The 288,358-nt window shown below is 37.3% G+C and overlaps 1 protein-coding gene, 2 long non-coding RNA genes and 1 other non-coding gene across 8 annotated transcripts in view; 2 read left to right on the plus strand and 2 right to left on the minus strand.

The window, feature by feature from the left end:
- Nucleotides 1-11,105: 11,105 nt before the first annotated feature.
- PDE5A (phosphodiesterase 5A) lies at nucleotides 11,106-149,578 on the minus strand. 5 transcript variants are annotated; one of them, XM_033215129.1, is made up of 21 exons: nucleotides 148,972-149,575; nucleotides 126,675-127,263; nucleotides 116,504-116,593; nucleotides 86,012-86,083; nucleotides 84,317-84,406; nucleotides 81,822-81,959; nucleotides 78,983-79,050; nucleotides 70,623-70,731; nucleotides 69,518-69,605; nucleotides 59,618-59,793; nucleotides 56,106-56,165; nucleotides 42,639-42,785; nucleotides 37,980-38,105; nucleotides 36,102-36,196; nucleotides 27,793-27,880; nucleotides 24,334-24,434; nucleotides 22,589-22,666; nucleotides 21,273-21,336; nucleotides 19,301-19,375; nucleotides 17,878-17,961; nucleotides 11,106-15,458 (listed from the first exon to the last, which is right to left on the minus strand). In XM_033215129.1, the coding sequence occupies exons 1-21, from the start codon at nucleotides 149,121-149,123 to the stop codon at nucleotides 15,321-15,323; spliced, it is 2,628 nt and encodes an 875-aa protein (XP_033071020.1). In that variant the 5' UTR covers nucleotides 149,124-149,575; the 3' UTR covers nucleotides 11,106-15,320. The 5 variants fall into 5 exon arrangements, with proteins under 5 accessions (XP_033071020.1, XP_033071024.1, XP_033071023.1 ...); XM_033215133.1 differs by lacking the exon at nucleotides 148,972-149,575 and adding an exon at nucleotides 148,424-148,530; XM_033215132.1 differs by lacking the exon at nucleotides 148,972-149,575 and adding an exon at nucleotides 147,579-148,166.
- LOC117086533 lies at nucleotides 88,651-88,777 on the plus strand. Its single transcript, XR_004438429.1, has one exon. It is a non-coding gene; the product is annotated as a small nucleolar RNA SNORA11 (small nucleolar RNA).
- LOC117085840 lies at nucleotides 148,345-215,336 on the plus strand. The gene is made up of 4 exons (XR_004438092.1): nucleotides 148,345-148,371; nucleotides 152,948-153,035; nucleotides 188,825-188,891; nucleotides 214,675-215,336. It is a non-coding gene; the product is annotated as an uncharacterized LOC117085840 (long non-coding RNA).
- Nucleotides 215,337-281,980: 66,644 nt separating this feature from the next.
- LOC117084789 overlaps nucleotides 281,981-288,358 on the minus strand; it is a 16,041-nt gene continuing 9,663 nt past the window's right edge. Inside the window, exons 2-3 of the long non-coding RNA XR_004437665.1 lie at nucleotides 285,144-285,230; nucleotides 281,981-282,515 (exon numbers count right to left, since the gene is read on the minus strand). This is a non-coding gene — a long non-coding RNA (uncharacterized LOC117084789). The remainder of the gene's footprint in view (nucleotides 282,516-285,143; nucleotides 285,231-288,358) is intronic.

Genomic DNA, 288,358 nt, shown 5'->3' on the forward strand with positions numbered 1-288,358 from the left:
AAAGTCAAACATAAATCTGGCCGACGTGCACATCGAGGCACAGCACCTTTCCTTAAACTTGTTTATGACACAGAGTCCTTTGCTCACTTGTTTTCCTGCTGACCCTCTCCCCACCACTACCCTGTAGTCCAGCCACATCCCCCTTGCCGAGGTAGTAGAGATAGTGATCAATACATACTGAGGGAACTCCAGAGACCAGTGCCGGTGTGGGTCCTCCGTTTGCTGAGCACAGGTCCCCTAGGCCCACTTTTCTTCCTCTATACATTGCCTCTGTGTCTTATTTCTTTTCTCAGTCTCTCATCTCCACCTTTCGAGAAATACCCACAGGTGTGGAGGGGCAGGCCCCCTTCACTCTGATGCCACCCTTGCCCTCACCTAGCTCTCTCATACCTGGGATTCTAAGGGGTCTGCCCCAGGGTTGCATGCCCACTGCCAATCAGAGGTGAGCACATCGATGCCTCCTGGATATGGGGCTACTGGTGGTCAAGGCCTGGCAGTATGTGGAGGGTCTTCTCAGAGGGGCCATGGGGCCAGGGAATGGGATGGGGCGCTACCTCCACCCTGCACAGGAACCACAGCCCCCAGCCAAGCCAGCCCAAGTATTCCAGGTGCTGTCCACCCTGCATGCACACTGCCAGGCTCCAGGTGGCCTGGCAGAGAGGGATGGCCGTGTGGGCAGCTGAGGAGCCAGAATGAAGGGGACGTGCACTACCATCCGCAGTCTGGCAGCCACGAGCAGGGAGGCTGTTGCCTGGTGAGCAAGGGGGATTGGGGAAGAGCAGGCAGCCCAGTCGGCCTGATTTACCAGTGAATGAGCTGTGGGCGGAGCTGCTCCTGGCTGAGGGCTGGGGTTGGGGCAGTCTGTTTGGACCTCCTGGGCTCCAGGCTGCCAGCTGCCTGCCAAGGGTCTGAATGTCCTACTGTGACCTGTTTCCTCACCTGGCCCAGAGCACAGATAGGGAAGGCTTGTTTTGAGGATTAGGCAGGGTAATCCCAGTAAGCCCTCATTAGCTTGCCTATCCTCCAGGTCTTTTTGATCTCTTTTTTTCTGTTCTTTGTTAGGAAACTCTGGAGAGTTATCCTCCAGCATGTCTTCAGCTGGGGAGATGGAAAGGCTGGACCTTGCCCTTGGCTTCAGGGCCCCTTCTGGGTGCCCCCTCCTCCTAGGGTTTTTAAAAGCATATACTTAGCAACATACCCTGTACCTGAGAGAACTGCAGAGAACCTCCTGCATGTCCAAACCAGAACACTTTGTTCCCTGACCCCAGGCCCTCATCACACCCCAAAGCCCACATACTTTCAGGTGGCCAGCTTCAGACAAGAGTCTGAACTCAGTGCTTGTTTTCTGGGGTCTACACAGGCCCGTATGATGGGGCTACCTCCATTCTACCCCTGTGCCTCCCCCAGTCCATTAGGGGCCTCAACTCCAGTGATCCCTAACAGGGAACAAGGTTCCCCAGGCAGGGAATGCTTCCCTCTCCAGGATGCTGGCCTGGCCATGTCCCAGTGGACATCAGTCCTGGAGCAAGAGGTCCAAGGCAAGGAGTTTCATCCCCCATTTCACCAGGTGTGGTGACCTTTCTGGGTTCCTAGCCTTCAAGATGGGATTTTTACACTGTGCCACAGTGGGGGAAACTGAGGCACAGGGCCAGTGAGTGGTAAAGAAAGAAAACCTCTGTGACTAACTAGGAAACGTGTCCCTTGCCCAGCACAGCCGCTCCAGGATAGCACCCTTTGGGATGTACCGCTGAGCTGTTCTTGGCACGTGGCATGGCACTGTGGTGGAGGTCAGCAGCTTGTGGAGTTGGGGGTGGGGGTGCTGGCAGGAGCAGGTAATTTTGGACCCACCATGAGGAGGAAGGGGACATTGCCCCTTTCCCCACACCTTGGGCACAACAGGAGTTTTCTTCTCTGATGTGTGTAGGCACCAATGCCTATGTGGGTGTGGGTGTGTCATCCCCTTTTGTTGATGAAGAATCTTTCTGCAGCCGTTGGGGTGGGTATGGGCACCACGTGTGCCTGGCAGCAGGGTGGGGCCTGCAGAGGCTTGGCTACTATATGTCTCACTGCCACCTCCCCAGGGGGAGCAGACCCTGTGCCCGTAGTGCCCCTCATACCCAGTCCCTCACATTCTTCACTTGGCATCCCCCTGCTTGATTCTCCCAACTCAGCCCCTGCCAGGTTTCTGCAGGCCCTGTGGGCCCTGGAGTGGGATCAAAGGAGGCAGCAACTGTGCTGCCTGCCTCTGCCTGAAGTCAGGGATCCCTGGCCGCTACTGGCATCTGGTGGGCAGGGTACGTGGGGAGGTCAGGGGTCAGCTTTTCTACTCCCCAGCCTTTACTGGCTAAGTCACCACATGTAACTGGCCTGGAGGCTGATCTGTGTCCTCCACAGTCCCTGATGCATTGTATTGAAGCCAATCCTTGTGTGAATGACATGACCTGTTGTTACCGCCCAGATCAAACCAGAACCAAAGGACTGTTGTGCTTGGGCCCAGAGCCTGGGGCTGAGGCTGCCATGACCACCCTGTTCTCTTACTTCTGGGGTCCCCAGGAAGCTCCCAGGACTGAATGATCCCCACAAAACACAGTGGCCAGGATGGGAGGGCTGGGGGTCAACTCCCCCCGCCCCTGCCACCACAACCAAGAGGCCCCCATGGAGGTTGGCCCTGAGCTGTGGGTCCCTGTGGGATGCAGGCTCCCATGGATACTTCAGGGGATGAGCATGGGTCCTCCTGGCTGACAGGAGGCTGGTGGGCACTGGGTGTGTGGGGCCTGTGTAAGTGGGTTGGACAACACTGTGCCTAGCCAGGGATCCAGGGACTGGTGTGGCCAAAGTGGGCAGCAATATGTTGCCTGAACCAAAACTACAGTGCAACCAGCCCAGCTGGTAGGGAGAAGGAGGTCTGCCTAGCAGGACCATCCACTCCTGTCCTAGCCCTAAACCCAGACTGCCTGCCTGTACTGGACATTGCCTGGTCCAGGAGGCCTGGACATGATGGTCAGGTGGTGTGTCCCTGGGTTCCAGGCCTTGGTGGTCCCTTGGGAGCTGAGCATCCTCTGGGCAGGAGCAGGGCCCGCAGTCCACTGTTTGCATCTGTCCCTGGGGGTGTGCCCCCACCCCAGCTTCTCAGCCCGCACGGGGTCATGGCCAGGGCTCCTCACCTGCTCTGTGGCTCCAGCTGTGATCAGCTCACTGGGTGACTCTGACAGCTTCCTCCCCAAAGCTTGGGTCCTCCTCTGTGGGAATGGGGTGTCCCAGGCCCCCTGCAGGCAGGAACCCACCCCCAGCTCCTCTGGTGGGCCCTCCTGGGCTTTCTTACCTACTGGCTCGTGAGACCTGGTTGGCCAAACTTGGTGTCCTATTTTTATTTTGGCCCTTTTCTTAGTGTGTGTTTTCTGTAACTACTGCTGTGTAGAGCTTCTATATGAGTTTTACGTAGAGAATCTTACCCACCCAGAGGTCCCTCCCCCCAAGAGAGCCTCCGCTTCGGCACCCCCTAGCTGGTCCTGCCTGTGCTCCGCTTGGTGTGAATGTTGAGTGTGATCGATCTACACGGCTGCTTGACCCTGCATCTCCTTCCTTCTTGTAGCTGAGGCCAGTTCTGTTCTCTCTTTCTCTACCTGAACAGCACTTGAAGCCAAGATGGAGGCTGAGAAGTGGTTGCTAAGAAGGACCCTCCTGCAGCGAATCTGCTGTGAGGAGGCTGCGCTGGCCCAGCCTGTCATTTCCTTCTCTAAGCTCATTCCAGAGGTCGGTAAGGGGCAGCCTGTCCCTGCCTGCTCTTGTGGCCTGTGAATCAAGAATGGATTTTACATTTCCAAATGGTTGAACAAAGGAAAAAATAACACTTCATGACACTGAGAAGTTTCCCTGTCCATAAGTAAAGTTTGATGGGGCTGCAGTCATGCCCATCTCTTCACAGGCCACCTGCAGAAGGCTGCTGTGGTGCAGCCATGGCAGAGTTGCATCCTTGAGGCAAAGATCAGTTGGCAAAGCTGAAAATACTGACTCCTGGCTCTTTAGGGAAACAGTTTCCAGTCCCTGGTTTAAAGGCTGTATGGCAGGACCCCAGGATCTTGGTCAGATTTTTCCTCACTCAGGGCCTGCTGTGGCCTTCGCTGGTATGTCTGCAAAGTCTGCGTGCTATGGTGCCTCTCATGGGGGCGTTGAACTCTGTCATGCTAGATTTCAGGGTGTCTGCCTCATGGTCATCAGTCTCACCAACAGAGACCCTGTGGCCAGATTCAAACTAGCAGGAACAGTTGGTGTTTGGCAGCAGGGATACCTTCGAGCGGAGCTGCCACCCACCCTGAGGTGGTCCCATGACACCCACTGTCTGGGTCAAGGTTGGGGCAGGGCTGGTGTCCTGAACTGCCATGCGATGTGGATTGTAATAGCCGGGGGGAGAGGGGGTTGCTATTACTCCCCATATCGGGGTGGGGGGTGCCTCACCCCCCTGCGATGTGGATCATAATAGCCAATTACTCCCCCCTGCAATGTGTGTCCATTATTAGCAGTCTCTTTTGTTCAGGATATTAGGAACAATTTCACAGGTTGTGTGTACACAGCCTGCGATAGGAGAACGAATACCATCCTCTGCACCTCTGGATATTAGGAACCATATCACACAATGGGTGTACACTTTTTGTGAGATTTGGGGTAATGTCCTCCTGTGTTTCCCCGAATATTCAGAGAAATATCACAGGGCGGCTGTACACCCACTACTCTCTTGGTAGGAACATCATACTTTACCTACTGGAAATTAGGAGCAATATCACAGACTGGTTATCAAACCACCGTCATATTGGAAGTGATATCATGCTCTCCCCCCACAAGTTATGAGGAACAATATCAGGGGGGTGTGTACCTTCTCCAGTAGTGGGATTAGTATCATCATCTCTTCCTTTAGATGACAGGAACAATGTCACAGGGTGGGTGTACACCCCGTGTGTCTTTGGAAGCAATGTCATTCTCTCTTCTTCTAGGTTTTATGATTCATATCACAGGCGGGGTGTACACCCCCTGTTATATTGGATGGAGTCTCGTCCTCTTTCAACCTGTATCTTTAGCACAATATCCCATGGGGGCTGTCCATCCCTTCAATATTGGTACTAATACCATCTTCTCCTTTCCTGGATATAAGAAACAATATCACAGGAGGGGTGTACACCCCTTGCAATATTGGTAGTAATATCACCTCTCCCCTATGGTTATTAAGGACAAAATCCCAGGGTGGCTGTACGGTTCCTACTTTATTGGGAGTAATATCATGCACTCACCCCATGGATATCAGGAACCATATCACTGAAGAGGTGTCCACCCCCTTCGATACTGTTAGCCATGTCATCTTCTTCACACCTGGATATTAGGAAGGATACCCCGGGGTTGGGGACAGTGTACACCCACTGAGATATCGAAAGTAAAATCTGCCTCTTTCCCGCTGGATATTAGGAACCATATCATAGGTGTGTTCACCTTCTGGGATATTGAGAGTACTATCAGCCTCCACCCCACTGCATATTAGGAACAATATACAGGGGGAACAGTGGTTATACCCCCTGGGATATTGAGAACAATATTCTTCCCTTTCCCCTGTACATTAGGAACTACATCACAGGGGTCTGTACACCTTCTGTGATATTGGGATTAATGTTATCCTCTCCCCCACTGAATGTCAAAAACAATATCACAGAAGGGTGTACACCCCCTGTGATATGGCAAGTAATATCATCGTCTCTACCTTTGGATACTAGGAACAACATCACAGAGGGTGTGCACACTCCCCTAGGATATTGGGCATAATGTTATCCTCTCTTCCCTTGGATATTAGGAACGATATCGCTGGTGGTGGGAGGTGGAGTACATTAAGAACAATTTCACTGGGTGGGTGTACACCCCCTGCGATATTGGGTGTAGTATCATCCTCTCTTCCCTACGATATTAAGAACAGTATCACAGGAGGGGTGCACAGCCACAGTCCCTGCGTTATTGGGAGCAATAGCATCTTCTCCCCCTCTGGATATAAAGAACAATATCCCAGGGTGGGTGTACATCCCCTGCAATATTGGACATAATGCCATCGTCTCCCAATGTGGATATTGGGCATAGTGTCACAGCGGGGTGTACACCTTCTTCGATATTGGGAGTAATATCATCCTCTCGTCCCCTGGATTTTGGGAACCATATCACAGGGGTGGTGTACACCCCCTGCGATATTGGGAGTAATATCATCCTCTCGTCCCCTGGATTTTGGGAACCATATCACAGGGGTGGTGTACACCCCCTGCGATATTGAGAGTAATATTATGCTCTCCCCTTCGGGATATTAGGAACAATATTGCAGGAGGTGTGTACAACCCCTGCGATATTGGGAGTCATATCATTTTCTCTCCCTCTGGATACTCGGAACAATATCACAGCAGGTGCGTACACCCCCTGCGATATTGGGAGTAATATCATCCTCTCCTCTCAGGATTGTAGGCAAAATATCAAAGGGGTTTTACAAGTCGTGCAGTATGGGCAGTAATATCATTCTCTCCCCACCTAGATGTTAGGAACTATATCACAGGCGGCTGTACACTTCTTGCGATATTGGGAGTCATATCATCCTCTCCCATCATGGATATAAGAACAATATTACAAAGGAGGTATACATGCCCTGCGATATTGAGAGTAATATTATGCTCTCCCCTTCGGGATATTAGGAACAATATTGCAGGAGGTGTGTACAACCCCTGCGATATTGGGAGTAATAACATCCTCTCCTCTGGAATATAAGAAACAATATCACAGGAGAATGTACACCCCCTGTGATATTGGGAGTCATATCATTTTCTCTCCCTCTGGATACTCGGAACAATATCACAGCAGGTGCGTACACCCCCTGCGATATTGCCACTAGTATCATCGTCTCCCTCCCAGGATATAGGGAACAATATCACAAGGGGGTGTGCACCCCCTGCAATACTGGGGGTAATATCTTCCTCTTCCCCGCTGGCTATTAGGAACAATGTCACAGAAGGGGTGTACACCCCCTGCTCTATTGGGAGTGATATCGTCCTCTCCGTCCCTAGATATTAGGAACAATATCTCTAGGGAGTGTACACCTCCTGCAATATTGAGACTAATATCATCCTCTCGTCCCCTGGATTTTGGGAACCATATCACAGGGGTGGTGTACACCCCCTGCAAAATCAGAAGAAATATCATCCACTCCACCTTTGGATGTTAGGTACAATATCACGGGGGAGGTCTACGCCCCCTGCTATATTGCGAGTCATATCATCCTCTCCCACCCAGTATATAAGGAACAAGATGACCGAAGGGATGTACACCCACTGCGATAGTTTCAATAATGTCATCCTCCACCCCCTGGCTATTAGGTATAACATCATAGAGGGGTGTACACTTTCTTCAATATTGGGAGTAATATCCTCTCCCTGCCAGATATCAGGAACAAGTCTATTAATTATTAATATTAATATAAGAATTATAGTAATCATCAATAATAATCACAATAAAGATAGTAAAAATTAATACTGGTTAACAATGTTAATGATTAGTATTAATAATTAACAGTAATATCACTATTAATAAATTAATGATATCAGTAATGTTACTTAAATCAATACTAAGTGATGTTGGTAAAATAATATTAAGAACTAATCATATTGTTAAATGATATTAATATTAATAATTTTAAGCGTGCATAATCATATTTAAAATAATTATCCATAATTAATAGTATCCTATTAATAGTATCATTGATAATTATTAAAATTGATCATTGATGTTTAATAATTAATCATATTATTACTCCTAATACCGCAGGGGGTGTACAGCTACCTGTGATGTTCCTAATATCCAGGGACGGAGAGCATGATTTTAGTTTTAATATCGCAGTAGGGGTACACTCACCCTGTGACACTGATCCTAATATCTAGGAGGGTAGAGTATAACATGACTCCCAACATAGCAATGAATGGACAGCCACCTGGTGATATTGCTCCTAATATTCACGGAAGAAGCATATGATATTACTCCCAATATCGCAGGGAGGGTACAGCTCTTCTGTGATATTGTTCCTAGTATCTGGAGGGGGAGAGGATGATAATAATTCCAGTATCGCAGGCTGTGTTCACCCGCCCTGTGATATTGTTATTAATATCCTGGAAGGGAGAGGATGATATTACTCCCCGTAGAGCAGGAGGCATCCAGCCTGGGATATTGTTCCTAATATCCATGGAGGGGAGAGGCTGATATTACTCCCTGTATGGCAGCGGGTGTACATCCACCCTGTGATATTCTTCTTAATATTCCAAGGCCGAGAGTGATATTACTCCCAGTATCGCAGACACTGTACACCCCCGTGTGATACTCTTCCTGATATCCGGAAGGGGAGAAGATGGTATTAATCCCCATATCTCAGGAGGTGAACACTCACTCTGGGATATCTTTCCTAATATGCAGGGGGAGAGAGGATAATGTTATTCCCAATATTGCAGAAGATGTACATACCGCCCCGTGATATTGTCCTTAATATTCCAAGGCACAGAAGACGATGTTACTCCCAATATCGCAGAAAGTGTACACCCTCCAGTGATGTTGTTCCCATGATCCAGGAGGGAAGAGGATGATATTACTTTCAATATCGCAGGGGATGTACAAGCCCCCCGTGATACTGTTCCTAATTTCCACCTGGGAGAGGATAATATTACTCCCAATATTGCAGGGGTTGTAAACACTCCTATATTGTTCCTAATATCCAGGCGGGGAGAGGATGATATTCCTCCCTGTATTGCAGAGGCTGTACACCTGTCTTTGATACTATTCGTAATGTCTAGAGGGGGAGATGATATTACTCACAAAATCGTAAACACGCTGTGTGTCCACCGTGGATCCTAATATCCAGGGAGGGATATTACTCCCCAAGTCGTGGAAGGTGTCCACCCCGCCTGTCACATTGTTTCTTATACCCAGGGAGGAGAGGATGATATCGCTACCAATATCGAAGAAGTGTACACGCCCCCTGTGATATGGTTCCTAATATCCACGTTGGGAGAGGATGATATTACCCTCAATATCACAGGGGTTGTCCATCCTGCCTGTGATATTGTTCCTACTATCCAGAAAAAGAGAGAATATTATTCCCAATAATGCAGGGGTTGTCCCCCCCTCACCATGTGATATTGTGCTCAAGAGCTAAAGGAAGAGAAGATAATATTATTCTTTGTACTGCAAGGAGTGTACACCCAACTGTGATATTGTGAGGCACCCCCTGCGATGTGGGGAGTAATAGCCACCCCCTCCCCCCCCCCAGCTATTACGATCCACATCGCAGGGGGGTGAGGCACCCCCCGCGATATGGGGAGTAATAGCCACCCCCTCTTCCCCCCGGCTATGATGATCCATGGTGGACTCAGCCTGTTTATGATAGTATAATATCTGCCCCTCTGGAAATTATGAACTCTTTCACAGACGGGTGTACACCCTCAGTGTGTATACCCTCAGAGGGTGTGCACCTGTCTGTATTGGGAGTAATATCATCCTCTTCCTCCCTGAATATTAAGAATAGTATCCCAGGAGTGTTTCTACTCCCTGCAATATTGGGTGTCATATCCTCCTCTCCCACGTGAAAATTAGAAACAATATCACTGGAGGCGTGTACGCCTTCTGTGATATTTAAAGTAATATCGTCCCCTTCCCTCCAGGATTATGGGAACAATATCCCTGGGGGGTGTACACTTTCTGCCATATACGTAGTAATATACCCTCAGCCTTGGAACATTATGAAGGACCATCTCACACGGGGGTGTACAACTCTTGCTGCGATATTGGGAATGTGATTATCCTCTTTCGCCCCTGCATATTTGGAAAAATGTCAGAGTAAGTGTACCCCTCGTGTGATATGGGGATGAATATCCTCTTCTTTCTTTCTGGATATTAGAAAGAATATCACACGGGGGTTTGCACTTTCTTAGATATCTGGAGTCATGTCATCCTCTCCTGTTTTGAATGGCAAGAACAATATCTCGGGGGGATGTACACCCCTTGCCATATTGGGAGTAATATTATGCTCTCCCCCCACCTTGGTATTAGGAACAAAATCCCAGCATGGGTGTACAGCTCCTACTGTATGGAAAGTCATACCATCCTCTCCCTTCCTGGATTTTAGGAACAATATCACAGGGTGGGTGTACACAGCCTGCGATTTTTTAGCCACTAAAAATCTTTAAAAAAAAAAAAAGTTTTATTAGTTCTATATGGTCAGGAAGGAAGATTACTTCTTTAAATATAACTAAAGCTCTGGCACTCTCTAGTGGTTAGAGAATCTAAAATATTGTTCTACATGAGCTTATACTTTACTTCTTCCTTTAGCTTTATGAATTAGACATAACCTAGGTACACTGCCCTGCATGAAGAAGGCTTGTCTAGTGGCAAAATAATGAAATCAGAAATTCTGCATTTACTGATGCTTTCACACCTCTAGACTAGAAGCACTGAGATACAGTGGTGTTGGATTCTGTGAAGGCATTTTCTTAGCTATTACCAGATGAACTAAATTAAGAAATGTTAACTGTAAAAACTCAAGACAAACCAAACCTGCTGGGTGAGGGAATTCCTGTCTCTAATGCTTCCAGACAGCCCATTTGACTTGTAAGAGTAGATTTGAGACCTTTATAAATTTAAATTCAAAAAGAGAACTAAGGAATAGACCCTTGATTTGCAACTAGACAGATCTGGGCTCAAATCCAGCTCATGCCATTTGGTCAAGTATTGAGCTCCAAGCCTCAGCTCCTCCTGTAGCATCAGGCTGGTAATAATCACCCTCCAAAGAGTCATTATTGACTTGAAGTGAGAAGGAGATGGAAAACATAGCCCCCAAACTGGCAGCAAAGAGTATTAATAAAAGGAAGACTATTACTGAGAAGAGTCTAGACTAAGGAAAGGATTACTTTTCTTCAGCTAATAGGATCACAGGTTAGCTTGATTAAAGTCTCTCAAACTATTGGGCCCATTCTCCCTGCCTAAAATCCAAACTCCCCTATTAATTCCCCACACTTAAAATTCAGAGTCCCCTAATAATCACACAGTATTCATACTGACTTGTTCATTCTTTTTATTTTTACAAAGCATGGCAAAATGAGGAAACCACTGACAGGTGAAGAATCTGCACAACGGAAAACCACCTTGACCATCTCATGACTTTATACAAGAATCGGAAGTAAGTTGTTCCTTTAAAGTGATTTTGTCATAAAAGAGTCAACTGAAATGACTCTCATGATGGAGGGAAGGAAAGAAATGAAATCAACATTCATGGTTATTTAAAATGACTTAAAAGCTAAGCATAATATACATAGTAACTCCTTTTCCGAGTATAAAAATAGTGCCAGAAACTATATTTGTTCAAATATATTGAAAAGGTATAAGAATACAAATAGATATTAACAGTGGCTAGTGATGCCTCATAAGGTTTTCTTTTCTTAAACTGTAATATAAATTTATATGTTCAACTATTTACATTGCTTTCAACAACATTCATTAAGATATGTTTACACAGGCTTTTAGTAAGTATATGGAATGGTAAAGTGAGCTTTAATACTTTCTTCTTTGCTCTCTGTAGTAGAGCAGAAGGGGTCCAAAACCATGCACAATTTAACAGTCCTGAAGAACTGTGTAATCTTTACCTGGCTAGCATATGGAAAAAATAAACTATATACAAGAATACAAAACTCCTAAAGTGTTCTTCAACTATCAACAGGTTAACTGATTCATACTTGCAAGAAGACAGGATGTTTGTTCACTGGTAGATTCTTAGTAAGTTTCAGGTAAAGAAGGTACATAAAACATATGTTATTGATGAAAATAGAAGTGATGCAGTATACCCCGTGTTCTCACATTAAATCGGCAGTATCATAAGCTAAGTCTCTTCTCCAGCACCTCCTTCAGGGACTGTGAGCTCCTTGAGGTCACTGCTCTGTCTCCACAGCTGAGCACAGTACCTAACATGTGGCAGGACTCAATAAAAGGCGGGTCAATGTATTTCTGACACAAAACAATTAAATTGTGCCACCTTATTTTGACTACAGTTATTCATAAGAGAGGATAATGATGACTTTTTTATCCTCTCATTTTAAATCAATCTTGTAAACAAAAGACAATTGCTTGTGATAGCCTGTTAAGTTTTAGGAGTACAATCTGGTGAAAAACACAGAAAAAAACCGTAAATCAAATTGGAACAGGTCTAATATTTGTTTGCTATGCTGAAAATAAAGGCACTTCACTGCTAGGCAAGAATATATCTGTGACTGAACAGTTTTCTCCAAGAATCCAATATTTCCAGTATATTTTCATATACTTTCTTATCTCTAATACTCCTATTAAATGAAACTATTCTTCAAAATAAAAAGACAGTGATGACAACATCATCATCCTGGGTTTGTACCTTGAAGCAGTGTACTCAATGAGCTCTAAATCTCACATTCACTAGTGATCTGCAAGTGAAGCTGAATAAATACATTCTCTTTGTTCAGTCTTGGAAACTCAGCATTAGAAATGACACATGGGAATAGATCACCTTCTCTCTACACTAATATCCCATTTCTGACAGTGGTCTCCACCGCCCATTGGGCTTATAAAGTAGCTGCCTTCTGTGACATTTTGCTTGAAGACAAAGGCTTTGCCCAAACATAACTCCTTTAAAAAAAGCACAACTTGTTTAGGCACACAGAGGTTAAGTGACTTACACAAATCCTCTCAGGATTGTGATTGGCACAGTCTAATCTACTGAAAAACATAAGGCCAGGTAATTACATAGATATCTTTTAACAAGTTAGTAAAATAGTGGGGACTTTTCTGGTTAAAAATTGAAATTAAATGGTATCATGTTACTCTCTTTAAACAAACAAAAAATCTAGAACAAGTACTTCTTGCTAGTTATGGGTAATGTAAATATAGAGTAAGGTGAAGGAGGACTATATGTATATTTTTCCAACTTGAGAAGATACTGGAAAGGAAATTAAAAATTATTTGAACCAATTAACCAGCCCTAAAGAAGTATTCTTCTTTGTATGAACTGAAATATCCAACAATAAAATAAAATAGGCATTGCCCAGCTTCTTTTAATGTCTAAACTAGTAAAGTAAAATAAACATTATTCAAAGGCAGACCAAACCATTTCTAATCTAAATATATCTTCTTGCTTATTAAAATGACACACATACAAAGCCTCTAAACACGATCTACTATGTCTTTAAAAAATTTCTCAGTGACACATACTAGAGGGTACCAAACAAACTACTAAACTATAAATACATATTTTAGCATAACTGCTAAATCACAATGTAATAAAAAGGTTTATTAAAGATTGCTATTCTTTAAGCAATTTTTCTATACTAAGGATTTATGTACGCATGCATAAGTATACACCTGTATGTATATATAGCTATTATTTTAGTGATAGTCTGTGTATTTTACATACCAGTGCCACCAAGGGGCAACCTTACAAATTTTATATGTATGGCAAAAAAATAAAATATCCTGAAAATACAAGTATACAATACATATAGCATTAAACAGTTGGTAACTTCCTACATTAACCTTTACCAAATACAAAATAACGGCAACACAATGGGGTTTGCTTCTATTTTTGTGGTTTTTTTTAACCAGAATGATAAAAATAAAACCGCATTATGTCAAGATATATATATATATACACTCAGAATTTTAAAAACTTAAGGAACATATTGAATTTTAGGCAAAATTTAGGGGAATCGGGAAACAGATGGAAAACACATTTTGGTGAAAGGTCCTTGAGAATGCTGCATTACCATGTCCTTAAGAAATTTTCTGTCCAAATTAGTGATAGAAACTCAGAACAAATATCTTTTTTTGTGGGTTGGAGGTAGAAATTAACAAATCAAGCAAATCTCTCCTTTCTACTCTCCCCAAATCCAAACATTCCTGCATATTTGAAATAAATTTTCCCTTCCTAGACCAGTTGCTTAATTCGTTATCTATTTCTCCAATATTGAATAAATGTGTATTTAGGGGCACACATGTAGAATATTAATCTACTTAAATGGGCTCAAATTCTAAGAAAATGTTAACTATACTAAATGTTATGGGAAGAAAATACCATTGAATATGAGTTAAGGGCCAGTGTTTAGCATTCACATCCAGAATTCTCTGGATCTCAGTTGACTTGTCCTATACATCAAAATATGGTAATTTTTCAATCACAATACTGCTAAATGTTATTCAGGCATAAAGTTTCTTACCCACTGTTCCTCAAATTCATTTTTGACCCTAGTATTGGCAATAGCCCTTTGCTATTTATATAATTAAAACTTTTCTTTAAATTTCAATTGACAGGAAAAAGAGTCATTTTGTACTCTCTTATCTATAGTCAAGTCTCACTTCAGGTCAATACTCCAGTTGTCACTTTTATTTTGAAAAGAAAGCCCAGAAGGAAAAAAAAAAAACTCTTAGAGAGATCTTCTAACAGAACATTTTCTTCACTGACAGACATCCAAGGCCATTCCATTTCTAGATCACACTTATCCCTCAGTCAAGTCAGTGACTAGATCATCTCCTACGGTTTCACCTGCTTTGCATCAGGTAGGTGAGATGAAAGTGATTTTATGGGTAGCCTTTAGAAAAATGTACTGCACTGAAATGACAAAGTTCTCTCTGGCCTGTTCTCTCACAAAACAGCAAGTCAATTACATAATGTTTTCTTTACAATACAGTTTCCTAGTACTTTCCATTTGGTTCAGAGTGCCTTAACTTTTTAAAAAAGACATTATTGACAAATACAATTCTTTATTCTTAAAATCCACTCAGCCACCATTTTTCACTATCCTGTAAAGGCTTTAAATGTCACAGAATGTATGTTAATTTGCTCCTAACCTACTTTTGAAAAAGGAAAGATTCCAAACAGTCTTGAAAAAATGGTAATTCAGAAAACATAAAAACCAATTATTTAAAATAGTCCCCAAGCAAAAAAAACCTCAGTGCAAGAATACTGCTTACACTTTGCAGTACATGAAATATCACAATCAATGCTTTTATCAATGTGCTAACAGTGGATGTTGTTGATCCTTTCAGTTCAGTAGCATAAAACAAATATACAAAAAAAATGTAATAGTCCTCTAAAAACATTCATGCTATATTCTCAAAAGTTGTGCAAAAATAAAAATACAGCAGTGGCAAAGTATATACCAAATACAGACACTATACAGACAGTGTGTAAGAAACTAGGCATATTGCAGAACACACCGTCTCTGTAAACTTCAACTCTGCATGAAATAGGCCACTCAGTTCCGCTTGGCCTGGCCGCTTTCCCCATTAATCAGCATCTTCTCCTGCTGTTCTGCAAGGGCCTGCCATTTCTGCCTGTTCTTTCTGCAGCCATCTAGCAAAGGGAAACAATCCTCTGACACGTGGGTCAGGGCCTAAAGAAAAAAAAGAAAGCAAACAGCTAGAGGGAAGCCAGGAAATAAGCCCTCTTCCACAGGCCTGTTACAAAGGGCCACTCATTTCATGAGCAGACTCACTGCTGAAATTTTCACAAGCTGTGTGAGCACATACACAGATCATTTACACATGATTCTTCTAAAACACTACAGATAAGGAGTACATGCTGAGAGACAGAGCAAACACACATTCCAAAATAACATAACTGTGCTAGGGAGGCAGATCTGTGTGGAATCCACTTTTAGGGGAAAAAAGCCATTTTGTTTCTATGTAGTACAGTTGGCTCTCCCTAAGTGTGACTGTATCAGGAGCTGCTTAGTTTTTGTGTTTTTCTAGGGAATGGTTTCATATAATGTACCATTAAATAGGCTTTTATCCAGGATTATATTATAATAAAGATTCATAATTCAGTGTGGCATTATTATGTACCAATTATAGTGCCATAAATATTTAGCCACAAGAATGCTCATTTCAGATTTCTTCCTAATAGTGAAACACTTAAAATTACAAATACTCAACAATAGGTTGTCACTGGAAAATCCCCCACAGAATAAAAAAAAAAAAGAACCCTCACAGAAACATATTTGATACATAAAATACAGATATAATGACATTATGGATTGCAAAAGGCAATTACTGAATTATTGTTAAATGAAAAGTATATGAAAATGTCATAAAGCATATACATTGATATGTTATCTGTAGTTTTCTCTGGGTAGTGGATTGTAACTGGTTTTATTTTCCTTTTTGCTTCTCAGTAATTCTGATTTTTCTTTTTCTTCTTTTTTTTAGGACAGGTTTCCACTCCATTGCCCAGGCTAGAGTGCAGTGGTGTGGATCTCAGCTCACTGCAACCTCCTCCTCCCCTACTCAACAATTCTCCTGCCTCAGTCTTCTAAGTGGCTGGGACTACAAGCGCATGCCACCACACCTGGCTAATTTTTCTATTTTTTGTAGGGATGGGGTTTCACCATGTTGGCCAGGCTGGCCTCGAACTCCTGAGCTCAAGTGATCCACCTGCCTTGGCCTCCCAAAGTAGTGCTGGGATTAGAGGTCTAAGCCACCATGCCCGACCTCTGATTTTTCTACAGTGAGAACATAACTATTTCTGTAATAATGTTAAAAATACATGTCAGTATCATATAGAATTTCAACAGCAGATTCAAATAAAATGAATACTTGTATACATACATACATACATATATATATATATAGTAGAAGGATAACATCTATAATAGGTGATGTGATTACTATGTTGACTGTATTTACAGGGATAGAGAAAAATCAAAAGAGCTGTTAGTATTTTTAATGGAGAAACTCTTAATCCAATCAATAAGGAAAGCATCTGTTATGGAAATAATGAGATGTCCAAGTGTTTGAAACAATGCTCTGAACACACTTCATACTTCTGAGGAAGAACTTTGAACAAAGGAGTAAACAAGTAGAATGCTGAGAAAAAATGGGGAGACGACAGTGGCACATGACACCTGTTTTTTTTTTTTTCCATGGTTCTTTTGGTATCTTTCCTTCCTTTCCCTGTCAGCCACAGTTCTTTATTAAATTCTTTTGATGGCGAGAACCCTGGAGTAGGAGTAAGAACTGGACTGTGATGCACCTCTCCCACTAACCACCTGTTTGGGACAAATAATCTGTCTCATTGGAAGATGAACTTTACAAGTTCAATTACTAAATCTCAAACATCTGGATTAGAAAATTTCTAGGATTTTTTTTTTTTTTTCTGGTTTTGACATTCTATGATAACTCCATGACAAATGTTCTTTTTCCAAATAATTAAAACTTACAATAGTTCTCTGTTTAAACTTTCAAAGACAAAGACAACCTCTTCTTTCTGCATCTGAGTCGTAAACATCTAAACTAATAAATTAGATGTTTTAGGGAGAATCCATTTGCCTACAATAACCACCCCCCCCATCCAAAAGCCAAGCCAGCAGATACGTAGAAATGGGAACCTGCCATATTCTACCTACCTCCTTTTAATCCTCAGAAAATTTTTATAACTAGAGTAAAGCCACATTATGACAATGAGAAAAAGTTGGATTACTTTTATTTAGGCTAAAATTTAGACTTAAAAAAAGAATATGCTAATGTACAGTATATACAGTATTGTTCCTTGAGGGTAATACTGGCACATAATTCTTCTTAGCATCCCCAAATCAATTTGTTGGAGATTAGCACATAGTAGGCACTCAACAGATATTACTATGTGTTCCTTGTTCAGTACAAACATGTTCATCAGTAAAAGAAACCATACTAGTAATAATTTTATTTCTTGATTTAGAAGCAAAAAATAGGCACCTAATAATCTCTTCAATTTACTTTAGGTTCTAATTCATAACAGTCCAAGTTTAGCAAGTCTAGTAGTTTTCATATAAATACCTCATACAGTTGCAAGCAGATGGCGTCTATGAACCCAACTTGCATACTTGGGATTTTGTTTTTCTTCTCCCTGTTCATTAGATCCTGAAAATACAAATACAGACCAAACACACAGATGTGCATTTATTTATTTAGTTAGTTATTATTTTATTATTTTGGGGGATGGAGTCTCACTCTGTTGTCCAGGCTGGAGTGCAGTGGTGCCATTTCAGCTCACTGCAACCTCCACCTCCCGAGTTTAAGCTATTCTCCTGCCTCAGCCTCCCGAGTAGCTGGGATTACAGGTATGCAGCACCAAGCCTGGCTAATTTTTTTATTTTTAGTAGAGATGGGGTTTCACCATGTTGGCTAGGCTGGTCTAGAACTCCTGACCTCAAGTGATCTGACTGCCTTGGCCTCCCAAAGTGCTGGCATCACAGGCATGAGCCACTGTGTAGCATTTATTTAAAGAACACAATGAAAGCTGGCTCTAGAAAGGTGAATCAGTGGGTTAGCCTAGGAAGGTCAGATAGCAATTAATACAAAAAAAAAAAAAAAAGAAAAGAGGAAAACTCTGTTTCATTTCAAGGAAACTCATTCCAAAAAACAGAAGTGGGTTGACAGGAACCTTTACTTGTATTTGAGATCCATACTCCATGTAAAAAGGCAGTATGTATCAAAGACCTTTAAATACTGTTTGCCCTTCAACATGACAACTGGGAATTTATGCTAACAAGATAATGAAGAATGAGGTTTAGCGGTTTATCAGTTCCCTTGGTGTAATGTTTGCAGTGTTCACTATTACAAACAGCACTGTGATAAACATCTATTATAGATGAAACACTGCTGTGAACACATTTCTGAGGAGAACTTTGAACAAAGGAGTAAACAAGTAGAATACTGAGAAAACTTGGGAGACAGTGGTGGTGGTATGACATCTGGTCTTTTTTCCTCCATGTTTCTTTTGGTATCTCTCCTTCCTTTCCCTGTCAGCCACAGCTTCTTTATTAAATTCTTTTGATGGCAGGAACCAAGGAGTAGGAGTGAAACATCTATGATGGATATTTATCACAGTGCTGTTTGTAACAGTGAACACTGCAACATTACACCAAGGGAAGTAGGTAAATTATGGTTACATCTATTTCATGTAATCGTGATAGTACATAAGAATATTTGTTAAAATGAAAAGTGGTTTGTAATACTTACGCGGAAAAAACAAATAAAAAAAAAACAGTGATACAATATGATGACCCCAAGTGTCTTTTTTATGCCTTTTATTGGTTTTGCTTTCTGTAATGAATATTTATAATTCTTCCAATGAGAAAAAAGTTTTAACAAAATCAGAAATTGTGGTCCTAAGGAAAGATGCCATAGGACCATAAAAAGGAGTCTACAACTTTAAAACAATGCATTTGAATTCCTACCAACAAGGTTTCATACGTACAGTGGGTTCTATGTTGAGTTCTTTTCTCTCTCTGTCTCCTTGATCAAAAAATTCACTTGCTACAAGTTCTGCTATCTGAAATAAATAACAGACTCAGTTTTGACAACGAAAAGCATATCATTCTTTAAAACAGAGACTGTGAATGAAGGCCCTGTTAGGAGCTATATATCTCCATTTTATAGCAAATAAGCAGCAGCTTGATACCTGAAGACAAGTAGTCCACGTCCAAAGCATGCTCTCTTGACTATTCCATTATACTCTTTTTCACTTAGGTACATCTCTCTCTCTTTGGTAGCTTCCAACATTTTTCCCTTTTAATTTATTTAAAAACGTTTTCTTCCTTCATTTATTTTCCCCCCATAAAACGGTATGTACAAGGGTTTGATTCAGGAGAAAGAAAGGATATAAGAAGACACATTCTTCCCTCTTCTATTCTCTTCCCTGGTTAGAAACAGGCATATAGTCCTGTTTATTATATGGCAGGAAGGTAGGTAAAGATCACCTAAGTGCTTATGGTGTGTTGGCTTTGGCACATGGAGAATGAGTTTTGATCTTGTTTTCTCGGCATGTCTGTTTCATGAGATGAGACTGTAGGAAGAGTTACTAGGCTACCTGACTACGCAGCCCAGAGCCTTGACCAACAGCAGGCTGTCAACAATCCCAAATAGCACATTAAGGACTCAAAATGAAATCTTGAAAAAAAAAAAAAAAAACACAATATATATGTCACTGCATGGACATCCATCACTTTTCTGAGCCTGTATTGCCTCTGCAAAACATTATAGCAGTTACTTAGTTAGAGGGAAGGATTGTTTCCTAGCCTTCTGGTAACAGGCTCCATTCAGAACCTTCTTGACATCTTACATCAATAATTCCTACATCTACAAGTCCCAGAAATCTCTATGTTCTACTTGTTAATGTCTATTTAGAGTTGAGGCATAGTCTAGAAGGTTAACCATAAGAAAAGTAATTTTGCTGCTTCTAATTTTCAAGGTCATTAAAGGGATGACCTTAAGAAACAAGCCAGAAGTATAAGTTATATCCCAAATCAAAAAATCTGAAATCTAAAATGCTGGTCCAGTGAGCATTTCCTGTAAGTGTCATGTCAGTACTCAAAATGCTTTGAATTTTGGGGCATTTTGGGTTTTTGAATTAGGTATGCTCAACCTATCATACTGAAATGAAAACTTATCAACAGCGATGTTTTTGCTGTGTTAATGTAGATGCTGTCTTTCTTAATATATCTTACAAATATTATGTGCAAATGCATCTTCTAAAAAGAAAAGCCTTTGTGTGTCCAAATATCAGTTTTTAATACTACTTAAAAATTCAAAAAAAATTTCCATACTTACTTCAGAAGCTACCTTTAAGAGTAAAAACTTAAAAAAAATTATTTTAGATTTAGGGGGTATATGTGCATGTCTGGTATATATGTATATTGTGTATTGGTGGGGACGGGGCTTTTAGTATACCCATTACCCAACTAGTGAACATTGTACCCAACGGGCAGTTTTTCACCCCTTGTTCTTTTCCCACCTTTCCCCCTTTTGGAGTCCCAGTATCTGTTATTTCCATCTATATGTCCATGTGTCCCACTGTTTGGCTCCCACTTATAAGTGAGAATGTGCAGTGTCTGATTTTCTGTTTTGAGTTAGTTAATTCATTAAGGATAATTGGCCTCCAGCTCCAATCATGTTGCTGCAAAGAACATGACTTGATTCTTTTTATGCCTGCATAGTATTCCATGGTGCATATGTACCACATGTTCTTTATCTAATCAACTGTTGATGGACACTTGGGTTAGTTCCATGACTTTGCTATGATATAATAAATGGTGCTGTGATGAACATATAAGTGTCTTTTTTATATAGTAATTTATTTTTCTTTAGGTAGATACCTAGTAGTGGGATTGCTGGGTAGAATGTTATTTTGACTTTTTAATTATTACTGTTATTGTCACTAAGCAACATACCCGTTGTTGAATAGGCCAGGGTTTTGTAATTGCAGAAAGATCACACGCTGTCATCAGCATTGCTCTGTTATGGAAAAAAGAAATCCAAAACTCCTATTTACTTTTGTGTTATTATATACCCTCAGTAAATAGTTACTAATAAAAAAAAGTTAAAACCCTCTAAACAATGGAAATGACAGTTTATAAAGACCAAAGAAAAAGAAACAATTTATATGAAAGTCTAACTGATACAGTTAGAACAGAGCATCATTGTTTCAGTTTTCCTTTGAACTTTGGGAATTTGTCCTCAAACTGCCTCATTTAGCTCCAGATTGGCAGACTGAAAAATTATTAACCTTGGGTAAAATCTTGCCTGCTTTTATTATTTTTGTCACCTTAGTATTCCATTCTATATTTCATCACACTGTCACAGTATGATGAAAGTACATTGATTACTAATAATTAACCATTAAAGTATAACATCAGGTATCATACTGATGAAAGTCATATCAGAAATCATAGTAGGTGATCCTAATTCACTCCACACACATGCTAACTTCTACATGAAAAGCATTTTTCAGCCTTTTCCTTTATTGTTTCTGCATGTTGAATTATAGTTAGGAACGTTTTTTTCACTCCTAGGTTATAGAAGAATCCACCTATATTTTTATTCAGTGCTTGTATGATTTAAGTGTCTACATTGAACTCTATGCTTCAGTTGGAATTTAAGTCTGTAGAGTAGATCCAATTTTGTCTTTTTTCATTTGGTTATCTACTGATCTCTCTCTTTCCTCCAGTCACTAGGAATGTTATCTTTATTACATACTAGATGTCTTATGCAATTCTAGATTTTCTACTGTGTTCCACTGATCTTCCACCAATATCAAACTGTTTTCATCATAGAGACTTTATAATATTGCTTCCATGTATGGACTCTGACTTCACTGCTCTACCTTTTCAGATTTTCTTTAAGAGAAGTAAACATTTTGCAGCTACATCTTACTTCCACAAGATTTATAATTCCATTTTCAGCACTTCCATTACAATGAATTAGGAAAATGAATAAGGGAAACCTATAGCCATATACTGATACTCTACCACATTTTAAAGGTTTTTCTAGAACAAAGAAACAATTCATTCACTTGGATTTGCAAATGCACTTCTTTTCAAGTAAATATTCAAATTTACTCTTTGTACAACCCTCTGGAAAAATCTGACAGGTTTTAAAATCATCATATTATAACAAATAATTGCAATAAAAACTAATAGTGAGAAAAAATGGTGAGAAAATTAACTAGATAAAAAACTTCAGCTTTAAAGATAGTTAACCTACTTACAAAAACAACTCCTTTTGATGAGGATCTTCCAAATTGAATTGATTTTTTCTTATAAGTTCAAAAAATTCTCCTCGCCTCCTATAACGTTTAAAAAAAAAATTGCTAGTTATAACAATTACCCGGGCTCTTATCCCTTTGTTCTACAAAGACTAATGGAGTAAATTTTTGGTTAAAAAAAAAGTCTATTTTTTTTCCCATCTTAGAACCCAGTATAAAAAATCATCATTTACAAATCTTTAATACCTCACTTTCCCCCTTCTATCATTTGCTTTCGATGAAACATTAAATCTCACCTAATTTTTAACTATAGATCACAAATAGTGGTAATTTCAATTCTTGAATATTTGTTATTTTAAGAAAAATGAAACAGTATGAGTTAAAACTTTGATGCTGAGAATGATTTCAGATATTTTAAGTGTATGGCATAATCTATAGGTTTCAGTTTATCATTTATTTCATGAGAGAGGATAAAAAGTATATAAAGTTACGAAGTGCTTCTGAAGTAAATAAAGACTAGGTAAAGTTTAAAATAATATTTGTTATTTTTCAGTGAATATAATAATATTCGGTGTACAGTGAATACCTCTTACGTGCCCAGTATTGTTAAGCATTTTGAGAAGGCATAAGACAAAAAATTTTTCTTTTTGCAGTGTTTAATATCTACCCGGAGACACAAGACTCAAGAAAAACTTAGGTAATAAAACTGATAGTGTATGATTATAAAAAATGAAAAGCAGGTTTCATAAGGATTCCAAGGAGAGACCCATGCGGCCTATAAAGGTTGGAAAGGCATTGTGGTTACAGGTATTTTTCAAATTCTTGGTAATTTGATAATCCTTATTCTGCAATTATTTCTAATAAACTGAAGTATACTATCGATATATATTATTTTGTCTTAACCTCAAAATGCTCTAAAAACCAATTAAGTAGGCACATACAGTTACTTCTAGATGTATAAGAGTAGATATCTGGCAGATATTTTTGTGTGTTTATTCTATTTGGTTTTTACTTCTCCTAAGAGTGACTACAACCATAAATGTGAATCCCTTACAGAAGAAGAGAGACTCCTGTTACAAGGAAATCCTGAGTGTGATTCCCTGACTCCCCTCATTCCTACACATGCATCAAAGATCTCAGCTAGGAGTTGGAAACTTATGATTGCTCAAATGCAGGAAAGTGTTTTCTAGTTTTTAGAAAGGCAGTTTAAACATGAATATGCATAATCACAGAGATGACTCTAATGTATACTCTTATTTTAGAATCAACAACTTCAAAGTTCTACATAAATATTCTTCTGCCAAAATCAAATGAAAAGAAACAAGAGTTACTTGCTTGGCAGTAACTCCTTTTCCTGCCCAACTAAGCTTGAACAACGGTATAAAGGAGTCATGAAATGGTCAGAAGTTGTGGGGAGCAAGGGAAAGGAGGAAAAGCAAATGACTTATATAATCTTGGGACAACATGGCTTGGAATGACTGACTTTGAGATGGCTATTAGATTTGTATATAGTTTCAGAGACACAGCGGTAGATAAACATCAGAAATAATAGATATTCTTAATGTTCAGCAGTAAGTAAGCCAAAGGAGTAGACTTTTCTGGCTACCCTTTAAGAAACTGCTCCATAGTCTGATAAGCAGTTTTGCCAGGACATTTGTGTTTTGAAATTTCTCAGTATGGATGTCAAAAGTTTGAAACAATGCAAAGACTTCAAAGACCTATTTCTCAGGTTATTTCTTAAAACTTACTTAATGTACAGTGCTAGGTCTGTAGCTAAAATAGCTTGTTTGATTATTTTCAATGTGGTCTTATATTCTTCAATGGAGAGGCCACTGAGAATCTGATTGCCCTTTATAAAAAAAGAAAACCAACATTAGCACCCTGGAGAAGCTGCGGACAAGAACAAAATCTGGAAACACATTCACATATCTTAAACACATGCCTGGTATTCTAAACTCATGAATGTGGAGGGCATACTTAAATACCATGAAATAACGTTTCTCCTCTATGTTCCTACCCCACCCCTCTGTCATACCTGCTTCATGATGCTTCATCTGCCTATATACGCATGTTTTTCCAACTTTTATACTCTTTAAGCCTTAGTCCAGACTTAAAATCTAAAGCTATTCTTTTCCACAGGGCAGACTAATTGCTATAATTTAACAGCAAGTAAAACTTTGAAAAAAATCAAAGCCATATTAATGGATATGAAGAATGAAGTGGTAAAATTTTTAAACAATGGAGTATGAAAAAAGTCACTTCTCTATGACATTTTAAATAAATCCAATAACATTTCTGGTGCAAATTTATATAATTTTAACTTGGTCAGTTATGATAACAGTGCATATTCCTTAGGGACATCTTAATATAGATGGGTAAAGGGCATGAGCCAAAGGGTGCTTACTGGTCAGTGGAGAAAGAAAGCGTGGGTTGAAACAACAATAAGGAATATTTAAAAGGTAGCTAATCCATGTGCAAATCATTCAAAGTTTTCACTATGTAACCATTTTTTATTTCTTGTCTGTAATTTAAAGCATAGTAGTTCTCTAATCTTGAACTAAGTAAAATACATAGACCAGGCACTCCTAATACAATCAAAACAACATCTCTAAGTTGAGTCAGATATGCTTCCTATATCTTAGGGCCAAGAAAAACCCCAGATGCTTAGGAAAGAGATCTGAAGGCAGGTGATTTGTTATGAAGACAGTGGAACTTCTGGGTATGTTAGGCTGAGGACAAAACACATTGGTTAGAGGATAACTAGATGCTGAAATCGTGGCATGGATCTAATTAATGACAATAATCTATAATTACAACCATAAACATTATTTTAAATACTAAATCATTTTAGATTCTAGGCTAAACAGAAAACTATTCAGAAAATACCTTCTGATACTTCTTTTAAGTTAAAATAATTTCAAGTGGAAGATGAAATGTCTTTTGGTGCTATATTTTTACTTTTTACTCCCAAAGGCTGAGGATATAATTTCTTGTGTAATTATGCTTACAAAGATAGACTATATAGATAGGTCTTATAATTTGAGCCAGCCATATAGATAACCAGATTCCTTATATATTAAGCAACAACATATTACATAATAAGTTACATAGTAACAGGTCAGTTGATAGGAATACTGTAAAATATGCTTTTAAAAAAGTTAGCATATTTTCTTTCTTTGGAGCTAAATTTGTAATGGGATATTGAAATGAAAGTTTTAGTGGAAACACACAGATAGCAAAAGTACAGCTATTCCTACTATAACATGACATATACATTCCTGAGAAATTTCAGTTCTGAAAAACTGTACACTAAAAATAACATGGATTGTGCAAAAAAATGGTATTGGGAAAGACCACTCAAAACCTATGCAACTTTGTAACCAGAGCACAAACCAAACCAAGAATTGGTTCCTCTGGAAGTAACTTGGATGGGCCAGTCTGGCTGGTCTGGAGGCTATCTCTGAGGACATTAAAGATGGACAAAAACAATCAAGTAGAAATGCTGGTTTGTGGGGGCCCTGCAATCATGCATATAGAATTGATTTTTGAGACAATAAGTCTGCTATTCAGGTGGGCATTGAAAGAAGAGCCAGCTCCCGAGATGCTACAGCAGTCCAAAGCGAGGGAGAGAGCCTCAGGTGCAAGTGCTCATTTTTAATATTCCTAAGAAAGAATGGAAAGGGCTGCATACGCAGGAGCTGAGGGGAGGGCTTTTTTCTTTCTTGCTGAAGGTCAGAATTCAACTTCTGTAATTCTGGCACCTCTTACCCCAGGGAGAATGTGTATGAAATGATAGAATGTCTATGGTATACTGATACCATCGTTCTACCTCCCAATCACACATGATATAATTCATACTAAACAATCACATGTTGTAGAAAAACAATCTGTACTAGACCACATACAGACTTTATAAGGAGGGTGCCAAAACAGGCTATATAACTTTTAACTCTTCCTCCACACTGAGGTGTTGAGGGAGGCATGAGAGTGAGTTCCCTTTTACCTCAGGTAAGAGAGAGGGGCATGCAGTTCCTGTGTATGTCTCCTATCATTTAGTGGGTGGACGTGGGGCTAGAGTAGACTTGTGTCTGACTCTTGTCTTAAAAGGCAAGACACTCACATCAGTACCAGTCTGTTAAGAATGTTTTAACATTTCTTACCTATTCTCCCTTCCCATTCTCCAAGTATGAAGGGGTAAGAAACTACATGGAGGCTGGGGAGAGAGGAAGGAGTTAGAAGAAACACAAGGTAGGGAATGGGAGAAGTCTACCAGTGCAGTAACAGAAAACGTGAAACGTTAAATCATGTTCAAAATTTGGACTGCTACCCAGGCGTACACATTTTGGTTTCTGACTTGAGAACTCTATACTATATATTGGGACCTAAAGTAACTAGAGGGTTTTTACTTATAAAATCATGACCAGAAAAGTGATGGGAATCCCTGAATTTTTTTCCAGGGCTCAGGAAAGAACTAGCCCCACTGAGTAAACTTAGTGATATTGTGGTAAAACTGTTTTAAGATTATATGTCATGCATTGTGTATGTTCAATGTAATAGTTAAAACTTTCATTTTTTCTTATTATTAAGGTAATACCTACACACAGGAGATAATGTAAATAATGAACAATCACCCCCCCCCCAAAAAATTAACAATTTCATTACACCAGCACAGCCATTGTTAATATCCTGGTGCATATTAAATCAATCTTGTTTTCCTTAACATAAGTATGTTTAGTATAGCATAGCATATGCTTTCTTATGTTGATAAATATTCATTTCACCAAGTAGTTAAATAGCTTTATTCTTTAATAAAATTGTTTCTTAGTAACTGGAAGTTTCAGTAAAAAGAAGAAAAGGTATTGCTTTGTGAAAACAAATGCTTGAGCTATAGAAACCACTTCATTTCAAAAAAAGCAGAATTAACTGAGAGCCACAAAATACACATTTTTGTTTGTTTCTAATTTGGAATAGCCACATAGAGTAGAATAAACAAATTTCCCTTATCAGGCAACATGTAGACAGTTCTGGTTGTCTAGAGAAGTGAGGCTGTGAGGATCTCAAATGTTTTGGCTTTGCCTTCCTTACCCAAAAAGGAATAAAGTATGTGCAAGAATTTATGATGCTGGGAATAAATCCAAGAACTAAAAATAAAACTGAATTTATAAAGCTCTCTTTTAAAATTCCACAACAATAAATTAGGTACTTACTGGACTATTAAGAATCATCAAGCACTGGTCAAAATGATGGTGTTCCATGATTGAATGGCAGTAGAGCTGGGCGAGTGGATGTTCACTTCTGAAAATATTTTGTTGAAGAAAGGAAAAAAGATCAATTTCCTTAATGTGCCAGTTTATCAGTACATTTTTATTACTGTTTAACTAAAAAAGAGACTACTTCACAAAATTAATCAACAATTTTCCCTCCTTTTACTGAGAAAAGAGTGAGGTAATCTCTGGGAAACAAACACCAAGAGTCAAACTGTTTTCAAACATGAATGGAACCATCGCCAGTGCAAAGTATGAACAATTTCATTGGTTTTAATACTGATTAAAATAGAAGTAAGGAGTAAGGACCAAAAAATTAATACCTCCAAACATGGAAAAAAAACCCCACTGAAATAGTTGTACCAATTATATTTTTCAATTTCAAAACTGCAATTGATATAAAATCTGAAACAAATTCACATTAGCTTTTCCTCTGAAATAATGCTCAGGCTGAAGGTCAGCTTATTCATGTGTGCCTGCAAATAAGAAAAGGACCGACTGAGATGGAATTAACTGGGGTATGATTGATGAAAGGCAAGAAAAAGAAGGATACTCAGGGCACATGCTCCCTTGGAAGGAAGGAAAGAGACGGCTGAGTTGGAAAGTTCCCCATGTGGGATCCAGGTCATTTTAGTGCAGAATATCCTGCTAGTTCTGCTAATTGAACTTGGTGGCAGTAGAGACCCTTTGGCTGAATGAAGAGAAAGGAAATGACATTATACTCAGTTCATTATATCTCTGAGACAGTCACAAATAAAGCTTGAAAGCACGACAAGCACAATCCTCCACCTCATGTTTCTCAGGATCCTTCACATGTGAATATTAAGCATAGTTTTCACTATTTCTTCATAAGAAAAAGATGAAATTTCTGAAAGCCTCTGTTCATAAAATTTATAGGAAAGGGCTTTGTGAATTGTAAAGCTCCATATACAAGTGGTGGATAATACAACTGATTTGTTATTTCTCCCTATTACTATCTGAATGATTATTTTACTTTGCATTTAATTTGTTGAAGATAGAGAAGCTACCTAAGACTGAAGAAATGTAATGTGGGGGAAAAATGGGTAAAGTGAGAGAAACCTGAGGGAAAACGAAAATAGTATAGTGAAAATAAAGGTAAGAGGACAGATAATTTCATCTATTCTTATTGTTTAAAGTGTTGTCTATATTGCTAATTTATCAATGTTACTGTTGCCCTAACCTTTCTCAAATTAATTCTTGCCCTTCTTGTCTTCTTTGCTTCTTCCATATTTAGTGAGTTGGACTATGGATCAGGTACTGTGCTTAGCATTGGAAAATGGGATGACAATCAACAGAGTAACACGAGTACATTTCTGAAAAAGGATGAACTTACTGGAAACAGATATTGTGTATGTATCAAGACTACTGGGAGTTAGGAGACTACTGGGAAACTTCTAGTAATCTAAGTAAGAGAGAGCCTAGATTAGAGTGGCAGCAGCCCAAAGGAAGAGAAGCAGACATCTGAGAGCTGTTTAAGAGTAGATCAGATAGGAACTGGTAATGACTTCTGACTAGGAGTGGGATGAGGGAGATGAGGGGATGAGGGAGATAAAGGGAAAAAGTATGAATGTTAAAGTCTCTGCCTTGGGATGCTGACCTCATTTACTGCCATAGGAAAAGGGAGATGATGATCAAAGATGGGGGATGAAGCAGGGGAAGCTGACTAGCTGAATGTTGGATCTGTTCATTTTAAGGTGCCTGAAATAGACCCAAAAGGATATAAATGTCTGAACTCAGTCTGGGCTGGTGATATAGATTTGGAATGCACCAACATGCAGATGGTAATCCTGGCATGCGAGTAGATGAGATCATCCAGGGAGATGGCCTATAACGAGAGCCTATAACATGTCAGGTAGTGTGCTTTAGTTTTTTTAGTTTATTATATTTAATTTTTACAATAACCCTGGGCAGGGAATTCCCATTTACCACATCAAAACCCTCAATCCCACCTCTTACTCATCCACTGATGTATGTCCAGTTTCATGCATGCTTTAACAGACTTCATGCAAGTACCAATTAGAATGCCCCAGCCTACCTTTAATACCTCTCACTTCTGCCTTAGAGCTTTCTGACCCCACAGCTGGTGCCCAAAGGAATTTTCTCTGCACTCATATTTGTTCAACCTGAAAGTGTGAAAGAGTGAAGGCCTGCGGACCACCTTGGACCAGTGGAGTACATAGACCTAGGGACAACTGCTTTTGTCTTGCCAGTCAACAGTTCTGGGTCTTATTTCATAAGACTCCTCCAAAGGGCCTGGGAAGACTAAGACCCAGTATGGATGGACATCTGGATAACTCATCCCTCTACTGCCTGTCCTTTCTTCCCTGCTTCCTTCCCAGTCCCGCATTCCTGCTCCCTGGGGTCATATTCACAAATAAGCTATATGCACACTGACTTTCATCTCAGGTTGTGTCTCAAGGGTAACCTCGGCTGAGACCTCTCTAAAGTTGCCATCTTTTTGCTTTCTAGACAATCAAAGGCTCAGTGAAAAATAATGTGCTCAAGGTTGATATAAATGGCAGAGCTGGCATTCAAGTATATCCTCTTCAACACATCACACTGTCTTAGGATACCAAAGTACTTTCAAGGCACATAGTATCCACTCATTGACCTACTTAGGGGCTGGACTACGAAATGCTATTAGGTGGGTATAACACAAACAAGTTAGAACTTCAAACACACATTACATTTTTAGATGACACAGAAGGGACTGTTTCACATTAGAGAAAATTCTTGGCTTATGAGATAGATGAATGCAAACTGTGTTTGTCTTTACTTAGATTCTAAAAATACAGATTTATGAATCAATAACAGAGTGACAAATGCCCCAAATTTCCTGTATATAAAAACATTCATGGAGATCAGTGTACTCTATATCTGTTGCATTTTCCTCTTTCAAACACAAGACTATGTGGATTCTTTAAAATTGCAACAGAAGGACCCATTTAAACCACTACTGCTATAGAATTTTGTTCCCACGCTGCTGTCAGTGAGCCCTAATGGACCAGCACACTCACTTTGCATTTTCCTTTGTTCTGCACAGTTGTTGGTCTATCTCTGACAGTAGTATTAAGATGCCCAATGCAGAAATCAGACCAATATTTTAGAAATAGGAAGCCTTAGAAATCTAGAGAAAATGAAAGCCCCATGGGGGTAGGGAACTATATTGCCACCCCAGTCTGCCTATGTCACCAAAGACTAACAATGTCTCTGGTTCTGCTTCTCAGCCGTATATATTACTCTGGGCTCAATTCTCTAACAATCTCTTTGTAACCTTCAATCCCATTTAGTTCTTTACTTCATCATTTCTCTTCAAATCATCAATATTGCCTTCTTCTCCCAATCAACCTTTTTTTTTTTTTTGCTTTCTCATTGTCTATAATCATATTCAATGACATATTCATAATGATGATTCATTTCACCTTTTGACCTCACAGTTCTCTGACCTCCTTGACACTACTGATTATCTCTTTGCATGTAACGATGGACAGGGCTCTGCTTCTTTGTTCCACAGCTACTAGGTTCTACTGGGCACAGTATTTTTGCCACTTCCTTTATTGACCACAGGACAAAGCAAGATCTTTAACTCCTATCTGTTGCTAAGAACATTCCCCTGTGAAAATAGCTAAGACCTGTAGAGCATTTAACATGTGCCAGGAAATATTCTAGGCACTTTACATCTATTTATACCCCTTTAATCCTTATGAAAATCCCAGAAGATAGGTACTTTCATTATTCTATTACACAAAGAAGGAAACAGGGACATAGAGAAGTTTAATGACTCGCACAAGGCCACAGAGTAAGAGGAGAAGCCAAGATTTGAAGACGGCCTTGTGGCTCAAGTTGGCTCTTAACTACCATAACCATCACAGCCACTGTATGGTGGTATAAGGACTAAATAAACTAATACATAAAAAGTGCAAAAACGTTTCAAATGCCATAAGGCCTACATAAAGTTTTAGCTTCTATTATTAGTATTTACTACAGACGTAGGTCTAATTGAATTGAACTTTCACTTTATTCATAGTCAGATCTCCAGGCTCTCAAGATCTCCAACCTGACCAGGGATCATCTCATTCATGGATAAAATGGACTTTACCCAGCTTGAACTTCACACATGATTTTGTGCTGGTGTAGTGCCCTTTAAAGTCTCTCATATCCTACTGACCCTCTACTTCCACTGCCAGACCATGACTTCAGCTCAATTCTGTCCTCTATTACAGCAGAGAAGACAGTCATGGCATAGCACAAGTTCTCCTAGGACAAATATACACAAATCTCCTTGTGGCTACCAGGAGATTTTTTCCCCCTGATTTTACTGCATCTCTAACCTTGAAAAAAACACATTCGTTTGATCATTTTACCACTTCTAACTACCACCCTATTTATTATCTTCTACTCGACTTATTGCCAGAACTCCCCTAACCTCCATTCTTGTCATCCCTCTCTCTCAGTGCACACATATACATATTTCCCAGCTCTTTTATTTTCTTTCTTTTTTTTTTTTTTGAGACGGAGTCTCGCTCTGTCACCCAGGCTGGAGTGCAGTGGCCAGATCTCAGCTCACTGCAAGCTCCGCCTCCCGGGTTCACGCCATTCTCCTGCCTCAGCCTCCCGAGTAGCTGGGACTACAGGCGCCGCCACCTCGCCCGGCTAGTTTTTTGTATTTTTAGTAGAGACGGGGTTTCACCGTGTTAGCCAGGATGGTCTCGATCTCCGTACCTCGTGATCCGCCCGTCTCGGCCTCCCAAAGTGCTGGGATTACAGGCTTGAGCCACCGCGCCCGGCCAGCTCTTTTATTTTCATCAATGGCACCATCACTGTTCCAATTTCTTGGACCAGAAGTCATATCTCCTTCCTTCGTGCTTACATATAACTAGCTGCTTATTATTAAATTTAAAAACTTTCTTTTTCTCCTTCACCCTCTTCCTCTCTCTAGCCAAGATGTGATTTTTCAGTTTATATCTGACTTGCTGTAACAGCTTTCTAGTTGAGCTCTGTGGTTCTAATTTCTACCCATTCACCTTGTAGCTTACATTCAGACTTCTTTCCTAAAACCGTGTGCTTATTACACACTCCAGAGGCTCCTTTTTCCCACCCATATCAAATCTATAATGCACTGCTTAGTTTTATAACCCTGCCTCAGAAAGTTTCCATTTGTTCATTCTCTTCTTTTTCATTCCTAATCAATGTGAACCTTCTAACTCTAGTCAAGCTAGCCATTACCACTGTTCCAAGAAAGTGCTTACCTCATGGTGCTCCTGAAATATATTTCTCCTTTCTCCTTTCTAAATCCTACCCATATTTTAAGACCAAGTTTACATCTCATTTCCTCCATTAACAATAGAGTTGTACTACATCTGACTTGACCAGTCTTCTCTGCTGAACACCTACAGTCCTGCTCTACATAACTCAGGACTAGAAACGTTCTTGTAGTGATCACTATTACTTCATGAGACTATGACAATTCCTTAATGGCAAGAATCATATTTTATACTTCTATTACTCTCTTTCTGCCTTGCAAAGGGCAAACGCCCTAGTATAATAATTATTCATTATCTATCTGCCTAGAACATAACATAATTTCACTGCATTATTTTATCAACACCAAACTTGAATCTAATTAAATAAATGCATCTACAACAGTCTTCTTATATTAAATGCAGGCCTAATGCAGGTAATTTCTCTACACAACCCAAATGCTACAATTGTGTTTTCTCTAGTGGTTGTCTGCACTTCAGCCATTTTGTTCCTATTACTGCCTATTTTTAAGATAAGAATTCAGTATCTGTCTGAGATCATTCTTCTTTTTTTTTTTTTTTTTGAGATGGAGTCTTGCTCTGTTGCCCAGGCTGGAGTCTGTGGCAAGATCACAGCTCACTGCAACCTCTGCCTCCTGGGTTCAAGCAATTCTCCTGCCTCAGCCTTCTGAGTAGCTGGGATTACAGGCACCCACCACCATGCCTGGCTAATTTTTTGTATTTTTAGTAGAGACGGGGTTTCACCATACTGGCCAGGCTGGTCTCGAACTCCTCACCTCATGATCCACCTGCCTCGGCCTCCCAAAGTGCTGGGATTACGAGTGTGAGCCACCGTGCCTGGCCCTCATTCTTTTCTTGATTCACCCAAGTGGGAGAAGTAAGCATGAGCAGTGAACTCTTCCCTCATACATGCCACTGGCATACCTGTAGAACTCCTCTACAATGGTAGTTTCCTAATCAAAGAAGGCATCAAATAATCAAATGACGACTCAAGGGCCAACTTTCTATTGAAGAAATATCTTCTTTCAAGGTAATTTCAGGGTAATTTTCTGAACAGATGTTCAAGAACGAATGAGGACAACCTCAGTTTCTAACTTTGCTACCACATGACCATTTTTTCTCTTTTTGATAAATTACTTTCATCTCTGTGCATTGTTTTATTATTTTGATTTTCTCTAAATATTAGCTTGAATATCTGATGAGGGCTGGACACAGTATACCTTTTTAGAAGATAGTACTTTACATGGGAATATTTAAGGTACTCACTCCCCTGAGTCCCCTGCCTAAGAAAATTCTACTTTAAGTATCACTCATTTACCAGCAAGGAAAGAAAAAAAGAGAAATCCCTGGAAAATTCTTGGTTTCCTCTACTGAAACCACAGGGATGTAGGAAGAATCTTTGAAACTGCTTTAACTTTTTTTTTTTTTTTTTAAGTTGAAGTCTGCTTTGTGGTGTGTGTGAAAGCAAGATTCTGCAGTCGATGAGTTTTTCCCAGGACATTTTCTTTCTTTTCTTTTTTTTTTTTTTGGAGAAGATGACGTTTCTCCAGATGTTTTTGGGGTAATTATTTTTAAATAAACAAAGGAAAAAATAGTTGAGTGTTTTTTTTTCACTCTAAAGCAGGGCAATATAGTATCTTAGAGCGATCCATACACTAATAATCCACATACTAATAATATTATGTTCAGTGTAGCACATGCTGATTCTGATCTTTAGGCTGTGCTGACTGTGGAGGGGCATACAATGTGGCTTGACTCTGCACTATCTGTCTTTTCATGGCAGTGTCCCCTTTCATAATTATTCTGTGTCTATGTGAGGCTCAGGATTGCAATCACATGACAAAGCGCAGGGACAAAGGACATGTCACTCAGTCAGTTCTGCAAAACATGAGATTTTTCAAGAGGAAACAGCCAGACTCTGATACTCAGGCAAGACCTTGCTATCTTTTCCCATCAAAGGTCAGCAGAGGACATGGTTGTTACATCACTACAATTCTTTCTACATGAAGTTTTCCATTTATTTAGATAAGGAGAATGTGATTAGAGAGCTTTCTGAAATTCCCTCTAGATATCAGACATCTGGAATTTCCTTGAGAGATCTGTCCATTAGTTGAATCACTTGTGTACTTAAAAAATGCTCAGTAGTAAGAGATCTTGCACTTAAAATGTAGACCTTTCAACTAAATTCCTACAAGAAAATAAAAATATCACAGTGGCTCAAACATTTCATGAAAAGTGATGTCACCTTTATCCTCTCATTTGTCATCTCAAATGTCACTTAAGTATGGCTCTTAAAGGAGCCTGAAATGCTTGTCCTAATGGATAGTATCTCACTCTCAAACTCAGCCAGTGAGCAGTCATCTGATGATGGTACATCTCTAGCATCTGCTTCTAATATTTAAGACTTAAATAGGTACCAAGTATTCTGCTTGCTATTGATGTGTATTATCTTTTACAACTATTGTTTCCATTTCATGTATCAGGACATTATGGTATAGAGAAATTAGACAGAGTCCCAGTTCTCCAATACTGTGCTATATAGCTTCCACTAAGACCAAAAGCCTCCTTCTCCTGAGCACTTAATAAGTATGCAGGGCTGAGCTAAGCACTTCTCAAATATTATCTTTTCTACTGCAGGGTGAAATGTTACCTTTTCTGAACTAGTTTTAATAGTTTTCTAAGGGAGCTGTTAAACTGGATGTACATAAACTAAAGTAAAACTCTTGGTAATTATCTAATGAAATAAGATTCTCAACATAAATATGTTTTGAACTTCAGGGCTGAAAAATTATAAACATAATACTGAACCTGCATTATTTTATCCATTTCCTTTAAATATAACCAGAGTATGTTATGGGACCTTGACCAATTGCAATTTTGTACCATCAAATTTGCTGTGGCTTTAACTTAGAAACATACAGCCCTATAATTAAAAGAAAACATTTTCTTGCTTTACTGGGAAAGTCTTACCGCTGTATGTAAGAGTTATTCACACCACGGTGATCTAAATCGTGGCTTAGTGCAGCAATCAGCAATGCAAGTATCTCCAGGTCAGTCAGCTTGTTCTGCATGATCAAAGACATTGGAGGAAAGAGGGAACAAATAAAATGTGGTGAAGAACATTATATTACCTCTTTTCAGTGATCTTTTTTTCCCCCCTCAGTGCTTTACATACATACTTCTCTATAGTCACAAAGGACTAACCCTAGAATCCTCTTCTTCAGGGAATCAGTTGTCCTTTGTCATTCACAATGGGATCACCACAAATGTCACTTATCAACAGGAAAAGCTGAAATGCCTCAATAAACTAATAATCTGTCTACCTATAGTAAGTATTGCTAATTCTTAATTATTATGTGAAATAATCATAATAAACTTTAAATAATTGTTTTTTTCTCTTTTAATTCCCTACAGATTCTGTTCACTCTCTGCTATCAGTTGCTGTGTCCTAAAGGAATGCGGACAATGTTAATTCAAGCAAAACAATAGAAAGAAAATGATTTGAAATGAAAACTTGGCTTCAAAAAATTACATAATATACTCCCAAGCTAAATATAGGTTAATTTTTAGTATCTGCCATGAGTATTATCATTAATACTGTTCCCCTTCATTAGCAAAAAAGATACAACTTAAAATTATCATCAGCTATATTTTCCTAGAACTCTCAGTACTCTAAATAGGTTTTACAACAAACACAAAAATCATCATTTTGTTATTCCTCACAGAGAACAAGGATAGTTTTCAGTGTCAATAATCCTTATGACCTTCCCATACCCCAAAATAAGTTTACACAATTTCTTACACTGGTTGAGTATCCCTAATCTGAAATCCAAAATGCTTCCAAATCTGAAGGTCTTGGAGCACCAATGAGTCTCAAAGGAAATACTCATTGGAATATTTTGGATTTTCAGATTAGGTATGTTCACCCAGTAAGTATAATGCAAATATTCCAAAGTTTGAAAAAAATCTGAAATCTAAAACACTTCTTGTCCCATTTCAGATAAGGGATACTCAACCTACACGTGTTTGCTAAGGTAGGAAAATCCTACTAGTGTATTTAATTTCACCTCACTTCTTTAACAACAATCACTTCTTTTAGATTTAGCCTGTTAAAATGTGCACCCTATGAAAGTAGACACAGAATAACATTTTAAGAATTTATTTACAAAAAGAAAAAGGCAGGGAAGCTCTGAATTAAAAACAGTTATATGATGGATGCCTGGAATCACTTACCTGGAATAACTAGTCGATTCCCACTGAAGTTAGAATCTAAGGACAGAGATATGGATAAAATTTGGCCTGGAAAGGAACGAATTACTTGAACGTTTTCTGCATTGATCTTCCTTTTAAACAGTCTCTGGTCAATGTATATGACACCAAAATCCTTTCTATGAAACAGTACTTTAAAAATTTACTGAGTGCTCCAGAGAAAATGCAGTAGAGACCCCTAACTTAAGCAAGTTCAGGACTTGGGTGGTTTTTGAGGAATTCTACTATGGAGCAGGTTGAATGTGAACAAGAGAAAGGTGATTCTTTTTCTTAATAAGGTAGTGTTTTCCTCAGAAGGAAATATTTATTTGCCCAAAGACTATGTATGTGCAACATGAAGTTATTTTAAAGGTTTTCTAATATGCCATATACATTATATATGGAAGAAAATTAGCAACTAAGTAGTTTTGCCAAATTAGTCCTCTTTAATTAACAAAATATAACTTATTATGTAAGTGGCAGCAAATATTATTTTAAATCATTATCTGTGCACTTCAAAGTGAACTTGAAAGAACATGCTGTACATTTTACTACTAAGCAACAAAATACATTAGATATATGAATGGCTCTAAAAAGTACCTGAATTTTGCCTGCTTTTAGAGCAGCAAACATGCACTGAGCTGTATTAAAGGCATGTCTCCAATTATGATAGGCAACATTCTTCCGATAATTCTTCTTAACACTTAAAATCCATCTGCAAAGAACCTTTAGGGAATAAAACATAAGTAGTAACAACAATTGCCAACATCTTCACACATTTACTATGTTCCAGGCACTGTACAAAGCGTTCACAGTTAGCCTGATACTCCGATTTGGATCATCCTACAGACAAGAAAACTGATACTCAGAGAGGTAACTTGCTGAAGGATACATTGTTAGTTAGGGATGGAGCCAAAATTCAAACTTGAGCAGTTTGACTTCACAGCCTACCATGTTAACCACCATGCTAATTAAATTGATACAAAACACAAGACATCCCTAAGAAAGGTATTTTTGGCAGGATAGGGCACTGACTAGGTTATATATATATATATATATATATATATATATATATATATGGTCCATGTGTCCATGTGCCATGTCCCTGTGTCATCAACTAGGAGAGTCCAAAGAGTCTCATAGGTATGAATTCACCATCAGACAGCCATAAAAGCAGCCACTCTCAAGTTCTTCCCATGCTCTCATGTTGTATATCTGTGAAGGTATTTAGTGCAAGGACCTGGGGGTGGACTAGTAACAAGGTATCTAGTACATGTCCAAGGACAAATTGTAGCTACAAGACAATGCCATCATTAGTTCTTTGTCCTTTTAAATTATACTTATTCAGGTAGTTACTGTTTGGTTACAAAGAAGTAATTTTTTAAAAAATAATATGTGCCAAATAAAGCCCTGGGGTCCATATAAAAAATACTTTAAAAGATGGCCGGGGGGAGGGTAGACTTCAGCAAGTCTCAAGAGTTGGGTTTAATTTAACTTCTAAGTGGTGTATTAAATAAAATCCCCAGAGACTCATGGGCCCTAAACATGGTTTGTGTTAGCATCAGAATCTGCCTCTCTTCAAATCTGAGTGATTTACTATACTTTTGGGGATTTGTAAAATAAATATGTGATTCTCCCTATATATATCACCGGAGTTGCTTCAAACATTGCCCTGGGAAATGGAAAAAGTACCAGGGAAAAGAATGTTGCTTTGACAAAATTCAACACAATACGATTAGCTGCAGAAGTAGGTCAAAAACAAGGTTTTTTCATTGTTGGTAGAAACTGCTTATAAAAGACTTGGAAAATCAGTGCTTCCATATCCTCCCTTTTCTTTTCAGGTCATTTTATTCCTGTTCTATTGCTCAGTTTACAGGAAATTCTGATAACAAAGAACCTAATGTCTCCTAACCTTTTTACCCACTGAGTTACCATATTTCAAGCGGAAGATTTCTGTATGCCTAAGATTGAATGTGTTCACCCCAAGCACACTGCAACTTCTTTCACCATTTTTTCATTTCTGAACAGAGTCTGTCAGGAAGGTGATGGATTAATCTTACTGGGAGATTAATCTTACTGAGAGACTTTTAAGTAAGATCTATAAACTCTCTTTGATATGTTTAGAAAATATGTTGCAGAAAATTACTGGTGATTAATTAAAGCAGCAAAAAAAAATAAACAGGAAAAAACAGAAATTTAATCTTTGGCTATATCTTTTTACTAATCATAAATGTACAGATATACTTAAATACATAATACCACATATTGTGAAACGATGACCAAAATGACTCTATGAAACATAATTCCTAATGGACTCCTCTGTTTTCCTTTTATTAGGACAGACCTAATAGAATTGGATAACCCAATGGACAAAGTAGTACCTATATTTAAGTAGTTTTAGATTCTGTTACCAGGATGTTCCCAACAGCATACAAGAAAATTATGGTCATATCTGGTGAATTCTCATTGGATATGCTAGACACCATTAAAATTTGTAAGACAGTATTTTGTACAGGACTACTGAGTAGTTATTTGCAGTTTGGATGACTCTAGAGAGCATGTTCAATGCGTTGAATCAGTCTCCAACAATTATGGAAGGTTTCCCGAGTGGTGAACTCAAGATGCCACCAGAGAAAAAGAAGAAACAGAAAACAGCTTAGCTCCTGCTTCAAGAAACTCAATCAGTAGTGAAAATAACAAAATTGCATATATAAAGGAAACAAATAAATAAACATAAAATTGAGAGCAAGTTTATACACTGCCAAATAGCAATTGAAGCAGCATGAAGTCAAGTCTAGAGTTCTCTTACAAACAGATATTCTTGAGTCAGGCTCTGCAGAAGAGAAATGTTTGTTGTGGCAGAGAGTGGAACAGACATTATTCAGGGAGGATTAGATGTAAAAGATGGAAAGTGAAAATAAGCACAAAGCATGCAGATTTGCTCGAGTAGAATGAAGAATCTGTTTCGGAGATCAGCAAGAGGCAATGGTTACAATCATTATAGAATAACTAAAGATTTAGAAGCCATGCAGAGAACATGAAGATCTGTCTTTCAATATGAAATATTTTTAGTCACAACAGCTTCATGATTTTAACATCCTCTCTAGCATTAACATTTTAATTTCATCATCCTAAAATTACACTGACAATAATATATGAAAGAAACAAAACAGAAGAGGCATTAAGGAAGGAAGGCCAGCCAGAATGATTGCAATGTTCAAGTTGTTGTTGGCAAGAATTAGAATAATAGTTATTCAACCAGAAAAGGTAGGATGATGAATCAGACATTAAAAGGAAATATTTTCCTCATAGATAAAAACCCAGCAAGTGGTAAGAATAAAGATTTCTACAGAAACTTTAAGTGATTATCTTCATTACCCAACCCTCAAATGCTATCTAAAGGCCAATGAAGAAATAAATCAACTTATATGAATTTTGTTTAAAAGTACAAGAATCACATTCTTCTGTTCTGGCCAAGTCCTTTCAACAGAATCATTATTAGTTTCAAGAATGGGAGTACTCAGGAATGGAAAGGGATTTGAGACACTATATAGGTTTATAAAATCCTGTAACTAGCAAGAAGCAGAACTGAGATTCACATAGAACTTCTGGCTCCAAATGAGATCTTCATCTCATCAATAGATATGGCTTTAAAAAATGAGCCTTATGACCTACTGTTGAGAAATTCGATGAGTGATATAACCAGTCAAACTTGGCCTAAGAATGGGATAACTGACATGGACTCTATACCTGTTTGTTAAACAGAATATTATAGATAAGTACACATATACACATGCATACAAATAGATAATCACAGATGCATGTATAATTCTCACAAAACTCTCGTGGGGAGAATAATACCATTACCCCTAATAAGAGATGAGGAAACTGAGAATATGAGTGATTAATTGCCCAAGGAAAAAAGAGCTAACCAGTAGCAGAGCTATGACTCAAAAATCCATGATCTTTCTACTCTACCATGGTGTCTCAATTTCTTCATTTGTAAAATGGGGATAACAGTAACCCCAGCAACAGCCTTTCTAGAGAACTTGTTGAAATAGTTAAACGACATGACATCCCTTAATCAACACACTCTAACAAAAGTATTATTAGGTAAGAGTCTATGGACAACTGTTCTTTATTTTCACCTAAGAAAGAGTAACATAAACTTTGGTTAAATTCAGGAAGAACCAGATTTGGGCCTCCAGTATTACCATAAATGACAATGTATTAATCTTAGCTATATTCACTCTTAGTTTTCATTTCTGTGAGGCCTTTGAGAGCAGGGACAATTCATCACTGAACTGTGCACCTGGCACAGTCCTGGGTATACAGTATATGTTAACAAATTTTCGTTGTATGAATTAATACAGTGCCAAATAGTGGAGGCCTTCAAGATATTTAAATTTTCAGATAGGAAATCTGTACAAGGAGATTAGACATTCAACTGATGAGAAAAAGTAATCTTTAAAGGCAAGATTACTGAATTCTTTTTTTCAAATAGTCTTTTCTGCTGCCTCTTATTCTTTGGTGTTATATATTATAATACATAGCCATTATGAAACAACAGAATTCCCTGGTATCTTCAAACTGATATTAGAAGATATTTATTTAAGTTTTGCTATTCTCTGAGAAGTGAATAAGGTAAGCAACAGAGGCGAAAATCAGTTTTTGTCTTCACCATATGGGTGACCCTGTTCCAACTAAAAGCGTGGCCTCACATCAGTCCTCTTTATTTCCTCCTTCATTTTCAAAGGAGTTCACTCTGCTTTGGTCCTTCCCTGTACACTATTGTTATAACCACTGCAATGAGATCATGCTACTTCTCTGCATAAAATTCCTGTGACTCACCATTGTTTTCAGGGTAAAATCCAAATTCATCTGCATGGCTTACAAAGTTCTGTATGATTTGCTTCTCACTTTCTTCCATTGCTTCTCTTGCCATTCTTACTCCCTCAACAGTACTCCTGGCCCCCACCCCCCAATCTCTCTGGTCATGCCTTTGCACATCCCGCTCCCATTTTTAGGAACACTCTCCCTTAGTCTTCACCCTGTTACTTGATACACACTAGAAGCCCATTAAATGTGTTTTTGATAATGATAATTTTTCATTAAAAGTCTCGGGTATATATTAAGTGACAGTATATTGATCACTAAAATGTAAAAATCCCTATTCCATATTTGCATTCAAAATCAATTCTCTGTCTTACATACACACACACACATAGACTTTTCCAAAGGATGTCGCTGCATTCCTACCTCATGTTTCATCTGGAAGTTCTGCACAAGGTTGAGGTCAGTAAACATCCTAATTGTACACAGTGCTGTTTCCAGATCAGACAGCTCAAAGTCACTGAAGCTAAAGTCAGTAATTTTAAGGGTCTGGGCAGATGGCACCACAGCAGCCTTAGGTAAGGAGAAAAGGAAAAAAATAATGCTGTTAATTAAAGCAGTAGTGATTCATAAAGTTTTCTAGTTTTGCTGCAGAGAAATAGTATATTGTGGCTTTTTTTTTTTTCTTTTTAAGGAAAGACACTAGAAACCTTTTTGTACAGTGGCAACTCCACTCCCTGCATTTTTAAAACTGAACCACATAAGAGTAACTAATATGGTTCAAGGTAGGCTAAGTGGAGAAAAGGGAGTTGTCACCCTTAGACTGTACCTAGAAGGGTGAGCAGCACTAAGAACTCTAGTGATTTGGCTCCTTTATACCTCCCCAGTCTTATTCACTCTAAAGAAATTTATAATTTATTGAGTAAATATTCTGGAATCATCCCAGTGCTCTGGGCTGCAAATCAACTGGTAAGAAGGGTAATGATAATGTTCTAAGGATTGTATGGTTAGTTCTCGGAACAACCTTATGAAGTGGACACTCTAGCTCCATTTTTCAAGTACAGGAACTTAAGCACAAAGAGGTTAATTTTCTTGCCCGTGGCAGCCCAGCTAGTTAAGGAACAAGGAGGCCAGTCCTCCAGTCCAGGAAGGCTATCCTGGGCTCACACTAGCAGAATTTGTCTCCCACCACACTTGCCTCACACAAGCCTGATCATAAGAATCACCTGGGTGCCTATTAAAAAACATTCATTTGGACCAAGGAGCCCTGGCTCCCTCTGACTGAGCAGAGCGCACAGGCTCCTCTCCTAGATGTCTTGCTGGGCCCTGTGGGATGGGAATTTAAAGGAACCCCCGCTCCTCCGCCCTTGGACCATTTACCCTGTCAGCACTTTGTTAACTGTTTTAATTAGATCAGGCTGAGATTAACTGGACCAACAGAGGCCTTTACGTGGTTTGAAGTAGAGGGAAGAAAAATTAAGAAATTTCAGCCAGGTTCTCAAACCCCTTAGGTTTCCTATCAGTGTCTGAGAGAGAACTACTTGGCTTTTGGGAAGTCAAAAGGTCAAAATAATAAAATCTTACGGAGCAATCTAAAGTAGATTTCCCTACAAATCTGAAGGCACTTGCACATTCTCCTTTTTATTCTGGACTTCAGATTTCACTTACATATACCAGACTTGTTTAAACTTTCCATGAATGTCACCCTCTTCATTCAAACTAAGTATTTTTTCCCAAGTCCAAAACTAACCAGAAAATACGCATTCTGTTAAGTCAATTCCATAGGCTAATGTGTGGGCCGAAATAAGGGAAGAGAGAAGGATTTAAAATGTTTAGATAAAGGGCTTAGTTGTTTATATCAGCCTCCAACATCAGAGATGGAGCAGTAACTCAAGTTTGGGAAGTGTGGAGGTGGGAACAAGCCCACCTTTTAACTCAAAGCAGATAACAGTTGCTTTCCTTAAAATACAGTGCAATGGACAGGAGAACAGATGTTTTTTTCCTTAGGGCATCATTATTCTTACAGCAGGAAGTTTTCTTTCTTTCCTTCCACAAAGAACATTCTAAAAGCTACAGGATAGAAGCCAGCACAGCTTGTGCCTCTTTCCATTATCTACTGTAATTCCTAATCTCTCTCTACTAAGATAAAAGAATCTTTTCTTTTGCTTGTTTGGTCACACCACACTACAACTCAAACATTCTGAGCTGACCCAGTGGGGACATGCAAACATCTTCCATAAGAGCCTTGTGGTCAGTGATATACAGGTTCAGAATTCTGGGATCGATTATTAACAAGCCATGAGAAGTCAGAAATCCTTTCAAGCTCTTGTACTATGCTTCTTTGACCATCACAAGAAAATTCAACTTTCTGTTGAACTTAGAAAGGCTTGGGATAAAGGTGATTTTTAAGTAAAACATAATTACCTATTATTTTTACTTATCATGTTGTAGGATAAAATATTATACATTTTACTAATAGCAGAAAATACATTTACTAATAGCAGGGAATAAAGGATGTGGTATTTCTGGCATAGGATGTATATACAGTTCCAGATTTTCACAGTTTCTTGTTTTAGTGACTGTTTTATTCATTAGAATTAGAAAATGAGATTTCTGAGTTTGATTTTCTTCAGGGGATTTTACTATTGCATTATGGTTTTGAAGCCTAACAGAAAGAACATATTTTAAAGATTCTGTAAAACAATAAGGTATTATAAATATAAATATATATATGTATTTTTATGGTTGTTCAAAACAACTGGAACTGTGATACCACCTAATACCACCCAATATTGCTTATTTATATGAGAACACAGTGTCTAAATCCTTGGACAAAACAGTTTAGATATTAGTGTTTAATTCAAATATGGTCAAGCTCTTACAGGACTATGGTTTTAATGTCAAATTAACCAAATATGGAATGCAAAAAAATAAAAAAACAAAGCTCATTGGATTAAAGATTCATTCTGACAATTTGATGGTATATGTATTCTTCTGGGTTCTTTAATTGTATCTGCCACTCAAACTAATAAAGAAACTAGTTGGCCTCTAGTGACTCTGTAAAAGAATTATATCATAAGTCACCTTTTTATGATCCTTTTCTAATACCATGGCCCTTTTTTCACCATTCTTGCAAAAATTAAAAATAAAAAAAAAAATTCAACTCTGGACATGAAGAGCCACTAACAGTGGAACGAGAGTTAATCTTTAAGTGCAGGAATGTCTTGAGTTAAAGCAGTAGTCAGAGTTATAAAAATATTTTAATTTTGCAGTGATCTTCAAACTAATTGTTCTAAATACCATCTGACTGATAAGGAGCTAAAGAGTAAACTGATGTCCAGCTGACAAAATGCTAGATCAGCTACCATATTTACATTTCAGCATGAGATGACGACCACAAACAGAAACTTAAAAGCAAAGTGAAGCAAGTGATAAAAAGGAATGTCTGCTATTGGTGGTGCTAGTCCAGATGTTTCACTCACTTTGTCACCCTGAACAAGATGTTCAACCTCTCTGCCTGCTTTTTTGAATGTGTAAAAGAAGGAAGTTGGAGTAGACTATCTCTAAGGTTTAACATTTTCTGAGATGTTAACACATTTATCTCTGCATCCACAGGGCTCAAGCACCTCTTACTGCTTCCTCACTTTGGAACCAAATGCCATACTGTGAGTGGCATCTAGATCTTGCCAGTGACTTTCCTGTACAGGGCCTAAACTCCATCTCTGATTTTCTCAGCATTTAAGGTACATGGATGGGTGCACCTTGGCAGTTATGACTATGTTGTATTTTTCATGCTCAATTTCATACACGTCACTTTGGTCCTGCTTCCCCACAGGTAGAAGGAGTGATATTTCACAGCTCCTGGCTTAAACAGAGGACCCTAGCCTCTACTGGGTTGAAGTAGTGGAGGGTTAGACTCAATATGTGGTAGCCTCTCTTGTTATTGCAATAATGTTCTAAATTTTAAAAACTGACTTTTCTGAAATTGTCATCTTTTTTTTTTTTCAGGGATGGGGGAGGTGTGTATATATTTGCCATCTATTTTTAAGGTTAATTAATAATCTCTGTCTTACAAGAGAGAAGAAGAAGGCTGTCTTCCAGGTCTCTTTGTTTCTTCTCTGCCTAGAATGAATATTCCCATGTTTTCACATAGCTAATTATTAAATTTTTTTTGTGTCTCAGCTGCATCAGGGAAACATTCACTAGTCCTTGTGATAGCAAGGCTCCATCAACATCTGTTTCAACCTTTTTCTAGTGAGTCTTCATCTTCTGAAGAGGCTAGACAGCTAACAAAAATACATTTCCTTGACTCCCTTGCAACTAGGGTTCCAGATAGATTTGGTTTTGGCAATGAGGTAAACTTGAGTGAGACGTGAATTTCAAACAAATGCAATGACACACGGGAAACTCATTATTATTTTGGGGGGACGTGACTCTAGAGGGAATACTACAGTCCGGCAGCTTGCAGTTCTGCTAGCAGCTTTCTGACTCTGGCCTATGAACGTAGAAGTTTCCATAGTAAGCCAGATCCGCAATTTTGTTCTAGGACTTATTCCTGGGATGACTTATCTACCCTTTCCAATGATTTGAAAGTACTTAGTTAAATTCTTTTCTGCTTAAAATAGCTACAGTAGTTCCTACTACCTGCAACGGAACCCTGTTGGTGCTCTATTTTGCAACAAAAGCATGTGTAGGCAACAGACTCTCAAGGATAGAAATTGGGGTTTGGATACTTGACCTGACGAGTTTGAAGGCAGAGGGGGACCTGTTTCCATTAGAGCAGTGGCTCTCAAGTTAAGTTCCTGGACCAGCAGCATCAGCATCTGGGAACTTGTTAAAAACGCAAATTCTTGGGCCCCAACACAGACCTACTGAATCAGAAACCCTGGCAGTTGGACTCAGCAATCTGTGTTATAAAAACCTTCCAGGTGATTCTGATGAATGCTGAAATTTGAGAACCACTGCATTAGGGATAGGTTATTGATAGTAAATGGTAGTTAACAGTCATTTTAAGTGAACACTTTAGAACAAAATGCCTTTTTGTGGACCCAGTGGTGACTGCCATATTACAGAGTGATGGGCAGAAACTGTAAGTGGGTTGGCTGCTTCTTGCTGTGTCGGAGAGATTAAAGAAAGAAAATGAAGGGCTCTGGACTTTAAATTTTTGGCTCAAATAATGGTCTGAAAACTAGGGAATTTTTATGGCTTTCCTAAAACAGCCTATTTCTTGTAGCAATGATGTAGACAAAACCCAAGTGTAGTCTTATTCTACAGGTTGGTGAATTACAGTGTAGGTTGAAATCACAGACTTGCCATGTCTCCTATGTGAAAATTAAAGCACTGATTAGGAAGGAGTGGAGCACCAAGAAATGGAATTGAGACATTTGAAAAGATCTGGATAATGACATGTATCTCAGACCATTCACTCTAGAATATGTTTCTATGTAATTTCACAATGCTTTATACTTTACAGTCCTACCTCTTTTTCCTAATTGTAATTATATAAATTGCATAATTATCTTATATATGACTTTTTATTCATTGTTATATTTGGAGCACCTAATATAATGCCTGCATAGAATAGGAGTTAAATATTGAATGAATAAATAAATGGGTCTTTAAATCATCTAGTACCTAATCAGTTCTCCATATTATGCAGAAATATTTCATATAAATTTCATTTGGCATAGAGCTATAGTATAAATATTCATATTAGTAATGAACTATACTGTGACAGAAACAATTATATTGTGGTACATGCCTTTTTCTCTTAAAGTTCAGTTATTCAATTTATTTCCTTTTGAAAAATTTTAATGATAATTGAGTTTCTTCTTTCTTCTACACAACAAATACTCCACTGCTGTAATTTTTAAAAATCAGTTACAGCTTGTCTTAATAATCATTAAGATTTGATTCTCTCACTTCCAACAACACTGGAAACCCAGGATGAGAAAGCAGTGACCAAACAGTTTTCCAATTTTTAGTTGCTTTTGTCGGAAGTTACTGAAAATGGTGAATTCCAGATTGTTTTCCATAAGTAGAGAATTGGTTATACACTCTGAATAAAAGGTTTACACTATTTTGTGCTTACAAAATATGACACATTTTCCTCCAGTAAGCTTTCCACCTACCTAATTCAACTTAAGCTAATTTAAACATGAGTGTATAATTTCTTTTTTTCTTTTTTCTTGAGATGGAGTCTCACTCTGTCATCCAGGCTGGAGTGCAGTGGCACGATCTTGGCTCACTGCAACCTCCACCTTCAGAGTTCAAGTGATTCTCCTGCCTCAGCGTCCCGAGTAGCTGGGACTACAGGTGCGTGACACCACGCTGGCTAATTTTTGTATTTTCAGTAGAGAAGGGGTTTCACCATGTTGGCCAGGCTGGTCTCACACTCCTGAGCTCAAGTCATCTGTTCACCTTGGCCTCCCAAAGTGTTGGGATTATAGGCGGGAGCCACCACACCTGGCCAAAAAAATGAGCGTATAATTTTTTGAGTGCTTATTATTGGAATGGCTAGTGCAAAAAGGCTTGGAACATCATAGGAACATAAAGATTTCAATGGTATTGCTACTAGATATTGCAAATTGACATCCCCTCCCCCACCTATTGCCACTATGAACAAAAACTAATACTTAATGGAGCATATGTACCAGGAACTCCAGTTATTGGTACATATGCTCTGATTCTGTGAGGTAAATTCTTTTATTATCCTCATTTTACAGAGAAAGAAACTGAAGCACAAATAAGTCACATATTTGCCTGACATCACATACCTGGAATTTGAACCTAGGTATCTCTCTTTCTCTAGCACACAATGCTCTCCATCTTGCTACAGTCACAAATATGAAAGCTGACAATGAAAACATTACCTAAGTGTCCCTCAACATGGCTGGCTCTATCACCCGTTTGTAGGCTGTTTTACATATATAATAAACTCTCGAATTATTTCTAGTTTCTAAATCACTTTAAGGGAAAATAAAGCAAAATCTTATTAAATGTATTGAAGGAGCTTGATCTGTGTTTCTTTTTCCTTCATGCTAGATTATAGGATCTCTAAAAGTCTGGGTTTTCCAGAATCCATTCGTTGATTCATTCATTGATTCAATAATTCTACAAAACACATAAACCAAGTTCATGTAAAGCAATCACTAAATGATAGCTATTATTATTATCACCAAGAACTAACAGCCTGAAGGGAAAGATAGATACATAAATGAAATACATATTTTTTAAGTGGAATAACAAAAGGAAGTATGTTAGTAGTTTGCCCAAGTGATCCTTAACAACACAATGATAGAGAATGTGAGTCCACATTTTACTCTTTTCATTAAAGAGAATCTTTCCTGAGCTTTTGAGCTTATCAACGCCTCACTTAAGACAAATGACAGCCCTTCTTTTGTTCAACTTTTTATCATTATAATGGCTATTCACACAACAAAAGGGACATACTTGTGTCCCTTTTACACAAGTATAGAGAGCGCCTTTTTGTTTCTTCAATAGAGAAGAAACTTTATAGAAAATAATACATTGATAAAATGTATGGTCTCCTTGAAGCCCATAAAGCATGTGTTTGTAGAAAATAATGTACTTGGGTAAAGTAAATATAATGATCATTTAAAAATTATTACATTTCTAATTTCTAGTGGCTGCCTCATGAGAAAGGTCTATATTTAGGCTACAGTAAAGTCTCTGGTAACTTCAGCAGAAAATAAAGACATGTGGCTACATGGCTATGCAATTTGCTCAGTTGTGTAATCTTTGTACAAAAAAGGGTCATATTGCTATCAAAGGCCTTCTGCTTGCCTTAGGTCTGAAGCGTGAAATCTTAAGAGCCAAAAAAAATTACAGAAACTGGAAACAATTCCTAATAGCCAACTGCTAAGAAAAGAAAAGGCTCTTTATTCAGCAAGTTATTTATTAAAGTAAGTGTGAAAAGAAGGGCAGTGACAGAACTTGGTCTTTCATAAAATTCTTCCAATTAGCCTTAGTGTTGTATAAAGGCATTTTGTTATATTGCTCCTTGGTATTTATTCAATATAAACAGTTAACAGGAAAAAAGGTTTCAATCTCAATAATCCATTTTTTAAAGAAATTATTTGTATTAGATATTTGATGGGTTATATCAGTAGCTGCAAGGAGACATCTTCTGCCAGGTGTTTTAAGCTCTTCTTATCAGCCCTGACCACCACCCCTACCCTCACAGGATGCTTCTTAATGGAGAACAGTTGAATTCCAGGTCTCTGAATAAAGCCACCTTGACAGGCATCACGACAGCCACCACATTACACCTTATGGAAGACTATTTATTATCTCTCTTCTCCACTTTCCACATGCACAAAAGGGTTGTTTTTAAAAAAGAAACCACACAATTAGTTTATAAGGCTTTTAGAATTTATCTTTTTCCAAGAGGGAAGTGAATCCAAAGACAGATAAGAAAGAAAACTACTTTTAAAAAGGGAGTAAGTATGAAACTCAGTAAATCTTGCAGACAGTAAAGAGGTGAATCAGGCATAGTGGGACTGGACTAGCATATTTTCTTTAATAACAGCATCAACATGCTATATGATTTTTCCTTTTTTTCTAACATTATATAAGTGAATCCCTTTAAATCTCAATAAGAAAGAGGCACCAACTATAAAAAGCTTTATAATGTGCTTATAGTTTTTCAAAATCATATAGAAAGCATGTAATAATGCTAAGATTCTGATATAATATGCATACGTTTGTAAGAAAAACTTTAGAATAAATTTATGATTGCAATTGGGAATAATATACACAGATCTGATTACCATCTTGGTTACTGAGTTCCGAATAAAAAAACATACTAAAACTATGGTATTTAGAACTATACACAATAGTTAGCACAGAAGAAGCTCAAGAACGGTGCCCTTACTTTGGAGCTAAGCCTATCATTGGAAGTAACCCACTAGTAAAATCAAATCAAAACAGACAAGATTAGCTTGTCACATGAAGGCAGGAAGAATCAAACAGAAAATCTAGTAAGTCTTGCCAATGTGAAAGACATGTAGCCCAGTTAATGTTACATATGTCTACAAAAATCAATGTCTCAATTGATGGTGTACAGAAAGTCCAAAGTATTGTTGCAGAGGATTTCTAGGACTGTTTGAGGAAGATGATGTCTTACTTCAGGGCTTCCCAATCACTGAGTTGTGGACTGGTACCCGACCGTTGCTGGCTGGGAACCAGGCCACATAGCAGGACGTGGTGAGCAGTGGGAGTGAGAATTACTGCCTGAGCTCCGCCTCCTGTCAGATCAGCGACAGCATGAGATTCTCATAGGAGCGTGAGAACTGCACATGTGAGGGATATCTTGGTTGCATGCTCTTTATGAGAATCTAATGCCTGATAATCTGAGGTGAAACAGTTTCATCCCAAAACTATTCCCATACCCACTATGTCTCCATTCCCCACCCCTCCACCAACCCCTGGAAAAACCGTCTTCCACAAAATCAGTCCCTGGTGCCAAAAAGGTTGGGGACCACTGCCTTACTGGATGCCATAGGTAATTACAGTTCAGTGATAGTGGTTATCAAGATAGTAGGGCCAACACTTCTTTGTTAAATTATCTGCTCAAAATTTTTCCATTTATAATCTGGCCATCCATGCAGAGTTTTCAGAAAGTGAAGGAATATGATGGTCATCTTGACATAAGGAACTTGATCAGTGCCGTAACACTGATCAAGTGTTAGGCATCAGAGATTTGGGCCAGGTACCTGTCTCTGGCTCTTACTGCTGTCACCTGCAGCAATCACACAGACACCTGATCAAGACAGGGTCACGTGAAGTTTTTGGCTCTGAAAGGTTAAGGTCAAGATGAGGAAAATTCTGGCCCAAGAAATAGTGCCTAAATGGTCAGCTAAGCTATAAGGACTGAACTGAATCAGCACTGACTCCGTGACAAAAATGAGAAGCTATTTTATAAAAGCAAACCCTAATATATATATTTTACTGTTCTAACAAGAAAGGAAGGCTGCTGGGTCTGACCCACAGACCCTGACAGAGCGACGGATGAGAAAATGCACTCTGACACAGATATCCAATGGAAGAGTGGGCCAGGGGACCAGGTCACCCACAGAAAGAGTTGTAGCAGCCACAGCCCTGACAAGCTGGTGCTGCGGGCATTTATTTAGTACAGATTTAATGACAAAGGCCTTGAGTCAATACACCTGTGGGTAATTGACATCATCGCCCTTAACCCCTTTTTATCTAACCTAAGCTTTTAGGCACCAGATAAGAGAATCTGGTTGCCTTCAGCCAAATCCTTTTCTGAAGCTTTTATAAAACCTCCCAGCCTTCCAAGAAGGTTTGCATCTTTCTACAGTTTTTCCCGTCACCCTGACCGATCTCCTACAGAAGGCAAAAAAGGCTGTCAGTCAATCAATGAATCAAATATTTACTTCCTAGTTGTTCAGATAATAAATAAACACTTATATTCTGATAATTAATTAACTTTCTAATACCATAATAGGTTAACTGGGGTCCTTTTATTATTATCTCAGTAACTTGCAACTAAGGATCATTAAAAGGTATATGGCAAAATGTTCAGTTTAATGCCTAATTTATGCTACACCCAATTTTAAACCAAGAGAAGGTTAGATTTATAATGGGATAAAACACTCAAGCAACAGAAGTAGAAAAAATAAGGATTCTGAATTTCCTATCCACTAATTACTTTGTTAGAACTGGAGAACTTTATGTGGATACAGGTATAAACATTTAGTAGATTTAATTCTCTTAAGAATAAACTTGTTAAAATAAAAGTTAAGAAAATATTTGATAGATTTTCCATTTATTTTAGGTTTTAAATTGAGATAATCAGACAAATGACAGCAATTTTGGTGATTGCTGGATGATACAAACACCTGTGTAGCTAGGGGCTATACAGGAATTTTTATTTGGTTGACAGAAAACTAGAACTGAAATCAATTGCTGAATTTCAACCAATTTAAGTGAATTACTTGACCTACAAGCTATGTAACCCTAAATTTATCAATGCAGCTGCCAGAAATCTATTTTCTAAATGCAACAACAGCTGGTTTTGAACAATACTGCAATATAGCAATTTTCAGTTATTCTGAAGTATTTTTCTCTTGCTAAAATTATAAACATCATTGAGAAAATAATTTTCAGATTTTTCTGAAAGACTACTATTTTCAAAGTGAAAAACAAACTTGAATATAATTTTTAGAAATTACTTGCTTTTTTTTTTTTTTCACCTAGAACAACACATATAATGGTAGAGTGTAACCCTCACCTTCATTTTAGAAATTACCCTACAGTGCCTGCAGGCACTTCAGTATGTAGATAATTTCCAAATCACCAAACATATTGCTTGAAAACTACGTTCTTCTAGGAAGAATAGACTAATGGGCCAGTTGAGCCTGAGGTGAATAATACTTTACACCTGTCAAGCTTTGTAAATAATTGAAAAACGGCTCATTACTTCAAACACTGTCATCAACACGCAAAATAAATACAGACAATTCCATATGAGGTTAACCCAAAAAGGACCTTAACCTTTCAGGTAAAATTAGTATCTAAAGTTCCTAGAATTGTTTTTCTTGGCAGTTAACTCAGTTTCACTGGCAAATGACTCAGTTTCTTACTCATGGATTTAACTGAGAATGTTTACAAGTCCTCAATTTACTTTGTTCCTGTCTAACTTACTCTCTCTCCTGTGCTGTGCAATCTTGTGTGGGCTCTGGATCCAGACTGCCTGGATTTAGTACTGGCAGCATTCCCTCCTTACAACCTAATGAGATCCTAAGAAGCACAATCGAAACTCTCTAAGCCACAAATTCCCTCTTAGAAACTGCTAACAATACTGACCATGTAGGTTGTGGATTCAGTAAACTTAGTTGACTCACAAAAAGAAGTTAAAACATGCTCGGTATACAGGAAGTGCTCAACAAATGTAGCTATTATTATTATCTGTATCCTCTTGTTTGGGCAAAAGAAATGTTGCTCTTTCATGCCTAGGCCTCTTCAAGGTCCTTAGGTCTTCACTGTCTTGCATTGTCAGTCTCACACTGACTCTTGTGCCTTGGCCTTTGTCTAAGAACATTCTGCCTCTCTTGCTTGTGAGCAATGTCTGCTCACACATTCAAAACCTAACCAAACAATAAAAAACTTCACATGATTCAGGCAACACCCTTCATAGCTGCTCCTCCAATCTCTTTTACACAAAACATTATAATTTTTGAATAGTCTATATTCATTTATTCCACTATTTACTTTTACCTTTTGCAGTTTCACTTCCCTGAAACTGCTTTCTCAATAGTCACTTAATCAACGAATTCACAGCAGTTTTTTCACAATCCTCGTATTTCTCAACCTTCTTACCACTGATGAGATCTCCTCCCTTTTTGAAACTGCTTTATTTTGCCCTCTGTGCCACTGCACTATCTTAAATCTTCCGCCTTGTTTAACTACCACTTCTCTACCTTCTTAGCTGTTTTCTTTTCCTGTTCCTTCCATCTAAGCCTATATTCACAGGACTTCTCTTCTTAGTCTTTCCCTACCTCTCTGCACTTTCTCCCAGTTGATGCACCCCTATGATTTCACTACCATGGGATGTTAACTCCCAAATCTCCACCTCTAGTTCTAAACACCACCCCGTCATCACTCGAGTCCTGCCTTTTCTGATTGCTGAAGATGTTCACTTGGTTGTTCAACCAGCACCTCAAACTTATCTTGTCCTAAATCAAACCTGTAGTTTCAGAGAAGTGAAACTGCAAAAGGTAAAAGTAAATGGTGGAAGAAATGGATACAGACTATTCGAAAATTACAATGTTTTGTGTAAAAGAGAGTGGAGGAGCAGCTATGAAGGGTGATGACTGAATCATGTGATTCTTAATATTCATCTTAATATTTCCACTTTAATGAATTAATGTCATCATCATTCTTTGAATTACCAAGGTCAAAATATTTAGATCTTCTTTCCTCTCTCAGCACAGTGCTCTGTGCACAAGCTCTGGATGGTGAACTTGTATCCTCATTCTTCCACTGCATGGCAGTGAACTTGAGCAAGTCACTGGGCTTCTCCAGGCTTCAGTGTGGCTTTCATAACATAGTTTTGAAGTTTACATGAGAACACAGTTGTGCAGTTTACATGAGAAGATGGACGTAAGGGCACAAAGCGTTTAGCATGTGGCAAACTATGATGAGGATGACAGAAAGAGAATCTCGATGATCTGTTCACACTTTTCCCATTCCTTACATAACTCTTGTCACATCTCACATGGCCCTTAACCTATGTCATCACAAATACATTTAAACACAGGATGACAACCTTGGTTGTAAAGTGTTAAAGTGCCTCAAATTTTCATTAATCTCGACCAAGCCATTCCAAACCAAGACCTACAACATACATCTACTTACATATCCATGTGCTTTTCTCTCATTGTGTGCTAAATAATGCAGAGAATTCAGGAACTGACCTTATTTGACCCCAATTTCAAACAGCATTTTATAAGCCATATGGTCAGAAGTTAAAATCACTCTCAATTCTTGATAATACAGAGCAGGTATCAGTAACAAACTATAAATTGTTTTGTTATTACCCTAGCCAAAAAACCACCTCATGGTCCCCATTTCCCCAGGAACTAAAAGAAAAGTAAAATTAATTTTGGCTCCAAAAAGATGTAATGATTATAACAATTACTGGAAAACAATATCAGAATCATACACTGTATTACACAATCAGTATAAGTTATTTAATGACTTTTGCTTTGTATTATCAGTGACTTTGTATCCCTGCAAGAAAGCAGAGTTAATTAAAGATTTTTTTGAGTATCTATCTAAATATTTACCAAATTTGGTTAAATTAGGTGTCTGAAATTAGCAATTTTTAAAAAGAAAAAGAATTACCGCTAACGACTGTAGCTCTCTTGTTTCTTCCTCTGCTGCGGAAGCATGATACGACAGAACCTACAGGGTAGGAAAAGAAGTCCAGGTTACACAGGAGAGAACTACCAAATGTAGACTAGAACTTCAAGCTTGGAAATCTGCTAAATCTTCTTGGAGAGATAATTAGAATCCTCAGAATGCCAAATCTTGTTTGCTGCTTTCTTCAACAGTGAAAAACCCAGATTTAGATTCCATTGCTTGTTTTGGAAAACAAAAAGTTATACTCCCTACGTTTAAAGAAAACTCTTGCAACTTCCATTCTGACATTATTGCTATAACAAACACATTATTTATAAGCCAGCCTAGAAATAACTTTTGGCTCAAACTTGGCAGAAAATTTATTTTGTTTTGTTTTTTTTTAAGACAATATTGACCTTTAGTTATTTTTGCTTGTGTACAGAATTAAAGGGAAAATCTTTGCATAATCTGACATTTTGATGTTAATATTTGGAAAAAAAGTAGTCTAGAAGTGGCTCTCAGATGAGGCCTGTAACCATTCTAGAATTCACACAGAAAAACTGGATGCCTGGGACATAGTCATACAGATTTAAGGATCCCTTTACACTTCTGCAATTCAAGAGCTGAGAAGAGAGTAGTGCTGGCCTGTAAAGCCATCCCTTGACAGTTGAGGACACTGAGGCTCAGAGAGTCTCATGATTTGGCTGTAAGCTCACACCTAGTGAGAGGACAAGGAGACTTAGGACCCAGCTTTCAATTCCTAACCTATACATGTTCCATTACTTAGTAGAGTTAAAAAATCAGGCTTATTAACTGAATTTCCATTGTCAAAAGTCATCATTTCTAAGTACAGGTTGAGCATCCCAAACCTAAAAATCTGAAATCCAAAATGCTCTAGTGAGCATTTCCTTTTGAGTGTCATGCTGCTGCTCAGAGTTTTGGATTTTGAAACATTTTTGAGTTTGAGATTTTTGGATTTGGACTGCTCAACCGTTAAGTATAATGCACATATTTCAAAAATCTGAAAAAAAAATGCAAAATACAAAACACTTCTGGTCTCAAGCATTTTATGCAAGGGCTACTCAAACTGCAAAGGGATTTTTTTAAACATTCTTTTAAACCAAAGTAGTGGTTGTATTTAAAATACCTATTGTGCTTTGAAAGCATATTTTATCAAAGTTCATTTTTGACAGAGACTACACAGATTTACAAAAAAAAACCCAAAAGCTTAAAAATCATCGATGAAAAGGTAGCTCATTTTCAGACTTTAAATGGTGAGTAAAGTAATTCAGCAACCCAAACCAGTGTTTCTTCAACCAGTCTTTAAAATTTTAAGTAATGAAAAATTTAAAGCCAAATGATACATATTTGTACCATCTTATGATTTAGAACTGTTACAATACTGCACTACATTGCATCTTTTTTGCCATTTGAACCATTAATCACTAGGAAACCTCAAGAAACTCACAACTGCTCTCTCCTGTACATGTGAAATTGATGGGTCATGGCTATAACCTGTTGCTACTGAGACCATAGTGGTAGTTCCCCAAGAAAAGGTAAGACTGTGACCATGAATTAGACTAATATTAACAAGTGCAGTACAACATGGATACATGAATAAAGAAATGACACAATACATTCTAAGTTAAAAAAAAATTATCACACACAAAAGATAAAAATAACATCTTACACATGGGGCATAAGGATTAACTGTTTTAATACATACAAGCATTAGAATACACTTGAAACATTTGATAAATTTAGTTATTTTTATTGTCATCATTGTTTTATTGTTATTAGAATGATCACAATTTCCAAGTCAAAATAATTCACTATCTTTTGAAGACCTGAGGGATTTGTGCCCTTGGCTTTTGTCCAATGGCCTCATAAAGAAAGGACCATTTTTTTCAAAGTTGTATCTGTGATCATAGAAATGACTTCACATATGACCTGAAACAAAAAACTTTTTATACTAGGTAAAAGCCTAACTATCCATATAATTAACTGAAGGAGAGCTACAAAGATAGAAGTAAGTCTCAATCAGGAAAATATTCAGAGATTTTGAACAAAGTAATACAAAGTGTGGGATTGCTTCAAACTAAGCCAATGGGAGGGGAAGGGAAGTGCAGAGGAGTAAGCGGGGAATGGATGGAGTGATAATGGCCATGAGTTGATAATTACTGAATGGATCATGAGGACGTGAGGGTTTATTAAGCTGTTCTCTCTACTTCTGTATATATTTGAAATTTTCCATAATAAAACATTAAAAAAAAAGAAATAACTTCTAATTGATAGCTTAGATTCAATTTTTCAGTGAGAAACCATGGAACTGAAAAAAATTAGATTAAATATTATATATAAAATATATAAACACATACACAGATATATGTATATATGTGTATATGTATATTTAAAGCTATTTGTACACATATGTACATGTGTACATGTACCTAATTGAAACTATATTTGAAATATATACTTGTGTGTATATGTGTACATATATACTTGAAACAGATTTCCACTGGTTTATAATTGAACGTCTTTTATATAATACTATAGCAAACCTATTAGTATAATATATTTGGCATAGAAAGTAAAGGGTACCATCTGGTAAATTTTATATAACATATGTCCCTCTAGCTCTTTAGGTTAGTTATGTACTTAAGAGAGATTGAAGGAAATGTTATTATATCCCAAACACTGATTTTCTCTAATTTCAACTAGATAAGAAATCTCCATGTTACATCAATTGAATAATTTCAAGGCAGTTCGTGAAACATATATAGAAAGGACTGACTCTGTTGGAGTTGGACGGTCCTTTGTGAGAAAGAGCATTCCTCGGTCGGTCCCTGGGAGCCAGTGATTTCTTCACTCGCTACCTGCACCTTCAGTCACTTGCGGGAGCTTGGTGGTCATACAGATTCCGAGCTTCTACCCAAGACTTGCTGAATCAGAACTTTCAGAAGTAGGGTATATAAATTTGTAGTTTGAAATAGTTTCTCAGATGATTCCAGGAGTTAAAACTCTTCATGCTTTTTGTTGATTTTATTCTTTCTTTTCCTCACTTCTAATTCTCTTAAGAGTGCCTGGGGTTTCTGTTTTTTGTTGTTGTTGTTTGTTTGTTTGTTTGTTTGTTTTTAATTTTTTTCACAACTGTTCTCACGGAAAGATGGGGAGGCTCAGGCAATGGGAAAGGGACAGATAAGTGGCAGTAGTTATCTGTGTCAATGATTATTAAAGTCAATATTGCTTTCTACAGAAAAAGCAAAGGCCTAAAGGGATAAACATCCTGAGTTGTGGTTTGGTTATATGACATTTGACAAGTTTCTTAAATATTCTGAGTCTTAGTTTCTTTCACTCTTTAGTTGAGGATAATAAGGATCTCATCATCTGAATCACAAAATTTTGGTGAGGACATAATGACTGAACACACACACACCATGAGTGATTATGAGGGAAAGGTTAAAGCTAAATGTCTGGCTGGCTGGAGTGAGAGGTCCCTAAACTCCACCCACCTCCAATGTGACCATTTGCTTGGCCATGGCTCTCTCCACTGCTTCATACATCTGCGTGTTCTGGATCCCCAAGCCACAAAAGATGACAAAAGCTTCCAGAAACTGTTCGTCATTTCGGTTGAAAGGCTTAACCTTGCCAGTATTCTCCTCCATCTTATTAACAAGTTGGCAAACCCCTATAACAATCCAAGAGATTGAGCAAATGTTATTGTTGATTATCATAGTTTTTGTGGACTTTAACAAACACACCCAAAGATTGTCTTATACTTTTCTCTTAGGAATGCTTAGTGTGTCAAAATAAGCAAATTAACCCCCACAAATATAAGCTAGAGAAGTAAACAGAATTTATATGAGAACTAGTTTCACGTGGTTCAAAATGTACATTGCTGGCGTTCAAAAAATCCTAGAGTACTATTTTCTTCCAGACTCGGTCACGAATTTTAGATCATTTGAGTCCCCAAAGACAATTTGTCCTTTGGAAACTAATTGGATTTTTGTACACTTGCCAAGAGAACAATTCTGATGTACATCAGAATTTTGGGTCAAACAGATCTCCTTTCCTTACTGAGAAACCAGAAGTTTAAATACACACACACACACACACACACACACACACACACACACAAAATAGAATGCGGAAAGGAGGCAACTGACATAGGAAGTCTCAAATTTCAATTCTACGCCTCTGTATCTAGGAGAATCAAATTTGTAGAAAACTTTTGATGCTGCAAATAAGTATGCAAATAAAAATGACTACTTAGAAATAAAAGTCAAACATGTAGTCAACATAAATGGAACATTAGGATAAATCTAGGAACGTCAACATCTTCACTGAAGTGGTTGTTCTATGAGTTTCTGAGCCTAGTGGTCTCTGTGAGGAGTGACCTCGCAGAGGCCACTCTGATGACCCAGCCTACCTCTGTGTAAACAAAGTATTGTTAAAGTCCTTATCACTTCTGTCTCTGAGTATATAATAACAGACTTCCACCATGTACCCACTGTGGGATACGGATTGTGCTAAATACTTTGGTAGACACATGATCTCTAGTCTTCACAATTTATTCTGCGAGGCAGATGTGACCATCCTCATTTTACAGATGAGGAAACTGAATCTCAGAAAGGTTACATCATTTGCTCTAAGCCACTTAGCTGGTATGTGTGGGTCTAAAATTCAATCCCCAGCTCAGCCTGCCACAAGGGCCACTCTCAACTGCCATACTACCTGTCAGATCATTGCTAGCAGTGCCCTGGTTGCATCTTGCTTGCCCACACCTCTGCTCATGCTTTTCCACAGGTGTGCACTGCTCCCCACTGCCTTCCCTCCTGCCTCACCAGTTGATCCCTATACCTCCTTCACAGTGAGCTCCAGGAGGCCTCTAACTTACAGGTGAGGCAGGCATTTTTCTGTTCCCTTAACATGACCAGTTGGTGTATCATAGCAAATTTTATTTCTGTCTCTCTTTCTAGACTGTCAGTATCTTGGGCTTAGAGTTTTATTTATTTTTTTCAGCTCCATTTCTTCAGCTGGCAAAATGCCTAGCATATAGTAGGAACTAAAAAAATGTTTTCTGAATTAATGAAAGAATGTAGCTCTGACTGAACTAGTTTCCCATGAAGACTATAATAGTCTATTATCCTTTATTTTTCCTGGAGCACGAAAGGATTTCATAGAGTCTGGAAGATGGTTGCACATTAAGCTCCTTTACCACCATCAATGTTCACTTTCTTTACTTTTCATACTATAAATGATCTGGACTCTCCTTTTTGCTCTTTTTGTTTGTTTATCTACTTTAAACAGTAAAGACATCTATATGCTTATCTATTAGCATTAGAGCTGCAGAAGTTACTTTTCTATCAATTATTCCATAGTCAAGGGAAACTTTAAACAAGATATAATGAATTTGGACACTGCAAGTAAAAGCCATATACTAAATGGCAATCAGCATTCATTATCTTAAATGTATATATCCTGTGTGTGGATAAAAACAACAAGAACAACAAAAAACAAAAACAAACCAAGGGTTATGTCCTCCAACCTTTGTGAATCCCCAAATTATAAATATGGAACTATTTACACAGGCTTCTGTCTCCCAAATCATATTTTCTTGAGAGTCACGTTTCATGCCCTTATCCTCACATCGCAATGGAATTGCCTTTCAATTTTACCAAAGTTTTCTCCTACTCAATAGCCTTTTTCATAAACAAGAATTTAAAAATTACTTCCTAAGAATTACTACACGTATAGCAAGAAACGTACAACACAGAGGGCTTATGTGAATACCAAGTAATCTGAGAGGCTTATGACCTAGCTAAGTGTCTCTCTAGTACAGCACTTCAAATCTATGCCTTGGTCAAAATTCACTGAATGAATATATTAAGAGTCATTAAATTATACCTTTGGAATTGTTCGCAAGTCCTTTAAATGGAATATTATGTGTAGAAATATCAAGGTTCTGCTGTAACAAATACAGTTCAGAGCAGAACAGCTAAAGTATATCCATGTTATGATCCACCATTATAGATATAGATCTATAGACACAGAGTTAAGCTCTGGGGAAAACAACAACAACAACAACAACAAATGGGTACTGAAGACAAACCATCCATCTAGGCATATAAATTAATTCTCTTTTGAAAGTGATATGAACAGCCATATTTAAATAGCATTCATGATAATCCCATTGATCTCTTTACACTCTTCAGGAAGTTTAATTATATCAAGCAAAAATACCCATGTTAAAACAAAAAGTTATCAAGAAAAAGAAGATTTATAACAAATGGGGTTCCCTGTTTAAGAAAACTAAAAACCTGGGCACATTTACAGATAGAGTGTTCACAACTTCTTCCTTAATGATCTAAAAGGGTAAGGAGTACAAAAATGAAATTTAAAACTGGAAATTTGAGATGCCACATTACTCATAAACCATGCAAACTCAGAATCATTTAAAAATGAAATGTTTAATGCCAAACCAAAAATAAAAGAAAACCATTCAGCAAAAACCCATTAATAAGTGCAATCATAAAATGAAACAATATTCAAAAACATTAGGGGAAAACCAAGAAGGAGTGAAGTTAGCAAACTATCAGTGCTACCTAATATTATAGATTTCATAAAGTACTCAAAATGTGGTCATCACAGTAGCTCTGAGAGCTGGTTAGCATTGAAGGCAGCTCTGGAAATTATGCTGAAGGGACTAGATGGCTTCTAAAATTAAACAGTTACATTTTATTTTCCATAATTACAGGGATTGGATGTTGTTACCAACCAGTCTTCCTTCTGGCTCTTTGGCAGAACAGGGGGTCAATGCTTATACCCTGCTTGCAGTCTTATGTCCTCTCTACCACCTAACATGGACTCCAAAATTAGCATCCTGCCTTATTAAAGTGTAAAATGTACCTTTATCACCTATCTTGCAAATACTTTTGTTTCTGCACTTTTCATTTGTCAATCGTCTTAATTTGGAGAGGTTTTTGCTATATAAAAGACTTAATTTTTTAAGGAGCCAAAATAATTATCCTTACAATATTCAACTATAGTGCCTTGCTTTTAAAACAGCCTTCCTCATTTTAATGTGATATATAAACCTGTATTTTCCCTAGTACTTTTATACATGTATTACATTTAATCTTATAATCCAACTTAATTTTTTTTTCCCCTAACTGCTATTGGAGTCTTATAACATCTGACCAGTTATCCATTCTCTGATGATCTGAATTGTCACCATACACTAAATTTGTATTTGTTTCAACTATTACATACTTTTTCCACATTTTAATATTTTTGAAATCAGTATGCACGTTATGATCAATAGCTTGTCATAGCAAATTGAAATCATATTTTACTTTCTTGGAGATACATAAAGTGGTGTCTTTCATTCAAAAGTATCTTACTTAAAAATAACGAAATACACCCTACTGTTATATACAATAACACAATTATATATGCCAGATTGTGGGTCTACATTTAGACTTTCTGTTCTGTTTCATCAGTCTTGGCATGTCTTTTAGCACCTATACCATACTTTTAATTATTTTACTTTTATATCATTTTAATTTCTGAATTAAATCTAAATTTAATTTCTGAAAGGGCAATAACCATCAGCTATGATTCTTTTTACACCTCCAGTTGTTAAGTATTATCAATGTTTGTAAATGTTGATCAGGAACAACCTCCCCACTCCCATCCAAATCTCACAAGGATACATATTAAAATTGATGCAAATCTAATCTGGGGAGACTTGATATCTCATAAACTAGATTTTAATCATTTCAGAAATGTATTCACTTCTTAATGATTTTAAAGTCACTCAGAATTTTGTATCTTTCTTCATATAGATGGCATATATTTCTGGCCAAGTTTATTCTTTATTACTATAGTAAATGGGTTTTTTTTCCATTGTTTTCTAACAAATTTGTCTTGGCATATATTAAAATTATTTCTCTTTAATAATTTGATAATTAGGCTTCTTATAAAACTCTTACTAGACCAGGTACTTTCAGCTAATTCTTTTTGGGTTTTCCATTTAACAATAATATAATTTGTAAGTTATTTTATTTTGCCTCCTTTTTTTCTGTGTCTCATCTTATTTCAACCATGCCTCCCTTCTGATTGCTTTGGTTAGAATTTCTTTGGGCAATAGCTTCTTTTTATATATAACAAATTCTTTCTCAATTACTCCCATGAACAATTCTAACATCCTCTTGAGTTAGTATTGGTTACTACCAATTTTTATAGAAATTCTCAATTTCACCAAATGTTAATTCCTATTTGCTACATTGTATTATCAAGTATCTTTTAAAATGTTTTCAGTATCTGTAGTTACATTCCCTCGTTCATTACTAGTTGCATTTCTCTCTTAATATCCTCATTATCTGTTGGAGGTTTCTCTGTTATTATTGTGCTTGCCCATTATCTCTTATTTATTTCTTCCCATTTCATAAGTTTATTTTTTCAATTTTTTCTTCTGCTTTCTTTCTTCTCATGTATATATTTATTTGGGGAAGGCAGCAGAGTGAGAAAGAGAAAGGTGCTGTTTTTCTAATTTCTACGGTTGAATGATTAGTTAAAATTTTTTCATTATTTCTTAATAATAATAAAATATTTAAAGCTACATAATTTCCTCTGAGTATGGCTTTCACCATGTACCTTGAGTTTTATGTTATGTTGATAGAACAATTAATTTTCTAAAATGCTGTAATTTAATTATGACTTTTGATTTCTTCTTTGTCATTTAGGAGAATGCTTTTCAGGTTCTAAGTGAGTTTTTTCCTTCCCATTTATCTTTTTGTTATATATTAACAGTTTTAATGCACTGTGATCTATGAAAGTGGCCAATAATTCTGCTTTTCAGAAATGACTGACTTTGTGTTGCATATCATCAATATTTGATTTTTGACACATATTTGAGAATAATCTGTATTTTTAAATTCTGAAACATGAAAGTAAAGCTATATATGTCATTTAAATCCACTTAATTTTTATCAATTCTAATGTTTATTTTTTTCTATAATTTAATGCTGACAAGTATACTTCAGGCCCACTATGATGATCATTTTGTCCATTTCTCCGTGTATTTTTAACAGTTTTAGTTTTTGTATGTCAATGATGCTATTTAGTTTATTAGCATTCATGGCAATGACATTTTCCTCTGTGAGTTTTAATTTTACTCAATGAAAGGTGATTCTTTACATTATGTTTACCATAAATTCTACTTTGTTTGATAGAAATATTGTTATCCCTATTCAATTTTTGCCCGTGTTGTATAAAATGTGTCTTTACAAATGACGTATACTTCACAGGTTCCGGGAATTCCTTGGTGTTTCTGATCCACTAAAGACTACTTCTCTGTTTTCTAGTGCTGCTAAAAAGTTTTCCTTATTTTTGTCTTTCTTCAGCCAATTATTAAAGCTGTCATCCTTACACTGATTTTTATTATATAGATCTTCACTTCTGTAATTCTAAACTATAATATCTTAATTCCATTTTTTTCTAATTTTCTTCCACCTATTACTACCTTTATACCCTACAGCCTTATTTCCTTGTGCTTATTATAACTAAGCATAATTTACAGTTCTCTAACTGGGAAAAAACCTAGATACTTAAGTAATACGAGCAATGTATGCCATGGAAGACAATCTACAATTATAAACAAATGAACAGATAGTGATATTGCCAAGTGATAAAATGTAATATGAAAAGTAAAATGAAGTATTGGTAAAACTTAAGCTGACATAACATTAGAATATTTATTTATGCCTTGGAATTCTACTGCGACACACAGAAGAGCAGTTCATCTCTCCACGCATTCACCTATTTAAAGGTCCAACCCTGAGTAATTCATTAAATAAAGCCAAAATAAATTAACAGAGTAAGCTAAGATGATGTGGCAGTGACAATCAATGATTCAAAAATTTATTGAGGCCTACTCAAAAAAATTCTGCAGGCATGCAGGTCTCCCAAATTTTACTGATAGAAAGGAACTAAAACGGGGTGCCATTTGGAGCATCGGAATGATGTAGGTGTTTAGCCAGTTCAAATAGGCTAACAGAACAAGTTTGAAAGTGTAAGAGACTTAAAAATTCATTGTAGAAGTAAAAAACAGAACCTTCTTACAGTGTACTTGAGAAAGGATGAAGATAGTAACCAGCTTACAAATACATATTTCTTTCTCATATTTCTCTGTCAAACAATGTGTAGTACAGCACTGTAATTTTTATTTTTATGCTTTTCTTTATTAACAAGGAGATGAAAAAGCAAGCTATTTAAAGTGGAGATGTTCTAAGCATCTTTAAAAAAATTTTTCAATGGGAATAGAACTAATTTCTGGAAAATTTATCCTGAAATTGATATGGAAAAAATAGGCATTAAAATGTCTGGTAAATATGATATGGGAAAAAGGCATATTTAGCATAATAAGTAGGGAAAATAATTAGTTAAAATAAATGAACGTTCAATGAAAAATATATTTCCTTAAAAGTATTGGAAGCAAAGTAGTGGAAACACTGTGTATTAGCCAGAGCACTAAGAAAACATTTGATAGGAAACAATACCTCAGGGAATAAATGTGATGGGACAGCAGTCCCCATAGTGGTCTAATGTCTATAATTCCATCTAAATGTCAGTAATGGAAAAAATGAGAGGAAGGAAGAAGATTACAAAAAACACATGTGTCCATCTGTCTTTCTGCACGTAACTCTATAGGGATTCTCTATTAGAATTACATAATAGTGGAATCTGGTCTATGACATGTAAGACAAATTATCCACAACCATGACATTTTCCATGCTGCAACTGCAGATACATAAGTATAGTCCAGAAATCAAATTCTTAGTTTTGTCACTCTTGTAAAGCAGCAGGGAACACTGGAAATTTTCCCCCTTATATTTGGGATCTACTTGAGAACCTCCCTTCACCCCACACAAAACCCGACTAGAGAAATCATTTCTTTTTCCTTTCTTTTTATTTACAAGGAATTTTTCTCTCCAAAATCAACATTTGCCTACTTTTGGCTCTGTCATCAAGTAGGGTGATACAAAATATATGCCAAGAGAAGTCTGATTGTGTCATTTTTTATTTTTTGCTTACTTGTCTGACACAGTGACAGGATCACAAAATGTGAATTTTGAACGGATCTGAAAAATTACTAAGTTCAACTCTACAGAGGTGAGTAATGTGCCCATAAGTGTGGTTGAAGATGAGTGGCGCTAACACAGTGCTGTGAGTCCGACCCCTAGTCCAGTGCTCTTTCCATGTCGCCTAACTCGCTCTCATTTACCTTCACATAAAGTGACAAAGGGGCCCGATGCGTAACTTCCTCCAGCCACTCCCCATTCCCAGTTATTACTCCAAAGAAATGCTGCTGAGGAAAAGTGAAGATGTGACTCGATGGAGCAAGCTGCCACTCTGCCTTCCTTCCTGTGACAACTTACTAGTAAATAATGCATTCCTTCTGAAATTTAATTTCACATTTTCAAAGGCCAAAGACAGCTTGTAGTAAATCTTCATACTTATAAAAAAGCATTTTAAACAGCATAACATTTATAATATAGTTTTCCCCTTGACCTCCCTAGGAAATAAAATTTTATAACATTTACTTGGTATCATATTGTAAGGTGCCCTTGGCAGTTTTCTTTTATTGCTTATGTTAGAGATCTGATCAGTGATAATCTTTAAAAAAGATCTCACAGATTCATTAGCCTCCACTTTTTTCTCCAAGAACTGTAGAAAAGTTGACTCAACTGCCCAGCAGGAGGTTGGCACGCTGGTTTCCAAGCAGCTTTAATGCGCAATTCACCAGGGTCAGGAGTGACCCTAGAGCTTAGGCACTAGATTAGCATACTGAAGACTGCTGGGGTGGAGTCACAGTAACTAAGTTGACAAGACAGATTTATAAAACCAGAATAGTATCAATGTTCCAAAAGAAACAGATCTGTCCCAGAAACAGAAGTACAAGCACCTGCAGCTCCAACCCATTGCCTCAAGTCCAGCTCATACAATAAGAAACAACTGTCAGGGCAACCAGTATATTTGAGAAGACATGAATAATGCATTCTCTTCCCATGAGCTAACCTACACTGTAAAAGAAAGTAATCAGTACAAGTTGGATTGCTGGGACTGGAATCAGAACAAGGGAAATCAGAGTCATAGAATGTCGAATTGTACTAAGCTGATGTATCGCTTTCACAATACGGATGCATTCTAGGCAGAGGGACTGGGAATAGGAAAGATATTACTGGCTATAACCTGATGCATCCATTGCACCTAGTGAAGGCTCACCATATGGTCAGAATACTCAGTGCACACTGATACAACTCTCCACATACATCTCTGTGTTAGGGACAAATGTTACTTTACTCTTGCACAGAACTTAGACAGTCACTTTTAATATCTGTCTTTTCTTTTTCTATTTTCATTACTGATACCTTCTGCCCCTTCTTTCTGACTAAAACTGTCATTCAATTAAATTATAGTCAAATCTTGCAACTGGAAAAGTATTCAGACTTTTAAAGTTATATTTATATATCTAAATGTCGCTCCATTAGAGTTTTAATTCTAAATTTAACCTTTAAAAAGGTATATTTTCTTTATTTCCAGGTTCCTAGGAGAATGTTAACAGTTCAGACCTTTTTTACTACATCTCAGAAACATCAACATGGATGACTGGCATATAAAATCCTACTTAACCTTTACATAACTGCAATACCAGGAAACAAATATATCAGTAAAAGGAAACATCATTCAATTTTTCTGAGAATGCATTCTTCCATCATTCCTGAAGTAGAGGTTTTTCTATAATCATATTAAGAATATAAGCTCCTGAGGGCAGGGATTTCTGCTTTGTTCATTGATTTCTCCCAACTGCCAAGAACAGTGAAGTGCTCAATAAATATTTATTAAATGAATAAATAAATATAACCTATAATCTAAACTACATTCTTAAATAAGCTCCTGAGGGCAGGGATTTCTGCTTTGTTCATTGATTTCTCCCAACTGCCAAGAACAGTGAAGTGCTCAATAAATATTTATTAAATGAATAAATAAATATAACCTATAATCTAAACTACATTCTTAAAAAAGTCAACATCCAGGAAATAAGACTCTAAAACAATACACATTATCTCTTGATATCTCTTATGCAGTCTACTAAATTTCAATACATCATCAATCATTCTTAAACAAAAAATTCTGCTGAAATAGTATAATAATTATAAAAGTACACCATAGTCTATAAGATATTTAACAAATGTCTGTTGGTATTTATCAATTATTTTAATTATTCTATCATTCTAATTTTTATCTGTTTTTAAATATTTTATTCTTTACATTTGAAAGAAAGAAGTATAGCTGGGAATACATTTTTAAAAATAAGTTTAGAGTATAGGTTAAAGGAAAGGCTTTACCTATAACTTTATTCTTCTTTCCATTTTTTATAGGTGTACAAAGCAAACTTCTAATGCACTGCTGGTTTACATTTCCTGTATTTTCAGTCTAAACAAAAATAAAAAGAACAAAACAGCTAAAATGGTAAAGAGATTGATCTGTCCATTAGATGCTATAGAAACTATATGACACATTTGAAAACACTATATATTCAACTTTTATATTAGCTAGAGAACATTGGAAAGCAGAAAATGTATAAATTATAATAAAGTTCACATAAATGCAATATAAAGCAATGTCTTTACTTTGTTAAAAATATTGGATTTTTTTCACTTTAAACTTTCCAAGCAGCTTATAGTAATAATAAGTAATATCTAAAAGTAAGTAAAAAAAAAGAGAGAAGTAGAAGTACAGTATCTACTATACTAGTGTAGTAAATGCCTCAAATAATTTAACAAGAGGGGCAGAATCTAAATGCCACCTAAAATGCACCATGTTACAAACCTGTCCTTTAGTAATACCACTGTTGCTATTGCTATATTGCTAAAGTTCTAACAATGTCTCCAAACAACACCCAAATAATAAAATCATCCAAATAACAAAATCAAGGCAGCTGCCTCAAAGTGCAATACTTTCCTGAAAAGGTGAGAGAAAATACTATAATTCAAATTTTTCAGTGTCTGAGAACCAGATATTTGTAGCTTTGAGGTCAAGAAAAACAAACATCCATTTTCCCAGAGCTACTCACTATGACGGATTACCAGTTGCATCAGTTCAAGCCACACGGAAACTAATTTTTGCAAATAAGACAAAAACTCTAGCAATATTTTCTAAGGAATATCATTAACATTATGCAGGTAATAGCTAAATTACTTTAAAAACAGTATGGTTACTTATTTATAGACATTTAAAAAGGTGAAAAAAGTACAAAGAAAAATATCCAAGTACAGCTCTCAATAGATGTTATGATCTATTTTATTCTCCTTCCTCAGATGAGGGAAAGCACAGATCATTCCTAAACAATCAATTCTAGAGCCAGTCCTTCAGTTCAAGAATAATAACTATAAGTACAGATCTTATGGGAAAACAGCCTTCTAGTTTCAAGTCTAAAATTGGGTTACTTACTGTCCAGGGAAATCTTTTATCCTTACTGACATCTGGGATATTAAGTGGTTCCATAGTATTTTTGACATACTGAGCATACATGTAATTGATTTTGTTTGCATCATGTTCCCTGTGAAAATAACAGATATGAGTTCCCTCTGTGCAGTTAAAAAAAAGCATAGGCAAACAGTTAAATAAATGATTAAGGGAGAAAAATACCAGCCTTAAATTATAAGGCAAAATATATACTTATATGGAAAATGCAGCTTTAAATGTGTTTGACGATTCACAACATTGTCAGTTACTATAATTTAAATGTTTTGAAAAAACAAAATCCCACAATTTTTCAACAAGTTTGATAAAAGTGAATGGCCTTATTCTCATTACAAATGGGCATGGTGAGTTTCGGTGTCATTTAATGTAAATTCATATGTCCCCTCATGTCATATTTTCTCATCAGATTATAGAATGCCAAAGGTCCAGTGCTTGTTTTACTTCCTCATTATTTGGTTTATCTATCCATCCCAATAAAACAGTATTTTACATATGTTAAGACCAAGGGAAAAATCAAACAGCTTAGAAAAAATGTTTAAAGCTCTTCTCTCAAGTCTATTTTCTTTCTCCTTCTGTCTTTTTGTCGTGTCTTCTTTAACATCTTTCCCTTTGTTCAACTTCCTCTCTACAGTTTTTCTGCTTTGAGATGTTTTATGATACTTTTAAAATTAAAAATTTATCTTCCTCAAAAAATTTTTACGAACTTACAATATTTTTACCACTTATGTTCCAGTCTCTTAACAGAGTGAACATGAAAGATTAATCTGATGCCAGGGGGTACAGTGTCAGTGCAAGGGAGGGAAAACAGAATGGAACATGTTTTTTTCATCAGGAAACTCCGTATGTTCCTTTGTGGTGATGATGAATTCAGCAAAGAGGGTCAGATTATGGAAATTTACTCCATCTATAAGGACCTGCTTATTTTAATAGTAATATCACTAAAGAAGTAGGAAAACCAAACAACAGTAGACATTTCAAAATAAAATATAGTTGGCCCTTGTACCCACAAGTCCACATCTTTGGATTCACCCAACTGCAGTATCAAAAATAAGTCAAAGAAAAAAAAATAAAAATAAAAATAAAAACATACATTTAAACAATAGTACAACATAACAATTCTTTAAATAGCATTTACATTGTATTAGGTATTGTAAGTAATATAGAGTGGATGTGCATAAGTTATAGGCAAATGCTACATCATTTTATACAAGGGACTTTAGTGTCTGCAGATTTTGGTATCCGCAGGGGTTCCTGGAATCAATTTCTTAAGGATACTGAGTGACAATGGCATACATCTCAGGAAAAATGTCCACTTGTTCTAAGTTTCCAAAGTTCCAATGTTTTGCCTATCTTCTGTCCCTCCCACCCAACCTGCCCCGGCTGCTTCTTGGGACAGTGGTTTCATATGGCGTCCTTCAGTGCTAGTGATTCCATGAAGATTCCCAAACTCCGTGGCCTTGTTCCTGGTCAAAATATTTCAGTCTTCCCTTTGTTGTACATTTTACTTTAAGTGTAATTTGGTCAAACCAAGTACTGACCACTTGTCTAGTATTATGTATACATGAAAAAGAACGAAAAGAAAATGACAGAAGAGTGACATAAGAGTAAATGAACTTTGAATATTTCTTGAGACTAGACTGATAGTCTGCGAAGGTATGCCAGTTATCATATACATCAGACCTAATACACTCCTGAGGTCCTACTTCACACATATTATCTGGGTGACACTCAGGAAATGGTTATATAAATGCAGGGTTTAGTTTAATAAAACAACGTTTAAAACTACAAATATTTTATAAATAGCAGCAGCCTAGAGAGAAGAAAATAAGAAGCTATAGTGAAAAGAAGAAAAATGAAAAGGTGACCACCAGGAGAAGGAAGTACATTGGAGAAGTAGCATCCTCGTAAAATCTCTTTTTTTTTTTTTTTTTTTCTGGAAAGACAAAAAATTTAATGAGTAGTATTTGCAGTAGTATACTAAACATAAAATACAGGGTTTTTTTTTCTTAACTTTTATTGTAGATTCAGGAGGTACATGTGCAGTTTATTTATCTAGGTATATTATGTGATGCTGAAGTATAGGTTACAAATGATCCCATCACCCAGGTACCCAGGTACTGTGCATAGTACCCAACATTACCTTTTCAGCCCTTGGCCCCCTTCCCTCCCCCCACCCTCTAATAGTCTCTAGTTTCTATTACTCCTATCTTTACGTCCATGTGTACCCAACATTTAACTCCCACTTATAAGCAATAACATTTTGCATTTGGTTTTCTGTTTCTGTGTTAATTTACTTAGGATAATGGCCTCTAGTTGCATCCATGTTGCTGCAGATGACATGATTTTATTTTTTATGGTTGTGTAGTATTCTGTGGTGTATACGTACCACATTTTCTTGATCCAATCCATTGTTGATGGGTACCTAGATTGATTCCATGTATTTGCTATTGTGAATTGTGCTGCAATGAACATATGAGCACATGTGTCCTTTGGTAGAATGATTTGTTTTCTTTTGGATGTATACTCAGTATTGGGATCACTGGATGGAATGATAGTTCTGTTTCAAGTTCTTTGAAAAATCTCCAAACTGCTTTCCACAGGGGCTGAACAAATTTACATTCCCACCAACAGTGTGTATGTAAGTGAGGTAGGAGAATAGAGAATTAGGATAACCAAGGGTTAAGGTAGAAGCAAAAGAACAGCAGGTGCATCTAGTTCTAGAAATTTAGGCAGGTGCATCTAGTTCTAGGAATTTAGGCAGGTGCATCTAGTTCTAGGAATTTAGGCAGCAGACAGGCTGCTCCTGTATAACAAGACAGAACTTTCCACATCAGCCTCTGATTAACCACAGGCCAAGTCTCTACTTAGCCTCTGATTGGTCACTGGCCAATCCTTCATAGGGTGTAACCAATTAGAGGCCTCTAAAGGGCACTTAGGAGTGTTACCAAATTCTTTTAGCTTAGTGAAAACCCTAAAGAACATTGTAATCTGAGTTCTTGAGCCACTTGCTCAAGCCTGCTCCCACTCTTTGGAGTGTACGTTCATTTCAATACGTCTGCACTTTTGATGATGCTTCTTTCATTGCTTCATTCTTTCGTTGCCTTGTTTTTGCATTTTGTTCAACTCTTTGTTGGATGCACCAAGAACCTGGACAACTCGCAGACAAGACCTTCCATCTGGTAAGATAAGCATTTCCTTTTCTCTTCACCTTTGCCAGCATCTGTTGTTTTTTGACTTTCTAATAACACCTATTCTAACTTGTGTGCAATGGTATCTCATTGTGGTTTTGATTTGCATTTCTCTGATGATTAGTGATATAGAGCATTTTTTCATGTTTGTTGGTTGCTTGTGTGTTTTCTTTTGAGAAATGTCTGTTCGTGTTCTTTGCTCATTTTTAATGCGTTTATTTGGTTCTTGTTTGTTGCCTTAAGTTCCTTATAGATTCTTGATATGACACCTTTGCTGGATGTATAGTTGGCAAATATTTTCTCTCATTCTGCAGGTTATCTGTTTACTCTGCTGATCGTTTATTTTGCTTTGCAGAGCTCTTCAATATAATTAGATTCTACTTGTCAATTTTTGTTTGTGTTGTAATTGCTTTAGAGGACTTAGTCATAAATTCTTTCCCGAGGCCTATGTCCAGAATGGTGTCTCCTAGGTTTTCTTCTAGGATTCTTGTAGTTTGAGGTTTTATATTTAAATATTTAATCCATCTTGAGTTAATTTTTGCATATGGTGAAAGATAAGGATGCAGGTTCAATCTTCTGCTTTTGACTAGCCAGCTAACCCAACACCATTTATTGAATAGGGTGTCCTTTTCCCATTGCTTATTTTTAAAATCTCTTTTAAAATGATAATTATCATATCAATAATCATTATTATTCTTATCATCATCATTATTTTAAGAGTAGGAGCCAGAAAAAAATCCAAAATGGTTAAGCAATTTGTCAGAGATCAGAAATTCAGACTTACACTAGTTAATATACAGAAGGAGAAGTAGAAAAACTATTTATAAATCAACAAATACCTGATACCTTATTTATCTCCCTGAAATTTTTAGGTTTTCCTGATGGTTACTTTAAGTGAAAACTGAGCATTATATTTATTAAAGTTACATGATACCATGTTTGTTTCTTACTCTATAAGAAATGTTGATAAATTTTTAGTTCCTGAACTCAATAAATACAGATTGAATACCTTAACCATCAGAGGCACCCTTAACAGTATATGGGAGACAAACTTACACAGGTCAGTAACTGTCATAGGGGCTTACAATCTAGTAGAAGACTGAAACAGAATGAATAATGTGTTTAAATTACATGGACTATTTGGGTAGAGTCTAGTGCAGAGACTGCCAGTTGTCCTTCGGTAATCCTCCTCCCCTTCTGTTTGTCTGGACATACATGGCCACCCAGAATAAAGACCACATTTCTCAGCCACCCTAGTGGCTTAGTATTGCCATCTGGTTAAGTTCTAGACAACAGGATGTAAGAGTAAATGTTTGTATTTGTGACGGCTTCTAGTAACCTTCCTAAGAGACACGTGACACCTGCTGTCTGTCCCTTCTTTCCCTGTCCCCCATCCTACTGTTTATCATGTGGATATAATGACTGGAGCTGCATCCTTGACCCTTAAGAAAAGGGCCATACCCTAGAGAATAAGGTAGAAAGCCTAAAGGTGTCTTGGTCCCCAAGGCCTTTGTGGAGCAGAGCTATAGCACCAAGCCTGAGCTGGCTACCTCTGGGCTTTTACAGGAGACAGTAATAATACTGTGTTATTGTTTAAGCTATTTTTATTTTGGGTTTTCATGATCCACAGTCAAGCCTAATCCTAAGTGATACAGTGTAACAATGCAAGCACCACACATGTGGAGAAGATGGACAGGTAGCACTTAAATGGAGTGGAATAGGGAAGAAGTAGTGTTAGAGAAATGAATTCACAGCTGGCTGAGACTTTTTAAAGGAGAGATATCAGGAATGAAAGGTAGAGTATTCCAGGCAGGCAAAAACAAAACAAAACAAAACAGTATAAAACACATTGCTGACATGGAAGAGTTCTATGTGTAATTGGGAAACACTAAACAGATACAGATTGTCAAGAATAAAACGATTTCAGGCTGAAAATGTTAGGCTAGGACAGATAGTGAAAGATTTTGAAAGTGTAATACAAGGAATATGGATATCATTCTTTTAATGATGGGAATGTTATAGTGGCCTTTAGAATGTGCCTCAGAGCTCCACTTGCAGAAAGAGTAGCTGACCAATGTCTCAAGTTGCTGTGCTCTGGAAGCCGTCACCAAGTTTGCACTGAGGTCACCTCTACCAGGGCTGGTCCCAGAGAAAAAGACTGAGCACACTAGGGACACTAAAGTAGGCCTAATCCCGGGAGGTCCAGTATTCTTCTCACAGTAAATTTCAGCTAGAGGACTTTCCAGCAACCTTGCCAAACCTTCCTTAGAACTGTTCAGCTGTCTAGGATACTTCTGTACAACTTTCCTTCCTTCTTTCTTCCTCTCCTTAATTCTGGGTCAGACTTTCGTGTTGGTCTGATGGCTTTCCTGGCTTCTTCCCTCTGGTTCTCACAGGGTGTTTTCTCTAATAAATTTCCGCACATTTAATCTAATCTTGGCATCTGTTTCTTGGAAGACCTGGACTAACTCACACATTTAAGGCTTTTTGTACAATGTGTATCAATGAACCGTATATGAGTGCATTGTTGGGATGACAGAATTAGGTACATGGAATTGGAAAAGATAAATTTCTGTGCTTTAGAATTAAATGGGAGTCACTGCAGGCTAATGTAAACCAAAGACCAAAAAAAAAAAAAAAAAAAAAAAAATCAAATAGACACGGAAATAATAGCTTACACTTACTAAGTACTTACTACATGCCAGAAATTTTCTGAAGCATTTTATATACATTATCTCATTTAATTCTTACTATAATCCTACTACCACTACAGATGAAGAAACTGAGGCTTTGAGAGATTAAGTAATTTACATGAAGTCTCATAGCTAGTAAGCCCACTACGTGGTGAAACTTAAATACTTACATTTAATACAATCAGTCTAACTTCTACATTCTTCTACGCTGTATCCACAATTTTTTAAAGTAGTAGTCTTTACTTACTTAATTACACTTATATTTTCTTATATGATAATCAATAACAAGTATAAACTAATATGTATATTCCAAGAAAGTGACCTAAAAGGATTAATTCTATGTATTTGTCATTTTATGACACAAATGTGCATTTGTGAATGAACATAAAGTTAATTAGTATGGAATTATAGCACTAAAATACCTACTTCTCAAAATAAGAGCTAACATAAACTGCACAACATTATACTCATTTTTTTCCTTCTAATTGGGTGGCTCTTGAATTGAAGTACAAAAATTCTAAAACTTCCCACCATCTGGAAATGAGCCTCCCTTCAGAAATTCCTGGGCAACTCAACTCCCAAGAGCTTATTATGCTTTATCCCTTTTATGATATCCTTCTAATAATTATGTGTAATGTTCACCCTGAATATGTTGTTTTACATTTAACATTTCAAAACCATCTTCAGTATATTAATTTATGAGGTCATTAGTGGATTGACTGGAAAAATCTCGAATGAGCTATGCTTTTTAATTGATAAATAACTTCCTAAAAAGAATGATTTGCTTACTGATAACATCAAATTGCCTAGCATTTCATCAAATGGAGAGATGGCAAAGTTTGGATTGGCAAAGTTTTTAATAATGAGAATCGAAGTCCTAAATCCTACCAATAATCAGTTTTAGAAACATAATAAAGAATCTGCTGGTGAAAAATAAGCATCAATATTAGTTTTGCCCTTTTTCAAAATGTTAACATTACTAAACACCATTTTAAATTCAGTTATTGCAAAATTAGGCCTGTTATCTAATTTTTATTAAAATAAAAAAAACTCAGAGGCCTTTTACTGTATCACTATAACAAAAGCTAACTTTAAATGTTTAGTTAACATAAGCCATTACTGTTGAAATTATTTTCATTATTGTAAAGTCAATTAATAAATCAGGTAAAATGATCCATGTAAATTAGTCTCTTTAAAAGTAATCACACTGACCTATTTATCCTTTACAAAAAAAAATCTTTATTCTAAGACTGTCTTGGAATCATTAAATCAATAAGTGGAAAGATACTTTCCATTTTGCCTACAGAGAGGGAATGTGGTATTTAGAAACAAATACATATATAGCAAGACATTTTTGTGTTTTTTTAAATGCATATTTACCAGTAGAGGTCACTATCACACCAATTCACTGGATTTGTCCAGCTACTGCTAAAAGAAATTACAGGGCCTGGCTGAATTTATACGAAAAAAATCAAAAGCCAATACCTAAAATACAATACACAGGGATATGCTGCTCCACAAATTTTAAAAGATCATGTAGATAATTAATCATTTTGAACTTTTAATATGACTATCATACTGATTTTCCTATTGTCCCATGGAGATAAAGGTAGCTATATAAACGTAGATATATATATTTCTATCTATATATAGTAACTCATTATTTATGCACGCCAAAAAGTAAAATATTCAAATATTTACATGTGTCCTATCTAGAAACTTTCTAAAATCTTCTTTTCAAAAAGGAAAAAAGGTATTACAGCATCATAAAATTAAAATAATATATATTAATGTGCACATTTTCATACATTCCAAAAGGATTCAATACTAACTAAAACAATGTCAAATCTGCTAGAAAATGCAATGGCACAGGAGCTTAGGATAGAACAGGTGTGGAGGTGGGATATAATCTTCAGTGCATGATCAGCAAAGCCAAGAAGGAAACAAAGGTCAGCTATTCAATTATGACCATGTGAACCCCAATTCCAGGACATCAGAAAACTCTCTGGTTAGAGAAACCATGGTTTATCTCCCTAGACTACCCACTTCATGCCCAAGTCAGCAGTAAAGGCTTAAGGTCAGGTCTACCTTCTGAGTCAAATGAATTCCCCATCTGCCTCCAAGTTACATTCTTGCCCTTTGCTAATTCCTAAAATCCTTTAATAGGAGAAAAGGCCCTTCCTTGTACCACATTGTCAAAATAATAGTCTAGTAATGAGTTTTGATTTAAATACAAATACTTAACAAAGTAACAACTTTAAGTCACTGTGGTCAATAGTCTCTCCATCTTGATGGAGGAAGACTTAGGACCGGAAATGTGAGAAAAGACAAGAGACAATAAAATAATCTGTAGTTTGTATTTCTTAAATCAAACTGGTCATGAAATAACTATTTGGCCAATATTACATACATGTGATAAAGACAAGTAGAGAATAAGTGCTTTTACCTTGTTAACATATCAGATGATTTTTCTAATTCCTCACACTCCATGTGAAACACACTAGAAAAAGAATCCTAAAAATAGACAACACAGACTGAGAAATAAGTTTGACAAGGTAATAAAAACTATCTAGATACAGACATACATGCTATGGAATTGACAAAAGACCCGAATACTTGTAATATATTTTTACTTATTCTTGGACAAAATAGACCCAAGTACTCATTTTATGACATCCTCAAAACTGCTTCCCATTTAATTAAAATAAAAGTTTCATTCATATAATTTCTGATTTTGTCTTGCAAGAATGATTATACAAGTACTATTTGTTTTTTCTAGGTACTTATGGATTATTAGTTTCGATTTTTTTTTTTTTTTTTTTTTTTTTGAGACGGAGTCTTGCTCTGTCTCCCGGGCTGGAGTGCAGTGGCCGGATCTCAGCTCACTGCAAGCTCCGCCTCCCGGGTTTATGCCATTCTCCTGCCTCAGCCTCCCGAGTAGCTGGGACTACAGGCGCCCGCCACCTCGCCCTGCTAGTTTTTTTTTTTTTTGTATTTTTAGTAGAGACGGGGTTTCACCGTGTTAGCCAGGATGGTCTCGATCTCCTGACCTCGTGATCCGCCCGTCTCAGCCTCCCAAAGTGCTGGGATTACAGGCTTGAGCCACCGTGCCCGGCTCAAAATTTTTTATGCTTATTGAAAATTCTCAAGTTTTGGCTTTTAAGCTTAAGTACATTGATTGTTGTTAAATTCCAGGTAAAGAATTCCTTCTTAAAAAGATGTTTCATTCAGTAATACTTTACGTGATTATTAAAATAACTGTGAAAAATTTAACAACATAGAGAAATACTTCTGAAATTACATTAAAGGCATGGTGGCTCATTCCTATAATCCCAACATTTTGGGAGGCCAAGGTGGGCAGATCACATAAGGCCAGGAGTCTGAGACCAGACTGGCCAACATGGCAAACCCCCTACTCTACTAAAAATACAAAAATTAGCTGGCTGTAGTGGCATACTTCTGTTATCCCAACTACTGGGGAGGCTGAGGCACATGAATTTCTTGAACCTGGGAGGCTGAGGGTGCGAGCTGCGATAGTGAGATCGTGCCACTGCACTCCAGCCTGAATGATACAGTGATACTCTGTCTCGAAAATAAGAAAGAAAAAAAAAATTTTAAATCACATTAAAAAGCAGAACAGCACATTACACCCATGCTCTATTTATATAGAATTGGAAGAAAACAGAAAAAAAACTGATAGTTTAATTTGGGGATAGAAGAAATCTGTACATTTTTTTCCTCCTCACCTTTGCTCACGCTGTTGACGTATTTTTAAACAACAAATAAATGTAATACAAATGAATATAAAGTCACCTAATTCCTTTTCTAAAACCTACAACTTAAGTGGTCAAAAAGTGAGCAAAATATCCTAATAAGCATATTGTTGTGCTATATTTCCAAGTAGCACTGATCCAAATCAGTGTACTACCATAACAGGTGTTAACTGGTAGAAGTATCCATTGAGTATGAATTAAAGTGATATTTAAGTTGTCTAAAAAGAGTAGTGCTTCACATATAACTTTCAAAAATTAAATGCAAAAAGTGGGTCATAGAGCAAAAATTACAGGTTAAGTGACATACTGCATTAAGGAATTCTGACCTGAAATTTAAAATGATGTCTACTATATTATAATCACCTTTATATTAAAGATTTTATAACTGATTGAAAAATATGAAATAGTATCTATGAAAATACTGATTACCTTTTAGCCTAGTGAGTTCTCATTTGGTATTAATGAGAATTTTGTATTAAACAATGCATTCATCTGACATATATACACATCCCAAATGATTGAGAGATGTTGGCTCATACGGTATAGTCCTTATATCTAAATCAACTAAAATGTCTTAATATAAATTAGATATTGAATACCTTTTATTATTCTACTTCCCCCCAGAACGTAACTTCAGATATCATATGTAGATTATAACTGACCTATACAAGTGGTAGTCCACACTCTCTTTCCTATTAATCCACAAATGAACAGCCTATTCTTAGGGACTAAAGGAAAAAGAAAACAAACAACTACAGCAAAAAGAAATATCCCAGAAACAGTGGTTCATAAGTTGAGAAGGGAGAGAAAGTGCATAAAGAAAAACTGCGTTAGGCCAGGGGCCCTGGTTCTACTGGTAAACTCAAGACGGCCGGCCTGGTGTAACTAGCACTCTGTGACAACACTCTGTCTTTTCTCAGACACCTGAAAATGTTTCTTCACATTACAAAATCAGTGGATTGAAATCTACTAGTTAGAAGAGTTTAGTGGTTTTCCATTGTTGGTAAAAATATGGGACTTATGGGTACCATTAGCAATGCTCCTACTGGGCTATGCCTTTTGGTTTCTATACAATTTCTGGCAAGAAGAAATTTTTATACCCAACCCATTCAGAATGAGGAGTCTGGTCTGTCTGTTCATAGCAACTAGGGCACCAGTATTCCTGACCGTGAAAAGTCAGCACACTGTAATGACAATATATTTCTCCACGAAGATAGTGTGGCCATTGATAGAAGCAGAAACACACATTCCCACGGTAATTATTTTCAGGAGGGTGGGATGGGGACATGAACAGAGGTAAAAAAGGGTGATGAGGCACCCTCCACCCTCCACCCTCCACCTCTACCTGTCTTCAACCAGAATAACTCATACCCTGATTGGTTTTATATACATACTCATATGCATTTGGGCTTGAGAGAGGGTTCTAAGACCAAAATGAGGTTTAAAAGCAGTGCTTACAGAAATGTAAGTTTTTGTCTTTCTAAAAATAAAGAAGTCATACTCTGTACTCACGGAGCAATCTTCATCCACTATGAAAATGGTGCATTTCTGCACTTGCATAAAAGAGATAATAGTGGCAGCTATTTTCTTCAGAATTACTTCTAATGATTGTTGTTCTTCAAAAATTAAACTAGCAAGGTCAAGCAGCACCTAGACAAAAATATTAAGAGCTTATTATTTAGCAATTGTTTGTAATTATTAAAGCATAATTATTTATATGGGTTATAAGTTGTTTAACCTAGCAGGTTATAATCAAGTCTGCATTCAAATATTAAATATGTCTCCACTTATTAACAAAATCCTCCATTGACTGTTAATATAGTTAATATAGTTGTTAAGATCACAGGCTCTGAAGCCAGAGTAATCAGTTTTTAATCCTGACTTCCTTTCCTGCTAGCTTTGAGACAGAGGGCAAATTTCTTGAACATAGGGATATTAATAACATTAAAATCACAGGGCTGCTGGGAGGATTAAGATAATATTTATAAAGTATTTTGAACACTATCTGGTACGTAAAACACACTGTTAATGTTGTTCTAAACTTTTTAGATCAACATTTGTCAACATTATCAATATTTTTACAGAGTACAGTAAATATTACGTGTCAAAGTAAACAAAGTCTTAAGAATTTCCTTTGTGTTTTTTTCTGGTAGATTTCTCTTTCTTCTGAACCTCATAAGTATTACCAAAAACTCAGTAGAGGTGATGCTATCCTAGCTGAGGTCTGAAAGATGAGTAAGAATCATTCAGGTGAAACAGGGAAGAGAACTATTTCAGGCAAAAATAATAGAATTGAGAGAAAGTAGCATACTGAAAGTTTTGATCAGGTTTTATAAGAGCATAGACTATAAAGAGAACTGGGAGATGCGATTGCAACATTAAGCAGAAAAAGAATCTGAAAAGTACTGTATGTCTTTTGAAGCAGTTTAAACTGTGATGCACTGCAGGAAAGAAGTGGTGTGATCACATCTGTTTGTAAAAATAGGGACTGGATGAAAGGATGGCAACAATAGAACAGGGAGAACACTGTAGTTAAAGGCAATGGAAGGTCGCATATCTTATTAACACAGATTCTAAACAGAGAAAATATAGGGTAGAGAAGATGAATTATCAAAGAAATAATGAAAAAAGAATTACACAGAAGTGAACAGTTTGCTTAAACCTCCAAAGAGATGAACCAACATACAGATGCCAGCATGATGAATGAAAAAAGAATAATATTGTGAAATTAAGTTACAAAAGCAAATATAAATAATCTGAAAAGCTTATAGACACATAGACAAAATAGAGATATATATATAATATAAAAATACAAAATATGTATTATATATTATGTTATATATTTATATTGTAGATAATAAATATAAAATAGTTACAAAAGAGCCAAGAATAAGGACAATATGGATGCTAGTTAGGAGACAAAGCACTACTTCTAAATTCTGAGAAATTGATTTTTCAATTTAGAATTTTATACCCAGCCAAAGTGGCCGGATAGTACAATACATATTTTCATACATGCAAGGACTCAGAAAATTTACTTTACCAATACCCTTTCTTGAGTAGTTAATTGAGAATGTGCTGCAACAAAACAAGGAAATGAGAAAGAAGTAGGGCATCTAAAAGATAGTGGAATCTTTCTAAGAAAGCAATGAAGAAAAGCTCTATGATGACACTAGTGTAGCAGGCATAGGGCTAAACAGTTTAGCTTGGAAGAAGAAAGGTTGGAGAACCTCAGTTTGGACCTCTCCAAATAGAAGCAGAAGGAGAATTCAACAGGATGCCTAATATAATGGAGTTTGGGGAGGGGTGGAAACAAGAACATGAGGCTATATTAGAGCAAAGAGTTCAAGGAAAAAAATTCAGAAACATCAGGAAAAATGAAAAGTTCTGTAACAAAGGTAACATGAACAACATTTACATAATTATAGTGCTTGTAAATAGTTTCTTTAAAATTGTAACTTTAGAATTAACCTAGACAAAGCCCAGGAAAAGTTCATCACGGTTGTAGAACAGTATATATTACCAATATGGACAATTGTAAAAGAAAAAGTCCAGATGGGAACAGCAGGGCTAAGGAGTGGTAGTTGGGAAAACGAGATAAAGAGAACAGGGGATGTTAAGACACCCACCTTACAAAGTATGAAATCAAGAGTAATATCTATAGTTGACAGAGCAAGACCTAAAACCATTATTTAACAACACAAGTGCAACCCATACAGTGACTTAAAACAATGATAGAATGATTCCAGTAAGATAAGGGTAATGGCAAGTAAGGTGTGGTGTAAGTCAAATAAATCCTCATCTCCCAAGTTAATGAACATTGTCTAACAAGATAAACAACTAAGCCTGGAAAATAGGAAATAGAAATGACTACTAGAAAAAATAAAGTATTCAGAAACTGAATCTGTACTATCTAAATTTTTAATAATCTGCATACATTACTTTGATAAAAATGTAACAATTTTTAAAAAGTATTTCTATACACTTTCTTTAGTAATCAGACCGACCTGATTTCTCTTGTTCTCCAGCAGTGAAGTCTCATAGAGCTGAGCATTATGAAGAACAATACCACAAAATGCCAAATAAGCAGCAAAGTCCTAAAAAACAGATAAGAGAATAGACAAATAAAAACTGTATATAAAACAGTCTAGTTATATTGCCTGATATACAGATCCCCAAATATTTACAGTTAGAAAGCCAAAAGAGTAGATGTTTGTTCTACATAAAATTAGGATGATATAAACCAAGTCCTAGCTAAAGGTGCTGGAATAGTCTCCTAAAGTATAAATTAGGTATAACTCAATAAGGAGAAAAAGGAGAGGAACTAAGATAAAGACCTCTTTATACCACTTGAAGTTACAATTTATTCTATGCAAAATTTGGTTTAGCCTCTCCATGATATTAAGACTCGGATCTATGCTGAAACTATTATATAAATAGCTTGTAACTCATTACTGCAGCAAACAATAGCTTATGTACTCGTTAAAAGAATATCCACAATAAAAGCATAAAGTTAAATATTATATAAGGTTGCAAACATTACTTTAAATATGTCATTTTTAACATGGATCTATCATCGTTATACTATACTAGGGTAATATGTTTACAATTATATGAATTATTGATATAAATAAATATTTAGACAGTATACCTTATCCACAATGTGATAGAGCCTTAAAAATTCAAATCGATTCAAGAGGGAGTTATATTAATGGATTATAAACATAATAATGGAATATAAAGCCAATCCAGGAACCATGTTTTCACACCAAATATTCTCAAGTGCCATGAACAGAACAGGAGCCTAGATGTCTATTACTCTGATTTTTAAAAAGTACTTGCTATGTTCCGAAGCAATTATAACAAGGGGAGCAACACAGGTGCCAACATAGCCTATAGCATAGAGATAAAAATAACTGTCTTGTTTGAATGTCTTCCAAATTCAAAAGCTCCTACTAATTTTCAGAGGAATAACATAAACAGCAATGGACTTGGGAATAGGAATAATTCAGTAGGCTATGATATATACATAATTACTTATTCAATAGGAGAAATAATGAAACCTACTCATAGAATGAATTTATCAACAGTTTTAAGGGCTTTTGTCCTTAAATGGAAAGCATGTCAATGAGGTGTGTGGAAGGTATTCCTTCAGAGTTGAACGAGAAGAATAATAAAATAATGCTCACTGTTGCTCTCTCTGAAGCTACATTTACCTCATCTAGCCTGAATTCACACATTGGCACCCCACTGTCTGTGTGCAAGGCTTATAAAACATTCAGAAATTTGCTACACCAGGAGGCAGTTCCAATTTTTAGCCAACCAAAAGTGCTGAACTTGTAGCAGTGTTTGTTATGGGGTTTTACTCAAGGTTGGAGCTCTATAGCAGTGATGAAAGGTAAATGAGATAGTTAAAATGCCGTAAGTCACCTTCTGTGTGGCCCCAACATGCCCAGTGCAGGCTTGGCAGCACACCAAGGAGGGAATTTGGGGGTTTCTGCTGACTGAATAACACAAGTACTCAGATGTGAAATCATCGCTCTAGTTAGCCTAAGACACACTTTTGAACCTTTCAGATCATTTTTAACTCTAATCTTTTTGTGTGACCAACAATTTCAGCAACAATTAATCCTAGAGGTGTATATACTACAAAGAAAAAGCATCTTCCTAAATTGGCTCATGCCTGACACAAGTTTTGGTACCTTTTCATCTTTTTCAGTAAATGTCCCACCGTTTCCTGATTTCTTGTTGATGGCCTGGGCTACACCAACCACCTGGTATAAGGAGATAAAAGTGACAAATTTTTTATTGACTGAAATTACTGGTAAAAATTCACCAAAATGTATTTATAGAAGATATCCTGCATGTGCTGTAAAATAACACTAGTCTACAAAACAAAAGCAAAACCCCTCATCAGCATTTGAGCAAGCTTTACATCATTTACCATATTCTTTCATCCTAATAAGAATTCGACTATTTTTAATTTATTAGGGCCCAAGCTATGTTTGATTCTTTGATTTCACCCTGTATTTTGAATGGAATTATTTTAGCAACCACATTTTAAGTATATATTTTCCATAGTTTTTAAATATAAGTAATAAATTTTGATTACAGTTCCAATAAAGTATATAAGAAAGTGAACATTTTATATGGGTTTTAAATATAATGTTTCAAAAGGGCTAAAATGCTCTTTTACTAGAAATGAAACAGGACCTACTGGCCAATCATGAAAAGAATGCAGGAGGATCATTAGGGCAAAAATAATTCTTAATGTAAGGATGTAGTCCAACTTCTTTTGAAATTTCTGCCCTTGAAAATTATTTTACCTTTAACAGACTTATTTTTGGGAAAGAGGGTACTGAAAAATCAAAACAGGAATTAACATGCTGAGGCTTATTTCAAATAGATGAGAAGGCATTTGGAAGTTACTTATCTTTTAGTTCCACCTTCATTTTGAGTTATTACCTTAGTCTTATAAAGACCTTCAACTTACTCTTCTCTCTGCTTTATTATTTATAAATTCTACTCTTTCCTTTCTTCTGCTATTTAGTATCAGTGGAATAAGCTATTATCCTCTAACTGGCTATACTTCAGAAATATGTATCTTTAGTTCTATGTGGATGGTTCACTTTGTTTTCTCAGCTCACTATAGTATCTTAGCTTTAAGAAAAAGATATAAAATCCTCCTCTAGGATAGCAGAATAAGAAAGGGGAAATATCTTATTGTCTTATGTAGTTTTCTAGTCTTCTTAACATTTTTCTCTTTTTTTTTTTTTTTTTTGCCCATATGGTAAAGGGATATTAATTGTTTTTAAAAGCAGAATTATGCAATTATTCTATACCTTTTTATTTCCTTTAGAGCAACTCTCTCTTATTTTTACATACTCTTTCGCTCTTGAAAACAGCAGCAGATTTCTAGATGCTCTAACCTCACTGACTAAATTTCTAGTAAAATTCCTCTAAAGTCAAAAATGTCTGGATTGTAGTTAGGAATATTCACTGGAACTATAATAAGAGCCACTTGAAGTTCACTGGGGTCTAATATAGAGTAGTATAATTTGGTTATTTTAAATGCTCAGATATTCATTCATCCACTCAACAAATACTGAAGTGCCTATTATGTACCAAAAAGTAACAAAAAACCGGGGAAGTGATTACTCTGAAGGAGCTCAGAATCAAGAATGAGTGATACATAAACATAGACTTATAGCATAGTAGGATGGTGGGATCAGTTTCATGAAACAGTGGCCGTGGATTGCTAGGAGCACTGACGGGGCACTTAATGTGAGTAAAAGAGAAGGAGTCTCAGAAATGACATTTAAATTTTTTCTCTAATAAATAGTTTTACAAAGGAAAGACATAAACTTTAAATCTGTGTTTTAAGAAAGATGAGTTTCAAAGAGATATAGAAAGTATTATGCAAAGTTTCTGATAAATATGTAGTACAAAAAGTATATACTGATATGCTATCTGTACCTGGAACTGTATGAAGCAATGTAGTAAGCAAGAAAATAGAGAGAAAGCTCCTGCTCACTCGAAAATATAAAAAGACAAAAAATCAGCTGCTTATTAAACGATCACTAATCAAACTATATTAACATTTTAGTCCATCATCATATCAACATAAATTTACAGTGAGATGATGATTCCTTTCAGTCTTTTTTTTTTTTTCTTTTTGAGACAGGGTCTTGCTCTGTTGCCCAGGCTGGAGTGCCATGGCACAATCACAGCTCACTGCAGCCTTGATCTTCCAGGCTGAGGCTACTCTCCCACCTCAGCTTCCAAGCAGTGGGACTACATGGAAGGCATGTACTACTATGTCTGGTTAAATTTTTAAAATTTTTTTGTAGAGACGAGGTTTCACTATGCCCAGGCTGGTCCCAAACTCCTGCGCTCAAGCAGTCCTTCCGCTTTGGCCTCCCAAAGCGCTGGGATTACAAACACACAATAAGATAGAAGAAATAAATTCAATGATTTATAGCATAGGAGGGTGACTATACTTAACAAAAATGCATTGTATTGGGGTAATAGACACCAGAAATACCCTCATTTGATCACTATGCATTATATACATGTACCAAAGTTTCACATATACCCTGTAAATTTGTACTAATAAATAAATAAATAAATAAATAAATAATAAATATTAAGAAAAACAAACCAAGTTCTATCAAGAGACTATTAGCCCAGGAAAACATAGTCAGTCCTTTGTATTAAACTGTGATACAAAATATTTGACACAAAATTTTCAAACCCACAGCAATAAAAATAACATCAAATAAATATGTAGGACAATTATATACAGAACACTCACATTATATTAGGTAGTATAAATAATCTAGGGGTGTGCTCAGAGCAGGGGGCTGAAGAATGGCTCCTCTGTTTACAACACATGGAACAGGCATCTGGGGTCACTGTGACAAGGGGCACAAAACTTGTGGCTCCCTAAGAACAAATGTCCTACACGTGTAACAAAAAAAGTAATCCAGAGATGATTTACAGTGTATGAGAGGATGTGTGTAGGTTTTATGCAAATATTATACCTTTTATATAAGGGACTTGAGCATCCACAGATTTGGTATGAGGGAATGGAGTGGAGTCCTCAAATCAATCTCTCTTTGTATACTGATGGACAACTGTGTATCTAATAGGTATATGTGCCTCCATCCCCAGAAGGGTGACATTTGAAAAACGACACTAATAAAAACAGATAAAAAATAGAAGAAAAGGCACAGTGTTTGTTCAGGGTTGCATACACAGTAAAAGACAAATAACAGTTTAATTCTCTGACTTTAAGGATCCTGAGCAAAACTAGCACCCTCTGCCCTTCATGTTCATATAAAGTCAGTCCTTCTTTCTGCTGTCATCCATTGCTTCTTTAAACAGATTAGATCATTGTCTTTAAATCAAGTAACTGCTAACTATAGGCTTTGAAATGTCCGTTTTTAAAGACAGCTTTTACTCTAAGTATATGTCAGACTCCATATGAGCGGCAGCACCCCGAAAAGCATTAGCTTCCATATCAGAATGTCCATTCACTTTTGCCTACCTGCTGGCTAACTGTACTCTCAGATACAGGTACTCCATGCTATTTTTGTAAAAGCGCAAAAAAGCCTTTCTGTTTTCTATTTTACTGGCACTATGCACAGCACAAATAGATGTTATGTCCTCAAAGGGCTGAGTGTTCTTTTAGGAATGCAAAAGCCAAGACTTGACTCTCACTGGGTGAGCAGTGTGGAATGTGACAGCTGGTTGTTTCAGGGCAACTGATCATTGCCACAGTGAGCAATTTCTTCTTCAATAAGCAGCTGCCCCAGACATTTTCTGAGGCCGTACATCAATCCCAATACATTTCCCCATCCCCAGTTCAGGGGATGCTCAGCATGGAAACTAAAAGCAAAGGAGGAAAGGACAGACTATAAATCATAGCTATCCCTCTCTCTCAGCCTCAGAAGATCTCCATTGCAATGACAGGACTCAAGACAGTCTAATCTGAGCCAAATACAAACTTTACTAAGAAAACTAGAACTTAACAATATATAGAGGAGTTAGGGGAGAATTTTCCCTAGTGCTCTTTTCAAACTTTTCTTTGACTCATTTATTCATTCTGCCATAAATACTGTATTCAATAACTACTAAGTGCCTTTATGTACCAGTAGTGAAGAAAACAGAAGAAAATCCCTGTCCTCATGGAGCTGACATTCTAATCAGTGTTAGGCTTGGGAATCCCACCCCCATACTCTCTCCCCACCTGCTTTACAGATGAGAAAACTGAGAGTGAGAGAGTTGACACAACAGATCCAGGCTTTCTGACTTCTCTTCTGAATCCTAAGGAATCAAGTTACGGTAATATTCCATGTGGTAGGCAAAATAATGGCCCCCAAAGATGTCCTTGTCCTAATCTCTGGAACCTATGAATATGTGACCCTTAAATGACAAACGGGGCTTTTGATATGTGATAAAGTTAAAGATCTGGAGATAGGGAGATTATCCTGAATTATCTAGGTGGGCCCAATGTAATCACAAGGTCCTTGTAACGAAAAATGGAAGCAGGAGAGGCAGAGTCAAGGAAACATTTGACAATGCTATTCTGCAGGTTTTGAAGACAGAGGAAGGGGCCATGAGCAAAGGGGTACAGGCAGCCTATGGAAGCTAGAAGGGGCAAGAGAACAGGTCTGTTTCTAGAGACTCCACACAGAAACACACCCCTGTAGATGCCCTGATTTTAGCCCACTGAGAATTATTTAGACTCTGAAGTCCAAAGCTTCAAATAAAATATGTGTGCTATTTTAAGTCACGAAATTTCCGGTAGTTTTTTTACAGCAGCATTAAGAAACCAATAAATTCCATCCGATTATGATTCCTATATTCTTGCATTCTTTTTCTTCTTCTCCACACCTCATTTTATCTCTTCTGTTTCACTATGTAAATCCTCACTGTCTTTGAAGAACATGACATCTCATTCCTAATCATCTTTCTGCCTTCAGTCTATCTTTGACACTTCAGCCAAATTTATATTCTTGGGGCACTGTTGTGCATACACAGATCACCTCATTTCTCAAAAAGTTTAATGGTTTCACCCATCTACAGAATAAAAATTAAAGACTCTACCTAACATTCCACACCCTCAACTTAACTAGATCACTTACATGGGTCTTTGGATTAGAATACTGCCATGTCGTTTGTTCACATAATTCCTTGAAATATCACCTTTCACCTTCTCTACTGAGGCCAAATCTCCAAAAAAAATCTTCCCTTCAAACCTACCCCTCGAAACTCTGTGTGGCAGTTGTATATGCCCTACACCAGACAGGGTGTTCCTTTTTAACCTTTTAAGCTCATTTTCTTTACTCACATCCTAGCCCTGCAAGTAGACTGTTTTCTAAGGACATGATTTATATTTTATGCTTTATGCTACTAACAACACTTTGCATTGTTTTACATGTACTCAAAGGTTGAATAGTATTTGCTGTTGATGATAATGGGAGAAATGCCAGCAAGAATAAAATTTTTTAGGGTGATGTACTAACTGAACAATGCACATTCAAATAATAATTAATTATGTCTTCCCATTTTTGGCTCTAGCCTTTGCTTAAGATTAAGAAATCCATCCATATCTGAGAACTTTGTGTGGCAGTAAAAACTTTATGTTCTTAATAAGCCATTAATTATGGAGTTGAAACTTATAGCCTAAGGTAACACTGGAAGATAAAAGAAAGAAAAGCTTGAGATTATTTAATTTTTAATTTAAAAAGTATAGAAAAATCACAAAGAATGAGATAGTAAGCATTCATGCCTTTGCCATCTAGAACAGTGGTAGTGTGAGACTTGTTAAAATACAGTTTCGTGGGTCTACCCTCTAAATTTCAGATTTTGTAGATCCAGACTGGGGCCTGTATTTCTACAAGTTCTCAGATGATTACAAATGCTGCTGGTCCAGGGACAAAAGACACGTTGAGAACTACTAATATAGAATTACTAAATGTTAATATTTGGTGATGATTCCTTTATTAATACTATTAAATTAAGATAAAATTAAATTGGACTTCCTCTTTCCAGTCTCATTCTTCTTCTTCCTGTTCTTCCTACCATAGTCAACCTTCTTCATCATACTGTTAAAAAATATATAAATCTATATACAAAACATAGTACTTTTATCTTTCAAAAAGGTTTCTTAAATGAAATAATACATAGGAAACATTTTGCAACTTCCAATTATATTCAATGTTGTTTTTTAAGGTCAATTCATATAGATCTGGTTCATTCATTTTACATACAATATTGCATTCCATATCAAACTGTATTCATTTGATCGCCAAAGAATGGATGTCTGAGTTGTTTGCAACTTTTTACTACTATAATCTTTGAGAAACGTCTTTGTATATTCTTCTTGTGCACATGTGCAGCAACTTCTCTGGTTAAATCTTCAAAAAGATTACAGAAATGTATACCTTTACTAGCAAGGCATAAGAATCTCCATTAACCTCACATCCTTACAAGCGTCTGGTGTTATCAGACTTTTTCAATGTTTGTCAATCTGATGGGTATAAAACTGTATATCATTGTTGCTTTAATTTGTATTTTCCTGATTACTAGAGAGAATGAACATCTTTTTTATTGTTATTGGCTAACCTGGTATCCTCTTCTGTGTTGCCTGTATGTACATTAGCCAATTTTGACCATTTTAGTTATGGTTTTAGGGTGGGCTCTTATTAATGGATTTTAGAATCAAAGTTAGATATTTCTTTAAGTGACTGGTAAGATTGATTTCATCCTTCTGTATATACAGGCTATTTATCTTTATACCTACTTTATATCTCAAGAGAATGTTTACAGATATTCCATGGTTGGGGGATGAGACAAGGATAAACAGAGGAGAATGGTGCTTTTAGTTTACTCTCACAGCCTTCATGGCTACGAATGGGCAGCCAAGTAAGTTGGAGAGAAGCGTCTAAGGAATTGAAAGACATAAAAAAGCAGTGCCCTGAAGATAACTGGCATCAGAAATAACATGATCAATGCCATTGTTTCTAATACAGTTATGAAATCTCCTCCTCACTAAAACCAGAAAAATTCAAATGCTAAAGAATTTGCCATTAAAAAAAGGAGAAGGGAGGGCTTGCCATGTAATAGGCACTTTGTGACTGTTCATTCATTTAATCCTTGGCATAATTCTTTAATTATCATCCCCATTTTATCACAGAGCAATCCGATGTTCAGAAAACTTACATAACTAGTTCAGGAATATGCAGACCCAGACATTCTCTAGACTTGATTCCAAGGGCTACAATTCTTTCTACTAATCCCCATAGGAAAAAGTGAAATCAGCCCTAGTATAAAATATAGGCTTTTTGTTTTTTTGTTTTTTTGAGACAGAGTCTTGTTCTGTTGCCCAGGCTGGAGTGTAATGGCGCACTCTCGGCTCACCGCAACCTCTGCCTCCTGGGTTCAAGCAATTCTCCTGCCTCAGCCTCCTGAGTAGCTGAGATTACATGCGCCCACCACCATGCTTGGCTAATTTTTGTATTTTGAGTAGAGACGGGGTTTCACCATGTTGGTCAGGCTGGTCTCAAACTCCTGACCTTGTGATCTGCCCACCTTGGCCTCCCAAAGTGCTGGGATTACAGGTGTGGGCCACCGCGCCCAGCCAAATTATAGGCTTTTATGGACTATTCTTTTATACTCAAGGAATCATGGAGACCAAGGGTCCTCCAGTACACACCAACGCTTAGTCTTTAGATCTCATAAGTATGGTTATCTTCTTAATGCACATTTTCATCAAAGGAAATGGAACAACTTCAAAATTATAACTCTAAGAAACAAAGACAATCCAATGTGGCTGCTAAAAGTTGTCTTCTTGGACTTAGATTATAAGTCTCATAACAAGTTTTCACAGTCAAGAACCACTTATGCAACATTAAAAAAAAAAATTCGATGTATCAAGGAAAAGTGAATAATAATGCAGTATCAAAAATAAGTAGATTCTTCAAGAAAAAGCAAAACTAATTTGTGGTGACAGATATAAGAACACTGTTGCCCATGGGTGGTGAGGACTGATTAGGGAATTAGTTATACAGATATATGCATATTTTTCAAAACTCATCAAATTGTACATTAAGATCTCTGTGTTTCACTGTACATGAATTTTAAAGCATTTTAAAAGCAAATGAATATGTAATTGCTGAAGGTATGTGAAAGTGGGTGCCCATGTGCCAAGTTCCCAGCTGTCTAGGTAATGTTGAAGCAGGCTGAGGTCCTGATCATTTGTTCTGTGCTATTAGGCAGGATGGTCACTCCCCAGATGGGGCTAGGGCAAATCCAGGCTCTGGGGGTCAGTAGCTGTCCTGCCCCAGGAACATCCTGTGGGAATAGAGTCAACCTGAGACTGGGGTTCTTCCCCATGAGGAAATGCTTGGCATAATTGTTGATCCTAGTGTTTATTCTCATCTCTTTGAACAATTAAAAAAAAAAATTCCCCTCCTGCCAAATAGTAAACTCTCTGCCACACTAGCTTTTAAGTAATGAGGTAAAGCTCTTAAACCTAGAACTAAAGGGACTTTTTGCCTTATTAGATCTTTCTGTCCCTTGAGATACAGAGATTCTGTCCAGAGACAGAACAGCACATAGCCATTGTGAGCAAAGTCTCCATATAAGCCCTTTAAAAACTGCCAGAGACACAAAGGTTACATAGCAGAAAAGAGCCTGCTGTCTTTCCCATGGCAGGGTACATTCAGTGTTTACTGTTGTTGTTTAACTTTCCATTCCTCCATTTGTCTGGCTTTGCAACATTCTCAGAAGGAAGAAGTGGACATTTTCTGACCCCCACGAAGTGAGAGCTCTGCAGTAGGCACTGCCACATTCCTCATCTCACTAGGAATTCAAAACCACCCTATGTGTTTGCACTTTATGCTGAAATTTTACAAACCAGTCGCCTAAAGCAAAGACAGAAGAAACTTGCTCAAGGAATCACTGCCCCTAAGCCAGCACAAGACCAAGTCATTTTTGCTACAAAGTCAGAGGTCTTTCTTTCACACTCTGCCTCTCTGCCTAAGTGAGAGTAAGCCCAAAATGTCAATAAAAAATTTTGTATATCAACACAGGTTATACAAGTTGTACTTCATATCAGAATAATTCCACCACTGTTTATGTTCACCTTTACACAATACATTGCCAAAAATGACTTCAGAGCCCTGGATCTATTTAATAATGAAGATTTATTTTAAGGGTGATATCCTGCCTGATGCCAGGTGTTGGCCTGCAAAGCATAGGCTTACCCTGGACAGTGTTGTTGGATTTGGACTCTGTTAAATCAAGATCAAGTTTGTTCCAGCATTACCTGTACTTATTATGAGTCCATAGCCTTGTAAAATGCCCTGCCAATAAAGCCTCCTGATAATTACAGTGTAGAGTGGTGTGCCCATAATGGGCACCTAATACAAACAGAAAATAGGTAACACAGCAAAAATGGTAAAAAGCAAATTTTGTGCATCAAAACGCTAAACAGGCTGAATAAAATTTAAAAATTAAAGTTGGTATCAAAGGGGTTGAGAGAACGCCTTCTTTACTAGAGCTGAACTAAGTGTTTGGATCACTGCTATTGCCTCTGCTGGTCTAGCTAACCACATACATAGCCATTGAAAGCTAGATATCCATATAATTTAACATAAGATATTCAAGAAAAACGTGTGTGTCGTGTATATATATGTACACACATAATTTCTTTACATTCTAAGTCCTTCATATGGAGAACATAGCTTATGTTCTCACAGCCAAAACATAATTTTATCTCTAAATATTATCCCTCCAAATGGAAGATGTGCCTGAGAATGTATGAAAGCACAGATGCAGACATCTGTCTCACTAGCGAAACTCCTAGTTGTAGGTGTCACCAGCAAAAAAAGACATGACCTCTTCTCCGTAGCTGTGCCAGTTAATGAAGTAATTGTAGACATGCCTCAGAGATACTGTGGGTTTGGTTTCAGGCAACGGCAATAAAGTGAGTTACACATATATTTTGGTTTCCCAGAGGATATAAAAGTTATTTTTAGACTATACTGTAATTTCTTAAGTGTGCAATAGCACTATGACTAAAAATCAATGTACACACCATAATTTAAAAATACTTTATTGCTGAAAAATGTTAACAATCACCTTAGTCTTTAGCTAGCTATACTTTTTGCTGGTGAAGGGTCTTACTTTGATGTTGATGTCTGCTGAATGATCAGGGTGGTGGTTGCTGAAGGATAGGGTTGTTGTGGAAATTTCTTAGCATAAGACAACAATGAAGTTTGCCACCACAGATTGACTCTTCCTTTCATGATAGATTCCTCTGTAGCATGTGATGCTGTTTGATAGCATTTTACCCACAGTAGAACTTCTTTCAAAATTGGAGTCAATATTTTCAAGGCGTGCCACTGTTTTATCAACTAAGTTTATGTAATATGCTAAATTATTTGCTGTCTTTCAACAATATTCACAGCATTTACAGCAGAGGTAGAGTCCATCTCAAGAAACCACTTTCTTTGCTCATCCATAAGAAGCAACAGTTCACCTGTCCAAGTTTTATCATGAGATTGCGGCCATTCAGTTACATCTTCTGGCTCTACTTCTATTCTAATTCTCTTGGTACTTCCACAAGATCTGCAGTTACTTCCAACAGTGACATCTCAAACCCTTCAAAGTCATCCATGAAGGCTGGAATCAACTTCTTCCAAATTCCTATTCATGTTGATAATTTGACCTCCTCCCATAAATCACAAATGTTCCTAATGGGATATAGAATGTTGCGTCCTTTCCAGAAGGTTTTCAATGTACTCTTCCCAGAGCCACCAGAGGAATCCCTATTTAGGTCAGTTATGGCCTTACGAAATGAATTTCTTAAATAATAAGACTGGAAAGCAGAAATTAGTCTTTGCTCCAATGACTGCAGGCTGCAGAATGGATGTTGTATCAGCAGGCATGAAAACGACATTGATTTCCTTGTGCATCTTCATCAGAGCTCCTGGGTGACTAGGTGTACTGTCACAGAGCAGTAATATTTTGAAAGAAATCATTTTCTCTGAACACTAGGTCTCAATAGTAGGCTTAACATATTCAGTAAATCACGCTGTAAACAAAGGTGCTGTCATCTAGGCTTTGTTGTTCCATTTGCAGAGGACAGGCTGAGTTGAATTAGCATAATTCTTAAGGGCCCTAGGATTTTTAGAATGGTAAGTGAGCACTGGCTTCTACTTAAAGTTACCAGCTGCATTAGCCCATAACAACAGAGTCAGCCTGTCCTTTGATGCTTTGAAGCCAGACATTGACTTCTTCTCTCTAGTTATGAAAGTCTGAAATGGCATTTTATTCTAACAGAAGACTGTTAAGTCTATATTGACAATCTGTTGTTTAGCATAGCCACCTTCATCAATGATCTTCACTAGATCTGTATAACTTGCGAAAGCTTCTCCATCAGTACTTGCCGCCTCACCTTGCACTTTTGTGTTATGGAGATGGCTTCTTTCCGTAAACCTCATGAGACAACCTCTGCTAGCTTCCAACTTTTCTTCTGAAGCTTCCTTACCTCTCTCAACCTTCACAGTATTAAAAAAGTTAGGGCCTCGCTCTGGATTTTGGGCTTTGGCTTAAGAGAATGTTGTGGCTGGTTTGATCTATCCAGACCATTCAAACTTTATGTGAGCAATAAGGCGATTTGGCTTTCTTAGCGCTCATGTGTTCATTGGAGTAGCACTTGTAATCTCCTTCAATAACTTTTCCTTTGTGTCCACAACTTGGCTAACTGGCACAAGAATCCTAGCTTTTGGCCTATCTCGGCTTTCAACATGCCTTCCTCACTAAGCTTATTCATTTCTAGCTTTTGATTTAAAGTGAACACTTGAACACTTAGAGAACGCTATAGGGTTATCAACTGGCTTAATTTTAATACTGTTGTGTCTCAAGGAATAGGGAGGCCAAAGGAGAAGGAGAGAGACAGGGGAACATGAAGAACGCGAAAGTTTCGGTGAAGTGTGTTCAAGAGAGAATGGAAGGAAATGGAAATGGCAAACACGGCCTGTATAACTCTTTCAAAGAGTTTTGTTCTGGTGATGATCAGAGAAATGAGGTGGTAAAGCAGATGTGTGATCCAGTGCGTGTTTTGCTTTTGTTTTCAAGATGGGAGAAATAGCATGTTTGTATGCTGATGAGCAGATTTGGTAGCCAGGAAAACTTTAGTTCTGGACATAGAGGAGAGAACTGCTGAGCTAATTTCTTTGACCACGCGAACCAGGGATGGGGAGGCAATGTAGAGATTTCAGGGGAGAAGAGAAAGGATTAGACTGTAAAACAATACATACAAAAGAAAAAGAGCTGTTTTGTTCCCCACAAACCAATGACTTATTTTAGGAAATATGACAACTTTCCCCCTTTATAACTTATCTACAAAGCTAGAAAGTATTTTAGATTTGTCCTTCTCCCTCATTCCTCCATCAAATCAATCACTAAACCTCCTAAACAAAAGTGTAACAAATCTACAAAAAACTCTTTAGCAGCTTTCCTGCCTCTAAACAAAGTACTCTCTCTGCTTATGAACAAATATGGAAGTTAACTATAAAAATATATCAAGTGTCAAATTATGTGGCTCTGGGTTAGAAGCGAATAAAATGGTTCGAACTTACTGCTGTGGCCACCCAGATTTTTAAATAATAGCAAATACTTCCTGGCATTAAAAAAAATTCAGTACCTCCTTTGCATGACATTAGAAGGCTCTTCTTGATCTTGCCTCTGTCTACCTGTCTGACCTCATTTCCAGGCACTTCCCTCCTTCTACTGGATACTCAAACAGTGTAGCAAAGTAATAGATATATTCCCTTTGCTCTCAGTCCGTCAACAGAGGCAGAAAACAATGGCGCAGAAAGATATGATAGAGACATACCAATGAGCATTTCCTGTGGATATTAAGCAGTGAGTATTTATATTACGTGCAAACAGAGATCTTATGTAGATCTGTTAGTATTTGTGGCACAGTATTTTAAAAGTCTTAGCCAGGTGCAGTGGCTCATGCCTGTAATCCCAGCACTTTGGGAGGCTGAGACGGGTGGATCACAAGGTCAGGAGTTTCAGACTAGCCTGACCAACATAGTGAAATCCCATCTCTACTAAAAATACAAAAACTTAGCCAGGTGTGGTGGCAGATGCCTGTAATTCCAGCTATTCGGGAGGCTGAGGCAGGAGAATCGCTTGAACTCGGGGGGTGGAGGTTGCAGTGAGCTAAGATCATGCCACTGCACTCCAGTCTGGGCGACAAGAGTGAAACTCCGTCTCAAAAAAAAAAAAAAAAAAAGTCTTTTAATACCTCAGTAATTTGCCACCATACAAAGAGGCAGACATCTTCCTCTTTTTCTCCTTAGTCTTCCCTTTTTCATGCTCTACTTCCTCTTTTCCCTCTGATTTAAGACAACCTTGAACACCAATTTTTGTGTAAACCTTTGTGTAAACCCAGTCTACATTGCCTCTCCTCTGGTAGTTCATATTATTTTTTAGTACATGAAAGGTGATAACTCAAAATGATTTTAAGAGATCATTTTAATTAATGAGCACAGTTCCTCTTTTATCCTCTGGCTAGTTTTAAGGAAAGAGAAAATAAACATGGATATATATGTTCTATATAATAAATAATGAAAGTACATTAGTACTATGTCTAGTAGGTTAAAGTGCCTCCACAAATTCTCTGATACTACTCTTTTCAAGAGCTGGAGCCTAATTCCCTTCCTCTTGAGTCGGGTGTAGAACTTAAAGTCTCACTGCTAAAGAACAGAATGCCAGAAAAGTCTTGGTGATGGACAACTTTGGAGACGAGGTCATATAGAGCACTACTGCTTCCTCCTTGCTCAATTTTTTTTCGAATTGCTCACTCTGGAGAAGTCAGCTGCCATGATGTAAGGACACCGAGCAACTTATGAAGAGTCCACATGGTGAGGAACGAAGCATTTTTCCCAAGAACTTCTTGAAAATGGATGATCAAGCATAAGTCACGTAGCCCCTGCTCACATCCTGACTGCGTGAGATACCTGAGCCAGAAGGAACCAAGCTTGATAAGCCACTCCAGAATTCCTGAACCACAAAAACTGTGAGATTCTGTTCGTTCAGAATCACTTAGTGTAATTTGTTACGTTGCAAGAGATAACCAATACTGCATAGTACTCAAGATTATCAAATAATTTGTAATAATCAAATAGATCTAGAATTCTAAATCCAGGTCATTTTCACTCCATTTCACTAGTATAAACTGATGGAAACAAATTTAAAAATTTTTGTAAGATCCTCATCTCTTGCTCTTTGATTTCAATTCAGCCTAGACTATTAATTTCCATTCTATGATCAAAAGCAAGTGGAGATTTAGCATAGACTATTAATTTCCATTCTATGGCAGAAAACAAGCAAATGGAGATTTTTAGATAAGCATTTAATAAGAATACAAGGTACTTAACAGTTGATAAAGTACTTCACTTATGTAATCTTAGACATTAATGGATAAGTATAGATGTTTGTACATATCTATTGAGAGCAGCAATTTCATTAACAATCACTTTAACTCTTCAAGAATGCATGAAAACATGAAAATTATTTTATAGTCAAAATCCACCCCAGGGTCCAATTATATGATGTCGGGTTAGATATTATACAAAGAAATGTTTTATGCTTATCTGGTTCCAGACCCCTAATATACATTATTCAGGGACTATGTAAAACTTCTCAAAATTAAATTTATAAATCATCTATTAAATTAAAAATGTCATGTATTCCAAAAAGTGCTGGAATGGTTATCTTGAAATTACCAATGAAGATAAGTTTCCTATTGAATAAAACATAGCATTTAGTATGAACCAAATTTTCTGATCATTAAAAATAGGATACCATTTGGGCACACAAAGCCTACCACATTAATTTAATCTTCAGTTTCAAGTTTTTATTCACTCTTTCTTTTTCTTCTTGATCAGTAGTGTAGACTTGGGGATTTCACACATTAACACTATGTTTTTCATCCCCTGCTCTTAAGAAACATTCTTCTTTTAGGAAAGCAGTTAACATCTTCATAATATATACTTTGTTATTTAAAGGGCAGTGTGCAGAAGGAAAAAGAAAGGATCATCACTATCACAACCTCAAGTCCAGAACAAACAGAAACTTTGAGGAGAACTTTTGTTTCTAAAACAAAGCTACAAGAAAGAATACTGTGGGGAATAAATGCAGTGAACAATTTGTAACTTTTCTTTTTTTTTTTTTTTCAGCCTGGAGTGCAGTGGCGAGATCTCAGGGCACTGCAAACTCCACCTCCCTGGTTGAAGCAATTCCCCTACCTCAGCCTCCTGAGTAGCTGGGATTACAGGTGCACGCCACCACACCTGGCTAATTTTTTTGTATTTTTAGTAGACACTGGGTTTCACCATGTTGGCCAGACTGGTCTCAAACTCCTGACCTCAGGCAATACGCCCGCCTCAACTTCCTAAAGTGCTGGGATTACAGGCGTGAGCCACCACGCTTGGCCAATTTGTACATTTTTGAAAACATGTAACTAGCCAATTCTTTAAGACTAAAATAGATCTAGATCGACTGATAGTCTGCTATTAAACTCTGCTTATTTTTATAGTTACATTTTCATCTATTTTGACTAAAATTGAAGGATTATGAATAAAACTGTAACATTTATTTCCTCCAAGTTTACACTGTCAAATTTAAGAAAGCCACAGTCAGTACTGTGAGTATGAGAGATCACAGACAAGGATCCACCCTCCATGGAGATCAAGCTTCTGTCATCAGGAGCATTTATGTGGTTCCTCCCTCGAGGCTGTGAGATAAACACAGCAGGACACTTTCATTTCTCCCCAGGGATTTCTCTAGCTCTCTGAGTTCAGTCTTTCCTTCGAACTTGTGTGATGAATATTGGACTCATTTAACATTTTTCTTGTCACCTTATATAGATATTTAATTTTTGGTGTACAAGAGCTACCTCTCCAACCTTTTTTTTTCTTTTTTCTTTTTTTTTTTTTTTTTGAGACGGAGTCTCACTCTGTTACCCAGGCTGGAGTGCACTGGCACAATCTCAGCTCACTGCAGCCTCTGTCTCCCAGCAGTCAGGTTCAAGCGACTCCCTTGTGTAAGCCTCCCGAGCAGCTGGGATTACAGGCGCATGCCACACACCCAGCTAAGTTTTGTATTTTTAGTGGAGACGGGTTTTCACCATGTTGGCCAGGCTGATCTTGAACTCCTGGCCTCGAGTGATCCACCCCCTTTAGCCTCCCAAAGTGCTTGGATTATAGGCATGAGCCACTGCGCCCAGTCTACCTCTCCAAATTGAAAAAAATTTAAAAGCAAGTATCTTCTTTGCTTCATTTAAAAAAAAAAATCTACAAAGTTCAGTGATTCAATAGTTACTTGTCAAAACAAGATAATTTAGGAGAAATAAATGAAAATATTTTTAAAAGAACAGACACAATCATAAAACTTAAATTCTAGAAAACATTTACTTTTGTGTTTTGTAGTTGGAATTACATATCTGATTTCATTAACGCCTCAATTTGTGAGTTTCGGTAGGTGTTGATCACTTGGATTTGCCAAAGGATAAATCTCATAAAAATCAGCTGATACTTTCTGAATCTTTTTAGTTTTTAAAAGGAAGATATAAGCTAAAATGCTAAGATATTAGCTAAAATGCTCCTTTACCACATTGTAATGAATTATCCTAAATCCTTGATTTTAACTGTCATATTTGCAACAAAGAATTGCAAGTATATCACCAAATATGATAAAACAAAATCAAGATAATAAGATAAAAATAGCGAAGGAGGAAAGAGCTCTGGTTCCCAATTGAATTTCTACTTAATAACTGGAGTTGACATTCAACAATGGTGGTTCAGCCTAGCCTGAAAGATATTATTGGATAAAATCTCTAGTTCAGATCAATAAGAAATTTTCAGAGCTTGCATGATTTCATAAGGTCCTGCTTTCTACTCCTTATCCTCTCCTCTGCAAATAATCTACAGAAAAAAAAAAAAAAAATCAGTAGGTCCTGAGTGACAAATAGGGCTCTGAGTAAGAGTTAATATTTAGGGTCGATTATACCAGTGCAGCCCCTATAAATAAAAAAAAGAACACTCATCTTCACTATGTCATAACAAGCAATACTTCAGGGGAGGGCAGTATTTCACAAATAGGTCATCTGAGCTAGGGGGAAAGATCTGAGCTTCTCGGTAATTCTTTACTAAACAAAAAAAGAATTCTGTCTGGTTATAGAAATAATTAATACAAATGACAAAGATAAAAACTGGTCTAAGTGCCCAGGTCGGAAAAATCCAGAATTAACTTTGAAAGAAATTTAATAGCAGCCCTAAAAATTCACATACCTGTAATTTTTTTTTTTTTTTCCATTTGTAGTCATGGTTCTTCTCTGGAGCAGATTGGCTCAGATTAGTATGAAACATGCTCCTTTAACTCTTTTGCCCCTGGTAAAAATTTTCTTATAGATTCCTCTTAAGGCAATATAGAGGACGTGACTATGATCTTTCTCTTGTTCTCTGTTATCTCATTTTTCACCTTAAAAAGTCTGTCTGCAGAGCAGTTTAAACACTAACAATAAAGGGCCGGCAGAATACAGCCAGATCTCCTTGTTGCCACCTCAAGTCCTGCTTCTGCATGCAGCCACATTAAACACATCGGTTTACCTTCCACTCCAACAAAATCGACAATAATTTAAGTGCTTACTGCAGAGTCTCAAGAAAACACCAATCAGGAGGGAAGCAGAGTGCAGCCATCATCCATAGCAGACTTTTAAGAAATGCTCTTCTCTCTATCTATTATGACCCCTACAGTCTGAATGCCTGGGTTTGAATCTCAGCTTTGCCAGTTTTTAGTTATGTGACTTTGAGCAAGTTCCCTAAATGTTTCATGTCTCAGTTTCCTTTATTGTTAGATAGGAATAAGATAATGCATTACCTCTTATGGTTGTCATGAAGATCAAATGAACTAATACTTGCCAGATCATTAGCACAGTTTTCACAATATTTGCTCAATAAATATCACACATGTTCACTGTCTCTTACATACAAGGCAGTTATTTCCAAAGTCCTACCCCATACTCCTCAAACTACTCCCTCATATACACCCTGGACTGGCTCTCTTCTCTCCCTTGATCACTTTTTTCTTTCTGTCTTTATTCATTTTCTTCAGCCAGTAGCTCTTTGACCTTCCAAAATAAATTATTTTAGCCTTCTCACACTTCTCCAGTTTCTTTTTCCACTTTGCCCATTAATTCCACTCTCTTGAAGGGAGTAGGGAGAGGGGAAGATTGCAAAAACTTAACCTCTAGATTTTTTTCAAAAATTACCATCACAGATGTTTAGTAATGTCTATGGTCCTTACTTGTAAAAAAAAAGCACTGTTGTATCTATAACACTTATGCTTATAACATTAATGAAAAGAACTCCCAAACATTTTTAATTAGTTGAAATACTTTACAAGAGGCAAATAAAGAGCTTAGATATTTAATCTTAAACATCTTCCTGCATTTTCTAGCCTATGTTATAATTCAGAATTTAGTATTCAATAGTCAACTACTCCATTCAAACAGCTTTCCAGAGTTGGTACCAATGTCTTTAAAAAGAAGTGTCACTAAAAGGTACCAGGATATTTTGTAAACAATCAATATTTAATGATTCAGTAATCACCGTTCTTTTTCGGTTCCTTGGTAATAAGTCGGAATGGGTATTGGCTTACTCAATAAGGCTGGACTTAGAAAAAGAAAAAACACCAAATTCATTTTGCCTCATTTATGAGGAAAAATAGTGAAAAACATGTTTCTCTTAAGTTTAAAGTTTCTTAGAGGGTAATCAACAGACTATGTCAGGGCTGTGTTGGCTGTCCCAGTTAGCAGAGTACTGGCTTTGGTCCCAGTTAGCTGATTATTATGTGGCTAATGACCTCTTCATGCAGCTCTTATTGCTTGTCTCTCTTAAAAGCTCTATTAGTTCTACATCTCCTTTTAAAGAATAGTAGCTGATGCACTTCCAGTGTGCCAGGAACTACGTTAAAGCCTTCACTCACATGAATGCATTTAATCTTCCCAATAACCCTTTAAGGCAGATCCTTTTATTGCCCTCATTTTGCAGATGAGGAAACTGAAGAAGATCTACCATACTGGTTTGTTGGCCAGCAAGTAAGTGGTAAAGATGGGATTCAAGCCCAGAGCAAGGAATCTTAATAATTAGTCCCAAAAGCCTTCCTGAAACTTTCCATTTTGGTTTAAAATTTTCATGAGAAAGAGTAGTTATGTGTACATACTAAAGCAAACAGTACTCTGAGTTTGTTTACACAGATACAAATTTAAAGATAATTCTGGAAGTCAAATATTGCACCTTGTTAGTGGCCTGGGTTTGTTTTTTGGCCAGCCAAATTACTTTTTATACTATAACAGCCATGCTTGATAGTGTGTCTATTCTGTCTTTGTTCATTCTTTTCTCTGAAAACGTTAATTCTCAGGAGAAATAATTTTGAACTTGGCAGTGTGAACCTGGGAGGAAAGGGAGCAAGATGGGAAGGAAGGAGAATGAGGAGGGTCAGAAAGATGTTTAAAAAGCTGTGTTGTGGGCCGGGCGCGGTGGCTCATGCCTGTAATCCCAGCACTTTGGGAGGCCGAGGCAGGCAGATCACGAGGTCAAGAGATCGAGACCATCCTGGCTAACATGGGGAAATCCCATCTGTACTAAAAATACAAAAATTAGCTGGGCGTGGTGGCACGCGCCTGTAGTCCAGCTACTCAGGAGGCTGAGGCAGAAGAATTGCTTGAACATGGGAGGCGGAAGTTGCACTGGGCCGCGATCATGCCACACTGCATTCCAGCCTGGTGACAGAGTGAGACTCTGTCTCAGAAAAAAAAAAAAAAAGAAAGAAAGAAAGAAAGAAAAAGGCTGGGCGTGGTGGCTCACGCCTGTAATCCCAGCACTTCGGGAGGCCGAGGCGGGAGGATCACAAGGTCAGGTGATCATAGCCATCTTGGCTAACACGGTGAAACCCCGTCTCTATTAAAAATACAAAAAGAAATTAGCCAGGCGTGGTGGCCGGCACCTGTAGTCCCAGCTACTTGGGAGGCTGAGGCAGCAGAATGGCGTAGGGTGAACCCAGGAGGTGGAGCTTGCAGTGAGTGGAGATTGCACCACTGCACTCCAGCCTGGGGTGACAGAGCAAGGCTCCGTCTCAAAAAAAAAAAAAAAAAAAAAGGAAAAAAAAAAAAAAAAAAAACTGTGTTCTGGAAGCCCTCTCTTGAATAAAGTTACAGATTGAACATCCCTTATCCGAAATGCTCGGGACTTAGACGTGTTTCAAGTTTTAGATTATTTTTGGATTTGGGAATATTTGCATTATTATCAGTTGAGCAACACCAACAGAAAAATCCAAAATTCTTCAATGAGCATTTCTTTTGAGGGTCATGTTGGCACTCAAAAAGCTTCACATTTTGGAGCATTTTGGATTTTCAAATTAGGGATACTCAGCCTGTATTTAGTCCCCAGTGAAGCTACGGAAGATTTTTTAATCTCATGAAATGCTTGGTGTAAGAGTACAAGCCTCATATTAAGTCACCACAAGGTAAAACAGACACCAGCAGGAGAGGATGTGAGAGCACACAGAGAAACACAAGAAAGCTCAGGAACCCAGCAGAAATCTAAAGGAGAGCTTCGGGCTATTTGGGGATCTGTGGCCACACCCACTCCAATCAGATCTGTAAGAAGGCAGCAGGTCCTTGGCTAAGAGTGGGGTTATATATTCATGTAACAAAATTTAAGTCATCTCTCAGTAGAATGCCCAGAATTAAAAAGCCTGATACACTATGTGTTACCAAGGATATGATGTAAGGGGAACTCTCATACACTCTTGATAAGAATGAAATATGGAACAGCTACTTTGGAAGAGTTTGGAAATTTCTTATCAAATTAAACAAATACCTACCATATGACTTAGCAATTGCCCTCCTATCCAAAAGATGTGAAAGCGTAAGTCCACACAAAGGTCTGTATGCAAACACTGACAGCAGCTTTTTTTTTTTTTTGGTAATAGACACAAACTGGAAATAACTGAAATGTTTATCAACTGATGAATGCATAAACAAATTGTAGTATATCCATACCATGGAATAAATCACTCAGCAATAAAAAGGTACAAACTATTGATACATCCAACAGTAGGGCTGAATCTCACACCAATTAGGCTAATTGAAAGAAGCTAGATACAAAAGACTACATACTGTATGATTCCATTTAAATGACATTCTAGAAAAGCAAAACAATAGTGACAAAAAGCAGATCAGTGCTTGTCAGGAGCTGTGGGTTAAGGGAGGAGGAGGAAATCAACTGCAAAGGGGTATAGGAGAACATTTGAGGTGACAGAAACATTCCATGTCTTGATTGCAGTGGTGGTTACATGATCGAATATACATATCTCAAATTCATCAAACTGTACACTTAAGCTGGGTAAACTGTATTGTATGTGTATTAGTCTGTTCTCACACTGCTATGAAGAAATACCTGAGACTGGGTAATTTATAAAGGAAAGAGGTTTAATTGACACACAGTTCTTCATTGCTGGGAAGGCCCCAGGAAACTTACAATCATGGCAGAAGGCAAAAGAGAAGCAGACACCTTCACAGGGCGGCAGGATAGTGTGAGTACAAGTAGGGGAAATGCCAGATGCTTATAAAACCATCAGATCTCATGAGACTCACTATCATGAACAGCATGGGGGAAAACGCCCACATGATACAATTACCTCCACCTGGTCCCGCCCTTGATATGTGGGGATTATGGGGATTATAATTCAAGGTGAGATTTTGGGTGGGGACATAGACAAACCATGTCAGTATGTAAATTATATCTCAATATAGCTGTGTTTTTTTTTTTTATTTAATTTAAATCATCCTCACCAGCAGTCATAATGTGGAAGAATGTATATCTTGAGAATACTTTCTGTAGAAGGGGCCATCCTATTCACTTCTTCCTAGTGATTCTGTTGCATTCTCATCAGTTTCCCCAATCCTGACTGTTGGAGAAATTGTTCACACTATCTAGAAGAGAAGCTTAATCAGGGCATAATTCAGGCTGAATCTGTTTGCCACTACAAAGCTGTTTTGGGGTTCATGATTTTAAAGTACCCTTAATAACTAAAAGCTGAACATTGTCTTCCTAAGTGTACAGAATCATAGTCTGTGGTTTATAACTAGGCCTGCCAGATAAAATTTGAGTTGGATTTGAGTTCAGATAAACAACAAATAATTTATTAGTATAATGATGTCCCAAATAATGCATGGGACACAACTTTTTTAAAATTTGATATACCTGGCAACCACATTAGTAGCACTATAATCATCAGTCCATGTACGGCCTTTTCAATTTTATGTATTCATTCACATATTGAGTTAATTAAACTAATTACTTAATCTCATATTATGTCATTGCTGCAGGCATTTTAGTTACTACTGCTGGAACTACACTTTTTAAGAAACCATATGGTAACTCTAAGGCACTGAGAATGACTACTGAAAAGTAACTGACTTAGGGCCTTGTTAATCAAATTGTGATCAGTAGACCCAGGTAATCATCAACTTGGTACTTGTTAAAAAAGAATCTCAGGTTCTACCCAGACCTACTGAATTCAGAATCTGCATTTTAACAAAATCCCCAGGTGATTCCTACGCACAACACCTAACACTGATTTAGAAAGTTGTGTTTTAGGCAATTTCCCAGGGCAGGAATATGTAGAATGGACTAAAGGGAAATTGACTGCAAGGATAGAAACACCTTACAAGAACATTTAAAAAACTCAGGCATTACTTCAAAATCTGAATCATGGTGCATGCAGGTAGCACAAATAAAAATAAAAAAATACTGAAATCAGAAACATTCTAGTGAAAAAAATCAATGGGGTTTGGTAAGAGACTAGATGGGGGAGGGAGAATAAACATCAGAATTTGAATATAAATCAAGTAGAAGCATCAAATACTTCTAATATGATTGACAGTGGTTCTCAACCTTGGCCACACATTGCAGTCATTTGGGAGCTTTAACAAATACTAATACCTGGGTCCCAATCCCTGAGATTCTGATTTAAGGTGAAACCTCGGCATGAAAATTTTTAAATGCTATACCCAGATAACTGGTAAAACATTTCCATGTGTGTCTGTGAGGGTGTTCCCAGAAGAGATTAGCATTTGCATCAGTAGACAGAGTGAAAAAGATTCTCGCTCACCAATGTAGGGGGGGAACATCCAATCCATTGAGGTCCCAGATAGAACAAAAAGGCAGAGGAAGAGAATATTTTGCTCTCTCTTTGGAAGCTGGGACATCCATCCTCTCCCTTCTCTGAGACAACAGAACTTCAAATACTCAGATCCTTGGACTCTAGGACTCACACCAGCAAACCTCCCAGTTTCTCAGCTCTTCAGCATCAGACTGAATTACACCAAAGGCTTTCCTGGTTCTCCAGCTTGAAGATGGCGGATTGTGGGACGTCTTGATCTCCATAGTTGCACAAGCTAATTTCCATAAATAAATCCCCTTATATATCTACATGTATCCTATTGATTCTGTTTCTGTGGAGAACCCCAATTAATACAATTGGTGGCGGAGCAAGATGGCCAAATAGGAGCAGCTCCAGTCTCCAGCTCCCAGTGCGAGCGACACAGAAGACAGGTGATTTGTGCATTTTCAACTGAGGTACTGGGTTTATCTCATTAGGGAGTGCCAGACAATCGGTGCTGGTCAGCTGCTGCAGCCCGACCCAGTGAGAGCTGAAGCAGGGCGAGGCATCGCCTCACCTGGGAAGCGCAAGGGGGAAGGGAATCCCTTTTCCTAGCCAGGGAAACTGAGACACACAACACCTGGGAAATCGGGTAACTCCCACCCCAATACTGCGCTTTAAGCAAATGGGCACACCAGGAGATTATAATCCACACCTGGCCGGGAGGGTCCCACGCCCATAGAGCCTCCCTCATTGCTAGCACAGCAGTCTGCGATCTAACTGCAAGGCAGCAGCGAGGCTGGGGGAGGGGTGCCCGCCATTGCTGAGGCTTAAGTAGGTAAACAAAGCCCTGGGAAGATTGAACTGGGTGGAGCTCACAGCAGCTCAAGGAGGCCTGCCAGTCTCTGTAGACTCCACCTCTGGGGACAGGGCACAGCTAAACAACAACAACAAAAAAAGCAGCAGAAACCTCTGCAGACACAAACGACTCTGTCTGACAGCTTTGATGACAGCAGTGGATCTCCCAACACGGAGGTTGAGATCTGAGAACGGACAGACTGCCTGCTCAAGTGGGTCCCTGACCCCTGAGTAGCCTAACTGGGAGACATCCTCCACTAGGGGCAGACCGAACCCCACACCTCACACAGTGGAGTAAACCCCTGAGAGGAAGCTTCCAAAGCAAGAATCAGACAGATACACTCGCTGTTCAGCAGTACTCTATCTTCTGCAGCCTCTGCTGCTGACACCCAGGCAAACAGGGTCTGGAGTGGACCTCAAGCAATCTCCAACAGACTTACAGCTGAGGGTACTGACTGTTAGAAGGAAAACTAACAAACAGGAAGGATACCCACACCAAAACCCCATCAGTATGTCATCATCATCAAAGACCAGAGGCAGATAAAACCACAAAGATGGGGAAAAAGCAGGGCAGAAAAGCTGGAAATTCAAAACATAAGAGCGCATCTCCCCCTCCAAAGGAACGCAGCTCATCGCCAGCAACGAATCAAAGCTGGACGGAGAATGACTTTGACGAGATGAGAGAAGAAGGCTTCAGTCCATCAAACTTCTCAGAGCTAAAGGAGGAATTACGTACCCAGTGCAAAGAAACTAAAAATCTTGAAAAAAGAGTGGAAGAATTGATAACCAGAATAATTAATGCAGAGAAGGCCATAAATGAAATGACAGAGATGAAAACCATGACACGAGAAATACGTGACAAATGCACAAGCTTCAGTAACCGACTCGATCAACTGGAAGAAAGAGTATCAGCGATTGAGGATCAAATGAATAAAATGAAGCGAGAAGAGAAACCTAAAGAAAAAAGAAGAAAAAGAAATGAACAAAGCCTGCAAGAAGTATGGGATTATGTAAAAAGACCAAATCTACGTCTGATTGGGGTGCCTGAAAGTCAGGGAGAAAATGGAACCAAGCTGGAAAACACTCTTCAGGATATCATCCAGGAGAACGTCCCCAACCTAGTAGGGCAGGCCAACATTCAAATTCAGGAAATACAGAGAACGCCACAAAGATACTCCTCAAGAAGAGCAACTCCTAGACACATAATTGCCAGATTCACCAAAGTTGAAATGAACGAAAAAATCTTAAGGGCAGCCAGAGAGAAAGGTCAAGTTACTCACAAGGGGAAGCCCATCAGACTAACAGCATATCTCTTGGCAGAAACTCTACAAGCCAGAAGAGAGTGGGGGCCAATATTCAACATTCTTAAAGAAAAGAATTTTCAACCCAGAATTTCATATCCAGCCATACTAAGTTTCATAAGTGAAGGAGAAATAAAATCCTTTACAGATAAGCAAATGCTTAGAGATTTTGTCACCACCAGGCCTGCCTTACAAGAGACCCTGAAGGAAGCACTAAACATGGAAAGGAACAACCGGTACCAGCCATTGCAAAAACATGTCAAAATGTAAAGAACATCGAGGCTAGGAAGAAACTGCATCAACTAATGAGCAAAATAACCAGTTAATATCATAATGGCTGGATCAAGTTCACACATAACAATATTACCTTAAATGTAAATGGACTAAGTGCTCCAATTAAAAGACACAGACTGGCAAACTGGATCAAGAGTCAAGACCCATCAGTCTACTATATTCAGGAGACCCATCTCACATGCAGAGACATACATAGGCTCAAAATAAAGGGATGGAGGAAGATCTACCAAGCAAATGGAGAACAAAAAAAAAGCAGGGGTTGCAATACTAGTTTCTGATAAAACAGACTTTAAATCATCAAAGATCAAAAGAGACAAAGAAGGCCATTACATAATGGTAAAGGGATCAATTCAACAGGAAGAGCTAACTATCCTAAATATATATGCACCCAATACAGGAGCACCCAGATTCATAAAGCAAGTCCTTAGAGACTTACAAAGAGACTTAGACTCCCATACAATAATAATGGGAGACTTCAACACCCCACTGTCAACATTAGACAGATCAATGAGACAGAAAGTTAACAAGGATATCCAGGAATTGAACTCATCTCTGCTCCAAGCAGACCTAATAGACATCTACAGAACTCTCCACCCCAAATCAACAGAATATACATTCTTCTCAGCACCACATCACACTTATTCCAAAATTGACCACAAAATTGGAAGTAAAGCACTCCTCAGCAAATGTAAAAGAACAGAATTTATAACAAACTGTCTCTCAGACCACAGTGCAATCAAACTATAACTCAAGACTAAGAAACTCAATCAAAACCGCTCAACTACATGGAAACTGAATAATCTGCTCCTGAATGACTACTGGGTACATAACGAAATGAAGGCAGAAATAAAGATGTTCTTTGAAACCAATGAGAACAAAGATACAACATACCAGAATCTCTGGGACACATTTAAAGCAGTGTGCAGAGGGAAATTTATAGCACTAAATGCCCACAAGAGAAAGCTGGAAAGATCTAAAATGGACACTCTAACATCACCATTAAAAGAACTAGAGAAGCAAGAGCAAACACATTCAAAAGCTAGCAGAAGGCAAGAAATAACTAAGATCAGAGCAGAACTGAAGGAGATAGAGACACAAAAAACCCTCCAAAAAATCAATGCATCCAGGAATTGGTTTTTTGAAAAGATCAACCAAATTGATAGACCGCTAGCAAGACTAATAAAGAAGAAAAGAGAGAAGAATCAAATAGATGCAATAAAAAATGATAAAGGGGATATCACCACCTACCCCACAGAAATACAAACTACCATCAGAGAATACTATAAACACCTCTACGCAAATCAACTAGAAAATCTAGAAGAAATGGATAATTTCCTGGACACTTACACTCTCCCAAGACTAAACCAGGAAGAAGCTGAATCCTTGAATAGACCAATAGCAGGCTCTGAAATTGAGGCAATAATTAATAGCCTATCAACCAAAAAAAGTCCAGGACCAGATGGATTCACAGCTGAATTCTACCAGAGATACAAGGAGGAGCTGGTACCATTCCTTCTGAAACTATTCCAATCAATAGAAAAAGAGGGAATCCTCCTTAACTCATTTTATGAGGCCAACATCATCCTGATACCAAAGGCTGGCAGAAACACAACAAAAAAAGAGAATTTTAGACCAATAGCTCTGATGAACATCGATGCAAAAATCCTCAATAAAATACTGGCAAACCAGATCCAGCAGCACATCAAAAAGCTTATCCACCATGATCAAGTGGGCTTCATCACTGGGATGCAAGGCTGGTTCAACATACACAAATCAATAAACGTAATCCAGCATATAAACAGAACCAAAGAAAAAAACCACATGATTATCTCAATAGATGCAGAAAAGGCTTTTGACAAAATTCAACAGCCCTTCATGCTAAAAACGCTCAATAAATGTGGTATTGATGGAACGTATCTCAAAATAATAAGAGCTATTTTTGACAAACTCACAGCCAATATCATACTGAATGGGCAAAAACTGGAAAAATTCCCTTTGGAAACTGGCACAAGACAGGGATGCCCTCTCTCAACACTCCTATTCAACATAGTGTTGGAAGTTCTGGCTAGGGCAATCAGGCAAGAGAAAGAAATAAAGGGTATTCAATTAGGAAAAGAAGAAGTCAAATTGTCCCTGTTTGCAGATGACATGATTGTATATTTAGAAAACCCCATTGTCTCAGCCCAAAATCTCCTTAAACTGATAAGAAACTTCAGCAAAGTCTCAGGTTACAAAATTAATGTGCAAAAATCACAAGCATTCTTATACATCAGTAATAGACAAACACAGAGCCAAATCAGGAATGAACTTCCATTCACAATTGCTTCAAAGAGAATAAAATACCTAGGAATCCAACTTACAAGGGATGTAAAGGACCTCTGCAAGGTGAACTACAAACCACTGCTCAGTGAAATAAAAGAGGACACAAACAAATGGAAGAACATACCATGCTCATGGATAGGAAGAATCAATATCGTGAAAATGGCCATACTGCCCAAGGTAATTTATAGATTTAATGCCATCCCCATCAAGCTACCAATGAGTTTCTTCACAGAATTGGAAAAAAACTGCTTTAAAGTTCATATGGAACCAAAAAAGAGCCCGCATTTCCAAGACAATCCTAAGTCAAAAGAACAAAGCTGGAGGCATCACACTGCCTGACTTCAAACTATACTACAAGGCGGCCGGGCGCGGTGGCTCAAGCCTGTAATCCCAGCACTTTGGGGGGCCGAGACGGGCAGATCATAAGGTCAGGAAATCAAGACCATCCTGGCTAACATGGTGAAACCCCGTCTCTATTAAAAAATACAAAAAAGTAGCCAGGCGAGGTGGCGGGTGCCTGTAGTCCCAGCTACTCGGGAGGCTGAGGCAGGAGAATGGTGTAAACCCGGGAGGCAGAGCTTGCAGTGAGCCAAGATCCAGCCATTGCACTCCAGCCTGGGCGACAGAGCGAGACTCCGTCTCAAAAAAAAAAAAAAAAAAACTATACTACAAGGCTACAGTAACCAAAACAGCATGGTACTGCTACCAAAACAGAGATATAGACCAATGGAACAGAACGGAGTCCTCAGAAACTATACCACACATCTACAGCCATCCGATCTTTGACAAACCTGAGAAAATCAAGAAATGAGGAAAGGATTCCCTATTTAATAAATAGTGCTGAGAAAATTGGCTAGCCATAAGTAGAAAGCTGAAACTGGATCCTTTCCTTACTCCTTATACGAAAATTAATTCAAGATGGATTAGAGACTTAAATGTTAGACCTAATACCATAAAAACCCTAGAAGAAAATCTAGGTAATACCATTCAGGACATAGGCATGGGCAAGGACTTCATGTCTAAAACACCAAAAGCAACGGCAACAAAAGCCAAAATTGACAAATGGGATCTAATTAAACTGAAGAGCTTCTGCACAGCAAAAGAAACTATCATCAGAGTGAACAGACAACCTACAGAATGGGAGAAAATTTTTGCAATCTACTCATCTGACAAAGGGCTAATATCCAGAACCTACAAAGAACTCAAACAAATTTACAAGAAAAAAACAAACAACCCCATCAAAAAGTGGGCAAATGATATGAACAGACATTTCTTTCTGTTACACACCAGTTAGAATGGCAATCATTAAAAAGTCAGGAAACAAGTGCTGGAGAGGATGTGGAGAAACAGGAACACTTTTACACTGTTGGTGGGATTGTAAACTAGTTCAACCATTATGGAAAACAGTGTGGCGATTCCTCAAGGATCTAGAACTAGAAGTACCATATGACCCAGCCAACCCATTACTGGGTATATACCCAAAGGATTATAAATCATGCTGCTATAAAGACACATGCACACGTATGTTTATTGCGGCACTATTCACAATAGCAAAGATTTGGAATCAACACAAATATCCATCAGTGACAGACTGGATTAAGAAAATGTGGCACATATACACCATGGAATACTATGCAGCCATAAAAAAGGATGAGTTTGAGTCCTTTGTAGGGACATGGATGCAGCTGGAAACCGTCATTCTCAGCAAACTATCGCAAGAACAGAAAATCAAACACCGCATGTTCTCGCTCATAGGTGGGAACTGAGCAATGAGATCGCTTGGACTCGGGAAGGGGAACATCACACACCGGGGCCTATCACGGGGATGGGGGAGGGGGGACGGATTGCATTGGGAGTTATACCTGATGTAAATGATGAGTTGATGGGTGCTGACGAGTTGACGGGTGCAGCACACCAACATGGCACAAGTATACATATGTAACAAGCCTGCACGTTATGCACATGTACCCTAGAACTAAAAGTATAATAATAATAAAAAAATACAATTGGTAATCTTTTAGACTTCTCCAGTTGGTTGTAATACAGTCAGGATTGAGAATGCTCAATTGAAATATTCAGTTTAACTGATAATTTATTAACTCTTTTTTTCCAAATAAGTGTAAAATGAAGAAGGAACTCAATGATAATAGAATCCAAATCTTCTAGTTAGGTGAAATATAAACTAACATATTTTCATTTGCCTGTTAAAATTTCAAATTGAAATTTACATAATTAGAATTAGCTATGATTTCCATTTTTTTCAAAATCTCAATTTGAATGAAATCAGTTAATGACCACTGTAGTTGGATGATCATTTATGAATGTTACTCATACTCCTAAAACATAATATGCAATGAATTGATTCTAATCACAGCCATAATTACACATCTTAAGATAGAATAAGGCCTTCAGGAAGAGGGGAGGTAGAATATGACATGCATAAAATTTATTTCTAAGTAAATGGCCATAGTAAAGTAATAATCAGAATTAGGCCCTATAACTAAAAATCTAAATTTAAAAATATCAAGCAGAACATTTAAGAACTTTATAGATAATTTGTCACTAAAGCATTATTTCATATATATGCAAAGTAAATACAAAATATTTTTCAAAAAGAAAAATATTTCCAATGACCTTTTATAAAATGGAAAATTGGCTTACCTCTTCCCTATGATTCTTAATTGGCATACAGAGAATGCTTTGTGTCTTGTAGCCTGTAATTTGGTCAACTTCTGCATTGAACCGAGGATCCTAGTATGGAAAAAGAAATTCAATTTAATGACTGACCTGTTCAAAGATTAATTTGATTTTTTTGATTTATTAGATTAGAGAAATCTAACCTTGGACTTACCTTGTTACTCCGAGTAACAATTTTATTGTTGTGAAAGGCATCATCATGTAAGTACATATTATATTTGACAAAGATACATTTAAGTTGCTGAGCTTTTTTATAAGCAGCTAGTGTTTAAGAGAAAAAAACACAGACTCGAACAAATGTTCAGAAATAAAGAAAATTCAAAATATGAACCACTTTAGATAGCTGTACTTAAATTCAGGAAAAAGTGGCATCTCTCCACCTCTGTAGTATCATCTCACAACCTGATTCTATTGTGCCTCCAGAACAACCTTTTCAATAAATGATTTTACTTCCCTTGTAAGGGCTGTTTACAGTTCCTCAGTATTCCGTACTTCCTTATACATATATATATATATATATATACACACACACACACACAATCTGATTGAGTCAGATTGTAAACAATCATTTAATCTTTTGAATTTCCCTTTTTACAAGGCACATTATACACATCCAATAATCATAAAGGGCTTTTGAGGTGTTAAATTTCTAAGTATGAATTAAAGAAATAAAGGTAAGGTTTAATTGTCCATTACATTTAGATTGGGAAGATCTAAAATTAGGCTGTAAACTCTATGAGGGTTTTTTCTTTTTCTTTTTTTTTGTTCATTTCTGTATTCCTAGCACAGGAACTTAATCAAAAGCATGTGTTAAATCAATGAAGGAATTAATTAACAAATAATACCACAGTTATCAAATGATATCATTTTTACCTTACCATATAGTTTAAAGCAAATCTTGTCAGTAAAGGGAAAACCAAAGTAGAGAAAATCAATAGCTATAACTAACATGAGGTAAGAGTGGAATGGAAACAAGCATTCCAGGACATAAACATCTGAATGAGTGCTGTTCCCTTCAAAGCGATAGCCTTGGGGAGTTACATGCTCAATCTAATAATAGCATCACTGCTCCAAAAACTACGCAGTTGGAATTCCCTTCAGAGAATATGGAATATCCACACTGGAAAAGCTCATCTTTTGATGAGCTTTGAAGGTCATTTCTTTTTTTGAAAATAAAAAATAAATTAGTCACAGTAAAGCCATGAATGAAGTAAGTGATTACACTAGATTCCATCAATTGGGGTCAGAAATGAGGCCAATTTTCTCCTGAGAGGGCCCAAGTTAGCTTAAAGATAATTTCAAAAGAAAAGCTATAAAATGGTGAAAAATCAGCATAAATATTTTATATTATAAACACTGCTACATTTTTGCTTTTTCTGCAAACATGCTCAGAGTTATATGAATTGAGATGCAGAGAAAATCCTTAGCCAAATCTTCCTAATAAAATCCTTATTTTATCTTTAGATATTGTCTAAAGAAAGCAGACAAGATAATGATGTTGATGAATTAAAGAAGTGAAAAATTATTGACATATAGTGAATTGTTTTACAAACCAATAAGTAAAACATGAATAAAAATACATCCTCAGTTTTACTTTGTTAATAAACATTTGAATTATGAGACAATTTATAAAGCAGATTTAACCCAACCACCTAATCAAAGCAGTAGATTTTGACAGATTAAAATTAGTAGGACTTTCACATCTTTTTGTGTCTACTGTTAGTTTAAAATCAACAGCAGTTCTGAATTTCACTCTCCAGTGAAATGAGTGGGAATAAATACATCCTTCAAATTTCATTTGAGGTGAAGTTCCAAACTCCTGACATCTCAAGGAGTTTTCCTTTAATAATAATGTACTCAGTGCAAAGACAATATACGTAAAGGAATTCTAACCCCTCTAGGTTCGGTAAACACCAAAGAAAAAAATGGAACACTACAATCATTGTGATTATTCCCTTCACCATTTGTTTATAAGAACATGACGGTATGAAAGAACACAAGCCTTGGATGTCCACTTGCCATAACAAAGTATCAGGTACCAGAATTCCTTCCTGCTGAAGACAACTATAAGACTAGACAAAATACAAGACAACAAAGCCATGGGCAGAGCAAAGAGAAAGATAACACACGTCATTGCCATTCAACATTCTGGCTTTCTGCCTGAGGGCATTTTCCTGCTTTAGAGAAGGCAGGTGCTACCCAATGAGAGCAACACTTTGAAACAGAACTGAATGAGCTCCAAACTTCTGAAGTGGTTGGAAAGTGTAAAGCACAGGGGCTGTGCTGGGGGGTTGGAAGGAAGATGGTTTGGAAGCGGTGACCAAAAGATACTGAGTTTCTAGTCACTTTGGGCAGGTATAGGGCAAAAACCCTAAAGGACTAGCAAAAATTACCTGCTGAAGGCTAAAAACTGAATGTGACACCAATTAGTGAAGTGTTTGGAGACAATGGAGTTCCAGTCCAGCCAGAGTAGAGAATTCATTCAGCAGCTCAGGCATTGAGACAGGGAAAGACCACTCCTTAGGAGTAAGGACTATACCATATAGTTGTGGGTATTCCCTAAGACTAAATTCAAAACTAGGATAGATCCACTCTAACAAATAATAAGACCAAGCCTGACAGGATCAAAATAATCTGCCAGTAATTTTACTGCCTGCCCGAACAAATCTCATCCCTTTTTTAAAGGAAGAGGATATAATCCAAATGTAGTGAAACAGACTATGACCAGCAGACAATACAAAATCACCACATATGTAAAGAAAACAGGAAAATGAAACCCATAGTAAAGAGAAAAAGTAGTCAATAAAAAATGACCCCAAGATGATTCACATGTTGGACTTCACAGATAAGGATGTTAAAGCAGCTATTAAAAATTAATGCAGGGATTTAAAGAAAAATACAGTAGTAACTTATTTGCAGAGATGGGAATCTCTTCAAGGAAAGAAAAAACTATTAAAATAGTCAAATGAAAATTCTAGAACTGAAAAGTATAGTGTATAAAACACCAAGTTCATTAATACATTTAACAGCCCACTGAAAACAGCTGAAGAGTCAGTGATCCTGAAGACAGATCAACAGAAAGTTGATCAACAGAAGGGTTGAAAGGAAAAAGAAAACAAACCATAAAACATTAACAAAGTTTCAGTGTCTTTTAGGATACTATCAAGTGTGTGTGTATACACACACACAAACACACACACACACACAATTTGGGGTCCCAAAGATAATGAAGCTGAAAAATATTTAAAGATTTATAGAGAAAAATTTCCCAAATTGATGAAAACCTTAAGCTTACACACATGGTGTGAAAATGATATGTAGCGTGAAACATATAAGTTGAAAATGATACAAAGGATGGCTGACCTCTCCTGAGAAAAATGAAGACAAGGAAAAAATGAGAAAACTCTTTTTCAAAATATTGAAAGAAAACTACTATCAACTGATAGTGGTTCATCTATCCAGTGAAAATATCCTTCAAGAATATAGGAAAAATAAAGGCATTTTCATATAAACTAAAACTGACAGTATTTGTCAGCACTGTGTGTACTATAAGAAGTGCGAAAGGAAATTCTGTAGTCTAAAGAGAAAGATACTAAAATCTAGAAAGAGCTAGAAACCTGGCTTGAACACATGAGTATATATATATATATATATATATATATATATATAGAATAAGGAAGCCTAGTCTTTCATTTTTGGAGAACAAAACACCCAACAGAAGAAAAAAGAAGAAAAATAATGCATCTTTAGTTATTGGATGAAATTGGAAGTATCAGTATGAATTCAATTGTTTTTACTATAATAAATAGATAGATAAATAAATACAATATAGATGTGTATGTGTATTTATATGTTATTTTCCTAGCTCTGTCTGCTAATATACCAGCAGAAATGAATGCATCTAGTGCCTTAATCTTGGGTTCTTAATACCATTCCCCTCACTAAAAGAAACCAGGGCTTCTTGGGAAAAAAGAATGATTCTAGGGCTAGGGCAGGGAAAGTGTAAGATAAGCCTCAAACATTCTCATTAGCCAGAAAGTGAAAAAAATGCCCCAAAAGTAATGAGGACATAACAAAAAGACACAGGACTCAGCAAATTTGTTATAATTTGAGCATCAGCATAAAGATAATAAAAATATAATTGACTAAATAAAATATTAAACCATGACCATAATGATGTGAATGCATGAATGAAGGAGAAGGCAAAACTCTCCCTTACATTAGAATTTCAGCTAACAAATATAAGAGGTATGATGGAGTTGGAAAATCAGTGGATGCTAAAACTAGTCAGTAGGTTGTTGATGAACAGAGTATTTACACAGTCTCAAAGCATCTGCCCGTATGATACTTATTAATTACAATGGGAAAAACTACTGGAGAAACCTGGTGGATATCACTTTTAAAAAGTTATCAAATTTAACATCATCAACACTTACATCACATAAATATGCCTCCTTATAAGATACATTAAGAAGGTGTGTGGTATAATTAAACATGTTTCTGATCTTTGTTCCCAGTTCCTGACACAGACCTCCTAAAGGCCATGGAATTTCTTGAGTGATACTAGTGTAATCCTATATTTGCAACAAGCCCTTTTCAACCATACCTGAATTCACACTAATGAGGTGAGCCCTAGAAGGCTTCAGGATTAGGGGTGGGAACCAGAAAACCCAACCTTGTGATTAGAGGTTTAGAGCTTCCAGTCCCACTCCCAACCTCTGGAGAGGGGAGACCGGCTGGAGATTGAATCCACTCACCAATGACCAGTAATATAATCAATCACACCTACATAATAAACCCTCAATTAAAAAGCTCAGAACAATGAGGTTTAGGGGAGCTTCCAGGGTGGTGAACATATTGATGTGCTGGCATGCTGGCATTCTGGAGAAGGCATAGAAGCTCTGTGCACCACCCCACCCTCCACCACCTCCCATACCTTGCCCTACGTATCTCTTCCATTTGGCTGCTCCTGAGTTGTATGTAACCTTTTTAATAAAACTGTAGTCATAAGTGTAGTGCTTTCTTGAGTTCTGTGAGTCATTCTATCTAATTACTGAACCTAAGTGGGGGTCACTAGAATCCTTGAATTTGTAGTCAGTCTGGAAGAAGTGTGGCAGCCTAGGGATCCCACTTGTGGCTGACGTCTAAAGTTGGGGCAGACTTGTGGGATTGAGCCCTTAACATGTAGGGTCAGTGCTAACTCCATGAAGTTAAGAATCAGAACTGAATTGGGTTGAATTGGGTTGCAGTGTCAAAGAACAGGAGAATTAATTAGTTGTTGCTTAGTTAAGGTGTCAATATTAACATATATGGTATTCCAGCTAAAAGGGCCTCGCTTGAATCTATTTGTGAAAGACATTCTACAAAATAACAGGCCTGTACCCTTCAACAATGTCTAAATTTAAAAAGGTAAAGAAATGCTGAGAAACTGTTTCAAACGGAGAGGAGACTAAAGAGACATTACAACTATGTGCAATATGGGATCCTGAATAATACCCTGGATTGGGGGAAAATAACTCTAAAGCTTATTAATGGGATGGGACAACTGATGAAATTTTGACTATGGACTGCTAATAGTCTTGTATCAGATTAGATAATAGTATTGTATCAATATAAAATTTCCTGATTCTGATAATCTTATTATGGCTGGGTTAGAGAATATTCTTATTAGAAAATATACACTGAACTCTTTAGTAAAAACATATCTTTAGCTTATTAAATCATTCAGAAATAATAAGCATATATTACTTATATGCATTATAGAGCGAAAGAGAGGAAACGATAAAGGAAATGGGGGAAAAAAATAACTGGAGAATCTGGGTAAAGGGTATATGGCAGTTTCTTATACTGGTCTTGCAACTTTTCTGTGAGTTTAAAATTATACCAAAATAAAAATAACAGAAAATTTAAAAAAGGAAACAACACAGATGACTTGACAAATTATAAGGCTGGTTTTCTTCTACAGAGTGGAATTTTTAAGACAATGCCTGAAACATTGAACAAGCATAGACACAGCAGTTCCCAAACTGTGTTTCCAGTGGCACAGTTACACCTCGATTAGGAGGTTTGTCTAAATTACAACAATTGCTAGGGGTTTTCTTTTTCTTCTAAAATTCATCTGGAAATAATCATCTGAAATTCAGTTGAAACAGTTTGTATTTCTTTAGAAAAATATATTGATAAATAATTGAAGTAGAAAGTGAGTCCTGCATGGTGACAGAAGGTGAAAATTTGTTTCTTTGGAGAAAAAAAAAAAAAATGAAAGGGAAAGATGAAGTGGGGAAGGAAGGAATAATAGCTATACGGTCAAAGCCACACAAGTGGTAATTTGACCCTTCCCTAAGACCCTCCAAGTTTTCTCTCTAGAAATCATGGTTCACATGGAGTGTCTGTCCTGGAGTGGAAACAGCACATGAGTCTGAGTTTTACTTGGGAGAAGGAGAGATGTTTTGACAATGTAAATCCTTAAGGCATAGGAATCATGGGAAGGTTTAAGACTTCCTTGGGACATGGAACGGGGTTCAGGGCAATCCTGTGTAGTTACTGGATGTTATCTGGTTTTCCTATAAAAGGAAAATACCAAGCACATTTATTTAGTAGTTCTGATTATATATCTTACTATTAATAGTTTCTTAGTATAAGTGTGAATATCTTACTAATAAATGTGTTAATATCTCCTTGTTATTCATAAATGCTGTGCCAAGCCGGTTGCAGTGGCATGCACCTGTAGTCCCACCTACTCAGGACCATAGCCCACTTCTCGTGCAGTTGAAGTGAGTGGATCACCTAATCCAGGACTCCAACCTGAACAACACAGTGAGACTCTGGCTTAAAATAACTAACTAAATAAATACATACATATATGGTGTAGCACATTCAGGGTAGTTGCACGATGGTGGGCTGATGCATGAGACCATTTGTGACTGAACATCAATGTATGGGTAGCATTTACCAACTAATCTTTTCATTGGTATTTATGGTCTACATGAGAATCACTGGTCTGAGTAGTGGATGTTGTCTTGTATTTTAAATATATGAATATGTTATCACTAATAAAACAATAGAATTTTTCAAATTTATGTCACTTAATATCATTTTCTGTTACAAAGTTTTAAAAGTGAACTAAATATAGGTCATTTCTTATAATTAACTTTATGAGACATTTTAAAAAATTCTCAATATCAATCTGAGTATTATTCTGTTTGACAGACACCTCTCTTGGTTTCCCACGGTGGCATTACATCCTTTAAAGTGGTCTATGGTAAATAAGCTTAAGAAATACTGCCATACAGTGTCATTTTTACAGATGCATGCTTAAAGAGCTAGGACTCAGAAAACATTGGAATATATTTTCATATCCTGACTACTTTCAAAAAACACAGTATTTTAATTATTCAAATTATGGATGGTGCTTAGTAATAAATTATCCATTAGCCAACTGACTTCCACTGCTAATACCAATATAAATTAGATCGCAATGTAAATTAGATCACAGATCAACCTCTACAAGTTCTAATGAAATTCTTGGGACATGAAATAACTCCTGCAAGCTACCATAAATACAGATCAAGGATACCAAAGGTGAAGTAGCAACATGAGAAATCCACAGGCTAAGAGGCATCACCCCAGGAGCCATGCAAATCAAGGACACTAGCTATTTTAAACAATAGCACAAGAATTAAATCATTATCAAATGCAAAACAGAAAATATATTGTCAAAACTTTGAAGATGGTAGGCAGATTAAATAAAATGCATGTAAGTGACGAATTCTCAGGGCTGGAGACATTTAGGACCATGAAAACAAATAAAGGCTTTCTCAACAAAGCTGGAGAATATTTATGATCCTACTGTACTCATGGGACCATAGTGCCATTGAAAAGTGGATACCCAGCTGTCACTTAAGACAGGAAGGGGATTCTGCAAACTTGGCAGCAATCCTTCAGCTGTGTCCTTAATACCCCTCTTGGAATCTGCTACAGTGTGAAGTTACTGTGGAGCTCAAAGAGGTCACAGAGATACTCTATGAAGACTACTACATTTTTCCAAGATAATCAAAATTGAATGCATTGCTTATACAGAATGGATTCTAAAGAAACATTTCAGGACTTAACTTAGATGAACTATCACACCCCAAATCCCGACCTTCGGTATTACTCGCCAGTAGTACCATTATTCATTTACCGAACTTCAAAACCTGGTCATCTTCAATTCCTCTTTCCCCTTCACTTGCATCTCCTATTAGCTGCCAAGTTCAGCAGATTCTATTAGGTTGGTGCAAAAGTAATCATGGTTTTGCCATTAAAAGTAATGGCAATTACTTTTGCATCAACCTAATACTTCTTCATCTGAAATCCATTCCCTCCTTTTGATCTTTAAGGTCAGGGTCCTTGTTAAGGTGCTTACTTCCTCATACTTAGACTATTAAGATAATCTTCTATCCTCCCAACTTGTAGCATTTCCCCCTCTAATTCATTTTATGACTACTGTAAAATTAATCCTTCCAAAGCACAATTTAAATCACACTCATTCCCCTTACAAAAGATCTTCAGTTACTCCTCATGTTTCTAAACCAAATATATATTCCTCAGCTTGGCATTCAAGATCTCAGTAATTTCCTGGCTGTGCTCCCACAGCTCCTTCATGTCCAGATTCTTATCTACACACTTACATGGTCCTACTTTCCTATCTCTTCTAACTTCTCTTTACCTCTGGATCTCACCATGCACAAATCTCAATTTATTCAATTTATTCAAATTTTCCAGGATCTGTATCAGATATTGCTCCCTCACAGAAATCTTCCTCTGGTTGGGCGTGGTGGCTCACGCCTGTAATCCCAGCACTTTGGGAGGCTGAGACGGGAGGATCACCTGAGGTCAGGAGTTCGAGACCAGCCTGGCCAACATGGTGAAACTCCATCTCTACTAAAAGTACAAAAATTAGCCGGGCGTGGTGGCAGGTGTCTGTAATCCCAGCTACTAGGGAGGCTGAGATAGGAGAATAGCTTGAATCTGGGAGGCAAAGGTTGTAGTGAGTCGAGATCGCATCACCGCACTCCAGCCTGGGTAGCAGAGTGAGACTCCATCTCCAAAAAAAAAAAAAAAAAATCTTCCTCCATCTTTCCCACTAGATGTCCTATCCTGCTTCTCTGAACCTTATCACATTTTTCTTGGCATCTGTTATGACCTACTCTCTATGCTATTTATCTATTGCATGTACTATTATTTTAATTCAACCAATATTTAGTAAGCCCTATGTGCCAGGCACTATAAGGCACCAGGAACACAATAAAACAGCTATGACTCTCTGAATTAAATGAATTGAGCCAGAATTACTACTGAATCTTTATAGTGTACCACACAGTAGAAAGCTAGAAAAATTGTTCTATCAAGATGCTGTAAGGTACCTCATAAACATATAAAGTGCCATTCAGTTAAGACATTTGGTTTTAAAACTAAAATTCCATTAATAAAAAGGATTATTTTAAATGGGAAATTTGAAGAATCTTACAGTGTAACCTTTAAGCCCTTAATTAAAGACTTGTGCGTAGGTATAGCAAAAGAAGAAGAAATAACAAATCTTTCCATTGAAAACTTTTAGAGCAAAAATTTTCACGTTTTTGAAGATATCTGTAAGTTTATCTGTTTAAAAAATGAAAGAGAAGATAGTAGGAAAGAAAACCAGACTTTGGTATCAATGGGACTTTGAATGAATATGATTAATTGGATGAATGAATGAAGAGACTATGAGTTCTTTTTGTTGTTGTTTTTGCACCTATCATTTTAGAATCTCAGGAAAATTCTAAGAGGTTCATGTGGGGATAACAGATGGGGATATGCATTGTGATCAGATAAAAAGATGGGAGAATATAACCATGAGATGAGCTATATTAAATTATCATTAAGGAGAAAAACAAGATGAGATTTCCTTAAGGCTCATAGCCTCAGCTGAACCACCAGAGAAGAAACTCTGGCAATTAAAAATGGGAAAATTCTTAGCCTACATTCCAGTTTTAAATAAGTATGCAAATTATTACATCTCAGTTTCAAATATCCCCACCATTCATGATTGCTATCCAATGCCCCAGCCACAGTACCCTCCCCAGCACCTGTCCTGCTCTCAGGGTCCCCTGTTTACCTCATATGCATCTTTGATGTTCAAGGGCTCACCAAGTGCTGCCACATGTCCCACAATGCCTTTGTTCCATTCTAAGCGGATACAGTTATTTGAAGCTTCTTCCAGTGTTGAACCTTCAGCAACATCAAAGAGGCGGCTGATAAGAAACTTGTCATTGGAGCTGTCTTCACAGACAAGGAACAGGGAATACCGGTCAGCAGAGATGAGTCCATGGATATGCAAGAAAATTTTGTGACATAAGGCTGTGACATCCAAATGGCTAGAAATATCCTTCACTAATTCCAAGAGTCTTGAGCACTGGTCCCCTTCATCATGATCAAACCTTGGAGGGGTTAGAGGCATCTGTTCCTTCTTTTCTGAGTCAGAGAGGAAGCTCACAGTTCCCTCAGAATCCTTGACAACAATGGGTCTAAGAGGCCGGTCAAATTCAGAGGCAGAGATTTTCCTCGTTGGTGTTCCAGGGGCACTGTTATCTGCACGAGGGCTCTGCTGCAAGGGACAAGAGCAAGATTCCGTGTGGCCTCTGATACCTTCCTTGCACACAGGGATGGTGTGAACTCTCTCAGCAAACCATGCATTGACCATTTCTCTGTAGAACAGAATGTGCAGACACATTAGACACTTGAAGAGAAAGGGTGCTATGCCTGAAAGCTCCTAAACATCTTCTTATGGTAAACTGATGAGACAATAATTTGATATGTCATAGAAAATAAAAACAAGATGGTTTACTTAAGACATATTATTTTGGCCAGGAACAGTGGTTCACACCTGTAATTCCACCATCTTGGGAGGCTGAAGTGGGAGGATTGCATGAGGTCAGGAGTTGGAGACCAGCCTGGGAAACCAAGTGAGACCCTGTCTCCAGAAAAAAATTTAAAAATTAGCTGGGCATGATAGCATGTGCCTATGACCCTACCTACTCAGGAGACTGAGGCAGGAGGATTGCTTGAGCCCAGGAGTTCGAGGCTGTAGTGAGGTATGATCACACCACTGCACTACTGCACTTCAGCCTGGGTGACAAAGTGAGACTCTCTCTCAAAAAAAAAAAAAAGACAATTTTATTCTGGAAAACAATAGAGGACAATTGCTTTAATGAACATCTTAATAAAGGCTGACTTCTATATACATAATTTTATATATCTGATTGCAGCATAGCAAGCATTAAGTCTGCTTCTCTCAAAATTAGCTTATATTAAAAAGTAAAAGACACTAAATTTGCCAATAGTTTTAGGAAAATATAAATATGCACATTAATTTGATGTTTAAAATACATATCTTGTTCTGAAGTTAAATATTTGAAAACTAAAACAAATATTTGTCTAAATTTGGCTTGCTACTATGCCTATTTTAGATAGTTATATCTATATTGCAAAAGTAGATAAGTTTAGAAGGAGTAGTGAAAGAGACAAATAATTTAATCTTGTATAGAAAAATCAGACTTCTGGCCGGGCGCGGTGGCTCAAGCCTGTAATCCCAGCACTTTGGGAGGCCGAGACGGGCGGATCACGAGGTCAGGAGATCGAGACCATCCTGGCTAATACGGTGAAACCCCATCTCTACTAAAAAATACAAAAAACTAGCCGGGCGAGGTGGCGGGCGCCTGTAGTCCCAGCTACTCGGGAGGCTGAGGCAGGAGAATGGCGTAAACCCGGAAGGCGGAGCTTGCAGTGAGCTGAGATCCGGCCACTGCACTCCAGCCTGGGCGACAGAGCGAGACTCCGTCTCAAAAAAAAAAAAAAAAAAATCAGACTTCTGTAAATATTATCCCAATAATGTTTGTTTAACAATGGTAAAAAAGGATCTCTTTTTCTAGATTATTACGACTATTTTAAAGTAGGCTTTATCTAAGTTTAAAAATGCAGTCCAAGAAAACTGAAGGCATTTATGTTTTTAATGTACCCTTCTATGAAAGCAACTCATTTGAGCTAAAGCCGTCACAGTAGGTCACTTTTTAAAACAAACATACCAGATCATACACAATCCAAAGCATGTTGTTCAATTCAAATGATGCCCCTTAGAACGCTGTAATCTTACACCAATTAATGGTGTCATTACTCTAGACATTTTTGGAACTCTTCTTTTGAAACACTTCTGAAACAATTTATAATCCAAATAAAAATACTAATTTTATCTAAAAATTAGACCTTGTTTCTCACTAACTCTTCCCAAAATGAACAAATAAAACAAAAACAAAAAAAAACCTATGGTAAGAGCTAACTTAATTCTCTATCTTCTGATAAGACATGACCCTTTTGAAAACTCAAACTTACCTTCAAAAGATAAAAACTTGCTATAACTGAGGATATTTCAAATAATTTGTCTATACAAAAAATAATGTAATCTCAAATCTCCAATGACATAATTGACTGTTTATACCAAACAAAAGGCCAGGATAAAAAAGTTTGACAATGTACTATTTTGGAGATAGTATAGGGATGTAGTCACTTTCCAACGTTTTTGGTTGTAGTAACAATTGATATTACTTCAGCCGGGAGCAGTGGTTCACGCCTGTAATCCCAGCACTTTGGGAGGCCGAGGCGGGTGGATCACGAGGTCAGGAGATAGAGACCATCCTGGCGAACACAGTGAAACCCCGTCTCTATTAGAAATACCAAAAATTAGCCGGGTGTGGTGGCAGGCGCCTGTAGTCCCAGCGACTCGGGAGGCTGAGGCAGGAGAATGGCATGAACCCGGGAGGCGGAGCTTGCAGTGAGCGGAGATCGCACCACTGCACTCCAGCCTGGGCGACAGAGCAAGACTCCATCTCAAAAAAAAAAAAAAAAAAAAAAAATTGATATTACTTTTTTGGAGGACCAAGTAGGCAATATCTAACAAATGTTAAATGTATCTACCCTTTGTTCCAGAGATTTTACATTTGTGACAAAGGAAATACAAGGGTATTTACTGTATATAGTAAGTACTATTTGCTCTCATAGCAAAGATAAGAAGCAACCTAGTATCACCAGTAGAAGGCTGACTAAATACATCATGGCACATTTATACAAGAGAACACTAGGCAGACATTAAAACATGATTATGTGTATTGATATGTATGATATGAATTAATTAAGTGAAAACAAAAGAGTTTAAAAAGAACACACTGTCTTATTTCTGAGTCTTTGCTAAGTCTTTCATTTATGGGATGTTCCCCTAATTATTTCGTTTTGAACAATGATGTATTGTTTGTTAAATATACGTTACCCTGAAATGATACCCCATCTAGAATGTAATGGGTCAAAATGAAAAGATAAAAATGCTACCTCCCTTATAATTTCAAGAGTTGGATACAGTTATAAAAGTCTTCAAAAAGTTTAGGAGAAATAAGTTCAAGAGATCCATTGTAAATATGGTGACTATAGTTAATAATAATGTATTGTATATTTAAAAATTGCTGAAAGAGAAGATTTTAAGGGTTCTCACCACAAAAAAAGATAAGTATGAAGCAATGCATATACAAATTACCTTGACCTAGCCATTCCACAATGTATACATACATCAAAGCATCATGCTGTACACCTTAAATACATAAAATTCTTGTCAATTAAAAAATAAATTTTAAAATATCCAATGAGTAATTTAAAGGAAAACAACCTCACAGGCCTTATAAATTGACTGACTTCCTAATAAAGAGATATTACAAATTTGAAGAAGCATGAAAGCAGTGTGGTAGGTAAGTGTATTGTACAAAACACAAGCGTATACCTACACAGATTTTTAAAAACATATAATTGTCCCAATGTTTCATAGATGCATGCTGTGACTTAGGACAAAATTTCCAGTGAGGACAACATACATTAATTAAAATAATTCAGTATCTCAAAACCTTAGAAGTGAAGGTGACACACTGTGGGATTTGCTTATGTAGCCCCCAGAATTGCACTAATAGTGCCAAAGACACTGATGCTAAAAATGCATGTGAAGCTGCCAACAATGCATAGGAAGCTTTCAAATAAAACTGTTTTGGAAAAGATAAGACAGGAAAAGAGCAGTATGTCTAAGTTAACATATCCGACGTGATTTCAAATATGGACATGTTACTGAAGTGTTAAATCAATATAAAAATAGACATTTTAACAATTTCAGCCACAAACCTAAAACTTAGCCCCAACTTATTTCTTATCTTCTCAATGGGAAATAGAGATCTCCTTTTGAATTTTAAATTAAACTGCCTACTTGACAACTCCACGTGGATATCTAGACAACTTAAAATGGTGAAAACAGAATTCCTAAGACCCTACCCATCTCACCTTGCTTCATCTTACTCCCTGCCAGTTTTCCCACCTATGGAGGACCATCACCTCCACAGTTAGTCCAACCAAACACATAGGAATTACTCTAAATTTATATTTCCTTCAACTCTCACATTCAGTTGCACAGTCAAGTTCTGTCAACCTGACTTCTAAAAACCTATATCCCAATCTGCTTATTTATTTCTATCTCCATTACTACCACCCTGGTCCAAACCCCACCATCTCTCAGTTGGATTGTTGCCATAGTCCCCCAACTGTTCTCTCTGATCCTATACTTACCCCCTTGCAATCCCATTCTCCACACAGCAGCCACAGTAAACATTTAGCAAAGTATGTTAACATCTTAGCTATCCTACTTGGCTTTTCACTGAACTGAGAATAAAACTTGAGCTCTTGTAATCCCCTACAGATAGGTCCCTCTCACCCATGCCAGCATCTTTGGCGCTCCTGAAGCATACCAAGCTCTAACTGCCCTGTCTGGGATGCTCTCCCCTCATTGGCACATGGCTGATCAGCTTCCACATCCCCTGCTCAAGTCATCTTTGACTGCTCCACCTAAAGTGGTCCTGACACATCATGTTCTTATCCTACATAATTTAAATTCTCACTATCTGCTATTTTACTTGTTTATCAATCTGTTGCTATATCATCTATCCCCTCTGACTAGATATTTCATTAGTGCTACGTGTTCACTGCTGCATCTCCAGTACTTAGATTAATGCTTATCACCTACAGTAGGTCCTCAAAATATTTCTTGAATGGAATAAATGAATAAATAAATGAAGGTTCCTGAAGCATTAAAAGGTACAACAGTCTTTTGAATATCTAAATGTTGGTGTGTTTATTACAGAAAATCAACACTGTGTTTTAGCGATTACTGTTCATCACCCCTTGGATGTGTAAGTCTCACAATTGACCACGACTAATTTATGCTTGTATACCTTGCAGTGCCTGGTGCAGCACATGTCTTAAGCAGAGCCAGTGCCTAAAAATTCTATATTATGTGTTTGTGATTACTCTATTTGTCTCATAAATGTTGCTTATGGATATTTTCTTAGAGACATTAACTCAATATTAAATGACATAGGAAAAGCAGATGTAGCATATTCAGTCAGTCAATCAACAATTTGTATTAACCACCAGTGGCAGGGAAAGGGAGTTCTCATGACCACATTATTGATTATCTGCGTCCCTGTAATTACATGCTTGCATAGGAAAACATACATTATCATAACATCAAAGTCACTGATGAACCAATCACAAATAAAATTAAATCATTTCTCACACATCTTTCCCTTTGAGCATTCCTTGGAGTTCTGCAGTGCACAATCTACATGGCCAAATGAAGTGGATCTTTGCTCTTAAGACTAATATCTATACTCCAATGATTTTTAAAAAATACTTCAGTCTCTATGCAAATACAAATCACCTGCAAATTGAAATTAAAATTCTTATATAAGACATATGCTATGGACTAAATGTATGTCCCTACAAAATTCATCTCTTGAACCCTAATCCCAGAGGTGATGATATTAGGAGGTGAGGCCTTTGGGAGCGCTCTGCTCTCATAAATAGGATGAGTGCCTGATGTAGTTTGGATGTCCCCTCCAAATCTCATGTTGAAATGCAATCCACAGTGTTGGAGGTGGGGCTTAGTGAGAGGTAATTGGATTATGGGGGCAGATCCCTCATGAATGGCTTCACACCATCCCCTTCATGATGCGTGAGTTCACATCCTTGTTTAAAAGTTGGTTGTTTAAAAGTATATGGCACCTCCCACCATCCCATCCTTGTTCTCATTCTTGCTCCTGCTCTTGCTATAACTTTCTCACCACATGATATGCAGGTTTCCCCTTCACTTTCCATATGATTGAAAGCTTCCTGAGGCCTCCCCAGAAGCTGAGCAGATGCCAACACCATGCCTCCTGTAAAGCCTGCAGAACCATGAGCCAATTAAACCTCTTTTCTTTATAAACTACCCAGCCTTGGGTATTTCTTTAAATCAATGGAAGAACAACCTAATCGAGGGCCCTTATAAAGGGCCTATGGGAGCTTGTTAACTCCTTTTGCCCTTCTGTGAGGACACATCAAAGTTGACATCTATGAGGAAGAAGCCTCCACCAGAATCTGCCGGTGCCTTGATCTTGGACTCTCCAGCATCTGAAACTGTGAGCAAAAAATCTGTGTTTATAAATTATCCAGTCTAAGCTCTTTGTTATAGCAGCCAGCATGGACTAAGACAATACAGATTTTCTAGATATAGATAAAAATGATGTTGGAGAATCCTTCTGATGTTACACAAAGCCATGACAATTAAGAGTTATGCCCAATTAAAGACCAGCTAACAACTGAAGAAACAATGAATAAGGATAATGACATAGCAGATACTCACAAAGAGAATATTAGTCAAATAATTATATTCTGAATTAAGAAAGCCCCTTGGGCAAAACTGATGAAGCCTTCGAATATTAATTCAAAAAACTATTTTAGGGAAAAAAATTCTCTTTATGATCCTGCTGCAAAAGCCAAACATGAACTGAAGATAATTGTTTATGGCTACACTCTGTTAAAATTAATTGTAACATAATTAGCAGAGTTTCATCCTAAGAATTAGCAGAGTGTCATTACAATCTCAATTTTATTATTAATAGCTCAAATATAAACTTATTTTCATAATCTGTGGTTCTATTTTTCAAGATAAAGCTCTAATCAAAACCTTCCCATCAACTTTTTTTCTATTTTGATAGAATTAACTTTAATTGTTTTTTTCTTCTGGAATGAATTATTCTCATAAGACAGAGATTTCCACAAGGTACTATGTTGGGCACCAGTGACAGAATAATGAGTAACTCCAGAAAAATCATCATGATCTTTCCTTTCAAACTTAAAAGTTTATATTGTATTCAGAAGTTATGTACATATTGGATGTTCCTGGCATATGAAGTTAGGTAAATGTACACAAATAAGTAATGGAAAAGATGACTGTGAACATGTCCAATATAAAAGTAGAAAGCAACAGATGGAAATACAGAAACCTCAGTGGTAGTTCTGACTGGGTAATCGCTTCGATGGTCTAAGATAGGATCTCTAGTTTCCCTTCCCTTTATTAATTCTAGGGGGTTTTGAAAAATACTCACATTAGTGCTACTGAAAAAAATAATAATTTTATTTAAACCTGGTGAGGCAGGCATTAATGAATCTACTTTCTAAAATATAAAGCTAATTAAATGTCTGAACCACACCCATTCTACTATTTGGTGGCAATACTAGGAATCAAATCCAGGTTTCCTATTCCAGGTACTATACCCTATTAAGAATATAAAAGTTCCCAGAGCATCAGTGCTTGCCATGAAGAAGGCACTCCATAACATCTAGCTGAATCTGGAAATAAAAGTCAAATTCAAGCAGAGAAGGCATAGAGAAAGATGACTTACGACACATGTTCACATGAAATATTTTACCTCCAGGTCATAAAAGGACCACACACTGTTCTCTTAAGGTAAAAACACTATTTCTAAGGACTCAGGGAACAAAGATTCTTAAGGGCAGTGTCCATAAAAAAACAAAAACTAACTACATTCCAACATGTGTATGTTTCTCTGAAAACAGGTCACATTTTATAGGTCTAAAGCAATGTACTGAAAAGAAGTATAATACATGTGTTGGAGAAAAAGTCATCCCCAGGGTTGCTAGATTTAGCAAATAAAAAAGACAGCCTGCTAAAAATGAGTTTCAGATAAATAATGAATAAGTTTTCAGTATACGTAGTATCTGAAATTCAAGATGAACTGGGTGTCCTGTATTTGATCTGGCCACTTCAGTCATTCTATATAGCTTTTCCTAACTGAAATTGTTGGTGGATAGGCAACAAAGAGAAGGCAAGTTCTATGCATCATACTAATAAGTTCCAGGCTATCAAATCACTCATTTTATCATTGAGAGAGCACAAAGGACTACCACACTGTAATCCTGTGTATGATAATTTAACTTTTTGAAAGCACTTGGATTCATAATTTGCAGTGAAACTAGAGCATAAAATATTTCCTTAAATCAAGTTCATTCATTTTGCTCTAAAAATCATCCCATATAATGTATTGCATAGCAACAAAACAAACTGCAATCTACTTATAAAAGGGAGATTTACTAATTGATAAAAATTCTTGGGATTACAAAGCATTGAGAGGCTGCATTTTCAGCCATGAGTCCTGGGTTCTAACCTTAGCATTTGTTACTAATAGGATGTGTGACTAGCACTAAGCAATTTTCTTCCCCTGAGTTTCCATTTTATCCCTGATAAAACAAGAAAAATAGCATCCGTTCTGGGCTTTTATGAAGTGTAAGGTGCTGACTGTCTTCAGCAGAGTATAAAGTCAGGAATATCAGACTAACAATCAGGCGATAATTCTAGTTCCAGCTACAGCACTACACGGATCTGATGCTAAAACAATTACAACTTCTCTGGAGTTCATTTTCACTGGAGTTTGAGATCTTCAGTGGTAAAAATGGGTTGCTGTATTAACAGGTTATTAAGACTCCCCACCACAGCTTGCAGTATGAATAGGACAAGAAGTGGTCCTTGGGTCCATCAACTTAACTTCTTTTTGCCCTTTAACTTCCTCATTTTTAAATAGGGGAAAAGCCTTCTGGCTCCTTTACTCACTGCACAGGGTTGATGTGTGAGTCAAATCAGAAAATGCACATGGAAGCATTTCAAAATCTCTTCAACATATCTAAACATTTGCTATCTACTACACTCTTAGTACTCATTCCAAAGGAGTCAAAGGGCTGGATTAAGGAGCAATGGCTGTTATTTCCTCACAAAGGTCAGCCAAGAGAATTAGAAAAAGGATAAGAGTAAAAAGGTTCTTTTTGGTGATACAAGCCCACAGGTTGAGGGGCCTTAACTGGGTTTGGATATAGGCCAGCAACATGCACCATGAACACTAAAAGTCCTTGGCCAAAACAAATACTTTAGAATGGCATTCTTGACAGAATCCTACTAAATTTTCAAAAAAAAAAAAAGAGAGACAGAACAGTTTAAATTACATCATAGCCATCTGAGCAAAAACAACAAAACAGAAACAAATTCCACTGAAGTATCTGTAGCCTTGACCACAAGTACTAATAATCTGGACTCTCCACTCTGACGTATAAGTGTATCTTTGCCAACTGCCCTGCAAACCTGGAAGCAATCAGAAGAAAACCTGGCTGCCCTCTTGAAGTCTTTCAGTTGATTTAACTTTTACAAAGCTATTAATGAAAGACAACAGGCCCTCCACACTTCAAAGAAAGTCACAGCCAAGGAAAATGCAATGAACATTGGAGCCAATAATTTATAGTCGATGATAAGAGCCTGAGTTTTACATTACATCCATATCTTCCCCTCTTCTCACCAAAATCTTTTATTATCCTCCCATCACTTATTTTCTACATATTTTATTACACAAAAAAATCTTACCTCATAAATGAGTTGTATTATATACCCTTTTAACAAGAGTGAATTTAGTTTTGCTTTTAAACTTTTACAATACATCCTGAGATATGAAGAAACCCTGGTGGACATCCCAAAATCACTGTTGGAAGTTATTCCTCTCAGATAACACTAATGTCAATATCACTTGCTGTTTCAAACTTACATATTCCATAGATGATACTTAAGGCTCACGAAGATATCCTTTTCCATACCAAGCAAGCAAAGAACCCTCAAATTCATATTAATTAGATGGTAGGAAATAAAACCAAATGGAAGTTGCCTAAAACCTTTTATGAGCTCTTGTCATAAATGTGACTCAAATTTTACTCTCGAAACTTTTTACACAATGAATCAAATCAGAAGCTTATTATCCAGATACTCTACTTTACAGAAGACTCTTGTAGCTCAAACTGCTTATAAAATAATGATTTAATATAAAAATCAGTGTCATTAAGCATAATGTTGAACACATTTTGATTTCATGAAGCTAACAGCACTGCACCCGTCAAGATGATGATGTTATCGTGTGAGTGGAGCACCCAGCAAAACTAATGAGCATGTGCACTACCCTGGTTCCAGCAGCTGCTGCAGGAAAACGTGAAAGTTGACAGACATTTTGTGTCTTTAGTAATACAAAGGGATGAACAAATTCATTTGTGAATGAAAAAACAAAACAAAACAAAACAAGGAATTCTGGAGACTAGGAAGCTTAGAAGGTGAATGATTATCAACTTTTACAATAGTTTTAACAAAGAGTTTATTTCATCAAAATTACACATGGCAAAAATACAATGCTATTTCATTTTACACATACTATGTGCTCATATTTTGTAACTAGATGAGAAGTGTGGCACTCTTAAAATGATGGACTCAATTAAGTTAATGATTAAATTAAATAGTGCCAAGTTAGTATTGTAATACATTTTTATGGCTATTTAAATAGATTTGTATTGCATATTGGGTACACTTCATTTCATAGTCTCTAAAAAGTTTATAAATTGATTAATAATATTCACTGAAAAAATGAAATGTAACTGTATGGCATATAATCTGAGAAGAATCAAAACCTTCCCCCCTTTCCAATTTACTGTTTCCACTCAAGATTATTATAAACCTATCACAAGATAGAAAACTACAACTTATGTTTTGAGTTTTTAGAAATTTTCCACTAATCTACATAAGTCACGGCTTCTTCCAAATGCCCTCTATCTAGAAGTATTAAATAGTTTTATAAAACTTGTTGACAGGATAGAGGGATGCAAGCCCTGGAACTGCATTTCATATATAATTAGCTAAAGGGACACATACACACACACACATATGTCTGTGTCCAAAGGGTCTCCCTGTGGCAATAACCTTACTTTCTACCAAAGTGGAACTGCTCACTCATGTTACAAAATGAATCTTGAAAAAGACAGAAAGGCCTTAAAATACATATTCAATATTCCAGATGTCTTGAAATGGAAAATTAATTAAAATATTTTATAGGGTTTATAGAATATTTCTTGGCTCCTAGAAAAGTAAGGAAAAGAGAAGAAAAATTGACAAGGCAAAGTAAACTTTTGATATAAACATAATAACCCTCACGAGTTAAAAATATAACTAGATGAAACCTACTCATAGAGCAACTAGTTTAATACATTTTGCACTCTGGCCTAAAATAATGTATCAAAGGATAAAACTCCTTTGAAAATACCCTGTACTAGAGTATTTGTGTTCTAATGCTAAAAAGATAATTATAATGGCCTAGTACCGAAATTTTCAACCACTCTATTTTAAAATGTCATTTGAGATTTCCCAATTTTTATACTCTGAAATTATATACGGAAACTAAACTCACTTGGGCAAAGTCTTTAGGCACATCATTAAGTAATGTGCTTGCACAGAAAGAGGCCATAGAAGAAAATGTTAACCTCTTCCTGAGTTAGAATCCTCATGACATTAAATCTATGAGCCTTTGCTTTGCTTCCATTAATACTGACAGTGACCTTAGTATAGCACAGTGATTAACGGCCCTAGGTGAGACAGACTTAGACTTTAACCCAAGAATCACCTCTTTCTAAGAATATGACCTTAGGTACATTATTTACTCTCTTTGTAAAATGGAAATCATGATAAAAGTAAAGGAAATGATGCTGGAGTCAGATACACAGTGTTTCATTCATAATAGTTATTGTTTTTAAGTTAACTGAATATTAAGTGGAGTATATTTTTTAAACCGATTAAGGTTTTGGTTTTCTTAAATAAAGAAAATTTATTTAATGGATTTATACAGCAGAATAAGTAGATGTTGGCTCTTGCTTCTTCCTAAGCCCCTAATCTAAAAGCAATAACTTCTCTACAGAGGTATTTTATATTAAAATAAAAAAGAGAGAGAGAGGGCTGTTTTAATGCATTTTTTCTTTCTTTCTTTTTTTTTTTTTTTGAGACGGAGTCTGGCTCTGTCGCCCAGGCTGGAGTGCCTTGGCCGGATCTCAGCTCACTGCAAGCTCCGCCTCCCAGGTTCACGCCATTCTCCTGCCTCCGCCTCCCAAGTAGCTGGGACTACAGGCGCCCGCCACCTCGCCCGGCTAGTTTTTTGTATTCTTTAGTAGAGATGGGGTTTCACCGTATTAGCCAGGATGGTCTGGATCTCCTGACCTCGTGATCCGCCCGTCTCGGCCTCCCAAAGTGCTGGGATTACAGGCTTGAGCCACCGCGCCCGGCCTAATGCATTTTTTCAAATTACAACTTAAAAAATGGACTCCTCAGACTATTATCTACACTTACATATGACAAAATTTTCTGAATTTTATATTAAGATTAGGTCATGAACATTTAACTGAGAAAAATAAATGCAAGAACATAATTTGTTTTTTCATTACTACCTAGAGTTTTTTTTTTTTTTTTTGGTCAAAAAATAAGTTATAGATTTGGGGACTATTTTTTCCCCAAAATATAAAAGTTAAAACTGTTTGACAACAAATGTAAAAAAATACAATAATTAACTATGATGAACACCAGAGCAATATTTCATAATTAATTCTAAACTGGAGCACAGTTTTAATATCTGATAAAACAATGCTTTAACACTCTGCTATAGGTAATTTATGGATTAAATTGGCTGTTTTAGTTCTTATCCAAGGGTACTTACTTGGGTAAATTCTAAAAGTAGGGTGATACCAATCCTTGGGCCTCAAAAATGTCCATATAGCAAGTCCATTCAGCAGTAACTTTTGGAGGAGATTTGCAGGGTGTATTTTTGTGTTTATAAGTCAGCTACTAAAATGCCATCCTCTTTTCTCTTTTCAATGTCTTTTTCATCAGTCATGTGAATTAATCACTAATACCGGCATTGCAAAGAGTATACTAAATTTTCTCACTGGAAAGTATGATTGATAACTTATATGGAAATCTGCTAAAATTATCTGTAGGGAAAACACAAAATAACTCACATAAAAAATCATGTTGGCTACTTTTCCTCCTCTTGGATCCTTATTTTATACAGTTTTAGTTATGTTGTTTGCATAATTTGACCTGGATCCACTACTCAAATTTGGAAAAATACTTAAAAGAATGAAACTATTCAATCTGAGAAATCGATATTCGGCTCTCCTGGTGAGAATAAAGAACTCTTACAGCTGAAAGAGATTTTTAAGCTCATTTATGAATCTCTCCACCTTGAATCTTCACCCTCTTTCACCTCCCCTCTTAAAGTTTGAGGTTCATTAACTTGAGCCAGTCACAAAGTTAGCTAATAGCAAAGCTGGAAACAAAATCTGGGGGTTTGGGCTCCCATTCCAGTTCCCTTTCCAGTACCTTACACAATCCCACAAAAGCTTCTGTTCAAACCATTAATAAAATTCATCTAAAAAATGAAAATGACATTTAAATTCTATGAAATCACTATGCTGTCAGAACTTAATTCCCATCTACCAGGATAAGAAAATGCCTACCAAAGTTTGTGATTATATTTAAGGCACTGATGATGCTCAAGGTAAAATGGTAAACCACTAAAAATCACCACTAAAAAGATAAGGAAACATGCATTATTTCCTTTAATTTTCTTAAGAATACTATGAGGTAAATGCCATCATCTCCATTTTACAGAGAGAGTAAATAATGCACCTAGTCTTCCTCTTAGAAAAGTAGCTCTGGGGTTGAAGCGTAAGGCTGTTCTATCTAGGGCCCTTAACCATAAACAGAAATCAATTTTAAAGGGTTCACAACAGTGGCTCATAATCAAGTAGTGGTGGCAACCCTTGAGGAGCATTTGGAAATGCATGGGAACAGATTTTCCATCACATGGATGGGGCATTTAGTGTCCGGAGTTCAGGGATGTTAAACGTCCTGCTATGCACTAGACAGCCTCCAACAACAAAAAAGTATCACCACCAAATGCCAACATTTTCTTTTGAGAAGCAATGGTTTAGATGATTAAGAGATTAACAGACTATTATTAAACAAAATGGGAGATTTTGGACACCTCTAAGTGATATCCTCCAATAACCTCTACTCAGATGTTATAGTGAGTAGTTCGCTTAAGTCTGGCATGGTAAGGAAATGAAGACTCTGCCCAAAGTTATTTAGCATTTCTAAGTTTGCTCCAGCTATGAAAACATCTGAGAAGCTTACTGGGACCAAATATAAATAAAATGCAGAATTGCTTCGTATGGTTTTACATTCAAATTTGACTGAGAATTGGAAGGGACAAAAAATTTTATAATTTTCTGTGCATTCACAACACATGGTATAAAAGAAGTTGCTTAAAGGAAAATCTACCACATCTGAAAGAAAACATAATAACTGAAATCTATGCACTAAACATGTAAATCAGTTGGCTTTGCAGTTTAGATATGGGAGAGACGGGACTACAATGACATTTATCTGAGGTTTGAGAGCCTTCAGAATTCAAAACAAGTATGTTTGAAGATTGTTACTTTGTTCTATAAAATGTTCTAATTTTATATTTTCACAATAATCATAATCAAAACAAAAGAAAGTGAAAGAAATTGCTTTCAATTACTGGGATGACCATCTTATGACTAACTACTGCCCTGCAATTTTAGCTCTAAGGTTTATATTTGTGTTATTGAGAAAATAAAGAGGTAAATTTAATATGCATATATGCCTTCATAGCAAGTAAAAAATGAAAGCTGGTATGCTGTGCTAGAGGAATAAAAGTTTCATGATTGTTCAGAGAGACCCAGTGGGAGAAGTGAAATCATTATAGGCCAAATTGTAGCAAAGGCCAGCTGACCTACCATACTGTTTTTCAGGTAGTTAGAAACATATTTACTTTGCAAGAGTGTTTTAATGAATGCTGTAAATCTGCATTTGGCTGTGGTTTTATCATTTTGTTTGTTTCATAATTTAGAATGTATTTTGGCATTACAGTTGCATAAATGTTGTGACTATGATTAAATTATATCTGCTTTTATGTATTCTACTTTTAAGAATTCCACATTTCTCTAACATTAAAATAAAAGGAAGTCAACACTAGGTATGGCAGATATCTAGAACTTCTGGGTCTGCCCACATCACTTTCTTTTGGTAATGTACCCTCCCCAGTCACATATCACCTTATGGGCTTCCTGCCCCAACAAAACAGTCAAACAACCCTACTCTCCTGAATACAATGATTGGTTCAGAGTTGGGATGTGACCCAAGTAAGACCAGGGTAATCTGGGGAGGACGGATACGGAAAAGAAGGTACCTCTCTAATATCAGAAGTTTAAGACCCACATATAGTTAACAAGTAGAAACTCTCAGCACATGAAGAAAGCATGCAAGAAAATAAAGCCAACACAGCACAGGGCCAAAAGATACATGGATAGATGAATACATGAACAAATGGATACATGGATAGATAAATAGATGCAAGGAAGGGCAGGTAAACAGAGTAGACAGATGAAAAGATACATAGAGACAGGTAGATACATGGATAGACAGACAGATAGTTGGATAGACACAGAGACAGAATTTTGGCACGATTATTTGATTAGCTAAATTCACAGCCATCCCAATCCCACAAGCACTTAAAATTATGTGAGTCAATTCTGTATGTATTCAAGTTCAGTTTCTGTCACTTGCAACCAAAAGCTTTCTAATATATTGTCAATCAAAAAGAACGTCTTTCTTTAACAGGAGTACATTACTTAAGTTTGAAAAATGAGATTATATGATCCCTACTAACTCTATATTTCAGTAATCCTGTGTGTGTGTTTTAATTATTTCATCAGTTCAGAAGGTCCGGGTCTTTTCTCTTTGTATATTTTCAGTACAGATATTCAACCAAAAGTAGAGAAGAAAATTCTTATTTTTATAATTATCACTATGAATATGATATCAAATGATGATCCTTTCCCGGTTTTAGGTAAAATACAACTATTCAGAGAAAATAATTTGCAAAAAGTTAATCTTGCTTTGTAATTCAGAATGAAGGGAAAAGTCTCCCCTCTCCTGAAGATTACAGAAGCTAACAATGGCACATAAGACATTTAAAAGCATTTTCATTGCAAACTAAAAACCGGAGAAAATATATCTTTAAAAGCTTTAAAGGCCGGGCGCGGTGGCTCACGCCTGTAATCCCAGCACCTCGGGAGGCTGAGGCGGGTGGATCATGAGGTCAGGAGATCGAGACCATCCTGGTTAACACGGTGAAACCCCATCTGTACTGAAACTACAAAAATTAGCCAGGCATGGTGACGGGCGCCTGTAGTCCCAGCAACTCGGGAGGCTGAGGCAGGAGAATGGCGTGAACCCGGGAGGCGGACCTTGCAGTGAGCGGAGATCGTGCCACTGCACTCCAGCCTGGAGGCCAGAGCAAGACTCCGTCTCACCAAAAACAAAACAAAACAAAACAACAACAAAAAAAACAAACAACAACAAAAAAAACAAAAAACCACAAACAAACAAACAAAAAAAACCCTTTAAAACATTTTTAGAATATTTATCAAAATGATTCTTATAAACTTAATAGTTTGTTTTACCTACCTTAAACATTTGGTCGGCAACAAATATAAATTCTACCACTCAGAGAAAATGAATTAAGCACTTACATTGTTAAAAAAAAAAAAAAGTAATTTAAAATGAGAATATCAAATCAGTAAATAAGATTACAAAGCTAAATATCAAATGAATGACTCATATGGAAAGACTTTCTTCAATTTTTATTCCTAGGTATGTGGCTCACAGGCACTTTTCCCTGAGAACCTGATATAACAGATACTTCCAAGCCACATTCACCAGCTGTAATAGTGGCCAACTGAATCTACATCTATGCAGCTAAACTAATTTCATAGGAAGTCCTGCAAAGTCAGTAACTAGTCTGCATCCTAAATTCAGAAATTAGTCATTTTTCAACCCTTCACTATCAATCAACTCATTGATTTATTTAATCGTCCTACAGTCCTTATTAAAGGTTTTTTTAATCCTAGGAAGAGGTTTTTATCCCACAGTGGGCTGTGGGAACAAAGAACAAATATAGCTTGACACAGCAATTATAGGTTTAACTTCTAAGTTAATTTGTATTTTCAAATCTAGAGGAAGAGGTGCCTCAAAGTAGGACACATTCTCTGTAATCAGATAAGGGCGAAGGTACAAGCTTTACCTATACAACCTGAATGGAATTCCAAATATTTCAAAAGAAATGATACTGGAGACCAGAGTCAAATCACTTATTTAAGCAGAATAATTTAAAAAGGAAATTTTGTTGCATAGCATAATCAAAACACTAAACATTTCCTCATCTTGAGGTGCTGAGGACATAAACGTGTGAAAATATTGACAATTTCTACAGATCATCAGATGACAGACTGAAAAAAAGCTACTGAATGATACCACAAGCCTATTTGTGTTATACTAAGCAAATCAATTTATTTAAAGATATCCATCTATACTAACTGCCATTGCATTAATTCTACCGCATTTTTAGGAATCATGTAGTTTAGGCTCTAACATGGGTCTGAATTTGAAACTTTGAAAACACTAGAGATAGAAGAGCAATGAAAAACATTATTTCAGGGGCTCCTATGGATTTCTCCAGGCAGGACGAATGCAATGCAGAAGAGTGCTTCAAGGGCACTCAAAGGCAGCTTAGAGCTGCTTATATGGACCCTGGTTATGAACAACATAAGGAAAAAAAAGGCCATTATTGCACCAGAATTACCATTATAAAAATACTATAAACAATATCAAAGTTAGGTTGGGTCAATGCCCGGAGGGTTTTATTATCATCAGCACTAACAACTGCCTCACAAAATATGCTTAACAATTCATTTGTCTGAAAATTGTGAAAAGTTTATATTCCTGTATAATTTTAGAAACAATAATTTTTAAAAATGCATAGCAATATTTATATACATAATCTGATTGTATTGTAAATACTGTGCAAATAAAAATGCTACAGCTTTTAGAAGTGAGAGAAGAATTACAAGGAAAAAAACTGAAAGACAGAATTCCAAACACAGGACCAGGAACCTCAATTAATTCAGCACAGCTTTGCAGTGTCAAATAAAGTCTATCATAGAAAGCTATATGGGAGTATAAAACTTCTGTTTCTGGACTTTGATCCAAGCTGTCATAAAAACTTGCCCTCACTTAATATCTCTTATTTCCAGTATATGCCAGATATTCTCAAGCTTTTGCCTAGTACAAAACAAAGCAATAAAGTCAATCATGTCATCCTTACAACATTAAATGACCTAAAACATCACCCACAATCACAGAGCTGATTAGTAATTAATGAAAGGTAACTTTATTCTAATATGCTGTCAAGAATAACAACAGCTGTTAAGCAGCATTAGCACCAGGAAAGCTTCAGTTGTAAAGGCATAAGCATTAAAGCCCTGAATTAACACAGTAGCTGAGGCCTTTAGGACTGCAAATTGTCTAGAATAGTGACCTGGGAGTTTTCCAGATTGATTTACTGGTCTCAAATTAATGTTTACGCCAAAAGACTATGTTCTGAATCATTCAACTGACACTTTCAAATGGACATAAACAGGTTGTGATAACTAAAAAGCTCCAAGCTATAGCTTTTTTTTTTTTTTTTGAGATGGAGTCTCACTCTGTTGCCCACGCTGGAGTGTAGTGGCGCGATCTCAGCTCACTGCAACCTCTGCCTCCCGGGTTCAAGCAATTCTCCTGAGTAACTGGGATTACAGGCACGTGCCATGCCTGGCTAATTTTTGTATTTTTAGTAGAGACAGGGTTTCACTATGTTGGTCAGTCAGGCTGGTCTCGAACTCCTGAGCTCGTTATCTGCCTGCCTCGGCCTCCCAAAGTGCTGGGATTACAGGCATGAGCCACCGTGCCAGGCCCTACCTATAGCTTTTAATGAGGTGCATAGCTCTCTACTTGAAGACAGTGATAGTAAACAATGTATTATAATAGCATAAATGCTTTCAAGGTCGAGCCAAATTCACAGGTGTTTGAGAATCTGGGAATGGGAGAACCTTGATGTTCAGTAACTACTATTGAATGTAGATCATTTAGTCTGAGAAAAGGATGGAGAATCATGCATGAATGTCCAATGACAACAGTTAAATAATGCAGAAATTGTTTATGTCAGCAAGGCTGATTACTGGCGCAGATGGACAATCTGGGTGAATATGAATATATTTTAAAGTTTAAAACATGCCACATACATCTACAGAACTATTTTGTTTCATGGGTTTCTTGAATCACATACAATATTCATTTTATACTTACAAAGTGTAAAAAGAGGGGAAAAGCAAAGTAATGTGAGCTTCTACTTTAAAAAAAAAGAAATCCTTAGCTATAAAATTAAAACGTATGCAATAAGTTTTTACCACAATAATGTGAACCACACTGGGGTTAGTGGTTTGCATTTTCATAATCAACAAATGTCCATCCTCTTATTCATATTTTAAGTCTCCTGCTAATGCCACCAAATATAAAACCAAATTGGAATATTGTTTCATGAAAGACCTCTGGCTACACACAAATTCTTAGGTTATATTCTTTACTCTGACGACTCTCAGCACTTTATTATAACTCTTAAAATTGAGGACCTGCACTATTAAATATTTTATACTTTCATTTTCCAACTTACACTCAACATAAACTCTTAGGAATATGTATACACACACATACATATACCACAGAAAGTGTTCAGCCTACTGCCAACATCAACTGTAATTTAAAAACCCTAACCGAAAATTTTTTAAAAGTTTTTTTACAGTCTCAGATGATCTAAATTTTACAGTGAGCATGGTAATTTTGAGAAATAGGATTTTGATCCCATGCTGCTTGGGAGAAAAAGTAATGCGAAAAGAAATGTAACTCAACTCTTTCCATTTATTTTCCAATAAAATGTTGCTACACTTTCAAAGTGTTGGTAGGTTCTGAAAATGTAGTGTTCTTATCTATGACTAGTCAAAAACGACCAACAAGCCATCCCTAGTTTACATCTTTAAGAGAAAAATAGGGAACGAAGAAAGGACATTTATGCTGATTTATTACACAATAACTTTTTTTCTTTAAACTTTTTATAATCTGCCTAAAGAACAGGTCCAATACACACTTTTAAAAATCTGCCTGGTTCTCTGGCCCGCTGATCATTCTATGCGCTGTAATTCAAGGAGAGCAAAAGGCTGGGAATGCGCAGAGTGAAAGGAAAGTGGGTGCAGATGGCCTGAGAGGGGCAGATGACCCCTGAAAACTGTTGGTCCACAGTAACCGATCATTCTAGACCTCCATGGCCTTAGTGGCTCACCCTAAACTCGCAAACAAGTGCCCTTGAAAAAGAAACCACTTTCAGGGCTATACTCCGGGCGCTCAAGATTTAGGATTTTGAAGGAAGAAGGTGAAAGCGGGGGAAGACGATTTAAAAGAAGGGCTGGGTTACTAAAGAAAAAAGATTAATCCCAGAGCCTTCCACTCTGTCAAAAAAAAAAAAAAAAAAAAAAACCCTGAAAGTGATTAAATTGACACCAACTCTGGACGTTCCTTAGGAGAAATAAAAAAAAAAAAAAGATTAAAAAGGGCCCAATTTAAGACCCTCATTAATACATCTGCAAGAGAGCAAAGAATAACAACAACAACAAAAGTTATACAGTCCATTTTCAATGATACATCGTCCCACTGGTGCCACCGGGGCGCCACCACCCAGCACCCGAGACCAGCCGCGCCCCCGGAAAAAGTGGGAAGGGGATAGGGGGATGCTGAAGGAAGTACCTCGTTTTGTCTCCAAAGGGCAACATAGCAAACGTGGTAAGTTCGTTTTCGAACTCCGCCGATCCTGGACTCCAGGAGGCTCCGTAGGGGCAACAACGTGCCCAGGTGAGGTGAGGTGAGGTCGGCGACTCGGAGCCAGCTCCCTCACGGCCCCAGCCTCCGCGCCGCCGCCCGTCGCCTCCCGCTCGCCCCGCGCTGCGCCGCCCCCTGGCGGGGAGCGACCCGCAGAGCCGCGGCCGCGCGCCGGCGGGTGGGATCCGGGCGTCGAACCCGGGCGAGCTCCTCGAACATCACCGCCGGGCGTGTGTCACCCTCCCGGCCAAGGCGGCCAGCACCCGCTGCCCGACGGGCGCTGCCCAGAGCAGGCGGCAGCGGGGCACGGACTCCTTCTGCAAAAGGGCACGTCCTGGACGCCGCGCACCCGGGCTATGCATCAACTCCTCAGACTTCGGTGAACCAGCCCGCCAAGCACTTTCTGCTCCATTCTTCTTCTCCCTCTGCTCCCAGTCTCAATTCCTCCCCAACTCTCCCGCGAGCGTTTCCCACGAGCGCCCTGACTGCTCGCTGCGCAGCCGCCTCCAAAAGGACAGGCTCCCTCCTCCCCGCCCACCGCAAGGGCCGCCGCAGCGCTTGGCTCTGGACCAGAAAGAGCTGGCCTCTGGGGTCTCCGCTGCCCCATGGGGTCCGCTCCGGGCGGCGCCTCCCCCTCACCCTTTGTGTGCACGCAGCAAACCCCTCTGCAGAGCTCTACTTTTGGCGGCGCAGCCATCGGCGGAAAAGCGAGTGAAAGGAGGTGCGCGGGACAAGCAGGGGACTGGAAGGGGGGAAAAGGCGACCGCACTCACTTTGGGAAGGTTCCGTCATGTTGCCTTTGGGCTTCCCCGTGGTCTCGTCCCTAACCCCAGCTTCCCCGCCCAGCCAGGGCCAGGGCGAGGGGGGACGTGGGAGGAGCGGAGCCACCAAGACCGACTTGGAAATGGTGCTTCCGGAGCTGCAGGGAAGGGGCTCAGAAACTGTTTGGGTTTTGCTGGTTGGATTTAGGGGAACCAGGGGGCTAGAGAGGGGCTAGGGGAAGGCCCGTGAGCACGGATGTATGAAAATAATCATGTTCCCGTGGAATATCAAGAAGAGCGGGGGTGAGGGTGGGAGGTCAGCAAGTACATTTTTGTATTGGAACTTTGTGAGCAAGTTGTATCAAATTCGACGCTTGAGTTTTTCGACTCTGCTCGCTTAGAGTTGAGGTTTCTACCTCGTAACAGGACCGAGGACCTACTCCAAAAGCAAAGGGCCTGGGAACAGGGGTGAACGAAGGGCACAATTCAATAGGGGAGAGAAATCAGCCCCGGGTCACACTCCATGCCCCGGCCGGGTCTTCCGTGGGTCCTCTTCTTACCTGGTGGCTTTTCTAACAAAGTAAGAGACGGTAAAGTCCCAGTGATCGTCCAGCCATGCTTCGACCGAGTCCTGATCCCTCTGCTGCTGCTTCTGCTGCTGGGGCTGCTGCTGCTGTCGCTGCCGCCCGAAGCTGGGGCCGGCCCGCTCCATGGTTGGCACCGAGCGCCTCGGAGGCTCTCTGGTACTGCTTTTCCACCCCAGTTGGGGTCCCTCCCTAGGAAGAACAGGACTCGGCCTAGAGACCCTCCCCCTTCGTCCAGCTCCAGTCAGGCCGGCTTTTGGCAAAGCGGCGGGAGCGCCAGGCCAGCCTCTTGCCCCGCCCGGCCCGGCGCGGTCCTCCCGGCTCCCAGGTGTGGTGGGCGGGGCCAGGCGCAGCTGCCGCTCCCCTCCCTGGGGTCCGCGAGTGTTCGGCTCTCGCAGGCTCTTGAGTCCCCTGGTTCCAAGGAGGCGGCGGCTGCGCCCGGCGAGCTCTCCGGAAGCCAAGTGGCCGCGGCTGGAAGGAGGCCACGCGGCCGCTGGGGTGCGCTGTGTGCCGAGCCGGCTTCTGGGGAGCGCGCTAGGTGACTGGATGTGTTCTCAGAGTGCCCCAGGGAGGGAAGGTCGCGATGTGAGAAGTTTTGCCCGAAAGTAAGAGATGGTTAGACCCTGGGTCCTTTTCCTGGGGCCTGGGAGTACAATGACCTTCCCGCCTAGCTTTTTCCCAGCCCTACGCTTGGGTCTGCGAGGAGCGGGACCGACCTCCTTAGGAGCCCAGCCCGCGCAGTGACTTAAAGCGCTCCAGCCACGGACCACCGGGTGGAGAGAGCTGGAGCGTGTGCTAGCAAGACAGATTTGCAGGTGTAGGTGGGTAACTTGCAACAAAGCCATACCCGTGCTTAATGTTAGTGATAACAGCAATAACTATAACTTAAGTGACTTTAATCATTGCCTCAAATTTTCCTTTTGCATAACTGGAAAAAGATTTTCTTGGAAAAGAAAAAGCGAACAAATAATTTCCAGTGCTTTGTGCATGAAGTTAGAAAACAAGGGCACCTCTGTACAATTAGGTTAATCCGAGAGCACTGGCGCAATCCGAGAGCACCTGGGTGCTGTCAAGGGCAACCAGTTAGCCCAATTTTTAAATTAATGCGTCATTTTAATTAAATTGGAATTAACACTCCCTCAAAAGTATCCATTAAAAATGGCTCGGCTTTTTTGTCGAATCCCTATCTTGCTTCTTTGAAAAAAGAGTTGGTGTCATCCTTTGCTTTGTCTGCATCCCCGTCTTCCTGTCATGCATTTGCAGTTTTAATATGGCATTTTGCAATGACCTATATTTTTTGGTAGAATTAAATCTGGAATTATGGATTGTACAATGTGTGAATGACACATCATTAGCACTGATATACAAAAAAAAATTAGTTAGCTGATATACTTTTAACAAACTCCCTTCAAAATACTCTTGGCAAGAATGTAAGGCATTATTCACTACATAGAAACATATTATTAAATTGATAATCTGAGAACTTTTAAAAGTATCTTCTAGTCCCCCAATGCAATGGTTTATCTTTCCTTCATTGAATAATTGACATTTTGCAACATCAGTTTTTCTGAAACTTTACTGCTGTACGCGGGTATCCACAACCAAAGAAAATCAATCGAAGCAGTAGAGTGAACTAATGCGTGATAAATTATATTGGATTTAAAATTGAGATTTCTCTCCTAATGTGTTACTGTGATAGTGACTATAGTGCTCATGAAATACAGTCATGCAGGACACATTCTGAGAAATGCATCCTTAGGCAATTTTGTCCTCCTCTAAACATCACAGTGTACTAACACAAAATAGATGGCTCAGCCTACTGCACACCTAGGCTATGTGGTAAACCTATTGCTCCTAGACCACAAATCTATACAGCATATGACTGTACTGAATACTGTAGGCTATTGTAATGCAATGATATTTGTGTATATAAACATATCTAAACATAGAAAAGGCACAGTAAAAATATAGTATTATCTTATGGGACTCATATATGCGGGCTGTCGTTGACTGAAAAGTGGCACATTACTGTGGAGAGTTTCTCCTCAGTATTGTTTTTTCTTGTGGAAATCCATGCATTCCTCCTAACTGGAGGTCAATTGTAATTTAAAACTCTGCTTATCTACTAAAGATGCAGTGAATTGGGGGCTTGAATTATTTGCTTTTGTTGGATACTTGATTAAATAAACACATATAATCATTTCAATGTGTTCCCTCCAAAACTCATGTTGAAACTTAATCCCTAATTCAACAGTATTAAGAGGAGGTGTCTTTAAGTGATGTTTAGACCATTAGGGCTCTGCCCTTGTGAATGCATTAGTGCCTTTTTAAAAAAGACTCAAAGGAGCCACTTGGCCCCTTCTGTTCTTTCCACTATGTGAAGACACAGCACTGACCCCTGCAAAGGATGCAGCAACAAGGTGCCATTTTGGAAGCAAAGAGCAGCCGTCACCAGATACCAAATCTGCTGGCACTTTGATTTTGGAGTTTCCAGCCTCCAGAACTGAGAGAAATTAATTTCTATTGTTTATAAATATCCCAGTCTGTGATATTTTATTATAGCAACACAAATGGACTAAGACAGTGGGTAATATCAAAATGTTCATTTTTCTCTCCTAACCTGAAAAGGTTAAATTATCAGAAACCAGGAAGTTTTCTGAAAAATTGCTTCAAGAAAAACAATCCATAGGCTGGGCACAGTGGCTCATGCCTGTAATCTCAGAACTTTGGGAGGGCAAGGTAGGAGGATCACTTGAGCTCAGGAGTTCGAACCAGCCTGGGCTACACAGCATGACCCTGTCTCTACAAAAAATTTAAGAAAATTAGCCAGGCGTGGGGGAACACACCTGTAATCCTAGTTATTCGAGAGGCTGAGGCAAGAGGATTGAGCCCAGGAGGTCATGGCTGCAGTGAGCCATGACTGTGCCATTGCACTTCAGCCTCAGTGACAGTGTGAGACCCCCGGCTCTATAACAAAAAAGAAAAGAAAAGAAAAACAGTACATAGATTCTTTCAATAGTGAATCTCAAGTCTGTGTGGTATATATGATAGGTTGGGAGTTACTGTGAAGGCCTATTACCTGAGGAACGTATCACAAGGGATTGGGGAGCAGAAGTGTCTCAAACAGTTCTAGTCTCTGGGAAATTCAGCCAAAATGTGTAACTATACCTCCTGTACATTTAAAGCAGTTAAAAGTAAGCATATTTTGAACTGACACTACCCGGGCCTCTTGTTTTTCAACTTCGTTTTATTCTTTATCCCAATTTGCTCAATTATTTTGTTTTAACTTGGTATGAATTGTTCTAAGCACCTCAAATCTTGTTATGGAATGAGTTGAAGAATACGTAAATCATAAACACTCCCAGGAAATAACCTGAAAAATGCTGTTAATGCTATTTATAACAAACAAGTGAGCAACGATGTATATATGTGTATATATGTATGATATATATGTGTGTGTGTATATATGTATTTATTTTTTATAAACTACCCAGTCTGTGGTATTTTGTTATTGCAACACAAGTGGACAAAGACATATATATATATATGTTATGTATATATATATGTATATTTATGTATATACACACATATCATTGATTTATATATATAAATATATAAATTTATATATATTATAAATATATATAAATCAATGATATGTGTGTATATACATAAATATACATATATATATATATAATTGCTCATTTGTTGCTCACGAGCAACAACTTAACCTAAAGACCTTCAATGTATTCCCATTGTGCTAAAATAAAACTCAAACGGTATAACATGGCTTATAGGGTTCTACATTATTTGGCTGTTACCTACCTATACTGCTAAAGATTTTGGTCATACAAGTAGAAAAAGCAAAAATAACCAAAAACAAATGCAACAAAGCAAAACACAAAAAAGAAATATAAGGCATAAAAATTTAAAAATAAACATTCTCTATTTGCAGACATGAGTATCTATGAAGAATATCCACAGGAATGTACAAAGCAACTCCAAGAATTAAGAGATGATTCAGCAAGGTTGCAGCATAAGTGGTCAGTATACAAAAATCAATTGTATTTCTGTATACCAGTCTTATGGGCTGATTTGTTTCCCCAGATTCATATGTTGAAGCCCTAACCCCTAGTACCACAGAATGAGATAGGACCTTTAAAGATGCAATCAAGATTAGATGAGGTCATGTGAGTGGTCCCTAATCCAATCTGACTGGTGCTCCTATAAGAAGAGGGAATTTGCACACACAAAAATGTGACACCACTGATACTCTCCCATAGAGGGATAGCCATGTGAAGAAGCAGCAAGAGGATGGCCATTTGCAAACCAAGGAGAGACACCTCAAAGGAATCCAACCTGCTGGCACCTTGATCTTGGACTTCTAGTTGCCAGCACAGTGACAAGATCAATTTCTGTTATTTAAGCCAGCCAGTGTGTGGTACTTTGTTATGGTAACACTAACAAACTAATACAACTAGCAGTGAACAATTAGAAAACAGTATCATTTGTAATAGTGTAAAAAACATTAAATACTTAGGGATAAATTTGGCAAAATATATGTAAGAAATATAGAGTAAAAGTTATAAAACATTGCTGGGAGAAATGTAAAAAGACCTAAATAAATGGACAGATATGTTCATTGATTGGAGGACTCGGTATTATCATGATGTTTATTCTATCCAAACTGAACGATATGATCCCAATCATACTTCAGCAGACATTTTCATGGAAAGTGAAAATCAGATAACAAATTTTCTATGGAAATGCAAGAGATACAGAAGGCAAAACAATCTTGAAAAAGAATAAAACTAGGGAACTCATGCTACCTGGCTCTTAAGATTTACCATAAAGCTATAATAATCAAGGCAGTGTGGCATTTGCATAAGGTTAGTCAAACAGAACCATAGATAGAATAAATAGTTTAGAAATATCATTTACACAACTAGTTGATTTTCAACAAAGGTACCAGTTATTCATTTATATAAAAATAAGGGTTTTTTTTCAATAAATAATGCTTTAACAACTGGATCTTTATATGGAAAAATAGTATCCTCAACCACTATTTTATATTGTATGTAAACTGATTAGGAATGAAACATAGATCTAAAAACTAAATGTGATTTCTAGGAGGTGACATAGGAGAATATCTTCACAACTTGGGAGCAGCAGGGATTTCTTAGGAGGACACAGAAATCAATTAGCGGTACAGAAACAACAACAACATCTAGATTTTACTAAAATCTTTTACTCTTTGAAAGACACTACGAACACAAGAAAAATCCACAGACTAGGAGAAAATATCTGCAAAACATATATCTAACAGAGACTTGTATCCAGAATACATAAAGAACTCCACAGCTTAATAATAAAAAGATAAATGTCTCAATAGGGGAAAAACTGGCAAAAGACTTAAGCAGACACTTAATAAAGTAAGACATGTGAAAGTTCACTAAGCACATGTAAAAATACTGAACACCTAAGTCTTCAGGGAAATGCAAATTAAACCACCGTGAGATCTGCCTCCACCCTCTAGAATGGTCAAAATTAAAAAGACTGCTAATGCCACATGATGTTTGGTGTTGGATATGTAGCAGTCAGAACTCTCATACATTGCTGGTAGGAAGTTAAAAAGTTTTGCCTTTTCTTATAAAGTTAAGCATAAGCCCTTTCTTCTATTAATTCCATTTTTAGATATTTACCCAAAATATATTTACCCAAAAACTTGTATCTGAAGATAAATTATATAAAAATGTTCAAAGTGGCTTTACCTTTAATAACCAAAAGTTCCAAAACTCCAATTATCTCATCAGGAGAATGGATAAATTCTAATATAGTGATTAAATAGAATACAACTCAGCAATAGAAAGGAATGAAATATTGATATATTTAAGAATGTGGATGAATATTATAAACATTATACTATATACACAAAATAATGTATATGATTGATTCAATTTACATGAAGCTCTAGGACAGATAAAGCTAATCTACAATGAAAATAATTAGAAAAGTGGTTTCCTCTGGCAGAGAGGTTGACTGAGAAGAGGCATGAGGGAACATTATTGGGTGATAGTAATGTTCTGTGTCTTAAATAGTGGTGTGGGTTGAGTATGTGCTTTTTTTCAAAAGTTATCAAATTGTGCATAAATGAAATCACTGTGTAATATTTTACCAAAAAAATCTATTAAAAATATGGAAACTAGTTAGTAGGGTTGCTTTTATAGGGGTATGAGTTAAAAATTCTGAAACTACTTTCTTTATATTCTAGGCTTGAGAAAAGTGAGCAAATGTAATGAGATCCAGGTTCTCATTGTTGGAGAAGAGAATAACATATACGGAAAGGGGAAAGACTAAAAGTTACATTGTGGTGTTAAAATGAAATTGGAGGTTAACATTTTTAATTTAGTTGAAATTTTAATACATACATCATGTGGGGAAAATCCACATGACAAGGAAATATAGGCAGTTTGTAAGAGCTGTGGATGGCCTCCAGCTGATAGCCTACCATGAGTTCCAGCCAGGAAGAAAATTAATTCCTCAATCTTGTGAACCACAAGGAATTGAATTCTGCCAACAAGCTGAGTGACTCAGATGAGACCACAGTCCCAGACTGTACCTTAATCACAGCCTTGTGAGAAGCTAAGCAGAAGACATCTCAATAATTGATGTCTTAATAATATTGAGTTCTACAATCCATGGACATAGTATATCTATCTGTTTATTCATGTTTTTTTCAATTGTTGTTTTTACAGTAAATGTCTTGCAAATATTTTTTTTCAAATTTGCATCTATGTAGATTCTGTCTTCAGGAAGTACTAGAAGCAATAACATTCCAGTAGCAGTGAGTACACTTTGTACCCAAATTTGGTTTCTAAATATCAGTCTCCACTAAAAGAAACCAGGAATGTTTGGAATAAAGATTCCAGGTCTGGAGGCAGAGAAAGTATAAGATATGCCTGGAAAATCTTGTTTTGCCAGAAAATAAGAAAGCTTTAAAGAATGATGGAAACATATCAGAAAGATAGATAATGTGTCTTGATAAAATACTCCCAGTGAACAAATCTGGAACAATCTGAGCATCAAAAACAGTAACAAATGATAAACTATTGATTAAAATAAAAAACTATGATTCTATACTGATATAAATAAATAAATAGATAAGTAAATAAGAGAGTGAAATGCTCCTTAGAGTAAAATGCCCACTAATACATGTAAAAGGAATCACATAGTTTAGAAAATCATTAATAGATGCCAAAAATAATTGAGAGTTTGAGGAATGGGATATTTACATGGTCTTAAAGTTTTCAAGTTATTCATCTCCTCACAAGTTACTTATTAGTTACCATGGGAAAGTAGTAGCTTTACAATGAGGAAACCTTGTGGGTACCACCCTAACCAAGTAGTAGATTTAATATCACTTAATACTGGGAGAAACCAAAACTACTTTTAGTAGAATGTACTGAGAAGGACGCAACATCATTTCTGTGTCTGTGTTATTCCTCCCCAAAGTGTAAAATCTGAATCTAATCATAAGGAAACATCATTCATGCTGAGGAGCTTTCTATAAAGTAGCTGGCCTGTATGCTTCAAAAATTTTAAGGACAAGAAAGAAAAAGAGAGACTGAGAAACTGTGTATTAGTTATTTATTGCTGTTTAACCTTACCACAATCTTAGTGGTGTAAAGCAGTATACATTCATTGTCTACCAGTTTCTGTGAATCAGGAGTCCAAGCTTGACTTAGGTGGAGTCTCACAATCAAGGTGTCAGCCAGAGCTTCAGTCTCAACTGAGACTCAACAGAAGGAAGTATCCACTTCCAAGCTCATTCAGACTGCTGGCAGAATTCAGTTCCTTGCAGTCGTAGAAGTGAGGGGTTCTCTTTATTGCTGGGTGCTGGCTGGAGACCTTCATAGGATGTTGGCTAGAGTCTGTTCCCAGCTTCTGGAAACCACCTGTAGTTTTGTGCCACATGGAGTTCCTCGACATGGCAGCTAGCTTCCTCAAAGCCAGCAAGGAAGGATGACTTCAGCAGGATGGGCACTACAGTCATGGACAAGTTCTGAGAAATGCATTGGTAGGAAATTTTATAATTGTGCAAACATCACTGAATGTACTTACACAAACCTAGACTATATATTACAGCCCAGCAGCCCCCAACCTTTTTGGCACTAGGGACTGATTTTGTGGAAGACAATTTTTCCATGGACTGGGGTTGGGGGATAGTTTCGGGATGATTCAAGCACATTACACTTATTGTGCACTTTATTTCTATTATTATTACATTATAATATATAATGAAATAATCATACAACTCACCATGATGTAGAATCAGTGTGACCTCTGAGCTTGTTTTACTGTAACTAGATGGTCCCATGTGGGGGTGATGGGAGACGGTGACAGATCATCAGTCATTAGATTCTCATAAAGAGCACACAACCTAGATCCCTTGCATGTGCACTTCACAATAGGGTTTGCATTCCTATGACAATCGAATGCTGTCACTTATCTGACAGGAGGTGGAGCTCAGGTGGTAATGTGAGCAATGAGGAGTGGCTATAAATACAGAGGAAACTTTGCTTGCTCACCTGCCACTTACCTCCTGCCGTGCGGTCCAGTTCCTAACAGGCCACAGACCAGTACTGGGGGAGCTGGGGATCCCTGATATAGCCTATTGCTTCCAGGCTACAAACCTGTACAGCATGTTACTGTACTGAATACTGTAGGCAATTTTAACACAATGGTATTTGTGTAGCTAAACATAGAAAAAGTACAGTAAAAGTATGGTGTTATAATGTTATGGGGCCACTGAAGTATATGCAGTCCACCACTGACCTACATGTTGTTATACAGCACATGACTATAATCATATGTAATATATGCACACAATCATGTACAGATAATCACATATATCCAATCACCTTTGCCATATTCTATTTTTTGGAAGCAAGTCAAGGTCTTGCCTTCACACAGGCAGGAGGGATCACACCAGGGTAGAAATCACTGATACTATCTCAAGAGTCTGTCTAGAATATCACTGTGTAATAAGGCAAAGGGCTTGTGACATAGCATATGTTGGTAGATATTTGTTGGGTCAGTTTAAAAAGACACGTGGATGTCTACTCTCATAGAGTACCTTGATAGTACTTCTGAGTATTGTATATAAATATGTCAGCAATTAACCTTTGAGGAAGGGTTGTTTCTTTTAGTGGTCTTAGTGAGTCTTATCATACTTAATAAGATAACCCTTTACATTTAACAGCAATAGGCTCATATGAAAGAGCAGTTTTCTGTTGATAGTGCTGGAGCTCATATTTCAAGTTATTGCACAGCAGGGATCAGCCTAATATTTTAAATGCAGCTGTATAGGTCTGTTTTCACATTGCTACAGAGAACTACCTGAGGCTGGGCAATTTATAAAGAAAAGAGGTTTAATTGGCTCACAGTTCCACAGGCTGTACAGGAAGCATGGCTGGGGAGACCTCAGGAAACTTACAATCATGGCAAAAAGAGTGGGTGAAGCCATCATGTCCTACATGGTTGGAGCAGGAGGAACAGAGAGAAGGGGGCGGTGCCACGCACTTTTAAACAATAAGATCTTATGAGAACTCACTATCATAAGAACAGCAAGGGGGAAGGCCACCCCTGTGATCGAATCACTTCCCACCAAGCCTCTCCTCCAACACTGGGGATTACAATTCAACGTGAGGTTTGGGCAGGAACATAAATTCAAACCATATCAGCAGCCTAATCTTTTAAATGTGTGAATTTAAATCAAATTCTGATTCTCAATTTTAGGGACAACTTATGAATAATACCACTTTGTTATAGTGCAACAGTTCTGGTGAGCACACAGCATTCCCTTTCCCAAATCAAAACTGGGCTTTTCTACCCAAGTCTCTTGTAGCAACCAAGAATTCAGTTTGATATACAAGGGCTTATGCATCTGGAAAAGACATCACACAGAAGATACTAAGCAGCTGCTCTCCATATCAACAAAGGTCAGACATAGAGGAAATGAACTTGCATTAAGACAGGAGGGATTTTAGACAGATACTAAACACACTTTCCCTACAAAGATGTAATACAGATGGATCCTTGATGAAAAACAACTGTGGAATTTTCCCCTGGAGACATGGACAAATCTGTTGATAATGCTTTGAAGTCCTGTCTAAGAAGCAGTTCAACCTCAGGAGCTCTTGAAGTGCCTTTCTGCCCTTTCACCTGCATATGGATTGTATGTTACACAGAGGAATTAGGTTGTTTTGTTGATAAATAATATTAGCCACTTCACAGAAACACAAAGTAATACAAAACACTTGTAGCTAACACAAATCTATATTCCTTCCATCCACTTCTCTATTTAAAAAGATATTTCCTTCTCTAGGGAGAATATCTTACATTATTCAGAATGACTAAAAATAAATTAATTAGTTTAGAAATAAATAGAATGGAGTGAAATATTTTAAAGTCAACTACATCAAGGTGTGACACACTTAACTAAAAACCAGTTTAAAAGTAGGTCATTTAAAATAGACTCTTTAAAAACTGGAAGAACAAAGATGTATGTTTTCAAAAGGAAATGTAGAGAAACAGGTGTACTGATCTTGAATTTCTAGTTTAGAGAAGGATTTCTTTTCCTTTATATGGATTGAAGTTTACAGTTGGTGCTCAGAGTCTCATTTTTAAAATCTCAAATGACTTTTTAGATATGATTATAGAGCCTGCCCCCCTCCCAAATATGTAAGGAAAAGTGTGATTGAATTATCATGCCAGAGAAAAAGAAAGAACCTCATGACTGGAAGTAATATTTATCTTTCAGGAGTAGCCTTTGGATAAACTTTAAATTGTTTTTTTTTAAATTAACATTTTATAATTCAATACAATTAATTAAAAAATCAAGAAAGATCCTCAAATGAAGTACATTAAAAGGTGTGCAAAAACTTTCACTCAAGTTTGATCCATGCTTTGAAAATACTACATTTTAAAAACAAACAAAATGCTATATGGAGATCTGGATTAAGCCAAAAGTTTATTCTTTATAGATACAGTCATAGCGACTCAATTTTCTCATGTTTTCTTTCCAGGGAACTTAACATATTAAAAGGGAATAACTTGCAGCCATTCCAATCTGGAAATAAAATTTCCAGCTATGCTTACAGAAAATGTTGTCTTTAAATGGTAGTACGTCCAAGAGTAGTCAATAAATCAATAGAAAGAAGGAACTATATCCACAGAAAAGGCCCTAATTCCTCAAATTCATTGTTTTAATTGTACTCTGGCTATGAAATCACTGAAATGGTGGAAAAATTAGAAGGGTTACACAAACTATTCTAGAATGACAATAAGGCCTGCATAATCACTTTCATATTATGGTCAAAATTTCCCAATGAATCTGAAAAACATTTCAATAATGTTTTAAAAATCTCCAATTTATCAATGCAAGTATCTTTTTTATTTGAAAAAATTATTTAGAAGACCATATATTTTTAAAAGTTGCATTGCCATTGCTGAAAACATTTTGGAAAATTCCTCTTTGGAATGCTTTCAGAATCTGCATTAGTCTTTTTGCATCTCTTCAGCAGTGACAATATTTTTGTTTGTTTGTTTTATGCTGAGAATGAATTTGTTTCTTTGAATATTTTAAACAGCCAAAAGTCACCCCAGCTATAGTTTGGTGGGAAAATTTTTTTTTTATTTTTCATAAAATAAGAAACGGTTATAAAGTAATGGGACTGATTTTTAGGTTGGAAGTTTATATTGTCCTTCTATTTTCTAGCTGTGCAATCATGGGCAATTTACTTAATTGCTCAATGCTTCAGTTTGCTTATATATATGTAACAGGAAAAACAATAGCCCACATAGGCTTGTCATGACTATGAAGTGATGTAATAAATGCACAGTAGTAACTGCAGTTCCGAGCACATAGCTAGAACTCAATATTCTTAGCGAGTGAATAACTGTATGTAAGGACTTCTAGCCCTCTCCTTTTAACAAACACCTTTCTCCATCTGTTCAAATCCAGCACTACATTCAAAAGTTACCTTGAATACATCCTCTGAAGTCAACTCTCCATTTTTGGTGTGACTAATGTATTTTGTAACTCTCTCTTTTCAGTCAAAGATAGAATGCTTAAGGTTGACCTTACATCATAACTTTTAATACCATCTCCTTCTCTCTATCCCACTTCCAACAGTTGTCTTTAATCCATGAATCCTTGGGTTCTCCACGTTGCAGAAAGAGTGATATTTCTAAAGTACAAGCCTAGGCAAGATACGGTGGCTCACACCTAATCTCAGCACTTTGGGAGTCTGGTGTGGGAGGATGGCTTGAGGCCAGGAGTTTGGGAAACATAGTGAGACCCTGTCTCTACAAAAAAAAAAAAAAAAAAATTTAATTAGCTGGGTGTGGTGATGGGTGTCTGTAGTCCTAGCTACTAGAGGCTGAGGTGGGAGGATCCCTTGAGCCAGGAGTTGTTGGCTGCAGTGATCTATGATCACGCCACAGCACTCCAGCCTGGACCACAGAGTGGGACCCTGTCTCAGAAAAAGACAACAACAACAAAACAAGCCTGATGGAGTCACTTCCCTCTTAAACACTTTAGTGGCTCCCCATTGCACTCTTGAAGGGGATGATAATTGAAACAAAAGGTTGCCACTCCCTGAGACCTCCGGTGAGCAAAGAAGGTCTCTGAGATGGAGTTGGATTCATTTGCACAAGGAGCCTTGTACTGAGGAGGAGGGGAACTGCAAGTGTCTCTATTCCCTGTAATTTAACATTGGGTGGGTGGGATCTGTCAAGTTGAATCAGGGTGTCCCTGATCTAGGTACAGAGGCAGGGAAAAGCAATGGCTCCTTTGAAGAAAAGTTATCTGCAAATAGAGCAGACCCTAAAGGGTCTTCTGCCATGTGAGAACAGAGTTCCTCTCCTGCCCTTCTGCCTTCTTCCCTATGAAAGTGCAGTATGAGATAATAAATTTCTGTTCTTTCTAATTTTTTTTAAAAGGCCAGAGGTAGGTTTACCACAAAGCTACAGAAGTTTTTAGGATCTTGCACTTGCAGGGCTCCTTCTGAGTCTCTGGGCAGGTCCCTAGCAAAGTGCTGACATGGATTCATGCATTTAACTGCTGATTAATGACAACAACTGACTTTACCCCAACATTTCCTCCTCAGGTTTCTTCAGTGATAATAGGCATTTTGGAGATCCAGCTAATGGGAAGTTGAGTTAGGGATACATTTAGTTAGGCTTAAGTTGAAATATCTTTATCTGGTTCAAAGCCCATTCTGTTTATCATTATGTTTTTCCTAGTTTCCCTGGTGTAAGAATAACGTGCAAGTGTTGGGGTACAGAAAACACTACTCCAGAGTAATTTGAATTGAAAGAGACTGTGAAGGCTTCAGAAGCAAGAAAGTCGCTCTGACTTTCCCCTGCCTTTTTGTGTGACAGCTGATGATTAACGTCACTCTCTGACCTAGCTCCCCTGAAAATCAAACCACCTTTGCAAAGATGACAGCAAGGGAAATCTAGCATGGGTGACTCCATTTTGCTTCTAGCCTCACAGACTGGCTGTCTTTGCTATTCCTGGGCATAAGCCAAACTAACCACGAGAGGAATTTAGTTTATAGTGTAACTTTGAAGCAAGCATGATAATAGTACCTCCCTAAAACTAACGCTCTCCTTGCTCAGGGACTGAAGCCATCATTTAAAAACTAATGAAAGTCCACAAGATGAGGGTTATGAGAAGGGGTGAATTCTGCTGAGATGTAGATGTAGCTTCCATAATCCCTTTCTGCACAGGAGTCATGTGGCCAGAGGTCATGAGATTTGCGACTTCTCCAATGGCTCCTATAGATAACATCAGTACTGTAGAACTTAAGATTTGTCTTTTGAGATTTTTTTGAACTTTGGCATTCTGGCAACTGACTGACCATACGTTGACCCATGACTCATGACTCAAACTGTCTTGTGGTTCCCACTCCACCCAGAGGTGGTAGACTCAGTGCACAAGGACCTTTATCCACACCCATATGATTTCATCCCCAACCAATCAGCAACAAACATTCCCTAGACCACTGCCTGCCAACTTATCCATAAAAACCCTAGCCTTTGAATTCTTAAGGAGACTGATTTGAGTAATAACTCCAGTCCTGCTGCTTGACTAGCATTAATTAAATTATTTCTCTACTACAATATTGTGGTCTCAATGAGTTGTTTTTGAACCCATCAGGTTATTACAGAAGTAGGTCGTAAGGCTTTAATGTGACAGGTGTCCTGCCTTACACCTGGAGAGAAAGGAATGCTGTATAAAGAGACCAAGAAAAATCTGAACAGACAGGCTTTGCTGGGTTCCCCCCTCAGTTTATTATAACTAGGTAATACCCCCTTTTGTCCAATCATCTCTCTCCATAATTATCCAGTTATTTAATCACACTTAGCATAAAAATACAGTTTTCCTTGGGTCTTTGGGTTTTTATTTCGGAAAACTCCAACGTTATGCAAAAGTTAAATAAATTTATTATACTTTTTTTTTCTCTGTCTTTTGTCAGCCATAATCCTTGTAATGGATGAGGAGAAGATGTTACTTTTTCTCCCCTATATAAGAATATTTCTATCATCCACTTTCAGAATCACCTGAAGGATGCTATGGTTTCAGTGTGTCCCATAAATTTCATATGTTGGAAACTTAATCTCCAAATTCATAATTTGATGGCATTTGGAAATAGGGTTTGGGGAGTTAGACAAGATAAGGTTATCAGGATGGGGCTCCCATAATGAGAGTGTCGGCTTATATAAAAAGAAGAGAGACCTGAACTGGCATGCATTTGCCCTCTCATGATGTGATGTCCTCTGCCATGATATCATGCAGGAAGAAGGCCCTCACTAGATATTGATACCATATTCCTGGGCTTCCTGGCCTCCAGAACCGTGAGCTAAATAAGCTTCTTTTCTTTGTAAAGTCTGTGTTATTCCATTATAGCAACAGAAAATGGACTAAGACAAAGAAGCCGAAGTTCTATTGTGGTATGAATGTACACTACATTACTCATTGTAAGAAGTATGTGGATAGTTCAGGAGAAACAACCTCTTTCTGATTTGGGGAATCCAGAAAGCTACAATGAGATTTAGTTTGAAATGTGACTACAAGATGTTTTTAAAATCACCGGACAGATATTCAATGGTTAGCAAAAGATTTTGGAAGAAGTAAAATGTGAATGTTACTTTTACCAGACTTTGCTGAAGAAGGTATTAACTACTAAACCAAAAAGAAGAGGATGTCCAGTGTGATTTTTAAGGCCTTTACCTGAGACTCTACTGTTCCCTGCCCTACACACACACACACACACACACACACTCACACACACAATTATTTTTTAACTGAACCTCACAATGAAAAAGGGCACACAGTGTTTGAGGTTGCTAGACTCCTGGGGTGTAAAAGCACTGCATTCTAAGCCTCATCGTGCTAGCAGACACAGACTAACATGTTGGAAAATCCAAATCTCTTTAGATTTTTCTTGAAGTTGGGAAACTGAGGTAGCACAAATGGTGGGTGTGTTCTGGGAATGGAATTCTAGCCCAAATGAAAGCTCTGAATAAACACTGATTAAGATTTCAAGAGTGAAAGGCAAAAGCATTATAACTGGGAATACAAATGTAGATAATGAACGGCTTATATGGTTTTCTCCTGGCTGTCATTCCTGTGTTATCAAGAATATACTGCTTCATAATCTGGCACAGTGCTCGAAAGCCCTAAAACAAACATTTGGGGATTAGGAGTCATTGGATACCCTATTTCCCAGAACAGGGATCCCCAGCCCTGGGGCTCCTGACCAGTACTGATCTATGGCCTGTTAGGAACTGGGCCGCACAGCAGGAGGTGAGCAGCAGGCAAGCAGCATTACCACTTAAACTCCGCCTCCTCTCAGATCAGCGGCGGGTATTAGATTCTCATAGGCGTGGAAACTCTATCGTGAATGGTGCATGCAAGGGATCTAGGTTGCCCATTTCTTACAAGAATCTAACTAATACCTGATTATCTGAGGTGTAACAATTTTATCCCAAAACCATTCCCTACCACCCCATAGTCTGTGGAAAAATTGTCTTCCATGAAACCGGTACCTGGTGCCAAAAGCATTGGGGGCCACTGCCCCAGAAAGCTGACCTGTAAGGACTACATCAACAAGCTCCTTTACCCTCTGGCTACTGGCTGCCTTAGTTAATAGGGAACACCAGCAAGTGATGGTAAGGCAGAAGGAGAATGGACTCAAAGTTTTACTAACCTGATGTGGTAGACTAACCATGGTGGCAAATTCTCTGCTATTTCTCCCATTGAGAGGCAGAACCTAATTCCTCACTCCTTTTTAACCTTGACTGACCTAAGTGACTTGCTTGAGCAATTGAATGTGGTAAAGATTACATTTTGGAACTTCTGAGGCTAGTTTATCACAAGAAGCCTTGGAGCTCCCATTTACCCTGGTTTCCTAGAGCACCCACTCTTGGAGCTCTGAGCTGTTATATAAGAATTCTGACTACCCTGCTGGAGGGAGCCAGAGCAAGCTGGCCTTAGGTAGAAATTGCATGGAGAAAGAGCAATGTTGGCCGTCGCCAAGATATTCAGCCTTCCATGGAAGACATGTGAATGAGAATGCCAGGTTGCAGGACATTCTAACCCCAGCAGATGTATCATGGAGAAGAACCAAAGAATCCAGACAACAGCAGAACTGAAGCCCAAGATATATGGTCCCATCGAGCTTTCTCAGCCATCTCCAGCTGTTCAAACTAACCCAGCAGAGGCTCTCAGCATTGTGAAGCAGACAATCCATCCCCGCTGTGTCCTGCCAGAATTCCTGGCCCACACAATTGTGAGCATAATACATGATTACAGTTTTACACTAGTAAGTTTGGGCATGGTTTTTATGCAGCAATAAATAACCAAACACTTGGCAACCTCCCAGCTGGGTCATCCATGGTTGGCTGAGTTCCTCTGCCAAAGTCCCTTTAAGATAATTCTCTCCATATAGCTTTTCCTGCCATCTGGCTTGTGGGAGGTAGTGGCTCCCTGCCATTGCTGGCTGTACTACTCTTTGTTATTGGCTTTCTTAAATCATGGCCACCTTTTAAAAATAGTTCCCTAATTAAACTCTCCTGAATTATCCAGTTTGAGAGTGCCATATGTTTCCTGCTGGGATCCTGGCTGATATTCCAGACCTCGTGCATAATTTTCAAGACATACCTGTGGTAGAGAGTAGGGAAGAAAGTTCTAGTCTAAGGCTGTAAATGGTTTGAATTATACTTCAGAAAGTCACAGGAAAAGTCACCCTAGCAAAACTCTGTTTATATATTTATATCAAGTGCTTATATCAAGCAACTAATGTGTTATCTTAAATAAAAAGCCTTAGAATACTTCAGAATAGACTAGGTTCTTAAGCCATCCATACGGTTTTCTGGATTCAGTGAGTTGAACCTATTCTTCTGCTTTGCTTGTGAGGATAATGGTCATTTTCTGGCACGCTGCATGTGTCCTGCGTTATTTTATTCAACAGTTAGCTGGAGCATGTAGAGATTACATAATTAGTCAAGGTCTCTCTGTTAGCAAGTGGCAGAGCTAGTACTCAAAGCCATGCAGTTCAGCTGCAGACTCTGGACACTTGATCACTGTTTTATACCTTGAAGGCTTGCTCGGAAGACTTAGAAAACCAGAGAAATGAGTCAACCTAGTCTGATGTACGAGTGGGCTCATTAAATGTTGGTGCCTCCTATTCTCAACAGGCATCAGAGATGATGGAGAGGGAAAGAGGTTGAGAGATCCTCAGATGATAGACACTAGAGAGGACAAGTATAGTAGTTTCTGCTGCTGTGTAACAAATTATCCCAAAATGTTGTGGCTTAAAACAAATTTTTCTCTCTCATGGTTTCTGTAGGTCAGGAATTCAGATAGGGTACCACACCACAGAGTCTCTAACCCGCTACATGTGGGGTCTCAGGTAGAAGACTTGAAGGCTCAGAATTGGAATCATCTGAGGGCTCATTCACTCCCATGTGGTCCTGGCTGGGTCTGCAGCCTAGAATATCCTTCACAATCCCTCACCCTCTATCTGAGTCAAGAGGTGCGTAGAGGAATGCTACCCACAAAATGAAATGCAGTTTCACGTGTGGGAGTTACTATTTTAGAAAACCTGTCTTGGGTTCAGTCAAGATTTCTGAAGAAAATAGAAGGTAAACTAAAACGAGGTGAAAGGATTATTTATAAAAGTATAGGAGAGGGATTAAAGAAACAAAAAATAATAGGTTATTTAGAACCCTAGGACTAGCAACACCAGAGAGTCATTGCCTCTCCTAGAACTGAAGAAGCAAGGGAAAAGACAAATTAGCAGAACTCCAAGGACAGCTGTTTGCAGAGTGTCTGAGGAGAGCTGTGACGTTTAGAAAGAAATGCAAATAACCAGGGATGACCCAGGGGAGTAGGAGGAGGGTGGATTCACACTTCTATCTTGCTGTCCTCTTGCCCACTGATATTCTGCTTTTCTAACCCAACTGGATGCCATAAGGCCAGAACAATCCATACAGGTCAGCCTCCTGGGATCACAGGGTAGGGTGGATGATGGGTCCGGGCAGGCAAACAGAAGATATCCAACACACTAACATATTCCTGGGAGTGGAGTTGGGGGTGAGCAAGGAATGTGTTTTGGAAGGTCATCAATTTTTCCTTGTGGAGCTTCAGGTGAATGCTGCTGGAGTTTGTAATGTCATCATTGACAGACTCTATCATAAGTTGAGTCATATGACATTATCAAAATACTGAGCAAATATTAGCAATTTCATCTAGTCCAACCTAGTATTCTGGGTACTTTCCAATAAGGTTACTAATGAATAAATGGTTATATTAAATGACCAAATATGTTACTCCTTATTGTTCTATTGTTGGGTATGTTTGAAGTTAGGATTGCATAAAATTCTTAAGTGGAATGGATATTCTATATGGATAACATTAAATATTTTTGTTGTTGTTCTGAGATAAGCCAAGACAAAAATATAAAGTCACACATGTTAATTAGCTTGATTTAGCCATTCCACAAGGTATATATTGTTTCAAAACATCATGTTGTACATGATAAATAGATGGAATTTTTGTCAATAAAAAATAAATAAATATAAAGTCAGTGAAACCTTTGAGATAGGCATGTCGCTTGGTACAACTCATGGTAGTATGTCTTTGGTGCCCAACTGAACCAGTTTAACCTACCTAGCAGTTTGTCCTTCAAAGGTAGACAGCCTTGAACCCATTCAGAGACCTGTAAGGGATGGTCTGATTCCTGGGTTTCAGAAGACCAAGTGATAAGTAGGAGAGGCCCAGGATAGACCATGGAAAGGGCACACTTTGAATTTTATATTCTAATCATGCCTTTGATCATAGTTTCCTCTAATTATATATTATTTAGTAACCTACTGGATTAAAAAAAAAACTGCAGTTTTGATACATTTTCTCCCTCTGCCATTTGGATAAGAAAGTGCAAATCAGGATGCTGGTTAATGTGAAATTTAAAGGAAATGCCCATTGAGACACATCTTTGATTCTGCTTCTTCCCACTATACATGGGGTGAAAACAGAAAGTCTCCCTAAAGTAATCTTTGCTGTGAAAAGAATTATTTGAGTGGTGTGGTTGACAGAATAGTGGGCCCCTAATGATGTCTACAGCCCAATCCCCAGGACCTGTTACCTTACGTGGTAAAAGACACTTTGCAGATGTGATTAAGATAAGTATTTTGAGATGAGGACGTTATCCTTTATTAGCCAGATTATCCTAAAGTATCACAAGCATTCTTATGAGATGGAGATAGGAGGGTTAAATTTAGGAGAAGGTGATGTAATTTAGAAATAGAGGTTGGACATAGTTGTGGTTGGATGTAGAATGGAAGACGATGTAACAATTGAATATGGCCATGATCCAAGGATTTCCAGAAACTTCTGAAAGTTAGAAGAGGCAAAGAATAGAGCCTTCTTTAAAGGAATCAGACCAGCAGACACGTTAATTTTAGCCCTGTAAGGCTCAATTCTGACCTCTGATCTCCAGAAATGTTAAGAGAGTAAGTTTGTATTGTTTTAAGCCAATACATTGCTGCTAATTTGTTACAGTAGCCATATGAAACCACTAAGAGTGGTTTCCCTAGTTATGTGAATAAAGGATGAGGAGGCATTCCATATTGTTATTCTTTAGAAACCCTGATATGTAATTTGCACGAGGAGCCCAGGAGCTCAGTGAGATGGGGACCAAGACATATGTCCAGAAATTTGGAGTTAGAGGGACTTGTCAGGGAAGACTAGGATGATTCTGACCAACACATGGCAACAAAAAAGGGCAATAGCATGCCTAGGTACAAAGTTTCTTTCTTTCTTTCTTTCTTTCTTTCTTTCTTTCTTTCTTTCTTTCTTTCTTTCTTTCTTTCTTCTTTCTTTCTTTTTTTAGAAAGGGATGGTCTTGGCTAATCCAGGCTAAACTTTTAAGATTCCAGGTGTTGTTATGGGGAAGGACTGATGTGACATAGCTTGTTATTTAAGCAAGAAGCCTCTCAGCCTCCAGTGGCCCAGATGTAGTATCAAGTTTTTTGGGAATAATGACTGAACAAGACATTGTGAACAAAGAACTCCAGGAATCCAACTGAGAGGCATCCCTGAAGCCAGAGCAGAGGCTTGGACCAGCCCAGCAAGGGTTAGCATGGATTTGAGGAACTGAGAAGATTAAGTTTCAACAGTGACACATGACAATGAAAAAGTGGGGATAGTAGGCTGACTGGACCTCCGTTCCCTTTCCCTTTGGTCTCTGGGCAAGGATTGACCAATTCGGGATTGAACAATCCCTGAAGGTTCTCTGTAAATGGAAAAAGAAGGACAAAGATGGGGTAGAGTTTAAGAGGGTATGTTGGGCTATCTATTAAAAAGATTTTTTTGATTAAATGATTAATTAGGATAAAATAAGAGATATGTACAATTGTTTCATTCTCTGAGTTTTTGGAGCAGGTCACACTAACTACACACAACATTAGTATTATAAAATTTACAAAGAGATTTCTAGTCTATTCTTTTTGTACTTTTGGAAATTTAAAACAAGACTATACCAGTCTCCATATTCTTTACTCTTGCCCTTAATAAACACACACACACACACACACACACACACATACACACACACACAGTAATTACAGTAATTTTGTAATACAGCAGTATGAAACTAAAGGACTTGCATTTATAAGCCTCCATCCCTTAGCATGTTAACTTCTTTAATTGGGAGGCTCCATCAATAGGCATTTCCCAAAAGTTGCTTATCCTTTATTGAGGGAACACTTTTTTTTTTTTTTTTTTGAGACTAGAGTCTCGCTCTGTCACTCAGGCTGGAGTGCAGTGGCATAATCTTGGCTCACGGCAACCTCCACCTCCCAGGTTCAAATGATTCTCCTGCCTCAGCCTCCTGAGTAGCTGGGATTACAGGTACGCGCCACCACACCTGGCTAATTTTTGTATTTTTAGTAGAGACAAGGTTTCACCGTGTTGATCAGGCTGTTCTCTAACTCCTGACCTTGTGATCAGCCTGCCTCAGCTTCCCAAAGTGCTGGGATTACAGGCGTGAGCCACCATGCCTGGCCTATTGAGGGAATACTTTATGTCAGACATGGCCCTAAGATTTTACACACCTCATCTCATTTAAACTTTCCCACAATTCAGCGAGGTAGATTTTCTTTCCATTTTATAAATGAGGAAGTAGGTTTACAGAACTTAAGTATTTCTTCTAGATGGTTATGAGGATGATCTCTAACCGTGTATAAACATCAATTAAGGTCATACATATCAAGTGACAAGTGAAGTATGAATAAATGTAGCTAGTTTAGGGACAAAATCAAAATGTAATATAAATAGAAGATGTAATATAACAGCAATTTGAATATCTCTTATTTTGCTACAATAAATCACTCATTCCTATTAGCAAGTAGTTCAGCGTACCCATCTTAAACTCCACTTCCTCCACCAATTTAGCCTGAACCATACATGTGTCAAGCATGTATAATAGATGTATTAAAAAACACCCACTATTATGCATTACATATAGGAAGTGGTGGTTAAGGTTTGGTTGAATAAAGGTTAGCAAATATATACCTTGAAATGCACAGTAACAAATAGTGGAAACAAAGAGAATGTTTGATACCATTTCCAAAGTTACAGACTGATTTAAAAAATAGCTGCTACAGAATGACTGACCTGGTATGTATCCCCTTTTAAAAAAAGTTTAAAAGCACCCCATGGACTTGAAAGATGGGATTGCAAAAAGTCTCCCAACTGTGAATCATTCTAAAGCTACAGAATACAAATCCTTTATATATGGAAGGGTATTGCTTTTGATTTTTGGAGGGCTACATTTTACATGTGACCACCAATCACCGTTTGACATAGACGTTTCTGCTCTCTACTGGCATTCATTATTTGCCTTCATCTAACAATATCCAGGCCTTATGCAGGTATCTTCTACTGTCTCACACCTCACACAGGCCTAAGGAGGACCTGACTTCACTGCTGGATGCAGGGATGGCTCTGCTGTATCTAAGGGTAAGTTCATTCCTGGAGCCAGGGATTGGTACAGAAGATGATGTGCCACCCAATTAATAATATTAAGGTGGATTTTCAAAGGAGTCTCTGAGAAACACTCATCATTGTAATGAGAGAGATTCTCTGAGTGACCCTCTTCTTTGAACGTTGTCAGGATCCTTCTATAGCTGTTTTGCTACTGCCCCGACGATGAAGCTTCTATTAAGAACAGAGCAATGAGCTAGAACCATAGAATAAAATCACCTGCCCTCCTTCTTTTCTTCCAGAAGTAAAATATTTCCAATCTCTCTTCTAGAAGAGAAGCCAATGAATATCTGATAGCTTAGGCTAGTTTGAGTTGGGCTTTCTGTTATTTGTAGGTGAAACTATTCTAACCAATACACCATCCACATTTAATATAATCAACAATTCTGCTGTAAATATAATTCTGGTGTTGAGTCAATACAACAAGTTAAAAAAAGACAGGCCTGGCTTATGGTATCAAAACGATAGGACTGTCTTGCAAACCCAGAAGTTTATACATAGGGACCTGCCAAGTCAAATACAGCCCTTCTGAAGACCACATTAGTTTAAAAACTTACCAATTCAAATATGCCTGTGCATCTGAAGTCATCAAGTTCCAGTTCCCTAACATTGTATATTGTATGTTTTGTGAAATTATGTGTTTCCTGTGATAGCAGGAAACTCAAGTAATAATTCATTTGGCAAAGAAAAGTGAAGAGTGAAGATGGCTACATAATTTATGTATGAATTCCTGTATAACCTTTGCATATTTTAACACCATATGGAATTACTATAATTTTTAAAAAAGGCTTAAAAGATTTTAAAAAGCCAACAAATTAAGCCAAGGCCACAAATTACTTTTAATGCACTTTTAAAGAAGACCACTAGAATCACAGCCATTACAGTTTATTTCAAGTTGTAATGATACTTTTTAGCTCCAAAAGAACATTTGACCCTTGAGTAGATGATGACAATATATATGATTTAAAAGGGTATTCTGAATTTAAATGATCACAGATCTATCAATATGGGGTTTCAAATTGAGACTATCTTAAGCAATTAACCTAAAATACCATGTGCATTTTGTTCAAAGACCTAGCAAGCAGGGAAGAACAATTAGCAATTTGTGAATTATCATTTTACTTATATTTATATTCCAAAAGTAAGCTCATGACTTCAATATACTATTGAGTATAAAATAGGAACCTAATTTACTTAAAAACTTTAAATGGTTTTATTTGTTAAATGATCACTTATGGCCTATAATCAAATTACTACTCATTTTTTAAAAGCAATTTTTGGGCCAGGTGCAGTGGCTCAAACCTGTAACCCCAGCTACTCGGGAGGCTGAGGTAGGAGGATTGCTTGGCATTCAAGACCAGCTTGGACAACATAGTGAGAGCCCCATCTCTTAAAAAATATATTAAAAGCTTGGTAGGCTAAGGCAGGAGAATCACTTGAGCCCAGGAGTTTGAGCCTGAAGTGAGCTGTGATTGACCACAGCACTCTAGCTTGGGCAACAGAGTGAGATCCCCTTCTCAAAAACAAAACAGAAAGCAATTAGTTTGTATGTCTTCTTAAGTTTGCTTATTTTCCATTCCAACTAGTATTCATGGTGTATTTATTTGGAGTAAAGTGTTAAAAACTAATCCCACTCTTATGAAAGCTAGAATATTGGCTTTTGGAATTCCAGAGAGATTTCATCTTATTATTTTGCATTTACTAAAATAAACAATAACTTTATCTTTTAAATAATTCAATAAAAAGTAGGACATCTAATCTGTTGGTCAGAATTTGTTCACTGTGTTGTCCCTGATGAATCTTATAGCAACTGTTTTCCAACTCATTCTTGAACTCATAGTTTATTATGTTAAACATTTATTACATCATGTGAAATAGCTACAGTCTTGAAACCAAATTAACAAATATTTATTTATTTATTTATTTATTTATTTATTATTTATTTATTTATTGAGACAGAGTCTTGCTCTGTCACCCAGGCTGGAGTGCAGTGGCACAATCTCGGCTCACTGCAACCTCTGCCTCCTGGGTTCATGCCATTCTCCTTCCTCAGCCTCCCGAGTAGCTGGGACTACAGGCGCTCGCCACTACGCCCGGCTAGTTTTTTGTATTCTTTAGTAGAGATGGGGTTTCACTGTGTTAGCCAGGATGGTCTCGATCTCCTGACCTTGTGATCCACCCGCCTTGGCCTCCCAAAGTACTGGGAATTACAGGCGGGAGCCACCGCTCCCGGCCAACAAATATTTATTGACTATCACTATATACAAAGTGCTATATTTAAATGTAATTATTTTCCCTGTTGGACTTAAAAGCCCAGATTATTTAAGCCACATTATTCCCTTATAAAAGGTAGAAACAGTATCTAAACCTTTTTATTTAAAGAAAACCTAATTATTAACTGTAAAGAATATGTAGTTGCAAAACAAATCAGTAAAAACCTGAATAGGTATGATAATCGTATCCAGTATTAAGTTTAAATTTAGAAGATAAAATATCTCCTAAATGCCTTTTGAAATCCATGTCACTTTGCTTGTTCTCACCTTTTCCAGTATCTTGTAAAAATGTGACTCTATTCAGACAGAATTATCCCTTATATTATTATTATTATTTTACGAATGTTAAGGGATTTAGAGTTTATAAAATTGTTTTTTCTGCTTTAGGACCCAAACAGACAATGTTCTAGAAGGGCAGGTAAGTCATTTGTGGGAGAATAATTCAACTACTCATAGGTTCCAGAAAGGTCCATAATGTTTCTTTAAGATTTATTCATCTACTTGTGTATTCATTGATGAAGAATTTTGGATATCTCCTATCTAAAATAGTCATTATTTAAAAGTGAATTGTGAAAATATACTATTACTGGGAAGATAGCTATTAGACTGTTTATTTTCCATTCATTTTGCAAGGAAGTGTATTCCTCTGAGCTTGTTTGATTTGGATGTGTATCCCTAAAATAAATATTGCTATGATGGCTTCCTGTTTAACATCAGGCTAGTCAACTGACCATGGAAATCCTGCAGTTGTATTAGAAGTTCCTTCACATGGATTCCAATGTAAATGCTTTCATTATTTAATATGTTAAAACCAACTGCCTCCACCTATATTCAAACTTTTATAGCGTTTTGTTCTTACACTTACAAAGAGACTAGAACTACTTGACAAAGATAATGCTATTATTTTTAAACAATGATAATATGTCCCATTTAGATCAACATTCAACATATGCCACATTCATTTTGAGATGGATATTAAATTAGCTATTCTGGTTTCCTGGGTTCTTGGCAAGTTATTTATTACTCTTTTTTTTCTTATCTGCAAAATTACATTCCCCCAAATCTATTACCCTTCCTACATCTGGACCCACACGCTCTGCCTTTCCTGCCGTTCTAGGGGATAAGCGTGGCTCCTGCCTCTCTGCTTGTGTACCAGGTCCTGTTCCTCCTTAATTTCTGTGAGCCTCTGCTGATCCCCTGCCTCTTCTGTATAATCACACTTTATTTCATCCCCAAAGCATCACCACATGCTGTGATATCTTCCAATCTTTTAAAAAAGTATGTGTGTATATTATACATAATATATATTATATATATATTTATTTATATTTATGAAGAGCTCTCCCTCCACTCCACATCTCACTTCAGCTTTGCCCATTTTTCTGCTCTCCCTTTATGGTAGAATTCCGTTTTTTCTTTTCTTCTCCTCCTCATTCTCTGCCTGGGTCTTTTACTTGAAGCTCCTTCATTTTTTTAAGCAATATTTTTACAAAATGTTTTAAAACAAATATCTTTCTATACCTGTCAGTTTGTAGAATTTTAATAAAATTGTACATAGTCTTGTCTGGATATGTAAATCTCATTTAAGCCAAATTGGAGTCCAGCTATCTATTTACCATCTATGTAACTTTTAAAAATATTTTGCTTTTTAAAGTATTTGCCAAATTTATTTTACTCCCTCACAGAACTCTCTCTCTTGAACTCACTGCAGTTAGACTTTCATCCCTTTCCACTCCACAGAAAAGCACTTTTAAGGTCACAAATGACCTCTGTCTTGCCACATCCAGCATAAAATTCTCAGTCCTCACTAACTTGACCTATGAGCAGCATTTGGCACAGCTGACCATCCCTTCACCATTTTCTTCATTTGGTTTTCAAATCACTACACTGATCTGCTTTGAGCCCCATTTCACTGGCTGCCTTGTCTGTCTTTGTTGCTTGAACTGCCTCTGCCTCCTGACCAGGACTCAGTCTTCAGCTCCCTTCTCTCCATTCATACTTCTTTTTTGGCAATCTCATCTCTGAGCTGAAAACTCCCAACATTATATGTCCAGACAATGTTGAGAAAAAGGGATTTTTATTTCTCATTGTGAAAAAGAAACAATTAGAAAAGATTCGATAACATCTCTTTTGATTCCATATTCATCCCCTCACCCTGTCTGCTATCCTTGGAACCAAATATGATGTTTATGTGCTCATTTATTTGACAAATACTTATTGAGAAATATGTGCCATCTCTGTACTGTGTTACCTCTAATCTGGGCTTCTGATGGTTTCTGTCCTTTCCTGGGCAAACTCATTCATTCCCATTACTTGAAGTATATTCTAAACCCTCTCAAATTCATATCTCCAGCCCAGACTTTCTTCACCAAACTGCAAACTCAAAGATCTGCCTTCTAGATTTCTTATACCTGGAACAGACACCTCAAATTTCATATTACAGTTTAAATGCAATTTTATTAGAAATGCAAGAAAACACAAACCTTGTTATTCCTAAGTCAGAGATGAGTCATTCTCAATTCCTCCTCTTTCCCCAGTTCACAATGCCTTTCTAAGTATCTCTGTAGCTGGTCACCTTATCTTTATTCCACTTCATCATTTACTTGCCTTAATCATTTATTCTCTAAGGATCTCCTGGACTCCAGTCTTGGATTCCCCAATTCTTGCCCTACATTTTTGCCAGCATAATCTATCTAAAGAAATCTTAATATTTCACTTCCCTGAACAATATCTTTGATGACTCTATCTCCCATGGGAGAGGTTACGGTTGCTTTCATTGTAAGAATAGTACCTCTTAATCCTCATCAGCTTGTCTGTAAAAGCTCTTATGTTCTGGCCCAACAGAAAGACTTGCAGATCTATGAAGCTGAAAGGCTCTTCCAGATGTCTGTTTTGCATGTGTTACCACAATTTGAAATGCTTGGCCTTCACCTTGTGTGTCTGGTGAATATGCATTCTTTCAAGACTCAGATGAAATTGTACTATCTTTGATGTTTCTTAAGCCCTAATGTCACTCAGATGTATCTCCTCTCTCCTCTGTTATCATACCTTGTATAGATCTCTTTATTTATTTCCATGTATCTCATGTCATGTCATTATTTGTCTGTATGTCTGCCTACTCCACTGGACAGGACAATTTATACAGGAAGAGACCATGTATTATGAAACTTATAATTTTAGTGTTTTTATTTTTATTTCATCTTTTCTACGGAACAGGGAACAGCTGATGTGCACTATCCTTTTGATGGATATTTTATAAGCTGAAGAAGTTTAGATTATAAGACAAAATTTCTTTTTCTAAAAGAAAATAGTTATTTTTCTAAATTAGTTACTTCCCACGTATACAAGTTTTTCTGTTAAATTGATATGTAATTCATATACTATAAAATTCACCTTTTTAAAATGTATGATTCAGGCTGGATGTGGTGGTCCATGCTTATAATCCCAGCTCTTTGGGAGGCTGAGGAGGGTGGATCACTTGAGGTGAGGAATTCGAGACCAACCTGGCCAATGTGGGGAAACCCTGTGTCTACAAAAAATACAAAAATTAGCCAGGCATAGTGGGCATGCCTGTAGTCCCGCTTAGTCTGAAGGCTGAGGCATGAGAATCACTTGAGCCCAGTGGAGGTTGCAGTGAGCTGAGATCATGTCACTGCACTCCAGCCTGGGTACTCTGTCTCGAAAATGAATGAATGAATGAATGAATGAATAAACAAATAACATATATAATTCAATGGTTTTTAGTATATTCTAAGACAAAATCATGCAACCATCACCACTATCCAATTTCAGAACATTTTCGTTACTTTCAAAATAAATCCTGACCCAGTTAGCTGTCACTCCTCACTCCCTCCCATCCAGTCCAACTAATCGACTTTCTGTCTTTATAGTTTGCTTATTCTGGACATTTAATATGAATTAAATTATACAATATGTGGCCTTTTGTGTCTGGTTTCTTTCATTCAACATAATGTTTTCAAGGTTCATCTATGTAGTAACATGTATCATTTCTTTTTAGGACTGAATAGTATTTCTTCATGAGTGTACCACATTTTGTTTATTCATTCTTCAATTGATTTTTCCACTTTTTGGCTATTATGAATAATGCTGCTACGAACATTCATGTACAGGCTTTTTGTGAACATATATTTAAATTTTTCTTGTGTATTTAGGAGTAGAATTGCTGGGTCATATGACAAATCCATGCTTAACTTTTTGAGGAACCACCAAATAGTTTTCCGCAGCGATCACACTATTTTACATTCCCACAAGCAATGTATGATGGTTCCAATTTGTCTACATCCTTGCCAACACTTGTTATGGTCCATCTTCTAAATTATAGCTATCTTAGTATGAACTGATGTCTTATTGTGGTTATACAGGATTTGATAGTATCCTCCCATAAAAAGGTTATAAAGAGTTCCATTCTCTCTAAAATCAGCAAATGAATATTTCATTTTATATTATGCTGAAATAAGTGGCAGTTACACATTTCAGAAAACAGAACAATCCTTGTTCTTATCTAAGCATCTTTAATGCTACATTGAACTTATCACATTTTAAATTATTTCTTATTCTTCCTAAGATTGTCTACTATATTTCAGTTTTTTTTTTTTTTTTTTTTTTTTGCAGTGTAAGACCCCCAAATGCAAACTTCTGAATTAAGATTTGACATATGTTAATTGTGAGGGGAAAATATGTTCTAGCTTTCATCTCCCCATCCATCCTACTTGAAAGTGTTATATGACAGTATATAGTTAACGATGGGGATAATGCAGTTAATTTGTAGTCCCTTGTGACTCTTTAGACTATTTTTTTCTTGTATTCATAACCAATCTTTCCTGTTAATTAGCTTGTTTTTGTCAATGCTTAACCCACCCAACTTAGTATTATTTGAGAACTTAATAACCATACTATAAATTCCTTTCTGCTCCCCAACATGGTGTTCAGCATTTGTAGTAGGTTTTAAAAACTAGGTAAATTTATTTGAACATGTGGTGGGGTGGAGTGACATTTGTTATAGTGGCTGTTTGTACTTTATTGCACACATTCCCTTGGTTGAGTCTTACAAACCACAAATGAGGTGACTGATTATAGCCAGCGTTTTAGTTTCTAGTTGAAGAGAGGATTATTCCAGTTTACGTAAAAAATGACAAGAATGATTTGTCCAGATGGATTCTGCAAGCTGATAAGATATGGTCAGATGCTTCAGGCCATTTTCTGCTGTGTTAGGGATTTTGAGAGTCTTCTGTTGACATTTCCTTATATATTCTGATGAAGTGGTTGCTATGCGTTATTCCATGCTTATGTAAATAGTCATCTAAAGATCTTGCGCCCAAACAATTTAAGCATTTCTCAGTTTTGTTTGGAGGCTTTTAGCTTAGTCATTGACTGAGTGTTTCATTCACTGATTTACTATTTATTCACCCTGGAACCATATTGGTATAACTGCAATTTTCATTATTGTTATTATTATTATTGAGACATTAAACTATTAGCTCCTCAAAGACTCTGACCTTTCCTTCAAGCTATCATGTGCTTACATAGTTGTGAATAACCTAATCTAACCATTCTAAACAACCTTACCTTCAACATCCTAGCTTAAATATTATAACTTAACTTTTATGAGTGTGCATAGCTGAATATTTAGCTTAAATAGTGTATCATCATGCTCATAAATATATACAACTAAGCATTAAACACCATATAATTTTTACTAATATTCAATATTCACAATTATTTTAATTTTGTCCTAGCATTCAAAAGTAAAAAGCATTATATATATACGTGTGTGTGTGTGTATGTATGTATATATATATATTTTTTTTTATTTTTTATTTTTTTTGAGACAGAGTCTCACACTGTCACCCAGGCTGGAGTGCAGTGGCGCCATCTCGGCTCACTGCAAACTCTGCCTCCTGGGTTCAAGTGATTCTCCTGCCTCAGCCTCTCAAGTAGCTGGGATTATAGGCGCCTGCCATTATGCCCAACTAATTTTTGCATTTTTTTTTTTTTTTTTTTTTTTTTTGAGGCGGATCTCGCTCTGTCGCCCGGACTGGAGTGCAGTGGCCGGATCTCAGCTCACCGCAAGCTCCGTCTCCCAGGTTTACGCCATTCTCCTGCCTCAGCCTCCTGAGTAGCTGGGACTACAGGCGCCCGCCACCTCGCCCGGCTAGTTGTTTTTTGTATTTTTAGTAGAGACGGGGTTTCACCATGTTAGCCAGGATGTCTCGATCTCCTGACCTCGTGATCCGCCCGTCTCGGCCTCCCAAAGTGCTGGGATTACAGGCTTGAGCCACCGCGCCCGGCCGTTTTTTTTTTTTTTTTTTTTTTAGTAGGGATGGGTTTCACTATGTTGGCCAGGCTGGTCTCAAACTCCTGACCTCGTGTGCTGCCTGTCTTGCCCTCCCAAAGTGCTGGGATTACAGGTGGGAGCCACCGCGCCCAGCCAGCATTTATACTTCTATCTGTTAATATACAGTGAGAAAAAGGGGAATAAAGAGAATTATGTATGTGGAGGAATAACTCATACAACAGATAAAGTATTGGGAATTATTAGCTTAAATATGTCTCATCAGTGATGTATGGTTACCCACTGATCCTGACTAATGCGTTTTTATTATAAAACACTTTATTTTGTGTTTTGCAATTTCTTTGTTACAACTCTGACTTTTTTTAAGAAAGGGGTTGACATTCTTAGTTATTCTCTAGACTGATGTTAGCAAGCAACTAGCCCTCCCAGTTTAAGTCTATCTTTCTTACCAGTAAAATTTCTTGTCTTTGTTGTCTGTATTTCTAGCTAAATTTCATTTAATTTGTGTGACAGGAGCTCTTATAATAGGCTATAAAAATAGTTTTCTCCCCCTCCTCCCCAGAATATGATATTATGCTTATTCAACTAATAGTTTGTGGAAGATTATCTTCCCTCAAATATACGAAGAGGAGCAATGAACAAAGCTATGTGTTTTAGGAACTAGAATTAAAACTAGTGAAGCCTAGTGCATATCCCGTTTATCATACAGTTTATATCATGAAGGAACTTATCACTGCTACAATTGGCATGTACATTTGTAGTCTAGGATTCACGGGTACGTCTGTAAATGGAAGAACAAATCCAGAGTTCCTGCTGGTATTGCATCTTTTGTTTCCATTTGGATGTATAAATCAATCACATATTGACAGTCCATAAAGTTGATCAGAGTGTAGCCTGGAGGATACGGTTTTATGGTTCCAGATGTTGTCTAATCTTTCAAGTTTGCTTTGTATTAAGTGATCCACTGAATGTCATAGTTTTAGAAGAATTTTTCTTTCAATGCCAGTTGCATTCAATTTCTGTATGGGAGAAGAGGCATTCTGACCCTAATTAATATATTCAGTGAGTTCCATAGGTCCTATGTAATGTCATATATTTTCATAATAACTTTCAACAATGTTAGAAGTCAGGGATTTAAAGTTCTTCTTTCTCATCTTGTTTACTTCATTGCACAAATTCTTATTATTAGAATGATTTTAGAATTCTAATTTTGAAAGTAATACTTTCTAGGACCAAGACCAAATTTTGCAAAACAGATGCCTGGCTGTGATCTTGGTCAAATTATGGAATCATGTAAAATCTCAGTTTTCCCATGTATAAAATGGATAATAATAAAACAGCAAAGCCTCCTTACTTGAGCAGGATTGATATTGGAAGAAAAACCCATTTAAAATGTATCCACCTCAAATACCATAAAAATTGTACAGCAAATTGTAAAAAGTTTGAAAACTCATCTTAAAAAATTTGAGCTAGACTATGTGAAAATGAATTTATTCTAATTCATAACTAACATTGCAAAAGGTATATTTCTTAGCATAAATGAGAATGAATCAGATATTAATTTTTGCTATAATTTTTGTGATAAAATTATATGATGATATGATAGACAATCTTCACTTGAGACTTAGCTTTTAAAGCAGGATCGTCATCTCTTAATATTTAAATGATTCTTTGTGAAGAACATATCCTGTCAACAGTTTTGATTTTCTCTTCTTCAGTAGTTAGCTACTTTAATATCTGCCAGATCCTCATTTGTCAGTGCTTCAGCCAGTGATGTGAACAGAATCCCAACATATTTTTTTATCCATTTCATGAACCTGCTTTTTTATCAAGACCTACAATTGTGCCTTGTTGTTTACTGGATGTTTGATACAATGAAGATGAAATCGAGGGACAAAAACTTTGGCTCTTGCACTGGGATAGATGCAGGCATTAAGTGAGAGTGACATATGTTTCAGTAGGAAGCCATTCTACAAGTAGGGAAGTCATTACTTAATATCTCATGTTATAGTAACTTTTACTTTCCTCTTAACCATGGGGACCCAGTAAATGAATACTAATATAAGGTCTCTGTAACTCACCTAATTGTTGATGTGGTTTGGATCTGTGTCCCTGCCCAAATCTCATGTCAAATTGGAATCCCCAGTGTTGGAGGTGGTGCCTGATGGGAGGTGAGTGGATCATGGGGGTGGATCTTTCAGGAATGGATTAGCACTGTCTTCTCTATGCTTTTCTCATGATAGCAAGTGAGTTCTCATGAGATCTGGTTGTTTAAAAGTGTGTAGCACCTCCCCACCCCAACTTCCTTCTGCTCTGGCCATGTAAGATGTGCCTGCTTCCCCTTTGCCTTCCACCATGATTGTGAATTTCCTGAGGCCTCCCCAGAAGCAGATTTTGCTATGCTTCCTGTACAGCCTGCAGAACTGTGAGCCAATTAAATGTCTTTCTTTATAAATTACTCAGGCTCTGGTATTTCATTATAGCAGTATGAGAACAGACTAATACAAGTATATTACTGAGAAAACTAAATGTGAGAAAATATCTAAGACACTTAGCACAGTGCCTGACGTATATTCATTAAACCATACATATTAGTGATTGTTATTACTATCACTATTTTACAAACATTCTCTAACGAAGGCAGTCAATTATAAATGATTACTCTTTGGGGCACCCACTTAGCAGAGTAGACATAACCATCTAGTACTTCACAAACTTTTGGATTCACAGACCGCTACAGTGACACGAGTCAACCGTTTCATTTACTTAGGTCACCAGAGTTTACTGCCACAAACCAACAGACAGAAAATATTTCTCAAAAACCCAACCTATTCATGCTGTTTTTCTCTTTAAAGGGAGGGCATAGAAGGCAAAGGTAGTTTAGGATTCTAAGTCAGAGATTGAGAAGTAGAATGGCTTTGGGCTAAATCAGTGACTGAATGAGGGATCAAGACAGTGTGTCAGCAGCAATTTCTTTTAGGGACTTTGCCTCCTTTCTTCCTCTCCTCTTTCTTTCTGTTTCAGTTTGTCTGCAGTCCTCAGAGCTAAGTTAAAAATCAAAAGTAAAAGTAAGATTCAATAACAATTTTTATTATAATGACTTTTATCTGAAGTTGTGGAGAAAAGAGGCAAAAAATGAAGATAATTGGAAAGACAGACAACCCAGGCTGAGAGCATGCAGTGCTCAGATTCTGGATGTGCAATCAAAATGACCTGATAACAGATAAAGTGAACCTGATATAGGATGGTTATCACTTATTTAGTTTGACCCCCCTTTCTGTCCTTACTCTCGCTCCTAACTTTATTTTTTAAATGGGGGTCATCAGATCAGTAGATATTTTAATTGTCTGGTTCAGGGTTTCTCAAAATTAATGTGCATAACCTGAAGATTTTGGTAAAATGCAGGTTCTGACTCAGTACGTCTAAGTCTGTGTTTCTAATAAGCTCCGAGGTGATGTTGATGCTACTGGTCCTAAGCCAAGCCCTACACTTTGAGGAACCTAAGAATCTAGTATATTCCCAGGAACGTTCAGTGGGATAAAATTAAAGGCTTTCTTGATGCGTAAAGAGATTAAATGTAATACAGTTTTCCCTTTATCAACATTACTTTGCCATATATAAGGAAAGGATATTAAATTGTTCTTTCTAACACTATTTGGGTTTGTAAAACTATGCTAATTACTCTATTTTTGGCCCTTCAAGAGCATTTCAAAATGATGATGCTCTACTTTCTTTTGGGGGTATTGATATTAAGCTGACTCATACAATTTTGCTTAGACAAAATTGTGAAAATAAATGGTCTTTGGTTTTCCTGGTTTCCAGGTTACCTTATGATGTCTTGCTTCTTCTCCTCAATGATGGTTCTACACTGGTTCTAATTAGAGAGCAAAGGACAAATAATAATAGTGTAAGACAGAGGGGAATGCAGTATTAAGTTCCTGTTATGTGACATACACTGCTGAAAGTACTGGAGACACAGTGATAAAACATAAATGTGTCTAACTGCCTTCTCACTTTAATCCAGTGAGATGCATATTCTTTTCATGATACGGATGAGAACTCTGTGAGGTAAATAACTCAGCAGTGCCACTTGGTAAGTGGCAGAGCTGAGCTATGAACCCAGTTCTTTTTGAATCCAAAATTCTTGCTAAAGCTCCTGAACTCATTCTGAACAGGAATTTGCCTACCCCTTTACCGCAATAAATAACTTAGAGGTTTTACATTTTTTACTGTTCAAAAAATTTTCTATTTCTCTTTCTTGTCCTTTCAGAATAAAACTGCTGATGCTTTAGTGACAGGTTTCAACATGTGTTGTAAAGAACAATCCAAGGAATTCAAACATAGAGTATTTTCAGATTGCTTTACAATTCAGTTGTTTTTCTCATTTTACTGTGATTTCCTATGTTTCTATCTCTTGTCCTGGATAATTGACTAGAATTGATACTTTTCAAAAGACAAAGGAAAATCCTACCATACAGAGAAATCAACTCAAAGTGGTATTGAAATCTAAATGTGAAAGGTAAAGTAATAAATTTACAAAGATAATCCAGAAAAATATCTTTATATATGTAGACTAGGGAATGCCTTCTTATGCAGGATACAGAAACCACTCATCATAAGGTAAAGTATCGATAGATTGAATTATATTACATCTTCTGTTGATAAAAATATAGTATTAAGAAAGCAGAAAGTCAAGCCTCAAAATAGGAGAAGATGTTTTCAACACATAAATCAACAAAGGACTCTAGCTGGCTTATCGAAAATAAAAGGAATATCAAGAATTAAAAAAATTAGCCAGGCATGGTGGCATGTGCCTGCATCCCAGCTACTCGGGAGGCCAAGGCAGGAGGATAGCTTGAGCCCAGGAATGCAAGGCTCTAGTGAACTCTGATGGCACTGCTGCACTCCACCTTGGGTGACAGAATGAGACCTTGCCTCAAAAAAAAAAAGAGAAAGAAAAAGAAAAAGTACAAAAAACCAGTAAGAAAAAGATAGAAAACATAACAGAAGATGTTGCAGAGGTCTTGAATGGACACTTCACACACAAAAAAATTCATATTGTCAGGAGGCGTATGAAAATGTTCTCAACCTCATTTGTTATCAGGGAAATGCAAATTGAATTCACAATAAGATGCCATCCCACACCCTCCGGAATGGCTAACATGTAAAAGATTAACAACCCCAAACTCAGGCTATGGTGTGGAGCACCGAGAATTCTCATACATTGATAATGGAAGTAACAGTTGGGATAGCAACTTTGGAAAGCTCTTTGACAATAAATATTAAAAGTGAACAAATGCACACTGACTCAGCAGTTTTACTCCTAGCTATATATGTAACAGGTGCATGAGCAGCAGAGTCATGTACATGAATATGCATACTCTTAAACACTCATCATAGTAAAAACTGGGATGATCCAAATGTCTATAAACAGAATGAATAAATAAATTGTGTTTTATTCATTGAAGGACATACCATTCAGCAATGAATATGAATTAAACAACCACTACTGCAACAATATGGGTAAATTTTATAAATATAATGTGCAGCAAAAGAAATTTGACATAAAGCACACATTGTCCGATTCTGTTTATATGAGAATCAGAAACACGCAAAGCTGATCTCTAGTTTTAGAAGCCTGAATGGTCACTTTGGAGAGGAGTGGGGAGCGACTGACAGGGCATGAGGCAGATTTCTAAGATACTGGAAATGTGCTATTTCTTTATGTGGATGGTAGTTACCGAGGTGTGTTCACTTTGTGAAAATTCACTGACTTGTGTACTTACATATGTGCAGGCATAACACATATACTTTCCTATATGTATGTTATTTTTTCAATAAAAATACAATATATGAAGGAGTAAAATTATTTAAAAATCTCTATTTCAATGCCATCTGTTACTGGGTTTTCTCCCTCTATAGCAAAGAAACAAGAATTTTCTTTATGTCATTCCTTTGCCTTGCATAACTGAAATCTGTTTTTTAAACACATTTTTATGACACTCGTAAAATACGTTTCTGGTTTTTTTTGTTCCTAGCGTTTGCATTTTCTACAGAAAATCCATTCTGAATTCTTTTTGGAGCTCTAACCTGACCCTGCTTTTTGTCACTTTTCCATTTGCCTTTTATGTTTCAGCAGAGTTCTGGAAATAATCCCACTTGACCTTAAGACAAATGCATTATCAGACATTAAACAAAGACCAGTCACCCTGGGCCTGATGTGTGACCTCATTCCATCTAACATTTAAGGAAACAAAGGTCCCCTAAGAATGATGGGACACTAACTTGCTGAGGATGTGAGGCTTAGGTCTGAACAGATGCCCTTTGAAAGGCAGTCCAGATGATGGGAGTTTAAAAGAAGCTTATCCTGTCAGCAGGGAAAAACCACTCTGTCATCACAGTGTGTTGTGGATAGCATCACACACTTTCTATCACCACCACCCAGGGTAGCCCATGGCAGCATGTCGGGAATTGTTTGGAAAAGACTTGGGTTCTGGGGTGGTCAGACAAGTATTCAAACTCAGGTCTTACTAACAGTGTATTCTGGAACAAGGGATTCAATCTCTTTGAACTTCAGTTGACTTCCCTATAAAAAATGGGAATAAAAATAACTACATTACGGCCGGGCGCGGTGGCTCAAGCCTGTAATCCCAGCACTTTGGGAGGCCGAGGCGGGCGGATCACAAGGTCAGGAGATCGAGACCATCCTGGCTAACATGGTGAAACCCCGTCTCTACTAAAAAATACAAAAAACTAGCCGGGCGAGGTGGCAGGTGCCTGTAGTCCCAGCTACTCGGGAGGCTGAGGCAGGAGAATGGCGTGAACCCAGGAGGCGGAGCTTGCAGTGAGCTGAGATCTGGCCACTGCACTCCAGCTTGGGCGAGAGTGAGACTGCGTCTCAAAAAAAAAAAAAAAAAAAAAAAAAAACTACATTACAAAACCTTTGCAAGAATTTATATTAAATAGATATATAAATGTCTCTAACATAATACTTAGCACATCTAGATGTTCAAAAGATGAACTCTCCTCTCTTCTCTTTTCCATTCTTTACCTTTTTAGGCAAAATATGTCATTGCAACCATTTGCCATCTAGATATTTGATATAGCAATCTGGCTTTGAAGATAATGGGCTATGGAATATTTATTTCATGAATGCATGTTGGATCCATATATCTTTTCATACCATGGTTTTGTCTTTTGAATTTTCCAGAAGAAACTTATATCTCAAATGGGATAAGAACATAATAAAGTTTGTAGAATTTCTTAGATAGGAATGAAAATACTTGACTTACTATCTCAAAGGAATGCAGAGAAACAGATGAGGATTTATTTCATATTTTTAATCTCTATATGTAAAGTGTTACAAATTTGGACAAACCTCTGTTGAAGACCTGGACACAATTATAGTGTTTTTAAGGAAATGCACATTTGGCTACTTTTGATTATAACTAGTTGAACCCAGCTTTTAAAAAATGTATTACCTGAAAAAATTGTAAATGAAATAGCTGTGGGGGACTTCAGCAGAGGTCAGTCTCCTCCTTTTATATCTGAAAAATTTAGGGAAGCGAAACAACTTGCCTGATGTGGCCTTTGAAAGTTAGGAGTCAGTGAATCACCCCTTCTCTTCTCTTAAGTTCTGTGCAGTACGAAGTAGTCACAAATGCTGAAGAAATGACCACTGTGTTAATGGCGGATAAAGTCAGATTTTAAAAAGCAGCTAGGCTGGAGGTTAAAATGGCAGTGTGCTGTAACCAAGCCTCTAAATCAAGCCCTTGGAGTCACCATAAGCAGAGCTAGCTGTGCAAAGCTGACTCCACATATAATTGCCCTGCCAGCCCTGTGAAGGCGATGAGGCCTGCCTGGCCAAATCAGACACCACAGAGCATTGTTCAAGGAGAAAGATGAGCCCTTGCAGCTTATGTCTGAAAGAATGACTTGTCAATGGGCAGATGCTTTCAAAATGCCAGAAAATATTCATTTTAAGTACTGTTTGCTCTGTAATTATACCTAGAGTATTAATTTGTTTGGCCTGCCTCTTTCAACCATTTATATCTTATCAGGGAAATTGCTAACCTAGTATCTGCCTAAATTATCATGATTACTTTTTTTTGGTTATCACTTTTCTTATTGTTTGGTAGAATTCTCCCTTAACACTAAACAACTTAGTATAACACTTTACAAATGAAGGTTCTTGGAAAATTCTACAGAATGTTGTCGCTGTTGCGTATTCAAATTTTATGGAGTTATTTCTCCCAGGTCTCCAGGAGCTAGTTCATAGTTCTGAATTATAAAACTGCAAAGCCCAAAGAGAAAGGAAGAAAAATGCTACATAAGGGTGAGGGCTTTTTGCCACATGGTAGTCATGATAAAATTAGGAGAAAGAATGAGTTTCTGGACATAAATAGCAACTTACTCCCTAAAGTTAAGAATCTATAATGAAATATAAGGAATTACCCCTTTCTTAAGTCACCTCTTAAGCAAATTAGTTTGATGTTATGGCAAGAAGAAACAGGGGCAGGCTTTAAGGACATATACTTTTAATTTAGTTCTTTATATGGCCATCATGCCACAAAGAATTTGACACACGTAAACCACTATTGAGAAAAGGACAACTCTTTTTTTTTCCAGGAATTTGGCACCTAACACATTTGCATCTAGAAGTATGGAATGAACTATGCCATAAAGAGCTCAATGAGTAAGTTACATATTTCAAATTTGTTAAACTCTTTGTGCATTTGGAAAACTCCATGAACTAAAATAATTGGGAAGGTTGACAATGGAAGGCACATTGTCATATGTCTCTATGTGGAATCGACAACCCTAGAGGAAACACACGGTGATTTATTACTTGCTAATACTTTGTTCAGCTTCTTTCTCTTTTACTCAGTCTTTTTCTTGCTCCTTTACTCTCTTGCTCTTTCCTACAGATAAAGTCTGGTTTTTGAGTACAGAGTACATTAATTCAGTACCTTCAATTTCTGCCATCATCTATCACAAATTAAAGTCATTAAAGATATTTTGCATAATTTTGATGCAAAAAGTAGTTTTAAAAGGATATCCTTGTCTGGGCAGGGTGGCTCACACCTGTTATCCCAGCAGTTTGGGAGGCCAAGGCGGGTGGATCACCTGAAGCCAGGAGTTCAAGACCAGCCTGGCCAACATGGTGAAACCCCATCTCTACTAAAAATTCAAAAATTAGCCAGTCATGGTGGCATGCCTGTAATCCCAACTACTCGGGAGGCTGAGGTAGGAGAATCCCCTGAACCTGGGAGGCGGAAGTTGCAGTGAGCTGAGATCACACCACTGCTGCACTCCAGCCTTGGCGACAAGAGTGAAACTCCATCTCAAAGAAAACAAAAAACAAAAAACAAAAAAACCCAAAAAGGACATTCTTTTTCCATGTAGTGAAAACAGAAAATGCAGCAGTACTTTAGCTGAATGGGTAGCTGTCTTACAATGTATTTATCTCCATTTCTACTAATGGAATGATGTAAAAGAGGTATGGCTTGATCTGTCTGCATTCACCTCCGAGCTATTTCTATGTTCTCTTGAATATAGGTGATAACTTCCTACTCTTGCAAATGGTGTCTTTTTCTACTCAGCAGAGTGCCAATGTGGGGCCTGTACACGGCTTGTTTCTGTGTGTCATGATTTATTATTCTCTTGGCCATTTTATTACTATGACACTGCCTTTATGTTAATCATTTTTATATTCCAAAGATTTTGAAGAGCATGCTCAGAATATGGACTATTCCTTTAAGGTCAATGCTGCTCTTTAGTTTATGAACAGAAATCAATGGTTCATTTATTTCAGTGGTTCTTAACCCAGGGTGCAAGAACAGAATCACCTGGGAGGCTTTTAAAAAATATAGACAATAATGTCTGAGTTGGGCCTAGGCTCAGAAGTGTTTTTAACCATCTCCCACCCTTCCCCAAGATGATATCACTGAGCCTTCAGAGTTGAGAATTAGAGAGCTGTGTACACAGCTGTCTTCTGCTGTCTGGAGAAGTAAGGCTGCGGAATAGCATAAGAGACCCCATAGCCAGCCTATTCGGCTTCAAACCTTGGCTACCACTTTGTACCAGTGTGACTCTAGGCAAGGTAGTTAACCACTCTGATCCTCAATTCCTTGTTTGTAAAATGAGAATGGTGATAGTGATAGAATGGAACAGAGAATTGCTAAAAGGATTACTTGAACTGATGCATATAAAGCAGCTAGAATAGTGTCTGGCACATAGCATGTAGTTTATAGGCTATTAATAAATACTTAATTCTCACTTCCAGCATTTTTTAATTAAAACATGTCTCCCATATGTTAAGAAGAGCCTTATTATTTGTGATTTATGCATTTTAAGTGGTTAACAAGTTGGTGCTCTAAGCAGTGAACTAGGATTTTCCCTTGTTCCCTTGTTTCCTCATCCCCATAATCACCCAGCATTGCCCAAGACAACCCAATTAATGATGATATTATTTCAATAACATTTGATTATTTATACCCACCCTTTATTCCAAAGTGACTTTGCGTAGGTATCTTACAAATATATATGTAATATAAAAAGTTAAAAGACCTGAATAAAACAAGACCAGAGGAGAAACAAGGGTAGAAAGGCAGATTAGCTTTTAAAGTTTGGCTCTCAAGAAGGTACCCTATAAGGTCCTGCTCTCTTTTAGCTGAGGCCCACATAGCTCAAGTCTAAATTCATATCAAAGTAATATTTTACATGATATGTGCAATAGTTTTCTCTCTAACAGAAGAAATAGAGAAAACATGTTTATTATTGCTATTTTTGTAAGTGAGAAAATTTAGGCTCCAGAAAATGAAGCACATTTTTCTTGTTGATTTTACGGTCAGTGACATTGAAATACCAATATTCAAATGCTATTTGTTTTATCTGGAAATGATATAATTTATATCATAATATTAGATAAAATAGAAATTCTTTACAAATACCTGTTAGACATTACTGCCTTACAAAAGACAACTGTTTATATTCTAGAGAATTGAGCCACATTGTCTAAAGAAATTAGCCAAAAATGTGTGCCAGATAATGCATTTATTTCCATTTCTATGATTCACTTTTATCGAAGTGTGCCACTGCATGTGGTTAGCCCTCAAGTCTATAAAAGGAGACTAGTAAGGAGTTGGGAAGTTTGGCCTAACATTCACTCACAATCTCCTCCTGACACCCTTCCTCTATCTTTATTACATACCCATGTATATAATTACATGGATATAACCCTACAGCTGTATATGCAGGACACCCACCCTGAATTGCTGCCTGGCAGATGGGTAGGTTGGCCTGTATTCCCTGAGTAGCCGGAGAATATGTGGCCTTCTTAAGCATGAATCTGCTAAGACAAGAGAAAGACAAAGTAACTGTCAAGTCTAAATTTGTTAGAAAGCCATTTAGTACTTCAACACTGTTAACTTCAGGCTTGATTGTGGAAACATTTCATTTTCTGTGTCAGAGGAGGTACGTTTGTCATCTTACACATTAATTACTGATGATTTTAAACTCTCCTGGACTGTCTTGTTCCAAGACTGAAATTTTCCAAGGACCTTCAAAGTTACAGTGCTCTTCAAGACTTCCCAGGGGAGTGTATAACTGTGTGTGTGATGAATATATATATATGTAAACTATTTTTCCCATTTAGCAAATACTTATCTTAACCCCATTGAACATGATATGCTAGCAGACAAAGTGAGAATATAAGGTGATATCTCCTGGCTAATCTAATTTTGGTTTTGGTCTTAAGATTGATAGTATCTATATTTCTGAGTGATAGTTTTTCAATTCTCATATTTTTACCAAAAGATGAAGGATGTTAGAGTGTAGAAACTCCATCTGTGTTTTTTATTCGGCACATAGATAATGATAGCTTTTAGTTTCTTTCTTTAGCTGCAGGGTAACTGTTGGGTTATACTTAAAAATAAAATTGTCCTTCTTTATGTACCATTTAATGCCTTATAGGATTAGACATTATCACCAGAAGCGCTGCTCATTCATTCATCAGTTGGTACATGGCCCTAGGTTACGTGTTGTTGAGAATACAGAGAACAATGGTAACCAAAAAAGACGTACATGGTAGTAGGGAAAGCATGGATTTTTTTGGTCCAGTCTGGGTTTGAATCTCTACTGTTAATTTGCTGAGAAAATTCTCAGTTCTCTTCCTTTATCTGTCTATCCTTTTGCCTGTTTACACTGTCTTGATTAATGTAGTTTTGTAGCAAGTTTTGAAATCAGGAAGTGTGAGTTTTCTAGTTTTGTTGTATTTCAAGTTTGGCTTTACTATTTTGGATCTTTTGAATTTAAAGATTAGCTTGTCAATTTCTGCAAAAAAAAAATGTCAACAGGTATTTTGATAGTGATTGCAGTGAATCTTTAGGTCAATTTGGGGAGCATTGCCATCTTAACCATATTCAGTCCTTCAATCCAGAAATATAAAATGTCTTTCTATTTAGGCCTTTATTGATTTAATGAAATTTTGTAGTTTTCAGTATACTCATGTTGCACTTCTTTTGTTAGATTTATTCCTAAGTATTTTAGTCTTTATAAAGCTGTTATCGATGGAATTGTTTCCTTACATTTATTTCTAGTTTATTGCTAGTCTATAGCATTACAACTGATTTTTGTATATTGGTAGTATGTTCTGCAGCTGTGCTGAACTCATTAGCTGTAATGTGTGCGTCTATGAGTGTTAATTTGTTAGTGTTTTATATATATAAATTATGCAACCTGCAAATACACATTATTTTATTTCTTGCTTTCTGATCTGGATACTTCTGTTTCTTTTTCTTGCCTAGTTTCCCTGGCAAGGTATAGAAGTGGTGAGAGTTGAAATTCTTTTGTTATTGATTATAGGGGGAAAGCTTTCACTCTTTCACCATTATAATGCAAGCTGTAGGGGTTTTTTGGTAGATGTCCTTTACCAGGTTAAGGAAATCCCTTAATATGTTCATTTATTCAGTGTTTTTTTTTTTTTTTTAATCATAAAAGGATTTTGGATTTTGTAAAATGTTTTATTTGAAATTATTGAGACAATCATGTATTTTAATCTTTTATCCAATTAATATGGCATATTACAATGATTGCTTTTCAAATGTTGAACTTATCTTACATTCCTGGGCTAAACTCCATTTTAAATATCATTATTTTCACATCACCAGCCTAGAACATTAATTCCATGCAATTCTAATAGTCACTTCATGAAAAAGGAGATTTGTTAAGTAAGTTTGGGAAGTGCTGGATTAGTGTTACAAAGATTGTTTTACAGTGGAATAGACTCTCCAAGAGGGAGGTATGGTCGGCTATGTATCATAAGCTTATTTGGCAAGAATATTCTGTGAGATTATTTTTCCATCAAATATACCTTGAAATACTTTGGTCCAAAGGATTTTGATTAATCTTCTCTATCAGGTGATAGTGAACCAGAAAAGCTTAAACCTGATAGGATCATCAATTTTTAAACTATATATTTCTGTTTAGAAAAATTCATTGAACATTCAATAAATATTTACAGAGCATCTTTTATGTGTTAGGTACTCTTCTAGGCACTAGAAGGACAGCACTGTAGAAAAAAAAACTACAAAAGAAATATTTGCTCTTGTGGAGCTTACATTCTGGAAGAGAGGCAAACAGTAAACACAAAGATGTATGCACATTATAAACTATGTTAGTAAGCATTATATAGTTACATTAAAAGGAAAATACGTTTAAGAGGTTTTGGAAATTCTGGATAGCACATTGAAATATTTAATAGGACACTCAGGATAAGCCTTGTTGAAATGGTGACATTAGTAAGAAAGGTGAGAGAATATCTAATTGGTCTAAAAACAGCAAAGACGTCAGTATGGGTGAAGTGGACCATGTGAGGGAAGAACAGTGGGAGTTAATCTCTTACCTGAATTAGTGCAGTGGTCTCCTAACTAATTTCACTGCTTCTACTTTTGCTCCTCAGTTGAGAGTAGGGGTGTGTATGTGTTCATGTTTAGGGGTGGGGATTACAGACACAAAAGTATTTAGGAGGCTATTTCGTGATCCATGTAATAAATGATGGGGGCTCAAACCAGGAATGAGGATGAGGAGAAGTGTTCATATTCTGGGTATTTTGGGTTTTTTAAAACTTTTATTTCATTTTTATTATTTTTAAAATAGAGACAGAGTCTTTCTGTGTTTCCCAAGCTGGTATTTATTCTGGGCATTTTGAATGTAGAGTAAACAGGATTTCCTGGAAGCTTGGATAAGAGGTCTGAGAGAAGGAGGGGAGTCAAAGATTCTAAAGTTTTAGTCTTGCGCAACTCTTAAGATAGAGTTGCATCAACAGGCAAGAGAAGAGATGAGGGTGGAATAGATTTGTGGAGGAAAGTCAAAATTTCAGTTTTGGAACATGTTGCATTGGAGATTTTTATGAGACCTCTTATATACGCTAATCCAACATAGGAATTAAGACACAGTGATCTCTTAGTGGCTTGATAAAGTGTGCCTTTTACCCAATACCAATAGAGACACTAACCAATAATATTGTACATTAAGAATATCTAAAGAAATGAGAAAAAATTCAGAATTGAATAGATATTGTTTATAATATTTATTCTTTAATTTGTATCCTCTCTATTTCTAAGAAACGGACCTCTTTTTAGAACTTGCCTTATTCATGAACTAAGTAGATCTTACTTCAAATATTTTTGAATCCTATCCTACCAAAAACAAACAAATAAACAAAACACACACCCCCTGAAAAAAAAAAAAAAAAAACTCCTCCATTTGTCTTTTTATGGAGTGAGTAATCATTCTTCAGCCTTCTGCTTTTGAAATGCACATCCAGGGCTGACACATAACTGTGAATGAATTAATGGGATGGATTTCCTCTAGCAATTAAAGAGGTAACAGAAGCGGCTGGGAGATGACTAGTGACTAAGAAGAAACTATATTCTGTAGGTTTATCAAGAATTATATGGCATTGGGGACTGTCATTCTAGAAATATTTTAGACTACATATTCCAGCTTCCCTTACAGTGAGGCGTGGCCGTACGACTGAGTTCCAGCCAATGGAATATAAATGGAAGTGCTATTTGTCTCTCTCCCAGGTCTGGTCTAGGAAATCTTTCTACTTGAACTACTTGCTATTTGCTTTTTTTGTTAAATGAAGACAAGGATGGCCATATTGGAAGCAACATGTTGAAGACAATGGAGCCAATGCTGGAAGAAGCTTGGGTCTCTGAATTTCTGCTCAAAGGAGATCATCTGTCGGTTGAGAACTATTTTGGACTTTATGTGAGTGAGAAATAAACTTCTGCTGTATTTATAAGTTTATTTCTCATAGCAGCTAATGTTCTCAAAATTAATACAAAGAGAGAAATGGAGATTCAAAAGCACACAAGGCTTACTGCCCACATTTCCCTATTTAGTTCTGTAGTTCAGAGTCGGTTGTTTCCTTCAAGTCTTCTACAAGACTAAAGTTAAGTGGTAGAATTATAAGTGTGTACTTTTAAATGTAAGGTTTAAATGGATCTCATGAAGTATTGCATGTACTGTAGTATTGACTTAAGCATGACTTCAAAGATGTATATCTTTGAGGCCTGAGCAAATTGACATAACTGAGATGTTCAGTTTTTCCAATTTAATTTGTGTTGTCAGCTAAATCTGTTTACAGAATACATGGTGGCATTTAGAAATCTAATTCAATGCTCTACTTGAAAATCTCTGATCACGCTTTTGAACTAGAGCTTTTCTCAAATATTACATCCTTTCTAGGATTGTATTTATTTACAAAAGCATTTCCTTAGAAGTTTTAAAACTGTTTAATATATTCATTATTTGTTTTTATAGGCATACTAAGTAAAACCCATATTTTCAATTTCATATACATGTCTGCCAGCAAAAAAATTGTTTTCAACATGGGACACATCTTCTGTAATGACTCCATGTCAAATATGTACTCTTCAAAATAAAGTACAAAAGGTTGTGAATTTTCCAGTCTTAGAGGAAAAGAGTAAGTAAATTAACATTCTACAAGAAAGTAAAGACACCAGTGAGTAAAAATTTTCCAGTATTTAAACTCTAATTCAGTTTTGTTTGTAGTCAAATACCGCCTGGTATAGTATACATTGAGCATTGGCAAACTCCTCCTCCACTGTTACCTTGAAGAAGGTGACATAGGGTCTCAAATTTATTAAGTTTATCCTGCAATATTTTTAATAATAACAATAATAATGAAGTTTTATTGAACACTTAGTATGTATCGGGGCTATGTAAAGCACTTGCTATGAATCTTTCTATTTAATTCTCAATATGACCCTATAAGGAGGCTGTAATTATTTTCCACTTTCCTAGTGAAGAAATTGAAGCACAGATAAGCTGAGGGTTGCTCAGGGTTGTATTTGGTATGTGAGAAAACTAGTTACTGAATAGTCTGGCTGTCTGGCTCTATAGCCCATCCTCAATATTCCTGAAAAAGTTAACATATTAGTTTTCATTAAGTATAAATCAAGTCATCATTTCTATCAATATTTGTACATATTAGGTGTACATATTAGGTGTGCTAAGGCTGGGCGCAGTGGCTCATGCCTGTAATCCCAGCACTTTGGGAGGCCGAGGCAGGCGGATCACCTGAGGTCAGGAGTTTGAGACCAGCCTGATCCACATGGAGAAACTCTGTCTCTACTAAAAATACAAAATTAGCCAGGTGTGGTGGCACATGCTTTTAATCCTAGCTACTCGGGAGGCTGAGGCAGGAGAATCACTTAAATCCGGGAGGCGGAGGTTGCAGTGAGCCGAGATCGCACCACTGCACTCCAGCCTGGGCAACTAGAGCAAAACTCTGTCTCAAAAAAAAAAAAAAAACTAATGCAGGAAAATAAAAGAAGAAACTATTAGTACTTATCCTTATATTAGTCATATATTAATACTTATGTTTATTCTTATGTTTATATAAGTATACATAAAGTTACACTGTACCTTATGTGGTTATACTTATATGAGTATAGTTATACTACTTACTATAAGTAATGCAGTATTTATATTACTGTATATACTTATATTAATACATAAGTGCTATATGCTGTAAACAAAACTAAATCAGGGTTTAAATACTGGAAAAATTTTTAAACTGTCACCTAAATCTGTAAAGAAAATTTTAAACAATTATATATGTGTTGTATACATACAGATATACCATAAGATGGTACTATATGCTAATATAGTATACTAAAATAACTTACAGTCACATAAATAATAATCACTGCAAAGTTCAATTAAATACAATATTAAAAACATCATTATTTTGCACTAATTTGGGAAAAGTTCAGTCCTATTTATATAAAAAGTTTGAAATATGAAATACATTAGATAAAGCACTAATGATATTTTTGAAAAGATAAATGAGCTTCTTGATGGCTAGTCTTTTTAAAAAATCTGCAGCACTAGTCCCATGTCTGGCATATACAGTTTAAATAAATAAATAAATAAAGGATGCCTTCGAGTTTCCTTTAGACCTGCTTCACATTAATGAATCACTAATATGATTCATTATCTAACAGATTTATTATCAATTATCTATATTAATTTATAAATAATTCTAATAGTTTTATGCTAGTTCTTATAACTAGCACATGCCCTTATGAAAGTTAAACTTTTAATCTATAACAGTTTTTACATTATTAATGCAATTATCTGACATTTTCTTCAAAATGCAAATGTCAATGGTAAACTAGTTCCAACCATATGAAAAGACTATGGTTTCCAAAATAGTAAATTTGGAGTTTAGAAATTATATTGCACTGCTGGATGTGATAACTAGAAAGACATATTCTAGAGCTGCACTGTCTTGTCTGATAGCTGTTAACTATGTGTGGCTATTTAAATGTAAATGTATTAAAATAAAAATAAAATTAAATTAAAGATTCAGCTACTCAATTGGACCAGTGGCAACCACATTGAACAGCATAGATAAGAATATATCCAAATGCTCCATTAGACAGTGCTGTTCTGAATAAAAGGAGAATTGATCACATGAATCAATTAGCCTTGTGGATAATTTACAAACCTCACTTTTGCTGGCAAACACTTGTTTTCTGGTCCCTCCTCAAAGCCACCCATTAATAAATACCATGACTAGACCGAGTTTAAAGCCTTGCTTGTCCCCTTTCTTTAGCTCTGGAGAAGGTGCTAATGATGGGCAAAGCAAGCCTAAAGGAGACAAAAAGGAAAGCAAGAGCAAGAAGCAGGATAATTCACAAATTGCAGAGTAAGCTTTTATGTGATGAAGAAAGTTGTCTATGATATATCGTAGATGAGTTATTTCATTTTATAGCTTTCAGTGAATAAAAATGTCCTTAAAGGAGGTAGAATGGTACTGGGGAGTACTATGTGATTCATCAGTTGAGTAATTAGCCTAAAATTAAACGCTGCACATAGAAAAGGAAATTAGAAACAGCAAATATAAATGGACGAAGGTATATTCCAAATTTTTATATAACAATGTAATTTAACTGCCGCAGAAGATTGAATTTTTCTTTGATGTTTTACTCTTACAGGATTGGAATTTCTGGTGCTTTCTTCCATTCAGTGATCAGCCCCTTCGGTTGTCTCTTGATTTCTAGGTTTCCAACACAACCGCTAGCTCTCCCCTAGATACTAACATCCTACCCTGAACTTTTCAACTTGGGATTCCTGTCTCAAATGTAGTCTAAAAAAATGACTGATTATATCTGAGTGGGTTTCCAAGGCAATGGCACAGTATCAGCTATGTTCCAGAAAAGTTCCCATTATAAATGCATGAATTCTTACCCTCTTGCTGACCCAATTGTGTTAGGTCACTGTAATTAGATCGCTTCCAGTCACCATCTTCTCTTTTTCAAGCTTCACTTTAATCTGTCTCTTTTTCAAACATGATGTAATAAATATCAGACTTCAAAAATTTTCAAGGACAAGCAAAAAGAAAAAGGTGTTTGCACATTGGTGCAGACATAATTCACTGCAGTGTTTAACCTTTGCCTTATTAAAACAAACTCTAGCTTTGGGAAAAATACTACAGGAAATAACGTCTCATATTTGCTTCTAAGTGTAGTTGAGACATTTATAATAAAATATTTAGCCATTTAAACAAAGCTTTCACTTTTCAGCACCAAGTGACCCTGAGTTTTACAACTTACTATGAATTGTTCATATACTGCATTGTGTAAGATGCATCAATTTTATTTTGAGTAGAATTAATGGAGAATATTTACCAGAGTGTTTTAGGAGGTTTTGAATCATTTTAGTGCCATAGTTTGAACTGAGCAAAAAATAAATATAGAAAATTATAATTTCTAATATTATCTTCTTAGGCTTCTGTGTCCAGTTACATGCTGGTCGTCACCTAGCCTAAGGCATGCTCAAGCCATAATGGGTATAATCTACAGAAGAACTTTGAGCCTTCCTGGAATTACTTAATTTTTGGCACATGTTTCTTTAATAGAGAGCCACAACATTTTCTAGATGTGAAAAACTTATTGTAGAGTTAAGCTTGGGAGCATGATAATTTTTTCAGAAAGTCAAGAAGTACAGACTGGACTCAGAGCTAGAACAAGACTTCAATATTTATCTGGCATGGAGGAATAGATAAGGGAATAAAACAAGTGGATAAAGTGTAGTAGAAATCCATGCTTGGGACTAAGCTATGCCTACTGCTAAAGCTCAGACATTTGCTGGACATTGTGTACAGATGGTATGAGTCTATTTGAATGAAGAACTCAGCAACCTCCTTGGAGAGTCATCATCTTAAAGAGAAGAGGGATTAAGGTATCACTGGAACAAAATCTTCATTACTAGGATTGAATTTCAATTTTGAGTACAGCTATCCTGATCTGGCTTCCATAATCTTAACTCTGAATTCATGCAGTTGAGAGATGTCTTCTCTGCACCTTCCAGTTTGCTTAGTTTTCTTTTTCTTTTCTTTTACTATTATTATTATTTTTGTCAAGTAATTCAAAGCTAGATTAAGGTGCCTTCTTGTTCCTTCAAAGGGCCTCAAGTCATTGTTGTACACATTCAAAAGAGCAGACAAACTGATATTTATGTGTAGGTAATCTTTCAATTCTTTCTTTTTCATTTTAGGTGACATCCTTAAGTAAAATCAGACAACATTAGAAGTCCTTAATCTATGCCAAGCACTAGGGATACAACAAAGAGCAAGACAGATAAAGTCTTTTCCTTGAGAGTAATTATAGTCTCATGGAGGACCTCAAAAATAAGTACTACATTGGAAGGCTGAGGCGGGCGGATCATGAGGTCAGGAGTTCGAGACCAGCCTGACCAACATGGTGAAACCCCAACTCTACTAAAAATATAAAAATTAACCAGGCATGGTGGTGTGCACCTGTAATCCCAGCTACTCAGGAGGCTGAGGCAGGAGAATCGCTCAGACCCAGGAAGTGGAAGTTTCAGTGAGCCAAGATCATGCCATTGCACTCCAGCCTGGGCGACAGAGTGAGACTCCATCTCAAAAAACAAGCCTGTAATCCCAGCACTTTGGGAGGCCGAGACGGGCGGATCACGAGGTCAGGAGATCGAGACCATCCTGGTTAACACGGTGAAACCCCGTCTCTACTAAAAATACAGGCCGGGCGCGGTGGCTCAAGCCTGTAATCCAGCACTTTGGGAGGCCGAGACGGGCAGATCACGAGGTCAGGAGATCGAGACCATCCTGGCTAACACGGTGAAACCCCATCTCTACTAAAAATACAAAAACTAGCCGGGCGAGGTGGCGGGCGCCTGTAGTCCCAGCTACTCGGAGGCTGAGGCAGGAGAATGGCGTAAACCCGGGAGGCGGAGCTTGCAGTGAGCTGAGATCCGGCCACTGCACTCCAGTCCGGGCGAAAGAGTGAGACTCCACCTCAAAAAAAAAATAAAAAAAAAAAATAAAAAAAAATAAAAAAAAATAAAAAATACAAAAAACTAGCCGGGTGAGGTGGCAGGGGCCTGTAGTCCCAGCTGCTCAGGAGGCTGAGGCAGGAGAATGGCGTGAACCCGGGAGGTGGAGCTTGCAGTGAGCTGAGATCCGGCCACTGCACTCCAGCCTGGGCGACAGAGCGAGACTCCGTCTCAAAAAAAAAAATAATAATAATAATAATAATAATAAAGTTCTACATTAATTACATAAGTACAAGACTGCTTGTTAAAGCATATGAGGGGGAACCTAATCTGATGGAATTCAGGTAAGGAAAGCCTCTTAGAGTGTAATTTAAATTGATGGTTAAGGGATAGGTCAAATTAGGTAAATGAAACATAGAGAAATCATTACAAGAACAAAAAAGTGCATGTGCAAGGACCCTGGGGCAAGAATAAATCTGCAATGTTTGAAAAAGAGAAAGAAGCAAGTGTGGCTGCTGCAAATAGATTAAGGAGATCTGAGAGAGATGAGGCTGGGTAATAGCCAGGGACCAGATGGTAAAACCTCTCTCAGCCATGGTGAAGGTTTTAATTTTGCCTTAAGACTATGGGAAGCTGTAAAAGGGTTTTGAATAGAAAATGACATGACTAGAATTGCCTTATTAAAAGCTCTGTTTGGCTTCATTGGTAAATGGATTACAAGGAGGCCAGAATGAATTTGGGAACCTGATTAGCAGGCAATGGCAATAACCAAACCAAGACATGTTTGTGACTTTGGGCTAGGGGAGTGGCTCTCCAAGTGTTATCTGTGGGTCCCAAGAGGTTCTTGGAGATCCTTTATGAGATCTGCAAGGTAAAAATTATTTTCATAATCACACTAAGACATTATGGGCCCTTGAAATTGTTTGTGACATTTTCACTGCTGGTACAAAAGCCATAGTTCTGGAAATTTAGGTCCAATCAAGGCTGAGGCACTAAACTGTGTTTATAGTCATTAAATTCTTCATCTCTACATATTCTCAGTGAAAAACTGCAAGCATTCTTTAAGAATATTCTTGATGAAGCAGAAACATTTATTAATTTTATTAAATCTCATCTCTGACTATATATCTTTTTAATATTCTGTGTCACAAAATGGAGAAGCATTTTGCTAAAGTAGTTCAAAGTTATTGCCAGCTTCCCAAAGCAGGAGCTACTTTTCTCTTTACAGTAACAGAAGTCAGGTGCTTAATGTAGCAGAATGCTAAAGAGAGCCAGGATATGGGAGTGAATGCCCTAAAATCCAGAGAAAAAAAGAGATAAAGATAATGGGGTCCAATGCTATGTGCAAGATGGCCGAATAGGAACAGCTCCAGTCTCCAACTCCCAGCGCGAGCGACACGAAAGACTGGTGATTTCTGCATTTTCAACTGAGGTACTGGGGTCATCTCACTGGGGAGTGCCGGACAATCGGTGCTGGTCAGCTGCTGCAGCCCGACCAGCGAGAGCTGAAGCAGGGCGAGGCATTGCCTCACCTGGGAAGCGCAAGGGGGAAGGGAATCCCTTTTCCTAGCCAGGGGAACTGAGACACATAACACCTGGAAAATCGGGTAATTCCCACCCCAATTCTGCGCTTTAAGCAAACGGGCACACCAGGAGATTATACCCACACCTGGCCGGGAGGGTCCCACGGCCACGGAGCCTCCCTCACTGCTAGCACAGCAGTCTGCGATCTAACCGCAAGGCAGCAGCAAGGCTGGTGGGGGGGCGCCCGCCATTGCTGAGGCTTAAGTAGGTAAACAAAGCTGCTGGGAAGCTCGAACTGGGTGGAGCTCACAGCAGCTCAAGGAAACCTGCCTGTCTCTGTAGACTCCACCTCTGGGGACAGGGCACAGCTAAACAACAAAAGGGGAAGCAGCAGAGGCCTGTGCAGACGCGAACGACTCTGTCTGACAGCTTTGAAGAGAGCAGTGGATCTCCCAACATGGAGGTTGAGATCTGAGAATGGACAGACTGCCTGCTCAAGTGGGTCCCTGACCCCTGAGTAGCCTAACTGGGAGACAGCCCCCACTAGGGGCAGTCTGACACCCCACACCTCACAGGGTGGAGTACACCCCTGAGAGGAAGCTTCCAAAGTAAGAATCAGACAGGTACACTCGCTGTTCAGCAATATTCTATCTTCTGCAACCTCTGCTGCTGATACCCAGGCAAACAGGGTCTGGAGTGGACCTCAAGCAATCTCCACAGACCGACAGCTGAGGGTCCTGACTATTAGAAGGAAAACTATCAAACAGGAAGAACACCTATACCAAAACCCTATCAGTACGTCACCATCATCAAAGACCAGAGGCAGATAAAACCACAAAGATGGGGAAGAAGCAGGGCAGAAAAGCTGGAAATTCAAAAAATAAGAGCGCATCTCCCCCTGCAAAGGAGCACAGCTCATCGCCAGCAATGGATCAAAGCTGGTCAGAGAATGACTTTGACGAGATGAGAGAAGAAGGCTTCAGTCCATCAAACTTCTCAGAGCTAAAGGAGGAATTACGTACCCAGTGCAAAGAAACTAAAAATCTTGAAAAAAGAGTGGAAGAATTGATAGCTAGAATAATTAATGCAGAGAAGGTCATAAATGAAATGACAGAGATGAAAACCATGACACGAGAAATACGTGACAAATCCACAAGCTTCAGTAACCGACTCGATCAACTGGAAGAAAGAGTATCAGCGATTGAGGATCAAATGAATGAAATGAAGTGAGAGAAGGAAACCAAAAGAGAAAAGAAGAAAAAGAAATGAACAAAGCCTGCAAGAAGTATAGAATTATGTAAAAGACCAAATCTACGTCTGATTGGGGTGCCTGAAAGTGAGGGGGAAAATGGAACCAAGTTGGAAAACACTCTTCAGGATATCATCCAGGAGAACTTCCCCAACCTAGTAGGGCAGGCCAACATTCAAATTCAGGAAATACAGAGGACACACAAAGATACTCCTCGAGAAGAGCAACTCCAAGACACATAATTGCCAGATTCACCAAAGTTGAAATGAAGGAAAAAATCTTAAGGGCAGCCAGAGAGAAAGGTCGGGTTACCACAAAGGGAAGCCCATCAGACTAACAGCAGATCTCTCGGCAGAAACTCTACAAGCCAGAAGAGAGTGGGGGCCAATATTCAACATTCTTAAAGAAAAGAATTTTCAACCCAGAATTTCATATCCAGCCAAACTAAGTTTCATAAGTGAAGGAGAAATAAAATCCTTTACAGATAAGGAAATGCTTAGAGATTTTGTCACCACCAGGCCTGCCTTACAAGAGACCTTGAAGGAAGCCCTAAACATGGAAAGGAACAACCGGTACCAGCCATTGCAAAAACATGTCAAAATGTAAAGACCATCAAGGCTAGGAAGAAACTGCATCAACTAACGAGCAAAATAACCAGTTAATATCATAATGGCAGGATCAAGTTCACACATAACCATATTAACCTTAAATGTTAATGGACTAAATGCTCCAATTAAAAGACACAGACTGGCAAACTGGATAAAGAGTCAAGACCCATCAGTCTGCTGTATTCAGGAGACCCATCTCACAGGCAGAGACATACATAGGCTCAAAATAAAGGGATGGAGGAAGATCTACCAAGCAAATGGAGAACAAAAAAAGCAGGGGTTGCAATCCTAGTCTCTGATAAAACAGACTTTAAACCATCAAAGATCAAAAGAGACAAAGAAGGCCATTACATAATAGTAAAGGGATCAATTCAACAGGAAGAGCTAACTCTCCTAAATATATATGCACCCAATACAGGAGCACACCAAATTCATAAAGCAAGTCCTTAGAGACTTACAAAGAGACTTAGACTCCCATACAATAATAATGGGAGACTTCAACACTCCACTGTCAACATTAGACAGATCAACGAGACAGAAAGTTAACAAGGATATCCAGGAATTGAACTCATCTCTGCACCAAGCGGACCTAATAGACATCTATAGAACTCTCCACCCCAAATCAACAGAATATACATTCTTCTCAGCACCACATCGCACTTATTCCAAAATTGACCACATAATTGAAGTAAAGCACTCCTCAGCAAATGTAAAAGAACAGAAATTATAACAAACTGTCTCTCAGACCACAGTGCAATCAAACTAGAACTCAGGACTAAGAAACTCAATCAAAACTGCTCAACTCCATGGTAGCTGAACAACTTGCTCCTGAATGACTACTGGGTACATAACGAAATGAAGGCAGAAATAAAGATGCTCTTTGACACCAATGAGAACAAAGATACAACATACCAGAATCTCTGGGACACATTTAAAGCAGTGTGTAGAGGGAAATTTATAGCACTAAATGCCCACAAGAGAAAGGTGGAAAGATCTAAAATTGACACTCTAATAACACAATTAAAAGAACTGGAGAAGCAAGAGCAAACATTCAAAAGCTAGCAGAAGGCAAGAAATAACTAAGATCAGAGCAGAACTGAAGGAGATAGAGACACAAAAAACCCTCCAAAAAATCAATGCATCCAGGAGTTGGTTTTTTGAAAAAATCAACAAAATTGACAGACCGCTAGCAAGACTAATAAAGAAGAAAAGAGAGAAGAATCAAATAGATGCAATAAAAAATGATAAAGGGGATATCACCACTGACCCCACAGAAATACAAACTACCATCAGAGAATACTATAAACACCTCTACGCAAATCAACTAGAAAACCTAGAAGAAATGGATAATTTCCTGGACACTTACACTCTTCCAAGACTAAACCAGGAAGAAGTTGAATCCCTGAATAGACCAATAGCAGGCTCTGAAATTGAGGCAATAATTAATAGCCTACCAACCAAAAAAAATCCAGGACCAGATGGATTCACAGCTGAATTCTACCAGAGGTACAAGGAGGAGCTGGTACCATTCCTTCTGAAACTATTCCAATCAATAGAAAAAGAGGGAATCCTCCCTAACTCATTTTATGAGGCCAACATCATCCTGATACCAAAGCCTGGCAGAGACACAACAAAAAAAGAGAATTTTAGACCAATATCCCTGATGAACATCGATGCAAAAATCCTCAATAAAATACCTGCAAACCGGATTCAGCAGCACATCAAAAAGCTTATCCACCATGATCAAGTGGGCTTCATCCCTGGGATGCAAGGCTGGTTCAACATATGCAAATCAATAAACGTAATCCAGCATATAAACAGAACCAAAGACAAGAACCACATGATTATCTCAATAGATGCAGAAAAGGCTTTTGACAAAATTCAACAGCCCTTCAATTAATTCGGTATTGATGGAACGTACCTCAACATAATAAGAGCTATTTATGACAAACCCACAGCCAATATCATACTGAATGGGCAAAAAATGGAAAAATTCCCTTTGAAAACTGGCACAAGACAGGGATGTCCTCTCTCACCACTCCTATTCAACATAGTGTTAGAAGTTCTGGCTAGGGCAATCAGGCAAGAGAAAGAAATAAAGTGTATCCAGTTAGGAAAAGAAGAAGTCAAACTTTCCCTGTTTGCAGATGACATGATTGTATATTTAGAAAACCCCATTGTCTCAGCCCAAAATCTCCTTAAGCTGATAAGCAACTTCAGCAAAGTCTCAGGATACAAAATTAATGTGCAAAAATCACAAGCATTCTTATACACCAGTAACAGACAAACAGAGAGCCAAATCAGGAATGAACTTCCATTCACAATTGCTTCAAAGAGAATAAAATACCTAGGAATCCAACTTACAAGGGATGTCAAGGACCTCTTCAAGGAGAACTACAAACCACTGCTCAGTGAAATAAAAGAGGACACAAACAAATGGAAGAACATACCATGCTCATGGATAGGAAGAATCAATATCGTGAAAATGGCCATACTGCCCAAGGTTATTTATAGATTCAATGCCATCCCCATCAAGCACCAATGAGTTTCTTCACAGAATTGGAAAAAACGGCTTTAAAGTTCATATGGAACCAAAAAGAGCCTGCATTGCCAAGACAATCCTAAGTCAAAAGGACAAAGCTGGAGGCATCACGCTACCTGACTTCAACTATACTACAAGGCTACAGTAACCAAAACAGCATGGTACTGGTACCAAAACAGAGATATAGACCAAGGGAACAGAACAGAGTCCTCAGAAATAATACCACACATCTACAGCCATCTGATCTTTGACAAACCTGAGAGAAACAAGAAATGGGGAATGGATTCCCTATTTAATAAATGGTGCTGGGAAAAGTGGCTAGCCATAAGTAGAAATGAAACTGGGTCCTTTCCTTACTCCTTATACGAAAATTAATTCAAGATGTATTAGAGACTTAAATGTTAGACCTAATACCATAAAAACCCTAGAAGACAACCTAGGTAGTACCATTCAGGACATAGACATGGGCAAGGACTTCATGTCTAAAACACCAAAAGCAACGGCAGCAAAAGCCAAAATTGACAAATGGGATCTAATTAAACTGAAGAGCTTCTGCACAGCAAAAGAAACTACCATCAGAGTGAACAGGCAACCTACAGAATCGGAGAAAATTTTTGCAATCTACTCATCTGACAAAGGGCTAATATCCAGAATCTACAAAGAACTCAAACAAATATACAAGAAAAAAACAAACAACTCCATCAAAAAGTGGGCAAAGATATGAACAGACATTCTCAAAAGAAGACATTCACACAGCCAACAGACACATGAAAAATGCTCATCATCACTCACCATCAGAGAAATGCAAATCAAAACCACAATGAGATACCATCTCACACCAGTTAGAATGGCAATCATTAAAAAGTCAGGAAACAACAGGTGCTGGAGAGGATGTGGAGAAACAGGAACACTTTTACACTGTTGGTGGGATTGTAAACTAGTTCAACCATTATGGAAAACAGTATGGCGATTCCTCAAGGATCTAGAACTAGATGTACCATATGACCCAGCCATCCCACTACTGGGTATATACCCAAAGGATTATAAATCATGCTGCTATAAAGACACATGCACACGTATGTTTATGCGGCACTATTCACAATAGCAAAGACTGGGAATCAACCCAAATGTCCATCAGTGACAGACTGGATTAAGAAAATGTGGCACATATACACCACGGAATATTATGCAGCCATAAAAAAGGATGAGTTTGAGTCCTTTGTAGGGACATGGGTGGAGCTGGAAACTATCATTCTTAGCAAACTGTCACAAGAACAGAAAACCAAACACCGCATGTTCTCACTCATAGGTGGGAACTGAACAATGAGTTCGCTTGGACTCAGGAAGGGGAACATCACACATCAGGGCCTATCATGGGGAGGGGGGAGGGGGAAGGGATTGCATTGGGAGTTATACCTGATATAAATGATGAATTGATGGGTGCTGACGAGTTGATGGGTGCAGCACACCAACATGGCACAAGTATACATATGTAACAAACCTGCATGTTATGCACATGTACCCTAGAACTTAAAGTATAATAAAAAAATAAAAAATAAATAAAAAATAAGAAATAAAAAAAACATAAAGTAAAAAATAATAATAATAAATAATGGGGTCCTATATAAATATGTCTATGGACAATTATGAGTCACTCACCAAAGCTATTCAACCCCTCAATCCTGACTATTAGGCAGTCATGAATAGAGTCATAGGGTGACCCTAGAAAGCCATTGTTTAGTGGGTACTAACAGTGATATGCTACAGCAAGCTCATAATGGATCAGAGAATGCTTTATGTGCATCTCTTTCCAACTCTGCTTTCAGTAATGTCAGGTTGGTAGCTTGAAATCAGACATGGTGTTCACATTTACACCGTGCTAATTGGCAAACACTACAAATCAGGGTAGTGGAGAAAGGGTTGTAAAACGTTCACCAACACACCTCTGGTTCTAGTTAGACCTCTGAGTTCTTTCTCCCTCTGATGTTCCCAAGGCAAATCATTGTCTTTCTCCATGAATTCTCATTTATTTAATAATCTTTGTTTCAAAAGAAAATTTGAGATAAAAGTTGGCATTGTTTAAAATGTAAATATTTGGCATATAATATACAATCAGTAAATGTTTGTTGAATATAAATGTTAATTGAATAACATGTAAGTCAAATAAAGGCTAAGAATGTATGTTTTCATTGCCATTGATAACATTTTAAATCTGTCTTCTCGTTACACGTATTTTGAATATAGCCCTTATGTCATATTAGAATTATTTGTTTATATTTGAATGCCAAAAATCTAACTATTATGCCAAGGAATAGAGTCACTGAATTTCCTTTTTTCTATTTATTTTCATGAAACTATATCTAGAGAAACTAAAATTTTACTAATTTCTTTTCTCAATGATACATTACTTTAAACAGTTCTAGTGTTGACATTAATTTAGAGAAAAAAATAGGGACTTCAGAATTTTGAGAGAGCCTCCATTCAATCATGCGTTACAAAATTTTGTAAAGCTACTCTTCTTTTTTTTTTTTTTTTTTTTTGAGACGGAGTCTCGCTCTGTCGCCCGGGCTGGAGTGCAGTGGCCGGATCTCAGCTCACTGCAAGCTCCTCCTCCCGGGTTTACGCCATTCTCCTGCCTCAGCCTCCCGAGTAGCTGGGACTACAGGCGCCCGCCACCTCGCCCGGCTAGTTTTTTGTATTTTTTAGTAGAGAAGGGGGTTTCACCGTGTTAGCCAGGATGGTCTCAATCTCCTGACCTCGTGATCCGCCCGTCTCGGCCTCCCAAAGTGCTGGGATTACAGGCTTGAGCCACCGCGCCCGGCCAAAGCTACTCTTCTTTAGCTGTCAATTGAAACAAAAATTAAGCTCACTCATAATCCATTTTCAGTCATTCATGGATTAATGGGAGAGCTTGTAGGGTTGTTTGTTATGTCATCTTTGCTTTTCTTTATTCTCTTTTTAGCTTCCTGCCACTTAATCTTTGTATTATTCTTCAGAACCCACACTACTGCCTGACCAGGGGAAATAAAGAGCTCTGAAACACAAGTATTTCTTTTATTATTTTATTTTTTAGCAGTTCTCCAAAAAGTGTTGTCGTAGGAAGAGGAGGTCAAAGCAATTAATTTAAAAGGAATTTGTTTATATTTATTAGTTTCAAATATCCATTTACCATGAAGGTGGATCTTTTTAACTTTATATACAAAAAAGGGACTAGAAATGCTACTTCAATAAAGTTGAGTTTATTTAAAATCTCTAAGAAACTTATATGTTGTCCACTTCTACAAAGGAACAAAACTTTTTAAAATTAGATAATAACTGCTCTTCCTCCAAAAAGCCTTCATATTTCACAATCTTAAAATACATTTCCACAGCAGGTACTTTGTCATGATGAGTGCATTGGAGCATGCTCCTTGGAAGATAAACAGTGGAAGATAAACAAAACGTTGGGCTTCGGTTATAGCACAGCCTTCCAAAAGAAATAAAGTGACTAGTTAATCCTTAGAGTACTGGAATTTGCTGGACTGTTAGCCAAACGAGTGTGTACATATGTTCAAATCTTGAATCTCTGGTCTGAGGAAAGAGCAGAAGGAAGATAAATGAAGGACCACTGACTGACCTTGTCCAGAGGGTGTTAAGCATTGTAGGGACCATTCCTATTCTTGAATGTGTGTGTCGTGGGAGATGGGAGTGAGGTAGGGAAGAAAACAGATAAGGTTAGCATCACCTTTTTTTTGACAGTTGAAACTAAGCAGACAGTCTCTAAAAGTCTTTTTTCTGACAATTTCTAAAGCTTCCATGATAAAAATCACTCTGGGTACCTTTGCCTTGGGTGAGGTTTCAGGCAGTCTGATTCTGAAGATATTTTTTGCTGATGGTGATGCCATCTTTTTAGTTTGAAGATTCAACTAAGCTTTACTACAACTCACTTGGTCTATTTGTCTCTCTACTATGTACAAGCAGCTGTGTGTATATATATATATATATTTTTAAGCAATCTCTCAGGATATTGGAAAACATCTAGTTCACAAACAAATACATAAAACTTACATTAAATTTCCAATGCAGCATCTGAGGAGAGTGCAAATAAGTACTGTTCTGGGCACAGAAGAATCTGGCTCCCTGAACTCATTCTTGATGATCAGACTTTAATTGAATCAACATCACCATGTCCCCCAATCGCTCATGTCTACAGCAGCCACATTGTCGGCTGCACTGGAACTAGGAAAAAACTCTCTGCACTGATTTGCATAGAAAAATAGGAGCTGAAAGAAGGAAACCAAGAAGTGTAGGTGCAGTTTTCATCAATGCTCTTTAGTTCCCAGAATAACTGTTTCCTACTCTTGGCAAGTCAACCTTTGGGGCAATGTGTTATTTCTCTTTCTGGGCCAATAAATAGTGAAGGTCAATTCTATTATGTGGGATAGGGGTCAGGAATAAAGGAGAAGAAAAATGGCTTTCTGTATTAGTACTAGTTGGGGGAATTTTACCTTTTCTTTTTAATCTACGTACTTGCCTCTGAATAACAATGCTATTTCAAATATTTAATTCAAGACACACCTTGGTGTCAAGTTGCAGTAAAGTACTGCTTTTGATTTTTCAGGCCCTTAGGAGTGTTATACTTTTTTCCTAAAATTTCCCTTGAGATCTGAGCATGTTTCCATTCCTTTTTCATGCCCTTCTGTTTATTTCTTACTACTAGTTCTGGAGTTTGATTTGTGGATCAAGTTAATTCACACTGAGTCAATAGAGATACGCATTTTGAAAACTTATCTTTGAGCACCTATTTTACCATGTTATTTTTCCTGTACCAACTGACATCCTCTAAAGGTGAGTTATGTTCCTTTAACTTCACAAAACACAGTTTGATATTTCAGAAAAATGTATGTTTTACAAATCAAAAGTAACAGGAGGCAGAAACATCCTTTGTGGGAACTAAAAGGAGGGACAATAAAGCACAGTTCTTAGTTTTAGAAGACCTTATATGTATAATTAAAGTCAGATTTCCCAATCATGTAAATGGCTCTGCTGAAATTATATCAACACATGTAGGTAAAAAGGAGAACAACAACAAAAAGTTACATCACATTGTAGTAATTATTGCCTTACTTCCTAAAAGTGCCGTGATAAGACTTTTAAAGGACCTATTCTAAATCACAACAAATCAGAAATAGTTCACTGTTCAATCAACAAATAATTTTTAATATTTATCATTTGCCAGTCAAACTGCTAGGTCTGCTGCTTTTATAAAATACTGTTTTCTTCTTGTCTATCAAAATGAAGAATTTAAGTTTCAGTGTCTTCAAAACGACATGTAAATAATTTTCTTTTAATTTAGTATATATTTAATAATCATTCTAAGTACTTATATATAATTACTTATAATTTTTTTTTTTTTTGAGACAGAGTCTTGCTCTGTTGCCCAGGCTGGAGTGCAGTAGCACAATCTCGGCTCACTACAACCTCTGCCTCCTGGGTTGAAGCAATTCTCCTGCCTCAGCGTCCCAAGTAGCTGGGACTACGGGCATGCACCACCACGCCCGGCTAATTTTAGTGTTTTTAGTAGAGACCAGGTTTCACTATGTTAGCCAGGCTGATCCTGACGTCCGGCAACCCGCCTGCCTCTGCCCTCTAAAGTGCTGGGATTACAGGTGTGAGCCACTGAGCCCAACCACTTATAAATATTAATTACAGAATGTGATTCCTAAAAATCTTAGTTTGAGTATTTCAGATCAATAAGAAGCAGTTAGCAATTGCATGACTACTCTAAAACATTCTGGATAAGAAATCAAATCTCCCAGCCTGGGCAATATAACAAGACCCCATCTCTACAAAAAATTGACTGGGTGTGGTGGCACATGCATGTAGTATCAGCTACTTGGGAGACTGAGGTGGGAGGATTGCTTAAGCCTAGGAGTTGAGGTAACAGTGAGCTATGATCAGCCTGGGTGACAAAATGTATCAAAAAGACCATGTATCAAAAAGAAAAAAAAAGGAAAAATGAAAAAGAAAGAAAAGAAAATCTCTTAGAATTGCATTTTAACAACAACATAACGAGGTATATAGTTAAAATTAACAAGACTTGGTCTATATTATCTCTTTTCTCCTACAAGCATCTTTAAGTACGGGCTACCCTCATGCCTTGGTACCAGCTGAATGATGAAGGTGTACAACTCACACTCTAATTCCATACCCAGTAATCCCAGGACTTTCTGCATGCTCCCATTCCAGACCAATTCTACCTATTATTTGCCCCTTGGATTATATTCTCATTGCCAGCTCTGATCCAGGCTTTGGTTCTGTTGTTGATACTTGGTTTCTACAACTATGACTCTTTATGCTTTTTAAGACCAACGATTTGGACCCTCCATTTCCTTTCTGAGTTTTGGCTCCATCTTGCGGAATTCCTAACCTGGTTTTAACATGTCAGGCTCTAGTCCCCAAGCTTTGTGATACCTGGCCAGTGCCCTGGGTGACCCCATTCAGGTTATATTGCAGGTTGTATTTTATATATTTAAAATGGTGAATGAAATAAGATTCATATTAACCATGGTATGTGCATTTTTATCTTCAAATGAGAAATCACTTTTCTTATATATTTGTTTAAAACCTATGTTTATTGTTCTGGTAAAATGCTCTATTTATCAGCAAAATGCTAATAAGAGTTATTTGAGATATGAATATACTTTTGGGGTGTTTTCTACATTTTGACCAATTCAAAAGAATATACTGAAGTTCATAACTATATTTGGTTAAATCATAAATGGTAATGTATATGAAAGCATTTTAAACAGTATAATTGTTCTGCACATGTTTGTGGTTATGTTATTAGGCATAGCTGGTAGTCTCAAGAATAGGCAATGCCTTTGCTTAACATTAAATCTATACCTAAGTCAGATTTATGTAGAAAGTGGTTTTTCACTACATAAAATTTTATATATTAATATCTCAATTAGGAAATAATTTTATGAATACTTTTACAAAGAATAGTATCAAAATGAGTGATAAAAATGAATATTACTTTCAAACATGCTTACCTTACTTTTTAATTTAATTTAATTTTATTTTTGAGATGGAGTCTCTCTCTTGTTGCCCAGGCTGGAGTGCAATGGTAAGCTCTTGGCTCACTGCAACCTCCGCCTCCTGGGTTCAAGCAATTCTCCTGCCTCAGCCCCCCAAGTAGCTGGGATTACAGGGGCCTGCCACCACCGTCAGCTGATTTTTGTATTTTTAGTAGAGGTGGGGTTTTCGCATGTTTGCCAGGCTGGTCTCGAACTCCTGACCTCAGGTGATCCACCCGCCTTGGTCTCCCAAAGTGCTAGGATTACAGGCATCAGCCACCAGAGGTCACTTGGACTCTGGAAGGGGAACATCACACACCGGGGCCTCTTATGGGGAGGGGGGAAGGGGGAGGGATTGCATTGGGAGTTATACCTGATGTAAATGATGAGCTGATGGGTGCTGACGAGTTGATGGGTGCAGCACACCAACATGACACAAATATACATATGTAACAAACCTGCACGTTATGCACATGTACCCTAGAACTTAAAGTATAATATAATAATAATAATAAAAAGAAAAGATAAAAAAAAGCAAAAGTAAGGCACAGATGAGATGAGGGGTGCTTATATGAAATCTCTTATATGAATTTGTTTTGAGGTGACTTATTTGAAGCTCTGACTCTCTTCTTTTGACCCCTCAGCCTAAACAATCCATCAGCAACCCATGAGCCAGCAGAACAAAAGATGACAGAACTGGGGCTGGCAGAGCAAGGTATGAAGACAAGTGTGACTTTTATCACCTTTGACATAACCTGATATGAATCATATTTGTGTCCCTCTGGTTCCGAATTTTATTACCAATGGAAAAACAACAACAAAAAAATGACATCAAGTTTAAAATTTAGGTACATCCCAGCTTCTTTGCATGACATAGAATCATAGAAGTTTAGAGCTAAAATGAACTTTGTTTCTCCGTTGAGTCCCATGTCCTCGGCTGCCTTAGAAAGAAAAAAGATAAGCATAATACTTTCTGACATATGCCAAGTGAAGTACAGCATTAGGCTTTTTATATACACACTCTCTATGCATATATTTTACAATCTTTCAAATTCTTACAATAACCATCAATTTAGGAATCATTATCACCAACTTATAGTTGAAAACTCTGACATTTAGGAAGGATTTAGGAAGATTTTAAGATTTTTAAGGGCAGAAGAAGGAGATATTTTTAAAAATTACCCTGATTGTACCAGATAAAACATTTTGAGGGTATAAATGTAGATATCAGAAAATTAGCTGTGGCTTATTGCATTAGTCTCAGCAAGTCATGATGTCAGGCTGGATTAGAGTCAGTCGAGATGAAGAGAAAGAAATAAAATCAGTAGAAATTTAGAGTATAGAACTGATGTGACTTGGTTATAGATTTGTTGTCAGAGGAGAGGAGAAAGAGACGAAAGAGCCAGATTTGACAATCAGTGTTTGACTTGAAGAACTGGCTGAATGGTGGAGTCATTTGCAAAGATGAAAAATCCTAACAAGAGAATTTGGGAAGTGGAAATGAGGCAGGGAGCAAAGGATGGGGAAGGAGATTGTGAACTGCTGCCATGATACAGGGAGTTTTTCAAATAGGTTTCTTTCTTTCTTTTTTTGATTATAGATCTGAGAATACATATTCTATCAAATACCCACTCAACCCCTTTTTTCTCCCCTTATCCATGTGGCAATCCCAAGGGTTCTTGAGCCTTGAGTTTGAAAATGAAGATGCTAACTGCACTTTCTGGATAACTATAGAGGTTGACATTTATCAACTCACTTGATCTAAGACCATGTTGTAAGGAACAAGGCTTCGCTGCAGCCAGGCAGGCATAGGCAGAGGTAAACATCCTGCATGGCTCAGCAGGATTGGAGTGCAGGTGTACATTCCCATGCTTTATATAATCACAGCTATGTAGACATAGCATAGAGAAGCTCATCACCTGGTTCTCAGCCACTGTGGTTTGTAAGGTGTATAAATGTAACACTGACACTGTGAAGGACCTGCTGAATAAAGTTATGTCTCATCTACCTGCTGTCTCTCGACTGTTCTTCTCGCTCACTGCGCCCCATCCACCTACTCCCCTCAGACCTCAGCTGGGGCTTGAACCTGACACATGTGATCCCCTTGGATTTAGCTAGATTTTGGTAGATTGAAAGAAAGGGTATTATTTTATTATTTTATTTTATTTTTTTGAGACAGAGTCTTGCTCTGTTGCCCAGGCTGGAATGCAGTGGCACTATCTTGGCTCACTGCAAGCTCCGCCCTCCGGGTTCACGCCATTCTCCCGCCTCAGCCTCCCGAGTAGCTGGGACTACAGGTGCCTGCCACCACGTCAGGCTAATTTTTTTTTTTTTTTTTTGTATTTTTAGTAGAGACAGGGTTTCACAGTATTTGCCAGGATGGTCTCGATCTCCTGACCTCGTGATCTGCCCGCCTCGGCCTCCCCAAATGCTGGGATTACAGGTGTGAGCCACCATGCCCAACTGAAAGGGTATTATTTTAGAAGAATAATGTGTAATAAGAATATCACCTAAATTTAAACTGGGATTTTAAATTTTGGTGTGTGTTTGATTAAAAGGTGCATCTAAAAGTTCAAAGAGGTGACTTGAATGAAATAATTTACATAGTAGGAAAGTGTCTTCAAATAAAAGCGTGTGTGGGGGTAGAGATGTAAAGGGATATAAATGGACAAGAGGCTGTCTCTTTTACTGATGGGTCTTGTGGTCTCGGTCTGAACCTAGATGGAGGCAGGGGCTGCAGGAGGACCCTGAAGATTCCTTTTTCCCAGGCACAGAGGCACCTATCATGTGGCTTAGGGGCCAAAGTGATGAAGCAGGATACACATTAGGGAAGAGCACCATTTTCACTGTATCTGGGGATAACACAGCCTGGTTCTGAAATGATAAATGTTGTTTCAGCTTGAGGGTTTGCACTTTAGGTTTGCACCAGGATAGGTGTTGGTACTATGAATAGGGAGCTAATGTTAAGAATCACTCTCAAGTGTCTCTGCTAGCCCTCAACAAGAGATGTCAGGCAGAAAGATCTGGGAGGAGTGCTTGCCAACTCTGTTCTATGTATTTGGGGACTACAGAAATATATAAATGAGACTCTGCAATTATACATATTGTCATGAGATTGAGCTATGCTGTGTTGTGGTTCTGTTTGTAAGCACAGGGTGGTGAGGCCTGGGGTAAATGGGGATCACACTAAAAAAGTAGTATGTTTCAGAACAACTGATGAAACGTATTTTAAAATGACCCATGCCCATGTCCCACCTCCAGAGATTCTGATTTAGAAAGCCTAGGGTGGCATCATGGCAGCTGTATGGTGCCAGAGCTCCATGAGTAGTTCAAATGCTTGTGCTTGGTTAAAAACCACTGCATTTAATTTACCAGAGTTGAGTCAGAGGTGGAAATGGCTAGCAAAGAAAAAGAAATTTAGATTTTTGGAGGTATTTCCCTTTTTGACTTTGTTTTATATTCTTGTCTCCTTCTTCCTAGCTTTCCACATTCCTATTAAAATAGCTTCCTTTCCCTACTGTTGGTTTTCTTAATTCCTCACTGAAACTTTCTCCGAAGGAGAATTACGGGAAGATTCAGCCAACCTTAGACTCTTCATACTTGGACTCAGTTGAAAAGAAAAATTAAGAATGCAAACATCCTTTTTTCTTTCATAGAAGAAAATGGCTCACAATCTTATTTTGTTTGATCACCTCAATGCTAAATAATTGTGTGAATATTTTTCTTGAAACATCCCCTCTCTTCCACTACTATTCCTACAGCTCACTGTACTGCTATTTTTTTGCTTAAAAGTTATCAATGGAATTTAGACATCAAAGCACCTTCAGCTTTATTTCTCCAGTCTGGTTTCACAGGCTGCAAAAATAACTCTCCAGAGTTGTAAGCCACAAAAATGACCCCTCACCAAACACACCTTAGTCCATTCCTATGTAAACTAGGGAAGTATGTCATTCTTTTGTAGAATCTATATCTAGAGTATTAAAAATAAGCTGGGTTAGTGAGTTAATTCTTGTTCAATGATTCTTTTATTTTCCAATGTTATTTGCAATTTTCAATCCAGTGGCATGCTTGCTTTCTTGAAATAAAGCTGAACTACAATAACTGTAACAATTTTTTTAGTGCAACATTTCAAAAGTCCATTCTATTAACTGAGACAACAGAGGTCAAATTCACATCAGGAATTAAACATATCTTTCTCCATTTACTCCCAAGAATGAAAAAGAACAGATCAGTGTTCAGTTTGAAAGAACCATAATTCAGCAGTCTTTCTGTATTACCTCTCCGAGGAAGGAGCCTGCGTGTCTAAAGAGAGAAGTGAAGTTTAAGTACTGGAAAAAAGGAAAGTCTTCAGCCTTGGGAATGTAATAACTTGGGGTCAGCTGAGAACCCTGAGGAAGACTGACCCAATCAGCTGCTGGGAGAAGCAACATAACTGCTCTGCTGGAGGGAGAAACAAATTCTAATCAGATGTGAGTCAACCATCCAGGGAGCTTCTGTTATCATGAGAAAAGGAAGTGCTCTTCCTTTCAACTGGAAAACTAGAATGTGCCACTTTTTTTTGTTGTTAATGCTCCCTCTTTTCTTTTTTATTGGCTTCATAATAAAAATTTAACTTAAAAGTTGGTATGCAAACAAGAAGTGTGTAACAATCTGAATATTTAACATTGATTTATCTATTTTAAAAAATTAAAGAGAATATATTAGAATTTAATGTTTACTGCACACAAGATGAAACAGAAACTAAAGTTTGTTACATTTTTTAAAAAATTATTTAACTTATTCAGTTTGGATTAATTATATGTAAAGTGAAAAGAAATTCTTTTTCTCCAAAATGTTTGTCCTTTACTGAGTAACTTTAGAAAATTGATTTCACTATTCCAAGTTTCAGTTTTTTATTCAGAAATTAAGAAATATGTCAGTATGTGTCTATTATTACTATGGGTCGCTTCTCGGCCTTTTGGCTAAGATCCAGTGTATTGTTATTATAGAATGGGTTCTCAGATAAAGAAAAAAACTAAGAATTTTCTCAGATTTTTGGGACTATTTCATTATAAAAACAAAAACTATATATGATTAAATTGATATTACCTTTTTAATGGACTCACTTGAAAAAAAGTGACAAGATGCAATTTGAGGAGTTTTATGGGCCAATGTTAAGGCTAGGCGTACATTTTCTATTTTGAAATCTCTGTTATCTTTGTGGTACCCAGAATATGTAGTGAGGTAAATAGATATCACCTTAAGAAATAGAAAAAAGAAAGAATACAAAGAAACACCTTCTATTTCTCAATGCTTATTAACTAAAAATGCAAAATTTATTCACATTTTTCAATAGGAGATCATATGGTTTGACACATCAAATAGCACATAAATAGTGGTAGCACCAAAGGGAGGCTTGAGTACCTCTTTTAGTGCCCTGCCTCTTCCTACAGCCGCTCCACAAGATTTCATAATATTTTTCCATCTAGACAATTGACATTTTCTCAGTTATATAGAAATTATCTTTTGAAACATTTCTATTTTCATTGATCTGTGAGTCGTGGTCTAATTAAAAACAGGTTAGACACGTTCCTGAACTTTCCCACCCTCTACTTTCTTCTGCCGCTAAATTTCTCCATGTGAACATGAGATTCCAGCAAATACTTCAATGAATAAGGAAACATAAATTTGAGTGTTTATTGTCTTTGAAGAAAGCAAAAAGAATAGTGCCAGTGTATTATAAACACTCATACTTCCATGCAAACAAACTCCTTACTGAAAGAAAAGGGACAAAGATCATTTCTGGAGAACAGAAAGACTCAAATTAAATAATTTTATTGTCCATGTTCCACAGTTGATTGCAATGAAGTCATATCATTATAACTAAGCTTTTATTCTATCATTTTTATGTGTGCTTCGTAGAAAAGCTATATGAGAAAATACGGAAATGAGGGGGATTGTCTGTGGATTATTATTATTTTAAAAAATTTTTCAAATTGGCAGCCGGATGTTGTGGCTCACGCTTGTAATCCCAGCACTTTGGGAGGCCGAGGTCGGCGGATCACCTGAGGTCGGAAGTTCGAGTCCAGCCTGACCAACACGGAGAAATCCCATCTCTACTAAAAATACGAAATTAACCAAGTGTGGTGGTGCATGTCTGTAATCCCAGCTATTCGAGAGGCTGAGGCAGGAGAATCGCTTGAACCCAGGAGGTGAAGGTTGTGGTGAGTGAGCCAGGATTGCGCCATTGCAGTTTAGCCTAGGCAACAAGAGTGAAACTCCATCTCAAAAAAAAATTCTCGAATTGGCTTGGGTTTTGAGAGTTTCTATCTACCACTGACTTCTACACATCTAAACCTCACACATGCAGCCTAGTCAACATAGTAAGACCCCGTCTCTACAAAAAGAATTTTTTTTTTTTTTAATTAGCCGGGGGTGGTGGTGTACACCTATAATCCTAGCTATTTGGGAGGCTGAGGCAGGAGGATTGCTTCAGCCCAGAGAACTATAATTGCACCACTGCACTCCAGTCCACGATCACACCACTATCACCCAGCTTGGTGATAGAGCAAAACTCTGTCTCTAAGAAATAAAATAAATAAATGAATCAATAAACAAACAAACCTCACACATGTCGGGACTGGAGGAAAAGCAGAGTATGTTTTTTGATTTCAGAGACTGGTAGATAGGAGTAATCAAGCAGATATTAGCCTAAGGAAATACTTATTCTGTTTAAAATTTTCTTTTACAGTTCTTTGACAAGAAATCTTAGAGTCCTCACTTTCTGGGAGCTCAGAGAAAGGTAAGAGCCTTAGCTGAATTTCAGTCTTTTAATTGTGTCCTTATTGTGGGTAATGAGGACACAATTGAGGTTGAAATGCCCATCTGAGATATCCCTTGAGATACAGCTTTAGTTTCTGTTTCATCAAAAACATATTAAGAAGTCACAATGTGTAAAACATTATAGTTTGGGAATGGAGAGAAAGAGGAATTAGACATGGCCTCTGGTTTAAAAGGAGATTTTAATCTGGTGAGGAGATTGGAGAGAGTACACAGTGAGATTTAGGGAGTGAATGAAACAGAAGTTGTGGGGAAAATGCTGAAGGTTGTCTAAGTAGCCAAGGCTGCAGCTTGTGGTTCTGATAGGCAAAGTGTTATTGTTGGGGATGTCTTTTAATCCCTCTCTTTGCTGAGTGACCTAGGAGCTACACTGCCTAGGTCTGACGGGGAGACTTGTAAATAAATCCCACCTGAATTGGGAATCAATAGCACCCATTTGTCTGCACAAATATCAAGTACTTTTACAACATCCGTAGTCTCAGTGGTTCTCAAACCTTGGAACAGTGTGTATCTTTTAGAAAATGTGAATAAACTAAGATCTTTTCTCAGAGAAAGGGACAAAAAAACACACCAACAATTTCAAGGACTTCTTCCTAAAGTCCTTAGGCAAATCATCTAATCTCTCTGTGTCTCAGTTTCTCAATCTGTAAAATCAGAGTGATAATACCTGCTTTAGTAAGTAGTGGGGGGAATTAAATGAGAGAATTATGGAAAGTATCTAGCACAGATCCCAGGGCAAATTTGCGATAAATGACAGTCATTATATTCTTTCTTTCTTCCTTTTTACTATGAGACTGTGCTGTTTCCTTGACTGTGACTGATCTTATCACAGAGACAAGGCTGGGGAGTCAGATAAGGGACTGGTGGTCACCAAGGAAGGCAAATGAAATAAAGGTGATAGATGAACTTCATGCCCAGCCAAAAATATGATAGAATTAGGAAATCTGAAAACTTTTACAGGAAGTTATCTGGGGAAATGACTAGGAGAATATGTAGAATAACTACGAAGATGCTGTTTTAATTATAGCTATTTTATGGGTTTAACATAATACTAATGCTAATGGTATTAATTTCCAAATCAATGGCAAATGCACACTTACAGAAAGTTTATTATATGCCAGGCATTGTGCTTAGCTTGGCTTACGTAGGTCACCTTCTTTAATTCTCATAATATAAAATAATACAGCCCAAAATACCCCATCTGAAATTCTGAAATAAAAAGCCTCTGAAAACTAACATTTTGCAATGATTGATTCAGTAGCAAAACCTGAATAGAACTGCCAGAGGGTGTTTTTAGTCTTTATTTTTCTCACTTAGATGAATATTCATGCATTTTGAGCAGCCATCTTAATGTTTGGTCATGGTGTTTTCTGTGACCTCACTGGGGTAACATTCCATAATTCCATGTGGACTCTATCCCATGTGTAACATGTGAAGGAGTCCCAATTCCAAAATTCACCTTGCCGCCAGGATTTCTGATAAGCTAAGGTGCCAGGATTTCTGATAAGGTAGGGTGGGCCTTTGAAAACAGTAACATTTATTGATTACTTGCTGTGTACTAGGCTTTGGTTCAAGTCTTATGTTTATTTATTTTATCCCCATAATAGTCTTCAGAGGAAAATATACTTATTATCTTTCCTGCTTTACAGTTGAGGCAACTGAGGTACAGAGAGGTCAGGGAACCCAGGGTTACAAGACAGTAACTCAGAAACATAAAATTTGAACCCAGGCCATCGGGATCTGGGAAGCTTTTGCTGAAATACTATACAGACCACCTCATTTATATTATTGTAATTGTTATCCTTACTTTATAGCTGAAAATTCTGAGGATTAAAGATTCACTAATTTAACCAAGATAAAGTGTCTATGTGATCTTAAGCAAGTTACTTAATCTCTCTGGGCCTCAGCTTTCCATTCTGTAAAATGAAGGTAATGATAATCTATACTGCATTGTTGTGGGGATTAAATGAGTTTAAAGCAATGAGAGCAGTGCCTGACATACCTCACGTAATCTATGCATCTTAGATCTTACTATTTTTTACAACTAGGCCATGTGGATGCTAGGAGAAAAGAGAAGGATATGATGGAAGTCAATCCTCATGCAAAGATTTACTATAGAAAAGGTAAAAAAATAATATTTTTCAAGTATTAACTCAGTGTTTTCTTTATTTTTTGTTCCTTAGTCCTTAGGTGTGTAGTGGCTGCCTGATTTGTTGAATCAGTCAATCACCTGGTGAATGGCATGTATTGATTCAGGGTGAGGGCAGATACAGAACAAACAGGCCTTTTATTCTTCTCTGAGTCCCCAGGCTGACATTTTTTTAATCGATTGCAAGACTCTAGTCATAAAGCCACTCTTTGTTGAAGAACGAAAGTGTTTTATAAATCTCCCATATTTCCCTTTACATTCAAAAGTATGGGCTTGGTCCTTTCAAGTCTTAGAGTATTGTATTTACATGACGCGAAAGCATAAAAAGAACAGAGACTATATTGCAGGGGAAGTTTCTTTATGACAAGAAAGGAGAATTCCCTTTCACTAAGAGAAGTAGAATTTAGAAACTGGAGAAAAAGAATGGGAGAGTTATAGGTATGAGTGACTTGACTCATCTATTGGGTACTAGTGCCTTTGGGAGAGAGAAGGGGGAATATGGTAAACTCTTTAGCAAAGCCCTGTATTTAGAATGGTATTGGTACTATGTAGCACCTAGGCAGAAGAGGAATGCCTGAGGAAATGTTTCAAGGCCACTAGAAATAATTCTGCATTCTGTGTCATGGTGAGGAAAATCAGCTGATGGCTGCGGGGTCACCCACAAGGGTCACAGATTTAGATAATCGGTAGAGCAGGCAAAATCCACTATAGGGACTTTAGAACTAGGTAGCACGACAAGATCCAGAGACATCCATGGATGACCCCTCAAAAACATAGGACAGGACCGGACTAGTCAGACCTCAGAAGGCACTGGTGTAGGATATCCAAGATGAGAGAGGGAAGGGAAAATCCCAGCAAAAGACAGCGCATGGACCAAAGGTCTCTCTCTTTGCTACCATGCTCACTGGGACCCCAATGTCAGTTATAGAGAAAAGAGAGTTAGGAGAGACTCTGTAGTGGTGGAGAAACAGTTGTGACTAATTTATATTGACTGATTTCCTCCCCTAAATATTTTAAAATCAAAACAATCTCAGTTATTATAATTTTACTTGGTCAATTTTGTTCATTTTTCTGGCTAGTAGAAGGAATTGGACTCCAGAGAATATGAGATCAAATAATAAATGCTTTTTATCATTTTTACAGCAGAAGGTACATTTAAATTTTATTTCTGTATTTCAAAAGTATGACAGGATTTTCTTTTCTTGTATTATACTTTAAGTTCTGGGATACGTGTGCAGAACATGCAGGTTTGTTACATAGTATACACGTGCCATGGTGGTTTGCTGCGCCCATCAACCAATCATCTACATTAGGTATTTCTCCAAATGCTATCCTTCCCCTAGCCCCCTACCCCCTGACAGGCCCTGGTATGTGATGTTCCCCTCCCTGTGTCCATGTGTTCTCATTGTTCAACTCCCACTTATGAGTGAGAACATGTGGTGTTTGGTTTTCTGTTCCTGTGTTAGTTTGCTGACAATGATGGTTTCCAGCTTCATCCATATCCCTACAAAGGACATGATATCATCCTTTTTTATGGCTGCATAGTATTCCATGATGTATATGTACCACACATGGGCATTTAGGTTGGTTCCAAGTCTTTGATATTGTGAACAGTGCTGCAATAAACACACGTGTGCATGTGTCTTTATAGTAGAATGATTTATAATCCTTTGGGTATATACCCAGTAATGGGGCTGCTGAGTCAAATGGTATTTCTGGTTCTAGATCCTTGAGGAGTCACCACACTGTCTTCCACAATGGTTGAACTAATTTACACTACCACCAATAGTGTAAAGGCATTCCTATTTCTCCACATCCTCTCCAGCATCTATTGTTTCCTGACTTTTTAATGATCGCCATTCTGACTGGCGTGAGATGCTATCTCATTGTCGTTTTGATTTGCATTTCTCTAATGAGCAGTGATGATGAACTTTGTTTCATACATTTGTTGGCCACATAAATGTCTTCTTTTGAGAAGTGTCTGTTCATATTTTTTGTCCACTTTTTGATGGGGTTGTTTTTTTCTTGTAAATTTGTTTAATTGTAGATTCTGGATGTCAACCCTTTGTCAGATGGATAGATTGCAAAAATTTTCTTCCATTCTGTAGGTTGCCTGTTCACTCTGATGATAGTTTCTTTTGCTGTGCAGAAGCTCTTTAGTTTAATTAGATCTCACTTGCCAATTTTGGCTTTTGTTGCCATTGCTTTTTGTGTTTTAGTCATGAAGTCTTTGCCCATGCCTATGACAGGATTTTCTACAATGAAACTCCATTCTAAATTATGTCAGAGTTTGGCCACAGGAGATAATGGGGATACATAATCACCCTTTGTCCATAAACAACCAGAAAGCTAGATAAAGTTGAGGAAATAACTGTTTTATGATACTTGATAGTAGGTAGCATGAGACGGTGATCCTTGAGGAAAGAGAAACAAATGAATTGAGCCGTACCTTTGCCCAGACTTTCTACCTGGAGTTAACTTCCATTGCAGCATGCACGAGAAGATAAATCCAAACAAAGTTCGGTGATGTCAGTGAGTTGAGGAGAGAGAAATAGGCATCTGGGGAAGGTAAGGCAGTTAGGATTTGTGGAGCAGATTATCGAGAAGAAAGAAGTTACCCAGGAAAACTGTTCCAGGAAGCTTCATAAGAGTTCCATTGAGTCTTTGGTTGAATGTCAGTCTACAAAGACATCACTGGATGTGAGCAATTTCAGAGAGAGAAACAACTATGAAGGAGCTGTAAACTGAACAATCCCTGGAGCTTACGAAGGTCTGGGAATCATCTGAATTCCCACAAGCCAAAGTGAAGAGACCTTCATGAATATATGATGCATGTAGCAGAAACCTAGAAGAACCTCACCTTAAAAGTGAGGCTAAAAGAGGACTGCAGTAAAGGTAATCTAGATCCACACTAAAAGATATAACAAAATGTAGCACTCTAAAATGTAAAACTACAATGTACAATATCCAGTAAAAAAATCCTGCATATGTGAAGAAGCAGGAAAATGAGAAACATGTGCTGAAGAAAAGTCAGTCAATAGAATAAACCCAAAGTTACAAATATGGCAAAAATCATATATGATTTGTGCTATTTTAAAGTTCTTGTCTGTTAATACTTTGTTTTATTGTTTTATCACGTTTTATTTTACATCTATATGTAAAAATATGTATCTGTATATGATGCTATATATATAGCTCTATATATGTCATATAGATTTAATTTTTTAAATTAAATTAAATTTTTAAAATATCATATATAGAGCTATATATATATACTAAATATATATATGGGATATATATACACATATTTATTTATCTGCTATATATGTATCTGAATATATATATAGCATCATATATATATATATAAAACCCTGAATAAAATGAGGACAGAAATGGAAAACATAAAAAAGACCAAATGGAAATACTAATGACAAAAATGAAACAATTTTTTAAATGAAAAATTTGCTGCATGGGATAAACAGCATACTTAGACACCATGGAAGGCAGTATCATGGCACATAAAGACATAGTGATAAAAGTATCCAAAATGCAGCACAGAGAAATAAAGACTGAAAAAGATTCATCTCTCTTGACCCGTGAGAAAATAACAAGTGTCTTAATGTATGTACAATTGCAATTCCAGAAGAAGGAAAGAAACAGAATAAATATTTTAAAAAGAAATGGCCAAAATTTCCCCAAATTTTGATTTAAAAAACTGTAAATTCACAGATAGAAAAGGCAAAATAAAGTCCAAGTAAAATAAGCATAAATAAAACCTTGCCAAGTTTCATTAGAATCAAGCTGCTGAAAAACTGTTAAAAAGGGAGTCTTAAAAATAGCAAGAGAACAAAGACACAGCATCCAGAGAAACAAAGACAAAAATCACATCAGATTGCTTGTCAGAAATTATGCAAGTTCAAAGACAATAGGTTTAGCTCTCTAAAATGCTGACCAAAGAAGGTGTCAACTTATGTTTCCATATCTATGGAAGGCATATAAAATGCCTTCCAAAAATGAATGCAATTAAAATTGACAAATTTACTGAATAATTTACATGGAAATTCAAAGGATCTAGAATCTCTAAACAATTTTTAAAATAAAAACCTGGAGGATTTACGCGATATGATTTCAAGGTTTATAAAGCTATAGTAATCAAGGCAGTACAATAGTAGCAAAGAATAGACATTTAGATTAATGGAACAGCAATGACAGTCCAGAAATAGGACAACAATTACACGCAGTCAATTGATTTTCAAGAATGGTGTAAAAATTAGATGGAGAAATGACAGTCTTTTCAGTAAATTATGCTGAAATAACTGGATATCTGTATAGGAAAAATGAATCTAGGTCCTTTCATTAAACCATACACAGAAAAAAATTCAAAATAGATTATAGACCTAAACATAGAAACTAAACCTATAAAACTTTTCAGAAGAAAACGTAGGAGAAAATATTTATGACCTTGGCCTAGGCAAAGATTTTTGGATAAGACATAATCATAAACCACAAATTAAAAAATTTACGAATTGGACTTCAAAGTTAAAACTTTTACTTGCAAAAAAATACTGTTAAGAAAATGAAAAAGAAAGCTACAGAATGGGAAAAATATTTGCAAAACATGTGTCTGACAAAGAATATATATATGTACATGTACATGTGTATATATAAATGTATGTAGCATAAAGAACTCTTATAACTCATTAAGAAAACCAAGAACCCAGTTAAGAAATAAGCAAAAGATTTGGACATTTCTTAAGGTGTATAAATGGCTAACAAGCTCATAAAAAATACTCAACATCATTTGTCATTAGGAAAATACAAAATACTGCTGTACACACATTAAAATGTCCTAAATTGAAAGGCTGACAATTCAAAGTGTTGACAAAGATGTAGAGAAACTGGAACCCTCATATATTGCCAGTGGGAATGCAAAATGTTACATCTACTTTGTATAACAGTTTGGCAGTTTCTTAAAAAATTAAATCTACACTTACCATAGGATTCATTGCATCTGAAAAAAAAGATAGTACTATATTGTGTTTTTAAACATATGTAGATATAAATTGTAAGAAAATTGTAACACAAGGAATGAGAGGAGAAAATGAAATTATATTTTTGAATTTATATATTATATATAAATTAAAATAATTCTAATTAAAAGTAGATTGTGATAATTTAAACATGTACACATATTATAAATCCTAAAGCAATCACTTAAAAAAGAAAAACATTGTCGACCTAATAAAGAATAGTGCAGATAATATGGAATTATGAAAAAATTTTAGTCTGAGAAAAGGCAGGAAAAGAGGAAAAAGAAAACTAGAACAACAAAGCAAGTGGGAAAAATAGAAAGTGAGACGGTAAACTAACCTAACCATACTAACGATTCATTAGCTCAGTGTGGTCTAAAAACTCCAGATCATAGAAAGGTATTAATATTTTCAGATTGAATATAAAAACAAAACCCAATTATATGTTATTTAGTAATTTGTGTAATTTAAACATGAAGACAAAAGTAGGTTAAACCTATAAATGGAAAATATTCTCCTGTAAACAAGAACCATTGCTGGAATGCTCATGTTAGTGTCAAACCAAACAGATTTTAAGGTAAAGGAGTATTGCTAGAGACTAAAACAAAACTTCATAAAGGTAAAAGGATCGATGGATGAAGAGAAACTCTCCTAAATGTGTGTATGTTCACCTAATAACAGAGCTTCAAGATTCGGTTTCAATAAACAAATGTAGACAAAAGAAAAATGGACAAATTCACAATTATAGTTGGAGATTTCAGCATTTCTCTTCTAGTAACTGATAGAACCAGTAGAAAAAAAATCAATAGGACTATAGAGGACTTAAACAACACTGTCTTCTAATCCAACCTAACTCGCAGTTATTGAACACTTCACCTAACAACAGCAGAACACACATTCATCTCACACATATATTCAGTATTTACCAAGATAGACCATATGCCAGACCATAAAACAAATACCCAATTTAAAAGGATCGAGATTAAACAGCATATATCCTCTAATCATACTAAATTAAATAAATGAATAAGAGAAAGATATTTGAAAATTCCAAAGACTTGGAAAATAAATAACATACTTCTATATAATCAGCAGATCAAAGAAGAAATCAAAAAGGAAATTACAAAGTGTTTTGAACTGAATGAAAATAAAAGTGCATATAAAAATGCGTTAGATTCAGCTAACTCAGTGCTCTCAGGAAAAATTATAGTTCAACTTCTTATATTAGGAAAGATCAGTGACCTATCCTTACAATTAAAATGAAAAAAGAAGACTAGAGAAGAAAAATAAAATATAACAAAGCATATTAAAAGAAGGGAATAATAAAAATAACTAAAGAAAACTATAAATTGGAAGGCATAAAGTGAATGAAAATAAAAGCTGTTTCTTTTTTTAAAAAAATCCATTAAATTGATCAATCACTAGCTAGACTGATCAAGGACAAAATACACATAAATTATCAATATCAGGAATAAAAGAAGGGATCACCAGAAATCCTACCAACATTAAAAGGATAATAAAAGAATATAATCAGAACTTTTTGCCAATAAATTTGATAATTTGCATTAAATGGCCAATTTCTTGAAGGACAGAAATTAACAAAAGTGACTCAAAGAGAAATAGCTCCAATAAGCTCATATCTATTAAAAAATTGAATTTGTAATTAAAATGTTCCCACAAATACAACCACAGACAGATTCAGCAAAGGACTTTATCAAACAATTAGGGAAAAAATAATACCAATTCTACATGAGACCTTTCAGAAAATAGGGGAAAAAGGACTTTTCAACTCATGTTATTAGACCAGTATTATCTTGGTATCAAAACCAGTCAAAGATATTGCAGGAAAAGAAAATTATAAAGCGACATGTCTCATGAACATGGATGCAAAAATTGTTAATAAAATACTAACAAATCGAATTTAGCAATATACAAAAACGATAATACTCTATGACCAAGCAGTGCTTATTCCAGGGAACAGGGCTGATTTAACATTTCAAAATCAATTCATGTAATTCTAACCATATTAGCAGAATAAAAGTAAATCCATATAATCTTCTCAAGAAATAAATGTAAAGTATTTAACAATATTCTACATCTCATGACAAAAAATAAAATAAAATAAAATAAAACTCCTCTCAGAAAAGCCAGGCATGCTAGTGCACTCCTATAATCCTAACTACTCTGGAGGCTGAGGCAGGAAGATCTCTTAACAGAAAGTCAAAAAAGAAACAATGGGTTTAAACTATACCCTTGAACAAATGGACTTAACAGATATTTATAGAGCATTCTACCCAACAACCACAGATTATGCATTCTATTCATCAGCGCATGAAACTTTCTCCAAGATAGACTATATAATAGGCCACAAAACAAGTCTCAATAAATTTAAGACAATTGAAATTATGTGAAGCACTCTCTCAGACCACAGTGGAATAAAACTGGAAATCGACTCCAAAGGGAACCTTCAAACCCATGCAAATACATGGAAATTAAATAACCTGCTTCTGAATGATATTTGGGTCAACAACAAAATCAAAACGGAAATTAAAAAATTATTCAAAGTGAATGATAATAGTGACACAACCTATCAAAACCTCTGGGATACAGCAAAGGTAGTGCTAAAAGGAAAGTTCATAGCCTTAAATGCCTACATCAAAAAGTCTAAAAGAGCACAAATAGACAATCTAAGGTCACACCTCAAGGAACTAGAGAAACAAGAACAAATCAAACCCAAACACATAAGAAGGAAGGAAATAACCAAGATCAGAGCAGAACTAAATGAAATTGAAACAAACAAACAAAAAAACCACAAGATATAAATGAAACAAAAAACTGGTTCTTTGAAAAGAGAAATAAAATTGATAGACCATTAGCAGAATTGACGAAGAAAAGAAGAGAGAAGATCCAAATAAGCACAATTAAAAACGAAATGGGAGATATCACAACTGACACCACAGAAATACAAAAGATTATTCAAGGTTACTATGAACACCTTTATGCACATGAACCAGAAAACCTACAGGAGATTCATAAATTCCTGGAAAGATACAGCACTCCTAGCTTAAATCAGAACGAATTAGAAACCCTGAACGGACCACTAACAAGCAGTGATACTGAAATGGCAATAAAAAAAATTACCACAAAAAAGTCCAGGACCAGATGTATTCAGATTGTTGGATGATATTGGTTAGTGATAACAACCAGGAAGCTGAAGGGAGGAAGATTTGATTATAAAAGGGAAACATGAAGGATCCTTGAGGTGATGAAAATGTTTAGTATCTTCACTGAGGTGATGAATTCATGAATCTATATACGAGACAAAATTGTACAGGAGTCCCCCCTTATCTCCAGAGCATCTGCATTCCAAGATGCCCACTGGGTGCCCAAAACTGTGGATAGCACTGAACTCTATATATACTATGCATTTGCCTTGGTATGGTTTGGCTGTGTCCCCACCCAAATCTCATCTTGAACTGTAGCTTCCATAATCCCCACATGTTGTGGGAGGGACACAATGAGAGATAATTGGATCATGGTGGCGGGGCTTTCCTCGTGCTGTTCTCCTGATAGTGAATAAGCCTCACAAGATCTGATGGTTTTAAAAAGGGCAGCTCTCCTGCACATGCTCTCTTGCCTGCTGCCATGTTAGACATGTCCTTGCTCCTCCTTCACTTTCTGCTATGATCATAAGGCCTCCCCAGCCATGTGGAATTAGGAGTCCATTAAACCTCTTGTGGTTCTTTTTACTACTCAAATCTTCAGGGTGAAAGAGCTGCCACTGCACTCCAGCCTGGGTGGCAGAGTGACACCCTGTCACAAAAAATAAAGAAAAAAGATTTGTCAAACTAAGTACGTAGGACTTTACTTCAGGCTTGTATCCTAAGAATAAATTATCCTGGAAAGAATAGAGAAAATTGGATGATGACAGAAAGATAAAATAAACTCATTTTCATTTTTACTCAAGTAAAAAAAAAAAAGAAAATATATATATATACAGAAAGAGAGAGAGATGGCCGCAACTTAGACCAGGAGTCAGAACCTATTCTAACAAATCCATTTAGAATAAAAACTTTAAAAATACATATTGTGTACATATATTATTCACATATACACATGCAATATAAGATTGTATGTATATATACATGCACACATTCTTTCAGATATGTATACAGAATACATAGGAAATGTATATATGCCTACATATGTTTCCCATAAGATTATATATAAGATTATATATGACACATATATATACACAATATATAAGAAACATATAGGAACATATATATGTTTCCTATAAGATTGCATATAGTTCCTATAAGATTATATATATTTCCCATAAGATTGTATATATATATAGTTTATATAAAGTGCACTTCTGAAAAATCTTGGGTACTTTCATGTTTCTTAAATTGGCTAACCTAAATTATTAATGTTGTATTAATTCAAGAAAGTCCTTTCATCTACCCATTGTTAATGACAAGTCTTCATTTTGTGTCTCTAAGGTTAGCTTTGATAAAGTTTGAACATAAAGGTTTCTATGAACTAAATTTCTTTTCTAATACTGATCTATTCATAAGCTCTGTATATCAAAAAGTTTGTATATCAATTGAAGAGACTTGAACCCTGCCTACATATTTAGAAACAGTTAATATGGTTGGTTTGAATTTGGGGCCAAAAGAGTTCTTAATTGTGGTTAGTTTCCCATTCCTTCAGAACCAGGTATGTGTATATACAGATAGGTTTGCTGACCAAAATACATGTATATGAGATTTTAGGGAAGAAGGGAAAGTTTCCTGTTTGCTCTCTGAAGGTTCACTGAAAATTCAACTCACAAAAGACACGTTAATTGGAGAAAAAACTTACAAATTTATTAACGTGTACACGGGGAGAATCTCAGAGTGATTACACAATGTCCCAATGGGGTACAAACGCTTATATACCCTACTTCTCAGGGGAAAAGGAGGTGGGAACTGTGGATGATTTAGAGGGATAATAAATGGTTTTGGGGAGGGGTCAATGGGCTTGAAGAACATACAATGCTGGGACAAATTCTGCTGGGCCCATGGTGCAAACAAACTTATGTAACAAAAGCCTGTCCAGGTTTTTGACAGACTTCAGTCTTTTTTTCTGTGGTATGAGTTCAGTTAATGAAAGGTCAAGGAAGGAACCAGAGATAATCATTTTCTTCTTTGGCAGGTCCAAATTTTAAGCAGATAAGGAACTTCAGAGAACAACTTCATCCCGTGCTTTGGGAGACACAGAGGATCGAGAGCCAGGAGGGGTGAGGGGGAATAGGTTAGAGAAACCTTGGGGTTTCTTCTTCAATTCATCAAGTCAAAGCAAGTCCAAGCACCATATTGTAGGGTATCTGTTTCTGAGCCCCAAAAAGATATATATAATATGTACATTATATATACACAGAATATATCTATCCTCCTAGTAGTCTCTATGTTTTTATTCTGCCAATGAAAAATACGAGTACACCATCACATCATTTGACAGAAACTTTATTACAAGTTAGAAATTATACAGGAGGAACAGAAACATATTCTAGGATAGATCAGATAAGTAATTAGTAACTGATCTAAAGTCACAGGTGCTAGAAAATGTAAACTAGCCCAGGGCAGTCTTTCACACCTGTAATGCCAGCACTTTGGGTGGCTGAGGCAGGAAATCGCTTGAGCCCCAGGAGTTCAAGGCCAGCCTGGAGAACACAGCAAGATCTTGTATGTACAAACAATAAAAATTTAAAAATTAGCCAGGTGTGGTGGCATGCACCTATTGTCCTAGTTACTCAGAAGGCTGAATCGGGAGTATTGCTTAGCCCAGGAGTTTAAGGCTGCCGTGAACTATGATCACGCCATGGCTCTTCAGCCTGGGTGACAGACAGAGACCATGTCTCTAAAAAAAAAAAAAAAAAAAAAAAGAGAGAGAAAGAAAAGAAAAGAGAAAAGAAAATATAAACTAGGTGTTTAGGGTCTTGGGGAGAGTGAAAAGGGAGGCAGAGTGTTGGCCAAACAATGATGTGGCAGTAAGTGATGAGGCAGTATCCTAGACTAGAAGTCTGCAAACTATGGCTTGTGGGCCAAATCCAGCCTGCTGCCTGTTTTTGTGTGGCAGGTCAGCTAAGAAATGATTGAAATCATTACATTTTTAAATGATTGAAAAAAATAAAAGACTAATAACACTTTGTGATGTGAAAATTACATGAGATTCAAATTTGAGTGACCATAAATAGTTTTATTGAGATAGAACCATACCCATCTATTTATGTATTGTCTGTGGTAATTTTCCAGCTTCCAAGGCCGAGTTGAATAGTTGCAACAGAGACATATTTTCAAAAAGGTTAAAATATTTACTATCTGGCCCTGTATAGGAAAATTTGCTGACTCCTGGCCTTGACAACCTAGGCTAACACTCCTCGATGTTTACTGTGCATGTGAATTACATAGGGATCTTGTGAAAAGGCAGATTCTGATTCAGAAGCTGTGGGTGGGACCTGAGTGTCTGCATTTCTACTGAGTTCCCAGCTGATGCAGATGCTGCTGGTCTGAGGACTGCACTTTAAGTAGCAAGGGCTTACAGAGAGGTCAGCAAACTTTTCCTTTAAGGTGGCCAAGTAAGAAGTACATATTTTAGGATCTGTGGGCTATGTGGTCTTTTTTACCACTCAAATCTTCAGGGGAAAAGCAGCCATAGGCAACATATAAAAGAACAGGAGTGGCTGTTCCTATAAAAGTTTATTTGCAGAAGCAGGTGTTGGGCTGGATTTGTCCCATGGGCTGTAGTTCACCGATTGCTAGGCTAGAAAATTAGTAAGTGATTTCTATTAAGAAATAAGCATTGTCCTTCCTTCAACTGGCTTCCTGGTTCCATTAACCCCCAATAATAATTGTGATGAGTTTTAGAGAACAGTAACTTATCCAAAACTGCCACAGAAAATCAGTGGTGAACCTGGAATAAAACATAATCTTGATTAGTGGATGACCGTCTGGAGAACATGCACACTGAGATTGTGACTATTCTAGTTTCCTTCATTGTGAGGCCTGGCGCTTGCAGACCTAAATACTAAAGGTGAGACATCTATTTAGGGCCAAAATTAAGTATATTTGGATGTTTGGCTCAGGGAGGGCAGAGTTCTCTATTTAATAACAAAGTTTACGCCTTCACTGCATGTTCTTGAAGTTAAGGCTCAGACAAATCTCAGAAAGCAAACGTTTCATAGTCTTGGATTTCTCATGTTCTAAAAATGAAATTGCTCTACTTTATAATAATGTGTTATTTTAGGCACCAAGTAGTGTGGCATTCTGCCTTCCCAGTGTACTTTGGAATTTTTAATTATACAATGAATGCCCTTTTAACCACAATGACTACAATTACATTTCTCTTTCCAAATTCTTCTAGAATTATTTCCCTCTGTCTAAGCTACAGTTACTGAAATAGGGAGTAGACCTTAATTCTGGCCTAGAATATAAGATTTGTTTTATCTTTTTTTATGCTGTCATTTCTACGTAAATTAATGTTTGTTGATAAGGCATGAATCAGCATAACTACATGTAATAGATTAATAGAACACTAAGAACATATATGTTATAAATTAAAATGCTTAGGAAAAATTTATCTACAGCCTCAGACACAATATCCTTAGATTGCAAATAACATACAGATATGAATAATTGTGTCATTTTTATGAATCATGTGTTGAGAAACTTCACGTCACTGCTTTGATAACAATAATTTCCACTTTACAGGCAATTAGTGTAGATTTCTGAGCAAGGAAGAATATAATGAGCTTTCTAAGTCCTAAGAATCTATCATCTCAATTTTAGATGGGGCAGGAAGTTGAAATATGACATTAAATAAATATGAACTCACACAGAATCAATGACTCTCAGGGCCAGGATTTTTGATGGTCTAATTTAGCAATTTCATGCAGTGCTTCTATGTTTCCATGTAAGTCCATATTGAATAAGTTAAATTGTTAAAGCTATTTTCTTCTGCAACACAAATATATGGGCATTTTTCTCCCTAAATGTAGGGATATGTATTAGTTTCTCAGGGCTGTCATTAACAAGGCACCAAAACTGGCTGACTTAAAACAAGATAAAGTTATTGTCTCAGAGTTCTGGAGGCTAGAAGTCTGAAATCAAGGTGTTCCCAGGGCTATGCTCCCTCTGGAGGCTCTAGGGAAGAATGCCTCCTTAACTTTTCCTAGCTTTTGGTGACAGCTAGCAATCCTAGCTGTCCCTGGACTTGTAGAAGCAACACTCCAATCTCTGCCTCCATCTTCATTTGCATTTTCTCTGTGTCTCTGTTTTCACATAGCTCTCTTCTGAAAAGTACATTAGACGTATTGAATTAGGGGCCTACTCTACTCCAGTATGACCTCATCGTAACTAATAACATCTTCAACAACCCTATTTCCAAGTAAGGTCACATTCTAAGGTACTGGGTATTAGGACTTCAGCATGTCTTTTTGCAGGGGGGACGCAATTCAACCCATAACAGAATACAAGGATGCAAGACATTATTGCTTCCCATGCAGCCATTAGAGTACAGAGGAGAAAGCGAATGTGTAGATTTTTGAAGATACAGTTCATAATAATTTAATATATACAAAATCTTTTTAGAGTATTGTGGTGGTGGCAACTATTTTTTTCTGAGTGAAACGGTAAAGGAAAAATTGTAAAGGCAGTTGCCATTTGAACAAGGTTTTGAGAGACAACTAGGAATTCATCCTAGAGAAAAAAAATTGCCAGATGTGGGGACATATTAGGAAAATAGTTTTGGGTAAAGGCATGAAAATAAGAATGAATAAAGTGTTTATTTTCTGTGATTAACACTAGCAATCTATTGAGTATTAGTATGTGTCATTTAACATTCACAACAACTCTTTTGATCCCCATTTTGCAGATGGGAAAACTGAAATTTAGAGAAGTTAAGTACTTTGTCTCTAGCTTATGCATCTAAGGTAGTCCTATTGGGTAACCAGACAGTCTGATTACACAGCTTGTGTTATTAGCACTTGAGATACAAATTACAGTTTAAAATATTTGGAAGTACATGTGGGATGGCTAGAGATAAAGCTGAAGAAGTAGACTGAAGATTACTTGTAAAGAAATAGGTTTATCAAATCAGGAGTTTGAACTTTGAGGATTATAAGCAACTGGATAATAACCACAGCTTTAAGGAAAGGTGTCAAATGACCACACTCATGCAGAGTAAAGGGTAGACTGGGGGAGAGGGAGATTGGAGGCCCAGGGGCTAAAAAGGAGGCTACTGTCTCCAGCTATGTTAGAAATAATGAAGATAGGAACTTAGGCTATGATAGTGAGATGGAGAAGAGTGACAAAATCAAAAGATACTTTTCAATTAGTATCAATCAGACATATTCATGCCAAGTCAGTATATTTTCTTGTAATTACCTGACAGGTTCTTCTTGCCTGCTGCACAGATAGAGCCAATTCACTGAGTGCTATTGCAGTAGGGAAAAAGTTTAATAATTGCATGGCTAGCCAAGAAGAAGGACATGGAGTTTATTACTCAAATTAGCATCCCCCATAATTTGGAGGCAGGGGATTTTTTTAGGAGAGTTTGGCAGAGTGAGCTAGGGAATGGGGAATGCTGATTGCTTGGGTTGGGGATAAAATCATAGGAGGTCAAAGCTGTCTTCTTGCATTGAGTCAGTTCCTAGGTGGGATCACAAGACTAGTTGAGCCAGTTTCTTGGCATGGGTTACTAGTCTGGGTGGTAGTAGCTGGTCCATCAGAATTCAGGGTCTGAAAAATACCTCAAAACATCAATCTTAGGTTTTACAATAGTGATATTATCTTACAGGGGTACAAGTCTGGCTACATGACTCCTTGTGGTTAGTTTTACAAAGGTGGCAGTGGAGGGTGGTTAGTTTCAGGAAGGGGCTGTGATCACCTTTGTTTTAAAGTTAAACTATAAATTAAATTCCTCACATAGTTAGTTGGGTCTATGTCCAGGAATGAACAAGGGCATCTTGGAGATTACAGGTAAAATGAAGTCAATTAGGTCAGATTTCTTTCACTGTCATAATTTTTGTAAAGGTGATTTCACTCTGTTGCATTGCCATTCCTCTCCTTTGACTCAAGTGCCAAAAGTAGAACTCGTCCCAACCCAAGTGATTAAAATAACAATTTCAATCCATAACCCTAACCTTAGAAAGAGTCTGGTAAGTCCATGCTGGGGGTATTTAAATAATTATGTGTAGAAGACATTAAAATATGGTTTAAAGTTCTAAAGGCTAAACTAACATACTTTAAAACAAACTATACAAAATTAGTAAAGAATATTTTGTCAAAATGCTTTGATACAGTCTCATTTATCTTTACTAAAGTGTCAACCCCTTTGAGTTAAATTCACCCAAGGGTTACTGTCATTATAGCCACAGGTCTACATCTCTGCTTATTCCATAAAGCCTGGTTATTTTTTTAAACTCTTGATTACTTCTTAATAATAGTTTTAAGTTTCTCACCAAATTAATGTAACAATATTTTGCACCTATTTGAAAGCAAGGTATCAACCAAAGTTTCCCAGTTGCTTTTGTGTGGGACAGAGGGAGTCGGCTCTATGTCTCCTTGTGACTTTTGGCCCTCATCTAAATTAACTGGGAAGTTTAACTGAAAAGGTTCTCAAACATTTATGAATATCCAGCCAGATATTTTTGGAATTTCGAGAAAATATCAATTACGAGAGGAAAATTTATTAACATAAGCTGTACTTCCCTTAAGTGAATTTCTTTTATCTCGAAGAATTACTTCATGCAGGTATCTGGTGTCACCACAGACCATGCATTGTAACTTGCTTATCTTTAGGGATGTTTGGCCTGTCTGTGTGTACTTGGCCGCTTTCCCTATGCATTGGCCAGGGCGATGTCATACAACTGCCATTAGTCAGGCAAAAGCAAACATAAACAACGTTTGTGAATCATTTTCCCACTTTTAGCCTGTAATTTAAAAGCACAACATCATAAACTTGGGAAAAATGAGAGATAAGCTGACATATTTAATGCATTCTATAGCACACCAAAATATTCCACTAGGTCATAAAAGAAACCCTAAAAATTCTGTTTAATTGGTTATACATTGCATGATGGACATGGAAGTTACCTGAAAATGGTATAGGGGCCAAGGGAAAATTTTCCTTCACCTTGTAAAGGTTTGTTGAAAAATAACTAACAAAAAGCAGATTAATAAGAGGTAAGTCATACAAATGTATTAGTGTGCACAGGGGAGAGGCACAGAGTAATTATTCCGACACTTCAAGGGGGCACGGAGGCTCATATACCATCTTGAGGTTACTGAAAGAATGAGGGCTCAGAGCATGGCCCCAAAAAAGGTTATGGTTTTAGGAGGGCAGGAAAAGAAGACTTGGCTAGGAAAAGGGGTTTTGTTATGTAGAAGAACCTCACAGGTAGCAGCCTTCAGGGAGTATAGATGGCAAATATTTCCTTCAGACCTGTAAAAATATCAGACTCCCAGTGAATCTTTCCTAGATCTGCACAAAGGAGGACCTTGGAGAAAGCCTGGTTGCATCAGTGCAGATTTTCTCTCCAAATGCAAATCTCCCCGACAGAAGACATCTTTTCATCTGTTCATGTATTTCTAGCTCTTCTTAATAACCATTTTTAAATATGTCAAATAAATATATTTTGGAGTGAAATATTTTGGTTTCCTTCAATTGCCAATATTTTTTCCTAATGTTTTCCCAGGTACCTGAACACAAAATAAAACAAATCCTAAATCATGTGGAAATAATGTTATGTCTTCTTGTGATCGACTTTAGCTTGGTATTTTGCATCATTGCTAGATAAAAGAATGCTTGGAATGTTAATCTGGAATGTTGAGCACTAAATTAGAATTCAGTGTTGTAAGATTTGAAACAAACATAGCAATTAAGAGGTTTTAAATTCTTGTATTTCATCACTTCTGAGAGATCATTTCTTTAGAGTGTTCTACAAAACAGCAGCCCAAGTGACAGGGAGATGGAGAAGGAAAATGGAAAAATAGGAAAAATTATCCTTCTTTTGGTTCAAAGGCATATTTGAAAAAAATATTGGGGTAAATAGTGCAAAAAATGCTGACAGTGTGAACTTACTGGTGTTGACTAAGCAGTACAAGCACATCAGTATTGTGATTTTAACTTACTGCTAAAATATGAAAAACAATAGGAGGAAAAAAACCTGACCTATTCTCAGTACCCATGTGACAGTAGGTAGGTAGGCAGATATGAATAGGGCGCAAGAGGCTCCCCACAACCAGAAATGTCAAGTAACCATCAGGTGATGGTCAAGCAGTTGTTAAACTGTCTCTCTAAAATAATTGGTTGCAACTAGCACCAGAAAAAGGCAGTCTCCCTATAGATAGAAAACAACTGAAATGGATGACCAGAAGCTTCCTGGTAACATCTCAGGAGCTGGGCAAGTGGACTCAACCTTGCGTATTAAAAGGCAAAATGGTGGACTTTAATTGGTATATGACCTCCCTCTAGGAACACCCAACTGGTAAGGGAAAAACACCTTAAATGAGCACGTGCACAACTTCAGTAAACACACTGTGCATGCGGCCCCTCCCAAGTGCTGGCAGGCCAGTGCATGTGTGGAAGGCCAATGTCTAAAATCCTAAGTCAAAGGTCGAATCAGACATTTGAATCTCTCAAGTGGCCCACTTGGCCCTCTTCCATGTATACTTTATTTCCTTTTAATCCTGCTCTAAACTTTTTAGGAAACTTTCACTCATGTTCTGAAACATGCCTTGGTCTCTCCCTCTGCCTTTTGCCCTTAGGTCAAATAGTTTCTTCTGAGGAGGCAAGAATTGAGGTTGCTGCAGACCTGTAGGTCTTCACCACTGCTAACACCCAGACTGTCACTGTCAATGTTGAAATGACAGTGACAGTCTGTCAATGAAGAAAATCTCTGCATCACATACTATATTAATGGACATAGTGTAAAACTTTTTTTTCTACTATTTAGCCATCCTTGTGGTCCTTTGCATAAGAGAGAGGGAGAAGGATGTCGAGAGCTCTTAAGTTCTTAGACCCTGAGAAAGGGATGGAAAGGGCTAGTTCTGCTTGGTCTACTTAGAGATTCATTTGATTAGGTTTTCATCTGGGCAAGGCTACTTCATACCTGGATACTCTGAAGTTATACAAAATACAGGGCTTCAAACTATTCAGAATCAATGGTATGTGGATAGGGAACCCTTGCATTTCAGTCTGCCTCTGGGTAAATGCAGTTCACTGCAGGAGAATTCAGCAGTGGTGCTTGACACTTGGTCACTGCCCTCACAGAGGATAAAAAGTGGCGGACACAGCCTGATCACCAACTAGCTTACAGGCTGTCTTAATACATTCTTTATTGATTACACATGCTCAAATTCATGGACATCATTGGTTCACAGAAAGCAGCACTGTTTCTAGTATCTTGCATGTTCTAAGAGAAAACCATTTGCCATTGGAAGGGCCAAAGTAAAACTTCTCCTTCACTCTCTGAGTTTCACTGAAAAACCAGTTCACAAAAGACAGATTAATTGGAGAAAAGGCATACAAATCTGTTAACATGTATGGGAGAGAATCATAGCATGATTACCAACATCCCAATGAGGTACAGATACTGTTTTGTAGAGGAAAGAGTAAGGGAGAAGTGTGGATGATTTTAGCGGGTTAGTAAATGATTTTTAGGGGAATTCAACGGACTTGAAGAACATACAATGAACTGGGACAAAGTTTACTGGGCCCACAGAGCAGGCAGTGGTTTGTGACAAAATCTGTCCAGGTTTGTTGACATTCAGTCTTTTTTTTTCTGCGATGAGCTCAGTTAATAAAATCTCGGGCCGGGCGTGGTGGCTTACGCCTGTAATCCCAGCACTTCCGGAGGCCAAGGCGGGTGGATCACGAGGTCAGGAGATGGAGACCATTCTGGCTAACACAGTGAAACCCCGTCTCTACTAAAAAAGTACAAAAAATTAGCTAGGCGTGGTGGCGCACGCCCATAGTCCCAGCTACTCGGGAGGCTGAGGCAGGAGAATGGCGTGAACCCGGGAGGCAGAGCTTGCAGTGAGCCAAGATAGCGCCACTGCACTCCAGCCCGGGCGACAGAGCGAGACTCTGTCTCAAAAATAAATAAATAAATAAATAAAATCTCAAGGAAGGGACTGGAGGTAATTATTTTTTTTATTTGGCAGGTCCAGACTTCAGGCAAATAAGAAACTTCAGAGAACAAATGTATCCTGTGCTTTGGGAGACACAGAAGATTGAGAGATAGGAGGACTGGGGAAAAGAAGGTCAGAGAGACCTGGAGCCTCTTCTTCAGTCCAGCATGTCAGAGGGCCGTATTTTGGGGTATTGATTTCTTTTTTCTTTCTTATTTTGAGTCAGAGTCTCACTCTGTCACCCAGGCTGGAGTGAAGTGGCACGATCTCGGCTCACTGCAACACCTGCCTCCTGGGTTCAAGCGATTCTCCTGTCTCAACCTCCCGAGTAGCTGGGATTACAAGCGCACACCACCACACCCGGCTAATTTTTGTATTTTCAGTAGAAACGGGGTTTGGCCATGTTAGCCAGGCTGGTCTGGGACCCCTGACCTCAGGTGATCCATCCGCCTCGGCCTCCCAAAGTGCTGGGATTACAGGCGTGAGCCACTGTGCCTGGGCTTGGGATATTGGTTTCTAAACCCTAACGCCATTTATAACTTTTCAGATTTAAAGTCAATAAAGCAGAATTTTACCAAATTGGAGAAAACTAACAGTGTCATAATGTCTACAATCTTACAATGATACTTGATTCATAGTTTTACTAAACAGCCAATTTAGAGAAAAATTGTAAATAATGGTGATGATGTGAATCAGAGAAGAGGCAAGAATTCAGCAATCTGGAGGCCTTGCACTGCCTCTCCTAGAAAACCCTCTTCTTATGTGTCACATGGAGTATAGATACCAGTGCTTAGGAGGGCTGGAGTCTCATTCTGACGCCATCAATTTGGTCTGAGCTTAGATTATTTGTTTAAAGCAGTTATCTGAAGTGAGACAACACTTACAAATAGATAACAGGGCTGCTGTTTAAAGTTTCTGAAAAACCACAGAGCAAGACAATGTATTGAAAAGAATAAATAGTGGGGGTTTGGAATGATCTTTCTGAATCAATAACAAGTGGCAGAAAAGAAAAGAATTACTGATTTTCTAGCTATTTGGAATGACACAACACTTTCTGGGATTCACATTTCATATCAGAGTGGTTTAACCAGCAAAATGCTGAAGTGATTAAATATGAAACCACGCAGTTGAAGCTGGAGAAAACTGTTTGGTCAGAAATGCTTCTGGAATGAGACTGCAGCTTTAGTTATTTTTGTTTGGTTGGTCAGTGATGAAATGTGCTATACTCAGCCTGCTAAAGTTATCCACAGAGGAAGGTTTACTTTGATGGTTTTAAGGTATCTCCTTTCAGAATTTTAATGTGGCAGCACATCCCTTAACAGCTCATTTCCTGAGGGATACTAAACAAGAGCCAAATCTAGGGAAAAAAGACAAGTTTAAGATCTCTCACCTCACTGTGAACTCTTTCCATGTTTAAACATAGAAGACACTCTCATAATCTGGCTTCAATTGAACACTGCCACAAAGGCCTTAAGTATTTATTATGCAGAGACCCAGGGCCTATTTTTCACCGGGAAAATAAGAGAAGATACCTTTACTAGCTTCGTGCCTTGCTCAAACGTGAAACTGAAGCCAAAACGAGTGAAAAGACTTTGTTTTTCCTCTAACAATTTAGTTAGAGAAAATTTTTATACGTTTGTGTGCAGGGTCAACATCTTTTGGTTATCCACTGGAAATTTATAACTATATTAATTTAAATCACTTTATTAAATATCCTTAAAAATCAGGCTGCTAGTCATTGGAAAATAAGGCGCTTACAGTTTGAAAGATGATATGCATGAAATATTTTTAGTTATATCTAAACTTATAAGTCAGGGGAAATGGTAGATACAGTTTCTAGTGTAAAGTTTAGGTTGGGATTGAAAAGGTAGCATGACCGGTCAGGGCACACATTGGGGCTTAACATTTTGTGGTGTCTGTTAGGTGCCTTGGACACTAGGGATCTTGGAACTGTATCCTGGAATTGCATATGGAATACAGTCATCACATATGCTTATAGAGTTAGCATTTCATGGCATGTCATGGATATGCTGTTGATTGTCATCTGATGTTTTTGTCTTACTTCAATCATATAATGCAAAATGGTTAATAATGTAAATTTTTCTCAAATATAAAATTACTTATAAGATACACAAATTCTTAAGAAGTCATATTACTAAACCAAGCAAGCTAAATCCTCAAAACAGAAGAAAACAGCAGAAAGGGATTGGAGCTACATGGAGAGACTCACCAATGTGTCTGAACAAAGTGAATATATATTTTTGAAAGACATCATTTCCAACTGTAAAATGAATGGAATTATTTCCTGCTAAGCCTAATGATTTGATTGGTCCATGTTCTTTAAATTTAATAGCACCAATTCCTGAAATTCTTAAGTTATTGATTTAAAAAAATAAAGATACAATATTTTAAAGGTTCTTTTGATCATAGTTAAATTACAGAAGATTTTTGTTTTTCTTGGCATTTTATTAAAAAATTAAAAAATAGCTCTTACCAATGGTGTGCTAGTAAATGTTTACTACCCAGCTTTCAGGGCAGGGTTGGGGATGTCCTGATTCAAAGTATTTAACAATCAACCGCTATGCAATACTCCCATAATGGCCAATTTCAAACTACCAATGAGATGTCAACCAGCTAGAAAACCTCCAGAAAGTTTAGCAATTGTCTCTCACAAAGCAGGATGCACAGCTCCAGCACACTAGCTAAGGCTATTTTTGTCTTAGCAGAATATAAGAGCAATCATCATAACTTAGGAGTTTATCAAATTAGTAACCAAATGTGAATATGGAACCTCAAACACTCTGCCATATGATCCTCCAAATACCTGTAAAGAGAAAGGGGAAAAATAACAAGAATAAAAGTAGAAAAGTTCTACTATATTTGTTATATCCAGAATCTTACACAAAATATACTTTAAAAGCCTATTAAATTCTGTGAACAGCTTCCTAAGACTTTGGATAAATATTAAATGTGCTTCTAAAATACAAAGATTTGTAGTATTACTTATAGCATGTTGTTGTTAGAAGTACAATGTCAATAAATGACCATGAATAAACTATTTACTGCCAGTTGCTAAACCTCTTCCTTGTACTACTTTTTAATTTATATTCCTCTGTTGTTTCCTCTTTGGCATCATTTTTCCTCAAATTAGTTCCCCTATGACAATGCTAATTTGTTTCACCAAAACAAATATCCTTGTGAAAGCTCTTTGTCAGCTAGACTGTTTATAATGCAGAACTAAGGTGATCTTATTTTTCTTCTTCAATACCGCTCTGTCAATGAAAAGAACCTTATAGAGATGTTGCCAATACTCTGCCAGAGCTTTAAGAATTTTTGAAAAATAACCTCTGAATAATCCCAACATACCTGAAAATGTTAATCATTTAGGGAAAAGACATTTAGTTGTTTGTTTGATCTACCAGAATCTAAAGTTACAAGTCATAGCTTCTTAACTTTTTTCATTGCTTTCAGCAGCTCAAGCTTGGGATTCAGAAGCTCTATGCCGATTAAGCCTCTGAGACTTTTTTTTTTTTCCTATTGGCAGCTGATAAAGAATGCATTCACGGCCGGGCGCGGTGGCTCACGCCTGTAATCCCAGCACTTTGGGAGGCCGAGGCGGGCGGATCACAAGGTCAGGAGATCGAGACCACGGTGAAACCCCGTCTCTACTAAAAATACAAAAAATTAGCCGGGCGCCATGGCGGGCGCCTGTAGTCCCAGCTACTCGGGAGGCTGAGGCAGGAGAATGGCGGGAACCCGGGAGGCGGAGCTTGCAGTGAACCGAGATCGCGCCACTGCCCTCCAGCCAGGGGGACAGAGCGAGACTCCTTCTCAAAAAAAAAAAAAAGAATGCATTCACGATAAATGTACTCAAATATAGTTCTCAATTATGAGCTTTTAAGCACTTAATATGTTTGAACTTACTAAGTTCTCTCTCATCTTCTATTTTTGTTTTTTGTTTGCTTTAACACAGTAGATGTGTAAAGGTGATACTTAAGAATAATGAAGAGGTTGGCCGGGCGCGGTGGCTCAAGCCTGTAATCCCAGCACTTTGGGAGGCCGAGGCGGGCGGATCACGAGGTCAGGAGATCGAGACCATCCTGGCTAACACGGTGAAACCCCGTCTCTACTAAAAAAATACAAAAACTAGCCGGGCGAGGTGGCGGGCGCCTGTAGTCCCAGCTACTCGGGAGGCTGAGGCAGGAGAATGGCGTGAACCCGGGAGGCGGAGCTTGCAGTGAGCTGAGATCCGGCCACTGCACTCCAGCCTGGGCGACAGAACGAGACTCCGTCTCAAAAAAAAAAAAAAAAAAAAGAAAGAATAATGAAGAGGTAAGGTAGTTCTAAATAGAATTATTAAACAAGAAAAATTTTAGAAAAACACTACTTCTCTTTCTTGGACCTTAAAAAGGACTCAGGCAGGATAAATAAGTTGAGTGCATCTTTTTTTAAAATTCGTTATCTTTTTTTTAGCACTAGGAGCTCTCCCTTCCCCAAAGACTTAAAACTACTGGCAGAAGGACTGTCTTGAAACACATCATCAGTGATAATTTTTCTTCTGTCTACAAGGCAATCATTATCCTTGTTCTTCCTAATCCTTCTGCATTGGCTGCCCATTGATGAGTAGGTGTTAAAATAGCAAGGGGAGGGAGAGCATTAGGACAAACAGCTAATGCATATGGGGTTTAAAACCTAGATGATGGGTTGATAGGTACAGCAAACCACCATGGTACATGTATACCTATGTAACAAGCCTGCATGTTCTGCACACGTATCCCAGAACTTAAAGTCAAATAAAGAAAATAGCATATTTACTAAAACGAAAAACCAATGCATATCTTAGAGAAGTCAGCACTGTTGTGAAATTTCCATTTACTTATGTTTTAGTTTCTATGTACATCGGGACTCTGATTCTTCAAGGAACTGTTTTCCAGATTACCTTGTTAAACAAAATAGTTTCCTATCTGTGGTTACTTACGTTAAAAAAAAGAAAGAAAGAAAGAAAGAAAGAAAGAAAGAAAAACAAAGCTTTTATTTTCTTGGCAGATGTTGGAAGGAGATCATGGTACCATATGAACTTATCTAAAAATGAAGACGGTGGCGTGGGCTGGTACAGTCAGCCTGTACCCCAAAACCTCTACCCCAAAATCTCTGAATCTGTTTTTGACAGGACACAAACTTCCTGAGGACTTCCTTGTCATTGAAGACCCCTGCAGTGTAAAGCATGATCCTTTGTATTTGGTTAAGTGGTCCATGATCTTTCCTTATTTCCTTGAATTGAGCATCTTGGATACTTAGAACTGTACCCTCTCCACAAAAACAAATGAACAAACAACCTAATCATGGAGATTTCTAATCTAGTGGATGGCAGATTATGCTGTGTATGTGATTTTGTTCCTGTTTAACTTTACTATCTGATTTCCTTCTGAAGCATCCCTCATTATTCTGTAATATCTTTTAAATCGCCACGTCTCTGTGGAGTGTCATCAATTAGCAAAATATTATGTCAGCTGGTAACAGCTTGTTCCTTCTTGTATCTGCATTATGCAACAGACTCACGAAGATGTAAAGGCTTTGTTCCTCTGCCCAGTAAGGTACATAAAACCAAGACTAGTTGTGTCTTCTAATCCCCAACCTTCTGCTCACCCTGGACGAGACAAAAAAGGTTAAACAAGGACATCCCCATTTCTAAGAGTTTGTTACTTCCTAACCTAACTTCTTGTAGACTTAAAGAAAAACACTGCCCTTCAGATTTTGAAAGTATTCTGTTAAAAGAGAAGAATCTCTATTTTCCAGGTTTATCAATGAATGGAGATTAAATAGTAGGAAAGATAGTTCCTAGAATAGTAGGGTCTTAGAACATTTGGGGGAAAACAAAAGGCAAATAAATAGTCCCTTGTTCTCCTCTGCATTTGCTTAAATATTTTACAATTCTGCACCCAGATTTGTCTCGGTTGCAATAAGGACTACATAATTCCTTTAGCTTTTTCTGAAGCCAGATCTCTAGGCCGATCAGCAGATAAAATGTATTGAAAAACCACAGAGTAACATGCAAACAGGAGAAAACCAAAATTGCCCAAACAAAAAACCGTTTAATCAAGTGAAATTTTCCTGATTTCTGCTTTTCTGAGTAAAGGTGTCATTATTTAAACAGCGTGCTCTTTTGTATAATTACGTGTTCGATTTCATCGCTCCATGGACCTTAATCTTCAAATATGGTGTTTCCTTTAATTTAAAAGGGTTTCAGTGTTCTCTTTCCCTTATTTTCTAACAGACTTGCTGCTGGAAGACATTAACCGTTGCCCTAGAAACACTAAAAACATCAATTTCCCTGGAGCAATATCTCACTAATCTCAGCACTTAAGTCACAATGTTTAGTTAGAGTTTGTTCAGTGAGTACTTTAAGGTTGATTAAATGACCGTTAAATGTCCCACAGCAAGCAAAGCAAAAAGCTCAGAAGTAGCAGATCACCCATGTAGCAATGCAGCTCTCTCCACTCAGAGAACAATTTTGTCAAGACCACCTAGAAGATACACAACTACCATTTACTAATGGTAATCGCAGACTTATAATTACTTACAGTACAGGTAATCCCATGCTTGACTCATGTCTAGCCTATATAAATTTCTCTACAATTTCCTAAACATGGCATTCAGTCAAAATCTAGATAAACATTCAAGTGTGTATGTGTGTGCATCCTCAATGTGCAGAATCTGTCTTTTATTTGCTTACCCTCTCACTTGTTGAGGTGTCTTTTTCTCCTTTTTATTGTTTATCAGCTCTCCAGGGAGGCACTTGGCAATTTAGATTATGTCTCTTGAGGAATGCTGAGAGCAGATAATGAAATTTTGAGCCATAGTCTCACTTTGTGGCTCACTGCAGCCTCCAAACCCTGGGCTAGGTGATCCTCCCATCTCGGCCTTCTTAGTAGAAAGGACTACAAGTGTGTGCCACCATACCTGGCTAAACTTTTATTTATTTTTTTGTAGAGATGAGATCTTGCTTTGTTGCCCAAGTTGGTCTCAAACTCCTGACCTCAAGTGATCCTCCCACCTCATCCTCTCAAAGTGCTACGATTATAGATGTGTGCTACCACACTCGGAAGATGATGGATTTGAGAGGTATCTTCAAGCTGTTTGATCTCCCTGGAAGAGGAATAGGGTTGGGGTTTGTGTTACAGTTTGAATCAGGGATTAGATAACCTTCTGACAGAAAGTAGAACGTGTTTAGAAAAGTGCAGTTTCGGCCAGGCGTGGTGGCTCACGCCTGTAATCCCAGCGCTTTGGGAGGCTGAGGCAGGCTGATCATGAGGTTAGGAGTCAAGACCATCCTGGCTAACACGGCGAAACCCTGTCTCTACTAAAAATACAAAAAAATTAGCCGGGTGTGGTGGTGGGCGCCTGTAGTCCCAGCCAGGCGGGAGGCTGAGGCAGGAGAATGGCACGAACCTGGGAGGCGGAGCTTGCATTGAGCCGAGATCACGCCACTGCACTCCATCTAGCCTGGGTGGCAGAGTGAGACTCCGTCTCAAAAAAAAGAAAAAGATAAATGCAGTTTCAAAATATGCCTACAAATTAATACATCTGCTCATAAGAGTTCCTGGAAGAGAAAAACAAAACAAAACAAAACAAAAAAAAACAAAACAAATAACAATACCAACAACAGCAACAAAATCAGAAACTCAATTCATAAATTAGGAGTTGATCAGAGATTTTGGAGGATCCCAGTAAAATTCACATGAGTCACCATCAAGGGAAATGCCATTCTATCACTTTTGAAATGACTTTCATTAGCTGCTAGACCAGTGGTCCCCAGTCTTTTTGACACCAGGGACTGGTTTGATGGAAGACAATTTCTGGATGGTTTCAGGGTGATTCAAGTGCATTACATTTATTTTGCACTTTATTTCTATGATTATTACATTATAATATATAATGAAATATTTATACACCTCACCATAATGTAGGATCAGTGTGAGCCCTGAGCTTGTTTTCCTGCAACTAGATGGTCCCATTTGGGGGTGATGTGATGGGAGACAGTGATAGATCATGGGGCATTAGATTCCCATAAAGAGTGTGCATCCTAGATCCCTCGCATGCACAGTTCACAATAGGGTTTACGCTCCTATGAGACTCTAATGTTGCTGCTGATCTGACAGGGGTGGAGCTCAGGTGTAATGCAAGCGATGAGGAGTGGCTGTAAATACAGATGAAACTTCTCTTGCTTGCCCACTGCTCACCTCCTGCTGTGTGGTCTCATTTCTAACAGGCCATGGACAGATAGCAATCTGTGACCCGGGAGTTGGGGACCCCAGTGCTGACCATTGATAGGCACTCCTAATTCCTATTTCCAATCTAACTTGGTGGAGCATACTACTCTTCTATGAAGATTTAGAGGAATGTGGTGTTACTGTGTTCCCATTTCAGAAGTAATAAAGCTGAGGCATGAAAGGTCAACGTGTTTCCCAGGACTTGTATAGTTTCCTGAAACAAGAATGTACAGCTGGGTTGGAGAAGTACTTTCACAGAAGCCTACTTAAAAAAACAATGTATAATGCTTTGAAATTCATTAAGCCTATTTGCAAAAACTTACATATTTTAGTATTATACAAACATGTATGTCAGCTCATTGGAAATTTTGGCTGTTATGAATTAAAATCTGATTTGAATGTTTAAAAATAATTTGTAAGAAGGCTTTGCTTGCTACAGCTGAGATTTGCATGTAAAATATCTTTTATTTATAATATACTTTGCTTTATTTTTTCATCTAGTTGTTAAATATTTTGAAATATAATTCTAATGTAAAGTCTCATTTCTGTGCCTAGGAAACTATGTGAATACTCTTCCATATGACTTAGTTTTGTATTGACTCTGGGTGCTAATTGCAGTCTTCTTTCCTCCAGTTAGTGGCCACCAAGATGCCTTTCCACGATGTTAAACTCATGTTTTCACAGTGCCCACTTTCATGTAATACAGCTATTGTATTTTAAAGGTGATTGTCCACTTTAAAAATAAAAGATGCCAAAGTAAACACATAGGAGATACTACGTTATTTATTCCACTGGATAGGAAAGTTGGAAGGAACTTGTGGGATCCTCCAGTTGGGCTCACAGTGCCATTTGTTTTTGTTTTCGTTTTTTTGAGACAGAGTCTTGCTCTGTCACCCAGGCTGGAGGGCAGTGGCCAGATCTCAGCTCACTGCAACCTCCCATCTGCCAGGTTCAAGTGATTCTCCTGCCTCAGCCTCCTAAGTAGCTGAGATTACAGGCGCCTGCCACCACACCCAGCTATGAAGTTTTAGTAGAGACAGGGGTTCACCATATTGGCCAGGCTGGTCTCAAACTCCTTACCTCGAGTGATCTGCCTGTCTTGGTCTCCCAAAGTGTTGGGGTTGCAGGCGTGAGCCATCGCGCTGGCTCTGATTCCTCTCATTTGTAAAGATAAGGATGCTGAGTCCAGTAAGGTGGTGCTGCTTGCCAAGTCCACACAACTAGTTAAGGCAGAGCCAGCATCGAAGCCCACATCTCTCGGCTCTCAGTCAAGTCCTTTACCACTGTATTAAAGGAGGCCGTATTTAGAAAAGATTAAAATGTTGAAATTTTCTCTCCACAGCTGTATTTTACAGAAAAGGAAATCTCTAATATGAATTATAGTCACTATTTCCAGTGTTTAACTGAAAAGTACTGGAGCTCTGAGAATTTTCAGGTTTGTCCTTCATAAGCTACATGGAAAATAATGAAAAAGCCAGCTCCACCTCCTGCTATGAACATACTGCTCGCTGTTTGATATACTGGGTGTACAGCTGCTCTGAGCTGTATTATTACTTATTCTCAAGTAACAATATATTTATTGAGTCCTTACTCACAAAGTATATTTTTACTGTTATTCTAGTCCTCAAGGGAGCTGAAGCAAGCATATACACTTCTTTCTGAAGAGGAAAGAAGCTCCGAATGGCAATCTGGAGGCTAGGGGTGAGAAAGATTTGCTTTCTGTTTTGAAAAGCCCAGCCTCTCATTGAATCTTACTTGCAAGAAAATGAAGCAGCCAGTCTGCAGGGGTTTGTATATGATATGATAATAGAAACTACAATAAGATGGAACATAACTTGAATATGGTCCTAGTTCTCAAGAAACTGAGGAAGAGGCATGCTAGCAGGGGATACCATGGGCAGAAATGTGCACAGTCATTATAGAAACTCATCGTTGAGGATGAGGTGTGGGATTCTGGGCAGAGAGCCACTGACTACGAGGAAGTACTTCAGGACGGCTTCCTGGAGATGATCAGATGGTTATTATATGAAACAGATGGGGAAGACCTATTGAGAGTCAAAGAAGCTATTCTCTGCACTTAGGATATTTCTGGCAAAATGTCTGGGTTAGGAGTTACATGAAAAAACAACAACAAAAACAACCATACAACACAGATCTTTCCTAACACAAATGAAGGCTGGTGGTTAGGGTATAGAATGAAATGATGGAATGAGATGAGAGTGGTTGGATGAAATAGAAGCATAGGTTAAAGAGTCCTAGAGGATATGGTTTAAACATGGTTTAGAGGCAGAGGTAACTAGCAAATTACTAGAGATCCAAAGAAGAGTTCATTATTGGGCTCTCTCTCTCTCTCTCTGTCTTTCTCTCTCTCTTGCACCCAATTCCAGGGTTTTATGTTTGGAATACCTCTCTCTCCTACTTCTTCCTATTCCCTTCTCCCTCCCTGGACTAATCCATGCAGAGTTTTCAGGTCTCAACTTTACATCTTCCTTTAGGAATTCATCCCTTACCTGCGTTAGGTATTTTTCAGGTAGCAATTCATCCTTACGTGGGTAAGGTATTTTCCTATAGGTCCTAATGATGGCCTCTGCTTACCTCATCAAATCTGTTTTTGTTTTCTACAGCTGTGTAATAAATTACCACAAACATAACAACTTTAAGAAACAAAATTTATCCTCTCACAGTTTCTGTGGATCAGTTCAGAATGCTTTAGCTATGTCCTCTGCTCAGGGTCTTAAAAGGCCAAAAGCAAGATGTTGGCCAGATGTGTCCTCATCTGGAGGCTTAACTAGGGAAAGATTGGCTTCCAGGCTCCCTTAGGTTGCTGGCAGAATTCATTTCCTTGCAGCCGTAGGACTGATGTCCTTGTTTTCTTGACAGCTGTTGTCCGGGCCCACTCTCAGTGCTGGTGCTTGCTGCATGGCCCTCTCTTTAACGTGGCAATTTGCTTCTTCAAGGCTAGCGGGAGAATCTCTCTTCTCATCCTTCTATGACAGAGTGACATTACATAATCACAGGAGTGACTATCCATTACCTTTGTCATATAATGTGACCTAAGCAAGGGAGCAAATATCCTATTATACCCATAAGGCTTGTCCACACATAACAGGAACAGATTATACAGGGTATGTATACCAGGGATAGGGGATCTTGAGGACCCTCTCAGAATTCTGTCTACCACAATATCTTTTGTCACATTGCATTATAGTTGCCAGTTGACTGAGATCTCAGAGAGACTATATCTTGGTAACCCTTACAGTTTCTACTTTGCATAGTGCTTAGCAGATACTCTCTTCTCAATAAAAATTTGCGGAGTCACTTAGTAAGTGTTGACAGGTCAGTTTAGATCAGTTTAGATAGTAGAGAGTATGGAGGCTCGAAGAGGACAGATTTCAATAATTTATACATTTAGTAGAAATAGGTGAAAAGATGCTGTTGAATGGCAATGAAGAACAGAGAAACTCTGAACTAAGTCCAGAGTCTATAAAATCTGTTAAAGAAGACAACTATGGTGATGGGGAAATTGAATGCTGTAATTTTGGAGGTAGTGGTTATGTGACACTCAGTTAGCAATTTTGGTCAATTATATTGCATATGCTGTTGAATAGGTAAGAATGAACGGTTCCCAGTAATTGTGCTAAAGTATGGAAAGCCATCATAATCATTGCTTTAAGAAACTGTATATTTAGGCCAGACATGGTGGCCCATACCTGTAAACCCAGCACTTTGGGGCCAAGGCCGTGGATCCCTTGAGTTCAGGAGTTCAAGACCAGCCTGGGCAACCTGGTGAAACTCTGTCTCACTGAAAATACAAAACCTAGCCAGGTGTGGTGGCACATGCCTATGATCCCAGCTACTCCAGAGACTAAGCCAGGAGGATCGCTTGAAACCTGGGAGGCAGAGGTTGCAGTGGGCCAAGATGGTGCCCCTGTACTCCAGTCAGGGCAGCAGAGTAAGACTCTGTCGCAAAACAAACAAACAAACAAACAAACAACAACAACAACAAACTCTTTATATATTTTGAGCTTTTTCTCTAATCAAAGCACATGGCTAAATCTGTTGGAGGGTGTGTCAGGGCTCAACCAAAAAACTATAGAGAATTTAAAGCAGGGAATTGGGTTATGCAAGTGATGGGAACTCAGAGAAACCAAAGAGGGGGTAGTGAGGTTAACCAGTGATTAGCAACACCAGAAAGCCATTACCATCTGGGGGTACAGAGGGAGGAGGCTGTCGTACGGGAGCTTAGGGACCTGAGCTACAGGCAGGTCCTGGAACTAGCATAGGCTGTCCTGAGCAATAACCGGGATCATAGAGGAGAGTGGGCTGTCTCCAGAGATGCTGGCTGACTCAGAGAGAGAGGAGGAATGCCCTGGCTTCTCATTCCTTCCTACTCTTCAGTCTGTTGACTCCTAGTTCAACTATTCAACTGTTGCCTCCTAGTAACTGAACCCAGCTGAGGTAGTCAATGAGGGAGCAGAGAAAATGCAGGCAGCAGGCAGCTGCCCTCCTCCAGGGCATCTTCTAGATTCAGAGCAGAAGATGAGAAACATACCCGTGAGCAAACAAGCTCAGGACCAGCACAAGGACTTAAAGATGCATAGCAGGCATCTGTCCTCAGGGGGCTTACACTGTAGAAGAGGAAAGGAGGCATGCACAGTTAACCATAACACAGGAGAAATCAACCCTTTCTAGAATAGTAATTGATGACTTTTGCAATGGCAGTCTGAGTGGTATCATAATTAAAAACAAAAAACAAAATTGTAATTCAAAATGGAGTTTGTATACAGAATTAAATCAGATATTAATTGAGTTTGTATTTCACATTTTAATCAGCAAAAACAAAAAGTAAATTTTAGAAGGAAATTGGAATATATGTACATATGTATGGCTTAACGGAGGAGATGTAAAGACAGGCAACCCAGAAACTATGAGATACATACAACTGGTTATACACAATATTTTAAAATTATGACAAAATACATAAAACCATATATAAAGGTAGAATACACATAATAAATTGGGAAAGAATGCTTCTAACAAATGACACAAAAAGAATCAGCATCTATAATATGTCGACAAAGTAAGAAAAAGACAACCAAATAAAAAAGTTAGCAAAAAATATTGGCAATTCATACAGCAGAGTAAGAGACTACAGTTCAATTTTTGTAAAGCAAAGCATTTTTTAAAAAGTCCTCCTTTCTGATTTATGAAAATGCAGAGAAATATGATAGATGGCATACCTGGCTGGCTTTTTCCATGATTTACTGGAAGGGAGGAGCAGAGGGGTATGGAATGGAGGACCAGGTCATGAGAGAGATAAGCAAAAGCCAAAGGAGTCAATAAGACAAGTTTGTACAACACATACAGTGTAAACATGGTCCAATTTATGGGAAATTGTGTAACTATATGGCTATATATGTATATGCACATACTACTTCCACTGTCCCCACCCTAATTCCAGCACCATCATCTGTCACTTAGATTCCTGCTAGAGTCTTCTCTCTGATTTCTCTCTTCCACCTTCTCCATCTTTTTTTTTTTTAATACGGAGTCTCGCTCTGTTGCAGTAGCTTGATCTTGGCTCACTGAAACCTCTGCCCTCTGGGTTCAAGTGATTCTTGTGCCTCAGTCTCCCAAGTAGCTGGGATTACAGGCACACGCCACCACACCCAGTTAATTTTTGTAGAGATAGGGTTTCACCATGTTGGCCAGGCTGGTCTCGAACTCCTGAGCTCAAGTGATCTGCCTGCCTTGGCTTCCCAAAGTGCTGGGAATATAGGCGCGAGCCACTGTGCCTGGCCCGCCTTTGCCTTCTTACCGTCCATCCTCCATGCAGAGCAGCCAGTGGGGTTGTATGAAAAGTTAAATCATGTCATGACCCTCCTCTGATCAATACTTTCCTGCAGCTTTCCATCTCAGTAAAATCTAGCTCCTCATGTTGTACTGTTCTTCTCTTCCCTTAGCACACTCCAGCCCCTTGGGTCTCCCTGCCATTTCCCAAACAGCCTGAACACAATCTCACCTCACAGCTTCAGTTCTTGCAGTCTCCTCTGTCCAGATAGCTCTATCTTCCCACCCTCCTTTCCATGCCACTGCTCAAATGTTACCTGATCAGAGAGGATTTCCCTGATGATCCCATTTAAAATAATATTTTCTTTACTCTTTAATGCTTATAGACTCTATTTTTCTTCATAGCACCTATTACCACCTGACATATGACTAGACTCAACGACTAGCACTTTCAGGACATGGACTGTGTGTCAATGGCACATAGTAAACACTCAAAACTTATTTACTGAATGAAGGAAAGAATGAATAAATGGAGATGAGTGGGTAAGGACAGTCACCCCAGTATTAACAGTGGTTAAGTTTCAGGTGCTTTTTGTTTTTTCTTACAATTTTTCTGTCACTCAAATATTAATAAGTAACAGAATTTTTAAACATCCTTTTCCTCATAAGAAATCAGAAGATTTGGCTTGTGTTTATAGGAGTCCATGATAAGTTCATAGGAAGACAGACTCTAAGGAAAAATGTACTTACTGCCCTTCCTTTTCATCTCAGAAATGCAGGATTATTCATAATCTCTGTAGCATTCGTTCTTCCAGAGACTTTAAGATGTTACTTAGCTATTTCTTTGTGTGTTTTCTAGATATAGGCAGAAAATTGAATTTGCAGGAACCCAGCTCCTATACCAAATGTATGTGCCCTGCATCTGACAGTCTTCTGCAATGGAGATAAATGTGTTTGTTGTTCATATTTAACAAACAAACAAACAAACAAACAAAAAACACTAATATTTGCTGAGATAGGAAAAAAGTGGACTGATGTTTCCATTCATTTTGAAGTGCATCAAACAAATAAGATGGATTAATGGATGAATGGAAGGATTGGTAGATGTGAAATAAAACAAGACAGTTAAGATATTAATGGTAGAATCTAAGTGCTGATGGTATAGGTCTTCACTTTAAAATTTTTCAACTTATAAGTATTTGAAAAATTTCATAATAAAATTTTGTGCATTAATTAAGTACAACAGAACTTAAATTGTGTAAGAGGGAACTTCAAAAATGTTGTGGAAAAAATGGAATTAAAAGGTAAAGGTAAAAAATTTAAACTTTATATCTCAACATAAGCTCCATCAAATTTAAGACACTTGTGTAAGTGATAATATCAGTCTATTTAGTTTATCCCTAAAGAACTGAGGGTCCTGGGAATTTAACCATGTCAGTGCAGTCTTTTTATATTATAAACTGAAGAAAAATAAGTGCCTTTTAAAGATTTCTTTTAAGATTAGAAGAAAAGTAGTGGGAAGGAGCCAAATAAGGACTGTAAAGTGGATGCCTAATGATTTCCCATTGAAACTCTCACACAATTGCCCTTGAGAGGAATGAGCAGGAGCATTGTCATGGTGGAGGAAGACTCTCTGGGGAAGCTTTCCCAGCCATTTTTCTATTAAATCTTTGGCTGACTTTCTCAAAACACTCTCATAACCAGCAGATGTTATCGTTCTTTGGCCCTCCAGCAAATTAACAAGTAAAATGCCTGGAGCATCCCCGAAGCTATTGCCATGACCTTTGCTTTTGACTGGTCTGCTTTTGCTTTGTCTGGATCACTTCCACATCTTGTAGCCATTGCTTTGATTGTGCTTTGTCTTCAGGATTGTACTGGTAAAGCCATGTTTCATCTCCTGTTACAATTCTTTGAAGAAATGCTTCAGGGCCTTGATCTCACCTGCTTAAAATTTCCATTGCAAGCTGTGCTCTTGTCCATAACGCATCTGAGCACAGTGTCTTTGGCACCCATTGAGTGAGAAGTGTACTCAATTTTAGTTTTTCAATCGGAATTGTATAAGCTGAACCAATTGAGGTATCTATAGTGTTGGCTATTATTTAGGCTGTTAATCATCAATCCTCTTCAATTAGGGCATAAACAAGATTCAATTTTTCCTCCCAAATTGGTGCAGATGGTCTGCCACTGCAGGCTTCACCTTCAACATCATTCTTTCACTTCTTATAATGAGTTATCCATTTGTATACTGCTGATTTCTTTGAGGCACTGTCTCCATAAACTTTTTGCAAAAACATCAGTCATTTCACTGTTCTCCCATCCAAGCTTCACCATAAGTTTGACAATTTGTTCTTGCCTTAATTTTAGCAGAATTCATGTTGCTCTGATAAAGACTCTTTTTAAGTTGGTGTCGTACCCATCTTAGTGCCTCAAACTAGATCTTAGATGTGCTATACAAGTTAGTACAAGTTTACTTTTGTGCAAAAGTTTTTAATCCATTTGTAATTTTTTTATAATATGGATTTTGCACAAACTTTTAAAAGACTCCTCATAATATTTAAAGCTACCTATTTCTTTTTGATGAGAGGGAGAAAATAGATACTCTGATAAAAGCACTAATAGGGTTTTAGACATAGTAAATACTTTAGTCCATTTATTGTCTTACTTAGGATTTGTGGTTGCATAAGCCACATTTATTTGATTGGGGAAAAATACATTTTGATCATTCGGTAGTAGGGTTTCATCAAATATTTTCTGTGTTTCAAGAGTTTATATAAGAAACTATGAGAGTCTGGTTTTTCCCACCAATTAGGACTTTCAAAAGCTTATTGAATAACACCCTTCTAAACTTGACAGCCACTGAGAGCTGTTGTGCTGAACTACAATCAGCACTGTTAATAATAGCTTTTCCAGGAAAAGAATTTAATGACTGTGCAGAATCAAAAACTCTAAATAAAGTACATTGTGTATATCACTTCAATGTTGTCTTTGTTTTCCATGTAATTAACAGGCAGAAAAATTGGTCTCACTGCTAAATATTGTAACCTTTGAAAACACAACTCTAAAAATATATTCATTCATTCATTCCAATGTGCCACACTGTATGTTACACAGAGGCCATAGAGAGCTAGGAACAGAATTTCCACTCTTTTTTTTTTTCTCTCTCTCTTTCTCCTGCTTCTTTTACTCCATCTCCTTCTTGTCCTTCCACCTCTTCTCTCTCTCTTTCTCTTATTCTCACTTTTTTTTTCTCCTAATCTCCTCTTCTTTCTCCCTCCTACCTCTTTTTCTCTCCTTTCCTCCTGCCTCAAGCTGCCAGAGAGAGATGCCAGGCCATTTCTACATGCTAATTTCTGCCACTAGCGAGATCATACTGAGGTAGAATATAGAGGGATAGAGATGGTTTAAGGGCAGTAGCAGTAGCCAAGGGTTAACTGTATTCCAAATACAGAGACAAGCACCTTATAAATTAAAGCTTATTGACTCCTCAAGCCAATCCTAAGAAATAAGTGCATTTTACAGAAAAGAAAACTAAGGTCCCAAGAGACCATCCAGGATCAATCAGTCAGTAAAAGGCAAAGCCAGAATCCTATACAGGAGAGTAGAATGTGGCAGAAAAAACCCTTGGCCAAGAATCCCAGGTTTGAGCTTTTGTACCATCAGTCATCAGTGGTGTGACTCTGGCAGTCATCCACACCTCTGTAAGCCTCACTAACCACTTGATAAAATTAGAAATCTAGATTAGTCATTTGTGAGATGTTTTTCTAGCTTTGACATCTTGTTATTCAGTGATGCCCAGTTCCTTTATCCACAAATCCTCTTAATCCTGCTATTCATAGACTCTCACTCCCTTTTTAGATTCATACATTGTTTTGTTTTGTTTTTAGAGACAGGGTCTTGCAGCGTTGCCCAGTCTGGAATGCAGTGGTGTGATCACAGCTCACTGCAGCCTCAAACTCATAGGCCCAAGCAATTCTCTTGTCTCAGCCTCCTGAGTAGCTGTAACTACATGTGCACACCATTACTCCCAGCTAATTAAAAAACTTTTTTAGAGACAGAGTCTCTCTGTGTTGTCACACATATTTTATGCAATAAATACTGAACAATTCCACATATATGTTGAAATTAGACAAGCTATCTATATAGTGTATATAGTTATTGAATAAATGACATTAATTAGTTGATAAGTGCTGCCTCAGCTGCAGAAAGAAAGTTATTGTGTTTGAGGATCAGGTGGTATCTCACAGGACTTCCTGAGTTTCAAACGGGGAAAGCTATTTTTTAAGGATAGATAAGAGTATGTCTTGGAATGTTAATGTCCTGTCAAATACAGTTTGGGAAATGCAGTCCCAGTATTCTGAAATTTGATTTTGCATTATTTTTAGGCATATACTGAAACACACATATAAGATTTACATAGATGCATAATAGAGTCATATACATTATTTTCCTATAATAAAGTTTGTTGTTGTTGTTGTTTATTTTCCTCTTATCCCATTAATTGTGCATCTCCTTCCATACCCTCCCACTTGTGCTACCAGGCAAATTCATATGAACAATTTAGGACATACCAATTATCCATACCCATGTAATAATGTTAAACATATGCATGTATTTACATGTGCATATATATATAGAGAGAGAGTTTTCTTGTCATGGATTTAAAATGGAATCATAGTATATGCACCCCTTATCAGCTTGCTGTCCTCACTTGATAATATCTCATGAGATTCCTTCTAAGGAATTTGACTTAGTTCTAACTAAATTTCTTCTAATGTTTTAATAATGTTCCATAGAGTATATTGCTATTTTATTCAATCATTCCTTTTGCTGGAAAATTGTCTTATTTTCATTGTTTTGGCCATTGCAAACAATGCTGTAGTAAACACTCTGCTGTACACATCCTTATGTTCTTGTGCTTTTTTTTCTTATGGGTCATATTCTCAGGATGGAATGGAAGGTCGAAAATATATGTATTTTAAATTTGAATAAATATTAGTGAAAGTATTGTAATAATGAATATTTCCTTCAGCAATGTAGAAGAGTGGTTGCTTCCATTTATTCTCACGAGTAATGGGTATATTGTTTCATTTTTACCAGGCTGAGTGTTACAAAGTACTGTCTCTTTCCTAATTCAATTTGCATCTTCTTACCTGCCAGTGAGCAATTTTCTTAGATGCTTATTATCCATATGATTTGCTCTTCTATAATTGCCTATTCCTATTTTTATTCATTTTTGTTTTTAAATTTTTGTTAGTCATTTTGTTGTCAATTTGTAAGAGCTTCTTATATATTATAGATGATGAACATTTGTAATCTGAGGGGTTAGTTTTATAAAAAAATTGATTGTCTTTATCTTTTGTCATAAAAATTTTGCAATTTTTATGTAGTCTAGTATATCTTTTCTTTCTTTTGTAAATTCTAACTCTCTCATTTTGTTAAGATTTTTTCTACCTGTTATGTGTAGAGTCTTCTAATTTTCTTCTAGGTTTTTTTTTAATATCTAAGTTTTTAAAAAAATTATTTGAAGTTTATTTTTAAATAAAGTGTAGGATAGGTATCTAACTTTATTTTCTTCTAAATGAGTGGTCATATTAAGCAGTATGGCTTATTAAATAAACCAGCCTTTTAACACTAAAATAAAATACTAACTTTGAAGTGGAATGCTTTAAATTTTCTAATGCACCCAGATATATTTATAGATTATCCACATTGTGCAATCATCTATTTGCCTGTTTCTTGATCAATATCATACTGATTTGATTACAAAATTTAGCTAAAGATTCTGATAACTGCAAAGTCAAGTCCCCTCTCACTTTTCTTTTAGAAATATTTCTTGGCCTTTCTGAAGCATCTATTTTTTCTTCCAAGAAAACATTAAGAATATTTTAAATTAAAAGAAAAATCGTGAAAATTCTATTTGGAATTATAATAAATGTCTAATACTTTGGTAATAATTAATATTTATATGATATCAAGTATTTTCATTTAAGAAGACAATATACCTTTTCATTTGTTTTTGGTATTTGTCTTTAAAAGTTTTCCTCAAAACTTCACAGTTATGACAATATTGTTATGTTTATAAGATATGTGCTATTTTTTACACTTTCACATCTAAATGCTTATGAATAGAAAAATGTAATTGATTGTTTTATATTTATGAAGTATCCAGCTACCTTTTAAAAATTTCTTAATAATTCTTGTAGTGTTTCCTTTGTATTTTGTCTTTTTGAGACTCCTTTGTAAAAAATTCAAACTTCAAAAATGTTATATTTTCTACTGTTCAAATTAATACTTTTATTGTTTGCAGTATTTTCATATTGCTACATACTCCATATCAATATTGTATAGCAATGTGATTAAAAATCCTTCTCTGATTTCTGATTTTAATTGAAATTATTTTAGTGTTTGGCAATTTAGAATAATATTTGATATGTTTTCTTTAATAGGTAATATTTTAAAGTAGCTTTCTTCTATTCTTATTTTTGTTAGTGCTTTACTTAGAAATGGCTGCTGAATTTTGAATTTTTCATTTTCTATTGATATAACCAAAATATTTTTCTATTTGTTATTTAATGGGTTATGTTGCTAGATTTCCTGACATTAAACAGTTCATTTCTAGAATAGAATTATGACTGCGCATGATGGTTCATGCTTATAATCTCAGCACTTTGAGAGACTGAGGCAGGATGATCACTTAAGGTGACCAGCCTGGACACCATAGGGAGACCCCATCTCTACAAGAATAAAAATAAAAATAATTAGCTGCATGTGGTGGTTCATGCATGTGGTCCCAGCTACTTAGGAGGCTAAGGTGGGAGGACTGCTTCATCCTGGGAGGTCGAGGCTGTGAGAAGCCATGATCAGGTCACTGCACTCCAACCTGGATGACAGTGTGATCTTGTCTCAGAAAAAAATAAATAAATTATACTTGATTGCAAGAGGCAGACTTTATTTGCTAATATTGTTAATATTTGGAATATATGTTTATAGGTGACTTTTGGTACTGTTTTAATCTTATTTTGATATTTAAGAGTGCTAATTTCATAATATTAATTGGGCAGCATTTAATATTTTGCTGATGTCTAGAATGGTTTAAATAACATTGGAATTATCTGTTAATAAGATTAGATAAAATTCAGCTGTGAAACCATCTGGTACTGGCGATTTATTCAGTTATGAATAAATAATTTTCTAATTTAAACAATTTTCTAATCTCTTCTTTGGTAATTAAAGTATTGATGTTTTCTTTTTCTTGAATTAATTTTGATTATTTATATATTGCTGGAAAAATGTCCCGTTACTATAGATTTTCAAATTTGATGCAATCAAATTGCGTGTGTTATTGTCTTATAATTCTTTTATTCTTCTCTATATTTTTCATTGTCTCCTTTTTGATACCTTCTTTCCAGTCTCTGACATTTTGCTTTCTCTTTTCCTCTTTTACTGAGACTTACAAAGGGTTTAGTCTATTGATCTTTTCACATAACTGGCTTTTAAATGTATCTGTTCTTTCTTTTTACATTTCTGTTTTTTGTTTCATTGCTTTCAACTTTTACATTTACAAATTCTCTTTTCCTTGTTTCAGTATTTGTTATTTATTTTACATTTTAAATTGAATGTTTGGTGTCTTTAATGTTTATCTTTTTAGAAAATAATGACTTAAGGCTATAAATTTTCCTTTGTGTACAGCTTTCACTGGTTTTACAGTGTGTTCTTTTTATTGCTTTATGTGATTGTTTTCAACTTTAATTTTGATATCCACTTTGATTCAATAATTAACAAAAAGTATGTTTACAAATTTGTAATTAGAATATTTTGATCACCTGTTTATTATTTATATATTAAATTATTGCATTACAATGAAAATAAAATGACTTGTTAAATCTCTTCTTTAAAAAAAATTTTAAGATTTTTTTTGTGGTCAAGTATATGTTGAATTTTAGTAAATATTCCATAAATTTGAATAGCTATATATAGATATATATATTCAATTCTCCATTTAAGAGTTATAAGTGATAAAGTTCTCTCTCTATATATATATTTAAAATATATAAATCTATAAATATTATATGTTAACATGTTATATATCATATATAATATAAATATATATTAATATATCTGTTTTAGAGACAGAAATCTAGCTCTGTTGCTCAGGCTGCAGTGCAGTGGCTTTATTTTTAAATTGAGTTTGTTGGTTGTTCTTTTCAATTTCTCTGTGCTTTAAATTTTTTTCTATTAAAGCTCTGTGCTTGATTTGAAAAGAGGTATATTTGTCTGCCATGTCAATGTCAAGCACCCCTCTTCTGCTGCTCATAGTCAGACACATTTCTCTGCTCCTATTTATAAACAAAATCCCATTTTTTTTCCCCACCAAGACATTCTACTTCTAATTGTCACCCCATTCACTCTACTAAAATAAATTCTTTAGCATACTTTGACTTGCTTGTCTTCTCTGCTTTATCCCATCAGATGAAAAATTTGGAATTTTTTTATTCCTCAGTCTCCTCTCTACCCCAAACCCACTCTTCCACAAGCTCCTATGTTTTGTTGACATAGTGAAATGCTTTTAATTCTAAACTCATTAGGCTTTCATTTCAGTGTATCTTTTTATTTCAAGAATCCTTATTTAGCACTTAAACTCCACATTCTCAGATTCTCATTATATATTTAGATTTAATTCATACTTAGTTTTATATATAAATATACATAGATATAGTTAGATAGCTGGATTGTGTGTGTGTGTGTGTGTACTGTACTAAAATGCTCTCCAATTTCTTTGTTCAACTGATCTCCCCAGCAGCTCTATTCCACTGGGTACCTGTATCCTTTGTTCTTCTTATTTCAGGTTGTTATTCTAATGGGTCATTTTTCTTTGTGGACTCATGGGAACCTGGATACAGATCTTGGAGTGCCAGTGGTCCCCTAAGTGAGGGAAAGCAAAGCATCCCCTACCTAACTCCCTTAGAAATTGTGTAACAGGGAGGCAGAGAGACTCTGTCTAAGCAATGAAAAGAACATTTCTATTCCTCTTTCTGCTCACACTTTCCTATCCTCAGAAATAGGGAAGTCTCAGCCCAACAGACATCCCTTCTTGGGCTTTGTGGAGGTCAGAACCCTCACATAAGATCAAGTTGACCTTAGCTGCCTGGAGTGCACAGAACTCTGAGAGTTTTCCCAGCATTCATCAAGCGCAAACTTTATTTTGAAGGTATCTAAGTCTGGTTTTCAGACAAATGCCTAACCTATATTGGGACGGAGCTCCACATTTTCTCCTCTATCAACTTTTTGGAACTCAATACTTTATACTCAACAGCTCACCAACACCAATTGCTGCTTGTCTCAACATAGACAAATAAATTCAAGCTAGGAATGGATAGGAAATAAAATACTGAAATTCTATCACTATCTTTCCATAATCCTCTTAGAACTGAATTACGAATTACAGTTTTTCAGTTAATTAATTATATGACTAATTAGAACACCTTTACAATGAAGGAGCAAGCAGAGATGAAAAAGGGCAGGATCTGGTCATGTGTAATAGAATGTGGTGGAAGCTATTTTTATGGACGCCTAAAATCCTTCAAGTAATCACTACCTTTCCTATGCCTCAGCTCATGTGATGCCAGCCTTGATAAATTGCACCATTAGTTAGAAACACCTCTGTTGCATGTAGCAGAAAATAAATATATATGGCTCATATAAAAATGGAATTTATTTGCTCATCTAACTATCTGGAGTCAAGCAGACTCTGGGAAGAATAGGAACATTGGACTTTGGACAATTGCTATTCCTGCCTCACTAACTGCTTGAGTTCAGTCTCCTTTGCCAGTTCTTCCTCAAGGTCCAATATCTAACAGATGGAGAGGGCTTGAAACAGTTTTTAGACCTCTTCTTTTTTCTGTCTATACTCACTGCCTTCAAAGTCTTAATTTCATGGCTCTAAATATGAATTATACAAACATGTACAATAAACATCATCATCTAGAAGATACCAAATCAATGTCATCTTTCTTATCACTAAATGCAAGAGGAATCTTATTTGATTTACTGCTAGCAGAACCCTATCATGTAGATTCTGTTATTAACGCTATTTTACAGGTGAGAAAATGAGACTTAAGACAATATAAATAACTTGGGCAAGATCACACAGCAAGAAAGTGATAGAGCCAAGCCTGGAATCTCAACAGATACATTGCAGAGCTGTTCTTAACCGGCACATGTTACTGTCTCTATGGTGTCAATAACTTCTTGATATGTATCACTTCTGAAAGGCATTTATTTGCTCACAGGTGGTAATCTGAAGTCATTAGGACGTCTTGCTCTCAGGAGCCTATTTCCCTGATGTCAAGGAATTCCTAACCTTTAAAAATTTCTACTGTTTTAAATGACTTCAGAATTTTCAGCAGCGAATTTTCCTGCTCCTGGGAAAATTTTAAATGCCAAATTACCACTGATTCTGTTTTCCTGAAAAATAAATAAACAAATAAATTGCTCAACACACTAAAAAGAAGAAGCTTGAAACACTCTTTGAAACTTATTTCCCTGGCTTTATTTTGTTCTCAACCATCTTACTGAAATTGTAACTTTGGAAAGTACAGCATAAAAATAATAAAATAAATATGGTGATAAAAAATAAAGAAATAAAATAACTTTGCTTTCTTGTCCTCCTTTTTAAATCTGTATTCCATCTTCCCCATTCCATTAAAATAATCTCTCAATTACCAAATTCAATAGACATTTTTCACTCTTTGTTTTACTCAGTTTTCATCTGGCATTTAGCAGTGCTGATCACTCTATTCTTGAACCTATTTTCTCCTTTGACTTTCATGACATTATGCTCTTCTGAATTTCCTCCTACTTCCATGACATTTTCTTTAGAATACTACTTATGCAAAGCATGTTTTAAGCTTGGTTTTCTTCAGGCTTTTAAGTGCTCTTCTCTCCCTGGATAATGTCATCCGTTTAAATTGCCATTTAAAACCAAATCACCCCTGGGAGGCCGAGGCAGGCGGATCACGAGGTCGGGAGTTCTAGAGCAGCCTGATCAACATGGTAAAACCCCGTACAGTACATTTACAATGTTACACAAGCATCAAAATACAAGCGTCTCTACTGAAAATACAAAAATTAGCCGGGCATGGGGAATGCGCCTGTAATCCCAGCTACTCAGGAGCCTGAGGCAGGAGGATTGCTTGAACCCAGAAGGCGGAGGTTGCAGTCAGCTGAGATTGCACCACTGCACTCCAGCTTGGATGACAGAGCAAGACTATCTCAAAAAAAAAAAAAAGAAAGAAAGAAAAGAAAAGAAAAGAAAAAACAAAAACCAAAACCGAATCACCCTAAATACGTATCTTCAGGAAGAGGTCTTCAGTCCAGCTAAATATGTATCTTTGGCTTGAGGTTTTCAGTTCAGAGTGAAGGTAGTCTGTAAGTCCTTCAGTCAACATATGCAGAGCGAAGCAGTCTGGCTCCCCTGTCTCCTTATCTGCATTAGTGATATGCTGCAATCTCTATCCAAAAAACTACTTCCTTTGTTTTCTCACTTTCAACAGCCAGTTGGTCAGCAATTGTTATATTGCAAGTCTGCCTTTACAGCATCACCACTGGCCTTGCAATTCAAGCACTGTTCATGTTTAACCTGAACTGTTATAATAGTTTACTATTGGATGTTTTCTGTTTTCAGACTTGCCCCTGCAATCTTTTGGCCACACTGTTACCAGAGTGACCTTTCCAAATTGCAAATCTGACCATATCATTCCCCAGATGAGTTCTTTCAGTGACTCCCTGATGGTCAGAGGGTAATGTTCAAACTCAGCAAAATCATTTGTAATATGGTCCCAGCCGGCTTCTCCAGCTCAAGTTCTTTCTCTTCTCTTTCCCCTTTTTATTCTCTTTCCCTCTCTCCTTTATTTTCTTTTCTTCTCACAATCTTTTCTTCCTCTTTTTTCACTGATAAACTGTTCATAGTTCTTTGAAGATCATAGGGTTGTTTTATAGGCCTAGAATATCTGAAACACGTTTTCCTATCTTGTTTATCCATCGAACTTCTATTTATCCTACCAAGACTGGCTCATATGCTGTGCTTTGTATGTATAATTTCTCCAAACTGAGTTAATTACCTACTTCCTTGTACTACTTTTGGAACTTGCTTACACTTTATTAAACATAAAGCTATGTAACTACAACTTATTTGAACTCTTTGGCTCTCATTAGATGGCAAGTCCTTGAGGGTAGTAATTCTGTTCTTACTTTTTTATTCCTTATCACAATGTTCAGCACATTATATAAAGTCAATATTTGCTAAGCTGGGCTTAACTGAAAGTGTAAATTAGAAAATTTCCCTTGAAATATTAATAGTACTTCTAGAAGTGACATTATACATTTTAATATCCCCTTACTATGTACTGTGCAGTCACTTATTTAAGTGCAGCCTTCTATTAAGTCTAAGTAATTCTCACCTAAGTTAACCATATAAGAAGTCACATTTGTTATTCCATGGCATTAAGACAGCATTTAGTATGACTAACAAAATACATATTTTATTTTGTGCTAAAATTCTTAAATTTTTGTATGGAAAAGTCACTTTTGTTTTCTCATGGAAATGACAGCAAAGGTAGTGCTGTCTGAGGTAGCATTAATAGGTGAATCCAGATACATTTGGTTGCATTATTTTGAAGAAATATGTTTCATATTCTTGAGACATCTATTATTGTAGTTTCAAATTTATAGCATATATAGAGATTATTAAATAATGTTAAGAATTAATTCTGATTGTTATTGGAAATAACTCAGTTAAGCTTGGCTTTTTAAAACAGATTTAACAACTGCAGGAAAATGATATTTGCAGTTCTGTTTTTGTAGTTAGGGCATATCAAAAATTAATTGCTGTAGACCTTGTCTCCCAATAGTTCTGTTTTTAATTTCTGTCATCTCCCTCAAACCTTTAAACTTGACAGAAATAGAATGTGGTGAAGATTTTGCTTCCCATGAATAAATAAGATATTTATTATATGCTAATTTTTAGCCCTTTTAGAGCTTGGTTTATAATGGGAAAGACTTATAAAATGTACTCCTGTGTAACTACTTCTGCTTTTTCTTTAAGTCATAAACTGTTGGTATATATTTTTTATTGTGGTGAAATTCGTGTAATACAAAAATAACCTTTCTAAAGTGAACAATTCAGTGACAGTACATTTACAATGTTACACAAGCATCAACTCTATCTAATTAGTTCCAAAACATTATTATTGTGCTAAAAGGTGACCCTGTACATACTAAGCAATTACTCTCCATCACTCACCCTCTTATTCCCTGGTAATTCAGTTTTCTATAGATTCACCTATTCTAGAAGTTTCATATAAATGGAATCCTACAATATATAGCCTTTTGTGTCTGGCTTGTCTAACTTATAATAAAGTCTTTATATCCACTTTGTAGTACGTATCAATACTTCATTCCTTTTGATGACTGAATAATATTTTATTGTATGTGTATAGATCACAATTTGTTTATCCATTCACCTGTTGAACATTTGAATTGTGTCCACTTTTTTACTTTTGTGGATAGTGCTGCTGTGAACATTCATATACAAGTATGTTTTAAGTACCATTTTCAATGAGCTGGCATATTTTTGACAAGGATATAAGAGTAAGTTTCCTGACTTTTTGAAAGCTATTTGAAAATGTGACTGAATATTATAGACAATTTTCCTATCTTGGGATGTATCTAAAGACACCAAATTTTAAAGCTTTGAGCACTTTTTTTTTCTCTTGAAACTGACACTTTTGTTTCTTACAAAAAGTGTCAGGACTGACAGTTACAGGAGAATTCAATTTAACTGTTCATATTGGTTGAACCAATCTCTGTGAAAATTAATTTCTATTATATGTCAGGTACTGAATTCAGTTGGTAGTATAGAAACAAATTTCACTTTCAAAAAAGCATATAGATATTCAGAGAGATGCTCAAATAATATAAGACAAAAACACATTGGGATGTGGCCATGCCTCAGAGTCTGCCCAGGATGCTACAGAGCAACAAGAGTGAGCACCTCATCCAACCCAGGCAGCTCAGCCAGACTTCCAAGAGGAGGAATCCAACCTCTTTTCAAATACTATGAAGGTAAAGTACAAATTTCCACAATCAATTCTTCTGTCTTACTCCCCAGAGGTAGACAAGGTACCCTTCTGGGATATTTTTGTGTACAAAAAAAAAGGCATACATTTGGGTTGAAAAGACACGCAGACATATATATCAGTAAAGTATATAAATTTTAAGGTGGAATCAAACTATTCATGTTGTTTTGTAAATGCCTTTTGCACTTAACTATTGTAATTTTATTCCTCAGATACCAATGAGCTGAGCCTGAAAATGTGTGAGTTAGTCTGGCGAAGAAAATTCTGAGGATATTTTATGCAAGCAACAGCAGGGATAAAAGTGTGGAGATGAGGAAGAGCACTGTATATCCTACACCTCTAAGTAATTCAGTCCTTTTGGAGAGGGAAGCAGAAACTAGCATCTAAACTTGATAGAGTTGAAAGTGGAAAAGACTGATGATTTTAGATAATCTTTAACTATATTTGAATGATTTTATGATGATCAAATTCTACTTTTTAAGCCTTTTCATTGTCCTTCTTTTCTTCTTATGTGTCCCTTTCAGGTTATTAGTGAAACCTCATCTAAAACAGATTTTAGTTTCCCCCAGAAACAACTATTTCACCGTGTTTGTTTACTTACCCAGACATGTCCCTGAATTGTGTGCAATTTCCCAAAATTTCAGTCTAGTTCAACATTATGTGTGTAATGATGATAGTCTAAGCACTGTGATACAGTGCGGGTGATAAACGGATACATGGAAAAAAAATCCATGTCTTAATGTTATAAGATAGTGGAGGATCTGTATATATGGATAGGGAGATATTGCATAGATAATTTAGAACTATACATCATGATCCTCAGCCCTCAAACTGTTGAAGCCAGGGAAGGCTTCTTGGAATAAATGAACACAAATTATTTAAGACAAGAAGTGTGGGCAAACATTTCAGGAAAAATATCAAGCAAGATAGCTAGATTTAGAAAAATACAAGCAGTTTCATCTTTTGGAGCATAATATGGCACATTGTGTTGGAAGATGCAGAGGTGAAGAAGTGGTGATCGTAGTGTGCAATGTTAAAGAGCTTGAACTTGATAAGAAGCCACTGAAAAATATTTAAAGGAGATAGAAATGGTTGGAGAGTATGGATTTGAAAAGAGCAAGATTGCAGTTAGGAAGACAAGTTAACAGGCCGTTACAATAATCTGGCTGAAAGATTATGGGGTCTGAACAATAGCAGTGAATGAGAAAGCATTGGTGAGAAGATAACTGAATTAATAAATGTCTTAAAATTAAAATCAGAACTTAATGCTAAGAAGAAGAAATGCTAAGAGGATAGAAGAAACAATGGATATAACCTAGATTTGTACTTTTGGTGATGGGGAAAATGCCTGTGTTAAACACTCAAATCTGTATCCAATGAATGTGTGGTTCAGAGACTTGAGGGCAGGTTAAAAATGGAGAAATAGCCTGGGCAACATGGCAAGACCCCATCTCTACAGAAAAATTTAAAATATAAATAAATTAGCCAGAGGTGGTGGTACATGCCTGTAATCTCAGCTACTTGGGAGGCTGCAGTGAGAGAACTGCTTGAGCACAGGAGGTCATGGCTGCAGTGAGCTGTGATTGCACCACTGCACTCCAACCTGGATAGTTGAAGCTGTCATGCAGAGAGAATCTATGGGATAAAAAGAGTTGAGAATAGAAGTATGGAGCAGAAGAGTAGCTGGCTTACAAATGGGAATATCAAATAATGACCAGAATATGAAAAATCAAACCAGGAGTGAGTGTCATGGAGTGCAGTAGGAGGATAGTGAAGCACCACAGAGAAGACCACTTAAATACCGAAGGCCAAGAGTTATCCTATGAAATTCCCCAGTTGCTGTGAATTCTTAGGTTAATTGTAAATAGTCTATGGCCACAAAAACGAGTGATGAAATGATAAAAATAATAAATAAGAATAACTAATGTGATGGTTAATTTCATGTGTCAACTTGACTGGGCCATGGAGTGCCCAGATATTTGGTTAAACATTCTGGCTTTGTCTGTGAGGGTGTTTCTAAGTGAGATTAACACATGTGGTTGGGCCTCATTCAATATATTGTAAGCCTGAATAGAAACAAGTAGCAGAGTAAGAGAGCATTTGCTCTCTCTCTGCCTATCTTCAAGCTGGGACATTGGCCTTCTCCTGCCTTTGGACTCTGACATGGACTGGAACTTACCTCAACAACCATCACTTCTCCTGGTTCCCAGGCCTTTGGACTTGGATTGAAACTATATCATTGGGTTTCCTGGATCTCCATCTTGCCCACTGCATATCTTGGAATTTTGCAGCTTCCATAACCATGTCAGCCAATTTCTTATAATAAATCTCTTTATGTCATTCAGATATACATGTATGTCTTAGTACTTCTGTTTCTCTGGAAAACTCAGATTAATACAGATTTGGGTACAGAGAATGGGATGCTACTATAACAAATACCTGAAAATGTGGGGAACTGGGTAATCAGTAGAGGCTGGGAGAATTTTGAGGTGCATTCTAGTAAAAGCCAAGATTGCTGTGAAGGGACTGTTAAAGGTGATTCTGGTGTGGGCTCAGAAAGAAAAGAGGGGAGCTATACAGAAAGCTCTCATTTTCTTAGAGAATACATAATCATCATGAACAGAATGTTGGTAAAAATATAGATGATAAAGGCCATTCTGGTGAGGTATCAGAGGAAAATGAGGACTATGTTATTGGACAGTGGAGGAAGAAAGATCCTTGTTATAAAGTGGCAAAAAACTTTACTGAATTGTATTCATGTTTTCGTGTTTTGTGGAAGATGGAGCATGCAAGCAAAGAAATTCGGTATTATCCCAGGAGATTTTAAAGCAAAGTGTTGAAGTAGTGGCATGGGTTTTCCTGATTGTTTATACTAACATGCAAGAAGAGAGAATTACTTTGAAGAAGGAACTGTGAAGCCAAAGGAAACCAGAACTTAAAGACTTAAAATATTCTCATTCTACTCATATTTTGAAAAAGGAGAAAGTGTGTTGCGAAGAGAACACTAAGGGCAGGGCAAAGAACCATTTGATAAAGAGATTAGTATAGGTGTGAACTACAGACCTAATAGCTACTCTAGCAATAACACTTCCAGTCTGAAGGAAATAAAGATGGGTTGAAATGAAGATGGCTGTCAAACTTACTAGATCTCACAGGACCAGATCATAGAACCATTCGGCTGTCAACATACACTGTTCTTCAAGACAAGGGAAGAATGGCACCAAAGGCAATTCAGCGATCATCAGTCCTGGCTCCTCAGTTTTAAAGGGTACATGTGGGGATAACTTCTCAGTTTTGATAGTCCAAATGGTGGCCAATTAGAGCCTTGGGGGCATGACTCCTTCCTAGCAGAGCTGCAGAGGTGGGCCCACCACCCCAAAGGGGTTAGAAGACAGGACCACCACCCCAGTAGGTCCAGAGGGGAGGGCATCAAATCAAAGCAGATTATTCTTGAGGCTTTGATCCAATAAAACTTGGTTTGTTGAGTTTTGGACTTGCTTTGGGCCTGTCACTGCTTTCTTCGTTCTGATTTCTTCGTCTTTAAATGGAATGTCCATCTTATGTCTGCCCCAATACAGTATTTTGGAAGGACACAGCTTGTTTGGTTTCATAGGTTCACAGCTAGAGAGGAATTTTGCCTCAGGGTGAATCCTGCCTTGAGCCTCACCCATTTCTAGTTTAGATGATATTTTAATAAGACTTTCAGACTTTAGACTTCAGAGTTGATGATGAAATGAGTTGACTTTTGGGCTGTTGGGACGGAATGAATATATTTTGCATGTAAGAAGGATATACTTTTTGGGGCACCAGGGTGGAATGTTATGAACTGCATATTTTTATTCCCCCCCACAAATGTATACATTGAAACCCTACTCCCCAGTATATTTGGAGGTGAGGCCTTTGGGAGGTAATTAGGTTTAGATGAAGTCATGGGGGTTCCCATGATAGGATTAGTGTCTTTATAAGAGGAAGAGATCAAAACTCTTTAGCATGTGAAGACACAGCAAAGAGGCAGCCATCTGGAAGGTAGGGAAAGGGCTCTTGTACTCAGACTTTTAGCTTCCAGGACTGTGAGGAAATAAAGATCTGTTGTGTAAGCCAACAAGTCTGTGGTATTTTGTTGTAGCAGTTCGAACAGACTAAGGCAACTAATATTTGTGAGGACTTGCCACATGCCAGTTGTAGTTCTAAATGTTTCATGGAGCTTATCTCCAAGTCTGTTGATTTGGATTTGAGTTCATTTTAAACCTACTTTTTAGATGTCACCTGGAATTCTCTATAGTCTTTGAAAATCATAGTCTTGCTTCTGACACATTTTTTCTTCTCTTTGGCCAATCTAAAGCATATGCTGGTTGGTGTTGTCATGCTTCTAATCTTATTTTCTTTCTCTTTTGGAAACAGAACTTAGAGGACAGCTCTGCTTCCTTGAACAATAAACACAGCTTTTTTTTTTTTTTTTTTTTAGTTTATGAAAATGCAATGATGTATTACAGTGGTTTTTCAACTTGGCAAGCTCTTTTGTAACTGTAAAAACTTTTATATTGTTTCTTTTCTCCTAAAACACATAATGCTATTCCATTTACCCTATATAATATCATCCTAATTAAATATATGTTTTTGCTTTAAATATTTTATTGATCAGCCTATTATACTTCTCTCCGGAAAAAATATGTGTACTACATCAAAGCAGAATTTAAAAAAAAATTTCTGTGGCCATAATGCCATTAACATTTCTATTCTGGATTATGTTGTATTAAATTATTAGTAGTATAAGACTGATTAGTGCAACAAGTTATAAAGCATGAAAAGTAATTATTAAACATAAAATCATTATTGGAAATGAATATGTATCAATGAGTTCGATAGATCTGGGTTGATAAATATTACTTATTCCTATATTGAGGAAGGTTTCACCATCATTTTCCTATTTTTTGTTTATATAGATAAGCATTTCTCAAACCTGTTGACTCAAGACCTCCTAACACTCTTAAAAATTATTTAGGACCCTAGAGAGCTTTTACTTATATCTGCTTTATCAATGAATATTTTCTGCACTCAATTTCATTTCTCAAATTTGAAATTGAGAAATTGAAAAAGAAAATTTCATTAAAAAAAGCAATAAATTCATTGCATGTAACCATAAATAATATGCTTAATGAAGAATATACCTTAAAAAAACAGTGAGAATATTGGTATTGTTTTCTATTTTTACAAATCTCTTTAATGGCTGGCTTAATAAAAGGCAGTTGGATTCTCATATCTCCCTATGCAGTCAATCTTTTGCAATACATTGCTTTGGTTGAAATATATAAGAAAAATCTGGCATCATGCAAATATGTAGAAAGAAAGAAAGAATCTGATGGACCCTTAAAAAGAATCTCAAGGACCCCTTAGATATTTTGGGACCACATTTTGAGAATGACTGATATAGAGGTAAGGGCTAAAAAAAAACTTGTTCCCAGAACAGAGCCCTCAGAAATAATACCACACATCTACAACTATCTGATCTTTGACAAACATGACAAAAGCAAGAAATGGGGAAAGGATTCCCTATTTAATAAATGGTGCTGGAAAAACTGGCTAGCCGTAGGTAGAAAGCTGAAACTGGATCCCTTCCTTACACCTTATACAAAAATTAATTCAAGATGGATTAAAGACTTAAATGTCAGACCTAAAACCATAAAAACCCTAGAAGAAAACCTAGGCAATACCATTCAGGCCATAGGCATGGGCAAGGACTTCATGACTAAAACACCAAAAGCAATGGCAACAAAAGCCAAAATTGACAAGTTGTATCTAATTAAACTAAAGAGCTTCTGCACAGCAAAAGAAACTACCATAGAGTGAACAGGCAATGTACAGAATGGGAGAAATTTTTTGCAATCTACTCATCTGACAAAGGGCTAATATCCAGAATCTACAAAGAACTTAAACAAATTTACAAGAAAAAATCAAACAACCCCATCAAAAAGTGGGTGAAGGATATGAACAGACATTTCTCAAAAGAAGACATTTATGCAGCCAACAGACACATGAAAAAATGCTTATCACCACTGGCCATCAGAGAAATGCAAATCAAAACCACAATGAGTTACCATCTCACACCAGTTAGAATGGCGATCATTAAAAAGTCAGGAAACAACAGGAGCTGGAGAGGATGTGGAGAAATAGGAACACTTTTACACTGTTGGTAGGACTGTAAACTAGTTCAACCATTGTGGGAGACAATGTGGTGATTTCTCAAGGATCTAGAACTAGAAATACCATTTGATTCAGCCGTCCCATTACTGGGTATATACCCAAAGGATTATAAATCATGCTGCTATAAAGACACATGCACACATATGTTTATTGTGGCACTATTCACAATAGCAAAGACTTGGAACCAACCCAAATCTCCATCAATGGCAGACTGGATTAAGAAAATGTGGCACCTATACACCATGGAATACTATGCAGCCATAAAAAAGGATGAGTTCACTTCCTTTGTAGGGACATGGATGTAGCTGGAAATCATCATTCTCAGCAAACTGTCACAAGGACACAAAACCAAACACCGCATGTTCTCACTCATAGGTGGGAATTGAACAATGAGCACACTTGGACACAGGGTGGGGAACATCACACACTGGGGTCTGTTGTGGGGTGGGGGGAAAGGAGAGGGATAGCGTTAGGAGATATACCTAATGTAAATGACAAGTTGATGGGTGCAGCACACCAACATGACACATGTATACATATGTGACAAACCTGCACATTGTGCACATGTACCCTAGAACTTTAAGTATAATAAAAAATAAATAAATAAATAAAAAAGCCTTGTTCCCATAAAAAGTAGATGAGAGTGGAAGGAGTATATTGTTATAACCGTTACATACATTCTTTTCTGGAATTCCTTATATAAGTTTTTATTATTAAATATTATTTTTATATTATGTACCAGCTAACAACTCAATTAAGTCGTTTTTCAACTTTATCAAAAACAAATTATTTGAAACCATCCAAGTTGCAAATGAATTTGTTACCCAGTCTTAGGGTCATTCATTTTCTCAATATTTAGGAGGTATACCAAAATGATCTTTCAGAGAATTAAATGACAATCATGGCTATTACTCTTCCTCTTAGACTCACCTTTGCTTTGACATTTAACTCGGAAAGAATTTGAAAAATTGAAGTATTGTCAAGTTCAACACAACTTTGAGAGTATAGTGTTTTAAACTGAAATAATTATATGCAATCGCAATACTGTGTGTGTGCATGCGTGTTTCCTCCTTTAATAGTCGGAGTTGCAGTTACTTCATTCAACTGATGGAAAATATTGAATCAATCATCTAAATCAGATTTACACATTAAAAGAAATAAACTTAAATAAATGTGTTAATATCGATGTTTATGAAAACTGTCTTATCTGAGATTTCTAAATCATAAATATAAGAAAACGTTGGAGAGACAGAAATAAGTCAGGGGTTGGAGCGACATGTGTAGAGGAGTTTATCACCTGAAAATAAGCTTTCCTTCTTTAATGATTTTATAGTATCAAACGCAGTATAAATAGCAAAAATAACACCATAGAGCAGTGTATCTTTTTTTTTTTTTTTTAACCTACTGGGTGGGCTACAAAAGAAATGTCTCTTTTCCTTTAGGCTACAGAAATCTTTTGTTCTCTTTTGAAACATTGATCTAGGGGTAAACTGAATAGAATACATAACATGCTAATTTCAGGTAAGTCTTAACATTGATTGAAAGAAATATATTTCAGTTATGGAGATTAGATCTGCAGCATTATGTGTGAAGCCCCATGCTATAAACTCACGTGTTTTTTTACTATTAATATCACAAGTGAACTAATTCATTCCACTGCCACCTAGACAAAATACATACTTTCTTTAGTGACACTTTAAACATTATATTACTCATTTAAAATGATGTACAGTAACACTATTTAGAATAAACGCTAAAACTGGAAATGTCTTAGTTAAAATTTAACTTATCATGTGCTTGTTGTAAATGATTGTTTAAAAACACTCAATTAGCTAGAATAATTAAAATAGGGAGATACAGCTTATGCCTCTTCTTCCTAACACACCCCCATGACCTCATTTAAATGAATATTGACCATTAGGCTCCTAATAATACATACATAAATAAATAAAATAAAGGACCAAGTCTATTTATTGGCTGCAATGAAAAGAAGGGAACATAAAAGAATACAAATTCCTCTAATCTTGTGCTGTTGGCCTCAGGGCCGTACATGTTCATAAGTTGAGTGTTATCCATTGGGATAGATGTGGGTAGTGATAGATGCATTGTTAATTATTTTAGCTGCATCTTTGCCAAGGATCCTTGCCTCTGTAAAAGCCAAAAGTGTGAGACTGGTTTGAACTCTGACCAAGCACAATATGCACTGTGTGTTTTCTTTGACCAGGCTTGGTCCTGGTCCTTCTTTGCTTCTTGGTCCTGGTTTCCTTCTTTGCTTCTATAATCAGGAGCAAGGCCTGCTCCTGACTGGTCTATCTTCTCCGTGGCTGCTCCATTAGAAGGGGAAATTCCATTTCTCTTGAGTACTCTTTACAAGTTAGATTGCTAATATTATTGGCTCAGTTGGAAAACAATGTTTAGAAACTGCTGGAATAAAAACATTCTTACAGCCAGGTCAGCAATATCCCACACAAAGTTGTTACTTCTTTCTTATGAGGTTATAAACACACTTGATATTTATTTTTCTACTCTCCTCTCCCAAAGTAAAATAATTACAAAAAAACCTTAAAAAATTCTCTACACATTCACTATTTTTATCTTGTTTTTATCCCTATAGCTATTAATTAAAATCACTTGAAAAATAGTTGACTATATAGATTAAAACATAATAAGCTCCAGATTAAAGGGAAAATGTGTAGGAATATTTTCCTTCAAATTGATGCTGAAAAAGAGAGAACTTCCAAGCTTCTTAAACTATCTAAAGAATGTATCTGAAGAAATTCTAGATAATAAGATAAAAGATGGCCATTACCAAGCCATTTTGACAAGGATTTGGGGTCTGAGACAAATGCAACCTTTGTCCATATCATACCAATTTTTATTCATGTGAAATATGTATTAATAGCAAAAAGCTTTTAAAAAATGAATAGAGATGCTTCACAGAATAGTAACGAAGAGCCTGAAGGTGTATCCTACCTGATAGTCAGATCTGGTTCACCTGTGCTGAGTTTGTTTACACTATTTGTCCCTTGGGTCACTTTTGGCATTCACTGATGAAATCTCTGTCAGGACAGTAGTTGCTCTGTCCCTCTTACCTCTTTCAGCTTTTACCTCTTGCTGTTATTTCTCCATAGTGGCATTGAATTATTCAAATTACAGAACAGAGCAATTACTGTCCTGCACCCTCCTGGAGCTATGGTCTTTATATTTAGTTTGGTGTTTCCATAATTCGAAAACAATCTGTAAGAAGGCACATAGTTTTGTTCTCTATAGTTGAGTATGTCATCTCTCTATGACGCAGCCTCCTTTCTTATTTCCCTAAGTAGTAGATTGTCTTCACAGACCCAAGGCCTATTAGGGGCTTCCTTCATACACCCTATTTTTTATTGGAGATATTTGAATCAGTTCAGTCACATGAATATTTACTGAGCTAGATTCAAGACACTACGTGAGATACCACAGAAATCCTGAAGTGGGTAAAGCAAAATTATTGACCTTAAATATCTTGCAATTTGTTAAATGATTTTAATACACAGTAAAGTAGGGTCCTAAGATTCATATAAAAATTCACGCTAAAAATAAGGGACAGATCATATCTGGTTTAGAAGATAAAGAAAGGGTTAATGGAGTGAGAGCACAATGTTTGAGATTTGTCCACTTGAAGGAAAGAGGGCAGGAGCAACTGAATTCCTTTACTGGATTATGTCATTTAAAGCTTATAACTTTATAAGTATAAAATTATAATTTTATAATTATAAAAATTATAACTGTGAGGTAGGAATTATGCACATTTAACAGATTATAAAACAGGATTAGAGAAATGAAGTACTTTGCCAACAATTAGACAGCTGATTAGTGAGAAACGGAATGCAATGCAACATGACCCCTGACTCCAAAGCCCCCAGTCCTTCTCACCATCATGTTTGCTGCCTTTTAAGTGTCAGGAAGGGAAGGACACCTTAGAAGGATGAAAGCACAGTTTCTATTTGGAGGGGCAATCAGATTTGACTGGAATGTGTAGGCATTGAGGGAATGTAGTAGGAAATAAGATTGGCAATGTGTGCCAGGCCTGTATATTTTGAAGGATCTTGAATACTAGGGTGTAAATGTTTATTTGGTAGGCAGGGAAGAGCCCTTGATGATTTAGAGCCACAGAGTAAGATGATAAGAAAGAATAATCTGGTAGCAGTGCTCAAGATGGACAGGAGGTCTCTCTTTCTCTCTCCTGTTATAGAGCTTCAGTTAAAAATAATAAGGACTTAAACAAGGTGGAGTAAATGAGGGTCACAAGAAGAAGAACACAAGAAATACTTTGGAGATAGAATCTACATGACTAGATGTTGACAGAATTTTAGAGGTGTAGGGGAAAGAAAAGCTGAAAACAACTTAGCTATTATGAACATGAACATATGAAGAAATGGAATTCCTATTACCTACAAACCACAGAAGGATCTCATCTGGGGGAGAAAGTTGTTAAATTAGTTTAGGATTATGCTGAATTTATGATTCAGATAAGTGATTTAGGAAACAACAGCCAAGAAATAGCTGAAAATGTGAGCCTGAAGCTCCAAAATGAGCCCTGGGACAGAGAGGTAGATTTATAGTCATCGGTATGAAAATAATGATCAGAACTGGGAAGTGAATAAGAAGACCTTTGAGGGAAGAAAGGTACAGAGAAATCTGGGAAATTATGATGAGGAGGAAGTTGATTATGAAGTTTTCTCAAACACTTTGGAAACACTGCATCTGAATTATTAATCTTCATCTAGATCCTGCAAAGGCAAACTTTTTTTCCATACTCATGTATGTCAGCCATTTGCTGAAATTACAGACTTCAAAGTATGCATGTTTCTTCCGCCTAATTATTTAATCATCTTCTGAGCTTCATCTTTTGCTATCTGCTTGAATAATAATTGGTGATGTCAAGCATAAAAATGAACCCTTTTGAGAGTACAGCATGTTTTATATATATTTAATACTGAGGTTCATCACAGATGATTAGGCATATGTTTGAGTTTCCATCTACTGACTTAAAAGCATCTTCAATTTGTTTCAGCTTCTTGTTAGATTAAAGGCTTGATCTCTCTCTCTCTCTCTCTTTTTTTTTTTTTTTTTAACTCACTGACTGTGATGAACAAAGGATAGGGTAGAAATCATATACAAGGGGCCTTAGGGAACCATGGTAAAAACATCATGAGAATAATTAGAATACAGTCTAAATAATTTGTTCTTTGTTTCTCCTGTCTTTTCTTTTAATCATGCTATTCTTTTAAATATTATGAATCAGTGATGTGTTTTAAGAAACCCAACTCCAAATCTATGAAACATAATTTAAAGGTGCTGATTTATATTTAAAGAGAAATATTTGCTTCATTAATTTATTTAGCATTGCTAGGTTGGGGTATTTAAGCTTTCATTGGCAGATTCTTATTTTCTGGGGAGAGATAGGGTATTGAGGCTTAAAACAACAGTAACACAAAATGGCCTCAGTGGAAGGTGTTCTCGTCTGCTGGTGTCTGGCTTCCTGTTTCTGGAGCCTTGCTAACTACATCACAGCTTGGGTCCCCAACCCTGTCTTTTCCTAAGCTTCTCCCACGTTTGGCTTTTGTTTGGCTTACCCACTAGGTTCCTTTAAGCAGTGCCTCCTGCTTCCACAATGAATGTCTTTCTGAAGAGTTGCCTATCAGTTTGGCTCTTGTTGGAGTCTACATTCCCTTTTTATTGAGGACTTCCACAGAATCTGATGTTGACCAACTTTCTTCAGGGCTGGATCTCAGCTATTCTGGCTTTCATACTGGCCCCCATTCAGAATGACCCTACCCAAGTAACTTCACTTCTCTCATTCCAAGTGCAGGTGGGAAACAACCTTTTTTCTCTATTTATCCTGGGTTCTTCAGTGGGAGCCCTGTAAGTTGGACTAACAAAACACAGACAAGCAGGAGAAAAACAAAACAGAAGTTCATTAGTGTATTAGTTCCCACACTCTTATAACAAAATATCTGAGACTGAGTAATTTATAAAGAAAAGAGGTTTAATTGACTCATGGTTCTGCAGGCTGTACAGGAAGCATAGCAGCTTCTCCTCCTGGGGAGGCCTCAGGAAGCTTCTAATCATGGAGAAGGGCAGGGGAAGTGAGGTATCTTACATGGTCAAAGCAGGAGCAAGGGGGCAGGGAGGTGTCACACACTTTTAAACAACCAGATCTCATGAGAACTCACTATTGCAACCACAGCACCAAAGGGGATGGTGTTAAACCATGAGAAACCACCCCCATGATCCAGGCCCCACACATCAGGCTCCACCTCCAATACTGGTGATTACAATTCAACATGAGATCTGGGTGGGGACACAGATTCAAACCATATCAGTTAGTATGTGCATCACATTTACACATGTGAGTGCTCAGCATGAGTAACTTCTGGGCATACATAGCATCTTAATAAAAGAACAATAAATGTTTAGAGACATGATAAGACAAAGGGTAAAGACTTTGAGTTTCTAGGTGTGGCAAGTTGTGGAAAAGCAATTACATGGGGAAATTAATGGCAGATAAAGACCAATTTTAGCAAGGTTTGTTACGTAGATCTCACTGGTGCAGTCTTCAGGCTGATAAGGGTATAGATTATCTCTAGTGAGTAACTTCTGTCCTCCTTGGAGAGAGGGAAGGGGGACACCTTTACAAATTTATGTTGCGCTTTTAGGCAAACGGGGAGGGCAGAGGGCTTTTTGTAAACTGCTTTTTTTCAGTTGCTTTCAGCTCAAAAGAAGTCTTCTGACAAAGTGGTGTATTTTGCTACTCTTCACAAGCTGTCAGCTGGGACTTGAAAGTTACTGTGAGTTAAGCCTGAATCATAAAATAAAATATGTCTAGAACTGCATGTAAGTTAATGGGAAGATAAAATGTGATCACATTAATTTTATCTATTTTCAGCTGCTCAAGATTACAACTATTATCTAGACTAGTAATTTTTCTTATTTATCATTTCTGAAAGACTCACCTGGGGTGTTTGGTAACATAGTCCAGACCTCCTTCTGGAGACTTGGATTCAGTGGGTTTGGAATCATGGGACCTTGGATCTTATTTTTTTTAACTGGAACCCCAACTCCTTGCTACTCAAAATATAGACAATGTACCAGCAGCACTGGTATTATTGGGAGCACGTCAGAAACGTTTTTAGGTATGCCAAGAATGCAAGACTGTTATCGGAAGGGGTCCTGATCCAGACCCCAAGAGAGGCTTCTTGGATCTCGGCAAGAAATAATTCAGGGCGAGTCTGTAGAGTAAAATGAAAGTGAAGTGGCATCGTTTGTCTGGGATAAATACTCAAGGTTTATCTCCTCACTCCAAGGAAATCAAATATGCAGACACACAAGAAGTGGGTTTAGGGGCAGAGGTTTAATAGGCAAAAGAAAGAGAAAGGAGAATAGCAAAGTGCACCGGATTTTATAATTTTATAGACTGGCTTCAGGAGGCAGTGTCTGATTTACATAGGGACCAAAGATTGGTTGGACCAGGTGTGATATTTACATAAAACCCAGGGAAGATGTCTGCCCCACCCTCATCTTCTATTATGCAAACAGAGTCTTTGCCTGGCCCACAGCATGTTGCCTGCTCCTTATTGTATGCATGGTTTGGAAGGAAAAGGGAAGATGGAGCCACCATGTTGACCATGCCTAGCCCCCAGGGAGCCTTTTCCTACTGTTTTAGCAGCTGGCATTCACCCCTGTAAGCTTTCAGCTTGTTTATCCATGTTTGCAGCTCAATTTTACAGGCTGCTTTTTGTTAGAAAAGAAATAATTTGGGGGCTGTTTTTTACTAAAAGGGAAATCTTACAGAGGACTTCCTTACCCTTACTATTGGCCTAAATAATTTCTTTTTAATTCCTATATCAAAAGTTTATTAGGAAGGTGAAGGAATAAAGAATGGCTACTCCATAGACAGAGCAGCCCCAAAGGCTGCTGGTTGCCCATTTTTATGGTTATTTATTGATGATATGCTAAACAAGGGGTTGATTATTCACACCTCCCCTTTGTAGACCATATAGATAATGTCCTGACGTTGCCATGGCATTTGGAAACTGTCATGTCGCTGGTGGGAGTGTAGCAGTGAGGACAACCAGAGGTCACTCTCATGGCCATCTTGGTTTTGGTGGGTTTTGGCTGGCTTCTTTACTGCAACCTGTTTTATCAGCAAGGTCTTTATGACTTGTATCTTGTGCTGACCTCCTATCTCTCCCTGTGACTTAGAATGTCTTAACTATACGGGAATGCAGCACAGTAGGTCTCAGCCCTATTTTACCTAGCCCCTATTCCAAATGGAGTTGCTCTGGTTCAAATGCCTCTAACAAGACCATCAGTACTCTTCACCTGAGACACTTCTTAGGATTTTATTTTCCAGAGCAACCTTGAGAAATGAAGTCATGTTCCTCCTGGGACAAAGGTACATTTCCTTATCTCTCGCTATAAAGTGGTAGGTTCTCCAAGACCGGTGTTTTTTTTGTTTGTTTGTTTTTTGTTTTTTGTTTTTTTCTATAATATAACCTACAGCACAGGCAAGCATCCTCCTAGACCCTCCTTCACATATTTCCTGCGGGCTTGCGCAGGGGAGCTGATTCACAAACGGCTTGCTGTCCTGTGAGAAAAAAGAAAAAGGCCTTTATTTCTGACCCAGGAGCACCACGTCCTCCACCAGTATTAGATGAAATAGTTTCAGACAAAATTTATTTTTTTCTTTAAACAAATAAATGAATATATGCATTGAACTTAGAAATAGACAAAGAGATGAAACAAATTCCGTATTTGCGGACATAGGTAATTGTGATGGTTAATACTGAGTGCCAACTTGATTGGATGGAAGGATACAAAGTATTGATACTGGGTGTGTCTGTGAGGGTGTTGCCAAAGGAGATTAACATTTCAGTCAGCGGGCTGGGAAAGGCAGATCCACCCTTAATCTGGGTGAGCACAATTTAGTCAGTTGCCGGTGCCGCTAGAATATAAGCAGGCAAAAAATGTGAAGAGAGAAACTGGCCCAGCCTCCCAGCCAGCCTACATCTTTCTCCTGTGCTGGTTGCTTCCTGCCCTCGAACACTGAACTACGAGTTCTTCAGTTTCGGAACTCAGACTGGCTCTCCTTGCTCCTCAGCCTGCAGAGCGCCTATTGTGGGACCTTGTGATCACATGAGTTAATGTTTAATAAACTCACCTTTATACATATATCTAGTCCATTAGTTCTGTCTCTCTAGAGAACCCTGACTAATACAGTAATGTTCCTTACCTCTGTGAGAAAAAGTACCTAAATAATATTAACAATCCGTTATCATCATCCGTCATTGTCATCATCAACAATATGTTGTTTTGATAAAATAGTTCATTTTCTTTGTTTTTAATTTACAAAGAAAAGAGGTATAATTGTCTCACATTTCTTCATGCTTTATGGGAAGCATGTTGCTGGCAACTGCTTGGCTTCTAGGGAGGCTTCAGGAAGGTTACAGTCATGACAGAAGGTGAAGGGGGAGCAGGCACATCACAGTTGAAAGCAGGAGCAAGAGAGTGGGAGGGAGGTGTGATACACTTTTAAATGAACAGATCTCATGAGAACTCACTCACCATCACAAAGGCAGCACCAAGGCATGCAGGATCTGCCCCCATGATCCAAACACCTTCCACCAGACCCCATCTCCAGCACTGGAGATTACAATTCAACATGAGATTTGTGGGACGATAAATATCCAAACTATATCACATGTTATATAGCACATAATACCTATTTTCATATATTTCCAATAAGAAAAACCTCTCTCATGTGTTGGTATGCTTTAAGTAGCACCTAATGCTTACTAAGGCTTTGCTTAGATGCTTACGATTATACATGAGGGTCTTGGCTCTACATAGGTACTATTTAGAATCAATCTGTCTACTCTGTTTCTTGCCATACAGTTATTTGTCCGATGTTTTCTTCAGTCCATTTTTCAAGCCCACGGGTAGAATAACAGCATTGTGAACAAATGTGGGCCTTTAATTCTAAGAAAAAGGCTTTGCCTCCACATCCTGGAGGAGGTATTTTGTTTGCTCATTTGCTTGTTTTCATTTTGAAAGTGTCAGGGCTGCAGTTTTCTTCCTTTGAGAAGAAGCTGGTAAAGAAGCAGAAGTTCAGCGTGCCATAAAATTAGTTCAAAGGCAGAATGGGTCCAAGGCCAGCAAACTGAAAGCAATAAAAAAATGTAATCTCAGCTTATGGCCTATGAGCGTAAGTTAGAAAAGAAAATCCATTATGAAAAATGAAATTCCTTTTTTTAAACTTTTAAGTTCAAGGGTACAAGTACAGATGTGTTACATAGGTAAACTTGTGTCATGGGGGTTTGTTGTGTAGATTATTTCATCACCCAGGTATTAAGTCTAGTACTCATTAGTTGTTTTTCTTGATCCTCTTCCTCCTTCTGCCCTCCACCCTCCAAAAGGCCCCAGTGTGTGTTGTTCCTCTCTCTGTGTCCATGTTTTCTCAACATTTAGCTCCCACTTATAAGTGAGAATGTGTGGTGTTTGGTTTTCTGTTCCTACATTAATTTGCTAAGGAAAATGGCCTCCAGCTCCATCCATGTCCCTGCAAAAGACAAGATATTGTTCTTTTTTGTGGCAGCACAGTATTCCATGATGTATACGTACCACATTTTCTTTATCCAGTCTATCATTGATGGGCGTTTAGGTTGATTGTATGTCTTTGCTATTGTGAATACTGCTGCAATGACCATACATGTACATGTGACTTTATAATGTGACTTTGGGTATATACCCAGTAATGGGATTGCTGGGTTGAATGGTATTTCTGCCTCTAGGTTTGTGACGAATCGCCACACTGTCTTCCACAATGGCTGAACTAATTTGCACTCCCACCAACAGTGTATAAGCATTCCTTTTTCTCCACAACCTCACCAGCATCTGTTATTTTATGATTTTTTAATAATAGCCATCTGACTGATGCAAGATGGTATCTCATTGTGGTTTTCATTTGCATTTCTCTAATGATCAGTGATGTTGAGCTTTTTTTCATATGCTTGTTGGTTGCATGTATGTCTTCTTTTGAAAAGTGCCAGTTTATGTCCTTTGTCTACTTTTTTATGGAGTTGTTTGCTTTTTTCTTGAAATTTTTTTAAGTTTCTTATATATGTATAAATTCCTTATACATTCCTTATAGATGCTGGATATTAGATCTTTGTTGTATGCATAGTTTGCAAAAATTGTCTTCCATTCTGTAGGTTGTTTACTCTGTTGATATATATATTATATATAATATATATATATATAGCTGCGTAGAAGCTCTCCAATTTAATTAGATCCCATTTATCAATTTTTGCTCTTGCTGCAATTGCTTTTGGTGTCTTCATCATCAAATATTTGCCCATGCCTGTGTCCTGAATGGTATTGCCTAGGTTGTCTTCCAGGGTTTTTGTAGTGTTGGGTTTTACATTTAGGTCTTTAATGCATTTGAGTTAATTTTTGTATATGATGTAAGAAATGGATCTAGTTTCAATCTTCTGCATATGGCTAGTCAGTTATCTCAGGCCCATTTATTGACTAGGAAATCCTTTCCCCATTCTTTGTTTTTGTCAGATTTGTTGAAGATCAGATATTTGGAGGTGTGTGGTCTTATTTCTGGGTTCTCTATTCTGTTCCATTGGTTTATGTGTCTGTTCTTGTACCAGTATCATCTTGTTTTGGTTACTGTAGCCCTGTAGTATAGTTTGAAGTCGGGTAGTGTGA

This window comes from Trachypithecus francoisi, unplaced genomic scaffold (genome assembly GCF_009764315.1).
Source record: "Trachypithecus francoisi isolate TF-2019V2 unplaced genomic scaffold, Tfra_2.0 Lachesis_group1, whole genome shotgun sequence".
Classification (NCBI taxonomy): Eukaryota; Metazoa; Chordata; class Mammalia; order Primates; family Cercopithecidae; genus Trachypithecus; species Trachypithecus francoisi.

Bases quoted from the DNA above. Each gene is read 5' to 3' on its own strand.
- PDE5A (XM_033215129.1), bottom strand. From the start codon at position 149,123: ATGGAGCGGGCCGGCCCCAGCTTCGGGCGGCAGCGACAGCAGCAGCAG. The intron at 84,407-86,011 runs GTACCAAAACTT...TCTGTTTTTTAG, and splicing joins TTACTGAAAAAGATGAAAAG to GACTTTGCTGCTTATTTGGC. The intron at 81,960-84,316 runs GTCGGTCTGATT...ATTTTTGTCTAG, and splicing joins TGGAGAACAAGAGAAATCAG to GTGCTGCTTGACCTTGCTAG.